Source organism: Nyctereutes procyonoides, unplaced genomic scaffold (genome assembly GCF_905146905.1).
Source record: "Nyctereutes procyonoides isolate TBG_1078 unplaced genomic scaffold, NYPRO_anot_genome, whole genome shotgun sequence".
NCBI lineage: Eukaryota > Metazoa > Chordata > Mammalia > Carnivora > Canidae > Nyctereutes > Nyctereutes procyonoides.
In genome coordinates, this window is record NW_026575125.1 from 44,895,785 (window position 1) to 45,184,142 (window position 288,358).

General features: G+C 39.7%; 1 protein-coding gene across 8 annotated transcripts; it reads right to left on the reverse strand.

The window, feature by feature from the left end:
- Nucleotides 1-47,555: 47,555 nt before the first annotated feature.
- On the reverse strand, nt 47,556-218,614 carry HUWE1 (HECT, UBA and WWE domain containing E3 ubiquitin protein ligase 1). Of its 8 annotated transcripts, XM_055337489.1 has the most exons (85): nt 218,481-218,586; nt 218,174-218,281; nt 212,317-212,453; nt 180,398-180,466; nt 176,016-176,114; nt 175,151-175,357; nt 173,804-173,956; nt 147,992-148,054; nt 143,669-143,746; nt 142,604-142,651; nt 142,453-142,521; nt 141,740-141,839; nt 140,331-140,431; nt 139,720-139,870; nt 139,455-139,582; nt 138,512-138,652; nt 138,197-138,302; nt 135,790-135,924; nt 135,217-135,318; nt 134,731-134,811; nt 129,074-129,180; nt 128,734-128,911; nt 127,236-127,327; nt 126,375-126,586; nt 121,476-121,533; nt 120,305-120,481; nt 116,719-116,964; nt 115,518-115,651; nt 114,628-114,722; nt 104,182-104,373; nt 102,262-102,478; nt 101,732-101,854; nt 100,639-100,876; nt 100,017-100,247; nt 98,469-98,591; nt 97,871-97,966; nt 96,746-97,015; nt 95,177-95,329; nt 93,591-93,718; nt 93,288-93,369; nt 92,110-92,286; nt 91,509-91,668; nt 90,863-91,221; nt 88,000-88,195; nt 86,358-86,525; nt 85,135-85,280; nt 84,660-84,726; nt 83,506-83,720; nt 78,357-78,568; nt 77,748-77,930; nt 74,964-75,136; nt 74,465-74,613; nt 73,642-73,717; nt 72,713-72,811; nt 71,992-72,125; nt 71,636-71,804; nt 70,066-70,294; nt 69,242-69,420; nt 68,866-68,955; nt 68,553-68,707; nt 66,980-67,025; nt 65,218-65,505; nt 63,725-64,016; nt 63,398-63,528; nt 62,661-62,875; nt 62,283-62,571; nt 62,043-62,145; nt 60,780-61,326; nt 59,301-59,904; nt 58,495-58,616; nt 58,230-58,386; nt 56,877-57,009; nt 56,385-56,587; nt 55,654-55,781; nt 54,408-54,504; nt 53,378-53,533; nt 52,692-52,937; nt 52,246-52,363; nt 51,452-51,592; nt 50,203-50,490; nt 49,984-50,089; nt 49,268-49,385; nt 48,822-49,003; nt 48,363-48,553; nt 47,556-47,777 (listed from the first exon to the last, which is right to left on the reverse strand). In XM_055337489.1, the coding sequence occupies exons 4-85, from the start codon at nt 180,440-180,442 to the stop codon at nt 47,675-47,677; spliced, it is 13,299 nt and encodes a 4,432-aa protein (XP_055193464.1). In that variant the 5' UTR covers nt 180,443-180,466; nt 212,317-212,453; nt 218,174-218,281; nt 218,481-218,586; the 3' UTR covers nt 47,556-47,674. The 8 variants fall into 8 exon arrangements, with proteins under 8 accessions (XP_055193464.1, XP_055193465.1, XP_055193469.1 ...); XM_055337490.1 differs by lacking the exon at nt 218,174-218,281 and having other exon boundaries at nt 218,481-218,614; XM_055337494.1 differs by lacking the exons at nt 218,174-218,281; nt 218,481-218,586 and adding an exon at nt 215,833-216,011 and having other exon boundaries at nt 63,725-63,980.
- Nucleotides 218,615-288,358: the final 69,744 nt, after the last annotated feature.

The window sequence follows — 288,358 nt, forward strand, 5'->3', positions numbered from 1 at the left end:
TGAGAGTGTTAAACCCGGAGGAAACACCTCTCCATCCCGTCCTTATATCTCCATGCCCTAAAAGGGACTCAATCAAGTCTGGTCGCCCCCAGGTTATCCCCCTCGAAAGAAAATCTACATTTGGACAGTAATTGCGCTGCACTCCACCCCTAGTCTTCCAGGCAGTTCCAGGGCCCCACCCCACACTCTGGAGGACTCTAAGTCAAAGAGAGGAGGTTCTGTGAGGGCGGGGGTTGAAAGACCTGCTATGGAGCCTCCTGCCTCCGTGGCCTGGGAAGAACGGCTGCTTCCTCATCCAGCACTGGACCTGAGGAAGACGCCAGACGGGCCTGGCAAGCCCCCAGAAGAGTGACCTCAGACCACTGATCAGGAAGTGAAGCCTGAAAGAGGTGCGGAGGAGCCCAGCGTGAGACTAAATTAATGATTGACGCAGGACCCCTGTACAGAAGGGGAAAGGAGCTTCTCCAGCCAGGTGCAAAGTCACAGAAGCTTCAAGGAGCTTAAAGCCTAAATACTTCTTTTTTTTTAATTTTTTATTTATGATAGTCACACACAGAGAGAGAGAGAGAGAGAGAGAGAGAGAGAGAGAGGCAGAGACACAGGCAGAGGGAGAGGCAGGCTCCATGCACCAGGAGCCCGATGTGGGATTCGATCCCGGGTCTCCAGGATCGCGCCATGGGCCAAAGGCAGGCGCTAAACCGCTGCGCCACCCAGGGATCCCCTAAATACTTCTTATAAATGAGGATCCTGAGGCCCAATCATACCATCTAACTATATGATGGGTCAGGCTCTGTTGTGAGTGTATTTACTCTGTTAATCCTCACAACAACCCTACGAGGTAGGCATTACAATCATCCCCATTTACAGATGAGAAAAGTAAGTCCTGGAAAGTTAAGCCACTTTGCAAACTCATGTAACTAGTAAGGAGCAAAGCAGGACTTAAACAATCTGGTTTCAGAGTCTGCATTCTTATGAGCACAAGCTTGTATTGCTCTGGGTATAGAGACCACATAAGAGAATCTCAGTAGAAGATGAAGATTGAAACTCATTTTCTGAGTACCTACTCTCACACTATTGTGTTTCTCACAAATTATTTCAATCTTTCCAACAACTCTGTAAGGAAGGAAGTGGAGGAAACTGAGGTTCTGTATCCTGCCCAGGTCACAGAGAGTAGCTGGACCAAGTTGATGAAGCAACTTGGTAACAAATTAGTTAGCCAAGACAGCTGAGGAGACTAAAATCTAGTTCTATCTCTCAATCCTGGGGCCTTTTTTTTTTTTTACTACATGCATTTTAACAAACATTTATTTGTTCATTCAGCAGATGTTTGTCGTGCTAGATGTTCTTGCAGGCACCGAGGATTCAGCAGTGACCCAAACGGACATGGTCCCTGTCCTGTAGTCTCGGAGGGAGGGTGAAGGTGGAGGGTGTCAAAGATCAACAAAACCCAACATTTGTTAAAGCAGTGAAGACAGATTTTATCCAGTAACTACTGCCAGTAGGGGAAAGAGTTGAGCTCCATTCCAATTTTTGCAGAAGTGACTGGGTATTTTATTTTTTAAAGATTTATTTATTTCAGAGAGACAGTGAGTGAGCCAGGGGTGGGGGTGGGGGGGAGGAGGGAGAGGGAGAGCAGACTCCCCGCTGAGCCAAGAGCCAGGTCGGGGCTCTATCTCTGTACCCTGAGATCACAACCTGAGCTGAAACCAAGAGTCAGATGCTTAACCAACTGAACCACCCAGGTACCCCATGACTGGGTATTTTAAAGACAGGATGAGGGAGGAGGGAGAAGGCTGGGTGGCTCAGTTGTTTGGGTATCTGCCTTCTGCTTGGGTCCTATTATTGAGCCCTGCATGTCAGGCTCCCTGCTCAGTGGGGAGCCTGCTTCTCCCTCTCCCTCTGCCCCTCCTCCTGCTTGTGCGCACGTGCTCTCTCTCTCTCTCAAATGAATTTTAAAAATCATTTTTTAAGATTTTATTTATGACAGACACAGAGGGAGAGGCAGAGACATAAGAAGGCTCCCTGTGGGGAACCCAACGCGGGACTCCATCCCAGGACCCCAGGATCACGACCTGAGCCAAAGGCAGATGCTCAGCCACTGAGCCACCCAGGTGCCCCTAAAAAAATTTTTTTTTAAGTTAACCTTTCCTATGGTCACCCAGCTGTACAGGGCTGCATCGGCCAGGAGAGAGGGGTGCCTTTTTCTAATAACTACAGGCCAGCCATACTGTGAGCAGGAAGGGCAGTCTGCCCAGAACGGCACCTTTGTCTATACAGAAAGAAGGTGCTAAATAGGCAAGCTGTGGCTTGTGTGCCAGGTGCTGAGCTAGTAGTTGCCAGGGTAGCAGACCAGGTATGAGGTTACTGGAAAAGCTGAAGCACCCGAGTAGTTGTCTTAAAAACAAAAACAAAAAACCAGTGCCATGAACAATGAATGTACATTACCTTATCACAGGGCCCATAGTGGTAATCCGGTGGGCGTGTTCAACCCCTCCATGGAGAAACAGCAGTGAGGACTAAACAGAGGAAAGTGTGATACATGCAGTACTCACTGATACTTGAGTGTGACTTCATTCGGGTGACTGAACCCCTTTTAGCCCCCTCCTCCTGCATCCCCTTCTCTCTCCCCCTTCAGGCTTTTTCTGGGTCTCTCCTTCCCATTCCTTTTATTTCAACAGAATTGAGCATTCATTACCTGGTACAGTGCATGCAAAAATGTCCTCACTGGTGTCCCCAAAATCAGGTAGAGGAAACAGACACGTTTTTCTAAACGTATTGAGTTACTGATTTATACCTTTCTATTTTATGTAAAGGATTTGAAGCGGCTGTCAAGAGTTCTCTTTTCCTGCCACTATACTAAGGTGGATGATAGAACGAATGTAGGGCAAGATGATGATAAGAATCTCTTCATTTGTCTTGCTTTATTTTATATTTTTATTTTTATTTTTTTTTAAATTTTTTTTTAATTTTTATTTATTTTATGATAGTCACACACAGAGAGAGAGAAAGAGGCAGATACATAGGCAGAGGGAGAAGCAGGCTCCATGCACCGGGAGCCCGACGTGGGATTCGATCCGGGGTTTCCAGAATCACGCCCTGGGCCAAAGGCAGGCGCCAAACCGCTGCGCCACCCAGGGATCCCTATTTTATATTTTTAAAGCTTTTATTTTTAAGTAATCTCTATATGCAACATGGGGCTTGAACTCACAACCCTGATATCAAGAGTTGCACACTTCCGACCGAGCCAGCCAGGTGCCCCTATTTATTTTGCTTTAAAATGTTTATATTGAGTACTTATGTTGCATATAGTTATTTTGTCATCTTCTTTTCAAGTGTGCGGAAAGGCAGATCATAATATAAAACGTCCCCAGTTTCATCAGATCTTCATGTTTTGGCATGTTTACTTCAAGATCTGATTTTTTTTTAAAAGAGAGCATTAACAAAGTGGTTAATTATCTCTGCAATTCCCTTAGGTGCATCCCTTTTCCTTCTCCAGTTACCATTATCCTGAATCTGGAGTTCATCATGCTCATGCAGGTTTTGTTCTCCAACATTATTTCAAAGCATCCATAAATGTTTCATAGTATTTTGTAAACATGACGTAGTCTTGTTCTCTACCAGCAGTGTTAACAATGTGTGGCCCCTGTGTTGGTAGTGAAGCTGTAGAATTCTTTATATTTACATGGTGCTTCCAGCACCCAAAGGACTTTAAGGTCCATTATTTCCTGTGATCTTCACATAGACCTCCTAAGGAAGTAGAACAAGTGTTATGATCCTTATTCAGCTCAAGAAGAAACGACGATTCAGGGAGTGAAGGGACTTGCCCCAGGGCCGCAGAGGGGCAGAGGCCCAGGCTTACCAGTTCCTAGCTCGGTGCAGTTTCCACTACTTAGCTGCCATCTGGGTGATAATGTGAGTTGTGTCAGCAAGACAAGTGTGAGCGACCAACCCGAGAGCGGCAAGTGGGAGGGAGAGGAGAGGAGCGAGGAGATGAGGGTAGGAAGTAAGGGTAGATAAGGGAGGAAGAAATAAAAGGGCAGAACCAATGGAGGGAGCTGTATGGCTTTAAATCTACCAGTGATTCTCACTGTTGGCCACTCTTTGGGATCGCCTGGGAGCCTCAGAAAAAACTGTTGCCTGAAATCCACCCCCAGAGATCTAATGTAATTGGCCTGCAGGGTGGCCTGAGCAGCTGGATGTTGAAAAGCTCCCCAGCTGGTTTTGAATGTATAGCTGAGGCTGTGAACCATTGACTAAGCAAAGCAATTTATCAAGCAGTGAATTGGTTGAGGAGGCGGTACTCAAAGACTGGCTTATTAACATTAATAAGATCTTTGACCTCAAAGCCTGGCTTGATAATACAATGTAAATAAGGTATTGAGATCTTAGCCCTAGATTGTATGGAAAGAAATGGGCTAAAACGAAAGAGGTGATAATCCAGTTTCCTTGGTGCTGTTCATACTAGGCTTATACTATTGTGTTCAGTTACCGGGCTTTAACTTGAAGGGAAGACCAGCAATTTTCACAATGAATACCAGTAACCCCCCACAGAGTAAAAAGCATTCAGCAAACGTTCTCTGAGTACTTCCTTTATGCAAGGTCTGTGCTGCTGGGAAGTAAGAGAGATGGAAAAAAATCACAGCCCTTGCTCTCAGGAAACTCATACTAACAGGCAACCAGACAAATACAAGAGAACACAATGTGCTGAGTGCCAGTGATCAATCTAAAGTGCTAGGGAACAGAGGGCAGAGAGAGGAGTCTCAGAGAGACTGGCAGAGAGGCTCAGGGTGAGCTTTATAGGCGTGCTGCCTGAGCTGAGTGTCAAAGGGCAAGTAGGAGTTGTTTCAGGACATAGTTGAGGCTGGGGGTTGGGAAGAGCACCTGCAAAGAGTTAGGTATAAGTGGAGCTGCAAATTAGTATGGTAGAAGCCCAAGGGATGACTATGCAGTGGAACAGAAGCAGGTGACGAGGTCCGAAAGGTGGGCCTGTTCTTTTTTTTTTTTTTTTTTACACCCTCTAGGCATCACGGAATCTTGATCAAAGAGAAGAGTGTGGGGGAGAACAACGAGGTCCTCATGGAAGAGAGGGCATCTAATTGGGGCTTGGAAATGATAGAATCTCAACAGGCAGGGATATGGGGTGGAGAAAAAGGCTTCCCAAGCAGGGGTAGGGGGAAATGTGGAGGCAGGAATGAGCCTGATATATCTCAGTGCAGCAAGGGGACCAATAATCTGATACAAATGAGCAAAACCATCTGAAGCGCTTTTTAAAAATATCCATGCCTGGGGACGCCTGGCTGGCCCGGTGGTTGTCTGCTTTCGACTCAGGTTGTGATTCTGGAGTCCCACAATGAGATCCCCAAGGGGAGCCTGCTTCTGCCTCTGCCTGTGTCTCTGCCTCTCTATGTGTTTCGTGAATAAATGAATAAAATCTTAAAAAAAAAAAATCCGTGCCTGGGCTCCAATGCCCCCTTTCCCCAGAGATTCTAATTTGCATGGTCTAGGGGTGGAACCCAGGCATCAGTATTTTTTCTTTTAGATTCATGTAGTTATTATTACGTGGAAATGGCTGACAAATACCCTAATTGTGTGAGCCAGTGGATCACCGCCCCCGTTTTAAATTAAGCTTTCAATTTTAATTCCAGTATAGTTAACATACACCGTTATATTAGCTTGAGCTGTACAATATAGTGATTCCACAATTCCATACATCACCCAGTGCTCATCACAAGTGCACTCCTCAAACCCATCTATTTCACCCATCCCTCCTCACCCCTGCTCTGGTAACCATCAATTTAGTTTGTTCTCTATAGTTTGCTTTTGCTCATTGTTTTGTTTCTTAAGTTCTTTATTTATTTTTAAAGATTTTTATTTTTTTATCCATGAGAGGCAGAGAGAGAGAGGCAGAGACACAAGCAGAGGGAGAAGCAAGCTCCATGCAGGGAGCCGGCCGTGGGACTCGATCCTGGGTCTCCAAGATCAAGCCCTGGGCTGAAGGTGGCGCTAAACAGCTGAGCCGCTCCCCCGCCCCCCCCTCCCCCCCGCTGCCCTCTTAAGTTCTACATGAGTGAAATCATATGATATTTGTCTTTCTCTGATTTATTTTGCTTAGTGTTATACTCTCTGGATCCATCCATGTTGTTGCAAATGGCAAGGTTTTTTCTTTCTTTCTTTCTTTCTTTCTTTCTTTCTTTCTTTCTTTCTTGAGAGAGTGAGAGAGTACGTATGACTGGGGTGGGGGTAGGGGCATCCAAATTGGTAAGGAAGAAGTAAAACTTTCACTATATGTAGATGACATGATACTATATATAGAAAACCCTAAAGACTCCACCAAAAAACTGTTAGAACTGATAAGTGAATCCAGTAAAGTCACAGGATACAAGATTGATGCACAGAAATCTTTTGCATTTCTACACGCTAATAATGAAGCATCACAAAGAGAAAATAAGGGGCACCTAGCTGGCTCATTATAGAGCATGAGACTCTTGATCTCAGGGTTGTGACTTTGAGCTCCAAATTGGATGTAGAGATTGCTTAAAAGTAAAAAAAAAAAAAATCTTAAAAAAGAGAAATTAAGAAAGCAATCTCATTTAAATTGCACCAAAAATAATAAAATACCTAGGAACAAGCTTAACCAAAGAGGTGAAAGACCTGTATTCTTAAAACTATTAAATTCTGATGAGAGAAATCGAAGACGACACAAAGAAATGGAAAGACATTCCATGCTCATGGCTTGGAAGAACAAATATTGTTAAAATGTCCATACTACCCAAAGAAATCTACACACTTAATGCAATCCCTATCAAAATACCAACAGCATTTTTTTTACAGAACCAGAACAAACAATCCTAACATTTGTATGGAAACACAGAAGACTCCTGAATAGGGGTCTTGAAAAAGAAAATCTTGAAAAAGAAAAACAAAGCTGGAGGCATCACAATTCCAGACTTCAAGCTATATTACAAAGGAGGAGGGGCAAGATGGTGGAAGAGTAGGGTCCCCAAATCACCTGTCCCCCAAAAATTACCTAGATAACCTTCAAATCATCCTGAAAATCTACGAATTCGGCCTGAGATTTAAAGAGAGACCAGCTGGAATGCTACAGTGAGGAGAGTTCGCGCTTCTATCAAGGTAGGAAGACGGGGAAAAAGAAATAAAGAAACAAAAGGCCTCCGAGGGGGAGGGGCCCCCCGAGGAGCCGGGCTAAGGCCGGGGCGAGTGTCCCCAGGACAGGAGAGCCCCGTCCCGGAGAAGCAGGAGCTGGACCAACCTTCCCGGGCGGAAAGGGGCTCGCAGGGAGTTAGAGCAGGATCCAGGAGGGCGGGGATGCCCTCGGGCTCCCTGGGACACTAACAGACACCTGCGCCTGGGAGAGTGCGCCGAGCTCCCTAAAGGGCTGCAGCGCGCAAGGCGGGACCCGGAGCAGCTCGGAGGGGCTCGGGCGGTGGCTCCGCGGAGGGAGCTGCGGGGCGGGAGCACGAATCCAACAGCGCAGGCCCCCGAGCACAGGGCGCCGGGACACAGCCCAGGATCCGGCCTCCCCCGGGACAGGCAGAGGCCGGGAGGGCCCAGGACAGCAAGGACGCTCCTGCCCCGAGCTGAGCAGATCAGCAGCCCCGCCCCGGAGCCTCCAGGCCCTGCGGACGGAGAGCCCCATAGTTCCTGAGGAGGCTGAATCCAGGCTTCCAGAGTTGCCATAGCAACTGCGGCTGTTCCTCCTGGGGCCTCACGGGGTAAACAACCCCCGCTGAGCCCTGCAGCAGGCAGGGGCGGAGCAGCTCCCCCAAGTGCTAACACCTGAAAATCAGCACAACAGGCCCCTCCCCCAGAAGACCAGCTGGACGGACCAGTTCCAGGGGAAGTCAAGGGACTTAAAGTATACAGAATCAGAAGATACTCCCCCGTGTTCCAATACAACTTGTTTTTGGCCACTCTGCACTGAGCAAAATGACTAGAAGGAAAACCTCACCTCAGAAGAAAGAATCAGAAACAGTCCTCTCTCCCACAGAGTTACAAAATCTGGATTACAATTCAATGTCAGAAAGCCAATTCAGAAGCACTATTATACAGCTACTGGTGGCTCTAGAAAAAAGCATTAAGGACTCACGAGACTTCATGACTGCAGAATTTAGATCCAATCAGGCAGAAATTAAAAATCAATTGAATGAGATGCAATCCAAACTAGAAGTCCTAACGATGAGGGTTAACGAGGTGGAAGAACGAGTGAGTGACATAGAAGACAAGTTAATGGCAAAGAGGGAAACTGAAGAAAAAAGAGACAGACAATTAAAAGACCATGAAGACAGATTAAGGGAAATAAATGACAGCCTAAGGAAGAAAAACCTATGTTTAATTGGGGTTCCCGAGGGTGCCGAAAGGGACAGAGGGCCAGAATATGTATTTGAACAAATCCTAGCTGAAAACTTTCCCAATCTGGGAAGGGAAACAGGCATTCAGATCCAGGAAATAGAGAGACCCCCCCCTAAAATCAATAAAAACCGTTCAACACCTCGACATTTAATAGTGAAGCTTGCAAATTCCAAAGATAAAGAGAAGATTCTTAAAGCAGCGAGAGACAAGAAGTCCCTGACTTTCATGGGGAGGAATATTAGGGTAACAGCAGACCTCTCCACAGAGACCTGGCAGGCCAGAAAGGGCTGGCAGGATATATTCAGGGTCCTAAATGAGAAGAACATGCAACCAAGAATACTTTATCCAGCAAGGCTCTCATTCAAAATGGAAGGAGAGATAAAGAGCTTCCAAGACAGGCAGGAACTGAAAGAATATGTGACCTCCAAACCAGCTCTGCAAGAAATTTTAAGGGGGACTCTTAAAATTCCCCTTTAAGAAGAAGTTCAGTGGAACAATCCACAAAAACAAGGACTAAATCGATATCATGGTGACACTAAACTCATATCTTTCAATAGTAACTCTGAACGTGAACGGGCTTAATGACCCCATCAAAAGGCGCAGGGTTTCAGACTGGATAAAAAAGCAGGACCCATCTATTTGCTGTCTACAAGAGACTCATTTTAGACAGAAGGACACCTACAACCTGAAAATAAAAGGTTGGAGAACCATTTACCATTCAAATGGTTCTCAAAATATACCCTAAAAACTATAGAACACTTCTGAAAGAAATTGAGGAAGACACAAAGAGATGGAAAAATATTCCATGCTCATGGATTGGCAGAATTAATATTGTGAAAATGTCAATGTTACCCAGGGCAATTTACACGTATAATGCAATCCCTATCAAAATACCATGGACTTTCTTCAGAGACTTAGAACAAATTATTTTAAGATTTGTGTGGAATCAGAAAAGACCCCGAACAGCCAGGGGAATTTTAAAAAAGAAAACCATATCTGGGGGCATCACAATGCCAGATTTCAGGTTGTACTACAAAGCTGTGGTCATCAAGACAGTGTGGTACTGGCACAAAAACAGACACATAGATCAATGGAACAGAATAGAGAACCCAGAAGTGGACCCTGAACTTTATGGTCAACTAATATTCGATAAAGGAGGAAAGACGATCCACTGGAAGAAAGTCTCTTCAATAAATGGTGCTGGGAAAATTGGACATCCACATGCAGAAGAATGAAACTAGTCCACTCTCTTGCACCATACACAAAGATAAACTCAAAATGGATGAAAGATCTAAATGTGAGACAAGATTACATCAAAATCCTAGAGGAGAACTCAGGCAACACCCTTTTTGAACTTGGCCACAGTAACTTCTTGCAAGATACATCCACGAAAGCAAAAGAAACAAAAGCAAAAATAAACTATTGGGACTTCATCAAGATAAGAAGCTTTTACACAGCAAAGGATACAGTCCACAAAACTAAAAGACAACCTACAGAATGGGAGAAGATATTTGCAAATAACATATCAGATAAAGGGCTAGTTTCCAAAATCTATAAAGAACTTATTAAACTCAACAGCAAAGAAACAAACAATCCAATCATGAAATGGGCAAAAGACATGAAGAGAAATCTCACAGAGGAAGACATAGACATGGCCAACATGCACATGAGAAAATGCTCTGCATCACTTGCCATCAGGGAAATACAGATCAAAACCACAATGAGATACCACCTCACACCAGTGAGAATGGGGAAAATTAACAAGGCAGGAAACAACAAATGTTGGAGAGGATGCGGAGAAAAGGGAACCCTCTTGCACTGTTGGTGGGAATGTGAACTGGTGCAGCCACTCTGGAAAACTGTGTGGAGGTTCCTCAAAGAATTAAAAATAGACCTGCCCTACGACCCAGCAATTGCACTGTTAGGGATTTACCCCAAAGATTCAGATGCAATGAAATGCCGGGACACCTGCACCCCGATGTTTCTAGCAGCCATGTCCACAATAGCCAAACTGTGGAGGGAGACTCGGTGTCCATCGAAGGATGAATGGATAAAGATGTGGTTTATGTATACAATGGAATATTACTCAGCCATTAGAAACGACAAATACCCACCATTTGCTTCAACGTGGATGGAACTGGAGGGTATGATGCTGAGTGAAGTAAGTCAATCGGAGAAGGACAAACAGTGTATGTTCTCATTCATTTGGGGAATATGAATAATAGTGAAAGGGAATATAAGGGAAGGGAGAAGAAATGTGTGAGAAATATCAGAAAGGGAGACAGAACATAAAGACTTCTAACTCTGGGAAATGAACTAGGGGTGGTGGAGGGGGAGGAGGGTGGGGGGTGGGGGTGAATGGGTGACGGGCACTGAGGGGGACACTTGACGGGATGAGCACTGGGTGTTATTCTGTATGTTGGTAAATTGAACACCAATAAAAATTAATTTAAAAAAAGCTATATTACAAAGCTGTAGTCATCAAAACAGTATGGTACTGAGACGCCTGAGCGGCTCAGTGGTTGAGCATCTGCCTTCAGCTCAGGACATGATCCCTGCGGGGAGCCTGTTTCTCCCTCTGCCTATGTCTCTGCCTCTCTCTGTGTGTCTCTCATGAATAAATAAGTAAATAATCTTTAAAAAACAGTATGGTACTATCACAAAAATAGGCACATAGATCAACAGAACAGAAAACCCAGAAATAAACCTACAATTATATGATTCATTAACTTTTGACAAAGGAGGCAAGAATATCCAATGGGAAAAAGACAGTCTCTTCAATAAATGGTGTTGGGAAAACTGGACAGCGACATGCAAAAGAATGAAACTGGACCACTGTCTTACACCATACACATAAATAAATTCAAAATGGATTAAAGACCTAAATGGGAGACCTGAAGCCATAAAAATCCCAGAAGAGAGCATAGGCAGTAATTTCTCTGACATTGGCCATAGCACCATCTTTCTAGATGTGTCTCCTGAGGCAGGGAAACAAAAGCAAAAATAAACTATTGGGACTACATCAAAATAAAAAGCTCCTGCACCATGGTGAGATGAGCACTGGATGTCATACCGTATGATGGTAAATTGAATTTAAATACTTTTTTTAAAAAAAGCTTCTGCACAACAAAGGAAACAACAAAACTAAAAGACAACCTACTGAATGGAAGAAGATATTTGCAAATGACGTATCCAAAAACTATAAAGAACTTATCCAACTCAACACCCAAAAAACAAATAATCCAACTAAAAAAATGGTCAGAGGACATAAACAGACATTTCCCCAAAGAAGATATCCAGACACATGAAAAGATGCTCAGCATCACTTATCATCAGGGAAATGCAAATCAAAACTACAATGAAGGGGGCCTGGGTGGTTCAGTCGGTGGGGCATCTGCCTTTGGCTCAGGTCATGATCTCAGGGTCCTGGGATCAATCCCTGCATCGGGCTCCCTGCTCAGTGAGGAGTCTGCTTCTCCCTCTTCCTATCCCTCTGTGATCTCTCTCACTCTCACCAGCACTCTCTCTCTCTCTCAAACAAATAAAATCTTAAAAAAAAACTGCAATGAGTTTATCACCTTACACCTGTCAGAATGTCTAAAATCAGAAACACAAGAAACAACAGGTGTTGGTAAGGATATGGAGAACAAGAAACCCTTGTGCACTGTTGGTGGGAATGCAAGCTGCTTTAGCCACTGTGGAAGACAGTATGTAGGTTCCTCAGAAAGTTAAAAATAGAACTACCGTACAGTCCAGTAATTGCACTACTGAGTATTTACCCAAAGAATACAAAAACCACGAATGCAAAGGGATACACATACCCCTATGTTTGTAGCAGCATTATTTACAATAGCCAAATTATGGAAGCAGCCCAAGTGTCCATCCATAGATAAATGGATAAAGAACACACACATACAATGCAATATATTATTCAGCCATAAAAAAGAATGAAACCCTTAGATGCCTGCCTGGGTGGCTCAGTTGGTTAAGTGTCTGACTCTTGTTTTTGGCTCAGGTCATGATATCAGGGTTGAGGATCAAGGCCCACATCAGGCTCTGCACAGAGCATAGGGCCTGCTTGGAATTCTCTATCTTCCTCTGCCCCTACCCCCACCCCAGTCATATACACTCTCTCACTCTCTCTCTCTCTCAAAAAAAAAAAAAAAAACAAAAACAAAACCTTGCCATTTGCAACAACATGGATGGATCCATAGAGTATAACACTAAGCAAAATAAATCAGAGACAAATATCATATGATTTCACTCATATGTAGAACTTAAGAAACAAAACAATGAGCAAAGGCAAACTATAGAGAACAAACTAAACTGATGGTTACCAGAGCGGGGTTAAGGAGGGATGGGTGAAATAGGTGATAGGTTTGAGGAGTGCACTTGTGATGAGCACTGGGTGATGTATGGAATTGTGGAATCACTATATTGTACAGCTCAAACTAATATAACAGTGTATGTTAACTATACTGGAATTAAAATGTAAAAGAACTGACGGGTTTTGAGAAGAAGGGAGGGAGAGTGTTTGAATATATCCTCTATACTCCAAGGATTTAAAAAGAACTCTTGCATTGAAAAAAGAATGATTGATTCTCATCACATGCAAACTCCTAAGGAAATAATGGATCCAAGCAATGGCTATCTAGGGCCAGAAAGTTTTGTGAGAGTGCCAGACATACATGCCTCCTGATGGAAGCACTCATACTACCACCTATGAAGTATACTTGCCTAAAGACTGGATCAACCTGGGGATCCAACTCCCATTTTATAGATATCTAGGCAACAGAGGAACATGTTGAACAAGATCATGAGAAGTAATCAGCTTAATAATACAAACTTCCTTCAGGTTCGTACTTGAAGCTCACCTCCTCAGTGAGGTCTGCCCTGACCATCTCATATAAAATAGTATCCCCTCCCTTATCCTCAACCACCTGGCACTCATCCCTTTGCTTTGCACTCAGTATCATCATCTGAGTTTTTTTCAAAGATTTTATTTATTTATTCATGAAAGACACACAGAAAGAGGCAGAGACATAGGCAGAGGAAGAAGCAGGCTCCTCACAGGGAGCCCAATGCAGGACTCGATCCCAAGACCCCAGGATCACGACCTGAGCCAAAGGCAGTTGCTGAACCACTGAGCCACCCAAGTGCCCCTATTTTCTGAGTTTTTAATTTTCATTATTTGTTTATTATTTGTCTGTGTCCTACAAAAAAAGTGACATCGATGAAGGCAGGGTCTTTGGCTGCTGTGTTGCTGTGTCCCCAGCAGCTAGAACATGGCCTGGTACAGATTTAAGCAATACATAAACATCTGTGGAATAAATGCATACATGAGTGAATGGATCTGGCAGAGCGTCAGAGCAGTAGTCCCAGCCCAGCTCAGCCCTCATGATAATTCTCCCACCTGTTTTCTGTCCATTGGAAGGAGGTGGGCACCTTATTTCCAAGCCCTTCCCCAGGACATTAAGGCAGGAGTGGGGCTCATGGCTCATCTTCAAAGGCTATTGCACATTTTGTTAGAAAATATACTCCCTCGGGGATCCCTGGGTGGCGCAGCAGTTTGGTGCCTGCCTTTGGCCCAGGGCGCGATCCTGGCGACCTGGGATCGAATCCCACGTCAGGCTCCCGGTGCATGGAGCCTGCTTCTCCCTCTGCCTATGTCTCTGCCTCTCTCTGTGTCTCTCATGAATAAATAAATAAATCTTTAAAAAGAAAAAGAAAGGAAAAGGGCTGAAAATGGAGTTAATGACTGTGCCTACATGATGAAGCCTCCATAAAATCCTCAAAGTACAAGGTCTGTAGAGCTTCTGGGTTAATAAACAAGGTGCAAAGGTGTTGAGAAAGTGGCATGTTCAGAGAGGACATGGAAGCTCAGTGCCTCTTCCTCCCTAGCTTGCCCTTCACATCTCTTCCATCTGGTAAACATAAGTAAATCTTTCTCTGAGGTCTGTGACCCCTCTAACAAATTAATCAAACCCGAGGAGGGGGATCATTAGACTCTCATATCTATAGCCTATTGGTCAGGAGCATAGGTGATAACCTGGACTTGTGACTGACATCTGAACTTGGGGCTGGGGCAGTCTTTTAGGACTGAGCCTTTAACCTGTGGGTTCTGACATTATCTGCAGGCAGTTAGTGTTAGAATTGAGTTGTCATAGGACACCCAGCTGATGTCACAGAGAATTGCTAGGTGGCTGGAATGTGTATTTTGAATCCACCATCGATTTGGGTTATGAAATCACCAAGATTCTGGACAAGAGAGGTATTGGAGGCAGTCACAGTGAGCCAGGAAAAAATCCTCAAAACCCAAAGGGGAGTGATGAGGGGGCTTTTGGTAGATGACTGTAATAAAGATGCATAGGGGGCCATATAACCTGATGTTTGTGCCTCAAATGAACTGGGGGACTTCCTGAGGAAGGGAAGGAGCCTGGTCTGGGGTTGTGCATGAACTTCCGGGAGGATACCTATGCCTCCTGAATCACTGGCATGAGCTATGGGAGAGAATGCAGTGCTTGAGAGAGCTACAGTATTGTCCAGGAAGATTCAGGTTCCTATTGGAGCAAGAAGGTCAATTCAACCTTCAGCAAAGAAGTTGAGGATATAGGGATTCTGGTGAGGACTGAGTGTGAGTTGCAGAAGGCCAATGTCTCAGAAGGGTCAGAAAAGAGAGTTTGGGGACCTCTGTTTACAGCTATGATAAAGTAACAGGGATTAGATTTACTCTCCTTCCTTAAACAACTGAAAAAACGGATGATATATGGAACAGTGGTTTCTAGACATTAAACAACAGGTCACATGGGACCATGATCCCTGAAAGAAGGTAAACAAATGAGTGAACCATAGGACTGCCTGGAGAGAATTTCCAGGTGCTCTATGGGATGTGGGAGGGATTCTAAAGGAGCCTGGTCAATATCCTTGAGTTTAGAAGACATAGTAAGAGTTTTGGAGGTCACAATAGCCAGAATTCTCAGAACAAGGCAGAGTACTATGGAGAAGAAAGCTTCACAGAGACAGAAAATTCTGGAGGTCTACAGAGTGGTCCCTTCAAGTCTTCAACCAAGTACTGATCGGCAAACATATGTGAGGAAACTGCCTGAAGCCAGGAAAAGTCCACTGAAAAAGATCAGGAAGAAAAATCCTCAGAGGCAGGAGTTCATCTCCACACTAGTCTGAGTGGAAAAGCCTATGAGGCACTGAATAGAGAACTCAGAAGGGTATTGCCTCTGTACCCAATTAGCTCTAGACTATCAAATTAACTCTGAACTAAAAACCATTCAGGTCCAGCTTTAAGAACTTAAAAGCAAGCCTCAAAAGGATCACATTGATTAACTGTGCCCTAGAATACCCCTCCACACACAGTGTTTTTAAGTAACTCTCCCTCAAAATTCAGCAATCAACAAGGTAAAATTTACAATGTTTGGCATCCAATAAAAGATGATCAGGCATGCAAAGAAGCAGGAAAATACAACTCTTAATGAGGAGAAAAATAATCCATTAGAAATGACCCAGACGATAGAACCAATAGACAAGTAACATTAAAACAGCTATTATAAGAAAACAAAAAAACAAACAAAAAAACCCCCAGCTATTATAGGGATGCCTGAGTGGCTCAGCAGTTGAGCATCTGCTTTTAGCTCAAGCGTGATCCAGGTCCTGGGATCGAGTCCCACATTGGGCTCCTTCCGAGGAGACTGCTTCTCCCTCTGCCTGTGTCTCTATCTCTGTGTGTCTCTCATGAATAAATAAAATCTTTTAAAAAAAAAGCTATTATAAATATAATCCATATGTTCAAGAAGGTAGGGGAAAGCATGAGCATGGCTAAAATACCACACCCAAGGAAGATACTATCCCAAATTCAGAGCTGACATGGTGGAACTTGCTCAAAATCTGTTTTGGAACTTGCCAGAAATCCACCCTCTACGATGCCAAAGAAAGCTGTTCATGGGGAGCTGTGCGTGCTTCAGAAGCCAAAAGCAAACTGCTACTAGCCCATGTGATGGTGGATTTCAGGGAGAAGCTGCTGGCCCCTTGGTGCTGGTGGTCACCATGCCCTGCAGGAACCAGGCCCTGGAGAATCTAGGAGGACCCTGGTGCTGGAGAAACCTGTGTCTGCTGCAGGAACCTGCTGAGTAGGCACAACAGTCAGGAAGCAGAACCATTTTCCTTCTTGCAATGTCTCTCCAGTGCCCTCTACAGGCAAAGCTTCAGTGCCAACTGGCAAAGGGAAAACATTTAAATGGGCCAGATCCATTTTCACAGAGCAGGCATAAAGAGTGGATTTGAAGCCAAGAGGAAAAATCAGTAAGCGGCACAGTCCACCCTTTTGACTACTCAGCTTGCATGTGCACCCCTCTACAAATATTTGAATCTTTATACAACCAAACCATTTTATTTCTACATATGTGTAGCTTTCCTTCTCTTAAAAAGGAAGTTATCATTCTTTCCTCCAAATGAGACACATAATCCCAAGGGTCGTTGTATCCATTGTTGCCTATATTAATTATTCCTCAAATTTAGTCACAGTCCCACTGATATTCTAGTATTGGAAGACTAAATTGTAAGATTGAAGTCCAATGACTCTTAGTATATAAAATAAAAATGGGAAAGAGGGAGAAAAAGAAAATAGCTAGCACATACAGGTAAACACAAAAATATAACCGGCAAGAATAAAGAAAGCAAAGCTACAATAGTACTCATTTCTGTAATTGATCATGAAACTGTATTCCCATCTGTGGCTTTCCTCCTCCTCTATCAATTCCGTATTTCCCCTGCCTTCCTCCAGCACCTCGGGTGGTCTTTTTATCTGATGGAGTGACCCAAACTTTCATTTCTAAAGGGTCTGAGTCCATCATCCTGTCTGTTGTGAGTTGTTTTAGATCTTCATGAAGTTTTACTCAGGCATGGTAGTACTAAGAGGCACTCCAGATAAACCTCTGAGTTGCAGGCATAGTCTTCCTCGCCTCTGTTGTGTAAGCAATCTGATTTCCCTTTGGTAATGAAAATTAATCGCTCCAGCCAGTGCATTAACTCTACCTCCCCCCATGTTTATTTGCCCCTAGCTTTACTGGCATAGGAGCCGAAATGTCCAAAATGTCTCAACTTCCAATTCAGTAGAACTATGGTTGTGCCCCCTGGTAGAGGCTTCTTCCACTGGCAAAGAATCATCAAACTTTAGGGGGCAGTATCTCCAGCTTCATTAGGGTCTTCCCACATATACCCAAGCCAACATACAGGACCTTAATCCTTTCCCATCAATGCCTTCACTTTAACAGTAGATATACTGCAAGACTGCAAGTTCAATTTCCATTGTAATTAAGCCAAATGCAGGATGGGGCTCCTCAGTTGATTTTCAGTAATTTCAGCTCTCTGGCTACAGGAGATTAGGGTCTCCTTTAGGACACACCTAGGTCTTAGGTCATTTGTGTGGTGCTTGAACTGGGAATTCAAATCTCTGAGCTCATCCTTTACTTTCTCCACTTTGTCCAGCAACATTAGGAGCAACTGGACAATCCTATTATATTTGTTTGTTTCCTAAAAATGTTTGAAACTGTTATATACACTGTCACTCAGCTCTTTCTGATAAGTAGTTGATTAGGAGTATCCAATGGAGGCATTTTCTGTATCTCTGTTGCTAGATCAGTCCATGTTCTATCAGTACTCTCTTTATATTGGAAATTGAGGCATCAGCATCTTTAAATTTTTTGTATGTATTTTTTTATTGGAGCTTGATTTGCCAACATATAGTATAACACCGGGTGCTCATCCCACCAGGTGCCCCCCTCAGTGCCCATCACCCAGTCACCCCAACCCCATGCCCACCTCCCTTTCTACCACCCCTTGTTCATTTTCCAGAGTTAGGTGTCTCTCATGTTCTGTCACCCTCACTGATATTTCCCACTCATTTTCTCTACTTTCCCCTTTATTCCCTTTCACTATTTTTGTATTCCCCAAATGAAGGAGACCATATAATGTTTGTCCTTCTCCGATTGACTTACTTCACTCAGCATAATACCCTCCAGTTCCGTCCACGTCAAAGCAAATGGTGGGTATTCATTGTTTCTAATGGCTGAGTAATATTCCATTGTATATATGCACCACATCTTCTTTATCCATTCATCTTTCGATGGACACCGAGGCTCCTTCCACGGTTTGGCTATTGTGGACATTGCTGCTATAAACATCGGGGTGCAGGTGTCCCGGTGTTTCACTGCCTCTGTATCTTTGGGGTAAATCCCAAGCAGTGCAATTGCTGGGTCGTAGGGCAGGTCTATTTTTAACTCTTTGAGGAACCTCCACACAGTTTTCCAGAGTGGCTGCACCAGTTCACATTCCCACGAACAGTGCAAGAGGGTTCCCTTTTCTCCGCATCCTCTCCAACATTTGTGGTTTCCTGCTTTGTTAATTTTCCCCATTCTCACTGGTGTGAGGTGGTATCTCATTGTGGTTTTGATTTGTATTTCCCTGATGGCAAGTGATGCGGAGCATTTTCTCATGTGCTTGTTGGTCATGTCTATGTCTTCCTCTGTGAGATTTCTCTTCATGTCTTTTGCCCATTTCATGATTGGATTGTTTGTTTCTTTGCTGTTGAATTTAATAAGTTCTTTATGGATCTTGGATACTAGCCCTTTATCTGATATGTCATTGCAAATATCTTCTCCCATTCTGTAGGTTGTCTTTGAGTTATGTTGACTGTTTCTTTGCTGTGCAGAAGCTTTTTTATCTTGATGTGAAGTCCCAATAGTTCATTTTTGCTTTTGTTTCTCTTGCCTTCATAGATGTATCTTGCAAGAAGTTACTGTGGCCAAGTTCAAAAAGGGTGTTGCCTGTGTTCTCCTCTAGGATTTTGATGGATTCTTATCTCACATTTAGATCTTTCATCCATTTTGAGTTTATCTTTGTGTATGGTGTAAGAGAATGGTCTAGTCTCATTCTTCTCCACGTGGTTGTCCAATTTTCCCAACACCATTTATTGAAGAGACTGTCCTTTTTCCAGTGGATAGTCTTTCCTGCTTTATAGATTATTAGTTGACCATAGAGTTGAGGACCCATTTCTGGATTCTCTATTCTGTTCCATTGATCTTTGTGTCTGTTTTTGTGCCAGTACCACCTTGTCTTGATGACCACAGCTTTGTAGTACAACCTGAAATCTGGCATTGTGAAGCCCCCAGCTCTGGTTTTCTTTTTCAATATTCCCCTGGCTATTTGGGGTCTTTTCTGATTGCACACAAATCTTAAGATGATTTGTTCCAACTCTCTGAAAAGTTCATGGTATTTTGATAGGGATTGCATTGAATGTGTAAATTGCCCTGGGTAGCATTGACATTTTCACAATATTAATTCTTCCAATCCATGAGCATGGAATATTTTTCCATCTCTTTGTGTCTTCCTCAATTTCTTTCAAAATTGTTCCGTAGTTTTTAGGGTATAGATCCTTTCCCTCTTTGGTTAGGTTTATTCCTAGGTATCTTATGCTTTTGGGAGCAACTGTAAATGGGATTGACTCCTTAATTTCTCTTTCTTCAATCTCATTGTTAGTATATAGAAATGTCATTGATTTCTGGGCATTGATTTTGTATCCTGCCACACTGCCGAATTGCTGTATGAGTTCTAGCAATCTTGGGGTGGAGTCTTTTGGGTTTTCTAGGTACAGTATCATGTCATCGGCGAAGAGGGAGTTTGACTTCTTCTTTGCCAATTTGAATGCCTTTTATTTCTTTTTGTTGTCTCATTGCTGAACCTAGGACTTCTAGTCCTATGTTCAATAGCAGTGGTGAGAGAGGACATCCCTGTCGGGTTCCTGATCTTAGGGAAGGGCTCCCAGTGTTTCCCCATTGAGAATGATATTTGCTGTGGGCTTTTCATAGGTGGCTTTTAAGATGCTGAGGAATGGTCCCTCTATCCCTACACTCTGAAGAGTTTTGATTAGGAATGGATGCTGTATTTTATCAAATGCTTTCTCTGCATCTATTGAGAGGATCATATGGTTCTTGTTTTTTCTCTTGTTGATATGATCTGTCACGTTGATTGTTTTATGAGTGTTGAACCAGCCTTGCATCCCGGGGATAAATCCCACTTGGTCATGGTGAATAATCTTCTTAATGTACTGTTGGATCCATTGGCTAGTATCTTGTAGAGAATGTTTGCATCTTTGTTCATCAGGGATATTGGTCTATAATTCTCCTTTTTGGTGGGGTCTTTGTGTGGTTTTGGAATTAAGGTGATGCTGTCCTCATAAAACAAGTTTGAAAGTGTTCCATCCCTTTCTATCTTTAGGAAAAGCTTTAGTAGAATAGGTATGGTTTCTTCTTTAAACTTTGGGTAGAATTGCCCTATGAACCCATCTGGTCCTGAACTTTTGTGTTTTGGGAGGTTTTTGATGACTGCTTCAATTTCCTCCCTGGTTATCTGCCTGTTCAGGTTTTCTCTTTCTTCCTGTTCCAATTTTGGTAGTTTGTGGTTTTCCAGAAATGCGTCCATTTCTTCTAGATTGCCTAATTTATTGGCATATAGCTGCTCCTAATATGTTTTTAAAATCATTTGTATTTCCTTGGTATTGGTTGTGATATCTCCTTTTTCATTCGTGATTTTATTAATTTGAGTCTTTTCTATTTTGTTTTTAATAAGCCTGGCTAATGGTTTATCTTATTAATTCTTTCAAAGAACCGACTCCGGGATACCTGGGCGGCTAGGCATTTAGCGCCTGCCTTTGGCCCAGGGCGCAATCCTGGAGTCCCGGGATCGAGTCCTGCGTTGGGCTCCCGGCAAGGAACCTGCTTCTCCCTCCTCCTGTATCTCTGCCTCTCTCTCTCTCTCTCTCTCTATGTCTATCATAAATAAAAAATTAAAAATAAATAAATAAATCTTAAAAAAAAAACAGAACCAACTCCTGGTTTTGTTGATCTGTTCTACAGTTCTTCTGGTCTCTATTTCATTGAGTTCTGCTCAAATCTTTATGAACTCTCTTCTTCTGCTTGTGTAGGTTTTATTTGCTGTTCTTTCTCCAGTTCTTTTAGGTGCAAGGTTAGCTTGTATATTTGAGTTTTTTCCAATTTTTTGAGGGATGCTTGTATTGCAATGTATTTCCCTCTCCAGACTGCTTTTGCTGTATACCAAAGACTTTGAAGGGTTGTATCTTCATTTTCATTAGTTTCCATAAATCTTTTTAATTCTTCCCTAATTTTCTCGTTGACCCTTTCATCCTTTAGCAGGATGGTCTTTAATCTCATGTGTTTGAATTTCTTCCAAATTTCTTCTTGTGATTGAGTTCAAGTTTCAAAGCATTATGGTCTGAAAATATGCCGGGGAGAATCCCTATCTTTTGGTATTGGTTAAGACCTGATTTGTGACCCAGTATGTGGTCTATTCTGGAGAAAGTTTCATGTGTACTTGAGATGAATGTGTATTCAGTTGAGTTTGGATGTAAAGTTTTGTAAATATCTGTGAAATCCATCTGGTCCAGTGTATCAGTTAAAGCTCTTGTTTTTTTGGAGATGTTGTGCTTAGAATATCTGTTATTTGCAGAGAGAGCCATGTTGAAGTCTCCCAGTATTAGTGTATTATTATCTAAGTATGTCTTTACTTTGGTTATTAATTGATTGAGATACTTGGCAGCTCTCATATTAGGGGCATAAAGATTCATGATTGTTAGGTCCTCTTGTTGGATAGATCCTTTAAGTATGATATAGTGTCCCTCTTCATCTCTTACTACAGTCTTTGGGATAAACTTTAATTTATCTGATATGATGATTGCTACCCCAGCTTTCTTTTGGGGATCATTTGAATGATAAATGGTTCTCCAACTTTCATTTTCAGGTTGGAGGTGTCCTTAGGTCTAAAATGAGTCTCTTGTAGACAGCAAATAGATGGGTCTTGCTTTTTTATCCAGTCTGAAACCCTGCATCTTTTGATGGGATATTTAAGCCCATTCACGTTCCGAGTTACTATTGAAAGATATGAATTTAGTGTAATCATATACCTAGTCAGTCCCTGTTTTTTTTGTGGATTATTTCTTTGGGCATCCTCTTTCTTTTACAGAGTCCCCCTTAACATTTCTTGCAGAGCTGGTTTGGTGGTCACATATTCTTTCAGTTTCTTCCTATCTTGGAACCCCTTTATCTCTTCTATTCTGAATGAGAGCCTTGCTGGATAAAGTATTCTTGGCTGCAGGTTCTTCTCATTTAGGACCCTGAATATATCCTGCCAGTCCTTTCTGGCCTGCCAGGTGTCTGTGGAGAGGTCTGCTGTTAATCTAATATTTCTCCCCATATAAGTTAGGGATCTCTTGTCCCTTGCTGCTTTAAGGATTTTCTCTTTATCTTTGGAATTTGCAAGTTTCAGTATTAAATGTCGAGGTGTTGAACGGTTTTTATTGATTTTAGGGGGGGGGATCTTTCTATCTCCTGGATCTGAATGCCTGTTTCTCTCCCCAAATTAGGGGAGTTCTCAGCTATGATTTGTTCAAATATGCTTTCTGGTCCTCTGTCCCTTTTGGTGCCCTCTGGAACCCCAATTAAACGTAGATTTTTCCTTCTGAGGTTGTCATTTATTTTCCTTAACCTTTCTTCATGGTCTTTTAATTGTTTTTCTCTTTTTTCCTCAGCTTCCTTCCTTGCCATCAACTTGTCTTCTATGTCACTCACTCTTTCTTCTACCTCATTAACCCTTGTCATTAGGACCTCCAGTTTGGATTGCATCTTATTTAATTGATTTTTAATTTTGTCCTAATTAGATCTAAATTCTGCAGTCATGAAGTCTCTTGAATCCCTTATGCTTTTTTTCTAGAGCCACCAGTAGCTTTATAATTGTGCTTCTGAATTGGCTTTCTGACATTGAATTGTAATCCAAATTCTGTAACTCTGTGGCAGAGAGTACTGTTTCTGATTCTTTCTTTTGTGGTGAGCACTTCTTTCTAGTCATTTTGCTCAGTGCAGAGCAGCTAAAAATAAGTTGTACTTGTTAGAAGTGCAAACTCTTCTCTCTGTAGCGTTCCAGCTGTTCTCTCTTTATATCTCAAGTCAAATTTGTAGGTTTTCAGGATTAGTTGAAAGTTATCTAGGTAAATTGGTGGGGACAGGTGACTTGGGGATCCTACTCCTCTGCCATCTTGCCCTGCCCCTCAGCATCTTTAAATTTAATCAGATTAGAGAGCCAACTCCAGAACTTTCAGAACCAATTTAGAAAACTCATCCTTAACATTCTGTTCATCTAACTCCAAACCTGGCACCAAAATCTGTATTAGTCAGTGTTCTTCAGAGAAACAGAACCAATAGGATATGCTTATATATAAAGAGATTTATTACAAGGAATTGACTCATGAGATTATGGAGGGTGAGAAGTCCCAAGATCTGCAGCCATCAGAGAAGGTGTAGTATATATACAGTACTACTGTATACTGGTGTAGTATATAGTGGGACAATACACATTATGTAGTATATAGATCTAATGGTATAGTTCTAGTCCTAGTCCAAAAACCTGAGAACCAGGAGAGACAATGGAGAGACTCCAGTCTGAGTCTGAAGGCAGAAGAAGACTGATATCCTAGTTTAAAGACAGCCAGTCAGACAGAGAAAGAGTGAATTCTCTGTTACCCTTTGGTTCTATTCAGGCCTTCAATGGACTGTGCAAAGCCCACTCGCATTGGGGAGGCAATCTACTTCACTCAGTCTACCAATTCAAATCTTAATCTCATTCAGAAATACTCTCACAGGCACACCCAGAATAATATTTAGTCAAATATTTGGTCACACCATGTCTCAGTCAAGTTGACACACAAAATTAACCATCACAGGGATTTAGATTTCCAAACTAGCAGAACTCAAAATTGCCATGATGGGAAGCAAAAATTCTGAGTGGATTATTAGGTGTAATAGAGGTACCATTCCTACTTCTCCCCCTTGGTTTCAGGTCCCATATACACTGACTATGGGAGACGATAGCACCATATAATAGTCTCTGATCCAAAGTATATACTCTGTTCTATAAAACAGCATCTCATCTTTTCAGGGTGTTGTTTCTTAACTAGCATCATAATTGAGTCTTCAAAGCCATTCCACCTTTCAATTAGGCCAGCTGCTTCCAGATGATGTGGTATGTGGTAAGACGAGTTAATTCCATAGGCATAAACCCATTGCTATACTTCCTTTGCTGTGAAATGAGTTTCTGTATTAGATGCAATGCTGTGCAAAAGGGTCCACCGATGGTGGTGCTGGCACAAGCATTATGGGTGGGAGAGGGAAAATCCTATCTAGAAAATGTGTCTATTCCTATGAAAATGAATCTCTGTCCCCTTTCATGATGGAAGAGGTCCAATATAATCAACCTGCCATCAGGTTGGTTCCCACAAGGAATAGTGCCATATCAGGGACTCGATTTACATCTCTGCTTGATGGCAGTTAGGCACTCAGCAACAGCATTAACCATGCCATCCTCAGTGAAGGGAAGGTCATATTATTGAGCTCAGACATAGTTTCCACCTCCACCATTTTGTTCCTGGGCTGCTATGGACTGAATTGTGTCCATCAAGATTTATATGTTGAAACCCTAACCTGCAGTGTGATGGTATTTGGAGATGGGGCCTTTGGAAAGTAAGTAGGTCATGGGGGTGGAGCCCTCATGGTAGGATTAGTGTCCTTGTAAAAAGAGACATGAAAGAGCCTTCTCTCTGTTATGTGAGGACACAACAAGGAGATGGCTGTCTGCAAGGCATGGAGAGAGTTCTCAGCAGGAGCTAAATCTGCCTGCATTCAGATTTTAGAACTTCTCAGCCTCCAGAACTGTTAGAAATAAATTACTGTTGTTTAAGTTACCCAGTGTGTTCTATGGTGTTTGGTTATTACAGCCTAAGAAGACTAGCACATGGGCCCATTGTTTTTTTTTTTTTAATCAAACATTGGGGTGGCTGGTGAAAGAAGCTGACTGATGTGCACAGAGCAAGAGTCTCCTCTGCAGTAAGTGCCTTTTGGTGGGCATGGGATGCAAGTATCTTCACTGTGTCCATTCAGAGGATCCATGCACCTCTCTCTTCCTTAGACTTCTCTGTCACTAATATGCCAGTACTATTCTTTCCAAGTCCCTGACCACATGCATCAGTGTAGGTCCATTCTTTTGGCTCTCACTCCCGATACAGTAGACAATGAAATATACTGCTCTGTGACTGCTCACTGGAGAGGATTTTCCTTCACCACTGTCATTCAGAGTTACCCCTGAGAAGAGCTGTAATGCACATCTTTCCACTTCCAAATGATATCAAATCGTGCAGGCATCCATATATAAACCAGGCTTGAGTCTTGTCTTTTTCAGCCAACTCATCATGAGGAATGCCCCTTGATACCATAGACATGGACTTTAGGAGAGGAGGCAATATTACAGGATTTGGTATCAAAAGAGTCTGAGCCACTTGCTCATACAACTTACTTGGACTTTCTGGACCTGTCTAAACTGGTCAATTTTCATTTGATAATAAATTGCTGCTATGCATGTTTAACCTTATGTCTATTTGGGTCAGACAAGAACCCCACATGGAAATCTCAGGATGTATGGTTACCATATCTCATGGTTAGGTGTTTGGTCTCTGCCAAGGCTGAGTAGTAAGCCAGAAGCTGTTTCTCAAAAGGAGAATAGTTATCTGCAAAAGAGGGTACAGACTTGCTTTAAAATCCTAGTGGATTATATGCTAATTCTCTCATTGGTGCTTGCCAGAACCTTCACATAGCATTCTTATTTGTCATAGACACTTTAAGTGCCAGTGGATCTGCTGGATCATAAGGCCGCAATTGAAGAGTAGCTTGTACCCAAGTCTGAATGGCAGAGCTTTAGCTCATTTTCATCCCATTTGAAACCGGAAGCCTGGTGGGCAACTCTATAGATGTGTTCAAAGTTGCATCCTCAAATGTTGCTTCCAAAATCCAAGGAAGCTTACCAAGGCATCTGAGTGTTTGGGCTATTGTAAGAAAACATCACAGGCTGGGTGACTTATAAACAACAAACATTTATTTCTCACATTTCTGAAGGCTGGAAGACCAGGATCATGGCATTGGCAGATCTGATGTGTGGTGAGGGCCTGCTCCCTCACTGACAGCTCTCTTCTCATTGTAACCTCACATAGTAGAAGGCAGGATGGAGCTCTTTTGGAGTCTCTTTCTTTTTTTTATTTTTTTTAATTTATTTATGATAGAGAGAGAGAGAGAGAGAGAGAGAGAGAGAGGCAGAGACACAGGCAGAGGGAGAAGCAGTCTCCACGCACCGGGAGCCCGACGTGGGATCCAATCCCGGGTCTCCAGGATCGCGCCCTGGGCCAAAGGCAGGCGCCAAACCGCTGCGCCACCCAGGGATCCCTTAAGTTCAAGTTTGAAGGCTAGCTGCTGGCAGAATTCCTTCTTGCTCAGGGGAAGTCACTCTTTGTTCTAGTCAGTCCTTCAATTGATTGGATGAGGCCCACCCATATTATAAAGGATGATCTGCTTTACTCAAAGTTTGCCAATCTAAATGTTAATCTTATCCGAAAAACACCTTCACAGACCACCTTAGAATAATATTTGACCAAATATGTGGGCACCAGCTCAGCCAAGTCAACGCTATAAAATTAACCATCACACCGACCTTTTCATTCTTTTTTTAAAAAAGATTTTATTTATTTATTTATTCATTCATGAGAGAGAGAGAGAGACAGAGACAGAGACACAGGCAGTGAGAGAAGCAGACTCCATGCAGGGAGCCTGACACGGGACTTGATCCCAGGTCTCCAGGATCACACCCTGGGCTGAAGGTAGTGCTAAACTGCTGAGCCACGGGGGCTGCCCCAATCTTTTCATTCTTAAAAGGCATCAAGATACTTGATATTTCCTTTTCACCAGATCTAATCAGTCTTTCATCAATGTAGCCCAGTGTGATGTTTTGCTGAGTGTCAAGATGACCAAGATCTTTGCAGACTATGTTATGGCAGAGACCAGGAGATTTGGTGTATCCCTGGGGCAATACTTTCAAGTTATACTCTTTTTTTTTTTTTAAAGAATTTTTTTTTAAATTTATTTATTTATGATAGTCACAGAGAGAGAGAGAGAGGCAGAGACAGAGGCAGAGGGAGAAGCAGGCTCCATGCACCGGGAGCCCGACGTGGGATTCGATCCCGGATCTCCAGGATTGCGCCCTGGGCCAAAGGCAGGCGCGAAACCGCTGCGCCACCCAGGGATCCCGTCAAGTTATACTCTTGATGCGTTTTTTGTTTGTTTGTTTTAGTAGGCTCTACTCCCAATGTGGGATTTGAACTCACAACCCTGAGATCAAGAGTCACATGCTCTACCAACTGAGTCAGCCAGATGCCCCCAAGTTATACTGTTGTTTTTGGCAATTAAAGCAAATGGTTTCTGGTAGTCCTTGAAATTTAGTGTGGAGAAAAAGTCGTTAGCCAGGCCAATACCTGCATACCAAATTCCAGGAGTTATACTGTATTGTTTCATTAAATATACTGTATCTGGAACAACGGATACAACTGGTGTCACCACCTGATTGAATTTATGATAGTCTGCAGTCATTATCCAAGATTCAGCTGATTTCTGCATAGGACAAACTGGAGAGTTAAAGGGAGACATGATAAGTATCACATTTCCTTTTTAAAGTATTTTATAGTGACACTAATCTCTGCATTCTTCTGGGGATATGTTATCATTTGTTTAGTAACTTTGAAGGGAGAGGAAATTCACTTTCACTTAGCCCCTTCTTACCATAATGGCCCTCATTATTATCAGCAAACCCATGTGGGAATTAATTATGCCTGTTTCTAAGTATATTTATTCCAAAAATAAATTTAGGAACTGGGGAAATAACCACAAGGTGGGTTACTAGATCAACTGGGCTCAGTGGGAAAATGTTATCACCTGACCACCATTTTATAAAGTAAAAGTAAAGCCCCCACTTTGACTTTTGGGCCACAGTAGCATTTTGGGTCCTTAGCAATTAGTGTCACTTCAGAATCAGTACCTAGGAATCCTCATAAAGTCTGGGTATTTCCTTTTCCCCAATGGTCACTCACTCTATTTTAAATGGCCATAGGTCCCTTTGGGGAAGGCTTGGAGGAAGATTTACATGTATGTTCTTGCAGCAATGATTCATGCTCCTTCCTCAAGGGAACCTGGCCTCTCCTTCAATCAAAGGTCTCTGGGTCTGTGAGATTACTTCAGACTGCAAACAGCAAGATGCCAACTCTCTACTCTGGTGACTTGAGTCAGATTTCTGGGTACTGGATCTAGAACTTTTCTTATCATATATATTAGCAATATTCTAGTAGGTTATTCATCTATTTCATTCCTAGGGCCATCATGATCAATTTACCTATACATTAATGCTGCCCTTTATGGTAGATGTTCTCACCTTGTCTTTTGCAGTTAAGTGTTGCCACTTGGTCTCAGCTTCTCTGGGAATCCATCATCCCCATTGAATACAGAGAGCCTGTCTTAGTGTGTTCAGGCAGCTCTAACAGAATATAATAGATTGAGTGGTTTATAAACAACAAATATTTACTTCTCATATTTCTGGAGGCTGGGAAGTCCAAGATCAAGGAACCTGTAGATTTGGTGTCTGTTGAGATCTGCTTCCTCACTCATAGATGGCTATCTTCTTACTGTGTCCTCACATGGTGGAAGGTGCAGAAATCTCTCTGGAGCTTTTCTCATAGGGGTACCAATTTCACTCTCAAGGGCTCTACCCTCATGACCCAATCACCTCCCAAGGACCCCACCTCCAAATACCATCACACTGGGGGTTAGGTTTCAACATATGAACTGTGGGGACACATTAAGGGTATAGCATTCTACCCCTGGCCCCCAAATTTATGTCCTCCTCACATGCAAAATATACTCATTCCAACCCAACAATCCCCAAAGTCTTGATTTGTTACAGCATCAACTCTTAAATCTAAAAGTCTCATCTAAATATTATCTAAACCAGGGATGCCTGGGTGGCTCAGAGGTTGAGCATCTGCCTTTGGCTCAGGTCATGATCCTAGGGTCCTGGGATCAAGTCCCACATCGGGCTCCTTTGCGAGGAGCCTGCTTCTCCCTCTGTCTATGTCTCTGCCTCTCTCTATCTCTCACGAATAAATAAATAAAACCTTTTAAAAATAAAAATAAATATTATCTAAATCAGATATGAGTGAGACTCGAGGTATGATTCATCCTGAGGCCAATTGCTTTCCAGGTGTGAACCCAACAAGTCATGTGCTTTCAAAATACACTGTTGGCACAGGCAAAGGGTAGACATTCCCATTCCAAAAGGGAGAAATAGGAGAGAAGGAAAGAGTGACAGGGTCCAGGCAAGTCCAAAATCCAAGGGGCAAATTCCATTAGACTTAAAGTCTCAAGAATATTCCTCTTTGGCTGGATGCTCTTCCCTCCAGGCCCACTGAGATGGATGTCCCTCCTTCCAGACACACTGGGGAGAGGCCACATGGTGGCAGGCTTCTCCACAGCTTTGCTGGGCATGGGTTGGGCTCCTAAGGTTTTGCCCAGCTGGTCCCCAGGTAGTTCTCTGCTGTGGCCCCCTGGCTTTCCTGGCTGGGGTCATGAGTCTGCAGCTTTGCCTGGAGGCCTGGTCCATTGAAATCTGGGTGGAGGCACCATGTCCCCATGGCATGGGCTGCCAGACCTGCACCTGGGGTAACTGGGGAGCTTGGTGCTGAGTGCAGGAGCAGAACCCATCACCATGTGAGGCGATGTTGGGTACTGTGCCAGCAGCTCCTCCTTTGAAACCACTCTGTCACTAGCATCCTTGTACTCTGGGCCTATGATCAGAGGGGCAGTCCTAATGACCCCTGGATTGCCATCAGGGTCATTCTTCCCCATACCTGGCCTGCAAAGGAAAACAACCGCAAAGCTCCCAAGGATGCAGGTATTCTTCTTACTGATGGATTTCTTAATGTCTAATGTGAAGGAGGTGTCTTCTGAGCCTTTTCATGGAACATAGTTGGGGGTTGTGTACCGGTCATACATGATAAATCTTGTCTAACATTTCTATCACCCTAAGTTTTTGGATTCCCTCTTCCATATCATGTCAGGGCACCTCTGGCATCTCAATCTCACTAATGTGAGCCATGAATGAGTGCCAATTTCAGCCAATCAACAAAGTAAGCTCTTAGAGCCACCTTTAGCTGCATGCGCTGACACATCAAATCCAGAATTTCTAGTACGTGTACCCATATCAATGAATTCTGTCCTCCTTCATCTGACACCCTTAGAATCTGCTTTTGCAAAGATTTCCCAGGTTTCTGCTAAGATTTGACTTTAATTATGGTTCTATCAGCAATAGGAGGTGGTTGTGTTTGGTCTTGAGAAGAATGGTCATTTGCTTTCAAGGCCTCTGGACCAGGTGAGTTTATTACAGTGTTTTCAAGGAGAGAAAGGCTAGACTCAGACACTGAAAGGCAAGCTACTTCCATTAGTAAGACTCACAGTGACTTGGTAGTTCAAGATTGTCAGTTTCATCTGGAACCAAACTGATATTCTCATTCTAAGTTTCAGGATTCCATTCTTTACCAGTCAATGCCCTAACATTCAAATGAGAAACCTGTCAAGACTGTGAATTCAACTGTCATTGCAATTTAACAACCCATACAATTAAATATTATACTTGATTTTCAGCAACATTAGCCCTGTAGCTATAATAAATAAGAGCATTTTTTAGCCATCATAAAAGTTCTCTGGTTCTTGGACTATGGCTTGAACTGAGAAATTAATGGACCTAAGCTTGTCATTTTCTCTTTGTAAGTGCTCTGTGCACTCAAAATAATCCATCCCACATCATAGTCTTTATAGCCATGATTACTGCCATAATGGTCAAAGTGCAGCAGCCATTTTGTCTTCCAAGGACATGCTTCAGTTGGCATTTCAACACAATCAGCCATAGGTTGATTAATTGTGATGCCACCGTATGCTGTGGATTACAAGGATTGTGCTCAAGCCCAGAGGTGTGAACAAATCAAACCCAAAGTTTCATCTCTGCAGGTCTATTTCCTGGAACCACTCTTGGTGACAGTTCTATATAAGCCTGAGTCCTTTCTGGAGAGAGGAATGATACAGTAATTTGAACAGGGAAAGTTAATATAAGGAATTATCTACAATGGGGGATTGGAATAATAAGTTGGTTAGGAAGATGTAAAGAGAACTCGAAAGAATATAGGAATAGCATAAATAAGAAGTAGTCACTATCTGTAGGCTGAGATCCCGATTTTGTTGGAGAGGCATGACTGTAGCTCACTGAATAGCAGAGAAGTCACTATGGTGCTGCACTAGTGGAACTTGCTGGAAATCTATTCTCTGGAACTTGCCAGAAATCTGCATGTTGTAGGATTTACTGAGTGCTGCTGGCCTCTGTGCACTGAAGGAACCAGGCTCTGGGGAGGCTACAGGATCCAGAAGCACTTAGCTTGCTACCAAAGTGCCTGAGGGTGAGTGCTAGGGGGAAGGAAAAGCTACTGATCACTGGGTGCTACTGGCCGCCATGCAGTGCAAGAACCAGGCCCTGGAAAAGTTGTGAGCACTGCAGGAGTCTGATGCTAGAAAAAGCCATGAAGAAGAAGCCTGCCAAGCAAGCACACAGGAATCAGGAAGGAAGCCTCTTTTCTTCTTGTGATATCTCTCCAGCACCCTCTACTGAGAAGGCTTCAGTGCCAGTTGGCAAAGGAAAAATAGTTAAAATATGCTCCATTATCACAGAGCAGGCAGAAAGGGTGAATTTGAAGTTGAGAGGCAATAAACTGACAACCAGCACACCAGCGATCAAAGAAGAAATCATAAGGAAAATTAGAAAGTATTTTGTGTGGAATTAAAATGAAAATATAATTTATCAAAATTTATAGAATGCTGTAAAATCAGTGCTAAGAAGAAATTTACAGAATTTAATGCTTATATTAGAATGGTCTCAAACCAATGACCTCAGCTTGAGAAATTATGATATAAAGAGAAAATTAAACCCAAAATAAGTAAAAGAAAGGAAGTAACAAAGAGCAGAAATCACTGAAGTATAAAACAGAAAAACAATAGAGAAAATGAAGGAAACCAATAGCTGGCTCTTTGGGAAGATCAATAAAATTGATAAACCTCTAGCCAGAATGAGGAGGGAAAAGAGAGAGAAAACCCAAATGACTAATATCAGGAATAAGATATGGGACAACGTATAAATCCTACAGAAATTGAGGTAGTAATAAAGGGATGTTATAAAGAATTTTATGCTCATATTATAGTTTTACACTAAATTTGACAATTTAGATAAAATAGACACATCCCTTAAACTATCAAAACTCACTCCAGAAAAACACAACCTGAATAGCCGTATGTCTTTAAAGAAATTTATTTCATAGTTAAAAACGTTTCCATAAAGAAAATCCCATGCCCAGATGGCTTCACTGGGCATTCCATTTGAGCAAACAATTAGGGAAGAAATAATTGCAATTGTACACAAACTTTCCAGTAGGTAGAAGAGGAATGTATTACTTTTTGATTGTTGCATAACAAACTACTATAAACATAATGACTTTGATCAATATTCATTTATTATTTCAGTTTCTGTAGGTCAGAAGTCCGGTACAACATAACTGGGCTCTTGGCTCAGGGTGTAACAAGGCTGCAATCAAGATACTGGCCATGCTGGGACGCCTGGGTGGCTCAGCAGTTGAGTGTCTGCCTTTCGTCCAGGGCATGATCCTGGGATCCGAGATGAATTCCGCATTGGGCTCCTTGCAAGGAGCCTGCTTCTCCCTCGGCCTGTGTCTCTGCCTCTCTCTCTTTCTGTATCTCTCATGAGTGAATGAATAAAATATTTTTTTTAAAAAAAGATGCTGGCCATGCTAAGTTCTTACCTGGAGGCTCTGGGGAAAAATGTTTCCAAGTTCATTGTTGTTGGCAAAATTGAGTTTGTTTCAGTCGTGGAACTGAGGGCCCCACTTTCTTGTGGGCAATCAGTGGAGGCTGCTCTTATCTCCTAGGGGCCACCGTATCCTTTGCCATGTGTCCCCCCAGGTCTTTGAGCCAGCAACAGTGTGTCAAATGCTTCTAGTGTTTTTGATTTTAGACAGCTACATCTTCAAAGTCCCTTCACAGCAGTAACTGGATTTGTGTTTAATTAAATAACTAGGAAAAGGTATGTGTATACCAGGGAGCTGGGAATCTTGGGGGCTATATTAGAATTCTACCTACCACAAGGAGGGAACACTTCCCAACATATTCTATGAACTCAGCATTACTCTGATCCTGATATCTAAACCAGACAAAGAAATCTCAGCAAGTTATTTCATGGATATCAACAAACTGATTGCAAAATATATAACGGAAAGGCAAAAGACCCAAAGTAGCCAACACTACTACCCAACCTCAAGACTTACTATAAAACCATAGCATTTAAGATAGTGTGATATTGCCAAAAGAATAGACATAGATCAATGGAACAGAAGAGAGAGCTCAGGAATATATCCACATAAGTGTAGTCATCTGATGTTTTTTTGAGAGAGAGGGGACTGGAGGAGCAGAGGGAGAGAGAGAGAGAGAGAATCATAAGCAGGCTCTACACTCAGCATGGAGCTCTACACAGAGCTTGATCCCACAACCCTGAGAGCATTACCTGAGCCAAAATCAAGAGTTGGACACTTAATTGACTGAGCCATCCAGGTGCCCCAAGTCAACTGATATTTGACAGAGGAGCAAATGTAATACAATGGGCTAAAGAAAAATCTTTCAACAGGTGCTGACAACTGTCAGGATAGCTATTACAAAACAAAAGAAGACAGAAGAAAGAAAGAAAGAAAGAAAGAAAGAAAGAAAGAAAGAAAGAAAGAAAGAAGAAAAGGGAGTACCTGGCTGGCTCAGTCAATGGAGCATGTAACTCTTGGTCTTAGGGTCATGAGTTCAAGCACCACGTTGGGTGCAGAGATTACTTAAAAACCAAATGAACAAAAGAAAAGTTTTGGTGAAGATATGGAGAAATTAGAACATTTGCACACTGATGGTGGGAATGCAAAATGGTGCAGCCACTTTAGAAAACAGTACTGGGGCTCCTCAAAAAATTAAAAATAGAATTATCATATCATAATTATCAAAAATTAAAAATAGAATTATCATCTATTATCATAATATGATCATATGATCCAGCAATTCCACTTCTGGTTATATAAAAAAAAATTTGAATTCCGGATCTCAAAAAGATGTAAGCCCTCCTGTGTTCACTGCAGCAGAACTCACAATAGCCAAGATATGGAAACAACCTAAGCATTCATTAATTAATGAGTAGATAAAGAAAATGTGGTCTATACATACAATGGAATACTATTCAACCTTTAAAAAGACCATGACAACATGGATGAAACTTGATGACAATATACTAAGTTAATAAGCCAGTCACAGAAAGACAAATACTACGTGATTCCAATCATATGAAGTAATCAAAATAGTAAAATTCATAGAATCAAAGAATGGAATGGTGGTTGTCAGGGACTGGAATAAGAGGGAAATGGGGAGTTACTAATCAATGGGCATAAAATTTCAGTCAAATGAGATGAATAAACTCTCCAGAGCTGCTGTACAATACTGTACTTATGTAGTCAACAATTATGCATTGTACATTTAAAAATTTGTTAACAGGGTAGATCTCATGTTAAGTGTTCTTATCACACATACCCACAAAAAAATTGTGGTGAACAACTGGACACCCACATGCCAAAAAATGAATCTAGACACCAACCTTACACTCTTCACAAAAATTAATTCCAAACAGATCACACTCCCAAACATAAAATGAAAAACTAAAAACTCTTAGAAGATACCTAGGAGAAAGTCAAGATGATCTTGGGACTGGCAATGACTTTTTAGATACAACACCGAAGTCATGATCTGTGAAAGAAAGAATTGACAAGCTGGACTTTGTTAAAATTAAAAAATTTCTGCTCTGTGAAAGACATTATCAGGAGAACGAAAAGACAGCTTGCATGGAGTCTGCTTCTCCTGTCTCTGCCTCTCTCTCTTTCTCTGCCTCTCTGTCTCTCATGAATAAGTAAATAAAATCTTAAAAAAAAGACCAGCTCCAAACTGAGAGAAAATATTTGAAAATGACCTATCTGATAGAGGACTATTATCCACATATATAAAGAATTCTTAAAACTCAATAGTAAGAAAATTAACAACTCAATATAAAAATGGGCCAAGGGATCCCTGGGTGGCGCAGCGGTTTGGCGCCTGCCTTTGGCCCAGGGCGCGATCCTGGAGACCCGGGATCGAATCCCATGTCGGGTTCCCGGTGCATGGAGCCTGCTTCTCCCTCTGCCTGTGTCTCTGCCTCTCTCTCTCTCTGACTATCATAAATAAATAAAAATTTAAAAAAATGGGCCAAAAATCTCAACAGGCACCTCATCAAAGAAAATATACAGGTGGCAAATAAGCATATGGAAAGATGCTCCATGTCCTATGTCATTAGAGAAATGCAAATGTAAACAACAAGGAGATACTATGACATACCTATCAGAATGACCAAAATTCAGAAGGCTGACACCACTAAATGCTGATTAGGATATGTAGCAAAAGGAACTCTCATGCATTGCTGGTGGGAATATAAAGTGATACAGCCACTTTTGAAGACAGTTTGGCAGTTTCTTACAAACTAGACACACTCTTAAACCATACTATCCAGCAACCATGCTCTTTGGTATTTACCCAAAAGAATTTGAAAACTATGTCCACACAAAAATCTGCACATGGATATTTGTAGCAGCTTTAACTTGAAAGCACCAAGATGTCCTTTAGTAGGTGAATGGATAAATCATGATATATATAGACAATGGAATATAATTCATTGCTAAGTAGAAAGGAGCTATCGGGTCATGAAAAGACATGGAAGAAACTTAAATGCGTATAACTAAGTAATAGAAGCTGATTTGAAAAGGCTGTATATTATATGGTTCCAACTATATGACATTCTGGAAAAGGCAAAGCTATGGAGATAGTAAAAAGATTAGTGGTTGCCAGGAGTTAGGGGGAAGGAGGGAGGGATGAAGAGGCAAAGCACAGAGGATTTTTAGGGTAGTATAGTGAAACTACTCTTTATGTAATGGATATATGTCCTTACACTTTTGTTCAAACCTATAGTATACACAACATCACAGGTAAACCCTAATGTAAACTATGGACTTTGGGTGATTCTGATATATTAATGTAGGTTCATCAGCTGTAACAAATGTACCACTCAGGTCCAAGATTTTGCTAATGGGAGAGTCTATGCATGTGTAGGGGTAGGGGTTATATGGGAAATATCTGTATCTTCTACTCAATTTTACTATAAATCTAAAAGTGCTATAAAAATAAAGGCTTTGTAAAAAAGAAAGATATGAGAAAACTACAGATCAAATATCCCTCATAAAAAGAGATACATAAGTTCTAAACAAAATTCCAGCAAATCAAATCCAACACAATATATAAAAAGGATAATGCATCATGACCAAGTAGGGCTTAATCCTAAGAATACAAGGTTGGTTTAACACTTGAAAACCAATCAATGTAATTCATCATATTAATGGACTAATAAAGAAAAACCATATGATCATCTCAATCGACACTAGTATAACATTTGACAAAATCCAACATCCATTTGTGATTTAAAAAAAGAAGAAACAAAAAACAGGGCAGCCCCAGTGGCTCAGCGGTTTAGCACCACCTTCAGCCAGGGGCATGATCCTGGAGACCCGGGATCGAGTCCCATGTCAGGCTCCCTGCATGAAGCCTGCTTCTCCCTCTGCCTGTGTGTCTGCCTCTCTCTCTCTCTCTGTGTGTGTGTCTCTCATGAATAAATAAATAAAATATTTAAAAATAAATAAATAAAATAAAAACTACATCTAAATTCATTCTTTTTTTTTCATCTAATTTCATTCTTAAAAGTAAAAGTCAGAGGTGCCTGGGTGGCTCAGTTGATTAAGCATCCAACTCTCGATTTTGGCTCAGGTCATAATCTCAGAGTTGTGAGATTGAGCCCTGTATAGGGGCTCAATGGGTGTGGAGCCTGTTTAAGCTTCTCTCTCTCTCCTTGGGCCCCGCCCCCAACCTTTCTGCCTCTAATAGAAAGAAAAAGCAAAGATGGTGTGTTTTAAACCTAAGATCAGGAAAAAGGCAAGGATGCCTTACTCCCACCATTTCTTTTTCATGTTGTACTGGAGAGTCTAACCAGCGCAATAAGGCAAGAAAAAGAAATACAAGTCAGTCTGCCTGGAAAAGAAGAAGTAAAACTTTTTACTGGGGTCCCTGAGTGGCTCTTTCAGTTAGGCGTCCAACTCTTCATTTTGGCTTGGGTCACGATCTCAGAGTCATGGGATTGAACCCTGAGTCAGGCTCTGCACTCAGCGAGGAGTCTGTTTGATATTTTCTGTGCCCCTCCTTGCTCCTTTCTCTCTCAAATAAATAAATAAATCTTTTTAAAAACTGTTTTTACTTGCACACAACATGATTATCTATGTAGAAAATCCTATGGAATCTACAAAAAAACCCTACTAGAACTAATGAGTTCAGCTAGATTGTAGGACGTGTTTAATAGAAAAAATTAGTTGTATTTCTATATACTATCAATGAATGGTTAGAAATTGAAGTAAAAAACATAATACCATAAAAAGGTGAAATACTGGGTGGAGGGATTTAGCAAAAGACTTGCAAGTGTTTTACACTGAAAAGCACTAAATATCATTGAGAGAAATTAAAGACCAACATAAATGGAGAGATATATCATGTTCATGGATTGAAATACTGTTCATGGATTGAATATTGCTGTGATTCCAGTTCTCCTCAAATTAATCTATAGATGCAATGAAATCCTAATCAAAACACCAGGAGGTGTTTTTTTTTTGGGGGGGGGAGGGTAAACATTGACAAGCTTATTATAAAATTCACATGGAATGCAAAGTATTTAAAATAGCCAAAACGATAGAAGAACAAAGTTGGAGGGCCTAACACTACCTGATTTCAAGGCTTATTATAAAGTTACAGTAATCAAAACAGCATCGTATTGGAATAAAGATAGACAAATAGATCAACGGAACAAAATAGAGAGTCAAGGAATAGAAGAGGCATAAGGAACATAATGAGGATGGAGTACAGCATGTGTAACCCAAATTAGTCACCCACTAATTTAAATACTACCCAGCAGGGACACCTGGGTGGCTCAGTGGTTGAGCATCTACCTTTGGCTTGAGTCATGATCCCGGAGTCCTGGGATCAAGTCCCGCATCAGCCTCCCTGCTTGGTGTGGAGCCTGCTTCTCCCTCTGCCTGTGTCCCTGCCTCTCTCTGTGTGTCTCTCATGAATATATAAATAAAATCTTAAAAATAAATAAATACATACATACATACAACCAAGCAATTGCACTACTGGGTAGTAGTAACTGATGTAGTGAAACGCTGGGACACCTGCACCCCAGCGTTCATAGTAGCAATGTCCACAATAGCCAAATTGTGGAAGGAGTCACGGTGTCCACAGATAAATGGATAAAGAAGATGTGGTCTATGTATACAGTGGAATATTACTCAGCTATCAGAAAGGATGAATATTTACCATTTACATCGACGTGGATGGAACTGGAGGTTATTGTGCTGAGTTGAAATAAGTCAACTGGAGAAAGACAATTATCATATGGTTTCATTCATATGTGGAATATAGGAAACAGCGCAGAGGACCATAAGAGAAAGGAAGGAAAACTGAATGGGAAGAAATCAGAGAGGGAGACAAACTGAGAGACTCTTAACTGCAAAACAAATTAAGGGTTGCTGAAGGGGAGGTAGGTTGGGGATGGGGTAACTGGGTGACAGGCATTAAGGAGGGCATGTGTATGATGTGATGAGCACTGGGTGTTATATGCAAGTGATAAATTATTGAACACTACATCTGAAACTAATAATGTACTATATATTGGCTAACTGAATTTAAGGAAAAAAATAAATTATCTTTGATCCTTTCCTGTAATACATTTGTGCCCATGCAAACCTGTACATCATTAAGTATATCTGTAGTGTTAAAAGTAGTCAGTGTGGTCAGATCCTGAAGGTGGCAGTTGATTGAAGGCAGAGGCTTATGGCCAGTTTGTTTTTTTCATAACTGCATATGCAGTGTCTAGTGCAGGGCCTGGTATCTAGGAGGTGCCAAATTAATATTTCTTAAATTGATGAAACCCATGAGAGTTATGCCTAGGTGCATGATCTCTGAAATGCCAGCAGAACCACAGGTGACCACTCCTGCTGATACAGCCATATGTTAATATGAGCTGATGTTTACCCAGTGCTTTCTATGGGCCAGGCACTGAGCTGAGCACCAGATAAGTATTGCTTCATTTTATGCTCCACCAAATAGAGATGATTAGGATTTGTGTTTTGCAGATGAGGAAACTGAGGAACAGGGAGGTTTAGTACTTTGTTCAAAGTTATCTGGCCAATAAGTGTTAGGATTTGCACCCAGGCCAGTTTGTCTAATTCGAGACCCTATAAGCCTGACTAATATGCAAGAGTCATACACAAGCCCAGAGAGACCCAGGGATACATAGAGACAATTTTTGGCCATAAGAAAGCTAGTTTCAAAGTCAGAGGCAATCCCATGTAGACATGTGCTCACAGAGTTTTGACACGCACACACAGAAGCACAAACTCACTGATGGCTACTCTTCGATGATCAAATATGGATATTCACTCTCTTAAAAACAAAACCACTGGCCCCAAATGGAGTCATTTATGCTAGGCCAAGTCACCAAACTGGGGCTTAATACCTAACCTTGTTGTAGTTTCAATGTCTCCCACAAGCGTAGTCTTAACCAGCCAGTCAGGAATTTTCTGGCCAGCACCGTAAGATGATCTGTCACATATGGGCCCTCTCTATCTCCAAAGGAAAAGGAGGTCATCCACCTAATAAGACTCCTTTTCCCACAAAGGAATTCACCTCACTCCCAATAATCCCTTTTTGTATTTATGACTCCCCTGTCCTGCCTTTAAAAACCTTTCCATCTCTGTAGCCCTTTGGACTCCCCTCTATTTGCTAGATGGGATGCTGCCCGGATTCATGAATGGATTAATAAGGCCAATTCGTTCTATTAAAATTTACTCGGTTGAATTTTTGTTATTTAACAACACAATCATCCTAACTCAAGGCACCGGATCCGGATCCGGGCCGAGCCGTCACACAGTCACACACCCTTCAGAAGGAGCCACTGAAGCAGTTAGCCCCCACAAGCCCATTCGGTTATGCACAAGCAGCAATGCACACAGTCATAGGATCACTTGCAGTTAAACCACACACAATCTCCCCAACACAGTAACAATGCCTCCTCTCCTAAACTGTCCAGTCACACAAACCCAGAGTCACACCCACTGATTTTCCAAGCAACAGGGTGGGAGGCTGTTCCAAGATGGGGCCTCAGACTGAGCGGCTTCTGGCAGGCCCCGGGGTTACCCGGCAGAGCAAGCCAGGGCTCCACGTCCCGCTCCGCCATTGGCTGGAGGCCCAGCTCTGGGGCGGGGTTTGCCGCCCCCGCCTTCTCGGTGAGAGGCCGAGGAGCCGCTAGTCGGGCTAGGGCGGGGGCTAACCAATTTGGGGACTGGACCAACTGTCCTGGTTTGCCGGGGAGGTGCTATTTTCAGTACTGAAACCGGGGAAGCCCCCGGCAAGTCGAGAGAAGTTGGGGCGAGGCTTCCCTGAAGTGGGCATGCAGGTACAGGTGGGACACCTCTCCTTCCTTCCTAAGGATTGCGTCTGGGGGGGGGGGAGGGAGCAGGGCGTGCCCCCCAAGAACTAGGCTATTTATTTTCGGTTGTAGAAATACTTGACCACAGTGAAAAACCGACGAAGAATTCATCATCAATCATCATCATCATCATCATCATCATCATCCAGAAGGGGCTCTGGTTCACCTTAGGTCCTCAGTCCCCCTTTCCCTCTAACAATGCTTTGTTTCACCCAAGCCTACAATAAGCCTATTAAGGACTCTTTACAGAGTCCTCATCCCGGGTAACTTGTGTCCTGCTTGAAAGAGGGCCTCAGCAGCCTCCTCAGGCTTCCTCAGCCTCCACGCTGACCCCTCCCACCTACTCCTCACTTGGAGTAGAGAGGTCTGCATCACATCTCTTCTGTGCAATCCCCTTTGATGGTTCCTGCCTTACTCAGAGTAAAAACCTGGGATCCCACTCCTGTCTGTCTGATCACAACACCTCGGACACTTCCATCACTGGTCGTCCTTCTGGATGCCATGAGAATTCCCACTTTGGAGCTTTTATACTAGCTGTTCCCTCTGCCTGGAAAACTGTTCCTTCAGCTCCTCCAATGGCTTCTTGCATGCAGGTCTTCTAAGCTTAAATACCATCTCTTCAGAGAGGCCTTCCTCTGACCACTGCAGTTAAAATAGCCTCCCCCCCCCAACTCTCTCTCTTTTTATGTGTATTTCTCTTTGGAAAAGAAGATATGTTACTCACTCCCTGACATATTTATTGTCTGCCTTCCCCCATTAGAATGTCAGCTTCATGGTGGCAGGAATTTATGTCTGATGTTTTCACTGCTGCATCCTTAGCCTGATACACAGTACATGCTCAGTAAATGTTTGTTCAGTGAACAAAGCAGGAGGATATAAGTGTAATAAGGAGTGGTGGAGACTCTGGTTACCTGGAAAAGATATGTCCACCCACCCCAAACCATTCACATCAACACAGCCCCCACACACCCTCACACATATACCAGGTTGTTGTCTGCAAGCCAGAGAGTTTGGGCTGCCAGTTTCCATCTGAATTTATAAATTTTAAAAAGCACGAACAAGAGTATAGGATACATACCATGTGGCACCTTATTGTGTATATTTTGAGGTTCTTTATGCTCTCAGTGCCCCTGCAGCTAAAGGTCAGGAGCATAAACCTGCCCTGAGTCAAGAGAGTTGACAGTGAAGGGGAACACACAGCATGGGGGACTGTGGGGTATTGCAGTAAGAGAAAATATATATCATAGGATTTGGGCTTGTTTACATGATTTGGGGACAATTCAAAGAAGCGAAGTTTTGCTCTAGATTGAATACTATCCAGAAGGGGGGGTAATTTTATGATTGGGTATCTAATACATCTTCTCCATAGAGGGGACAGATTAGAAAGAGGCTAAAGCTATTTAAAAAAAAAGAAAAAAAAAAGAAAAAAAGCAGCCACTTATCAATCAGGATAGGGGATGTTCAGTTAATTTTTGTGGGTGGTTTAGACAATGTCTCTAATGTTTTTGTCTGTGTTCAGACATGATTTCAAAGTGGTCTCAATTTTGTCTTAATCTATCACGGTTATAGAATGGCCTTCCCTGATGTTACTATTCTGTGAAGTTGTTTATGTTCAACAGAAGAACACCAAAGCCTGTGAATTCCAATTCCAGGCCAGCTCCCAGAAGTCAGGGGCTGCTTTTCTCTTTCTCAGTAGACATCAGAAAGGTGGTACTAATTTCTCAGCACTATATAACAGTGCCTGTTTCTTCACATTGTATCCCACCTGTGTTCACACACATACACTTTAAGTTTTTAATTCCAGAGAATTAAGCCGTGTTATATTAGTTAGCCGTGTTATATTAGTTTCAGGTGTATGATATAGTGATTAAAAAATTCCATACATCACCTGGTGCTCATCATAACAAGTGCACTCCTAAATCCCCATCATCTGTTTAACCCCCCCTCCGCCCCCACCCACCTTCCCTTTGGTAACCATCATATATTTCAATTTGGTAAGTGGTTTCCGCTGGGCTTTTAATGGATCTTTGATTACTACAGAGGTAATAATTATCACAGAGGTAAGCATTTTTATATGCTTATTGCTCATTTATATTTCTTCTTTTGTGAATCGCCTTTTCATATCCTTGCATGATTTTCTTTCTTTTTTTTTTCTTGCATGGTTTTCTGTTGGGGAATTTGTTTCTTAGTGATTTGTAAGCTTATATATATATACACACACACAAAGAATGGGTTAATCCTTTATATATTTTAACTTACAAATCTGTAAGAATGGGTTAAATCCTTTATATATTGAGGGGAATTCTGTTTAGCAGTAACCCATTGCCTGTTAGAGATACTTTTTACCCTAGATTGTCAGTTTTTTTTTAAAGATTTATTTATTTATTTATTTATTTATTTATTTATTTATTTATTTATTTATTTATTTATTTATTTATTTATTTATGATAGAGAGAGAGAGAGAGAGAGAGAGAGAGAGAGAGAGAGAGAGAGAGGCAGAGACACAGGAGGAGGGAGAAGCAGGCTCCATGCCGGCAGCCTGACGTGGGACTCAATCCCGGGACTCCAGGATCGCGCCCTGGGCCAAAGGCAGGCGCTAAACCGCTGAGCCACCCAGGGATCCCCTTGTCATTGTTTTTTAATTCTGTTCCTGGTGTTGCCAAATTTTAGTAGCCAAATATATCATTACATTTTCTGTTATGATGTCTTTGTAGATTTTAGCCTTAGATTTTCCATATCCCAGATCAGCCACTGTTTGCCCATTTTTTCAGTTTGTGCTCTGAAAAGTCATTTCATAGTTTTCACTCTTGAATCTTCCATTTGGAATTTATTTAGTGTGAAGTGCAGGGCAAAATTTGTATTTTTTACCCTCCCAATACTTAGGCAATTTTCCTAACCTTAACATTGATAAAGCCATTCCTTCCACAACTGGCTGTTGGCGCTTCATTTTTTTACAGACCACAGCACGCTGAATATTCATGGCTGAGGCCATTCTGTCAGGTCTGCCTTTTAAATCCCATTAAAAAAAGATTTTATTTATTCATGAGATAGAGAGAGAGAGAGGCAGAGACACAGGCAGAGGGAGAAGCAGGCTCCATGCAGGGAGGCTGACATGGGACTCAATCCCAGGACTGCAGGATCACACCCTGGGCTGAAGGCGGCGCTAAACTGCTGAGCCACCCAAGCTGCCCTTAACTCCCATTTTGTTTAGCACGTTTGTCCCCTAGTCTCAAAGCTAGCTATACTTGCATTTTTATGCAAATGGAAGTCTCTTCATTTATTTGTCTTTTATGCTTTTCATGAGTTTTGGCATTTTCTTTCTTTTTTTTTTTAAATGTTTATTTATTTATGATAGTCACACAGAGAGAGAGAGGCAAAGACACAGGCAGAGGGAGAAGCAGGCTCCATGCACCGGGAGCCCGACGTGGGATTCGATCCGGGGTCTCCAGGATCGCGCCCTGGGCCAAAGGCAGGCGCCAAACCGCTGCGCCACCCAGGGATCCCTAGTTTTGGCATTTTCTTTCAGGAGTCCTAAACACTCCTTCTTAAGGTTATTCTTAGGTATTTTGTTATTGTTGTGAAGATAATCTATTACCTGTTATGTTCTGTAACTGGTTATTGCTTGTAGTTGAGAACATGTTTAATCTTGCTACCCTGCCTGTTCAGTCTGTGTACCCACTGCCCCCCATACTTTCCTAACACCTGCCTCCTTCTCTTCATACAGAGCCTTTCTCAGTAGTCAGTATATGGTAAGTGCTCAATGGAATTTTATTATGGGTAATAATTGTTTCCCCAGCCAAGACAGATAGATACACGTCCAAAATATAGAACCATACATTCCAGTTTATCTGGTTTGCACCTGTGGCCCAGAATAATTATCAATAACACCCTTTTTAAGTTTTTCCAACTTTGGATGATAAATTACATGGCCACCTTAATTAAAAGAGGACTATTTTAATAAGGAGATAACCCACAGTAATCATAACGCAGACACATCAGTGGGGGGAATTATTATGTGGGGTCAAAGAGACATGTTTAATCATATCATGCAAGCAGCCTTCATGTAGAATTAGGCCTGTTACTGACTCCCCTGCTACCTACCTCAAATTCATTGTGAAATATGATAAATTGCCTACCTCAAAAGTTTATTCTGAAAAATTTCAAGTGTTATAATTATAGTATATACCATTAGAAGGAACACCCATGATTCTAGCACCACCCAAAGAAATAAAATATCACCAAAATAGTTGAAGCTGTGTGATTTCCTCTTCCAAACTGCATCTCCTGGTCTCCCACAGCTATCCTGAACATTGTGCAGTACTTTTTTATACTCCTGCGTGGATTTTCACTCTTCATACATATGTAATTTTTCATGGTCTTGGTACATATGCTATGTAGTATTGTTTTGTGACTAAATTTTTTTATTTTTAAAAAGATTTTATTTATTCATGAGAGACACAGAGAGCAGCGGAGACATAGGCAGAGAGAGAAGCAAGCTCCATGCAAGCCCAATGTGGGACTCTGGGATGACGTCCTGAGCCAAAGGCAGGCACTCCACCGCTGAGCCACCCAGGTGTCCCATTGTGATTATATTTTAAATAGGTTTCATACTTTTATCATTGAGATTATGTAGATTGATATGTACAATGGTTACATTTTTACTGCTACACAGGATTCCATTGTATGAATTATTTACATTTGTTGGACAATGTCTACTACATGAGTGAATATTTTGTTAATCATAGCCAGTCCTCTTGCTGCATGGTTTGAAGTTTCAATAACTTGGTTCTCTTTGGTTAAGCAGTTTCTCAACAGTTATATCTTATTTTCTGCTTTATTGAAATGGTTAGAACTGGCATTCATAGTATTAAATTGGCCACCTTATGCTTCTGGTGTGATGTGGGTTACTGGTCTGGGGCAACCTTATCAAGTAATAATTATGGTTAGCAAATGCCTTGCATCAATTGACAGGATTTTTGACATTGAGGTGATGAATAGTACACCATACACACATGCCAAAGGCAAGTCATCCTTGGCATGTTAGACTTTTGTATGCCACTGAATTAGGGTTTTATTTTCTTCAGCATTATTCTGTCTGTACTCCCTGCTTCCACAACTCCCAAACCCTATACCAAATTCAAAAGTTAGTTTTTAGTTTTTCAAGAAATCAGTTCTTAAGCTTATTTATCAATTCTAACGTATTTCTGCTTATCTTCAATCTGCTGGATTCCCAGCATCTCAGGCCATTATTCTTTGGCCAAGCTGTGCCATCAGTGGGAGACTCCTACTGTCTTGACCTAGATTACTAATCTTCCCTCCTTAATCTTAACTTCCAGCCAGGATTCAACTCATGAGTGCCTGACAATGGAAAGCCTTCCCTGATCTTCCAGGCTAGGTCAAATACTTCTGCTCCAGGAACCTAGGGACCTCTCCCTACATCTGTCACAGAACTACTCAGTCTCCTTCCCTTTTGACTAGAAGCTCAAAAGCAGGGACAGGGTCAGTTCATCTGTCTTTTCAGTTGTCAGCAAGATGAGGTACAGGCCAAGAATGAATATTTTTTAAAAAAAGGGAGAAAAGGTCTAGCAGCCATTTGCATCAGGACCGGTGTGTGTGTGTGTGTGTGTGTGTCAGGTTAAGCAGAAAATCTGAGAGCCTCAGAGAATGAGGAAAAACCACACAAAGCAAGCTTCACTTGGGGTTATTTTTCTAACTAAAACTTTATTGTTTTTTCTTTGAAAGCTGGAACCATCAAAGTCCTTGGATCAGCTTTAACTGCTGGATGGAGTAAAAACCATGAGACTACTGGATGATCTGTGAACAGATTGGCAGACAATGAAACAAAAAACCAAAACGGATGGGAAGACTGTTCTGGAGAGCTAGTCAAATTACTTGCTGCTTACTGAAATTCGTTTCAAGAAGGAAGATGCACCAGTGGTGATGGCAGAGATGTTTTCTGGAGAGTCCATTTGCATCTTTTCTCCAGATGCTAGCATGTGTTCAAGATCTGTTTAAAGTTTGAAAAAAACTCCATTGTGAAAAGTGAGTTATGAAGAGTGCTCTTTATTTGAAACCTCCACAACACAGACGCCAATCTTGTCTCGCATTGAATCATTAGCTGTGCACATCAACACATTCCAAGCACAAATTAAGAAATGCAAACAGAACAAAAAAATATATATATATATAATTTTTCCCCTATCCAAAGGTTTCAAGTCTCAATGCAGCAAATCCTTCTGAACACAGAATCTGAGGAGCACACTGTTCAAATAGTTGGGACAAACAGGTCCCTGCAAAGGCTAATGCCTTTTTAACACATGGGCTGGGGATCATGGACGGCATGGAACAGGGAGGAGGAGGAGGTGAGGAAAAAGGAGAGGAAGAGAGAATGAGCGGGTGGGGGACTTGGGTATGCTCTGGGGGAAGATGGGACACACACATGGTGAGTTGGTGGATTTCATTTATTGGTTTTTGACATTTTCTTTCTGGTTCTTTTTTTATTTCCCCCCATTCCCAGGTCCAACAATGGTAGAAAAACCCCACAGTGGTGGGTGGGGCCTTATTAGGCCAGCCCAAAGCCTTCAGAGCACTCCTGGATGGCCAATAGTAACATGTGGCGGAGCTTTTCAAAGCTCTCATAGGCAGGTAGGTCCAGCTGATTAAAACTAGAGAAAGAAGAAAGAACAATTTGTGACAAACTCACCAAATCCCTGTGTTCCCATAGTGCCCACTGACTTCTCCTCCCTGAGGAAACCCACTCCTCTCTTGCAGACTTGAAATCTTGTCCTAGCCTGGTCTGCCCTACCCTAATTTGGCCCGAATACTAGCTATCAGGCTCCTAAAATATAAATCTGACCTTGTCACTCCTTAAACACCACAGTCTCACCTATGGGCTACTGTGTAAGTTCCAAGGAGGCATTTGGGGTCACTGGTGATCCAACCTCTGCTGATCCAACCTTTTCAAGCCTTCTGTTTCCTGCAACTCCTTGCTCTGAGAGCCCCGGACGGAATACTCTGCACTCTCACACGGCAGTGTTCACCTGCAATGTCTCCCTAGCCCCAGTGTGAATCTGAGCCAGCTTCTCATCTCAAACATCCCCTTTTCCACAAAACCACCAACTTGTGAGCTACTCTAGGTCTAGCATAGCTGGGGCCAGATTTGGGTTCCTGCCCTTGGTTAGGCACCCAGGAGCAGCAAATATGCAAGTTAAGTCTGAATGCTAAAAAGAACAACAAACCCTTCCTCTTACCATGTGTGAGCTGAAGGCAGGCGATCTGTGGACCTGTCATCCCGATGGATCTGAAACTTCTGAATGCCATTCATGCCTTCAAGGGCAGCAAAGCCTTGTAAGGGCACCTTTGAAGTACCCGTGACAAATTGGAGGAACTTGGCACGGTCAGCTTGGTCGAAAGAACGCAATGCTCTCCAGAACCACTGGATCTGCGGGAAAGGACACAAGAAGCCAGGGTTAGGTAGAGAGCTCTTGGAAGGAGGGGGGATGGAATCTGGAATCTTAGGCAGTCCATTCTGTGAAATGGGCTTTAGTTCTTCCATTTCATAAGATCAGCAAGAACATTCCTTGATGAAGAGGTAGGTATAAATAAGTTGTCACCGACATCCCCTTGTCTCCTAAGAGTACAGGTTTATGTGGTGTCATACCAAGTAGCACTGCTTAGGGATATGGGGAAGGATGCCAGCAGCAGCTCACCTGAATAGAGTTGGACTGGTACTTGTGGTATTCAGTGTTGGATTTCAAATCATCAATGTCGATTGTGGGCAGTCCTGATATGAGCAGCTCTAACTCCTGCTCAGTGAAGATAGAAATGAGGCGCTTTGGAATGATCTCATAGAAGCCTTCTAAGAAAGCTGCCAGCTGTTTACGGATGGCTCCTGGGGAGAAAAATCAACAAGACATGTGGTGTCTAAACTTCTAAACTCACACAACTGTTAGAGGTCAGAAATTCTCAATCTGGCTCCTGCTGCAACTAGGATGCTAAATGGTCTGCCTGACTCACCTAACACCCTTGAATTAGGGTGGATAAAGGGAAATAATTTTTTGGTCAGGTATTTGGAGGAAAAAACCAGTATCTGTGAAATGAGTGAGGCCTGATTGCTTCCCATATGAACATGGGGTCTAAAGGACATTTCCCCTACCTGTCATCCTCATCTGGCACACCAGGTGTACATATTCCTTCTTATTCTCTTCAGTTACCAAGATGTTGGCCCCATTGGGTTTGAGGTCACGAACTTCACAGACTCCAAACTCCTGGACCTAGAACACCCAAAATACCAATTACTTGTCAGGGTTGGTCTAGGATGGGATTTATATGGACACCTGGGAATACTTAAACTCTTTGCCATGTCCTGGGCAGAAAGATGAAACGTTAATAAAAATGTGTTTTGCATGAGCACGCAACTTCATAACAGGGAAAAGCCAAGGGTTTGGCCCCAAAACATGAAGGCTACAAGTAAGGAAATTGTCAATGGTAAAAGGGAAAAAGGCATGGTTCACATGTTAACATGACATAGCACAATCTATATGGAAAACAATTTGAAGGAGGGATAAGCTTAAAAAGTTTTTTCATTTATATTTACCTGTACAATATCTCTATACTGGAATAATTTTTTTTAAATGAAGAGAGAACTAGGAAAGAGCCCAGACTGTTTTACAAATCCTGTTTTTTCTGTTTGTGATGTCTTGTACAAATACCCACTGCTCACTGCTGGATGGGGGAATGGGGCATGAGACTTTAAGAAATTGAGATGCTTCCTTAGAAGCATGAGATTATCCAGTGCCAGTTCAAGGGTGGTCCCATAATGGGTTTTCTGGACTAGCTAGGATGTGCTGCAGTCAAAATTTCCTGACCTACCTCAGTGCTGAAGGTGAGGTCATAACCTAGTGTGGAGACATCATTTTCCAGCAGATAAACCAGGCCCTGGTAGAAGTGGTAATCTTCACTCTCCATATCTGTATATCTAGAAAAACACAATTAGGGTCATGGGTTAGGGTGGAGGAGAGGAAGTATGGGGGTAGGACATAAGAAAAGGACCTGTCAAGTGAGAATGTGGATTCTGTGCCACATCCTCACCTGACAGACTTGCCCAAGATGTGTTTGTAGAAGGACCGAGTAAAATAGCACTCCAGGAGACGGTTGTCATATACAGCTTTGGCCACAATGCGTCCAACAAACTTGAAGTAGCTGAGGTGATTGGGGTTGCAGTGGGAAGATGGGTTGATGGTGTAGGTGACCCGATCACCGGGTGAGGTACGGAACAAGGCATACATAGGGTTAAACATCTCCCGAGAGATGATCATATACCACTCCCGCAGGAGCCCTCCAGCATCCTGCCCTTCTTCTCCTTCAAACACTATATACCTGCGTAAGAGACCAGAAACAGATGTGCAGAAAGCCCAGGACAAATCCATTCATTTATGTAGTATGACCCAAGTGAGTGAGTGAGTGAGTGAAGCAGTGGCTGGGGAATGCAGGATCAGAGAACAGAGGTGAATGCAGAGTGCCAGGAAAGCCCAGAGGAAGGGTGAGGATCTGGGACAAAAAAAGCATCGACAGAAAAGATGTCTTGAATTATCAGTAAAGGTCACCAATATTCCAGTAAACACCAATAGGAAAGGTATAGAGGCTTAAATGAAGCCTCTTCAGGAAAGCAGGGAGAGGAGTCATTAAGTGGTGTCAGAGGGGACTGAACTCAGGCTGATGTCTCTAAGGATTTGGTGGTGGAGGAGCAGGGCCCAGTCTGTCTCAGAAGCCTGACTTCCTGTGATAACATGGATGGTGAGCCCATGTCATGAGGGAGAGGAGGAATCAAGTTCCTGATTTCAGGAGCATCAAACTACTCCAACAGGTCTATCATCTCACTGGCTATGACACTTAGTATTACAAACTGCTGGTCCCTTCTAGGTGACTTCAGAATTACCAGCGAGTGATTACCAATTTGGTGAGGGGCTATTCATGCAAGTGTGGTCTCTGCCAAGCCAGGATACCATTTGCTCAGCAGGCTTCCCATTCCTAGTGTAGTAAGAGAAAGCTCTCTACAATGCCATCGGGTCTATCTTTGTAAATGCCAAAGACTCTCCTGTCTCTCTGGGAATTGTTGGGTAGCTCGGCTCAAGGGCCAGCTAGCCAGCATAAGAGACCACTCTCATGAGACCAGGCAGAGAAGACAGGAGGCAGGTCAGTGAGATTATCTACACCAAGTTCCTACTTGGAATTCCTTTGGAGTTCCCCTGCCATCTGGCACCAGAGTAAGCCTTCACTACCATGTAGGAAGGTCCTCCACTTTCTCCCATCCTGTCATTTCTCTGTTCTGGGTTCTTACAATCGATTCTTCATTTCTTCAGGGGATTTCCGGTGCAGTTCACGATAGGAGTCTTCAAACACATGATCACGGCGGACGTGCACAGCCATGTCTTCTTTCCGGAGCCCCTCATCCAGACGTTCCAGCTCTTGGCGGAAATATCTTGGGAAGTAGAGAAGAAAAGAAAATAGGATTGGGGGTGGCAGAGCAAACTTCTCTTAGGTTGATTAGGATGAAGACCTACAATGATGTTCCTCCCCTCCTCCAAATATCTGTTTCAAGGGGAACTGGAAGTGCCCAGTACTTGTGAAGAGACAGGTCATTCATTACCAACTCTAAATTTTCTTATCTCCACTGAATAAAGGCCCATTGAGGCTGTAGCACAGAATCTCTGCAACAAGTAGGTTAAGTATGTGTAGGTGGACAGGAAAGAGGAGAAGGGTAAGGATGACAGGAGTGCTGTGGAGCCCTTGTCAACCCCAAGCCCTGCCATGAGTGTACCATAGCTACCTGCACTTCCTGTATTACCCCAAAGAACAGAATGGTATTTCAGAAGTCATGTGACTAAACAAAGGCTTGCAATTCTCTGATGAGGAACAGAGATGAGAATGGAGTAGGCCAAGGAATATTTAGGTATAATGACTATTGATGGCACATAAGATTTTCCACCTTCCTACCCAGCACCATTCCAAGGGCTGCCACCAAGGGAAAATTCTTTTCCCTGAAAACACTCCCTCAGGAGGAATTTTGGCTCCTTTCTGGGAGAGGAGATACCATTTGAAAAGTTCCCATCCCATAGCCTCCAGGACACATACTTGCGCTTGACATCAAAGTCGAGGACACGAATGTAGTCTACCAGGACAGCAAAAGGACCATCAGCGAGGTGGGTGGTGGACTGCCGTAGGATCTGATTTAACACAGTGCGGTGAGTCTCTGAGGGGAGAAAGGACAGCAGGAATCAGCACATCCTGGCTCTCAGAAGACTACATGACAGCCAACCAGACAGCAACTCTTTCTTGTTTCATGGAAAAAAGACAGTGTGGCCCAAAAGGCCTTTCAGACCCAGTCCCTACACCTCACTAGCTTCATTCTTTGCCCCTCTCTTTCTTCCCCCTCCGTCCCGATCCTGACACACACACACACACACACACACACACACACTCACTCACCACTCTCCCCCATGAAACAGTTAAGAATATAGTGTATGAAATGACCCTGTAAAAAATGAAGCCTATATTGGGGGCCTAAGAGTTGCCTGTACCTGCAAAGCGAAGGAACTTCTGTGTATCAGGGGGCAGGCTTGAGGAGATGTGCATAGAGGAGGGCTCCCTGGAGAAGAATGGGTCAAGGGAGGAAGGAGTAGCAGGGGTTAAGGGGGCAGGGGAGAGTGGAGGAGGCTCGTCCTTGATGTGTGCCAGCTGGCTCTCACGGGTGTCTCTGACAGGAGGTTTGCTCTCCCGCTCTGTGGCATGGACCAAAAAGAAGGCCTCGACGGCAGGCTGTAGCACTGGGGGTAGGAATGACAGGGAAATGATGTTTTACTTTAGAAACTTCAACATGCAAACCTCTTTTCCTTCATAATCAAGTTACAGAAGCACAATATGGAAGAAGAAATAATGAGAACTTAGAGGAAAAAATACAATTGTACCAAAGAAAAATGAAGCCACAGAGGAAGTCTGAGCTTCCTTGAAACTGAAGAAAATGGAATAGGCAACTGGTTATAAAGATTTCCCTGGTCTAAAAGGTAAAAAGATATCAGCTACTAAAAGAGAAAGCAAATCTGTTTTTCCAATAGTGAAGTGAGAGAAAAAACACCTCTCCTTTGAATTCTCCATTACAAAGACACTGAGAGACAGGGGTGACCTGGAAGGAAGAAAAATATGCTGGCAGAAAGAGCTCCAGAGCAGATTAGTGGGTTTGGACTTTGGCCCAAAGGCCACAACTCACCTAGCACTGCATGCTGGTCATGGGATTCCTCCAGTTCCTTTAGACACTCTCCCAGCATGTCCCACAGCTCGTCCAAGCTCAGCTGCTCACTGAGCAGGGGTAACTCAGGTGGCCTCTCCTCCTTCTCCTTTTCCCCTTGTGGGGTTCCATCTGAGCCTACAGGCCACACAGAGGAGACAGAAAGCCTTTGAAGTTTTTCTTTCATTTAGCTTTTTCCCAGACCAAATGTGCAGGCCATTAAACAGATCAAGACGACTAGCCCACTGGCTACTAAGTAATACTGAGCCACACCTAAAAACAAACTCTAGCCCTACACTGGATGACATTTAAATTTATATCAAATGCAATTAATACATTAAAAATTTTGGTTCCTCAACTGAAATAGCCACATTTCAAGTGCTCAATAGCCACCTGTGGCTAGTGACTACTGAAGTTCTAGCAGATAGTACTGGTTTATTCATTGCCTCATTAGCTCTCAGAGAATCTGTGGATTATGAAATGATTTAATGTATTTCAAAAATGTCTCAGGCCAACACTATTCCACAGAAACGTGTTAAGAGAAGGCATCATGAAGTATTCTATGTACAATTAACTTTGAAAAATGCTGCTACTAATAGCATATATTGTGTGCTGGGTACTACTTTAAGTATTTGTGTATGTGTGTGTTAACTTGTTCAATCCTACTATGAACATCCCTATTTTAAATAAGGAAACAGAAGCTAAGAGAAGTTTGTTTCAGGTTCCAGAGCCAGTAAATGGGGGAGCCACAACTCAAACACATGCTGTCTCCATGTCTAACATCATCACATCATAGTTTCTTTAATAGTGGTATGTTATAAATTTCTAATAAGGGTGAGGTGGTGGTAGTGATCTTGGTTGGTATATGCCATTAACATTTACAAAACCAGTGTCTGCTGGAACAAACTGGAAAATGCTCAGCTTGTGTATACAGAGAACAGGGGATCCAGCAGACATTCCATGAAGACTGGCTCTCTCTCTTGCTGCACTAGAAATAGGTAGTAGTATTTACCAATGGACTGAGTATCCTGAGCACTGGGAGATGGCTGGTCCACATCCATGGGTGACTCCTCTCTCCGGACAGAGGCCTCTGACTGGCTTGACTCCGACTGGATAAAAGGGAGACAAAGTCACATAAAGGGTGCAACTCTGCTTTCCTCACGGAGAGGCTAGAGGCTGGCTCTATCCATTCTCACACAACATAAGCTTGGAAAGATAAAGCTTCCTTTAACTGTTCAAAAAGAATGGCCTCTTCCCACCTCCTTTGCTGTCCTCCATCCTGAGCTAGCAAACTCTTCCACAAAGCTCCTTGGGTGCCTGTACTGCCTCCACTCTATTTCAGACCTATGTGTAGTCAGACACTAGCTTGTTTCTGTTTGCTCAGAAAAGGGGAAATAAGGGACCTTTGATAGGTGGGATTATTCATAAAGCCAACATCTGTCCTTTTGGGTTTGGGAAAGACAGGGCAGAAAATACTCCAAAAGAATAGTTGTTTTCCCTTTCTACCATGTTGGGAGTCACAGCCCTCAAATTCTATGATGTTCTCAGCATGCTCAATGAAATCATACTGTATAATAGTAATCCTATGCAAAGAAAAACCAGGCCTCAGGATACCTTTATTTCCTGGATCTTGGGAAGGTGACTTGCATGTTGCAAGAACAGGAAAACAACGAGAGAGTGCCACAGCATACATACACAATGCCAGGCTTTCCCCGTAGCCACTCTGTGCTGGGATCCCAACAATGAGTTGGCTATCTAGGAATCTGAAAGTTTTTTTTTTCCTAAAAGTGCCTGAGTGCCTTGGTGCCAAGGTACCAAGAGAATACGGAGAACAGAAGCAGAGGCCAGGATGGACCAGCCATAGCCTAGAAGAGGCTGCGTGGGATGTATACCAAGCTTGGGGGAATTTCAAGGATAGGATTCCTGATGTACTTGCATTGTTCCATGAGACAGAAAAATCTTCATCCCACATCCCCTCAGAACCCAGACACTAAGCATTATGCAGTTTGCAAAAGCGCCACTGTTGACTGGATAGCTGGGAGTGGGGTATGATGGCCAAGCTTTAAGTCATTATCGATCCAAAACAACGAACAGACAGTAGAGAAAACACCAACAGAAAGTAACCCTGTTGCCCAGAAGTATTCATACAGCATACTTAATGCAAAAGCATACAAGGTTAAGGGCAGTGAAACCCCACTGATGATATGGTGGGGAAGGGGAGAGACAAATGAATGAGGGGCTACAGGCATCATGCTAACCGTTGCTGCTTGTTGCTGTCTCCGCGCCCTTTGACCCTCACGTACCATTTGTATAATGGCATCAGCCTCAGCCTCCAGCTGCCGAACAGCTGCCTGGATGCTGCTAGCTGAGCCTAAACCGGAAGAACCTGGGAGAAAGAAAAAAGAAGGCAAGGTATAAAATGCAGGAAGAGGGAATGCCCAATATTCTCTCTCCCATCTCCTGGGCTGCCACAGGGCATCTTGTTGAAATCTTTGAGCTTTGGCTAGGGCAGCTTCAGAGTGCTCATCACCAGGCACTAAGAGCTACCATTACAATTAAGGGCAAGGGACATGGTGTTAGGCAGATGGATAGTGGCAGGTGGAGAGGGTTTTGTGGGACAAGAGGAAAGAGGTAGGATTTGGCAGGCCACAGAAGAGGCAACATGGCTGCAATGTTTTAGTTAGGAGTGATCAAAGAGGCAGAAAGGAGATAACTCAGTGCCTTAAATCTTGTTCAACAAAAGATCTGTCCCCAATTTCTTTGCCAGATTTTCCCTCCCCCTTACTTCTCACTTGCCCTAATGAATTTCCTATGCAGACAGCTTGAGTGAGATACAGAACGCAGCCATCAACAGTGTAGGAAAGGATCATCACTTCCTTTTTTGGAAAGGTCAAGCAGGATGGAAACATGACATTAAGTCCTGCCCTCCAAGGACTCGGAGTTTGCCACCACCAACCCTGCCCCTCAACTGGACACTCCAGTTCCATACCTAGCCTGCCTGTCTGCTTGGCTTTCTTGTTAGCTCGGCGTGTGTCGTCCCGAAGCTGGATGATGACCTGCAGTACCCTCAAGAAGAACTTCTGGGTAGACGTCTTGGATGTCAACATGGACATAGAAGGCAGCTGGAGCTCCCGGCCACCCAGAGGTCGCTTCTGAGATGCCACAATTACCACATTCTCAGCCATGTCAAACCTGGATAGTGTAGAGGTGGCTTGCGTATACTGACAGCATCAAAGCATAAACATCCAGAGCGAGTAGGGCTTTTTGGTGTCAACCAGAGGGTTAAAGAATCTCAGAAGGAAATCCCACAAGTGGGAAAAAATAAGATCAAGTATGCATAGGACATATAAGAAAATCTGACCAGAAAGGGAAAAATTAAAACAACCCAAACAACAAAACAACCACCAGGAAACCAGCAAGAGCCACTTTTTAGAATACCCCAGATTCCAGCCCCACAGCCAAATGGGTGGTAACCACCCACCTGCTCTGCATTTTGCCTTTTAGCTTGGTGGTCTGTGGCTGCTCCTCAGGCAGGCCATCAGGAGAGAGGGTCTCACATTGGGCTCGTCGCTGCTGTTCTAGGTTGTATTCCCGTAACTCAGCCAGAAGGGTACCTGGTCAGGCAGAGGAGCCAGCAAGTGTTCAGAGATTTCCCTAGTGAAGCAGCTGGAAGCCAAACCTTTCTAAGAAACCTGCCCAGGCTATCTTTGCTCAGTTGCAGAGAATCTGGAGTGAGCAGGAATTCTGTTCCATCTTACTATGTGTGCTCATGGATCAACTATCCAGAGACCACCAATGTACCTTGCCCTCAAGAATCTGTTGAATCTATATGAAATGCAGCTCAGTGCAGGGAGGGAAAACTATTAGTTTTTGTGGTAATCTCCAACAAATTAAATTGCTTAACCCCCTCTCCCAGTTCCCTTCTCCATCTTAATAATTATTGAGACTAATACTGTCTAATGTCACAAGGCTGTTTTGAGAATTAGGAGATAACTACAGTAGAGTAGGTGGGACACTGCCTGGCCCATGGGTGTTGAATGCTGGGAGTCAAGAAAAGACAGAGACTGTAATCAAATTCCTTCCTCTGGAAGAACCTTATAGTTCTCATGTAACAAGAATATCCTGGGGTCATACACTGATCAATATCCGTATCACCTCAGCTCCAGGTACATTTGTGAGAAGGAGATAACTAAAGAGATCTCGGTAGCTGACATCTACAGAGATCCATGACTGGGATGCGGGTGGGAGAGAGCAAACAGACTCTATGCTAAAATCTGGCTCTACTCCTCAATTCAATTGCTTTATCACCCAGGGTTTTAATTTTCTTTTTGGTAACACAACTGGAAGGAAGACTGAAACTAGACAATTTCCAAGTGTTCTTATAACTTCTGTACCTTCACAACTGCACAAAGGCAGAGGGTATCATTTGGATTCCCAATTCTTGAGCCTAAGTGAAGTGCAGGTGCATCTCTGAGGTGGTGAAGCTGCCTTAGCAGGCTCATTGCAGGGCTCTTGTAAGTGTCCAGAATGGAGAAGCAAGAGCACTGCAGATCCTACACGTGCTCATTTTCCTTTACTTAACCCTGATTACAAGGATGTGCCAGGCACTGGCAATGTAGAGGAGCCCAGCCTTGCTCTCCATGAACAAATGAGCAGAGGAAAACAGATGGTAACTCAGTATTATCAGTGTTGCAACAGAGGAGAGCACAGGGGTGGTGTTACAGAAGCATAGAGGAGTTTGATTCAACCTGGGGATTCAGGGAAGGGTTCCATAAAGAGGTGATACCTCAGTGGAAGGTTTCAGAAAGACAAGATGCTTTACTCCTGTTATTACCTATCTGTTTACAAAGAGTATAACCCAGATGGCGCGCTCCATTCAGCAGCAGCTTGAGAACAGTGTCCCGGGTTGCAGGGTCCCCCCGAGAGAGCTGCAGTAACACATTGGCTGCATCCTCTAGACCTTCTTCGGAACAAGAGTGGGATGTCAACACCTGGGAAAAAGAAGAGAGAAGAGGTAGGTCTCAACTTAAGAACTAAAACTTTACTCCCATCCACCTTTCCTCCCCCAATCTTGGGAATTCAGAAGAGCTCGGACTCACCTCCACAGAGAGCTGCAGCTGGTTTTCAGTGAGGCCAGAGGATACCATCTTAAAGTCAGCACTGCTGCTGCCCCCATCACCCACCTTTGCTGGAGATTTGCTGGCCTTAGTAGTTGTAGAAGCTTTGAGCAAACAGATGGAACATAGTAAGCCTCTAAAACTCACATGCCAGAACCAAACAATCACTAAACTGTCCAGGGCTTCAAAATGGGAAAGTAGTACAAATGAAAAGCCACCCACCAAAGCCAAATACAAATGACTTGGGATGTCAAGGACTCTCAACCATACTTTCTAAAGTGACAAAGAATCCCAAACATTTCTCAACTGTTTCCCTATCATCTGAGTTCCCTCTTCAAAACCATTTTCAAGTACTTTTTATTAGTCTGCTGTAGGGCTCGCTCCCTTTACTTCCTAGGATACCCTGGCTATTCCACCTTGATTCAAATGGTATCCTGTCTGCTCTTAATCTTTTTCCTGGAACTGGCTCCCTCACCCAGGCTGGAAAGGCTGGGAGTTCTTTGAAGACAGGGACTTTCTCTCTCCTCCCTTTGGTGCTTAGCCTAGGGAAGCCACATTCAGTGAATGCCTGCTGGTCTTCACGAGTGTCTGTGTGGGTAGATGTGTGTGGGGAGAAGGAGGATGGAGAGAGAGAACTGGGACTGAGGAGGGCAAGAATGAACACATTTGGCTCTTGCAAACATAAACCAAGCCGACTGCTATCATTTAGGGAGGAATACCTGGATAAGGGAGTGGAGAGTGAGGTGGGTGTACATACCCCAAAGCTCCCAGCCTACATCCTCACTTACTTGAAACAGTAGTGGTAGCAGTCGTGGGGGTAGTCACCGTGGTCGAAGCAGCTACGGCAATGGTGGATATAGCCGTGGCAGCAACCAGAGCTGGAGCAGAAGTGACAGGGGTGGTTGCAGCAGGGGGAGTGGGCGTGCTGGAGGCAGCAGTGGTAGTGGTGGTAGATGTGGTTGAGGTGGCAACAGTGGTGGAGGAAGCACTGCTGCCAGAATTAGCCTGTGCTTCCGACACTTTGTTTTCTGGGAGAGCAATTGAGATGAGAGAAAGGAGTCTGAGGAGTTTCTCAGTTAAGAGAGAGCTCCGGCGGATGACTGGGTGTGATAACATATTCATGAGCTGCCCCAGTGGAGAGGCCTCAAGGCTGTATGGGGAGGTTTCCCCCTCACCACCAGCGCTCACTGGCACTGACTTCACGGAGTTCTTGCCTTTCCGGCTGACATTCATGTTGTCCAGTTTAACCAGTAAGTCCCAGAAGTCTGTGCAAATCCCACTGCTGGTGGACTGTGAAGAGCATGGGCTGCAGGCCTGCTTACTGCCCCTCTCCCGATCGCTCTCACAGTTTGTTTCTTTGGTCCGCTGCTGTGTAAAATGGCTGGGAAATACCTGCCGGCAAAAGGAGGACAGGCTTGGTCTAGGGGGTCTACACAGGAAATCGGTCTTCCTGACAAGTGAAGACAATTGGTTCCTAGATTCTCCACTCCTCTGAATAGCTTTAGTGACATGGGAGAGCTGTCATACGGGAGCATAAGGTCTACATTATCTGATGGTGGAGTGACCCAGAGAAACAAACAAGGGCTTTGTAGGGAGATTATTAGCTAACTTTTGAGTATCAGTCTCTCTGTATGAAATGGGGAGCATACCTATGCTTTATCAAAAAATTGTTGAGATTAAATGAGGTAACGTATTTTTGCATAGTGCCTGGCAACAAGGCAGGCCCTCAAGAGATGGCAGCAATGATTATTAAAAAGACTGCACTGAGTTCTAGATCCAGCTGCATCACTTACTAGCCACATGACAAAGTCAATAAAATTTTCTGCACCTCATGGGACACCTGGGTGGCTCAGTGGTTGAGTGTCTGCCTTTGGCTCAGGGCATAATCCCAGAGTCCCTGGATCCCACATCGGGCTCCCTGCATAGAGTCTGCTTCTCCCTCTGCCTATGTCTCTGCCTCTCTGTCTCTCATGAATTAATAAAATCTTTAAAAAAATACTTTCTGCACCCCAGCTTCGTCACCTATAGAACAGAAATGATATAGACCACTGAGAGTTGTTTTGATAACTAAATGAAGTAATGCACAAAAATTGTAAAAAGTGAGAATAAAAGAACCCATAATTTACTGGCCAACACCCAGAAACCATACAGGCCTTAGCACTAAACAGTGAACAAAGACCTTCTAGCTTTCTTAGAATTCAGATTTCATCTAGGCTGTGGCCTGCCACCCCTCTTCCATCCCCAAGGGCTGAGTTCAAGCTCCTTACCTTGGCCAATTGAATGAGTGTGTCTAGAACGTGTCTGCAGACAACAGGAGCAGCCTGGGGGTGGATGTGGACAGTGGAGCCACTGCTTGCATGCTTCTCGGTATGTTTGCGACCTCCTGAACGTTGAATCTGGAATATATTAGTCCTGCAGCCTAGGGCTGCATCCATGGATACTGAGAGCCAGGAAAGCTGGTTGGAGCTCTTAGACTCCATCTTGTGTAGGAGGTCCAGGGGCCGGTTCTCATGGCTGCTTGACCCACAGCTTTTGCTTGACTTTTTGCCCTTGTCCTCACTTGAGGAGAGCTTGGGTGTTTCAATGCATAGCTCACTTTCACTGCTGCGCTGCAAAATGGAGAGCAGACTGCGGATGACCCAGTGGCGGGTCTGGGCATGGTAGCAGAGATTTCTCAGTACTCGGTGTAGACGACTAGTATTAAGCTTTGGCTCATCCACGAAAAGTAGGACCAGGAGACAGGATAGGGCTTCATGGTCCAGGAGGAGCCGTCCTCGGAGGCGGAGAAGAGTATCCACATTACTGCCAGAAGGCCTGGAACAGAGCACAGTTTCAGCACGGTAGTACTTCAGCTAGAGCTTTGGGATTAGGTATAGGCCTAGGGAAGGGGAATGAACTGCATATCTCCAAGGAGGCACAAGAAGGTGTCTAGCACAGGGGCTCTTATTAAGAGCTGCCCTCTTGTGTATCTACTGGGTATCAAGTACTCCACACCAGCTGGTATGGGGCTGCTGAAAAGACTAAAGAACTGCCCATTTTTGTGATGATGGATAAAAGGCTCAAAATATGTTAAGTGATTTTCCTTTAGATCACACGATGTCAGTATTATGAATTGGTAAAAGCAGATTGCACTCAAAGTCTTAAAAAATGTTTACTTCTGCCTTCTCTAAACTACCAGGGATTTGCCTGCCTCTTGGGACTGATCACTCCCTTTACATTTCAGCATGTTGGGTGCAGTTTGCTTCTCCCACAGCCTAGATGTTATAAGCTTTAGGCAAGTGACTTTCCTTATTACAACCACAGTTAGCATCTGCCGCCAGTTTGCCTTACTTTGTGATTATGGTCTACAGTAGCTACACTAACCCAAAAGTGTGGCTTTTTGAAGGGGGAGGTCCAAAGATCTGGCTCCCCTCCTCAATCAAGGCAATATCCTAGAGGTCATCTGGTCTCTCCACCTATATATTAAGGGAATTGGACTTAGCAACAGATGTGAGAGGTGGCATGGTAAGGTCAAAAAAAGACAAAGGTACCTGTTATGGCTGCTGCTACCCCCCATCTGGAAGGTGCCGCCTCTCTGCACAGCAAGACGAGTGTATTGGACTCCTCGGTTGCCACTGAGGCGACTAGTGAAAGCTGGAAAGAAAGAAAATGGAAATTGACACTGGGGAGGTGGGTGGTGAGCTGGGTCCAGTAACACAAAGGGGAACAGCAGAGCCTCATGTGGCCAAAGTTGAACATTTCAGAACCCTCCCACTTGCCTCCCTCTGTACCCGGGCTTCGGAGGATGGCAGAGAGCGCAGAGGTGCTGCTGTGGCCAAAGAGCCGCTCATGCATGAGCTGTCGCTGCCGGGCTTCCTGCTCTCGCCTCAGGGCTTGAGCCTCAGCTGCAATGTCAGGTGGCATCACAGCCAAAACACTGTCCTCCATGTCCTCCAGGACACTACGGCGCAAGTCTGATGGCAGGGTCTGGATGAAGGTCACAGGGTCCATGGGAGTGTCTGAGCTTGCATTCTGTGCCAGTTCCCGTCGTTGTTGCTCAGCTCTCTGCTGTGCCAGCACCTACGGAGCAGAGGTTGTCAATGGGGGCATGCCCACAGCTAGATGGCCTAGAGCCGCCCTACCTCCCCCCACCTCCCTGGCTCACATACTTCCTCCTGAATGGCTGGAGGCAGGGCCGCCAGGAACTCAGGGCTCACTTCGGTCACACCAGGATTCCCCACCACTGCAGGAGCTGAGCTATTTGCTGAAGGGGCAGTCCGAGTTGGTGGACGGATGCCCAGTTGGTTCTGTAGGACTTCCCGGCGGATGTCATCAGGCAGGGCAGCCAGGAAAGAGGGGTCCACACCTTCTGGTAGACTGATACCTGAGGGGAGGCACAAGATGTGAAGGGACTCTCGTCTCTACCAACGCTTAAGATGTACTTGGAATAAAGAAACCCACGCCTTGTTTGAGGGAAACGAACCTTTTGTGTCCTCACTGCATGCAAAGACAGAAGACACACAGAAAGCTCACCTTTCCCCAGGCCCAGAACAGCTCTTGTTATGTGCTAGAGTCTGTGTGTACACTGTCACTTAATCTTCATCAAGGCCCTACCATGTAGCTATTATCACCTCACTCAGTACTGATGAGGATCAGAGAAATAATGGTTCCAAGTTCTGAAGGTAGGTGGCTGCAGAGGGGGTAACCTGAGCTAAGATCTGTTTGACTCCAAAGCCTGGGCTCATTCCGCCATGCAACATCAGCACCCCCTTACTGCTGGTCCTGCTTCCATTATATATGCTGCCTTTCATCTGGGTGGAATCATTTGGTGGGCATTTTCATGCCAAAGGCTACTAAAAGCCTAAATAAATAACCCCAGAATGGCCCAAGCACACACGAAGCTCACCTGCAAGGGGATCTTCTTCCTCACTGCTTGTTGAAGGCAGTGGCTCTTCTAGGATTCCCCGGGAATCTGCTCCAGAAATGGCCACAGCAGAATCTCTGGTGGAAGAACTCTCAGAGGATGCAGGGGGAGAGCTGAAGAAAATAATTTTCAGGTTGTTCTTCATATTAACGTTTTTCCATTTATAAAATACTCCTATGATACCCCTTTCTCATAGAAGCTAGGTTGGTTTCCCCAGTGCACCAAGCATGTGCAATAGTTAACAAGTATGCATGTGGCTCAAAATCTCACTATCACATCTTGTCCTCCTTTTGCTCACACAATGCTTACCTGTCTTCAGGGGGCTGGGTAGGTTCACCTGACCCATCACCCCTGCCTTGCACTTCTGTCACAACAGTTGGGGCATCCCCAGGAGTGGAGCTGCCTGCTGTGGGCTGCTCAGAACTGCCAGCTGCTGAGGTGTCACCCACAGCCTCCTCTAGGGTACAGGAAGCCAGGCTACTGGTGTCCATGGGAGAGCCTTCCAGTTGACTGCTGACAGCTGTCAGCGCATCAGAATCTTCAGCCCTCTCTGGGGAAAGAGAGGCTAGGAGGAAGTCACATGGAGAGGTTAGATCTCTGCCTAGAAGAGGGGGCCGAATTAAGATGCAGCCAGATTAGATTTCTCACTTCTATACCTTCTTTGCTGGCCTGACTCATATTCCCCCTATCTCCCATGCTTTATAAAGCTCAGCTCAAATCCTCATGGTGCTCCAGGTATGCCTATGAAATACCTTTCCCTAGGTGCCCCAGGTAAGGGAGTCTGTCACCTTCAGATTCCCTGCAGGCATCATTTATATATGTATGTTGGTTCTGTTTATCTAAATAAGGTTCCTTGGAAGAAAAAACTACTACACCTCAAGGTTTTTCCAAAGTATATCACAGGCAGCATAGTACAGAGCAGGAAGAGTAAAAGAGGTTTCAACTTACCCTGTTGGAATGCTGCTGAGAATTTTGAAGCCCTACTTCAAAACAGTGGGAAACAGTGACATGAAGTAAATGGTGTATGCCAGGATGGGAGAGCTGTGTGTGTGTGTTCACATGTTTGCCATCTCTGAAGGACGTTGAAGGAGAGCAAGCTTTAAAGTCACACAGGTCTGGGGATGCCTGGGTGGCTTAGTGGTTGAGCATCTGCCTTTGGCTCAGGGCGTGATCCTGGGGTCCTGGGATCAAGTCCCATATCAGGTTCCTCGCAGGGAGCCTGCTTCTCCCTCTGCTCTCTCTCATGAATAAATAAATAAAATTTTTTTAAAAAAAATAAAGCCACACAGGTCTGGATTTTTATTTCAGCTCAATCACTTACTGAGTGGTCTTGGGCTTAAAAATCTCATGTGGGTTTCAGTTTATTCACGAACCTACCTACTTTGGAGGGTTATTTTTGTTTTTAAAGTTTAGTTTTATTTTAAAATAATTTCTACCCCCAATGTGGGCTCAAACTCAAAACCCCAAGATAAAGAGTTACATGCTCTTCTGGCCCCAGAGGGTTGTATTTAAAAAAGTAACAAGCCTGCCATGATAGCCCAGGAAAAGTGATTACCTCAATAAACTGTTGGCATCATCATCTGTATCATTAAGCATTCAGGTATATTATCACTTGAGGACAGAGAGAAGAGGCCTCTACTTTAGCAAGAAAGCAAATGTGCAAGCTGAGACCCCACTCTGAGGACCCGAGCTTCTATTATTTCTCTAAGGAGAGTTAAAAGAGCTAGTTAAGGAGAAAGATATCCATTTCTTCCTCCTATCATACCACTCACCCACACCAATTTTGAAATTCTACTACTCACTTATAGTAGGAGCTGGGGACAACTCCATCTGAGTTGTTTCTGCTTCTCCACTTGGCCTTGTGGGACCCAATTCCTCTGGCTCTACAGGCATCAACAGCTGTGTAGAGCTCCCCCCTTCTCCAGCCGGGGACTGTAGCTCTTGAGGAATCTCTCCCAAGGCTGGTGGGGGTGGGAGTGTTTGTTGCTGTTGTGAGGGCTGCAGAGTGACAAGGGTATCCTTGGACTCAGATGTGGCTGCATCAGTTGAAGATGGGGTTGTTGGGTAGCTGTCAGGCATAGGAGTCCCATCTTTCTCGGAAAGAATGACAATGGGGGGGTTAAGGGATAATCAGCCAAGAACCCAGGGAGCCACTCAATCAGCACATGTGGCCTGACAAGTATCCCACCCAGCCAGTACTGTAGGACTATCATCCCTGCCCCCGACCACAACTGTTCCTAGGAATAGTTTGTGGCTGATCTGGTATACTCAGGATGAGGGCTAAGGTATAGTGCTATCTTAGTCTCAAGAACTGGAGATCTGAACCTTTGTAGGTCATAAGAATTAAATCCTTTCTGTGCCCTGGGTGGAAGGGGAAAGAGTTCAAGTCACTTTATGATGATATTTGCCTCCCCCTAAATATCACCTATCCCCTTCCACTTCCCTTTTCTTCTGGTCCTGATTATCCAAGGAACATCTACAACTCTGATGGAGGTAACAGTGCCAAGACTAAGTATGAATATGCCAACACCAGGGAAAGTAGTAAGTTGTATAGTTATCTTCTAATTGGGGCCTAAAATCCCTACCCCACAACAATACAACTTACTACCTCACCCCGGCATGAGCAAAATCCTCTAGCAAGGACAGTAGACAAAAGGCCATTTTACCTGATAATAGACCCTTTCAAAGACCTTTTGCTAGATTAAGGGGCACCAGAACACCTACCACTCATTTTCACTGCTTTAAAAAAAATACTGTGTAGGCTTTAGTATCATCATTTTGCAATTCAAATACCAAAAGAGACAGAAGGCATAGGGGAAGAAGGAAGTTCTGAGGAAATAGAAGTGGGGGAGAATATCACATGGACAAGTTATTAGAACCATGAAATAGCTACTGACGTTAAGATTAGAAGGAAGAATACAAAACATACAGTAGTAATACCATGTAGCCCACAGATGCCAAAAGCAGATTGCTCAGGATAACATTCCCAGACTTTTAGATTCCACAGACTCTCAAAGTTCATATAAAAAGGAAAAAAATAGAAAGAGACTAACATAGGGTTACCAAAACCTAGATTAGTTTAGCCAAATAAAAAAGAAGCCTGTCGATATCCCTTAATAAAAATATTTTGATACCAAAGAACTAAGGACATAATCTTTACAAAAAGTCCTTTAAGCTGAATAAATTCAGCTTTCTGAAAAACTCATTAAACCCTCTTTATTTTGTTCATTTCCACTGAGGGCTGGCATTTGGGAGTCCCCACCATCAGGCACTCTTATGAAGCACCACCAAAGGGGATGGGGCACATGGCCTTGCTACACATGCAGCACAGCATGATCAGAGTGAGGACAGAGAACATCGGAGGGGAAGTGTACCACCGTGGGAAAGACAGTAGACTGTATAGTTATCTCCAAGATGGGGTATGACCCTAAAACTATACAATCTACTACCTCATCCCACAGAGCACCAGTGTTCATCTTCAGCCCAACTGGGCCAGCTACTTGAAAGGGTCAGGAAAAAGAACCAACCAATTAGCAAGAAGGTGAAAAGGAGGGGTAGAGTTACCTGAGAGGTTCTGTTCAGTGGAGTCATTTGTTTTAGATGCAGTACACTGGAAAAAGAAGGATAGACCAATGTGGGACTTTTGCAAGCACATATAACAGGGTCAACTATAATAGCTACCCCCGCTCACATGAGCCACCTAGGAGTTTGATGACCTAGATGAAAGATGAGCACTTTAGTGTGTAAACGTTTCTCTAATACATACTTGTATTCAAGGATGGGTTGGGGACAAGGGGAAACTGCCAGAAGGCTGACTGAATAATGAACTGGGCTGGGCACAGGACATGACCTAAATACAATCATGAGACCAGCAAGAATTTCTTAAGTTTCATCTCTATGTATTTTCCTTCCTTGGGCTCATTTTGTCCACTTCAGGTTTTTTGTTTTATTTTTACTTTTTAATTCAATTTGCCAACATACAGTGTAACACCAGTGCTCATCTCATCATGTGCTATTGTTTGTTTTTAAAGATTTTATTCATTTATCTACCTGAGAGAGCAAGTGAGTAGGAAGGTATGGGTGAGGAAGGGGTAAGAGTGGGGAGAGAGAGGGACAAGCAGACTCAATGGCTGAGCATTGGGTTCCATCCTGTGACCCCGAGACCACGACCTGAGTCAAAACCAAGGGTTGGATGCTCAACTGACTGAGCTACCCAGGTACCCCAATTGTCAAATCCAGCTTTTAAAATCACATATGCCAGGCTTGCTTATTTTCTAACCCTTTTCATCTGTTTGAAATAGTTATTGTGTTTATCTGGTAAAACTTTCATACAAAAGTATGTTACATCAAATTTGCTATCCTAACTGAACATTTTCAAAATCCTTAATCTGATATCCAATCTGCTAAGTGGGATATAATAAACTCTTTCACTTAAGTCTTTTAATTCCTTCATATTTCTATTAACTTTTACTTCATTTATGGGATATAATAAAGTCACTTAAGTCTTTTAATTCCTTCATATTTCTATTAGCTTTTACTTCATTTATTTTTAAGCTAATGTTATTCAACATCCCAGAAGTTTCAAAATAGGTAGCTTCTTTCCAAACCAAAGTCATGCTAGATATTTTACAAATTGAAAATCAAGCCTTAGAAAAAGACATGTGGTGATGATTTTAGGGCAGGAGTATTTCCTGATTGAAGTCTAAGCCTAACTTATTCAAATGATGGAATGGAGTCATCTTGGTAAAATTCCCCCACATTTGCTAAGTCAGTCCACTGAGTAAAGTAGAACTGAACCAACAAGAGCACGGGAAAAATCAGTTATTCTTCCTGTCTAGTTGCAGTCACCAAAGGTAGAGACTACACAGTGTGACTGGTAAGTCAGAGCCACTCTGGTTCTTGCTCCAGATTTCCCCTGCAAGAGACACTGGAGAAGGAATTTTCCCTCTGGGGTTGAATTCTTTTCCCTAAAAAACATGTGAATATGTGGTGAGTTTGGAATGAATCATTTCTCAGGTTCAATGTGAACATCCCAGGATTCTTTAATGACTGATGGGAGCTATGTGTATGCCAAAAACCATACGAAAGTAGAGGAAGACACAGCCAAAGATGAATCCTCCCAGCCCTTGCAAATCACCTGTGCACTCTGATCCCTGTTCTCCTTATCTTCTTTGCCTTTGTCAGTTATCTTTGTTTCTTCCTCAGCCAATTGTTTCCTGCGTTTCTCCCGCCTTTCTTCCAGCTCCTCATCCCTCAGGAATTCCAAGTGATTGACAATGGGGACTTTAACAACTGGATCAAAGAAGCAAAGAGCAGAGGTTGCTCAAGGGAGGTAGGGGAGGAAGCCAAGAGGTAGAGCTTGTGGCTAGTGAATGAGGGCAACAATTCCTATGCACTCATGCCAGCTGTGTTAGACTCACTACTGCTCAGATAACCAAGCTGCCACACACCTGAAACACAGTCATGCATGCTCTCGGCATCAAGAACTTTGCATTCCTCTGTCCAGCGGGTCAGGGCTGTGGGGATGCTGGATAGGGTCCCTGTAGAGGAACAAAAGAGAGTGAGATTCTTGGCTTGTTCATGTGTTATCTGATCCAAAAATCTCCATATTTCTCTAACAGGACCCAATGTCCATCACAAGAGTTGGCACATCACAGATATCCAGTGATAGTAAAAGTATTGTTAACCTTGGCTCAATTATCAAGCGGTTCTGGCTCCAATGAAACGTCGCTTCTCTAGGCAGGGCAGATACTGTTCTGCTTTCCCTCAGAAGGGAAAAAATAGAATGTGAAAAACTGTACCCTCCCTTTCACCACACAAACTTGCCTGCTTGGCTGGTAGCTGTGCTCTGGTCATGGAAAAAGTCATCCAGCAGTTCATCATCAGATCTGGCAATGATGTGGACATCATCATTGCCTACCAGGAGGCGGGCTCGTCCACGGCTTTGTAGGGGAAGGCTGCTGCTCAGCTGAAGGATGTCAGCAGCAGCAGAAGGACCAAGCAACCTGTAGGGTGATGGTGGGGTGCCAGGGTCACTGTAATTCATGGGGGTCCTGTAATCTGTTACTGCGAGATCTTTTCTGTAACCTCTAGGAAATGTTTAACATTGGATCGTATTAAGCATAAATCTTTTTTTAAGCTTTTATTTAAGTAATCTCTACATCCAACATGGGGCTCCAACTCACGATCCCAAGAACAAGAACTGCATGCTCCTCCGATTGAGTCAGCCAGGTGCCCCACTGAGCATAAATCTTAATTACCTAACTACTCCATCAGTTTGTGAAGTTTATTTGGTCTGAGGTTGCATATTATTCCATAGTTCCTGGTAAAGTAAGTGTCGGTGATAATGCCAGGCACTTTGTGAGGGTATAATCACTCTCTCATGTATCTCCTATTGCCTGTACATTGACCATTAGGACACCTATGTCCTTTTCTCTCACTTTAAAATTGTTAATTCCACTAAACTCTAAGCCCGAGGGCAGAAATCCTGTCCTGCCTGTATTTAAAGTGTCATGTGCTTGGCATATGAGATGCTTGATTGATGCATGTATGTATAGAACATTTAAGCAAAAAGATTGTGTTACACAATTTGGTATTCCCCAAAAGGCCGCACATATAATCCACAAAGAAATGGGACAAATGTAACTCACCTCTGGAGTATAAGAGGAGGATTGGGCTGGCGGTTCCCAGGGTAATGAACATGAATGGTGTGGCCTGTATTGGCTGTCAGCTGCCTTAGGGTCCTCTGACTGCGCCCGATGCCCTGGGTGAGACGTGTTGTGGAGGAGCCACTGCCCAGTGTCAGAGAACTGTGGTCTGCATGGCGTACCATCAGTGGGTGAGTGGTAGGGATATTTCCTGGGGATGGGGGGATGTCTGCTGCAAGGACAATTTGTAAAGGGGTCAGTGCCAAAAAAATTTCTTCCATGGTTGTTCAAACAGAACCATGTCTCCTGGGCCTTACTTCCTCACACGGAAACCTGAGCTTTGTCCTTTCTCCCTCATTCCCACAACTCATCTATAATCACTGACACTACCATAGCTTATGCCACCATCTCTTACCTAGATATTGCAACAGCCTCCTAAATAGTACCTTCTCCCAAACCATTCTCCACACTATAACCACAGTGATGCTTCTAAGCCCCTCAGAAACATGCTGCTCCCTCCACCTTGAAGACTCCTCTTCCCGTTCTTCACTTGTTCTTTTGTTCTTGGCCCAGATGTCACTTCCTCTGATTCTACAGATTGGCTTAATAATCCTTTAGTCTGGGCTTTCTTACCATACTACAACGTAACGCCTGCTTGCTTATACTTCCTAACAGATCATATGCTCCTTTCACGGAAAAGGACTGTTTTTTTACTGCTGTATCCTGAGTACCTAGGAAATAGTAGGCACTCCTCAAATATTGTTTAATTTGCTAAATGAAGGGAGGCTCAACATAAGGAAGACTGACGGAAATCACAAAAATGCAAAGAAAATCACAGAAGGCACCTTGAAAATTATGTAGTACAACCCATTTAAAAAAAAAAAAAACAACTTTTCATTTACAGGTGACAAACTGAGGCTCAAAGAGGTAAGAGACTACTTGGCCAAGACAACAGACCAGAACAGTCAGTATTTTCTGCTATATCATGCTTGTGATTTGGAGTCAAGACCTGCCTTCTCAAGACAGCTTGATATTAAGAACTAGATGCTAAAAGTGAACTTTGACGTTGATGGGGGGGAGAAGGGAAGAGATTCACTCTCTCCTCCGAAAAGATGCGTCCTTGATGAACAGAGTGAATGTGCTCAAATTTACTCCCCAATGCCAAGCTCAAAGGTGTTCATCCAAACTCCCAAGATCCAGTGTTATAGACATAAGAATTATTGATTGCCCTGTCACTGTAGCATGCACATGGGTGCCTGATGCGGTCAGCCTTGGTTTCAGTTAAAAAAAAAAAAAGTTTGAGGCAAATCAATCAGCAAGTTGTCCAGGCTCTAAAATGGCTGCCTGTTTACTGAGGTGGAGAGAACAAAAGCAGCCTCTCACAATTCCTTCTTCTAAGTATACATTTATTGAGAGAGAGAGATGGTTTCAGATATCCCTTGCCCCAGGAAGTCAGCATAGGAAAAGAAGTGCTGTAATCAGATTGATAGCTGCTCTGGTTCACTGCTTGGCTTACCCTAGAGAAGGGTATAAGAATCAAGAGGTAAAACCCAGCTGAGCCCCTGTATCTTACTAGCGCTGGAGAACATGTTGTCAAACTCAATGATGAGATCATCCTCCCGGTCAAAGCGCTCAAATCGGACCAAGGGAGAAGCGTTCATATCAGGGTAATCCTCATCCAATTCCATTTCAGAGCCATCGTCGTCATCGTCTTCATCTCCCTCTTCACCTTCATCATCCTCCTTAAGGGGAAAATAGGAGATGGAGAATTGCTGGAGGTAAGGGTTTTCTGAAGTCTGATGTCATGGCCACATTTGCACATGAGGGAGGGAGGCGCTGAGGCTAGCAACCCAGACTGTTGGTTTTCTCCAGCTCGGTGTTCCCATGGAAGAGGTTGTCTGAACCAACCCAAACACAGTCCCCCCTCACCTGATCATCTTCCTCATCTTCCTCCTCCTCCTCCTCTTCATCCTGACTATCATCCTCATCCTCGTTACTGCCACTGCTGTCCTCTTCCTGAGTGTGCTCCTCCTCATCCTCAGGGTCCAGGATATTCATGGAATCTAAAACAAAGGGAGCACATTGGAGGACTATACTGAGTAGCTAGCAAACAGACTACTGTGCAGGCCAGCAGATTGAGTGGAAAGGCGATGGGATATCTGACTCTAGGAGAGGAAGAACCAGATCTGGGGTGATGTACAGACTTAGTGAGCCAGCCCTGATTTCCTGAGAGTGCCAATCAATGCATCAACACGCTGAGCACGGTGGCTGAATGTGGAGGCTGGCTATAGGGTGGTCCTTCAGGAGCCATGATCTAGGACTTGGCCAACTCTGCTGGTGCCCCCTTGCCTTTCCAGCCCTACTTTGCTATTGACTGCATCCTGTTGGTAAGAGGGAATCTGGAGCGATGATAGCAGGTGGGTGAGAAGAAAGCGAACCAAGTAAGAAGTGACAAACTTTTGGGCAAGCAGTAGTAACATGTTATTTGAAAAACTGGCTGAGGATAAAGTGGATGGTGTATGTCAGCGCATGCAGACAGATGCTTCCTTATTCTGCACATGTGGGCAGCTGCCTCCAGGAAAACCCTAGTGTAGTGTCTGTCAGACGTGCAGGGCAAGAAGGGAGGCCTTTCTGGCCTCGGCACTCTCACCTTCTCGGTTGGCCTGCAAGGTGGAAGCTTGGCTGAGGTTGGAAGGAGCTTCATCCATCAGCACGTCCTCTTGTGATTCATCCTCTCCACTTCTGCTCACTGAAGGTTACAGAGCAGAGCCTTCACTGAACAACAGAGGACTTCCCTTTCCAGATTGGGTGCGCCTAAAGTAGCTATGTACACCCAGCAGATATCCACTTTTTTTTTTTTTTTTTGGATGAGGGAGAAGACCTAGGTTCTCTGCTGTCGACTAGCTAGGTGAGCTTGGCCAGTCACTTTACCTGTCTGAGTCTCAGTTTCCTCATCTGTAAAATGGGATGATCACATCTGCCCTGCCAATCCCACTAATTGTGAAGCCACAGAGGATAATGGGTGTGAAAAAGCCTTGTCAAATTTAAGGATATATGTCTACTTCCGTTTATCCTTTGATTTCCTTCATCAATAAAATAAAAACAAGTAACACATAGACCCTTGGAGCCAAGTGACAGTAGGGTACCTTTGCCATTTTCCCTTTGAGTTGAAGGGTCACCCGTAGGGACTGATCACTCTTTTTACACTACTGAGACTCAGAGGCGGAAAGCCCCTGGATTTTGCTGAAGAACTGAAAGGAAAGCGCTTTCTCACCCTACAGCCTCTAAAGCCTCCTCTAGGCTTCCATGAATAAACAATCTTGATGTGCCTGATGTATGATCTATACTGATGGCCACCCCCTTCACCTCCCCCACACAGGCAACGCTTCAAACCTGCCATAGGTCTGTAGATGGTTTGTGAATTTCTCATCTGTAAGACCGTCAACATCAAGACAAGCAGCAATCTAGGCTGGCTATGAGCCCTTAGGCAGAGCTGAGCAAGCAGATGATGAGAAAAAGGGTCCTCCCAAGAGAGACTGAGGCAAAGGAAGAGGCTATACTCAGTTCTGGGGCTCTCACCTATAATTGTACTGTTCCCAGATCCGCCATCCCTCTCAAGCAACTCATCTATCAGGTCCTCCAGCTCATTCTCAACCTGGAGAGAAATAGAACATATATATGGATGCACACAAGTCTATCATTGTGCTAGCACGGAAACCTTAAAAAAAGCCAGCAAGGGAGTATATATTTCTAGGATAATATGTGACAGAGAATGTTGCGTAAACACCACACATTTGGTGCTAAGAGCACAGAAACTACCATGTGCTGCCAATCCACAATCAGACTGTCCTTCAAATGGGTTCATCCCAGTTATCTCAGACCAGGTTAATCATTATACTATCCAGGAATACATGCAGATCTCCTTAGAGCTAGCAGCTTAGGACTTATAGGCCCCATTTCTTACCACTGCTACTAGCTCCAGAAATTACAATGCTTTCTTTAGGGTCTTTAGAAAATAGCTGTTTGCATGCTCCAATGAGACCAGGTGCTATAGGTACAACAGTGATGTTAAGGAGTTTCCATTAATGACCAGAGCCAAATAAATCAAAGACCCTGGACCCAAAGGGCTCAGGCCAGTTTTCTATATCCACATTTCACCTATGTCTAAGTTGGGCTCTATTCCATTTCATAGCACATGGATGGCATCCTGGCTCTGCCCCCGCCCCTCATTTAATACAATTCAAACACATTTACTGAGCATCTACTACTAAGCATATCATCTGTGCTCCTCTGCAAAACAGACAGCATTGAGGCAAAGATCTAAAGTACTCACCCACCCACACAGCTTGGGGGTTTGGTTCAGCGCCGCAATAGGGGTGTGCTGGGTGATCTGCCTCCCTACCTGCATCTCTTGTGAACTGAGCACCTCAGGCTGCCCAGCAATCACCACTGAGTCGGTTTCAGCCTCCCCATCCATGATATCCCCATCTGCCACCTCTGTCTGAGTGACATCATGATCCTCCTCCTGCACTTCTGCTTCCCCAGGCTCGCCTGAAACAATCAACCAACCAGCAAAATAATCAAAGGGTGCCTATGTGCAGGGCACCATGAGGCAAGCATGAAGACAATAACGTTCCTTCCCTGGGCAAGTTTACAAGTTCTCAGAGAATAAATGAATGGGTGACAAAGGAAAAGACAAGGCTACGTGTGAGGACAGCCAAATAAGGCTGCAATTTTAAGGAATTCTTTGTGGGGCAGATTCCCACTCCACTATAACAGATCTCTGGAAGGCCAGCAAGTTCCCAGGGAAACAATACCAAGCCAGAACAGTTGTGATGCCATGCCCATAAAAAAGCTATGTCCACCCAGCCAGCTCTCCAGTCCATTGGCTGATTCCCTACCTGGGTCTTGCTGGTTGCTACTGGAGTCCTGAGCAGCTCCTTGGGCATCCTGCTCAGACTTGCTCTTGCTAGAAGCACTCTTGCTGCCAAAAAGGCTACTGGGCTGGTTCACAATCCGGGAAAGTGTTTCCAAAGGCTTCAAAGCAGCATTGACTGTGTTGGCCATGTTTGGACTGAGATAAAGGAAGATACAGAGATGGACTGAGTGCAGAAATCTACACTAAAAGGAACCAAGGCTCATTAGAGTAATGACCGATTGCAGGGATGGATGGGGCATGGAGGGTACAAGGTGAGCCTGGGACATCTTGTGCCAGAGGCTTTAAAAAATTAATGGGGTCATTACCACAGGCCAAATTTGAGATAATTGGGAGTATCAAAAATAATGATGGTAATGGATTATACTGTTAAATATAAAAAGAATCTGCAGCTACAAGGATACAAACATGCAGAAGGAAATCTTCACTATAAAAGAATGTCTGCTGGGGCACCTGGGTGGCTTGGCTCAGCAAGGAGCCTGCTTCTTCCTCTCTGCCACTCCCCATGCTCCTTTTCTCTCAAATAAATAAAATCTTAAAAAAAGGAATGCCTGTTAATAAATAGGAATGAGACAAACCAGAAATCATTACTTCTCAAATAGCAATGTTAAATGATCCAGGAAAGATCACCAATAAATGTTAAAACTATGGAGTTAAAAATCTTCAGGGCATAGGATATTCATATAATCTTCATGTGAACTCAAAAGCATCACCATATTAAAAACTTATTAAGTACAAAGGGGAAAGCTAACCTTTAACTATGTGATCAAACAATAACAGGGCAAATTAGCATTATGTGTCTCCTGATGTGCTGCACCAAGAAGGGCAAACATCACCTATGTAGTATTAATGCCAAAAAGTTTAACCTGAATCATAAGGAAGCAATTAGACAAGTCCAGATTATGGAATATTCTATAAGACATTTGGCCCTCTAGATTCTTCAGAAACAGTCTTATGTCATAAAAAAATAAGAGACATGTGACAATCAAGTGCAATTAGTGATGCTCATTAGATCCTGGATCAAAACATTCTCCCTCAAGGTATAATACTTGGAATAATTGGGGATATTTGAGTATGAAATACATAGAGTAATGTTACAACAGGAAAATTTCTTAGGCATGATGATATTCTAGTCACTGTAAAGGAATGTTTATTTTTAGGAGGCACATGTTAAAGTATTCAGAGGTTAAGCATCATGTTGTTTGTAAGGAACTTCAAATGATTCAGCTCCTAAAAGGAAGGGAGAAGTAAAGCAAATAGAACAGGAATGATAACCACTGGTTAATCTAGATGAGACATACAGTGCTCATTACACTCCTGAGTTAGACATTTTTAAACTTTAAAAAAATTTGATGAGCTTCTATCAAAAGGACGAAGAAGTTAACTTGAAGAGGCCCCATGGGCCAAAGGTGTAATGAAAAAGAATGACTGCAGTGATCCAAATAATTTAATCACTGATTAAAATAGAAAATGCCAGATAAAAGTTGCATTTGAGGTGGTAATTAACTATTTACCCTAAAAATTGGTGACTTAAGAAAAAAAACCCAAAGTTTTCATCCTGCCTTTTCAGGGTAACCAGACTCTCCCCTCTTGAACTGGGGTTTTGTCACACAAAAACGCCAGCTAATAATATGTAGAAGGAATGACAGAAATTAGAAATTGTCATTGATAATCTCCAAAGAAATTAGCACAGGAAAGGGTTATCAGCTAGTATTAAGATCATTAATTAGGTATATGGCTGATAGGAAACCAAACATTTATACAGTACCAAAACATCTATTTTCTAGTAAGAAGGGGGAAAATGTAACAGTACAATGATGATTATCACTCTAGTAGCCAATTTTATCATGAATTTTGACAGTTCAAAGAGATGTGTCTCCCCATGATAGAATATGATATAAATCACTTATGATATATCCTAACCAATAATTTTAAATTGCTCCATTAAGCCTTTAGCTTTAATTAGAATAGAAAACGGAGTAAAGGAACAAGTTAAACAACACTGCAATGGACCAAATCTAGAAGGCAAAACATTTTGTAGGAACAGCAGGCCTGATCACCTCAATAAGTGTCACTAAAAGAAATAAAGATTAAAAAATTAATTAAGCTTCTGAGTTAGAATAAGAGATTCAGAGGACATAACCAGATGTAATAATACAAGGTCTATAATTTGATTCTGGTTTAGACAAAAATTTTTGAGTATGGATTTAGGTATCATACAGGATGAAAATTTACTTACACAGGGAGATAAGGACTAGTAACTGAAAAAAAGAAAAAACCCTAACCCAACCCAGGTTATACAACAGCATATTTTAGTAAAAAATATATTTTATATGTGTGTGAAGAAAACCATTGAGAGATACGGTGGTAACAGTGATATCTGGTGGCAGAAATATTGTCTCTACTAGATTTTTATTCATCTGTATTTCTCATGATATACATCTTATAATAATAGGAGCTCATTTTTTAATTAAGGTGGGGGAAGCTTGGGGTAAAAATTACTCATACAGTCCAACTCTTCAGTTTGCAGCAAATGAGAAAACTATGAGCTAAAGAAACGCAAGTGCCTTGCTTAAAAACCACAATACTAAGGACTCAGGTTCCCATCTATATCCAAACTTTTCCTATCACATCAGGGCTCACTCCTCATCTGGCGAGGATACATAAAATACAAGCAAACGAAGAAATAAAAGCAGCATGACTAAAGAGAGGCCAAAGGCCTACAGCTGGAAATCAGGAATAATTTTACCTGGACAGGTCCAGGCTGTGAGGCACTCTTGCCAGATCATTAACCAGTCCCTTCTTTAGAAAGAGTCGAATGATGTTGTTCATGCCATTGTGCTGGGTCTTGGCTGTAGCACTGCTGTAGAAGCTGGAGGTGGAGGGGCAGGACTCCATGATAGTACTGATGATACACATCACTGCCTGAAGCCTGGGAGAGAAGTTTGACACCTCTATCATATGAATAATGCCTATTCTTTGGCATCTTCACTAACTTGTCTCAGATAACCCTACTGTGCCCTCAGTGTATCCTTTTGGAAATAATATCTAATCAGATGAGAGCTCACTCCCTGAGTAGTAGCATTCTTAAGTTTCTTTACATGTAATATAAAAAATAAGATTGAATAGCCTGCTCAACTTCAAGACCTCAGAAATATAATGAAAATATCCCTTTGTTTTCTCTAAGCTGTACACTCCTCCAAATGTACTCTAGGTATTTTGAAGCACTAGAGTGATTTGAGAGGACACAGTGCCAGTCGAACCAGAAATCTTGTTCAAATGCAAGGAATCCCATGGGCAAGGAATAGAGTAAGGGAATGCTACTTGTTATTAGCACTAGGTCAGGCATGGATTTTACCTGGCATGTTTCTCTGTACTCTCAGCCATAGCCAGTGCCCGTCCCAGGGCTGCTTTTACTTCATTCACAAGGGCCACTTGGGCATCTGTGCCACTCCCTGCAGCAGCCAGGCTTGCGAGGAATAGGCGGGCCAGGGCAGGTGTGTCCTTGTCTTCTGCATTCTGGGTATGTGGGAGGAGGTGGTCCAGAACAAAAGCTAGCACACTGCAGTCCTGAAAAGTCATTAAGCAAGGCATAATTATGCCATATTGTTTGCACATCAACAAGGTACGTATACATAAAGTTGATCATTGAAGTCATCCAGTCAGTGATTATCAGGTCCACTTCATAGATGAGAAGACTAAGGGTTAAAGGTACAAGCTAAGCTGAGTAACAAATCTAGATTTTATGCTTTTAAATCCCATTCATTTCTCACTACACAGTTTTGCATCTTCATTTACACGTCACTTGGCATTTCTTAAAACATTTTTAAGTGTGCTATTTGATAGAACTGTTCACAGAAAACCTATAGAACAGTTAAAACAAGTTCAAGACTTTCACCATCCAAAAAAATGGGTAATCTGAGGCTCAAAGAAACATGGCCTGCACGAAAAACTTAGCCATTGGCAAGGATTCAAATCTTGATTCATAATTGAGTGCTATAATTCCTTCAGTATCCAATTAAATTGTTTTTTAAAAGATTTTATTTATTCATGAGAGACACAGAGAGAGAGAGAGGCAGAGACGTAGGCAGAGGGAGAAGCAGGATCCATGTAGGAAGCCTGATGTGGGACTCGATTCCGGGACTCAGGGATCACGTCCCACATCAGGATCCCTGCGAGGAGCCTGCTTCTCCTTTTGCCTGCCTGTGTCTCTAATAAGTAAATAAATAAATCTTTAAAAAAATTGTAACATTTACTAATACCTACGATATGCAAAGGACCCTAGATAAAAATTGGCAGGAGTTGAAAAAGAACCAACATAGTCACAGATATGAATATGCAAAAATATTTAATGTAGAGTTACATAAAATAGCAAAAAAGGCCCAACAGGGGAAGGAAATTAAGTGAGACTTGTTCCTTCTAACAATGATTTCTGCCCTGGTAATTCCTTATATTAGAAACGAACTTAGTTCAGGTGTCATTCAAGCAGATTTTGTATCAAAACACATCAACGATTTTGGAATTAACTATAAAGAGATGATGGTTGGACAACACTGAATGTACCAAATGCCACTCAACTATATACTTTAAAAAGCTTAATTTTATGGAAATTTTGTCTCAATAATAATAATAAAAAGCACCGAAGAATTCTAGAGTCTGGAAAATTAGGTAAGGTGGGCTGGTTAAGATGTAACTATTAGAAATAAAAATTCCCCAGTACTGAACAAAATATAAAATTGTATAAATATGTTATATGAAATTATTAGGAAAAACCTGGAAAAAAAGCCTTGCAATTTGGGAAAGCAGTGTGATTCAGTAAAAAGACTTACATTTGTAATCAGAGATCTGGGTTCCAATTCTAATCCTACTACTCTGTAGCTGATCTTGAGCAAGCTACTAACCTTTCTGAGCCTTTCTACTTCTTTCTTAAGGGGAGCAATACCAACAACCTTCCAGTGCTGAGGTAAAGATCATCAATAGCATTTGTAAAGCACCTAGGAGTACCCAGTACCGCAAGGTCATGGAATTAATAAGTTTGGAATTGAATGTCTTATTCCACAAGTAACTACAATTGGCATAATGATTAAAAGCTTTGAAATAAATGCCTAATGTATATTTAATATATGTAACTCCACAAAAGAGTTATATCCAGAATATGTGAAGAATTCAACAGAAAACAAAAATACAAAACTTGGGACAAATTTCACAGAATATCCAATCATGAAATGGGCAAAAGACATGAACAGAAATCTCAGAGAGGAAGACATAGACATGGCCAACAAGCACATGAGAAAATGCTCCGCATCACTTGCCATCAGGGAAATACAAATCAAAACCACAATGAGATACCACCTCACACCAGTGAGAATGGGGAAAATTAACAAGGCAGGAAACAACAAATGTTGGAGAGGATGTGGAGAAAGGGGAACCCTCTTGCACTGTTGGTGGGAATGGGAACTGGTGCAGCCACTCTGGACAAGTGTGTGGAGGTTCCTCAAAGAGTTAAAAATAGATCTGCCCTACGACCCAGCAATTGCACTGCTGGGGATTTAGCCCAAACATACAGAGGCAGTGAAACGCCGGGACACCTGCACTCCGATGTTTATAGCAGCAATGTCCACAACAGCCAAACTGTGGAAGGAGCCTCAGTGTGCACTGAAAGATGAATGTATAAAGAAGATGTGGTCTATGTATATGATGGAATATTACTCAGCCATTAGAAATGACAAATACCCACCATTTGCTTCGACGTGGATGGACCTGGAGGGTATTATGCTGAGTGAAATAAGTCAATCGGAGAAGGACAAACATTATATGGTCTCATTCATTTGGGGAATATAAAAAATAGTGAAAGGGAATAAAGGGGAAAGGAGAAAAAATAAGTGGGAAATATCAGAAAGGGAGACAGAACATGAGAGACTCCTAACTCTGGGAAACGAACAAAGGTGGTGGAAAGGGAGGTGGGCGGGGGGTGGGGGTGACTGGGTGAAGGACACTGAGGGGGGCACTTGATAGGATTAGCGCTGGGTGTTACTCTATATGTTGGCAAATTGAAGTCCAAAAAAAAAAAAAAAGTGGGGCGGGGCAGCCCCCGTGGCTCAGCGGTTTAGCACCACCTTCAGCCCAGGGCGTGATCCTGGAGACCCAGGATTGAGTCCCACGTCAGGCTCCCTGCATGGAGCCTGCTTCTCCCTCTGCCTCTGCCTCTCTCTGTGTGTCTCTCATGAATAAATAAAATCTTTAAAAAAATAAAAGAGCATCCAAATGGCCAATAAGGATACAATGCAATACCACTACAAATCTACTAGATTAGCTAAAATGAAAAATGAGAAAAATACCAAGTGTTGGCAAGAAGGTGAAACAATCTGAACTCCCATATTCAGTGCTTGGTGATAATATAAATCGACACAAACACTCTGGAAAACTTTTGGTGCCATTTGCTAAAGCTGAAGAGACTAACAATTCTACTCCTAGGCACATACCAGCTAACAGAAATACTTATATAGTTGATCTATCAACAACCCAGGTTTGAACTGTGTGGGTCTATTTTCCTTATGATTTTTAAAATAACATTTTGTTTTCTTGGGATGTCTGAGGGGCTCAGTGGTTGAGCATCTGCCTTTGGCACAGGGCGTGATCCTGGAGTCCCAGGATCAAGTCCCACATCGGGATCCCTGCATGGAGCTTGCTTCTCTCTCTGTGTCTCTCATGAATAAATAAAATCTTAATTTTTTTTTCTTTTCTCTAATACATATAACCACACAAAATGCGTTAACTGCCTAAGGCTTCTGGTCCACAGTAGGCTCTAGCAAAGCTTTTGGGGGGGTCAAAAGTTATATGCAGATTTTTCAATTGCATACATGGGGGGAAGGGGGTGTCGGCACCCAACACCCCCATATTGTTCAAGGGTCAACTGTGTATATTCACTAAGACATGTATAAGAATGGACTGTATGTAGCAACACTACTTTTAATGCCCATAAATGGGAAACTACCCTACTGTCTATCAGTACTAGAATGGATAAGACTGTGTTACATTCATACAATGAAACTCCATACGACAAATAAAATTACAACCACACACAAAAATGAATCTTGCAAACATCTTAAACAGAAGAATTCAGACACAAAAGAGTACATACTATAAGATTCCATTTATATGATGTGCAAAACCAATCTATGGCAATAGAACTCAAGATAATGGTGACTTTATGGAAGCTTAAAGGGGAGGGGGAGATGTACAAAGGAATGAAGGGGTAAGCTTTTATGGAATTTGTAATGTTTTAATTTGGGTAATGGTCACCCAAGAAAACTGATGAATCATTCAGGAATTGTGTATTTTTGTATGTATTTTAAAAACTCAGATTAAAGTCAAAATAGCTTTAAAAATGGCAGCTGCTTTAATTTTCTTTGCCTGCAACATTATTGCCTCCATTCCACTCTCAAACCCTTTACTGCTTACTAACCATAAAATTACAATGTGACACCCCCCCAAAACAAGGTCACTTTATGAAAAAAACCTCCCTGGGCACCCCTTTGACGTATATGGGAACATGATCTAGTCTCTTAAACACGAGAATTCCATATCTATATCAGGACATATAAAATATGACTTCATTCTTTCTCATAGCTCTGATAGACATTTAGGGTTTCCTTATATCTTATATCACCAATCTGATACCACATCAGATGTCTCTGCACAGGTGTGAATACATCTGGAAGATAAATACCCATATTCTTGTGTATTTGTCTTATTCTACTGTCCCCTAGATACCCTTATGTAAATGAACCACAGATACCTTTCAAATTCTACCTTTTTCTCTTCAAACCATTTCTTCTTCTAACATAAAAGGAATATAAAAACATAAAACAGGGGATCCTTGGGTGGCTCGGAGGTTTGGCACCTGCCTTTGGCCCAGGGCGTGATCCTGGAGTCCCGGGATCGAGTCCCAAGTCGGGCTCCTGGCATGGAGCCTGCTTCTCCCTCTGCCTGTGTCTCTGCCCCCCGCCCCCACGCGCTCTCTCTCTCTCTGTCATGAATAAATAAATCTTAAAAAAAAAGAAAAACGTAAAAAAAACATCTCCGAGTCCCTGATTTTGTCTTCATCTTCCAAATCAAATTCTTGTCCATTTCTACCTTTAAAACATCTCTTCAACTCACCCATTTTTTTCCCTGCAACTTCACCAAGATCCTGTATACCCCTAGATTGCTATCTATATCAGATTCCTAATTGGTCTGACCCCTAATCTTGCCTTCTGCAGTTATCTGCCACACTGCCAACCAAGTGATTTTCTATAAAACAAATGAACAAATGGCACCAACACACTCCTTGTAATGAGCCTGACAGCACCACATCAAGGGAAAAAGCCTAGGTTCTTCAATCTATATCTTAAGAGGCCTCTGCCTGGCAACACTGGGCTAGTAAGCACAGGTTCCTAGCAAAGTGTCTGACACATTTGTATCCAAATGTCAACAGTACAAAATCTTATGCAGATAGGAAATATTACCTCTTTAATCAGCTCAGACTGGCCCACAGTGTAGCTGTAGTTGGCAATCAGGGTAGCAATACCAACATAGGACCTCACCAACTCTGCCAGAAGACGAAGAATAGTGGAAGTGGGCATTAAAGGTTTGCTGCCCTTGCCTTTCTGTTTGCCTTCCTCGGAGGCCCGGTCCCCTTCTTTATCTTTCTTCCCATCCCGAGACTCCTCTGGAGTTGATGCTGTTGAGAAAGAGCCAAACTCCGGTTCAATTTCACTGAAATATTGGCACACATCAAGCCTTATGTGCAAAGAGAATACTACTTCTGCTCCACTTTAGGACACTGGTAAACTGAATGTCCTCCTCTTCATAATGCAGTGGACGGACAGATAGTTAGAACGACAGATCTCAAACATAATATGTGGATACAGTACAGCAGGGAGACTATGTTTACATATCTTCTGTCATTCCCTTCCTTTTACACATACTTTTATGCTCCAGAAATACTGTACTAATAGTTCTCCAAAGATCTCAGATGTACTCTTTTACCTCCTCCTTCCCATGTCTCCTTGGCACACATTTACTTATCTAGCTTAGCTCAAAAGCTTATCTCCTCTATAAATGCTTTCCTGTTTCATCCAGGAATACTGAGATGCTATTATATCATATGCCCACTATACCTTATCCCAGCATGCCTCCATTCCAGCAGTTATATTAAGTACAATGTCTGCTTGCTTAGATCTCAAATATCTTCCCTATCCAAGAAGCAGTAGCTCTTGGAAGGTAACCTTAGAATTGCTTCCACGTGACATTTCTCTAATTGTTGGCTAGGCAGCCAATGGACTCTGGGGACACTGCTAGAAGGCAAGAATCCACCACACAAATCTTATAGCTAGAATTGTGTCACTGGCACCAAAGTCCTATAAGCCATCATGAAAGCTAACAAAAGAAATATATAGGGTGGTTTAAAGAGTAGATCTAAAGGGTCTTACCATAGCAACCATTACTTGGTTGGTTAAGTCACAGTTCTATTAATTTTAGCATATAGAAACCCTTTACTTACAGAACACTGAGCTCACCCTTGAGAAAAGTTCACTCAGACAAGTAAATGCAACGACAATCATGCCTATATTCCCATAACCCCTGCCCAGGATAAAAGAGGGCGAAAGTAAACCATTACCTTCTCCTTGGGATGTCCCAGATGTGGAAGTCTCAGTGGAGGCACCATCTGCAGCAAAGACTTGACTCTATGGAAGAAGAGTACTCTAGAGCTATTACTAATTTCAAAGACAGTTATCCCTAAATGACAGAAACCCTTCCCAGCATATTCTGAATGCTACAGGTTCTCTTTTTGGCTGATCTTTTAACCACCTTTACCTGCTATGTACTATAATCTGTGGGAAGCCATTATAAACAGTGATTGGGATATTGGGGAACTGGGACAGGGGAAAATGAGAATGAAAAATGAATTTTAAGGAAACATTCCAATCCAAAGAGAGAAAGATCCCAAGGACACCCTAAATTTATCTTCATTCATAGGCAACAGATAATTTACAGGTACATCCAAGTTAATACTTTGATATTTCCCTGGCATAACCCTGAATATGGAGAACACATAGTTATCAAAAGGATGTAGGAGTTTGGAATTTACTTACATTAATGGAAAAACCTGACTGGGTATCAAAGTCACTGCTCTGGCGAGTAAGTGACCGATACTGTTGGTATACATCATCACCCATGTCTTGTAGGAGTTGGCCAACCTCTTGGGTCATACCTCCAGGTTTAGGGTCAGATTTCTCTGCTAGAAAAACAAAACTTGTTTGTAACTGTGCAATGTTAATCCCTATTTGGCAGCATGATCAACTTCACTCCAACTTACTATGACTAGTTATATAGTGATATTGCTAGGCTTTCACTTAAGAGGAGAAATGTAGTATAACCAAGAGAGCTTGGTTGAGAGGCTTATTCTTTCACTGCCTAGGTTTTGTGACTGCAGGCAATTTACTTGGTCACTTCAACTTTCCTAAGCTATCACTACTAAGCTTAAATGAACATACCCAGTATTATGCCTAATGCAACAGAGGTCAATAAATAGTTGCTCTAACTATACAGCTGAATTATTTTTTGGGGTGGGGGAGGATATATAAGGTGAAGTGAGGGTTATATGGTTATGGATCAGAGTGCCGAATGGATGAAAAGTACCAAAGACTCAGATTTTTTTGACTTATTAAAGACTATATTCATCAATTTTTGGTAATGTTATGGGACCTATCAAATAAATATGTCCTAAAAAAATCCAGAAGGATATGACTGGAATGAAATCTTAAGTTCCAAGTAATTCATTATTTTCCCAGTACTTACAAGCAACACTTAGTTAAGAATAAAGGTGGATTGGGATGGCGCTCTCAAAGGTCAGAAAGCCTAACCACTCCCTCTAATACTGATTCCATTTTTTTTTTTGAAATAAAGATGTTTTTGTTTCTGAGAATGAAAACAGAGACTCCTTGGTATTTATTTTTCTGGTCACAAGATGCCATTATGTCCTCTTTAATCATTGTTTATTCTTCCCTCTGTATGGGATGGTCTCTCATATGTCAGCATTCTCCTCATCTTTATCATTCAAGACTTATTTCAGAAATCACTTGTTCTAAGAAACTTTCCTACATGTCCTCACCTCCACCAGGTCAGGTACCTTGCTCTAGGGCTCACCACTACCTTTGCCATCTGTCAGAATGGATGACCATTATTTTTTTCAGAAAAGTGCATCATCATAGGTCTTATTCATCTTGATTCCCATCACATGGATACATGCTAAGACTTAAGTTGGTTGAAAGATCCAGGAAAGTGCCCAGCCTCCTGAGGTACAGTAGCTACATACCTTCCTCTGGAGCATGGTATGCAGCCAGGGCATTCAGCATATCATAGATCACTTCCTTGATAGTATCAGGAATGACAGGCAGAGGCGAGGGCTTCAAAGGGGTTGTCTTCACCAGCTGTACAGCATTAGGACCTTTAATTCTAAGATTCTCAAATTCATCATCTGAAGCTAAGCCAAAGTGAGACAGAGAAAAATCAGTCAATAGTGAACCAGTACCTACACTTGGTTATTGATAAAGACTCACTCAGAAGGAGGCTTGTGTAACACACAAGCTTAGGACAGAAAGCCATTTACAAACAATGCTCAAGTTGCCTACTAGAAAATCTAGCCTTTACTTTCCCTAAATCCAATAGGATTTATTATAGCAGTATCACATAGTATAAGAAGAGTACAGGCAAAAAAACCCCAAAACCCAAAAAACAAAAACAAAGAAGTACATGGGGCTCCTGGGTGGCTCAGTTGGTTAAGTATCTGATTCTTGATTTTAGCTCAGGTCATGATCTCAGGGTTGTGAGACTGAGCCCTGTATTGGGATCGAGGCTCAGTGGGGAATCTGCTTCTCTCCCTCTCTCCCCCATACACACTCTCTCAGATAAATAAATAAATCTTTAAAAAAAGAGTGCAAGCTTTGTAGTTGGGGAAATTTGGATTTGAACTCTAGTTCTCTTATAGGATCATGGCCAAATTACCTTAAAAAACTTTAATTTTCTCATTCCTAGAATTTCAGTCCTAAAATTTGAAAATTAAATGAGGTCATACATGAGAAATGCCCAGCACAGAGGGCCAGGCACATATCTGGGGCTCCCAAGAGAATGAGTCCCCCTTCTCAATCTACCTTTTATTTTAAAAAGAAAACCCACAACCCTACAGCAAAGTTTTAAGGTTAGTATAACAAACACCCATATACTTTTCATCTAGAATCATCATTTGTCTACCCATAAGTATGTTTATTTACCTGTACTTCTTAAGAATAAGGATTATTTTTCTACATAACCACAATACCATTGTAATACCCAAGATACTTAACACAGATATAATTATCTAATGTGTAGTTAGTATTCACATTTCTCCAAATGTCTTTATCTGGATCCAAAGTCCCATCAAGGTTGGTAGTTCTTTCTAGTTTCCTTTTATCACCTAAGAGAGCCTTGCATTTTTCCTCCTTTATGACATTAATATTTTTGAAGAGTCTAGGTCAACTGTCTTATAGAATGTCTCACAAACTTCGCATTTAATTGTTTCCTCATAATTAAATACAGGCTGGACATTTTGAGCAAGAACACACAGATGATACTGTGTACTGCTTACTGCATCATGTGAGTCACATGTCCACTTGTCCCTCATTACCACTCTATGTGTAAAACATTCATGTTGTATGTAAGCTCTGTTGTCACACCATGACAAATTCTTTGAAGGCAAGGACTAGACCGAATGAGGCCTTGGTATCTCTGGTAGGAATTACCACAGGGCAAGTAAGAAGCTACTGAAGTACCTCTGAATTGGCCCACGTAACCAATCCAGTCAATGTCAACACTTGCCTAAGGAGGCTTTCCAAGTTATAGATCTCTTCACAGAAAATCTCTGGGGTTATACTAGGCTATAAACTTCAATGTCTCAAAGGCCAGGAAAAGTGGAAACTCACCAGTTCCTGAGCCTCGAGGGGCTGGAAGGGCAATGCGGATACAGCAGTTGGCTACTTCTGTGAAAATGTCTGGATTGCGGCATGCAGCTGGCCCAAGGACACGAAGGATGTAGTTGATCTCCCGAGAACCAAGGCTGCCAGATACAACACCAGAGGTAGTGCTACCAGCTCCACTTGTAGCTGCTGAGCGAACCACCTAGTAAAGAGAGGAAGAAACTCTGCTGATTAAAGACCACTTTCTAAAAATACAATTGCTTTTAAGGAAGAGTTACCAAGGATCAAAATACTATCCCAACTGCCTCAAGACAGTGGATGACAGCTTTAGATTTTAGAGAAAAGATGTACTTGGTCTTTTAAGTCCCATTCCTTTCTGATTCAAAATGTGGCTTATAAAAAAGTTACAGCATTCAGCATATCCCCAAACTATCAATTATTATACCAGATGGCATGTGATCTTCATAGAAACTGAGAAGTGTATCTAGACCACTGATCATCCATCTAAAAATTATAGCTCTCACATATTAAGCGCAGCTCCTAGAGTTCCCAAATGCTGTTCCAATTTTAAACCAAAATGGTTCAAAATCTAAAAATATGCAATACTGATACCCACTTAGTGTTTAACAAAATTAAATGTTTTCTTTATGCCTCAAGTCTATCATCAGTCTCAGATAGACACATGAAATATTCAACTGTTTACAGATTGTTTGCTCTGACACTACAGGGCTTATACATCATTATGCTTTCAGTCTTCTTATAAAAGGACTCATCAGTCAATGGAAAATACAGGAAAGAACAAAAAAAAACCTCCACTGTATTTTCCATTGTTTATTCCTTTGTGAATTATGTTCACAAAGACGAACATCTTTTGGAATTTTAATGCTTTTCTTATCAAATCAGTCATGCTCTTTAAGTTTAGCATAGCCCCTTTATCTTGCCTGTAGGGCTACAATTATAAGCTCTCATTTTTCAAATACAGAGAAGTGTAATTTCACTATAAAGAATGTGCGATAACTTAATTATCTAGTCCTCTACTGGACATTAGATCTCATTCTTGTTATTACAACCAATTCTACAGTGAACATTCTTTTTCATGTACCTCGGCATACTTGACTTTAATTATCAAATAAATTCTTAGCCATAGAGTTTCTAGGTCAAAGGATATCTTAAACTGACAGTACCAAATTGCCCTCCAATGTGGCTGCACCAATTTCCACTCCTACCATAAGTAAGAGTATGCCTGGTTGTCCACACCCGTACCTGCAATGGATATTATCAAGCATTTACATTTTGCCAACTTGATAGTTAAAACTGCCACTGAGTTTCCTTTGCTCCCCACACCCCCAAATATAATTAAGCTTAGAAAGGTCTTTCATCCAACAAGAACCTGTACTTTTTTCCTAGCAATTTTTAAGTTGTACAATCTTACACATTTTAAGTATTTTTAAGGCAGAATTCTATCTTATATAGTGTTTCCTCCCTGTTGGGCAGTCTCTTGCCCTTGGATTAGTGTATATGCTGCTTTTGATAGCACTCTTGATTTTGCTAACGTCAGATGAAATCAAATGGGCTGGGTAAAGAACTGTCTGAAGAATGTGAGATGTATACTCACACACATGTAGAAGTATAAAGTGGTACCACCTTTCTGACAAGCAAGTTAAAAAATATTTATACATTTTGATCCAATTTCTAGGAATCCCTAAGAAAAACAAATTTTAAATGCGATAAAGCTATGCACAAAAATGCATATTGCAACACTACTTATAAATGTGGGACACAGTATCCTAAGAGAGAAAAACGAACTCCAATAATATTCACTTGATGACTTGACAAAGAATTAGGAAGAAATAAGACATTTGTCTTCCCTACTTCTCCTCTAATGTCTTGATGTTAAAAACATTTTCATTTTGGGACATCTAGGTGGCTCAGTGGTTGAGCACCTGCCTTTGGCTTACAGCATGATCCCCGGGTCCTGGGATCGTGTCCCACATTGGGCTCCCTGCAGGTAGCCTGCTTCTCTCTTTGCGCCTAGGTCTCTGCCTCTCCCTGTAGGTCTCTTGTGAATGAAGAAATAAAATCTTAAAAAATTTTTTCATTTTTTTCTAATTGCATTGTCATTTCTTCCACTGCTTCCTAAAAATAAATACATGTCTCACAGTTTTCTGATCTGAATAATGGTTATCTGTAAAGAGCTTATTAAAAGAGCTTATTAAAAGAGCTTATTAAAAGAGCTTATTAAAATAGCATGTCATAAGTATTTCCAAAACTTTACTACTTTTACAACATTCCAAAATACAATGTTTGGAAAATAGGCTCATGGGTAAATATAGGAGAAATGCTCCTATAAGGTAATTAGCTTTAAGACATGAACTTAGCAGAAGGTAAGTTCCTCATTAACAGTTTTTTTTAAAATTTTTATTTATTTATGATAGTCACACAGAGAGAGAGAGAGGCAGAGACACAGGCAGAGGGAGAAGCAGGCTCCACGCACCAGGAGCCCGACGTGGGATTCGATCCCGGGTCTCCAGGATCGCGCCCCGGGCCAAAGGCAGGCGCCAAACCGCTGTGCCACCCAGGGATCCCCTCATTAAGAGTTTTTAACTCAAGAAACTTATATTGCCAGAGAAGACTTTATAGGTATGATTCATTACTACAGCAGATTTAAGGATAGAAAAATACGTTCTATTTAAAAAAAAGTCACTCAATACGACAATCTACCATTCCCGAATACATAGCTGGGAAAGTTTGCGACAAAGTACAGTCTATGTATCTAGCTACATATATACACCCTATGAAGAAACAGAAATGTATCTCTGTGTGTGTGTGATATAAAGCTAAACTAGCTTCTGACACCAAAAAGACTCACCTTTTCCATAGTATGACGGAGGGTGCAGGGATCCTCAATGATGTGTCTTAAGAGAAGGGTGACGAGGGGAGTAAACCCATTGAAGCCTGAGCTCTGGGTCAAATTCAAGATCATGCGGGTACTCTTTAGCTCTGCAAACATCATGGCGTATTTGTGGTCTCGGGTGAGCCTCAGGCAGAGACGAAGGGTGGCATGCAAAGTGTCTGGGTCCACAGGGACTCCTAGCATGCTCACGCAGGCTCGGATTAAAACAGTCACCATATCCTCTGTCAGGCCCTGGATCAGGATCTCCCCAATTTTTGTTTCTTCCAGGCTTGTCTCCTTTTCAGTATTTGTATTCTCTAGGGCCAAAGGAGTATCTACAAATAAGGAAATAAGAGTTCAGACAGTTTAACTTGACGTTTCTTCCCACATCTCTCCCTCATAGTCAGGTCAAGCACCTGGGTCCTATTAAGAGAAACATACAAAACACCAATTCTAAGACCAGATTAAAGGGCGTATAAAAAGGACTGTGTATCTTTAAGTCACCAAGCAATCTGATGGATTAAAAGAATCACTCATGAGGAAGTTGGCCCAAATTAAAGCCATAAAGGCATATTAAAGTTTATGTAACATTCTTGAGAGATTCAAAATGAAAAGTCCATACCATTAGCTTTATTTTCTTTACGTTTGATATCCATTTCTTTACTTTCTTCCAGTGTCTTCTCTAGTTCCTGTCCATTGCTATTTTTCGAGTTTTTATTCAGCCGTGGTACCCTCAGGAGAGTCAACATTACAGGGCGCCGGTTCCCGGTTTCTTCATTAACCTAAAAATTGAAGATGGCAAAAAACACTCTACAAAAAAAGGAAACTACAGAGGGTTGGAAATGCTGTAATAGGAAGGAACCCTGGCAATTTATCCCATCCCTATCATTTATAGAGAGAAAGCCTGAGGGTCCCCAGAAGGAAAGTAGGATACGCAAAGGCCCTATAACAAACTGGAAACTTTCCAGTAGAGCAGATACCATCTATAACACTTCAAGTCATTTCTGGGTGGGACAGTATCAAACTACCAGACTGACTCATGGTCTCACTATGACTTTAGGAAGACTGAGTTCTCTGGAAATTATACCCTAAATTTAGTAGCGGTTAATAGTGCTTCTTAGAACAATGTTAGGCTTGTTGGTTCAGGAAGAAGCAAATCAAAAAGTACACCCAATACCTTACCCTCTTTTCAATAAAGCTTATGGCACGGAGGGGGCATGTACCTGCACCATTGTAGTGAACTGGACAGTGTATCTTCTTCGGCCTGCAGTGAAACGTACACTTGTCTCTCCAGATTTCCAGGCAGAATCAATAGTGCTGTTGTTGCTTGCACTGTAACTACACCAACGCCCAGAGCGGTCATCAAACCAGCGCCAGTTATTGTTGTTGGACTGTAGATACTAAATATAAGAACACAAAGTTTCTTTGTATTTCATACAAGGTTGGTTGTTAGAAAAAATAGTAACTTCATCTGTTCACTGCTAAAACTAACCCAGGAAAAAGAAATAACACCAAACATTTAATGAAATTTTGAGAGCCTAGAAAAGTTTTTGAGCCTCTCCATAGGCACAAAACCCTCTACACCCTTGTCCTGTAATCCTCAGCTTTCATTTTGTTTCCAACTGTTTTCTACAAATGGGAAACACTTAGATGTGCAGGAACAAAATTTCTGTTTCTGAGAAAGCACTCAGATAATGTGTCATATATAAATTTCATATAAAGAGCCACTTGGCTTAGGGCACCTGGGTGGCTCAGTTGGCTAAGTGTCTGACTCTTGGTTTGCTTAAGATTCTATCTCCCTCTGCCTCTCCTCACCTGCTCCAAAATAAACAAACAAAGTAAATAAGTAAGTAAATAGATAGATAGACAGATAAATACAATCTTAAAAAAAGGAGCACTTGGCTTTTGGAGGAACTGCTGCACACTCAAGTCCTTCACATAAAAGCCACTCTCTCCTCTGGAGATAGCTCACTCCTTAAACATTTACGTCCAGGTAAGTTCTTGGGCCCTTTACCAAGTAGCTCCACAAAAAAATAATTCTAACTCACTAATAAAAAGAGAAATCTAGAGCTACTGAGATCCCTCAAGAGTTTATGTCTTGGGCAGCCTGGGTGGCTCAGCGGTTTAGCACTGCCTTCAGCCCAGAGTGTTATCCTGGAGACCCAGGATCGAGTCCCACATCGGGCTCCCCACACGGAGTCTGCTTCTCCCTCTGCCTGTGTTTCTGCCTCTCTCTCTCTCTCTCTCATGAATAAATAAATAAAATCTTTAAGAAAAGGAGAAATTTATGTCTTGATCAGGGAGCTTTCTTCTGATTCTCTACCACTCTTCCATATTCTCTTCTGGTTTATCCTTGCCTCGAGAAACTAAGTAGTTTTTATCAACTATATATATTACGTACCTTAGTCATTTGGGCTCTCCTTTTAGAGGAGATGGCTGTCTTTTCATAGAAATCTATCAGGAGCAACACTGGGGTGATCCACCTAAAACAGAAGAAACGATTTACTGAGAAAGCCAGAAACGTGCACAATATGGGAAAACTTATCTTGATTTCATTAGGCACCTCAACTATTTTCAAAATACAAAAGATACCTAAGATTTGCCCCATACATACTCCAGAAAAGTGCCTGATTCAGGCCCTTATGCTTTAGGGCCCAAGTCTGAGGGGAAGAGAAGTGAAACCAGGTAAGATACAGTCACTCACTTTGGGGTCTGGACCTCCTTTTGCTCCTTGGCGGCCTGTAGGCAGGGTTGAACCACTTCCAAGAGTTTGATTAGGACATTAAGGATGCCACTAGATTCAACCACCCAGGCACAAGGTAGCTTCAATTCCTAATTGATCAAAGAAAAAAAATAACAACTTCTAATCAGTATTAAGGATTAGCACAGTATAGGAAAACAGAGGTGAACTCTAAGAGAACTGGCTGAATTCAAATTCCACCTCCACCACCTACCAACTGTGTGATCTGAGTTTTTCAGACCCTCAGGGGTCACAGGAAATAGTAAGTTATAGCTCCAATGTTAATTATGGTGATTCCATGAAGTGTGTGTGTACTTTTGCTCATACTCTCAACACAGTACCTGGCATGTTAATATGGAAACTATTAGTATCATTAATATCATTAAGAACTGTCGTCTAGGGTATACAGTCTTAATTATGTTGAAGTTGAAAAGCTTATTTACAGAGAATCTTTGTATTCTTTCGAGAAGGATGGAATAATTAAACAGTAATAATTAGTAGTTCCCCTATAGGGCCTACACTAATAAAGTAGTTCCTTTATAGGGGCTGTACTGGAAGTAATTTAAATGTCCAACAACAGGCAATTACTTAAATAAACTAGCAGACACCCAAAAGATAGAATGTATACATGACTTGTAAAATATTCGTAATACTGAGAATATAGGATATAAAAATTTCTAAATGGTCTGATCCTAATTGTTTAAATGCATAGGAAAAGGACTAAAATATAAGACTGTTACTAGTGATTTTTAAAAAGGGGGTTCATGAGTGATTTCTCTTCATATTATACTGTTATTGAGGACCTCTAGCATGCAGTACTTTGCAATCTTTCCCAGAAGTACCTATTCACAAGTGCTGTAACAAGAATCACAATCACCACTTCCATCAAAAAAGGAAAGCCAAGACACACAATTTGACAAACATATATTGGACTTAATCTCCTCAGTTGTTATAAAGGATTTTCTCCATTAAATTCAGCTTTTACCATTAAACATGAGCTACAAATGAAGAGTCACTTGTTCAAGGTCAGTTGCCTAATTCCCATGTTGGCTGGAACAAGAACATGTCCTGGCCAAACCACTCTTTTGCTTAAAATAATCTGAATGTCCAGGTATGAAGGAAGAATCAGATTCTATCTGATGCCTATTATCATTTCCACAACTGACCCTACTCTTTGGTTTCCAGTTAGGTTTCTTCAGAGAGGCCCAAATTATTCTACAACTATACTATAATAGTCATTCTAGAAACCTTTAAACATCCCATCCTCTAAGACATAATTCAATGAACACTTGTTCTGAGAAGCCCTTTTCTCACCCAGAAGTGATGCATTTGCCCTTCTCTTAAACTCAGAAAAAATTTTCTGTATTATTTATGTGGCACAAAACATTGCATTTTGTACTTAATTACATGTCTTACAGCCTATCACAAACTGTGGACTCATGAAATGCAGGTATCATGCCTTACATTTCTACCTTCTTCAAGGTCTCAGATGGTAGGTGTTTGATAATTCTTTAAGGATGAATCACAGAAACCAAAAAACCTATTCTTACCTCAAAAAGCAGTGTTAAAAGCAAGATTCTAGTAGCCAAATTGGAGGCTTGGGGCAGGGTGGCCATCTGACTGATCCACTCTGACACAGTTTTTGTGTCACTTGTTGTCAGGGGAAGAGCAGCTTTGATCAATACATCAGCAGCTTCCCATACCTACACAAAGGCAGAGAAGGCCAAGTCAGGTAACTGTAGATAAGAGTATGATGAGATTTGTCAAAACATTCTCAACCTTATAAAATACTCCCTCCACCCTCAACACATTGGCTGAAGGAGGGTGAGTAAGTAGTAAAATACTATAGGGATTTAGTGTATCAAAAGATGTATGCTATAAAAGTACCTCTAAAAGAGGGTTTTCTTAGGCTAGATTATAAGCAGCTAGTAAGTTAAAGGAAATGAGTATTTTAAAAATTTCTAGAGAAAAAAAATTCTAGTACAGAGTCAAGCCTACAAAGGTTCTACCAACTTACACTTCTGTCAACAATCTTTTACTACATCTGTCCCAGAACTATCATTAAAAACAAAAATAAACCAGAATGTTAGAAATGTTAGTCTTGCTTTAGTTTGCATGTTAAATTTCTTATTAACTTGACATAATTGATCTAAGTTTTAGTTTTCTTAAAATCAATTCTGTAAGCTCAAGCTCTTTAACATAAAGATAACTAAACCTGGGTCTTATCTTGTGAAAAAAAAAAAAGGTTTATACAGTTTGCCTTTCACTTTTGTGGTATTTCCATACACTGAAGTTATGCTTTTATAATACATCACTTTTTACCTTCTTTCTCTGCTTTTTGACTTTAAAAAACACGTAAGACAAGATTCCAATGATTTAAAAACATGAATAGTAAGGGCGCCAGGGTGGCTCAGTTAAGTGTCTGACTCTAGATTTTGGCTCAGGTCATGATCTCAGGGTCATGACATGCTCAGCGTGGAGTCTGCTTGAAATTCTCTCTCCTTCTCTCCCCCTGCTTGTGCTCGCTCTCTTTAAACAAAAATCTTAAGAAATAAATAGAAAAAAAAGTAGTAAATATGACTAAAATATTAACTCTCTCTTTGTGTGGGGATTTAAGATAACTTATTGCTTATCTATTCCTACAATTAGTATACATTAATTTTTTAATAAGGAAAAACACTGTTTAAAAAAAGACAAATACTAGGTCACAGCTATTCATTATGAGGAGGACTTTTTTTGTCTATTACACAGGAGAGGGAAAATAAAACATTTATTCACTGTTAGTCCATGGGACCTAACTTGGTTCAAGAGTGAGACACATTTGGGACATTTGGGATGAATTCACAGGAGATGCCTAGTAAAAGAGAGCTTTGTTTTTTGCTTTCAAAAACATTTTTTTGTGAGGTAGTTTATTCACACTTTTTGCAGGGAAGATTTAAGAAAGTAAGATTATCACATCTGAAGAATTCAAAGAGAATATATCCATATCGGGCAAAAAAAAAAAAGAAAAAAAAGAAACCAAACCAACAAAGGATATTTTATTTTTTTAAAAATCAGAGTTTGATGATGGCAGAAATCCACTTTATAAACTCTCCTCTTCTGGCTCCTGAAGAACTTACCTGATTGACTACTTGCTTTAGAATCATGTCTCGGTAGTCAGCTCCATTACGTTTGATTGCGGTCATGATTAAATCACACACCCGGTACACTGTGTCTGGCAGCTCATCAAGAAGGTGAAAGCAGCCTGGTAACATGGTATCTGTGAAAGTGTGGAGCTCATCTTGTTCCAATGGATCAGCATCCTGGAACTTCTCTAGACATTTAGCTTCTTCCTCTTCCTGCTTTTCCCGAGCTTTCCGCTCCTCCTCTTCTTTCCGACAAGCAACTTCCTAGAGGCAAGGAAAGAAGAATGACAGCATATGGGAGAGCTGAAGAAAAATAGGGAACACTCTAAGAATGTACTGGCCCTATATTACTCAATGCCCACTACCTTCTCAAGCAGGTGATATGTTCTTTAGGATGTGGCAGTTATTCATGAGGGCAGCCTCAAAGACTAAGGCAAGACAGGAAAAGCAGAGGAAGAAGACACTTCCAACCCCCAAAGTATTGCCAATTTATTTACAGAATGCTATATCACACCCTCCCACAAAATCATGTGGAGATACTGTCCTGCATTCGCTGCCAATATAATAAACTGAAGTTATTGTTACCTAACAACAAACAGCCAAAATTCGCCTAATGAACACTACTACATTTCTGAGTCTCTTATTTGAGAGTAAAGATAAACATTTCATTTGCCTCACTTAAAGCTTCAGGTCAATACATTGTATCAGTGATCACAAGGTTGGAATGAAAGAATAATCACTCCCATGCCTTTCTTTTCTTTTTTTAAAAGATTTATTTATTTATTTATTTATTTATTTATTTATTTATTTATTTATTTATGAGAGAGAGAGAGAGAGAGAGAGAGAGAGAGAGAGAGAGAGAGAGAGAGAGAGGCAGAGACACAGGCAGAGGGAGAAGCAGACTCTATGCGGGGAGCCCGACGCGGAACTTGATCCCGGGACTCCAGGATCACGCCCTGGGCCAAAGGCAGGCGCTGAACCACTGAGCCACCCAGGGATTCCCCCATTCCTTTCTTTAGATATTAATTCCTCCAACTATTTTGTAATAGTACCAGAATGTTCATAAAAATACTAAGATTAACGTGTCAGACCATTTTGGACATCCTGTTTCCTAGTTACCTCAGGTGACTCTGCTCTTTGATCCATTGGGATATCCTGTCCCAGAGACATGGCAATTGCTCTCATCATCTGGTCCTCTTCGGACATACTCAGATCCTACAGAGAAACAACAGAAAATCCAGCAACAAAGGACATACCAACTCACAAGGAATCAGATATCCTGTGCTTAAGCTTTAGAGGAGAAGGTGCTCTGAATGCTGCTCTCTAGAGTCAAACCCAACTAGACTTACTTGGTCACTACAATAACAGAGAAGGAAAAATCACAATGAAATTAAGCCTAGGAAGCAGGCTTCAATGTGACCACCTATCCTGTATCTCAGAAAAGTGAGTTTCTTCTATTGCTTTCTGATTGTGGATAACTTAAGAGTTCTTCTGAAAAAAAAAAAAAAAAGTCCAGTAATTTGCATGGCTGGAGATGGGAAGCTTCTGCTCATTATATTCTAGAACTGAGAGTTCTCACAAAATGAAAAGATTGGCATGCAAAAGTCTGAAAATGAAAGTAGTTTATATAAGGGAAGACCAATGATGGAAGTACAACAGAAAACACAGAAGCAGTCAAATCAATGTCCTACAAAATTAGAGCCCCGAGCCAACTTACCCGAACAACTCCTCCCATAATTGGGGGAGGGTGAGTTAGAAGGTACTCTGTGGCCTGCTCCATGGTGCTGGTGTTCAACAGGGCCTCCATGGCATGTTCCCTTGTGAAGCCCATGTCCATAAGCTATAAAAAGAATGCAAGATCTCAGAACCACAGTAAAAGAGAAATCCAAATGCATTTTTAAAAGGTAGAAACCTTTTCAAGATAGAAAGAAGTTATTCTAACTTCATATGAACTGAGAACGTTAATAGCTCAGGCCGTTAGATAAATGAACAATCCTTTCCACTTGGTACTTCCATAGTATTCAAACATTAGAGCTACACATTGTGGCAGGAAGCCAAGGTGATTCTCAATTCTGTGCTCTAAGAAAATGGGGCTAGATGGCTATTATCATTAATAGGATCACTCTAATCCAAAGACAGATTCACACACAGAAGTAAAAATCGGACCCCACTTTTCTGGAAAATAAACTGGCAACAGAACAAGAGCCTAAGAAACTGACCTTAGGAATTTTATTACTAGGAAATAATCATGAGATGTATAGAAAGATTTGTACAAAAACAAACTATAAACCACAGCTTTACAACATCAAATAATAAGAAAATTAACATCTAGTGATAAAAGAATGACAAGAAGTTAAAAAGGTCAGGATCATAAGTGCTTCCCCCTCTGCTTCTAACCTCTGATTTTCAAAATGTGGTTTATGCATTTACTTAAAAACAAGTTTTGGGGATCCCTGGGTAGCGCAGCGGTTTAGCGCCTGCCTTTGGCCCAGGGCGCGATCCTGGAGACCGGGAATCGAATCCCACGTCGGGCTCCCGGTGCATGGAGCCTGCTTCTCCCTCTGCCTATGTCTCTGCCCCCCCCTCTGTGACTATCATAAATAAATTTTAAAAAAGTAAAAAAAAATAAAAACAAGTTTTGTAGGTAAGGTTTCAGAGAGCTCTTGTTGGAGAATAAATTTGGGTCACAATATCCTTAACTCTTCCCTCTATAGGTAAGTCACAAAGTAGCTGAGGATGGTTTGCCTCCAAAGAACATGGCAGCCACAGCCTACTAAGAATATATAATAGAGTTTTAATATTAAACATACTGGGGAAGACACAAATCTTTTACCTGTTAGATGTGTTGAAACTACACCTCAGCTTTCTCAGGAGGAAAAAAAGAAATGCTAAGAGGGAATAAATTTAAACCTATCTCCTGGCTAAGAGGACCAGACAACACTGCAGCATGTAAACTTAGAAAACTCACAACTGGGATCCCTGGGTGGCGCAGCGGTTTGGCGCCTGCCTTTGGCCCAGGGCGCGATCCTGGAGACCCGGGATTGAATCCCACATCAGGCTCCCGGTGCATGGAGCCTACTTCTCCCTCTGCCTATGTCTCTGCCTCTCTCTCTCTCTGTGTGACTATCATAAATAAATAAAAAAAAATTTTTTTTTAAAAAAGAAAACTCACAACTTATTTAGTAGCATGTAAATTTAGAAAACCCATAAACACACTCTACCGGGTGCAAAGTCTGGGCCCTGGAGTGGGAAGCCAGGACCCTACCTGTTGTAGTTGTTGCTGGTTGACTTGAGGTTCCCGGCGAGAGCCACCTTCCTCTTGCCCTGTGTCCTCTTCTCCTCGAGATCCCTCTTTCTCTTTGCTCAGTCTCTCTCGAATCACAGGTTCTCCTCGGAGAATGTGGCATAGGATAGCCAGCATGGACTCAGCCATTCGCCCGCCATATACTTTCAGGGGTTTCCGGTTCCACAGGTTCTTGATGCAAGTAAAGGCTGCCTAGAAGTCATTTTAAAAGCTGTGTGAAGATCATTTTGTCTCAATTCAAAACCACTGGAGGAATAAGTCAAAGACTTCTGGGATAGTCTTTCCATGAAAGGTCAGTGCAAACAACAAAATCCTAGATCAGTACTGAGGGGGGCTAAAGAAGCACAGAGAAGGTGCACTTAACCCAACCTGAAGTATCAATCTCAAGTTTATAGTTCAAATATTTACACTACAGGAAATTTTCCAGTGGTCTCTATCTCCCTCTGTAAGGCAGAGCTATCTGGGAGTAGGATCCAAAGATTCTCCAACAATCAAGATATTTCATTAAGGACGACAAAAAAGTGGGAGAGCTACCTAGTCAGCAAGAGAAATTCCTCTTGGTTTCAGAATGCTCAATACTCACTTTCTGAGTTACCACAAGGAAGCGAAGGGCACTGAATTGTGGAAAGTTCTGGACACCTCCAGGCAATTTGGCAGGCAGTGAATGTGGAGATTCAAGCACCGTGGTGGGATTCACCATCTTCTCTACTAGCATTAGCCAGGCATCTAGGAATTCTCCTGTGCCATCAGGTAAATCTGAATGTTCTAATCCCTCAGCAACAGGAACTTTGCCTCCCATGGACAGAGCCCAATTGAAAGTTCTAAATTCAAATAAGAGAAAATACAGAGACAAAATATTAGTATTTTAGATTGGAGGGGGACATTCAGAAGGTTCCCAGTATCTACATTGGCACTACATGTCCCTCCCTCTTGGAGCTACAGCTGTTAATCTATCCAACATCTATTAGCTTTATCTTTTTTTGAGAGGAGGGTTTATTCCAGATTTATTGGGACATTATTGACATATAACATATGTTAAGTTTTGGGTATATAATGTGAGGATTTGATACACATATAGAATGCAAAATGACTACCACTTTTAGCTTTACTTTTTAAAGCCAATATGAACAAACCACCAAAGTGGTTGCCAGAGGGGAGAGTTGGGGAGTAGGGGGATGGGTGAAATAGGTAAAGGGGATTAAGAGGTATAAACTTAGTTATAAAATAAGTCAGATGAAAAGTACAGCATAGGGAATAAAGTTAATAATACTGTAGTAACTTTGTTGTACACCTGAAACAAGTATAACACTTTATGTCAACCATACTTCAATAAAAAACATCAAACTTCGCTTAGAATCTTCAGATCAGGGGAAGCAGAAAAATTATCAGAGAAACAATAAAAAGAATAAATCTATTAGAAAAATATGTACACCAGGTACTAAAAACCAGATGAGGAAAAGCAGAGATCCATACAAACACCTCTAGGACAGGCTGAATCCCACCCTCCAAGGAAAATGGAGACACATATGGCTAGTTCTCAGAATGTGAAAGGATATGATTAATGGCTATGTCTATGTATCCCACTGTCACAGGACTGACGAAGTTGTGTGCTGCTAAGGCACACAGAAAGACCAAACTCCAAGAAATGCTTCTTTGTGAAGCAACTTGATTCTTACTCAAAAAGAGCATTGTGGCCTCCAGAGCAGAGAAATTTCTGCAGCATGAGGTGGTAAGGATACTTCCTCTCATCAAACAGCATTGGGGATGTAAAACCAACTGAACAGATGAAGAATGTCAGCCTGAAAGAGGGGAAAAAGCAAAATTTTAGCCTTTTCTGAGGCAGTCACAGAAGTAGTGGGAAATCCACGTAGATGCCTAGAGTAAAATTTAACACTGCACTGAAGTGGCTGAGAGACTGCAATTCAGGTAGGTGGCTAGTGTGGTTGTTAAAACTTCTAAGGCAAAAAAGTGATAGTTCTCACCTACTAAAAAATACAAGGTTATTGGAATACAGTTTGATCATAAATGTTTAAAAAATCTTTTTATTCTAGACTAAGAACCAAGACAAGTACATTAAGCTGTGTATAATATAGGCTACACATCTAGAGTTAACAGGGGATCTTTCAAGTCCTCTAGTTCAGTGGCTCACTCTCCACGTAAGTAGAAAAGGAACCAATTAGATTCTGTATCTCAAGCAGAATATCACCTGAAGCGGGGAGTTGGTGTATATGGTGGAGGTTGCCAAGATAAGCCCTTTGTGAGGAGCTTAGTGAGGGCTGAGGCTGTGGATCGAGCAGCAGGTGTTGGTGCTGTAGTAGTGCTGGCAGCATGATGGCTCCTTCTTTGGCGGACAGGAGACCCCACACATAATTTAACAAGGAGTCCAAATAGTTCAGCAAGTGCTCGACCTAATCTGGAGGAAGCTGCAAACCAAAAGTGAGATTAAGGCATGAGAGTATGCTCAGAATGGTTTCCTTATAACATTACTGTCAATACAATTTTATGACTGACCACTTCCTTCCAATAACACCTAGAAAACACCTCGACTTATTTCTACATTTGACAATCCAAAAATGAAATTCCACAGAGAATAAATGCCTCTTTTGAAGGCAGGAGACAGAGAAGTATGTTGGCACTCAATATATAACAAATGTGAAAGACAAATAAGATAAACATACTGTTAAAGGAGGCATAGATTGAAACTACCTTTGTAGAAAAAGCAACAGAGCAATATGAACCAGTTAAGTAAATGAATACATTAGGTTATAGAATCACTTAAAACACCTACAGAAATTTAAAAATAGCAAAACTGTTAACCACTTAGACAAGAAAAGAATATCATATATATATTGTCTGATCACAACATTAAATATATGATCCTCAAAGGAAAAAAAGATTGCCAGGAAAAGCATAAAATTTATGTGGTTTTCTTCACATTCATTCATTCATTCATTCACTGAGAGAAAGCATGCATGCAGGTGCAGGGGAGGGGCAAAGGGAGAAAAAAGGATAAAAATTTTATAAAGTGGCTTTCATAACATTAATTAATTTATAGAAAGACTGCACATGTGGGCTTCCTACCACCTGAGCTAAACAAAATCAAGAGTCAGACCCTCAACCAACTGAGCCATCCTGGCACCACCCCATATCAAAGGCCATTTTCTGCTTGCTTTGGGGCAGAGCTCCAGATTCCTAGGAGTTATGACTTCACTTTCCTCTACATAAGGTGTTGGAAAGTGGCAAATATTAAGAACATACAAAACAGGTTCCCCAAACATTGATATAACACTAAGGGGCAAAGGACGACAAAGAGTGATCAGTGCAAATCTTTAACGCAGTCTTATATCATGTTAATGTAGGCTCCACAGAGCTGCCAAAATGACACTATTAAAACATGAATCAGGATCCCTGGGAGGCTCAGCGGTTTAGCGCCTGCCTTTGGCCCAGGGCGTGATCCTGGAGTCCCGGGATCGAGTCCCACGTCGGGCTCCTGGCATGGAGCCTGCTTCTCCCTCCTCCTGTGTCTCTGCCTCTCTCTCTCTCTCTCTCTATCATAAATAAATAGATAGATAAATAGATAAATAAATAAACCTTAAAAAAAAACCATGAATCAACCATGTAATTTGTCAGCTATATTTAAGGGACAGAGAAAGTAAAAGGAGACAGGGTGGAGTAGCCAAAAGGTAACAGGAAAGCAGGAAAGTATAACACCACAGAAGCCAGGAAAAGAGTATTTTGGGATGGTGGGCCAACTATCATACTGCAGATGAGTGAGAAGGGGACTGAAGAGTATCCAATGACTTAGCAACAGGTCACTGGTGAGTCCTTTCAGTGGAATGGTAAGAGCAGGAGCCATTTGCAGTAGTTGAAGAATGAGTAGGAAGGAAGGAATTAAAAGACATGGCTTTCAGGAAATAAGTCTCTTAACACTGTATCCCTAGCACATAGTATAGAGCCGGTCATATAGTAGATACCATATTAAGTACACCCTGAAAATAAGCCACCATGGTTTAAAAGTTCCTTAAAGCAAACAACAGAGCCATACCAACTGAATTTGTCTGAAAGCAATACCAACTGAATTTGTCTGAAAGCAAGAAAAGGGAGTAAAATGAAAAAAATCACTCACCTGACAATAAAGGCTTGATTTGCTTGATTCTGGCAGCCATAGCAGGTGTGATTTTAGATTTGCCTTTCGAGTCTGAAGCAGTAGGTTCATCTGTTTCCATGGGAGCCAATGTGTCACCATCAAGCCCAATGCCTTCTAATAAGCCCTGGGTAGAAGCATCCATACTTGCAGCTGTTCCATCCTGTTCCCCATCTGTAGACATAAGAGGGGAGCAATAAGTCCATGTTGAGTCACCACTTACCTGGTTCCTGGTCCTGAAGAGTCACAAGAAAAGAGCTACCTATGGTGCTTGTTACTCTTTAAATGTCCGTAACTTTCTATATCTGAAAAGGAAAAACAAAACATAACTGTACTGATATGTGCCTCTCCTTGGAGCCCTTCTAGATAGCCAATACTGACATTTTCCAGCAAAAGCTTATGAACTGTCTTAACCCAGGGCTACCTTGCAAGACTGTAGGCACTGCATGACACAGGGAGTACCATTTACATAGATTACCATGTGCGTGCTGTACCCTGCCCTCAGCCCATGCTGTCAAGGTGAGCACCGTTACAATTTTATGATTAATAAACTCAAATTAAACATCACAGATTGCCACTGGAGAAATGTTATTTTCTGGCATTTAAGATTTTTGTATATAAATGTGAGATGTATTTTTTTTTATTGGGTGGAGATATGCATGCTTATATCTAATAAACAGCTTTAGACAAACTTTTTTAAAAAAAGATTTTATTTATTTATTCAGGAGACACACAGATAAAAAGAGAGGCAGAGACACAGGCAGAGGGTGAAGCAGGCTCCATGCAGGGAGCCTAACGTGGGACTCGATCCTGAGTCTCCAGGATCGTGCCCTGGGCTGAAGGCAATGCTAAACCGCTGAGCCACCCAGGCTGCCCTAGACAAACTTTTAATAAAACACACCACCAAGTTTTCTTTGTAATGTTCTAAAAACTTTGTGGAAATGGAGTCATCTTTGTTAAATGTTTGAAATAAATTGTTGGAAAAATATATCAAGATTATTAGGTGAAGCGCTTCTTTGACACTGAATCTAATTTTTCGTACTTCTTAAATTATTCTTTCCTTGACTTAAATTTGGTGTATTTTGACTAAATCTGAGGTTCTAATTTTTGGTTTGGTCCATTTTCTACAAATTTAAATGGGCCAAAGGTTTATGTTTATTTTTATTCTCTTCCTCCCATAATAACTGTCATATAAATCCTTTATCTGTTCTTTAAGCATTTCCCCTATCTTTAGTAACAAGTATAATTTTTAAGCATATCCAATCAGTTTTTATACATAGAACTGTCTTGTTTTCTTAATAGTTAATTACATTTATGTCTTTTCTGATGCAGGACATAGGGGAAAAACTTTCTAGAAAAGTTTTCATTAATTTTAGGTTTGTTGCATTGGAGTCTCAAAATTGTGTAGTTTCTGCTTACTGCAATTTGCAACTTTATTGTAATAGAACATAAAAGCTGTTTTCTAAAACACCACTATACAGGGGCACCTTATTGGCTCAGCTGGAAGAGCATGCGACTCTTGATCTTGGGGTCATGGAAAAAACAAACCCATTGTACAAAAAGGAGCTTGGGAAGATGGCAGAATAGAAGGACCCTGAACTCATCTAGTCCTACATTTACAAAGAGGTATCATCCACATCCAAGTCAATAAACTGAAGAGCAATCCGAAGACTGGCAGAACACAAACTCCACAACTAAATATAGAGAAGCAACTGCATCTGAAAGGTCAGAAAGATCAGAAAGGCAGAGTGAAGCTGACCACTAAAGGGAGGGAGCTGGGCGCACAGCGAGGGCAGAGAAACAGCACACGCACCAGGAAGCTCACAAAGAGCACCAGGAAGCTCACAAAGGGAGAGTAATCCTGGCTTTAAAAACCAGATGACTCAGCACTGGGCCAACTATCACTGGGTCACCGCCCTTAAAGAGAGAGCAGCCTGTATGAAGATGCAACATTAAAAAAAAAAAAAAAAGGCAGTTTACACAATGCTGAGGGCAACCGGCAGACATATCTGTTCATACTGATTTCCAAGCATGTTGGGAGATTTCTCTGAAAAGGAGAGAGCTGGTGAGAGAGCTGGTGGGAGCCATTCCTCCCCACCCCCACCCAGCACTAACACAGAGCAACTTGCAGGAGGGAAGGCTGCACAGACCTTGCTATCCAATCCGCTAGCAGTGTGCCGCAGCCATAAGGTCTCCTGAGGACTCGCCCACTCAGGGAAAAATCTGTTAAATCTGCACACAAACCATCCAGCTCCCTGGTGAACAGGTATTCAGAGTGCCCCTAGCCCCTTCAGTGCTTTGAGGAACTTGGCATAAGACTAGTGGTCCAGTGCACATCTTCCTAACACAGCCACCCAGTTCTCAAGTTCACCAGTGGACATGCCCCCTCAGAGATGGCCTACCTGGGTCCCATTAACATTACAGAAAGCAAGTACAGCCCACAAAAGGTAAAGAGAATCAGTGCAAATGGCTGCATTGACAGGAAAAGTAACTCAGACAAAACAGTAAGACCTAAGTACCACATACTCTCCTGAAGTACCAGGTTCTGGTGAACAGGGGACACTGCACTGCAGGGCATTCTAGGACACCTTCTTCATAAAGTCACTACTTCCAAGAGCAGAAGACATCACTGACTTTCTTTTTTTAAAAGATTATTTATTTATTCATGAGAGACGAGAGAGAGAGAGAGAGAGAGAGAGAAGAGAGAGAGAGAGGCAGAGACCCAGGCAGAGGCAGAGGGAGAAGCAGGCTCCATGCAGGGAGTCTGACACAGGACTCGATCCCGGGCCTTCAGGATCACACCCTGGGCCGAAGGTGGCGCTAAACCGCTGAGCCACCCAGGCTGCCCCATAAGTGACTTTCTTAACACAGAAACAGACACAGAAAGGAAGACAAAATAAGAGACAGAAAAATTTATCCCAAATGAAGAACAGCATAAGGCTATGGCCAGAAATCTAAGTAAAATGGATATAAGTATACCTGATAGAGAATTTAAGGCAATGATAATATGGATACTCACTGGACTTGAGAAAAGAATGAAAGGCATGAGTGAAACCCTAATGAACAACATAGGAGAGGTAAAGGGTTCAATAAATGAAATGAGAAACACACTTGATGGAATGAACAACAGGATGGAAGCAGAGGAACAAACTAGTGACCTAGAAGACAAGAGCAATGGAAAGTAATCAAGTTGAACAAGAGAAAAGAAATATGCAAAATGAGAATAGATTTATGGAACTGAGTCCATCAAACATAATGTCTGTACTACAGGAGGCCCAGAAGAAGAGCGAAAAGGGGGCAGAAAATTTATTTGAAGAAATAATAGCTGGAAACTTCACTAATTTGGGGAAGGAAACAGATATCCAGATCCAGGAGGCACAGAGAACCCCCAACAAAATCAACAAAAGCAGATCGGCACCAAGACACAATGCAATTAAATTTGCAAAATATAGTGATATAAAGAAAAAAATTTAAAAGCAGCAAGACAAAAGAAGTCATTAACTTACAAGGGAAAAACCAGAAGGCAAGCAGGAGATTTTTCAGTAGAAACTTGGCAAGCCAGAAGAGAGTGGCATGATATATTCAAAGTGCTGAATGGAAAAAATCTGCAGCCAGGAATACTCTTATCCAGCAAGGCTATCATTCGGTTTGAAGGAGAGAGAAAGAGTTTCCCAGAAAACAAAAACTAAAGGAGTTCATGATCACTAAAACAGCCCTGTAAAAAATATTAAAGAGGAGTCTATGAGTGAGAAGGAGAGACCAAAAGTGACAGTATTGAGGAACTCACAAAAAAAGGATATAAAATGTAATAACATATACCTAAAATGTGGGGAGGAGAGAAGAATGGGTTCAAACTTAAATAACCATCAACTTAATATAAACTGCTATACGTAAGAGATGTTATATGTAAATATAATGGTAATCATATAAAAAAACACTAATAAATATGTAAATAATAAAGAGAAAGAAATCCAAATACATCAGTAAAGAGAATCAGCAAACCATTAAAGAAAAAAGAAAGGAGAAAATTTCTGGAAACACAAAACAAGTAATAATAAGGCAATACCTACCTATCAATAATTATTTCAATGTAAATGGACTAAACACTTCAACCAAAAGACTGGGTGAGAGAATGGATAAAAAAGCAAGACTCATCTATGTACTGCCTACAAGAGACTCATTTTGGACCTAAAGATACCTGTAAATGGAGGAACATGAGGGAATGGAGAAATATTTACCATGCAAATGGTTGTCAAAAGAAAGCCAGAGTAGCAATACTCATATTGGACAAAACAGACTTTAAAACAAAGAATGTAACAAGAGACAAAGACACTATAAAGTAATAAAGGGGACAATCCAACAAAAAGATGTAACAATTACAAATATTTATGTACCCACGTATGAGCACCCAAATACACAGATAATAACAAACATAAAGGAAACTTATCAATAGTAATACAATAATTGTAGGGGACTTTAACACCCCAATCACATCAATGGACATAAAATCAAACAAGGAAACAATGGTTTTGAATGACACACTGAACCATATGGATTTAACAGATATATTCCAAACATTTCATCCTAAGACAAAACAGCAGAATACACATTCTTTTCAATTATGTGGAACAGAACAATCTACAGATCCCTTATTAGTCCAGAAAACTAGCCTAATAAATCTAAGAAGACTGAAGTCATAACCATTCATCTTTTCAGACCACAATGCTATGACACTAGAAATTAACCACAAGATAAAATCTGGAAAGATCACAAATACATGGAGGTTAAAGAACATGCTACTCAACAATGAATGAGTCAACCAGGAAATCAAAGAAGAAATTAAAAAGTACATGGAAACCAAGTGAAAACACAATGGCCCAAAAACTTTGAGATGCAGCAAAAGCAGTACTCAGAAGGAAGAACATGGCAATATAGGCCTACCTCAACAAGCAAGAAAAGTCTCAAACAACCTAACCTTACACCAATAGGAGCTAGAAAAAGCAAACAGGACATAAAATTAGCAGAAGAAAGGAAATAATAAAGACTGGAATGGAAATAAATGATACAGAATTAAAGAAACAACAGAACACATCAATGATACCAAGAGCTGGTTCTTTAATCCTGTCAGACTTATTAAAAAAAGACAAATAAAATCACAAATAGGAGAAATAACCAAAACCACAGAAATACAAAAAATCATGAGAATGTTATGAAAAACTATATGCCAACAAACTGGACAACCTAGAAGACATGGATAATTTCCTAGAAACGTTTAAACTACCAAAACTGAAAAGGAAGACATAGAAAATTTTAACAGATAGCCAACAAAGAAACTGAGTTAGTAATAAAAAAAAAAAATTCCCAACAAATAGAAGTCCAGGACCAGATGGCTTCACAGGTAAATTCTACTGAAAATTAAAAAATTTTTTTAATTTTTTTTTTATTTACGATAGTCATACAGAGAGAGAGGCAGAGACACAGGCAGAGGGAGAAGCAGGCTCCATGCACCGGGAGCCCGACGTGGGATTCGATCCCGGGTCTCCAGGATCACGCCCTGGGCCAAAGGCAGGCGCCAAACCGCTGCGCCACCCAGGGATCCCTCTACTGAAAATTTTAAAGAAGAGTTAATACTTATTCTCCTTAAACTATTCCAAAATATAGAAAAAAGGGAAAACTTCCAAATGCATTCTATGAGGCCAGCATTACCCTGATTCCAAAACCAAAGACTCCACTAAAAAAAAGAACTACAGGCCAATATCCCTGATGAATATAGATGCAAAAGTCCTTAGTAAAATACTAGCAATCTGATTCGACAATGCATTAAAAAAAAATCATTCACCAGGATCAAATGGGATAATATTCCTGGGTTGCAAGGGTAGTTCATCATTCACAAATTCAGTCAATGTGATACATATCACATCAATAAGAGAAACAGTAAGAAGCATATGATCATTTCAACAGACAAAGAAAAAGTACCCAACAAAGTACAGTATCTATTCATGATAAAAAAAACCTTCAAGGTGCACCTGGGTGGCTCAGTTAAATGTCTGACTCTTGATTTTGCTTCAGGTCCTAGGATCAAGCCCTATATCAGGCTCTGGGCTCAAGGGAGGGTCTGCCTGAGGTTCTCTCCCTCTGCCCCCTTCACAGCTCAGGCTCTTTTTCTCAAAAATAAATAAATAATCAAAAAATTAAAAAAATAATAATTAAGAAAAACCATCAACAAAGTAGGTTTAGAGGGAACATACCTAAATATAATAAAGGCCATATATGAAAAACAGAGAGCTAACATCATCCCTAATGGGGAAAAACGGAAGATGTCCATTCTCACCACTTTTATTCATCATAGTACTGTTAAGTCCTAGCCACAAGCGATCAGACAACAAAAAGAAATAAAAGGCATCCAAATCAGTAAGGAAGAAGTGAGACTTTTACTATCTGCAGATGACATAATATATATAGAAAACCCTATAGACTCCGCTAAAAAAATGCTGGAACTAATGTATATATCAATAAAGTCACAGGATATAAAATCAATGCACAGAATTCTGTTGCATTTCTATACACCAATAATGAAGCAGGAGAAAGAGAAATTAAGAAAACAATCCCATTTACAATTACATGAGAAATAACACACCTAGGAATAAGGTGAACCAAGGAGGGGAGGGACCTGTATTCTGAAACCTATAAAACACTGATGAAAGAATTCAAAATGATACAAAGAAATGGAAAGACCTTCCATGCTCACATACTGAAGGACAAATATCACTGAAATGTCTATACTACCCAAAGCACTCTACACATTTAATGCAATCCCTATCAAAATACAAACAGCATTTTTTACAGAACCAGAACAAACAATCCTAACATTTGTACAGAAACACAAGAGCCAAAGCAATCTTTAAAAAGTTGGAGGCAGGGATCCCTGGGTGGCGCAGCGGTTTGGCGCCTGCCTTTGGCCCAGGGCGCGGTCCTGGAGACCCGGGATCGAATCCCATGTCAGGCTTCCGGTGCATGGAGCCTGCTTCTCCCTCTGCCTGTGTCTCTGCCTCTGCCTCTCTCTCTCTCTCTCTATCATAAAAACAACAACAACAACAAAAAGTTGGAGGCATCACAATTCCAGATTTCAGGTTATATTACAAAACTGCAGTAGTCAAAGTATGGTGGTGACACAAAAATAGACACATACATCGGTGAAACAGATAAGAAAACCCAGAGTTAAACACACAACTACATGGTCAATTAATCTTCGACAAAGCAGGAAAGAATATCCAATGGGGGAAAAAAAGCTCTCTTCAACAAATGTTGTTGGGAAAACTGAACAGCAACATGCAGAAGAATGAAACTGGACCATTATACCATACACAAAAATAAATTCAAAATGGATGAAAGACCTAAATCTATAAAAATCCCAGAACAAAATACAGGCAGTAACCTCTATGACATTAGCTGTATTAACTTTTTTCTAGGTATGTCTCCTGAGGCAAGTGAAACAAAATAAAAAATAAACTATTAGAACTAAATCAAAATAAAAAGCTTCTGCACAGCGAAGGAAACAATCAACAAAACCGAAAGGCAACCTACATAATGAGAGAAGCTATGTGCAAATGACATCTGATAAAGAGTTAATATCCAAAATATATAAAGAACTTATACTCCAAAATAAGATATAAAGATGGCCGAAAGATACAAGCAAAGATGTTCATCATCACATACCATCAGGGAAATGCAAATCAAAACTACAATGAGATATCACCTCACACCTGTCAGAATGGCTAAAATCAGTAACAATAAACAAAAAGTATTGGTGAGGATGTGGTGAAAGGGGAACCCTCTTACTCTGTTGGTGGGAACACAAATTGGTGCAGTCACTCTGGATACCAATATGGAGGTTCCTCAAAAATTTAAAATGGAACTAATCTACAACTCAGCAATTGCACTACTAGGTTTTTCCCCAAAGGATACACAAACACTAATTTTAAGGGTTACATGCAACCCTATGTTTATAGAAGCATTATTTAAAATAGCCAAAATATGGACTGATGAATGGATAAGGAGTGGTGGCGTATACATACAATGAAATATTATTCAACCATAAAAAATGAAATGTTGCCATCCACAAGGGCATGGATAGACCTAAAGAGTATAATGCTAAGTGAAATCAGAAAAAGACAAATACCATATGATTTCACTATGCAGAATCTAAGAAACAGAACAAACAAGCAAAGAGGGAAAAAAGAGAGTGATAAACCAAGAAACAAACTCTTAATTATACAGAAAAAACTGATCATTGGGATCCCTGGGTGGCGCAGCGGTTTAGCGCCTGCCTTTGGCCCAGGGCACGATCCTGGAGACCCAGGATCGAATCCCACGTCAGGCTCCCAGTGCATGGAGCCTGCTTCTCCCTCTGCCTATGTCTCTGCCTCTCTCTCTCATTCTGTGTGACTATCATAAATAAATAAAAATTAAAAAAAAACCTGATCATTATCAGAGGGGAAGGGATGGAGGATGTGTTATATAGATGATTGAGAATAAGGAGTGTACTTGTCCTTATGAGTACCGGGTGATGTATGGAACTGTTGAATCACTTTATTATATATCTGAAATTAAGATAACACTGTATGTTAACTAAATGGAATTAAAAAAAACCTTAAAATATGTAAAAATAAAAGAAAAATTTAAAAATATATTAAACATTGAATCAGAAAAATAGCACTGTCCAATAGAAATATGTGAGCCTCATATGTAATTTTAAATTTTCTAGTAGCCACATTAAAAAATAAAAACACAATTTTTAATAATATACTGCTTAACCCAATATAATCAAACTTTTATTTCAAGATATAAGCATATATAAAAATTACTGAGTTTTTACATTTTTATACTCAGGATTTTTAAAAAACAGGTAGCTGTATGAAATATACTTAGAGCACATCTCATTTCAGACATTAAATTTTCATAAAAATAACTGACCTACATTTATTTCATACAATTTACTTGGAAAAAAATACATTCACATACCAAAGTTGTTCTAAACACTTAAAAGCCTTCTAATAATTGAACAGAATAATAGTTATATTTAAATTAATAAAAATTAAGAATTGAGTTTTTTTCATCCCATCTATAACCTCATCTTAACTACATCTCTAACAACCCTAGTTCCAAAAAAAGTCTAATTTTGAGGTGCTAGGAGGGGGTTAGTGCTTCAACACAGTACTTTTTTGTGTGGTAGGGAAACAGACACACAGATCAACTCATAATACCCTCCCCCTTACAAGAGGAAATACAGAAAAAAAGCAAGCGGGAAGACAGAAAGGGAAGGGAGAAAGAGGGAGAGTAAAAGAGGAAGGAAAAAACATCCAATTTTTTAGTTGTACCGGCCACATTTAAGTGTTCAACAGTTCACACATGGCTAGTGGCTACCATATTGAACAGTGTGGTTCCTTTTTTTTTTTTTTAAGATTTTATTTATTCATGAGAGACACACAGAGAGAGAGGCAGAGACAGAAGCAGGCTCCACAGGGAGCCCGATGTGGGACTCGATCCCGGGACCACAGGATCACGCCCTGAGTCGAAGGCAGACGCTCAACCACTGAGCCACTCAGGCATCCCTGAACAGTGTGGTTCTAAAGTGTTCCACGGGAGCATCTGGGTGGCTCAGTGGTGACTATATATCCCAGTTAGCCTATATGGCTGCTACAACCATATTTATTTATTTGAGAGAGAAAGAGAGACAGAGAGAGGCAGAGACATAGGCAGAGGGAGAAGCAGGCTCCATGCAGGAAGCCTGATGTAGGACTCGATCCCAAGACTCCGGGATCACGCCCTTAGCCAAAGGCAAACGCTCAACCGCTGAGCCACCCAGGCATCCCCATTTGTCATTTTTAACAGTGAAATTAAACTTGTGAAAAATAAGCATATAAAAATTAAGAGTACTGCCATATCCTTCAATATAGCAATTGCTCAGAATTAATCTTTCATTTGCATAAAACTATATAAAAATACTCATTTCAAAATAGTACATTAGAAAACTTAATAGGGAATGGTTAATTCATAGGCCCCTTAAATGGCACTTAACGTTAAGTAAACAGAGATCTATAAAATATAAAATATTATCTCTAAGATAGTCACAACTATGCTAATAAAATGTATTCCTGGGGGAAAAGTTTAGACAAATAGTTCCAAAATACAGTTTATTTGTGGTACAAATATAAGTGATTCTTTTTACTAGAACTTGTAATTTTTACCATTGTGTATATACATTTTATAGAGAAACTGACTGAAAATAATTTATTTTAAAATAAAAATGGAAGGAAAAAAGTTGAGGACTAAAGACAATAGAGCTAATTAAATTTTCACAACAGACCTAATAAAGACATAGAGACAAAGTTTAAGAGAATGACTAAGATTTTAGTTTCTTGGAGTTACCTGATCTTTTTCCGCCCTGGGTCGTACCTGCCTTCTCATCCTTTGGAACAAGTTTCTGCATGTCCACCTGGCCAAATTCACACCCAGATGGCAGACTGCAACAAGACAAACCATGAGCAAAAAGAACCATGATAGCTCATTTCTTAAGTTGTGTTTGGTTTCTAATCAGTTTGGCTGACACTATCCCTCCTATAACAGGTAAGTTAACCTAATAAAATGTGCGATAATCCAATTCCTGAGGTAGCAGGCAACAAGGTTTCCAACTCAACTTTAGATATGGCTAACAAATTTTAAACACCTATCAGGCTAACACAGCATAAATGGGACATAAGATCAAAGATGCAGAAGATTAACACATTTGTAAACATTTGTAAGCATGTCCCTAGGCTGGTTAACAGGAAGGACAATACTGTGGAGTGAATGTTTGTGTCCCCTCAAAATTCATGAGTTGAAATCCTAATGCCTAATGTGATGGTGTAAGTAGGTAAGGCCTTTGGTTAGTGCTTAAACCTCGAGGACAGAATCTTCATGAATGGGACTACTGTCTCATAAAAGAGGCTCCAGAAACATTCCTAGTAACTTTTACCATGTGACAGAATAACAAGGAAAAGTCTGCAACCCAGAAAAGGACCCTCACCCAGCCAAGCTAGCACCATAGTCTCATACATCCAGCTTCCAAAACTATGAGCAGTACGTTTCTGCTGTTTATAAGGATCCAGTCTGTGGTATTTTGTTATAGCAGCCTCAGTGGATTAAGAAAAACAAGGAACCCTCTGAAATCTTTACTAATAGCCTTTGTCCTTGACCGAAGCAATCCTCCAGGATCACTGAATTTAGTTTCTCTATTAGGACACACAACAGAGATAATAGACAGATGACCATTCTCTTACCTGTTTGGGGTACACAGGGAGAGAAGGACAGTGCTTTCCCACACCAGGGAACAGTATAACTGGCTCAGCTTGCTCAAAACACTCAGACCCAACTGAGAGCCCCACTGGTTTACAGAGATGGAACGAATTTCACTCTGCAATCACAGTAAACAGAAGCTGATCTTTGGGATGCCCTCTGCAACATTTATAGTCTGTATCTAACATTCCTTCTTATTGCTTTTTGTAAAGTGAAAGGGAACAGTCATAGGCAACTCTTTTTAAAGAAACAATTTTATAGATTCAGTGACAGCCTTTTAATTTTTTTAGGTGGTGAGGGGCTTGCTATTTCCCTCTAATTTCTTAACTCCAATAAATATTTGGATTTAATTCCTTGAACATTTAACCTTTTTAAATAAAAAGTCATAAAAATAAACCCAAAGCATTGTTATGTAATTGAATTATTTTCTAAATAGTTTATATATGTGCTTTTCATTTGATTTGATGCAAAGAATACACTCCTGCTCAATAGCATAAAACAAGGGTACTCAAACATTACATCATTAATCTTTAGAATTGATTACTGGAGGACTAAAAGTTGTAAAAACTATGAGCACACAAAAAATCCTCCATCTTTCTGGAACCACAAGAGGAACCTCACATGGATTGCCAGCATGGGGCTTGGTACTTAGGTAATCTTCAGTAATCTCTGTTAATTACCATTGACTTAAATGTACTGTGGACAAATTTCCTTCTTACCATCCCATTATCAAGTCTACATGCATTTGTACAAAAATTAGGAAGTAATAACGCTAGATGAGCATCCAATTGAGGCTTGCCCACTAAATAAGGTGACTATATATCCCAGTTAGCCTATATGGCTGCTACAGATCTATTAATGCCTATTATTTATAATAACCTAATAAAACATGTGCAATATCAAATTTCTGAGATAGCACTCAACAAGGTTTCTAACTCAAATTTCACTCTCAAAGTCCAATCGCAAAGCAAATTATATGATCACTCAAATTCTAATGAAAAAAAAAAACATACTAAGGGAAAATGAAACTAGACAGCATCTTGAAGCATAAACCTAAATCCCCCACCAAAAAAAAAAATCTGTTCTTTTAGCAGCTAGAACTGCTTCTAAGTATAGTAAGATGCCTAGTATATGCCTTAGGTATTCCACCGGCCTTAAACTAACCTGTACACCCCCAATTCTTACCTGTCCAACTCTGCAAGTATGAACAAACATCATGATGTAGGCATGGGCAGCAGTGAGTGCATGCAGTAGAGGTGTGGCCTGAGCTGAGAGGGTAGCATCAGCAACATTGCCAGCACAAGCCAGTTCTCGCAACAATACTGAGCCTCCAGGGGATTCAATTGGGCGGTGTAAGGGCTCCAAGGATGAAAGGATGGAGTCCAACTGAAGAAGACCCTCTTGAAGAACTTTGGGTTCGTGTGACAGTGTCTGAAACAAGAGTAATAGTTAAAGCATTAGTGTACAATGAACTTCATATACATCATGTCTTTAACAGTCACAATGGAAGTAGAAGACAAGTGTCACAAATTTCAAACCTGGCCACGGTCTCCCACCTGGTAAATGGTAAGAGTCAAAATATGAATGCAGGTATGACATACCTCAATGCCTCCTTTTAGGGCAACACTTCTCTCAAATGAAAGGCTTTCAAATGTGGTAAGCCAATCATATTTAAAAGCTTGTAATAGCCAAACTGAAATACTATTATAGTAATGACTCCATACTATAAGATTAATTGTAAATTTTGCTCAACAGGGAGCAATGTTAGGCAAGGTTCCAAAGCATGCAAGTGAACCAGTATTAAAACTGTTCTTTTCTCACTAAAAGAGATGATTCTAGAATGGGTATCATCAGGTAAGCAATTCCCTTTTTATGAAACAACTCAAGGATTATAGAATAAGGCCCCTGTAATTGCTTTTTGAGTATGCAGAAAAATCTCACAGGAAAATACTATCACTTGCCATTAAAGATAGAGAACTTCTGTGTCTTTCCTGTGGCTTTAAATAAATCTACCCATACTCAGTAGTATCTTAAGAGGTAGGATAACAAATGAAGCACAGCCCCTTTTCTCCTTTCTCTTATGAATAACATTTAATAATTAAATACTGCAAAGAGTAAAGCAAAATAAAACATTACAGTATGTTATAAATTATGGACTTTCTAAGTCCATAAGCAACTGAGTTACTGGTTTTTAGCAAAAATTACTTATCGCTGCACAATCCAGCTAATGAAGGAGTCTTCATGGATTTAATGCAATCCCTATAAAAATATCAATGGTGGGGGGGGCAGAAATAGAAATCTCTTAAAATCTGTAAAAGAATTTCAAGGAACCCCAAATACATATAACTATCTTGAAAAAGAACAGAGTTGGAATTCTCACACTTACTGATCTCCAAACTTATCACAAAGCTACAGTATTTAAAAAAAAAAAGCTACAGTAATAAAAAAACGTGGTACTGGCATCAAGACAGACACCAAGACGAACATAATATAATAAAATTCCCAGATAAGCCCTCACATCTATGGTCAAACTATCTTTGATAAGGGCACCAAGACATAGGTGCAATAGGGAAAGAACAGTCTCTGCAACAAATAGTGCTGGAAAAACTGGTTATACATGTGCAAAAGAATCAAGTTGGACCTTACCTTACACCATATAAAAAATTACTCAAAATAGATCAAAGACCTAAATGTAAGAGCTAAAATTATAAAAACACGTAGACAAAGCCATAGGGTAAGAGCTATATGACCCTGGATTTGGCAATGATTTCTTAGATTTGACACCAAAAGCACAGCAACAGCAGTAAAAAACGATAAAATGGGACTTCATCAGAATTAAAATATTTTGTTCATCAAAGGGCACTATTAACAGAGGTAAAAGGAAACCATAGAACAGGAGAAAATATTTGCAAATCATTTATCTGATAAGGAATTAATATCCATAATAATAAGGAACTCCCACAACTCAACAAAAAGCAACTCCACTAAAAAATGGGCAAAGGACTTGAACAGACATCTCTCCAAAGATACACAAATAGCCAGTAGGCACGTGAAAAGATGCTCAACATCAATAATAATTACAGAAGATACAAATCAAAACCATGTGGTCTCATTTTGTATCTATTACATGTTGGTTACTATCAAGAAAAAAAAGAAAATAAGGAGTGTTGGTGAGGATGCAGAGAAATTGGAACCCTTGTGCACTGCTGGCTGGAATGATGTGAAATGTGAAAAAGTTGCCATGGAAAATAGAATGGTGGTTCCTTGAAAAATTAAAAATAGACCTACCATATAATCCAGCAATTCTACTTCTTTTTTTTTTTTTTAGCAATTCTACTTCTAAGTATATAACCAAAAGAACTGAAAGGAGTCTTGGGTATGATCATACTTTTATATAAAATCTAAAGAAGTCAGGGATCTCTGGGTGGCTCAGCGGTTTCGCGCCTGCCTTCAGCCCAGGGTGTGATCCTGGAGTCCCGGGATCGAGTCCCACGTTGGACTCCCTGCATGGAGCCTGCTTCTCCCTCCTCCTGTGTCTCTGCCTCTCTCTCCCTCTCATAAATAAATAAATAAATAAATAGATAGATAGATAGATAGATAGATAGATAGATAGATAAATCTTTATAAAATATATTAAAAATCTAAAGAAGTCGAATTCATAAGAACCAGAGAGCCGAATGATGGTTGTTAGGGGCTGGGGGGAAATGTGGAGATGCTGGTCGAAGGGCAAACTTTCAGTTATGAGTAAATTGTGGGGATCTAATATACAGCTTGGTATCTATAGTTAATACTATATTGTATACTTGAAATTTGCTGAGAGTAAGTAGATCCTTAAAGTGCTCTCACTACACACACACACAAGTAGTCTTAAAGAAATATTTACACACCCACGTTCATAGCAGTACTATTCAAAATAACCCAGAGGTAGAAACAACTCAAAGGTCTATCAATGAATGAATGGATAAACAAAATGTGGCTTATACATACAACAGAGCCATAAAAAAGAAGGAAATTATGACATATGCTATAACATGGATGAATCTTGAAGATATTATGCTAAGCAAAATAAGCCAATCAGAGAAACACAGATACCTTAATGAATTATGAGGTACCTGGAACAGTAAAATTCAGGGAGACAGAAAGTAGAATAATGTTTACCGGGGGCTGGGAAGGAGAGGAAAATGTAGAGTTGTTGTTTAATGAGTATAGAATTTCAGTTGTGCAAGATGAAAAACTTCTGGAGATTGGCTGGTGTAACAATGTAAATGTACTTAACACTACTGAACTATACACTTAAAAATGGTTAAAAAGGTAAACATCATGTGATATGTATTTTACTAGTATTTAAAGTAAATAAAACAATTTATTGGCAAAACTTGAGCAATAAACTCTAGGTCACTTATGCTTAAAATGCATGACTATGAAGCTTGAAAAAGGAAAAAACCCTGTATGACTAAACAATACCAGAGGAATGTGTTAAAAAGCATCCATGAGAAAGGATGACACAATAAAACCCAGTTCCAAAACTTGGAACTTGATCTACTAATGGTTGAACTATATACCAAACCTAGGAACACTCAACAAACATGTGAACTTTTCAATGAGAACATGACACACTATTAGTCACAAAATTCACTTGTAATACATAACCACAAATTTCTTATTTTTTAGTTGAAAGTAAAGGGAGACCAGAGTAAAAACATTTGTACAGAAGTACTGCAAAACTCTGATTTCTAAAAAGAAATGAAGATATTTGTCCAAAAGCTCTTACCAATATGGATTTGCAGACACCTGCAACAGCCTGACAGGCCGCAGATGTGGGAAAGTCAATGGGCAGATTAGGAAGACCCAAAATGGTAACCAAAGGCAAGAGTCCTTTCTGATTCACAAATTCCTGGCAGTGGTCATCTGTTGTATTGTTGCTCAGAATAGATTCCACAAATTTCATCTAGATAATGAAAATTAAAAAAAAAAAAAGTTAGAGCCTGACACCTGGAACTAAAGGCCAGCTTGGAGTAAGGACAGGGGTAGCCTTGTAGTCATGAGATCAGTATTTTCTAGAATACCAAAACCTCAAGTAAATAGGGATAGAGATATGATATGGTCCCTAAACATCCAAAAAAACCAAAAACCAAACACAGGAATAATTACTTCTTCCCAATCTACCTTTTTGGCCACACCTAAAGTCATGTAATTTGAGAGCATCCAGAGAAATGACTTGCTCAGGGCCACACTTATGAATTAGTGGCAAAATCAGAACTAATCTCTTAATTTGCTCCTTGCATGATAGTGTATTGCCTTTCCCCTGGAAGCAAAAGTGGACACTTTTCCTCATTGTGTGTTCATAATGCAAATGAAAACCAGAATTCCAGAAGAGTGATTTGGACCAAACAAAGCATTTTTTAAGGGAAGAAAGTAAAATGTGGGCAAGAAATAGGCACAAGAGAAACGATCTTTGGAAGTGTTTAGCGAGATAGAATAATTGCGAAGTGGGCTTCTACTTATAGGGAAATGATTCTGAGAAAATTCAAATTCTTCCCTTTTTTCCTGTGAGACACATGGGAAGTTAAAAGAAATGGCCATATTAGTAAAGGAGAAGTTAATGGGGAAAATAGCAAATAATGGGAAAAATATATTTTGGGGACACATTCAAAGAATGTAATACTGGATTGACCTAACAAAGCCACTCTTCTGTTTGGATTCCAATGGGGAATAGTAACAATGAACAGAAAATTGGGATTATCTAAAAAAAGGGAAGAGTGTTGTCCAATGTTTGGCAAACCAATCTCACAGAACAAGGTTTGCAACATCTTTCCCCACTGCTTCACACTTTAAGGGCCCCAGTGACAATAAACGGGGAAATCACTGGACTATTTAGTAATCCCAGACATTTTCCAGAAAAACACACACCTCTACTCAGTTTGCCCTATCATGAATCTTACCACATTAAGGATGTAATCCATGAGGGGAATAGGAATACGTTCCTCTGTACCAACAACCCTGTTAAGGGAGAAAAGAGTTAGTTACACAAATTCACAATACCAGTGCAAGAGAATAAAGTGAGGAAAGGGAAACAGCATGAAATTCTAGGTCCTTTCTCTAAATCAGACTTCTAGTCTTTAGTACAGTACAGGAAAAAAAAAAGCTGAAATCAATTCTGAAGCTAGCTTTTTCTAGCCTGACTAGGTTGAGCGCACAAAAGGAAAAACCAAGCTTTCACAAACTCAGCATTTGCACATATCTCAAAAGAAACTCCTGAGGCAAACTATCAGAGGAGGAATTCATCAATATGAAAATACTAAAAAATAAGCCAGTTCGATTAAGAGACTATTGAAACATTTGCTTGAAGACAAGAGCTAGACAAAGATACAATCTTACCATGTTCTTGCATCAGGTTTTTTTTTAATTTTTATTTATTTATGATAGTCACACACACACAGAGAGAGAGAGAGAGAGAGAGAGAGAGGCAGAGACATAGGCAGATGGAGAAGCAGGCTCCATGCACCGGGAGCCCGATGTGGGATTCGATCCCGGGCCTCCAGGATCGCGCCCCGGGCCAAAGGCAGGTGCTAAACTGCTGCGCCACCCAGGGATCCCTTGCATCAGGTTTTAAGTTATAATAGAGAACAGGAGATGGAATTTAATTTTGTTCAAAATTCCATGCGTAGAACCATTCAGAACAAAGTTAATCAGAGATGAAGCCAATACCCAAGGCTCCTTTCCTAACAATTTATACTTGTATCACAATAGTCCCTGAACTATTCAGAGAAACTGTGATCAGGTCTTTTGCTTCTGATAGTTTAATATTGCACTGCAGATAAGAAGGCTGCAGTAATGCCATAGCTACAGAAAATGTAGCGTTTAGTCCAATTTTGGCTTTTGCAAAAAATAGAGGAAAGAAAACCTACAAAATATATTAAAGTGAAACGAAATCTACCTCGAAGATAAACCCTAGGAAGGGTCAAAACTTGAGTCTAATAAGAAGCATTCTGCATATAGGCCCTTGAAGATATTTGGGGGGAGGGGCAGAAATAGAAGGGAGAGAGAGAGGGTAGAGAGAAAGCAAGAGAATTTCCAATAAGTTATAGTCCTTATCTTCAAGCAAGATATAAATAAAGATTTGCCAGGCATGAAGACATTTGACAGCAAAATGTAGACTAGACTGAGTGGAGAGGCATCATGAATGGCTTCAGTGATGAAATATCCAGAAACAGGGCTTGGCAAGGATGTTGTGAAAACTCTCAATGAAGAATTTAGGGAAGAACTCTGTACAAAGGGAGGACCTATAAGCCAGGAGTAGAATGATTCCATGGGAAGACTGAGACCTTTCCCTGACTGTAAAGTTCCTTCTCAGAACCACTGTAGCATTCCCTACTACTTTTATCAATCATCTACCCCAGCCTGGATGCACCTCCTGGGAAAGAATCCAGAAATCTATCTCTACAAGCTAAGGAGTACAGGTGTGGCTCTAGCCCAACTGAAATGCTTGTCCCTTTGTAGAAACCAAAGGTAATGGCAAAGAGCCGAAGTAATATCATAAAATGGGACCCAGGTACTTCCTTCATTTGCTAGATAGAAGTTGGGGAGAACAAGAGAGAAAACAACAGTGGTTCTTAATCCAAATCTAGGAATAAGCTTGTTCAGTAACCGCTTTTTTTTACTATCCTCATCTTTTGGCTTCCAGGCTCAGACCATCACATAGGAACTCTTGGTTTGGGCAGGTCATGATCTCAGGGTTGCGATATGGAGCCCAGCATTCGGCTCTGTACTCAATGGGGAATCTGCTTGAGGATTTTCTCCCTCTGTGCCCCTGCCCCAACAATAAGTGAGTGCACATGCGCATACTTTCTCCATTAAAAAAAGAAAGAAGTAGCCTGCCTTGCTTTAAGGTAGAGAAATAGGAAACTAAAAGTCTGTGCAATTTACAGAAATTAAACCTCAATAAAAAACATTGGAAAAAATTTACTCATGCATTTAATTAAGGCACTGGACAACAGATGAGGACATGTGTGACTGGAATTTGGGAGTCCCACTGAAGAATTTTGCACTGGGAATGAAGTAGCGGATATAAACAAGACTTCTGGAGAGACGGGAAGGCACGCATTGTAAATTTTTCTAAGCCTCTTCCCATATTGGCAGAAAGTACATAGTAACTCCCACCATAACTACCTCACACAAAGAGATAAAAGAACTTTCTTTAATATATTGTGGCTTTCAAGATGGAGGTTGAGTTTAAGCAGTTTCTTGCTTTTTTTCCTTCCAGCCCTAATAATCCACAGTGATACAATCAAGGCTTCTGAAGGTGGCAGAAGTGGGAAAGTATGTGTGTCAACATTTATGACATTCTTAGATAGGTTACGTGAATAAGGTAGTGATGAACACCCAGACCATGCAGAGTATAGAAAAACATCAATACCATGTAATAGCAATTACTAGAGTCCTCTGTAGTGTAGATGTGACATTATGACTAACACTATGGTAGAATATTAATGTTTGTGGGTGTCTACATTTTTACTATCTCTTCATTCTTATTCATGTTTCATTATGACCCACTTCTCTTGGCATTTAAGATTCAGAAAATCCTTCCTCTAATGCTCCTGAGTCATTCCATCAAAGTGCCAAATAAACATTTACTGACAGATTATCTGTTATACACAAAACAATCAGGAAATGAGACATTGTCCCTGCCCTGGAGAGGCATACAGAATAATGGGAGAAACCATTAGAATATATGAATAATTCTAACAAAAATTTTGCAAGAACACAAAAGACATGACTTCTTATTTGGAGGTAAAAGGAAAAGCTCCTTTAAGAATTCGACATCTGAACTGGCTCTGTAGGAACTTAGTAGACAGAAAAGGATATAAGGTAACTCGGGGTTGGGCAGCCGGCTAGGCGGCAGCCCAGGGCATGATCCTGGAGACCCGAGATCGAGTCCCGTGTCGGGCTCCTTGCATGGGGCCTGCTTCTCCCTCTGCCTGTGTCTCTGCCGCGTGCGCGCTCTCTCTCTCTCTCTCTCTCTCTATTAATAGATAAATAAAATCTTTAAAAAAAGATAACTTGAGGTTGGGGGAATATGGATAGAACACAGTGACATATATCACAAGAAAAGCATGGAGTGAAAAAATACAAGGACATTGAGAAAATGTCACTTTCCTATGACACCTGAAATCTGGGCACATTAGATCTAAGGTATCTCCAAGATACTCCGGTAGAGAAAGTTATATGCAGATGAACATATAAAGCCTCACTTAAAACCACCCTAACTCCTCAAGTTTAAGAAAACCCTCCCTTGTTTTGTAGCCAGGAAAGGAAACCAAATCCCAACAGGGTGGCTAACAATCAAAACAATCAAGGGTGTGGCAAGGAAGCACAGATTCTGACTCCTCTGCATTTAAAGTTTTGTTTTCTTTCAGGTGTCCTCTTCTTCCGGAGAGAGAACACTTTAATCAAAATAGAAGATGTTGCTAGAATGAAGGTAGAGTTGCCTTTGCAGACAAGGGTAAGATATCTGCTCAACAAATCAATGTACTTAGTAGTTAATGCATCTCTTCCAAAAAGAAACAACCTCCCCACCCCAAACCCAAACCTCGTACCAACAAACTCCTTACTTCCTGAGCTCCAAGAGGGCACACCAAAGTTTGAGTCTAGGCTTTTGCTCCTTCTATGTACTCCACAATAATTTTTTCTTAAGTTCCAAGCCATCCTTCAAGACCAGCCCAAACCCATTCATATCCACACCTAAAATGTTCTTGCTTTTCTTTTTTTTTTTGTTCTTTTCTTAGGACTAGTTATCTATGAACCAAAAGAGCACTTATGAAATGACTAAATAAATGACAGTCCAGAGGGATCACACGCTCTTCTACCATGAACTTAAGAGCTACTGCTACAAGTTATATTTCATTCCTTGCATATGAACAATATAAGTTCAAAGAGCCTGGTACACTATCCACTACCAGCCAGCAGATTTTGAGCCCATCTTATTATCCAGGTAGTCAATTTTTATGTTAAAAAAACTCTTAGGGCAGCCTGGGTGGCTCAGCGGTTTAGCGCCGCCTCCAGCCCAGGGCATGTCCCACGTTGGGCTCCCTGCATGGAGCCTGCTTCTTGTGTCTCTGCCTCTCTCTTATTAATAAATAAAAAAATAAAAAATAAAAGAAACCTCTTAAATAAATAGAAATAAGAAGGAATATCTACTGTGCCTGGTTACAATCATATAGTACATTCCAAAGACTTCGGATATATCTAGAATGAATAGAGTAATGAAACAAGAGCAAAAACCAACCAACAAACCAACCCTGTAATTTTTTTTAAAGATTTTATTTATTTATTCATGAGAGATGAGAGAGAGAGAGTTAGAGACAAAGGCAGAGGGAGAAGCAAGCTCCATGGAGGGAGCCTGACGTGGGACTCGATCCCGGGTCTCCAGGATCAGGCCCTGGGCTGAAGGTGGCGCTAAACCGCTGAGCTACCCAGGCTGCCCAAAACCGTGTAATTTTTAAGCACTTAGGAGACAAGCTTCAAAAGTACATTTCATATGTGTTCACCTATGCAAACAAAACAATGATGCAAATGCCAAATCAACAATGAGGGAAAAGTCCTCTGAGAAAAGCCCATCAACTTGATATAGTGAATTGATTCAATTCCATGAACTTTAAGACACCTTGCTAAGATAACCAATATAAATATGAAGGCATAAATGGCACACAATGGTTAAAGAAAGAAAAACTAGACTCTTAGGGCTGGAAGAACCTTATAATGAACTAACTCCTTTGGTTTTATGGATAAAAATCACATGCCTAAGATCACGAGGCTAGGGAACCTGTCTTGTGAATACTTACTGCTGATTGGGCTCTGTTTCATTCTGTTGGGTAGAATTAAAGCTCTGCATGGCCTGTACTTCTTCCTCCTCTTCATCCTCACTAGAGGCCTCTTCTGCAGCATGATTAGACCTTGGAGGAGGAGCAGTGGCAGTGCCATCTGCCTTCTGGATTGATGGCTTCTGACAGATGTATTTAGGGTCTCTTCCAAGATTACAGATTTCTTCAAGTAACTGAAAGACACCGGAAATAGGATTAAGTAAATAAGAAATGGGACAACTAACATTTTTGGAGCATTTTCTATGTGTTACACACATATGTGCCAAAACACTTTATCTTTATACACACACACACACACACACACACACATACATGTAACATACATCACTCATGGATTATAGTCATCAATCCTATTTTACAAACAAGGGAACTGAAGTTCAGCGAAGTTAAACAACTTGTTCAGGGTCCCATAGATGTTAACTGACTGACTGACTAATTGACTCCATGTCCTTATTCACAAGCACCAGGAACTCATATACTATACAGGCAACTGGCAGGGCTACTAAATGTGGGGAAAAAAAACCACCAAGAAACAAAGATTAGAAAAAGTAGTATGCTTTTACAAACAGAAGCTAAATCCTGGCAACTTGTTCACGTCCCATAGAAGAAAGCAATACCTAAGTGACTTTTTGGGGGAGGGGGACAAAGTACCAACCCAAGGACATGGAGAAAATAAGGCAGACATAATCCTCTTCTAGGCCTAAGTCCAAGAATCCAAATGACCTCCAACAGGCCAAGTTTTTTTAAAACAAAAACAAAAAACAAAAAACAAAAAACCCTAACTGCTATCTCATGCCCATGGTCAGCCTTATCACTTCCCACCTTGATGATCGCAGTCGTTGCATCTGTTTTGAGGGTGGGCTGATGTCTCATGAGCTCATCAACAGCACTCCCCAGGTTAGATGCAGTATCCCCTTAAAGCAAAAAAGGAACTGTTAAAAGACTGAAGAAAATAAGAGTTTGAGCTATTTTCTCTGCCAATGAGGAGAAAAGAAGAATCTGAGCTGGTGGCTGTGATTTCCTCATGCCATGCTTTCTCAAATGAATTCAGGCTAACTTCTGAAAGCAAATCACTGAAGAGGAAGAAGAAACCCTTATCAGTCTATTAAACATATTTTAAATAACTGCGTATACTACATTCTACCCTGGCAATCTCTACTGCCAAGGTCTGAACTAGTATTGTAAAGAGAGAGAGAAAATAAAGAAGCATAAACCATTAATCCTCTGGCTGCCCCAATAAAGAATAATAATAGCTAAAATGCTACAGTGGTGGCTGAAAGCACAAAGCACATTTGTAAAAACTGGATTATTTCTGGAGTCCTATCTTCTCATTATTCTTCAATAATCTGGTCTCAAATACACTGAGAAGGAAATCTATTCATTTGTGACTACCTTAGAGACTTTGTATCTCCTGTTGCTACAGACTAGATGGTGAACCCGGAAATATACTACCCCTAATACCCATTATTCACTAGCACCATGATAGTACATCTAATAATGAGCTGTTGATAGTCCGAGGAATACCATCCCTTATTTGTCAACTTCCAAAGGTCACTGGGATCAAGTCCTCAGCTTCTCTCAAACTCTCACCACTGAGGCATCAAAATGGCACAGAATGATGATAGGTAGAAATTTGGACTCCTAAGGAGACCCTTTTCCCCCTGTGCTGTCACCTCTGCCAGACTCCATGCCCTAGGTGACTTCACCTCCAAGATCTCCACTGGGTAATTCCTGCTTCTCTGGGTTTTCCCACTGAGACAGTGGCGCAGTGCAGGTCCCGCCTCCTGGGAGCCCACGTGAGAATCCAGGACTGCCCCCTCTTGCCCTAACCCAAGAGGAAGGGGTATAGCCTCTACAAGTCACTGCTACAATTCCGTTTCTGATCCACCCAAATGCTGCAGCAAATTGAGCATGAGGACATGGCCAGAGGTACTGCTCGAAGATCTGGAACCACGTGGGGACGTGATCTGGTCCCACAAGTGGCCTAGGAAGGGAAAGGTTTCTATGGCCAAAGTCTGGTCACATCTGGATTAAAACTCTGAACTTTTTGAAACACACCTCCCCCCCACACTGAACTGTTGAGAAGCATGAAAATATGAGCAGAGGGTAAGGATGAAGTATGCTTTTTCTACCTGCAATACAATGTATACAGTGATATAATGATAACTCTGGTGATAATTCCCATTAAGCTTAGCACACCTAGCAGAGAAATGATGTAAGGTCAATAAAGGATTTTCTTGCCAATTGGTGGCTTGATAATCATCTAAAATCTTGACACAACAGCGAACAGATTATTGTAAGATAAATCCTGGTGACTTACCAAGAGGATCAGAACTCCTCCTCCTTCGCATGGCTGGGAGATAATCTGGAGACAGAAGAACTTTGAAAAGACGTTCAAAAGGCTGACACTGTACAAATGACTGAAGACCTCGGGCATTCAAACAGAGTGCACTGAATACATTTGGGAGGGAGCCAAGGACTTCACGGGTAGCAGGAACCTAGACAGAAGATCAAGTGTTTGAAGACTTCCAAAAGCGTTCAGGTATAGAATGCCACAAAACTTTGATTAGGTATTGCACAGGAGATAGTAGGGAGTATGTCTTTGTGTATATTGTGGGGAGGGGTATGCACAGAGCATTCTTTAAAAGAAGCAGACTCACATCTTTGATAAGCAGTGCATGAAGCATGACATCTGTTAATCCATTGTCCTGGAGTGAGGAGAGCAGAGATGGTTCTTGAAATACAAACACAGTCACCACTTCAGTAGCTAAAAAGATGAGAAATAGGAGAAACTGAGATTCTTCACAGGTATTTACAAAACTCCAATGGCTTAAAAAAACATATTTGATGTACAACAATTTAAATGCTTGTGCTTACTCTGAAATGAAAACTCCTAATACTGCTCAATCAAAAGATCACTATTAAGAATTAGGTGTCAAACCTTCAAGACTTTTATGGGTAATGTACACGCATAATGATAATAATACCATATTGAATACTGAAAAATAAACCGAGAGTAGTTTTCAGGTGCTTTAGTCACATAAAATGATTTGTTAATTAGCTTGATTATTGAAATCCTTTCACTATGTGTATCAGATCATGTTCTACATCTTACATATAATTTTAAGAAATATGTATAAATGAAAAACATTAAGATTTTATAAGCATATTTTTTACACCAACGAGGTTATATTGCTATATAACCTGTTTCTTTTAAATTATAATATGCCATATATTCTCTTTTATCTTTCCCTGTCACTACAATTCGTTTTTTTTAAAAAAGATTTTTACTTATTTGACAGAGAGAGTGAGCAAGCATGAGTGAGCATAATAAGTAGGCAGAGAGAGAGAAGAGAGAAGAGAAGCAGGCTTCCTGCTGAGCAGAGAACCTGACATGGAGCTCAATCCCAGGACCTTGAGATCATGACCCAAGCCAAAGGCAGCCACTTCAATGACTGAGCCACCCAGGCACCCCAGTTCATTTAATTTGAATGGCTGTATACCATTCCACTAAATACATGAACTACCGTGGATATGAACTGGTCTACAATTATGAGGGCTGATAAACCTAAAAACACATCCGTTTTTGTTTAAAATGCAGGGAAAATATTTAAGATGGGAAGAGGGGTGCTGGGTTGAAGTGAATGTAAACTGATGGAATGCACAAAATGTCTTCTAAAAAGCTTTTCAGCAATTTTGTTTTTTCATTTAGTTTTTATTTTTATTTTTTTATTGGAGTTCAATTTGCCAACATATAGCATATAGCTTATTTAAAATACCATTAGCAACATGAAGAGTTTTTAGGTATCAATCTGACAGATTTTTGACAATACATTTAACATGGCTGTAAAGACTATTATCAATGCTCAAGAGGAAATTAATGCATTCATTAAAAGGTAACCAAAAGTGAAGCTAGAAATAATAGAAAAAAATAGCATTTAGTAATACCGCAAGCAAATAGCATGAATAATTAAAACCAATAACCCTCTGAAAAGACGGAGAAAGCTTAGAAGCTATGGGAAATCTAAGCAAGTAATATATCAGCAATGAAAAAAGGAGATCTAACTGGATTCAGAACAAATAAAATTCTTCTATAAACTGTATGCTAACAAGTGAAATGCAATGCTTTTAAGAAAATGTGGTAAAAATTGGCTTTCAAAAAATGATAGTAAAGCAGACTAGATCAATAACCACAAAAACTTTTAGAAGTAAAAATACCAAGTAAGAGAAAAGCACCAAACCAACAGTTTTAGATGGGTTATTAAACTTTCTAGGAGCAACTAAGACAAGGCTTCTCAACTCATTTTATGAGATTTAAAATTTTTGATTTTAAAACCTGACAAAGCGTGCACACACATACAATATTAGTAAACCATGTGTAAAACAAACTTGTAATGCTGATACCTGAGATCTAAAAGAAACCAAAGGATTTTCTCAGTTCAAGATGGTGAATAGAGTACCTTTCATCTACTTCAAATGTCCTTGAAATGGCAAATATATATCAATTACTGAGGACCAAGAGTTGTCAAATCAATGGCCTTTGAGACTTCTGATGGACTATAAACTTACGGAAAACATAAGTCCTTTTTTTGGTTCCTATGGTATACATACTTTTTTTTTACACAAATGTCTAAATTACAAGAGGTTGCTAAAATTGAGTATATATAAACTAAAATTAATATTCTACTAGAGGTTGCTAAGTCATCGATCCGTTATTTTACAGAGGTCTAACTATAATGCTGTCATAATACTACTGTTAAGTGGGACAGTTTAAACCCTTTTTTAAAACTAAAAGATGACTAAATATTAGAATTTTAAAAAGGAAAAACAAAAACAAACTGGCTCCATAAAGAACCTAGCAACTGATTCCTATAAGTAATGAAAGATAATGCTTCAAAAATTAATGATGAAAATCAAATTCTAGAACCTACAAAACCCATAAAAGAGCAATAATGTATAAAGACGAAGAGTCTCTTAAGAATAAGGAAATAGAAATTTACAAAATGTGTAAAAAAATAAAAAAAATTGATAATGTAATAGGCATCTTGAAAGATTATACAAAGAAATTCTAGCAGAAAGTGACATGAGATCAACATGGCAGGCATACTAGCTATACAATAGTGTTTCCAAGAGAGAATATATAAGTTAAAAGGAACCAAAGGAATTTTCCTGAAGAAAAAAATATTCTTGGGGTTAGGCCAGGACTTCTATCAACCCAATATCCTAGATGATGACTTCAGCATTACTGATAGTCCCAGCCTCAGTGGTGACACTCCCAAATGTTAACGGCACCCTGTAATGGGTAGCCACATTCACTCATCACAATTCCCATGGCCTCATCAGCTGATTTCCCCTAATCTGATAGTCTCTCGCTTCACTTTCCATTATTCCACTGTCACTGCACCAACATTTCCCATCTTCCTCAACCTGAAGGACAGTACTTATATAATGGTAATAGAGAATGTTACTTGAGCACTAGAACTCTAGCAATGTTAACAGGTGCCCTAGCCCAGGCAAACAGTTATGCAGATAACTCTTGTCCCCTGGGAGGTCTTCAATATTCATATTGACTATCTGCCCCCTCTCTGGTTAAGTAGTCCATAACAACCATCATGGTGTTGGCATAAGCTAGGCAAGAAACAGAGCACAAGCAGACTTAAACAGACTAAAGTGCAGCAGGGCCAAGATAGGAACTGGGAGAAGAAAAGGCAGTTGGAGAAATTAAAAGGGATACAGTTGGGTATAAAAGTTGAGTAAAAAGTAGAAGAGTCAGAGGTTGAATTTGGGAAGAATCAGAATCCTTATTTGGTTGGTTTTAGCACAGAATTGTTGTAGCAGGACAGCACAATCTCACCAGATACTTCCATGCCCTTCCTAGCTTTCCCCACCAATTCAGTCTAGACAATGATGTCCCTCCCATTGAGACTATTTTGCCCTGGCATTTCTGCCCTGATGTAATCTGGCCCACTAGAAACTCCACCCTCCAACCCCCTTGGGCTACTGGATCTTCTATGACACAACTCTTGTTCAGCAAGGTCATACATTCCACTCCACCCTCTGCTCCCTTCTAATCCATACACCCTGACCTGTGTTCTGTGGATATTTAGTATCCAGGTACCCTAGATCCAACCAGAATATCTAGCTTGTTCATCAAGTCTTGCCACAAAAGGGAGCACTGAGCCATTTTTTTTTTTTTTATATTGGGCTGCATCACCATCTTTGGTCCAAGATTAGGTGTTTTTAATTCTGTGACATAGACACATCTTATAGAGGCCACCCAAATAATGGCACAACTCCTGGCCAACTACATTAACTAAACAGCTCAAACCTTAGAAGCAAGCCCTCAATGAAGAACAAAGCAGTCTAGTTGCTATAGTTGGTAAAAAGACTGGGGGCGCCTGGATGGCTCAATCAGTTGAGCATCGGACTCTTGGTTTTGGCCACAATCTTGGGAGTCATGGGATCAAGCCTTGTGTTGGGATCCATGCTGAACAGAGTCGGCTTGAGATCCCCCTCCCCCGCTCTACCCTCTGCTTGTGTGCATTCTCTCTCAAATCAATCAATGAATATTAAAAAACACAGATTAACATTAAACTACTTTTTTCTTTTGATAAACTACTATTATTTTAAGGTGGTGTGTGTATCTTAAAGGGGACTTCCTGCTGCATGTGGGTCAGTACTACAGGTAAGGTATCCTGAATAGTTCCAACAAATAAAACAACAAACCAAACAGCCAACTATAACAGATTCTCAGACCCCCCATTAATTTCTTTTCCTGTCTCCTGTCTAGGGTGAAAAACTCTACACTATCATTTATAGAGATACAATAATAATTGTTGGCCTAATTATTTTGAGTTGGCTTTGCAAATTTGGTCTCTCTCAAGTATAAGTTTATTTACAGGAAACCAGGAAGGTTACTATGCTAATTCAAACAGCAGGGATGAATTAAAGACTGTAGAGAAGGAGTTCTGACCTCAACTGATATTTGCTTTAGCACTCGAAGTCTCATTTCTGGCTTCCTGCGTCATTCTGAAGGCTCACCTGCTCCCTGCCCCCACCCCATATGTACACATGTCCTCTTGCTGCTTCCTTTAAACTTCTCCTGTATAAGATGCCTGTGCACTTGCTTTTCTGTGTTCTGGAGCTTTTTCCCAGAGAGAGTCATCCTTCTTCCCTGTATCTTGACTTAATGGTGAAATACTGAATGTGTTCCTCTGAGTTCAGGAGCAAAGCAAAGAGGTCCATCCTTACCACCTCTATTTGGCATTGTATTGGAAATCTTTGCCAATGCAGTAAGACACAAAAAGCAAAACAATTATTAAAAAAAGAACTATTTGTAAATAAGAAGACTATACAGAATATCTTAAATTTTAAAAAGTATGAACTACTAAGCAAGGTCACAGGATACAAACTTAAAATATAAAAACTCAAATTTACTTCAGCAAGAGGACAAGTACTTAAACTGTAGTAGCCAAAGCTACTCCCTCCAGACATCCCGAAGTATTAAAAGAACATGTGCCACTGGTACAAGGAGGTTTTCTTTATTTCCACACTTCCTATTACATTCCTTTAGTTTTTTTTAATTTTTATTTATTTATGATAGTCACACACACACACACAGAGAGAGAGAGAGGCAGAGACACAGGCAGAGGGAGAAGCAGGCTACATGCACTGGGAGCCTGATGTGGGACTCGATCCCGAGTCTCCAGGCTCGCGCCCTGGGCCAAAGGCAGGCGCCAAACCACTGCGCAACCCAGGGATCCCCACATTCCTTTAGTTTTAAAGGGAATTCTAAAAGCCTACGTATCTCAAACATTGTCCTGCATATGTAGGGCACTCAATAAATGCCTATTAATAAAAACAAAGTTTACCCACAGCTTCCAAAGCTGCATTTTCAAAAGAATGAAACAATTTTCTATTATTACAGTTTGTGGGTCTGACATTCAGTTCTAAGACTGGAAACCATTCTTACTGAATTTTCCAGATCAAGATTAGGAACTACCATTGAATAAAGACATACTTATTTAAAAAAAAGACATACTTATTACATTTGCAATGTTAAGTACAGAACAAATGTACAATATTACTTATCACAAATGATTTATAATATACTGTGTATAGAAGGTATATTTGGCATTCAAGAAATGGATATTTGAAACCGAATTCTGACCTTTCTCTATTTCATCACCAACTAGAAAGATACATAATAACACAGCAGATGAATGTGGACAGTAAACCTCTAAAAGGGTATAAAAATATACAGAGAACTCTGCCAGGTTATTTCAGCTTGGTATAACCAACTATCAATACCATTTACCTAGAAGGAAGAGTGATGGGCCATAATATTCTGCATTACTGATGATGTGCTTCAGGGAGGTAGGGAGAGAACCGTCCATCACTAAGAGAAAAGAAAAGAGAACATCAAGGAGAATATGATCAGTCTAGCAATAGTTTGATGGGAGCAATATACTGCATATACCACTACTTTGGTAAACTCCTGTGTTGATTCTAGTCTAATGGTTTAGACTAGAACAAAAGAATATAGACACAAAGTGGAGTAGCAGCCTGAAAGTGAGCACAGAGTCAAAAGCTGAAAAAGGAAAAAAATAGGTTAATCATTATGAAAATACCTAGAGAATCCTTAGGTCTAGGAAAAAGTGACACTAAATGACTAAAAGCTATTCAAAATGGCATGCCTTTTCTTAAGCCTGTCTTATAAAAAAAGAGTAGCATCAGAAAGAATCAAAAGGACTAATCTTTGGAGAGAGTCAAATATCCATCAAGAAAATCCAAAATCAAATACCATGTCGTATGCCATCTGAGAAAGCAGGGTCTTGAATGGCCTTCTTGAGGAAATTCAACATGGATTTGAGAAGTGCTGCTCTTTGTGGAATACACTGGACTCCTAAGCAAGGGAGAAAGATGGAGGATTCACCATTAGACCACAGTAAACAGGCACATAAAACAAATTTTTAAGAGATGCATATACACTATATCAACACTAGCAGATATTCGAGGTGAGACTTCTGGATGCTGGTAAGAATAGTTACTAAGCTTTGAAATTGGGAAAATAAATCACCAAGGACTATACAAAACTAATACTACAATGAAAAGAGACTCATGTAATAGTACAAAGTAAAAAGATTAACTCTCTGATCCTCAGTTCCTGTTTTAGATATTATCTGCTCTCTGAAATGGCTGCTTTGATAAAATAATCAATGTGCAAACAGAAAACTATGAAATAAATGTTAATGGCAAGGTAACATAGTCCTAAGAAGCAAACCTCCAAATGTACCACTAAAGCTGCTCCCAAAGCACCTTCTTGACTAGTTTAGTAATTCAGTATGTAAGACTGTGTATCTACTTGTCTACCCACCAGGACGGGGGCCAGGACCAGAGCCAGAAGAGATGCTAGCGCTGCTGCTAGAACTTGATGCCCTTAATTCAACATCTAGCCGGTGTTCCACAGAGACAGATGAGCCTGGACTACTTTCCATAGTCACATCTGCAACTAAAGTAAAAGTTATGATAAAGAAACTAGTTAGAATAAAAGCACCACCAAAAGTACAGTTGAGAAATTTATTGAGATAAATGATACAAATATGGTGACAGATGATATTAAAACCCAAAATAAAAATGTAAGTTTGCCACAAAACAAAAAGGTATTTAATATTTAACATCATTAATATTTAAGACATGCAAATTAAAAAATCTTCAAAAGAAATCCCCTTCAATATTTTTCATCCACCAAATGTGGGAGGAAAAACAGTGGTTAAGTAAAACACACAATTTCACACACTATTGGTGGGTAGCAGACAGTAGTAGGTAGAGCTTTTTGTAATTTTAATGAAGTACAAGATATGTAATCACTTCTTACAAATTGTAAAATATAAAGTTCCACTAGTAATAAACCATTGTTTACATTTTGAAATACTTTCTTCCAATATTTTTATCCTTTTACAAACCTATATACCTGTGCCTACTTATATACAAGAAGCACAAACTCATGGTTTTGTAACCCGTTTATTTTAATTGAATATAACATTTTCTCTACAAATACATCAGAATCACCTGGATTGGTTGTTAAAAATGTGGATTTCCTGAGGTGCCTGGGTGCCTCAGTTGGTTAACTGTCTGTCTCTTAATTTCAGCTCAGGTCACAATCCCAGGGTTGTGGGATCAGCCCCAGGTAGGGCTCTGTACACAGTAAGGATTCTGCTTGAGATGGTCTCTCTCCCTATTATTCCCCGCCTCCCCCCCGCTTGCATACAGTCTCTCTCTAAATAAGTAAAATCTTTTTTAAAAAGTATTTTATTTATTTATTCATGAGAGACACAGAGAGAGAGGCAGAGACATAGGCAGAGGGAGAAGCAGACTCCTCGCAGGGAGCCTGATGTGGGACTCTATCCCTGGACCGGGATCATGCCCTGAGCCAAAGGCCACCCAGGTGTCCCTAAATAAATAAATCTTAAAAAAATTCTTTTAAATGTGGATTTCCTGGACTTACTTACTGAATTAAACATTGCAGATGGGGTCTACAACTTTAAAAAATTTCTATTTATTTATCTTATTTAAGAGAGAGAGTGCACATGCGTGAGTGCACAAAGTAGGGGTAGAGGTAGAGAATCTCAAGTCGACTGCACTGAGCGCATTGCCTGCCTGACATGGTACTCAATCTCATGACCCCGAGATCACGACCTTAGCTGAAATTAAGAGTTGGATGGTTAACCAACTGAAACCCTGGCGCTCCCAGGGTCTACATCTTTAGCAAGCACTTTTATTCTTATGCATACTCAAAGTTTGACAACCACTGATTTATAATAAACAATGAGGCTTTTAAATAATCTTCTATTTAGCAGATGTCACATTTTAATCAACACTCTGGGATTTCACCCATTAACTCAAATGCCAGCTTGCCCACAATAAACCAGAGACAGAAATTGGGTAAAGGGATTTCTAGGGATAGCAATGCATGTGAATAACTCTTCAGGAAAAATAACAGAAAAAAAAAAAAAAAAGGAAAGCAACCTATAGCACGAAGTGTCAAGAATTAAAGCATTATAAATTCTAGTACCTTTGTTATAAATAAGCATGATAAAAGATTCATGTAATGACATTCTGGGTCATCAAGATAAGAATTTAAACTAAGGAAGTTGTTTTGGGGAATAGTTTTTTTAATTACTATTATCATGAACCATGCATGGGGGGGGGCGATGTTCAGGGAGATTTTGATTTAAAATATGCTCCCTATTCAGCAACTTCTTCACCTCTCTTCTTCCTTCTCGAAATAGCCCAACAGTTTTGTAAGGTCCCATTTTAGAGTCTGCATTCTCCTTATCTTTCCCAAACACATATTTAAACACCTACGATATATCAGGCACTGTCGAAGATAGAGCAGTGAACAAAACAGTACCCTGATCTCATGGAGCTTACATTTTAGCGGAAATAAGAAGATAATGAACCAATACGTAGAAAATAGCTATTAAGTCTTGAAATAAAACAGATTAACATCCCATAGAGTGACTGCGGGGCTTTACTGCAGCTCCACCATCTGCTTCACCTTCCTTCTCTATTCCCAACAACTTGTGCCTCCCTCTTTTATAATTATCCTCATGAAAAACAACACATAAATCACTTATGAAGAAAAACACTGTTTTGTTGCTGAAAATACGTGCTCAAATCACTTGTGCACTTTGGAATTTATAAGGAGGAAGAATGAAAATTGGGATTGGATTATAGGAAAATGTCAAGCACCAAAATACTGACTTAGTAGCTGTAATTACCATCCATATCAGTTTCCATTTCTTCTCCTTCTTGTGTAGTACTGGGTCTCTGGATCTTTGGCTTGATCACAAATGGACATTCTTTTCGACACAAATCAACTTCATGCTACAATCAAGGGAAAAGCAGTTAAGAAAATTTTACATATGTATCAGGAATTAAAAATAATTATAATGAAAGGATGTCGCAGGCAGATTACAAAACTGTTTTCTAAAAACAGAAAAAGGCTAAGATGGCTCTTTAGGGTTATTAGAATACTTCCTAGGCTCAGCTCTCATGGTGTATGTCTATTCAAAGTGCTCCTTGTATAATAATACCTCAAGTCTATAAATGAAGATAGAAAGTCCACTATGGGATTGAAAAGCTGCCATGTCCAGGTTGGTGATGAGGTCAACCACTCTGACGGCTCTGGTGACAAATGTTATCTGGTCCTGTTCATCGCCAAGAAACTTTATGACCTATCAAGGAGAGAAAAAGAGACAAAGCCAATAAAATGAAAAGACACAAAACTGAATAATGTACTCTCTTGGAAACATGCAGTCTAGGGTCTCAGGGAGCCAAGTATAGTGCGGGAGAAAAAAAACAGGTGTTTGTCAAATAATAGCTCTATCACTTCTGGGACATAGCCTCCCAAGATAATGGAGACCTTAAAAAAATTACCTTTCAGTATTAAATAAAATATTCAGGGAGAAAAAAGCTGGTGTCTAGGGCCAAGCACACAGTAAAACCTATTACACCTTAATGGTATTTTCTTTAGGGTGACAGCCTAATAAGGTCATGATAAGATATGGCTAGGGATCCCTGGGTGGCGCAGCGGTTTGGCGCCTGCCTTTGGCCCAGGGCGCGATCCTGGAGACCCGGGATCGAATCCCACGTCAGGCTCCCGGTGCATGGAGCCTGCTTCTCCCTCTGCCTGTGTCTCTGCCCCTCTCTCTCTCTCTCTGTGTGTGTGACTATCATAAATAAATAAAAAAATTAATAAAAAAAAAGATATGGCTAGTCTTGACTAGTACCCAGAGGCTCCTGACTCTCAGATCATTCTAGACTATGATCAATTCTTAATAATGGAGATAGCTGCTCTTAAAAGTTGTTAATGAGATAGATAACCAGAATGCAAAACTAGAAAAATTAAGAATAACATTTTCTGGATAGACTTGACTATGCTATCTGCTCTCACTGTAAACCATTCCAAACTTATAACTCTATACTTGCTCTTAGTTGATTTCCCCATAAATATTTTTTTTTTAAAAAGCAGAGCACCTTCAATAAGGCTTCCATCATTCCACAGGAGACCAAGGCTTCACCACCAGCATCGTAGCTGGCCAGATGGTATAAAAAAGAGAAGAGAGCAGTGGCAAACTGGTGAGGATATGGATCCATGGAAGGATCTATATGGGAGGTTGGGAGAGAAAGAAAAAGAGAGCAAGCTAAAATTTGATGTTAAGATGGCAAGATGTTAAACGAAGACCGATAAGCAAGGGTGAAGTTCTTCTTGTTACCTAAAATAACCACCATCAAAACTTACCAATCATGGCCTGGATACAGTTCCGCACAAGTACAGGCAAAAATCCATGGTAAGAGGCAGTTCCAGTACAGTCAATAATACTGCTGAGTTTGGGAGTTCTCTCCAAGTGGACAATTGATGTTAATGTTCGTAAAGAAGCGGCTTTAATCTCCTATGAAGATGGAAGGTAAACATGTGATGTGTTAAATAAGAAATAGATGACTGGGGTGCCTGGGTGGCTTAGTCAGTTAAGTGCCCAAGTCTTGATTTCGGCTCAGGTCATGATCTCAGGGTCTTAAGGTTGAGGCTCCATGCTCAGCACAGAATCTGCTTGAAATCCTCTCCCTTTGTCCTTCCCCCCATTCACTCTAAAATAAATCAACAAAATAAATCTTTTTTAAAAAGTAGATAAATGAACCAAGTTGCTAGAACTCAAAATTTAAGTCCTTTTGCTGGTAACAGTTTGGAATAGATGGAGGTCTATTGAGAATAACACTGAAACTCCAGCACTTGTTAACTCTGCAGCTAAATATCTCAAGAGGAAGAAGTAAAAGAGCTAAGCCCCTGGGAAAAACCAAAAGAAAAATAAATATATACGAGCCTGACATACATAGGTGAATATTAATACTTACCATAAGCTGCTTATCTGTTATCTGAAGGACATCTACCAACTCCTCTATCAACCCATTATACAAGATACTGTTTGCTGACTCCTGCAAGGCATTGGAATACACTGCAAAAGGAGAAATAAACACTTTAGGCAAGAAGGCAGTGGTCAAGCCACTGCCTGGTGACAAACCTTTTAGCGCCTACTGGTTCTGGGAAAAGATTCCCTTCCACCCAGCATTGGAGGGCAGAATCACTGAATTCTAGAGGACCAATCAAATATGGTGGTAAGCCCTAAATACCTTCCAAACGGACAGATTCTCCTATTATTATATTAGTATTGATCGCCATGACCAAGGATATTTGGAAATGGAAGTATGAAGAGAAAGTGAAGAATTAAATTTTTATAATATCACTACTTGATACAATAACTTATTATGTCTTGGATATAGACTTCCATTTTAGTCTCTTCATGTGCTTCTGTTTTTCACTGGAAACACTTATCACAGGCTGAAAAGAACAGAATTTTGGATTATTGCAGACCAAGTCAGAAACTTGTATGACACTGTGGAGTAAAAGTTAAGAATGAGTGTAATTGACTTTCAATGAATCCCACACAGAATAGTAGACATGGATTTGAACACACTCATTTAGTTTAACAAACATGCACTCACTAATATGCCACAAGTTATACTAAGTGTGAGTACAAAAAGAAGAGTATGAATTTTACTTCATAGTTTAAAAGAGGAGATAAACAAGTAATAACATAACTAAAGCTGGTAATATTAACAGCAGCTACCATTTTATACCTTCTATGTGCCTACCCTGTGTGAGGTGCTTTACAAGTTTTCATTTAATCCTTGTATGAGTCTATGAGTGGTATCCCAATATTAAATGAAGAAATAGGCCAAAAGCACAAACATGTAGCTAATCATCTGCAGAATCTGGCTGAGAGCCTAGGACTGACTCCAAAACCAATGTCCTTTCCATTCTACCAATCAAAAATAAAATGCACAGTATTGACTTCTGAATGAATACCTTCTACCTTCAAAATTATACCACGGACAGAAGAGGAAGATGAAATGGCAAGAGGAAGAACAGGAGCCAGGAAAGAACTAACTACCTGAACACTCCTTTAAAAGAAAAAGGGCCAAAATCAAGACTAAACCCAAGTGATTATGTCTGTAAGTATTATATCTTTTTCTTTTTTTTATTATATCTTTTTCTTTTTTTATATATCTTTTTCTAATACAACATTAAGAAGCTCATGAATGATGAAGATGGTGAACATTAGAAATACAGGCAATTTTACAATTTAACTTGCCACCTAGGTAACTACAATAAGCCTCACAGCAACAAAGACAGATGAAATGCAAAGGAAATCATGTCTAAATTACCTAATCAGGGCCTGTTAATTATAGTGTTATTATCTTACCTAATATAGATATTGCATGCAGCCTGGCTTGAACAGCTTGCAATCGTTTCCTGTGATTAGAAAAGCCATGGGCCAGCCGTATGTGTGTAAATAACAGCATCTGTAGGAATATAAGACCTAAATTAGGAAACCAATGAAAACAGTGAATGTACTTTTTGAGGGCTAAACCTTACCTATTATTGAGATATTTGGTAAAATGGTTTACTATTCCTATTTGTTAAGGTGTCAAACAGAACAGTTGTACTCTGAGGCGAGCTGACAAAATAAGCCGCAAAACACAGGCTCAGGAAATTCCAATATCCCAACATAAGCCAAGAAGTATCACTCTACTGATAGGCAACAAACTGAAGACATCTGGCAGGAGTTCTGATTGTTACTAACCAAATCAAATATTTTATCACCATAACGACGAACAGAAAAAAACACAACTAAACGTTTTCTTCTTTGGTATGTAAGTGTTACGATACTAACATTTACTAGATTCACACAGTGAGTAAGGCAGCTCTTATGTTTTCCTCAAACTCTCACAAGAATCTATGTAGGAAGTTAGTAGGTGTTGGCCTCATAGAAGCTGAGGAAACAAAGACTCACAGAAACTAATTTACTCATGATCTGACTCCTTTCTTTTTGATATGCTGTCTCCCAGCCGAGCACATATCAATCTACATGGATAGCCACCACACACTTTAGATAAATATTAGGACCTATCATACCTGCTTATCCTTAGGAATGCTGTACATTTTGGTAAGAGATTCCATGATTTCAGAAGGGCTTTCTGAAATCTACATTAGAAAAAAGATGGGTTAGGAACAAAAAGTAAGCTGAATGTTAGGAAACGAGCCAATAGTCAAAGATTCCTCTTACCTTGTCAAGTTGCTCTATGTGAATATAATGTAGTGTGTTACTAGTTGTCTGAAATTAAAAAGACAGGAGTTGTTAGAAGTCACTGTAATACCTTAGCTTCCCTTACCATAAGACTGCAAGGGAGCTGTCTGAAAACCAAGATGTCACTGTAGGCTGAAGCCTGAGTGCTCTTAAAAAAAAAAAAGGTAACTTTAGAGTTCCCTGAAATACTCATTTTATATATAAGCTTCTTTGAAGATAATATCAAAATATAATGCACATGGACATTTAATATTCCTTAGCCCTTTTTAAAGTTATTTAAGTATAATTAACATACACTATTATATTTGTTTCAAGTGTACAGTAAAATGACTTAGCACTTCCACACATCACTTAGTGCTCATCAGGTAAGTAAGTGTACTCTTAATCTCATTTATTTCACCCCATCCCTCTGCCCACCTCCACTCTAGCAGCCACCAGTTTGTTCTCTATATTTATCTATTGCCTCTTTCTTTTCCTTATCCCCTTTTAACCTTCATAGAAAAGACCAAATCCATGAAAATGGTTTCCATTCTAGATATGCACTGCAGCTGTTTTCAAGGCACCATTCATCTATAAAGATTTATTATGCTGTAGGTAGAAGAAAAGATCTTATTCACTAAGCTACTTCTAAAACAAAACTGAATTTTAGTATCTCCTCAAAGAATATGAATGACTAGATAATTGAAGCAGAACCCTGTCTGTAACCCTTACAAACTGACTTAAATAGAGAAAACTGAGTGATCACTATCCAATTAAACTGAATGCTGGAATTCTCATCTGAGACTGAGAAAAATGTGTAAGTCATGACAACGCCTCATCGGGAGTCCTGTCTCCTAGCACTCCAACATAAGTAATATCCAAACCCGTCAGAACGGAGCACACAATGAATAGTTTACTCCTGTGAAGCTGCTATGTATATTTAGCTGGGTAGGGCAGCAATGCATCTCAAAACCATTCCCCCTCATTTAACTGAGGAGTCCTAGAAGTAAACTCCAGTTACAGTACATCATAGACTCTATCAGAACAAGTCTGAATGAGACTCACCCTTTTCTCGATTTTGACCTCGGCCCCAGGGTCTGCATAGAATTCAAAGTGTAGTGTAGTTGCACTGGGTGGGTATTTCTGTGTATAAAGCACATAAAAGAATCAGATACCATCTTTTCCCCAAATCTTCCTTCAAAGTCCTAACCATTTGTCCAACTCATTATAGCAGCAGGAGGAGCACTGCTGTCAGCAGGTATAGTGCCTTCACTCGTCTTAGTAGAGCTCAGATGTCTTTTAACAACACAGAATCAGGAGGATGCAGCCCAGAGCTCCAAAAGCCTTCATATTTCTTACTTATAAGTTATCTGCTGCCCTTTCATCCAAGAGATCAATTCTGTAGCTATTCTCAAGAGGAAAAAGACAGGTAAGTCTGCCAAGCAATAATGAATAAGAATCCAAGAAAGGATGGAGAATAAATACAAGGGTCTAGGTACCAACTTGGGAATGGAAAAGAACATTCTTATGGAGACTTAGTTTATATCACTGCCTTCTGAAATATTTTATTCAAACTATGCTTCAGTGGTGTATCTTCTTAATTCTTCAAATAATCTCTTTATACCATTCTACACCACGTTCTGTGGTATCAAATGCTTTTCTGCACAGGTAAATACCAAGTAAATATGGACCAAATCCTTACAACAAATCCTCTTTAACTCTAGAAAAGCAAAAACAAAACTGAGACCACAACAGCATGCCCATTAAGATGAATCCTTACGGACTCAGCAGTTGAGCATCTGCCTTTGGCTCAGGTTATGATCCTGGGACTGAGTCCTGCATCAGGCTCCACAGGAAGCTGCTTCTCCCTCTGCCTCTGTGTCTCTCATGAATAAATAAACTATCTTAAAAAAAGAAATAAATAAAAATAAAATGAATCCTTAAAAGAAACCAGTAGCAGTGGCTGCCTCTGAAAATGGAGAATTATTATATACAATAATTATTTCAATACAAAAAAAAAAACATGCCCACGTATTACTTCCTTCTAAAGTACACACCATAGGGTGCCTGGGTGGCTCAGTGTTTGAGCATCTGCCGCTGGCTCAGGTTGTGATCCCGGGGTCCTAGGATCAAGTCCTGCATCTGTCTTCCTGCGGGGAGCCTGCCTCTCCCTCTACCTATGTATGTCTCTGCCTCTCTCTGTCTCTCATGAATAAATATATAAAATATTAAAAAAAAATAAAGTACATAACGTATTTTTCCAAAGTCTCACTGATTACCAAAATCAGTAAATAAAAGGATGTGTGATTTCTTAACATAGGCTGGGCCCAAAACAGGTATTATACAAACCTAGTGGAGTTTATCATACTGTTTTGCCCAAGGGGTAAACAAGTGTGATATACAAAAGGAGGCTAACATAGTACTAGAAGTCCTAACCTCAGCAATCAGACAACAAAAAGAAATAAAAGGCATTCAAATTGGCAAAGAGGAAGACAAAACTCTCCCTCTTCGCCGATGACATGATACTCTACATAGAAAACCCAAAAGCCTCCACCCCAAGATTGCTAGAACTCATACAGCAGTTTGGCAGTGTGGCAGGATACAAAATTAATGCCCAGAAGTCAGTGGCATTTCTATACACTAACAATGAGACTGAAGAAAGAGAAATTAAGGAGTCAATCCCATTGACAATTGCACCCAAAAGCATAAGATACCTAGGAATAAACCTAACCAAAGAGGGAAAGGATCTATACCCTAAAAACTACAGAACAATTTTGGAAGAAATTGAGGAAGACAAAGAGATGGAAAAATATTCCATGCTCATGGATTGGAAGAATATTGTGAAAATGTCAATGTTACCCAGGGCAATTTACACGTTTAATGCAATCCCTATCAAAATACCATGGACTTTCTTAAGAGAGTTGGAACAAATTATTTTAAGATTTGTGTGGAATCAGAAAAAAACCCGAATAGCCAGGGGAATTTTAAAGAAGAAAACCATAGCTGGGGGCATCACAATGCCAGATTTCAGGTTATACTACAAAGCTGTGGTCATCAAGACAAGGTGGTACTGGCACAAAAACAGACACATAGGTCAATGGAACAGAATAGAGAACCCAGAAGTGGACCCTCAACTTTATGGTGAACTAATATTCGACAAAGGAGGAAAGACTATCCACTGGAAAAAAGACAGTCTCTCCAATAAATGGTGCTGGGAAAATTGGACATCCACATGCAGAAGAATGAAACTAGACCACTCTCTTGTACCATACACAAAGATAAACTCGAAATGGATGAAAGATCTAAATGTGAGACAAGATTCCATCAAAATCCTAGAGGAGAACACAGGCAACACCCTTTTTGAACTTGGCCACAGTAACTTCTTGCAAGATAGATCCACTGAAGGCAAAAGAAACAAAAGCAAAAATGAACTATTGGGACTTCATCAAGATAAGAAGCTTTTGCACTGCAAAGGATACAGTCAACAAAACTAAAAGACAACCTACAGAATGGGAGAAGATATTTGCAAATGACATATCAGATAAAGGGCTAGTTTCCAAGATCTATAAAGAACTTATTAAAACTCTACACCAAAGAAACAAACAATCCAATCATGAAATGGGCAAAAGACATGAACAGAAATCTCACAGAGGAAGACATAGACATGGCCAACAAGCACATGAGAAAATGCTCTGCATCACGGGTCATCAGGGAAATACAAGTCAAAATCACAATGAGATACCACCTCACACCAGTGAGAATGGGGAAAATTAACAAGACAGGAAACCACTAATGTTGGAGAGGATGTGGAGAAAGGGGAACCCTCTTGCACTGTTGGTGGGAATGGGAACTGGTGCAGCCACTCTGGAAAACTGTGTGGAGGTTCCTCAAAGAGTTAAAAATAGACCTGCCCTACGACCCAGCAATTGCACTGCTGGGGATTTACCACAAAGATACAGATGCAATGAAACGCCGGGACACCTGCACCCCGATGTTTATAGCAGCAATGTCCACAATAGGCAAACTGTGGAAGGAGCCTTGGTGTCCATCGAAAGATGAATGGATAAAGAAGATGTGGTCTATGTATACAATGGAATATTACTCAGCCATTAGAAACGACAAATACCCACCATTTGCTTCGACGTGGATGGAACTGGAGGGTATTATGCTGAGTGAAATAAGTCAATCGGAGAAGGACAAACATTATATGGTCTCATTCATTTGGGGAATATAAGAAATTGTGAAAGGGAATAAAGGGGAAAGGAGAAAAAATAAGTGAGAAATATCAGAAAGGGAGACAGAACATGAAGGACTCCTAACTCTGAGAAACGAACTAGGGGTGGTGGAAGGGGAGGTGGGCGGGGGGTGGGGGTGACTGGGTGACGGGCACTGAGGGGTGCACTTGACGGGATGAGCACTGGGTGCTATTCTATATATTGACAAATTGAACACCAATAAAAATAAATTTATTAAAAAAAACAAAAGGAGGCTAAGAATTATTAACCAACTTAATTTTAAGATGAAAGTCATTTTCACATGAACTGAATACTCTTTAAGATTTATGTAGCTTTGATTATTAAATAAACACTTACCTCCCATATTACCCAGTATTAATTTATATAATACACACTAAGAAAGTATACCAACCAAGGTGAGAAAGTAATTTGCTCTAATTTGTTATTTTCTTTGACCAGAAAAAGAACCATTCTCCCAGGGGAAAAAGGCTTGCTAAGATAAATTTACTAAATTTCATCACAGGTATTTGTCCTATTCACAATAAACTGACAAAAACAGCAATATCTGCTGGAAAATATAGTTGCTTCTTGGCACAGAATTGTTTTTAACAAATCCAATTGTGCATTGTGGTTCCAAAACATCATATCAAAGCAGAAGGGAGGATGGTCTAACCTTGTAAACTAAGCATGGATGAAAGGTATGAGCAGGCAGGACAGGACATGAGAGGTAAACATGGAAATCACACAAAACATTTTAAGTTCTCAGTGACTCTCACGTACTGTTCCCCAAGCATCCATTCTTAAAAATCACACCATACTGCCCAGAGTTCCAATGGTTCCAGTGAGAGAATACAAACAAATACACTTTCTGGGATACTTCAACACTTTCAAACAGATTCACCAAATACAGCTTCCTAGTCAAGAGCTGGGGAATGAACATACACTGTGTTTCTGAGATTCTTCTTAGTGTCAGCAGATTGAGGGCCCAAGCATTTCTAGACAAGACGTGCTAGGTCTTAGTTGATCTCAGGTTCCTCAAAGGTCCTGATTTGAAGTGGCAACTTAATATACCATATATTCATTGTAAACTAAGGCTCAAAAAGAGACTACACATAGCTCTGCCAAAGGACACCCATATCCGAGAGTTACTTACCATCATATGCAAGTCTCTGCAACATTCTGCAAGTCCAAAGCCATTTTCCTTTCCACCCCAGCTCTTAAAAAAAGGAAAAAGACAGTGTTAAAATAGTGCTTACAATAGCCTTGTGTATAAAATAAAAGTATGTGGCTGTTTGGAATACAGTGTTGAGAAGACAACCAATGTGAAAGTCCAACAAAGAGAGGGAGCAAATAGAAGCAAGGACTTAGTAAGACTCAAGGCAAGGTCTGCCTAAAGGTAAGATTTCTACAATGTGATCAATTTCACTGTTCTGTGAGGGTGGTACTGGAAAGAGCATAAATAGCTAAACAAATGCACTGCATATGCTTGCAGTCATACTTGCTGACAGGTCAGGTCAGTCTTATCTCATCAGGCCTTCAGTACTTTATTATGCTTTCCATACTCGGACTGTTCACCTTCCTCACTACAGTAAGGAACCACATGCTCTACAGTTCCTTTTTGATATGAACCAAGTAGCAAAGCAGAAGACACTATGTTGCTTATTCCTTCCTACTATACTCTGCCACCATGAAGTCTAAAAACTCATCAAAGGGCAGCCCGGGTGGCTCAGCGGTTTAGCGCCACCTTTAGCCCAGGGCTTGTTCCTGGAGACCCGGGATCGAGTCCCATGTCAGGCTCCCCGCATGGAGCCTGCTTCTCCCTCTGCCTGTGTCTCTGCGTCTCTGTGTGTCTCTCATGAATAAATAAATAAAATCTTAAAAAAATTAAAAAATAAAAACTCATCAAGTACTAGCCCCTAAGGCAATGGGGGAGAATGACTAAACTGTACACTATTACTGGCCTCCAAATCCAAGCCTCCAACCATATATTCTTGCTTAATAAACAGGCTTGCATTTTCAACAGTGTTTGATACCAAACATTTTTGCCTGATTCAGAATGCTACCAAGTGTGGGGTGAGCACTTGCTGAAAACATAAAAAGTAAATGCATTAGTCCTTGCCTCCTAGGCCATGACATACAATTGGGTTAAACAATAGACAAACTGAAAAGTTTCGGGGAAAAGACTGGGGAGTGAGATGGTTTGGAGACTAAGGGTTTGGATAAGTTCCACAGACTCCTGGGACTCTAGAAGGCCAAACATATGCCCAAGGCCTAAGCACATTCTCAGAAAAGACCCAAGAAGGCCCTAAGTTCTACATGCCTGGCTCATCATCAGGCTCTGTGCAAGTTACAAGTGAAGGCTAAGGCAGAGTTGTAAACATCCTAGTTGAGTAGTGAAGATAGAGTATTACCACTTAAGATGCTAATATACATAGAGAACCTACCTCCAAAAAAAAAAAAAAGAACCTACCTTCAAAGACTGGGGGGGGGAAGTATGTATTTTCTTTGTTCCAGAAGTTTATGGCAAATCGCTAGCTAACCACTAAGCAAAGAGAATAGACTTTAATGATCACAAGTATGAAATCAGTTCATAAAAGTCTAAACAAACCAACCCTGAGGAAGGGTGAGAATTTGATTTCCAGAGCTGCCACATTATAATATTAACAATGTCCATTATTCTACAACAACAAAAAAACCCCTGTGATATATACAAAGAAACAAGACAGTGAAACACACAAAGGAAAAAAATAATAAATTACAGCAACATGAGCATGAGCAGTGATGTCAGCATGATGGCCAGGAGTTGGGGAACCTACCCCCACAAGCCAAGGGATAGGAGAGGAGTCTCATGTACCTGCCTGTTGGATAACAGCAATACAGATCTTGGGTCACAACTATAGACCCTGTAGTGGCCTGTGAACCAGCTACAGCCACTCTGAGGAGCCCCAGGAAAACATGGTCTAAAAGAAACATCCACGGATGATAAAGGTAAAGGACAAAAGTACTAAAAATAGTAAGAACTAAAATAAATTGTTAATGAATATACAATTTAAAAAGAAGTAAACTGAACATTAAAAACATAAAATGAGGTTGGGGGGAATAAAAGGGTAGAGTATTTGTATGTGACCAAAGTTGTTACCAACTTTAAAAACTTCTATCTATAGGATGTTTTTTTTTATAGGATGTTTTATGTGAGGCTCATGGTAACTACAAAGCAAAAACCTAGATACAAAAAAGATAAACAGAAAGGAATCAAAGCATACTACTATAGAAAACGATCAATTCACAAAGGAAGGCAGCAAGTGAGGAAGAAAGGATAAGGAAAATACAAAATAGCCATTAAACAGTAACATGATATTACCAAGTCCTTGTCTATCAATAATTACTCTAAATGTAGATGTATTATATTACTTTTATGTTAGTTTAAAGTGTACAATATAATGATTCAGCACTTCCATACAACACCCAATGCCCATCACAAGTATCCTCCTAAATCCCTATCACCTATTTAACCCATCCCCCTACCCACCTCCTCTCTGGTAACCATCAGTTTGTATAGATAAGAGTCTGTTTCTTGGTTTGCCTCTCTATTTTTTCCTTTTGCTTGTTTTATTTCTTAAATTCCACACGAGTGAAATCATTCGGAATTTGTCTTTCTCTGACTTATTTTGCTTAGCATAATACTCTCTAGCTCCATTCATATTGTTGCAAATGGCAAGATTCTCATTATTTTTTATGGCTGAATACTATCTCAGTGAGTGTGTGATTGATATACATATATATCATTATTAGTTGATGGACACTTGGACTGTTTCCACAGTTTGGCTACTGTAGATAATGATGCTATAAATATCAGGGTGTATGTGTATCCCTTTGAATTACTGCACTATACTTTTTACATCAATGGACCTACCAGGAATATACAGAACATTGTACTGAACGGCAGTAGAATACACAGTCTTCTAAAATGCAAATAGAACTTTCTTCCAGATAGATTACAGGATGATAAGTTACAAAACAAGTCTTAACAATTTTTTTTATAAATTAATTTTTATTGGTGTTCAATTTACCAACATACAGAATAACACCCAGTGCTCATCCCGTCAAGTGTCCCCCTCAGTGCCCGTCACCCATTCACCCCCACCCCCCGCCCTCCTCCCCCTCCACCACCCCTAGTTCATTTCCCAGAGTTAGAAGTCTTTATGTTCTGTCTCCCTTTCTGATATTTCTCACACATTTCTTCTCCCTTCCCTTATATTCCCTTTCACTGTTATTCATATTCCCCAAATGAATGAGAACATACAATGTTTGTCCTTCTCCGGTTACTGTGGCCAAGTTCAAAAAGGGTGTTGCCTGAGTTCTCCTCTGGGATTTTGATGGAATCTTGTCTCACATTTAGATCTTTCATCTATTTTGAGTTTATCTTTGTGTATGGTGCAAGAGTGGTCCAGTTTCATTCTTCTGCATGTGGATGTCCAATTTTCCCAGCACCATTTATTGAAGAGACTGTCTTTCTTCCAGTGGATCGTCTTTCCTCCTTTATCGAATATTAGTTGACCATAAAGTTCAGGGTCCACTTCTGGGTTCTCTATTCTGTTCCATTGATCTATGTGTCTGTTTTTGTGCCAGTACCACACTGTCTTGATGACTACAGCTTTGTAGTACAACCTGAAATCTGGCATTGTGATGCCCCCAGATATGGTTTTCTTTTTTAAAATTCCCCTGGCTGTTCGGGGTCTTTTCTGATTCCACACAAATCTTAAAATAATTTGTTCTAAGTCTCTGAAGAAAGTCCATGGTATTTTGATAGGGATTGCATTAAACGTGTAAATTGCCCTGGGTAACATTGACATTTTCACAATATTAATTCTGCCAATCCATGAGCATGGAATATTTTTCCATCTCTTTGTGTCTTCCTCAATTTCTTTCAGAAGTGTTCTATAGTTTTTAGGGTATATTTTGAGAACCATTTGAATGGTAAATGGTTCTCCAACCTTTTATTTTCAGGTTGTAGGTGTCCTTCTGTCTAAAATGAGTCCCTTGTAGACAGCAAATAGATGGGTCCTGCTTTTTTATCCAGTCTGAAACCCTGCGCCTTTTGATGGGGTCATTAAGCCCATTCACGTTCAGAGTTACTATTGACAGATATGAGTTTAGTGTCATCATGATATCTATTTAGTCCTTGTTTTTGTGGATTGTTCCACTGAACTTCTTAAAGGGGAGTTTTAAGAGTCCCCCTTAAAATTTCTTGCAGAGCTGGTTTGGAGGTCACATATTCTTTCAGTTCCTGCCTGTCTTGGAAGCTCTTTATCTCTCCTTCCATTTTGAATGAGAGCCTGGCTGGATAAAGTATTCTTGGTTGCATGTTCTTCTCATTTAGGACCCTGAATATATCCTGCCAGCCCTTTCTGGCCTGCCAGGTCTCTGTGGAGAGGTCTGCTGTTACCCTAATATTTCTCCCCATGAAAGTCAGGGACTTCTTGTCTCTTGCTGCTTTAAGGATCTTCTCTTTATCTTTGGAATTTGCAAGGTTCACTATTAAATGTCGAGGTGTTGAACAGTTTTTATTGATTTTAGGGGGGGATCTCTCTATTTCCTGGATCTGAATGCCTGTTTCCCTTCCCAGATTGGGAAAGTTTTCAGCTAGGATTTGTTCAAATACATATTCTGGCCCTCTGTCCCTTTCTGCGCCCTCGGGAACCCCAATTAAACGTAGGTTTTTCTTCCTTAGGCTGTCATTTATTTCCCTTAATCTATCTTCATGGTCCCTTAATTGTTTGTCTGTTTTTTCCTCAGTTTCCCTCTTTGCCATTAACTTGTCTTCTATGTCACTCACTCGTTCTTCCACCTCGCTAACCCTTGTCGTTAGGACTTCTAGTTTGGATTGCATCTCATTCAATTGATTTTTAATTTCTGCCTGATTGGATCTAAATTCTGCAGTCATAAAGTCTCTTGAGTCCTTAATGCTTTTTTCTAGAGCCACCAGTAGCTGTATAATAGTGCTTCTGAATTGACTTTCTGACATTGAATTGTAATCCAGATTTTGTAACTCTGTGGGAGAGAGGAGTGTTTCTGATTCTTTCTTTTGAGGTGAGGTTTTCCTTCTAGTCATTTTGCTCAGTGCAGAGTGGCCAAAAACAAGTTGTATTGGAACACGGGGGAGTATCTTCTGATTCTGTATACTTTAAGCCCCTTGACTTCCCCTGGAACTGGTCCGTCTAGCTGGTCTTCTGGGGGAGGGGCCTGTTGTGCTGATTTTCAGGTGTTAGCACTTGGGGGAGCTGCTCTGCCCCTGCCTGCTGCAGGGCTCAGCGGGGGTTGTTTACCCCGTGAGGCCCCAGGAGGAACAGCCGCAGTTGCTATGGCAACTCTGGAAGCCTGGATTCAGCCTCCGCAGGAACTATGGGGCTCGGGGCTCTCGGCTCTCCCCGTCTGCAGGGCCTGGAGGCTCCGGGGCGGGGCTGCTAATCTGCTCAGCTGGGGCAGGAGCGTCCTTGCTGTCCTGGGCCCTCCCGGCCTCTGCCTGTCCCGGGGGAGGCCGGATCCTGGGCTGTGTCCCGGCGCCCTGTGCTCCGGGGCCTGCGCTGTTGGATTCGCGCTCCAGCCCCGCAGCCCCCTCCGCGGAGCCGCCGCCCGAGCCCCTCCGAGCTGCTCCTGGTCCCGCCCCGCCATGCGCGCTGCAGCCCTTAGGGAGCTCGGCGCACTCTCCCCGGGCGCAGGTGTCTGTTAGTGTCCCCGGGAGCCCGAGGGCATCCCCGCCCTCCTGGGTCCTGCTCCAACTCCCTGCGAGCCCCTTTCCCCCGGGAAGGTTGGTGCAGCTCCTGCTCCTCCGGGACGGGGCTCTCCTGTCCTGGGGACACTCGCCCCGGCCTCAGCCCGGCTCCTCGCGGGGCCCCTCCCCCTCGGAGGCCTTTTGTTTCTTTATTTCTTTTTCCCCGTCTTCCTACCTGGATAGAAGCGCGAACTCTTCTCACTGTAGCATTCCAACTGGTCTCTCTTTACATCTCAGGCCGAATTCGTAGATTTTCAGGATGATTTGAAGGTTATCTAGGTAATTTGGTGGGGACAGGCGATTTGGGGACCCTGCTCTTCCGCCATCTTGCCCCTCCTCCAAGTCTTAACAAATTTAAGAGACTGAAATTGTAATAAGTAATCTTCCTAACCACAGTGGTATAAAACCAGAAATCAGTAATAGGAGAAAAACCGGAAAATTCACAATATATGGAAACTAAACAATACACTCCTGAAGACCCAATGGATAAAAAAAAAAAAGACATCAAAAGGGAAATTTAAAAATATGGGCAGGGGGCACCTGGGTGGCTCAGGTCCTAATCCCGGGGTCCTGGGATCGAGTCCCACATCAGGATTCCTGCAGGGAGCTTGCTTCTCTCTCTGCATCTCTCATGAATAAATTAATAAAATCTTTTACAAATAAATAAATAAAAAACAAACAGGGACAAAAGACAATGAAAACACAACATATCAAAACTTAGGGGATGCACCAAAAGCAGTTCTAAAAGGAAAGATTATAGGGATAAATGACTACAGTAAGAAACAGAAAAATCTCAAATATACAACCTAACTTTGTTAACTCAAGGAACTAGAAAAAGAACAAACTAATCCCAAAGTTAGTAGAATGAAGGAAATAACAATGATCGCAGCAGAATAAATGAAATGGAGGACTGCCCCCCAAAACAGAAAAGGTCAATAAAAACAAGAGCAGAGTTTTTTGGAAAATATAAATGAAAGAGATGAAATTTTAGCTAGACTGAGAAAATAAGAGTGAAGACTTAAATCAGAAATGAGGAGACATTACAAATGATATCACAGAAAGGATTAAGAGAATACTTATGATTTCACTTATATATGGAATTTAAGAAACAAAACAAGCAAAGGGGGGAAAAAGGAGAGGGAGATAAAACAAGAAACAGATTCTTTCTTCACTATAGAGAACAAAACTGATGGTTACCAGCGGGGAGGTGGATGGGGAAATGAGTGAAATAGGTAGTGGGGATTGCACTGAGTAATGTAAAGAATTGCTGAATCACTATACAGATTCAGCAGTACGTAAAACTAATGCAACACTGTATGTTAACTAAACTGGAATTAAAACAAAAAACTTAAAAAAGGGACTTATGAACAGACCAATAATGAATAAGAAGATTAAATCAGTAGTCAAAACACACCCAATACAGAAAAGCCTAGGACCAGATGGTATTCCTGGTACATTCACCAAAAGTTTAAAGAATTAATGCCAATCCTTCTCAAACCAAATTAACAGCACATTAAAATGATCATATACAATTATCAAAGTAGGATTAATCCTTGGGATGCAACAATGGTTTAACATATACAAGCCAATAAATATGATACACCACATTAATAAAAGACAAAAACCATATGATGTCAACAGATGCAGAAAAAAAAAGTTTGACAGAAACTCAATAGCCTTTCATGATAAAAACTAAAAAATGAGGTATAGAAGGAACACAGCTCAATGTTTTAATAAAGGCCAAACGTGACAAGCCCATAGATAATATCATACTCAAATGGTGAAAGGATGAAAGTTCTCCCTCTAAGATCCTGAACAAGACAAGGATGCCCATTCTTAACACTCCTATTCAATATAGTACTGGAAGTTCTAGCCAGAGCAATTAGGCAAGAAATAAATAGAATCCGAAGAAATAAAAGGCATCCGTTTCAAAAAGCAAGAAGTAAAACTATCGCCATTTATAAATGATATGATCTTATGTATTAAAACCCTAAAAACGCTGCCAAAAAACTGTTAGGACTAATAAATTCTGTTAAGTTGCAGGATATAAAATCAACATACAGAAATCAGTCATATTTCTATATATTAACAATGAACTATATGAAAAAGAAATTAAGAAAACAATCCCAGGGAGCTTGAGTGGCTCAGTTGGCTAAACACCGAACTCTTGATTTCAGCTCAGGGTTGTGAGATTGAGCCCCACGGCAGGCTTTCGCTGGGCATGTAGCCTGCTCAGGATTCCCTTTCTCCCTCTCCCTTTGCTCCTACCCTCCTGCTTGCTCTCTCTCTCTCTCTAAAAAAAAAAAAAAAAAAAAACAAGTTCTAAAAAGAAAACAATCCCATTTACAGTTGCACTAGAAACAGTATAATACTTAGTAAATTTAACCAAAGTGAAAGAGCTATACAATGAAAACTATAAAACACTGATGAAAGAATATAAAGACATAAATGGAAAGATATCCTGTGTTCACGAATTACAAGAACATTGTTAAAATGTCCATACAATCCAAGTCCGTTTACAGCTTCATGTAATTGCTATTAAAATTCTAATGACATTTTTCAGAGAAATAGAAAAAAAACAATCCTCAAATTTATGTGGAACCACAAAAGACCCTGAATAGCGAAAGCAATCCTGAGAAGGAACAACAAAGCTAAAGGTATCACACTTCCTGATTTCAAACATTATTATAAAGGTAAAGCAGTAAGAATAGTATTGACATAAACACAGATAAGTACACCAACAGAACAGAACCAAAAGCCCAGAAATAAACCCTCACATATATGGTCAACTAATATTTGAAAGGGAGACAAAAATAATCAACGGGGAAAGCACACACTCTGATAAATGGTGCTGGGAAAACTGGATAACAAAATGAATTGGACTCCTTTCTTATACAATCCAAAAACTGAACTTGAAATGGATTAAAGACTTCAACATGAGACCTGAAACAGTAAAATTATTAAAGGAAAACAGAGTAAAAGTTCCTTGACACTGATCTTGCTAATTACTTTTTTTGGATACCAAAAATATAAGCAACAAGGGAAAAAATAAGTGAGAAGGAACACTCAAAGAATTCATACAGGGACGCCTGGGTGGCTTAGCAGTTGAGTGTCTCCCTTCAGCTCAGGGCGTGGTCCTAGGGTTCTGGGATCAAGTCCCACATCGGGCTCCCTCTGCCTATGTCTCTGCCTCTTTCTCTGTGTCTCTCATGAAGAAAGAAAGAAAATCTTTAAAAAAAAAGGAATTAAAAAAAAAAAAGGAATTCATACACCTCAGTAATACACACAAAATAGGATTTAAGAAAGGGCAGTGGAGGGGCACCTGGGTGACTCAGTGGTTGAACAACCGCCTTTGGCTCAGTTCATGATCCCAGGGTCCTAGGATCGAGTCCTGCTTTGGGCTCCCTGCAAGGAGTCTGCTTCTCTCTGCCTATCTCTGCCTCCCCGTGTCTCTCATGAATAAAAAAGCTTAAAAAAATAAAAACAAAAAAACCCCAGAGGAATTAAGTAGACATTTTCCCAAAGAAGAAATAGCCAAGAGGTATATGAAATGGCATTCAGTTATCACTAATCATCAGGGAAATGCAAATCATATCCACAGAAAGATATTGTCTCATACCGGTTAGAATCTAGGCTATTATCAAAAAGAGATAACAAGCATTGGCGAAGATCTGGAGACCAGACTCCTGTGCACTGTTGGTGGGGATGTAAATTGGTAGAGCTACTATGGAAAATGCTATCCTCAGAAAATTAAAAATAGTATATGATCCAGCAATCCCAATTCTGGGTATATATCCAAAAGAAATAATATAAGGACATCAAAGAGATATCTTCCCCCTCCTATTAACTGCAACATTATTCACAATAGCCAACATTGGGTGACAAACTAAGTGTTCATCTATGGATGAATGGATAAAGATGTCTCCCTCTCTCTCTCACACACACACACACGTACACACACACTGGAGTATTATTCAACCATGAGAAAGAAAGAATTCCAGCCTTCTGTGACAACATGGATGGACCCTGAGGGTACTCCAGTAATTGTAATAAGTCAGATCAGATAGAGAAAGACAATTACTGTATCCTATCACTTATATGTGGAATTTTAAAAAGCTGAACTCATAGAAACAGAATGGTGGTTTCCAGGGGCAAGGGCTTGGGGTAAATAGGAAGATGTTGGTCAAAGGGTACAAACTTCTAGTTATATGATAAATAAGATCTGGAGAGCTAACGTACAGCATGGTGACTACAGTTAACAATATTGTATTATATACTTGTCATTGCTGAGAGTAAATATTAAATCTTCTCACCACAAAAAATGGATGATAACTATGTGAGGTGAAGAGGTGTTCATTAATCCTAGTGTGGAAATCACTCTAATATATGTGTATCAAATCAACATGTACACCTTAAACTTACATGTTATATTTATCAATTATACCTCAATAAAGCTGGAAAAAATAGAAACTATCCCTAAGTCCAGATACTGGATTTAATAGGCAGACTTTAAATAAATGATTTTAGATATGCTTCTAAGGGCTAAAGGAAATCATGAGAGTATTTCATCAAAAAAATATCCACAAGATTATAAAAAAGGAAGCAAATACAAATTATAGCACTGAAAAGCATAATAAAGAAATGAAAATATTCACTTAAGTGTTTCAACAGCAGATGTAAGCAGGAAGATTGAATCAACAAACCTAATTAAATATACAGAATATCAGATGGTACTATGTGCTATTTAAAAAAAAGGCAAAAAGGGTGATACGGAGTACATAGAGGGTTCCAATTTTAAATCAGGATGTTAGGGGGAATCCCTGGGTGGCTCAGTGGTTTAGCGCCTGCCTTTGGCCCAGGGCGTGATCCCGGAGTCCCGGGATCGAGTCCCGCGTCGGACTCCCAGCATGGAGCCTGCTTCTCCCTCTGCCTGTGTCTCTGCACCCCCCTCTATCATGAATAAATAAAATCTTTAAAAAAAATAAATCAGGATGTTAGGGAAGACCTTGCAGACTTAAGACTTAAAGATGAGGGAGCAAGGGGATCCCTGGGTGGCTCAGCGGTTTCGCACCTGCCTTTGGCCCAGGGCGCGATCCTGGAGTCCCGGGATCGAGTCCCATGTCGGGCTCCCAGCATGGAGCCTGCTTCTCCCTCTCTTCTGCCTGTGTCTCTGCCTCTCTCTATGTCTATCATAAATTTAAAAAAAAAAGATGAGGGAGCAAGCCATAGAGACAACTGGGAACACAGCTGTGTAGAGATCCTGCAAGAAGAGTGTAGCTAGCACCGTCCAGGAAAGGAAGAGGGCCAGGTACACAGAACAGACTGAACTTGGGGGAAGCAAATGGGATGAGAGATCAGAAGTTCGATATTGTACACATTACAACTGAGGTATCTATTAGATATGAAGTAGAGATTTTGAGGCAGTAATTATATGAGAAAGCCCAGGGTGGGGCTCTGAGCCACTCTAATACTCAGAGCTTGAGCACAGGAGGAGGTACCAGCCAAGACATGGAAGGGCAGTTGTGGAAACTTAGGAGGACCAGGAGGCAGTTTAGAAGCCAAGACTACTGTCTAGTCTTTAAAAATTAATTTTCTTTTTTCCTCAAAATGTACTGAAATGAATTCAACTTTATTATTTTTAAAATCTTTAACACATTTTATTTATTCATTCATTTTTTAAAGATTTAATTTATTCATTCATGAGAGACAGAGAGAGAGAGGCAGAGAAATAGGCAGAGGGAGAAGCAGGCCGCCTGTGGGGAGCCCGATGCAGGACTCGGGCCCAGGACCCCAGGACCACGACCTGAGCCAAAGGCAGACACTCAACCACTGAGCCACCCAGATGCCCCTATTCATTTTTATTTTAATTCTAGTATAGTTAGCATAGTGTTAAATTACTTTCAGGTATATAATACAGTGATTCAAAAATTTCATATATTATTCTGTTCTCATCAAGGAGTGTACTCTTAATCCATTTCACCTATTTCACCCACCTCACCCACCTCTCCCACCTCCCCTCAGGCAACCATCTGTTTGGTTTTTGGTTTGCCTCTTTTTTTTGCTTATTTGTTTCTTAAATTCCCTATGAGTGAAATCATAGGGAAATGATTTTGAAATGAAAAAATCATATGATATTTGTCTTTCTCGGACTGACTTCTTTCACTTAGCATTATACTCTCTAGCACCATCCATGTTGTTGCAAATAAGATGATTTCATTCTTTTCATAGCTGAATATTATTCTGTTGTGTATATATAGGACATCTTTATCCATTCATCTATCAATGGACACATGCTGTTTCCATAAAATGGCTACTGTAAATAATGCAATGAATATAAGGGTGTATATATCCTTTTGAATAAGTGTTTTTGCATTCTTTGGGTATATACTCAGTAATGTGATTACTGGATCATATGCTAGTTCTATTTTTAAAATTAGTTTTTCTAAGAATATTTAGTGGTGTGGGAAAATACCCACCATGGGTTATGTGGAAGGAAAAACAGCATATGAAACACAATGCTATCCGTTATTTTTATCTACATGATGGTGACTAACAATTGCCATTTTCTTTACAATTTTATGTATTTTCTTAATTTTCAAAACTAAACATGTATTACGTTCATAAAAATTCTGAGACACATATATTCACAAATCAATATTGGAAGGTGAAAAAAGTCAATAAATCTGAAGCTAGGTCAATTGAGATTACCCAGTTGCAAGAGCAGAAAGAAAGAAAATTAAGAGTAAGTCTAAGAAGTATGTGGGACATCATTAAGTGTACCAACATATGCATAATGACTCTCAGAAGGAGAGGAGGAAGGGAAGCACACAAATTACTCATAGAAATAACTGCCAAAATCATGCTTCAAATTTGATCAAAGACATGATCTACAAATCCAATTCAAGAGAATCTTGAGGCAGCAAGAGAAAAAGAACTTGTCATGTACAAGCGATCCTCAATAAAATCAGTAACTGATTTTTCATCAGAAACTATGGAGTTCAGAGTACAGTTGGAAGACATAGTCAAAGTGCTAGAACAGACATATTCAAAGAACTGCCAATCAAGAAATCTGTATCTGACACAATTATCCTTCAAAAATGTAGGAGAAATTAAGGCATTCCCAGATAAAAGCAAGGGAGCCTGTTACTGGTACATGATTCAAGAAATCCTAGCTGGAGTCCTTCAGGTTGAAATGAAAGGGCACCAGACAGTAACTTGACCCCACATAAAAGAAATGAAAAACACCAATTAAGGTTAGCTACATAGGTAAATTATAAAAGTCAGTATTAATATATTTTTAGTTTTGTAAGCCCTCATTTTCTGTGTGTTTTAAAAGACACCTAATAAAATAATAATTATACATCTATGCTGATGGGCACACCATGCATAAAGATGTCATTTGTGGCAATGACACAAAATGGGGGCAACAGCTATACAGGCGCAAAGTTTTTGTGTACTATAAAAAGTTAGTATTAATTCAAACTAACTCTTTAATAATCAAGTGTTAGTCTAATCCACAGGGCAAATATCTGTAACTAGACAAAAGATAAACAAGGAACTAGAAGACTTGAACATTAAATCAACTAGACAAACAAGTATATATAATTCACCCAGCAGCAGAATACACATTCTTCTAAAGTACATATAAAACATTCTCCCAGAATATATATAATATATTAGGCCACAAAACAAACTTCAAGAAATCTTAAAAGAATAAAATCCTACAAAATTATCTTCTCCAAGACAATGGAAAGAAAATAGAAATATAAAACAGAAGGAAATGTGAAAAATGTATAAATATGTAAAAATTAAACAACACACTCTTAACAACCAATGGGTAAAAGAAAAAAATCACAAGGGAAATTAGAGAATTCCCTAAGATGAATGAGAATCAAAATATGACATACTAAAACTTATAGGATACGCTGAAAGCAGTGCTTATAGGTAAATTCACAGCTGTAATTGCCTACATTAAAAAAATAAAGATCTTAAATCAGTAACCTAACTTTCTAACTTAAGGAACCAGGAAAAAAAGAGCAAACTAGACACAAAGCAAACAGAAAGAAGGAAACAGTAAAAAGTAGAGCAGAGATAAATGAAACAGAAAACAGAAAGAGATACAATGAAGTAAACCAACTAGGTTCTTTGAAAAAAATTAACAAATAGACATGCCTTTAGCTAGACTGACCAAAAAAAAAAAGGTGTACTTTCTTGCTTTCTCTTGCTCTTTTTCAAATGTACATATAGATAAGGAGAGAACCAGTAAAAAGGGAAAAATTTAAGGCAGCTGGCTATTATGTTCATCTTTGATAGCCAGAACAGAGTACTCAATTTTTTTATCTTTATCTCAAAATCAAGCTTAGGCCTAAAATTGAGAAAATGATACTTATAGCATCTTTCTGATAATTAAATGAGACAAGAATGTGTAAATTACAAGGCCAAAACAAAAAAAAAAAAAAAAAACAAAAAAAAGGCCAAAACAAACATTAAGAACTTAATAAAAGAAAAAAACTTAATAAAAGCACATGTTACCAAATATTGACGCATTTAAGAGATTCACTGTGGCATTATTCATGATAGAAAAATACTGAAAAATAACCCAAACAATGAGAAATGTTCTGTAAATGGAGATACACATATGATGGCATAACTTTACAGCATCCAAAATATTCATTTACAGAAGACATAAAACTGTATTTTAATATCAATTTCTTCTCTATGGTATTAGTTTCATTCCCAAAAATGACTGTCCACCCCAAACAAAAGAACATATAGTTATACTTTCTTTGAATGCTTTTAGCTTCATGTTTTCAACACTCAACTTTTTAATACATCTTAATTTTACTTTGATGAAGTAGAATCTACTTTAAATGCCTCACAGTTAGCCAGCTGCTATATTATTATTTATTGAATAATTTCTTTTCTGCTAATGCAAAATGTCATCTTTACTATAAATTCAACTCCTAAGTATTGGATCTGTTTGTAGAAATGTTCAACTGAATTCCACTGTTACTACCATGCTACTTTAACTCCTACAGCTTTATTTAAAAAGTAAATACCCAGTAAGAAAAGTACTTCCCTCATTACATTTTCTATTTTCTTGGCTATTCCCAGGGCTTGCAGGGAAGAAACATGGAATTTGCTGATAACCGTGAGGATAAAAGATAACAAACATTTGATGCCACATAGAAGAGACCAAGTATGAGACTGAGGTCAAACCAAGGATCTGAATCTACAAGGCAGAATAAGCTTGGAAGGCTATACAACTTCGCAATTGTTCTCCTTTTGTTTCTTCTGCTGTCACAACTAATTGTTTTACCATACTTCTGTTATCTGTGTCACCTCAAAATCTTTCCTATCTTTTATAACCTAATAAAAATCAAGCACCAACGATCAGAAAGTTATGCTAAGCTGGAATCCTTAAAAAACCATGTGCCAAGCCAAACCTGATTCATGAAAGTCTGTGACATTTATATTACCATTATATTAAACACAAAGAAATATTTCTTACAAAATTATACAAATATGGGATAAACACTGATGCTAGGATATTAAAGTTATAAAATTATATATACCATGTACTCAGCTATGTAAAGAAATATGCATAGAAGACTAAGAAAATCTACCAAAATGCTAAGGATACATGATCATGATAAATTATCTTCTGTGCACTTCTAAATTTGTTAAAATACCGAGCACATATTTTTATTGTAAGGAAAAGTTTCTTTTGCAGCCAACAAGGTAAATCTATGGAATGTTTGAGATTCTATGGTATTTAGTAGTACTACTCACAATAACTAGTTCTTTGTCCTTTTTATTATGCACAAATATCTGCTTTCTCAACTATGTGAGCTTATAAGGAAAATAACAGGTTTTGTACTACATCCAGCATAGGGTTGGTCATGTACTTCTTGAATGGTACTAACTGGAAGGTTTGGGTGTGGATTCAAGAGCCAGGTCTCAGACTGACACATCCAGGCTTGGAATAAAAGCCAGGCTATATATATGGTAACCCTAAACACCAAAGACAGTAACAGCAAATAATAACTTCATCAGAGGCTAAGAGCTCATAGGCTTTTTCCAAAAATAATATAACTTCTGAATCTCATTATCCTCACCTACCCTGTAGTGTTACCATGATTCTAAGCAATCATTATCTACTGACACCCAATAAATTAACTATTTTATCAACCATGCCATAGAGACATATTTGACACCACCTCACTAGATGGGATTTTCTAAAGAATTTAAGTATTCAGACATCACGAAAAAAGCTTGACTTTGAGATGGAACTGTAAGAATTCAGTAAGAGTTTGTAACTTTACACAGAAGGAATAAACTAGACCAGTGGTTTTCAAATTGTGTTCCCTGGACCAGTAGCCTTAGTATCACCTAGAAATTTGTGAACAATGCACATTATCAGGCCCTGTCCTAGGCCTATTGAATCAGAAACTGGAGGGGGAAGGAGATAATGGGATGTGAACAGAGGAGAGAGACCAATCTATGCTTTAATAAAATTACTCTGATACACGTTCAAGTTTGAGAACCAGTATACTAGACCTTCAACAAAACCAACTGGCTTAAAATGGATGAAAGATCTTACTCTGAGACAGGAATCCATCAAAATCCTAGAGGAGAACACAGGCAGCAACCTGACTTCAGCTGCAGCAACTTCTTGTTAGACACATCTCCAAAGGCAAGGGAAATAAAAGCAAAAATGAACTACTGGGATTTCATCAGGATAAAAAGCTTTTGCACAGCAAAGGAAACAGTCAACAAAACTAAAAGGCAACCTAAAGGACAGGAGAAGATATTCACAAATGACATATTAGATAAAGGGCTAGTATCCAAAATCTATAAAGAACTCCCCAGGGTCCTGGAATTGAGCCCTGCACCGGGCTCCCTTAGTGGAGAGCCTGCTTCTCCTTCTCCATCTATCCCTCCTCCCTCTCCTTATGCTCTCTCTCATAAATAAAATCTTAAAAAAAATAGGACTTATCAAACCCAATAACCAAAAAATCCAGTCAAGAAATGGACAAGAGACATGAACAGACATTTCTGCAAAGACATACAAATGGCTAACAGACACACAAATAAATGCTCTACATCACTTGGCATCAGGGAAATACAAATCAAAATCACAATGAGATATCACCTCACATCAGAATGACTCAAATCAACAACTCAGAAAACAACAAATGTTGGTGAGGATGCAGAGAAAGGGGAACCCTCTTACACTGTTGGTGGAATGCAAATTTTCCAGAGTGCAGCCACTCTGGCAAACAGTATGGAGTTTCCTCAAGAAGTTAAAAAATAGAGCTACCCTAAGACCCAGCAATTGCACTACTAGGTATTTATCCAAAGGATACAAACACAGTGGTTCAAAGGGGTACATGCACCTCAATGTTTATAGCAGCAATATCCACAATAACCAAAATATGGAAAAAAGCCAGATGTCCATTGACAGATGAATGGATAAAGAACAGTGGTACATATATACAATGGAATATTACTCAGCCATCAAAAAAGAAAATCTTGCCATTTGCAACAATGTGGATGGAACTAGAGTATTATGCTAAGTGAAATAAGTCAGAGAAAAAACATATGATCTCACTTATGGAATTCAAGAAATAAAACAGATGAACATAGGGGAAGGGAAGGAAAAATAAAAACAGAGAGGGAGGCAAATCAGAAGTGACTCCTAACTACAGGAAACAAACTGAGGGTTGCTGGAGGGGAGGTGGGGGGAGGATGGGCCAATTGGGTGATGGGCATTAAGGAATGCACTTGTGATGAGTACTGGGTATTCTATGCAACTGATGAATCACTAAATTCTACCCCTGAAAGTAATAATACATTATATATTAACTAAATTAAATTTTAAAAAAATTTAAAACAACAAAAAACCCAACTGGCTTTTAACAATTCAATAAGCCTTCCTGGAGAACTGCAAACTACATTTGCAGTTCACTAACCCACTGTTCATACTTACAACTGGCCCACATCACTGGGTTAATGAAATCACTAAAAAACCATCATGAGAAAAAGATACCACATACAAAGTCATTTTTCATAAAGACCAAAACATGATGTTTAACATTTTTTTCTAAAAGCGATTCAACTTAATCCAAGAGAAAATAGGCAATTCACAAGAGCAAATCCTAATAGCCAAACCCGAAAAGATGCTCAAATTCACTACTCATCAGGTAAGGGTCAATTAAAGTAACAGCCAATTAAAGTAACATGGAAATTGCTGGGACTCTTTCACAGAATCAAAAGTATCAGTAAGTAAGGGCATATATTGCTTAATGTAGCAAACACTGTTCATAAAAGGAAAAAAAAAGTATGCATTAATAGGGAAATAGGTGAATAAATTATGGAACACCCAAACTATGGAATATTATGTAGCCATTAAAAGAATGATATAGAAGTGATTTAGCAAATTTTTAACAAACCATTAAATAAGAAAATTGAGTTACAAAAATGTCCTGTCTTTGTAATTCAATGACAAAAATATCCTAAACATGTCAATATGAAGATAAAAATATATACACAAGGATACATTTTAGGTTGTAAGATGACCCAAGAGAAAAAATACTACACCAAAAAAAAAAAGTGTGGCAATATATATATATATATGCAAAATAATGTATATATATGGTTTTAAAAGAAAGTAAATATAAAAGAGACTATCCTGTAGTTTATGTGCTGACAACCGTCTTCAACGATAGCTTCCACTTATTATGTGCTTCCAACATGATCAACATTAAAAGTAGTTTTATTTATGACTTCATTTAGTTTATACCTAAAATCTATGAGGTAGATATTATAATCCCCAATTTATAGATATATAAACAGATTAATTGTATCTGTTGACAGAACTAGGTCCTTCTAAACCCACGTTCTTAATCATATGCAAGTGCATACATCTAGTTGTTTCACAGGGTATACATAAACAAAAAGAATTCAGATTCAGGAAGCAGTCTAAAAAATGAAGAAACATGAACCAAAATGTCTACTGAAGACTACTGTTGTAAGAATTGTTATATTTCAAAAGAAGATGTAGAAGAAAGCAACCAAGGTCAACAAGTTACATTTTTAGAGAATTTTACGTTTTTGAGAATAATTTAAGTTTTAAAATTTTTAATAGGGAGTTTGAGTAACAGTAGTTACTATTACTAAACATCTAGCATATTATGTCTAATCCCTCAAAAACCTGTAAGATGCTCTTATTTGCAATAACAAAGCATCAAGCACATAATGTAGTAACAAAATTGGCAGTCTATTGCACCCATCAAGATTCGGAATTGTCTGGGACTTAAAAATCAACCTTCCATCTACAGTCTTTATGTCAGCCCAATTCAGAGGAAAAAGGAAGCACATCTGTCAAAGGTAAAAGGAGTACAGAACACAACAGAAAATACAGCAGTCCCACCTTACCTGCAGTTTCACTTTCTAGGATTTCAGTTACCCACAGTCAACAGCAGTTTGAAAGAAGATGATCTTCCTGACATATTGTCAGATGGTCAACTAAGGATATATCATGATGACTACATCATAATGCCTAGTCATTCACCTCACTTCATCACATAGGCATTTTATCATCTCATATCAACATAAGATGAAGAGTGAATGCAGTACAAGAAGTTATTTTCAGAGAAACCATAATCATGTAACTCTTGCTACAGTACATTTTTATAACTTTTCTATTTTATTTTTAGTTACTATTGTTAATCTCTTACTGTGACTAAGTTACAAACTAAACTTTATTACAGGTATGTATAGGAAAAAATGTAGTATATATGGGTTTCAGTACTATACAGTTTTAGGCATCCACTGGGAATCTTGGAATGTATCCCCTGAGGATAAGGATAAGACAGTGGGAGACTACTGTAATAGCAATCATTTAAGCAATCCTTCCTGGTGAGAAGAAAAGAACATGATCTTTACCCAAACACAGCAGCAAAAAAATTCTGCACTTTGTATATGTGTGTGTCATGTAAAAGTATAGTATGCATCTTAACTTTTTCTTTCTAAATGGTCAGAACATTTAACTTAATAAAATATGAAGTATTAGCTTAAATTAATTGATACATGCTGTTACAGCTCTACACAAAATACCAGATTAAGTAGAGTACTCTTCTTCCACCTCTAAATGTAAAGCTTGTTTTGAAATCTGAAAACCATTCAATATGGCACATCCCTTGGAAAGGGTATGGCACATATAAGCAAATAAGATCTAGTTTCAAATCCCAAATCGCTGCCTAACTATGGAGACTATAAGCAAATCACTTTACCTTGCTTAACTTCATACTCTTTATCTATGAAATGAAGGTAAGAATTCCTACCCTCAGAGTATTTAAGAGGATTACATATAGTAGGCATTGTATCAGGTAACAACTAAACTATAGCAAACAATGGAATGTTACAGGCATTAAAAATACCTCTACAAAGCCATTACAAATTCTTACATTTAATTATAAAATATGTAATACATTATAACTATAAAACATACAAAATAGAGAATATAAAAAGTGGAACCCATCATCTTTTCCCCCAATTCAATTCCTTTTCTAAGCATACTATTAAGATCTGCAACTTTCGACACTTTATTAATATAGTTTTACTTTGGGACTTAAAAAAAAAAACCGTGGATGGGGATCTTCAACTAACTTTTCTTGCTAAGAGATCCTTTCATTGAGGAACTCTTTTAGAGTCATATATATGCTTGTAACTTGTTAAATATGCTTCAAAATTTTTTGTCAAACAATGGTGCAGTGAGAATACTTAAGCATAATTTTTGTGCACATTTGAATGTTTCTAACATAATTTCCTTAAAATAGAACTACTGGATGAAATAAAATGTATATATATTTTAAAATGAAAGGTACCGGCCAAGTGACCCTACAAAAGGACATTTTTATGCCAACAGTACCTTAAGTACCAGTTTCCCCACAACCTAGCCAATAATAGATATTATTGCTAATCTAATGGTAAAAAAATGATCTCATATAATGCACATTTCCCCAAAATTCCTAGTGCAATTTTTCATGTTTTCCTAACCAATTAAAAAAAATTCATATTCTATGAATTATCTGCCCATGTACTTTTGCACGTTTTTCTACTCACATTTTTAATGACTTGCAGAAGCTATTTACATCACTCCTTTGTTGTATATCATGCAACTATTTTTTCCCAGTTTAAGAAGTCATCTGCCTTTTATTTATAAATAACTATCTTATCATACAGAAGTTTTAACATTTTCACATAAAATCTGTCAATTTTTTTAAAGGCTTATAGATATCTTGATTTAGGAAATCCTTCCTCATGAAAGATGTTAAAGAGTTGCCTATATCTACCTACCTCTAAATACATTTGTAGGATGTATGTGAATAATGTAAAGAAATTATCTAAAAACATTTTCGCCTCAGTCAATTGTCCCACTTTTCCTTATAAGGCTTACTATTTTATTCTGCAGACATATTTGTCTGTTCCTATGCCAATTAACAAACTTAAAACATATTGAATAATGCAGCCTTGCTGTAGTCACTCTTGCTCCTGGTACCAAGCCAGGTGTGTCTCTAAACTCACCTATGTCAGCTGTATATAAGTTAAAATACTAATATAAAGAACAATGATTTAAACTGAAAAAGGAACTATTTTTATAAAAACTAATCTGAATATTTGGCAAAGGCTAAAAGGCAAAATGCTAAAATAAATAGTGTCAAATTAGGGAAAAGAGATCCAGGGGTAAATTATTCAGGTTCCTTTACAAACTAAAGTCTTTACACCATTGTAGCTCTACTTTAAAGAAATCAGGACAGTTATAATTTACATAAATAAGAGAACAGACTATTTCTGACTCAAAGTCAAGCCTGTGGCTTTACATTAGAAAAATAGGAAAAGGAACTGACATTTGTGTTTTAGTTTTTAAAAAGTGGTATATACTGGGGGACCTAAGTCGCTCAGTTAAGCATCTGACTCGATTTTGGCTCAGGTCATGATCTAAGGGGTCATGGTAAAGACTGAGCCCCACACTAGGCTCCACACTCAGTCCAGAGTCCGCTTGAGATTCTCTTTCATTCTCCCTCCACCCCTACCCCCACTCACACTTTCCTCTCTAAAAATAAATAAATCTTTAAAAGGGCTTCTATTATATTGAGTCTTCCCATGCAAAAAATGGTATCATCTGTTTCTAACAAATTATCATCTTTTAAATCTGTAAAAAAAGGTTTAGTTTTGTTCTAACAGATTTTAAATACTGCTGGTTAGCTTTATTTTTTTTAAAGATTTTTAAAAATTTAATTATTCATGAGAGACAGAGAGAGAGGCAGAGACACAGACAGAGGGAGAAGCAGGCTCCATGCAGGGAGCCCGACGCAGGACTCAATCCCGGGACCCCGGGATCACTCCCTGAGCCAAAGGCAGGTGCTAAACCGCCAAGCCATCCAGGGATCCCTTAGCTTTATTTTTACTTATTTATGTAAATCATCTGATTATTGTCCATTCACATTGCTTTCTCCTTGCTTAAGGCAACACTTATCACTTCTGAGATCTATCCTTTAATTTTCTTTCAAAAGGAGATGAGCACATTTTTAAGTTTCAGAAATAGTACTAACCAATAAACATGTTTAGCCACCCCCCAGCATTATTTTAAAAAGTTACTGAGGTTGCTATGTGTATTATTTGGTTCACTGCTTCTAACTGCTACATATTCCATAATACCCATTCACCACATTTTACTTATCTAGTCTACTAACTGCCACAATGATGCATTGTTCTCCCAGATGTTACCTTATGGAATAATGTTGTATCATCTTTGGGATATATACTCAGGAGTACCAGCCAAGGTTTCCTATAGCCTCACATGCCCAACACCATTACACAGTTTTCTAATATTAATCTGATAGTTTAAGAAATAAGCTATTATTTCTCTAATTACTAATGAATTTGAGGGACGCTGGAGTGGCTCAGTGGTTGAGTGTTTGCCTTTGGCTTAGGGTGTGATCCAGGAGTCTCAGGATCAAGTCCCACATCCGGCTTCCTGCTTCTCTCATGAATAAATAAATAAAATCTTAAAAAAAAAACCTACTGAATTTGAACATCAATTAAATATGCTGAATTCCCTGGTCTGTGAATTATCTATCTATAGCCTTTGTTTATTCTTGTTAATTTGGAGGAATTCCTTAAATATACTACAATGACACAATCCCTTGACAGTTCTTTAAAAAGATTTATTTATTTATTTATTTTGGGGAGAGATGGGACAGAGGGAGGGGAGTCTCAAGCAGACTACACGCTGAGTGCAGAGCCCAATGTGGGGTTCGATCCCATGACCATGAGATCACAACCTGACTTGAAGCCCAAGAGTCACTCAAATGACTGTACAACCCAGGTGCCCCCCCTTGACAGTTTTAAAACATGGCTAAACAGTTATTGATCTATCATTACTAAGTTTTATCTTTGGCAGAGCTGCTTAGTGTTATCCACAGACCAACTGATATTCCACCAATTGTTTGAATGTGGTATTGGTGCATGACAAAGACTGCACTAGAATGTTAGTCAAAGGTATCAGTAAGTACATGGTTTATCTCAATGGATGTTTTTCTTGTCCAAGGAAGCAGTATGGAGTATGTATTTACATTCCAATATAAATGCCAATATCACAGTGAGTTATGGTTTTCATTGAACAGGAAAGTCTTAATTTTCTATTATAAAATTCGAATTTTTACTAAGATTTATGCTTTGGGGTTTTAAAGAGTTCCTTCCCTACCAACAGATCACAATATAACCTTCTACATTATCTTCTCTTAAATGTATGGTTTTACCCATTATGGCTTATTTTAACTATACTTGTTGAAACTATGAATGGAGTCTTTTTCTAATCATCTAATTGGTTATTACTAATGTACAGAGGAGATATTTGTTCCTATATAGTGATTGTTTACTACTTGGCTACCTCATTATACTTTTATCAGTTCTAATAATTTTATACTGTCTCCCCAGAAAACCAAAAGCTTCAATCCCATCACTTTCAAATAGTAACAAGTTTTTAAAAGACTTCATTTATTTGAGAGAGGCAGAGAATGCATGAGCAGGGGGAGGGGCAGAGGGAAGGGGACATGCACAATGTGGGGCTCGATCCCAGGATGCTGGAATCAAGCCCTGAGCCCAAGGCAGACACAAAACTGACTGAGCCACGCAGGCGCTCCAGGTTTTCTCTTAATATGCATCCTTCATTTCTTTTCTCTTGTATTTGTTAGGACCTCTACTATAAATTTAAGTGGCAAATATAATAGCATTTTTGAGTAACTTTTGAATTCAATCGAGATGGTTCAGTTTTCCATGACTTTCGGTAGATGATTTATAAATTTAAAGGTTTTTTTCCCTAGCTTTCTAAGAGTTTATATTAGTTTTTATTTATGTCCTAAATTTTATCAAATTCTTTTGAAGCATCTACTGAAATCTGGCTTCTTTTTCCTCTGTTACTTGGGGAGCCAATATTGAATGGTCTTACATTTTTTGATAACATGAGAAATATATGTTAAGAGGGATGTCTAGTGGCTCAGCGGTTGAGCATCTGCCTTCAGCTCAGGATGAGATCCCCGGTCAAGGGATCGAGTCCTGCATCGGGCTTCCTGTGGGGGGGCCTGCTTCTCCCTCTATGTCTCTGCCTCTCTCTCTCTGTCTCATGAATAAATAAAACTTTTAAAAAATTTATGTTAAGATAGGTTACACATCTGTATATATGTTATCTGCAAATACAAGAAAATATGATCAACTTTTGAAGTAAGCTCCATCTGGCTGAATTAAAGGTGATTAATATTCTCTTTATACTTTTCTGTATGCCCTAGAATTTTCACAATACATGTTACATTTAGTATCATTCAAAAATGACTTCTTTTTTTTAAAAGATATTTATTCATGAGAGACACAGGCAGAGGGAGAAGCAGGCTCCATGCAGGGAGCCTGATGTGGGTCTTGATCCCAGGTCTCCAGGATCACACCTTGTGATTTAGGGCCAAAGGTGGCGCTAAACCGCTGAGCCACCCAGGGGTGCCTTCAAAAAATGATTTCTAAGAAGTGTCCAACTCTTGGTTTTGGCTCAGGTTGTGATCTCAGGGTTGTGAGATCAAGCCCTATGTTGGGCTCCACATTCAGCATGGTCTGCTTGAGACTCTCTCCCTCTCCTTCCCCCTCTGCCCTTCCTCATCTCCCATCCACTCCCAGAGTTTTTCCCTCTCTAAAATAATGTTTTTAAAAAATGATTTTTAAGGGACTGTGTATTTAAAAATAGCCTATTTGAGTTATAGTGTGAGGCAATCACTAATTGGCTTTTAAAGAGTCAGCTTTATCAATTTTATTTTTTACATTTTTAAAATTTAAATTCAATTTGTCAACATATAGTATAATACACCCAGTGCTCATCCAATCAAGTACCCTCCTCAGTGCCTGTCACTCAGCTACCCCATCTCCCCATCCACCTCCCCTTCTGCAACCCTTTGTTGGTTTCCCAGAGATAGGAGTCTCTCATGGTTTGTCTCCCCCTCTAATTTTTCTCCACTCAGTTCCCCTCTTATCGATTTTCTTCTAAGAAAGCTTTCTAACAAAGCTTTCCATCTCTCTCAAACCCTAAGTATGTATGACCAATTTGTCTGTGGGAACAATATGCAATAGTTTGGTTGAGTTGAACTTTATTATATGAGAGGATATTTTTTGCCTTCAATTATAATTACTACCATCACAAACCAATTACTGAGCACAGACATCACTAAGTACCTTACATTTTATTTTATTCTGAAACTACTCTTAAGGTAGATATACTAAATTCCCAGATGAGAAAACTAGTGTCAGAGCTTATAAGCAGAGACAAGACTCAAATCCAGATTGCATTATACTTTCTTCCTAAATAGAAGCTGATTCTAAACTTACTTTCTAGAAAAGCTGTTGCCATTTTTGAAAAAAGAGAGATTCTGCTTTTTGAGTAGAGATTCATGAAATCCCTCAAAATTGCTTAACAATTGAAAATACTTCTTAGGTTTTGGGGGAACTTCGTTAAGGGGGTCCCCAGAATTCTATTCAATTAGGCCAGTAAACTTAGGGATTACTATCCATTTTGACAATGCAAAAAAACACCTATGAAAAGGAACTGGTCCAATTTTTGTGCCTTCCCACTCTTTACCAATGACTCACCTCTGCCAAGTGTTGCAGCCGGGTTAGCAGTGGGGTTCTCTTGTCAGATCCAAGGCGTGTGATATAGTTTGATCTTTTGCTAAATACATACAGAAGATTAAGGACTGCCAGCACCACTTGCATATCAGAGGAAGCCAATAAAGTTGTCAAATGCTACAGGGAACAAAAAAGGGCAAGTTCATGGTATCAGGCACACTAGGCCTTGAAAACTTAAAATGCCTATGTAGTAATAGATTTATTCATACATACAAAGCTATCAAGAAGTTTAACACTAAAAAAATCTGTAAGTATTTGGGCGCCTACAACATGCAACCTTGTCCTCAAGCAGTTTATAATCTGGGAGCAAGCCAGAAAGTCAAAAAAAAAAAAAAGAAAGAAAGAAAGAAAGTGAGCAGCAGCTCAAAATTGCACAGGTGTCCCCACAGGAAAAAGCAGATTACTAGAGACAAATGTGGTATTTTAATACATAGTGGAACTCAAGAACATTGTCTCCAACAAGATTAAAGTATTGTGAAAAAAGAATAATTTTATGCTTCTTCTATATCCTTTCAGACAAATATAAAATTGGAACTAATTAAAATGCAGGGTCCTTCATATAGAAGCTAAAGACATCAACAACAGCTGGTGGCATTTATGACTGTTACAGTATAGTATATGTAACAGTAACCCAAGAGTGACTGCTTAGATTTTCAAATAAAATCAAAGTTCATCAATATATTGGAGCATTCGGTCAATGTTAAAATCATTATGTCATTTAGCTGGCAATAAACCTAGGTATTTCTGGTTGCTGATAATCCTAAAGGCTAGGGACTTCTTTTGCAACTAATCTATTTTATCTTTAACAGACTGCTTATTCCTCACTTAAAACCCTCTGGGTGCTATACTTTAGTTGTTATTCCACTTCTTTTCCCAAGCCATTTCCTTTCAATACTAATCTTGTTTCTTTACCAAAGACTTAGGAGAATTAACACTAACAACAGGGCACTTAGGCAATAAGTAATGTGTCAAGGAAATCAACTACTTCTAATTGTTTAAGTGATTTGGGGCTGTTCTAATAACCTGGAACAAAGATCGGTTCCTGCAAATTCCCAAGAATACTTCAATACATGTATTACATTCTCATTAATTTCTTGAATCTGGAAAGACGGAGTGAAGGTGACAGTAAAGAACCTTCCCAGCAACCTATGAAGGGTATCTATATCCAAGAAGTATGATCTTTGACACTGAAAACTCCAGATCTCCATAATGAAAAGGAAAGAATTATCAGTAAGAAATAGCAATTTCTTTATCTCTAGACATGAACAATTCTACCTGAAAAGAGATCACATAGGCTTGAGCTTCTCCTACCTCTATGGAACTGTACAGATGTCGGGAAAAGCTATACTCAATGAGCAAGGCTGTGAAGTTCAACACAGCCAAGAGAAGCATTTTCAGTTGTTCTCTTTCCGGCCTATCACATACAAGCATCCATGACATATTCTCCACTGTTTGTCCAGCATCTGCCAGGATTCCATCAAAGCGGTCCAAGAGATCCACCCAGTGGTATAACTCACACTGGAGAAGGGAAGAGAAAGAGGAACATAGAAGAATAAGTAGAAGTACTATGTAGGTGCTTTGCTACAATGGATTGCTGAGCATGACACCCAGACAAGTTCACTTCCCACCTTTGCTTCTCTTTAATCCTCCACCAGTACAGAAACCCATATGAGAAATATACTCTGAGGCATAGAAACCTGAGTTCATTATTACATCCATCAAAATATATATGTGCTAACATCAGCTGACACCTTAACCAGGTATTCAGAGGGAGAATTCTGGCTACATTCTGAGGTCTATAAACACAATGACTCTCCCTGCCAGGACCTATTTTTTTCAGAAGTATTCATTTTTAGAGTTAAAGATTCTTTTAACTATCTCAAACTCATGTTGTCAGTTAACATAAAGGAATTCTATGGTTGCAATTCTTTATCACCTATGGAAACATTCCTCATCCTCAGGTAGCAAAATTTTCCTTTCACATTTTCTTTCAAAATTTCCTTGGTATTCACAAACTAAAAGCTACTGGCCTAGAGCTGCACTAGACATAGATACTTATTAAGTAATTGATGAATTATAATACCTCATTGTGGTTTCTCTTTCCATATCAGAGAATACAAAATGATGTACTAGTCCCAGGAGCCCCCCCATTTTTTGGGAGCATGGGTTCACTTACCTTCCCAATGTTCCATGTTTTGATCTGTTGCAGTTCCAGGAGGAGTTGCTCATCATTACAAACTTTGAGTTTGTCTATTAAGGCTCTGCAGTCTGCAGGCTGAGAAAAATGGGTATTCATAAAGTGTTTTAGAGTATGAGGGATACACACAAAAACCAAGAATGGGAAAAGGAATCTTTAAGCCAACACCACAATTTAACTTTTGATAGAATATGCTGCTTTAAAAATGGGAAATTTGCCAAACACTGGAGATTAAATGAAAATCTTATAATAAAACGATCCAGGGCAGCCCAGGTGGCTTAGCGGTTTAGCGCCGCCTTCAGCCCAGGTTGTGATCCTGGAGACCTAGGATCGCGTCCCATGTCGGGCTCCCTGCATGGAGCCTGCTTCTCCCTCTGCCTGTGTCTCTGCCCCCCACTCTCTCTCCTGTGTATTCTCATGAATAAATAAAATCTTAAAAAAATAAAACAATCCATCTGTGCATTTTTAACTTGGACAGACGTGAACATGTAGACAATCTACTTGGAAGGGTACAGACAATAGGAATAAAGGAAACTAGACATCAATGAAAACAAAAATGAAAGAATCTGTACCACAGTCTGAAAGTTAACTAGAATGCCTGATAAAAAATGTTCAATCAGAGGAACACTGAAAAGTCATAGTGGTTTCACAGTTAAAGGTGAAGTTTAGCACTGGCTATATTTTTCTGCAACATTAAACCCTCTAACTGTAGGAGGGCCAAAAGCTTCTGAACTTTGTAACACACTGGGACTTCATTCTCGGGGATTCCATTGTCATACGTTCCTGCTCTCTTTTACTGATGAAAAGGGCTTGTTTTTCAGGTAGTAAGGTGTGGATTAAGAATTTATAGTAAAGTTTCTGAAAGTGGAGGAGGAGGGCAGCTAGAGACTGGGACAGAGAAGTCTCCTATTCATGGATGGCAGCTAGAAATGATTACACTTGCTTTTTTCTCTGTAAAGCAGTATGGTATCCTGGAAATGGGCCTAGATTTGCAACCAAACAAAACTGGGTTCAGTTCTTAGCTTGATGTTTATTTTTTTTATTGGAGTTCAATTTGCCAACATTTAGCATAACACCCAGTGCTCATCCCGCCAAGTGCCTAGCTTGATGTTTAATAAGCTGATCATGAGCTAGTCCAATTTTTCAGCCACAGTTTTCTTACCAGGGAAAGAGACCTAATAACCTAGGTGATGTGAGGCTCAAATGTTTGCCACATACTAAAGCACTTATTTCACATAACAGGGGCTTAAATATCAAGAGACAGGATACTACTACAAAGAGTATGTACGGGCTTTGGAATTAGACAGTTGGTAAGCTACTTCTTTAATCTTAGTACCCCCTCTGCAAAATGAGCTAACACCACCTATTTATCTAGCAATTATAATGAGTATTATTGCATTTAATTTCTTGTACCAGGGACGCCTGGGTGGCTCAACAGTTCAGCATCTGCCTTCAGCTCAGGGTGTGATCCTTGGATCCAGGATCGAGTCCCACATCAGGCTCCCTGCAAGGAGCCTTCTTCTCCCTCTGCCTGTGTCTCTGTCTCTCTCATGAATAAATAAATCTTTTTTAAAAAAATGAAATTTTGCCATTTGTGACAACATAGTGGACCTTGAGGGCATTATGCTAAGTGAAATAGGTTAGAGAAAGACAAATACCATATAATCTCACTTATACACAGAATTCAAAACACACACAAAAAAAATTAACGGACCCAAGCTCATATATACAGAGAATAGACTGGTGGTTGCCAGTGGTACACAGGTGGGAAAAAAGGGTAAAGGGGGTCGAAAGTAAAAAAAAAATTTTAATGTCCTTCTTAAAAATAATACCTAGTATTAATCACAGTACAGAAAAATGGGATATGCTGCTCAAGATAACTAGGCATCTTCAAGCAGGGGCACTTGGATGTTAAGTGGTTAAGTGTCCGTCAGCTCAGGTCATGATCTTGGGGTCCTAGGACCAAGCCCCACATCGGACTCTCTGCTCAGCAAGGAGTCTGCTTTTCCCTCTCCCTCTGTGCTCTCTCTCTCTCTCACTCTAGCTCTCTCAAGTAAATAAAATCTTTAAGAAAAAATGTATAGGCAATGATCTAAAAATTCCAATTCCAGGAGTTTATCCTAAGTAATTTGCTAAGAGCTATCAAGTGTTGTGAACCAGGAATCTGTATACAGGTGTGACCCCAAGAACAAACCTATAATAATCTAGTAGGTAAAAGAAAAAATATTTTTTATTTGCATTTCTCTGATTTTATTTGCATTTCTCTGATTATCTACAAGGTTAAATTATTCTGGAAGTTTACTGAATTTGTTCTTTTCTGAAATGACCTATGTCCATTTTGTCATTGGGACATTAATCCCTCCTACTGATGTAGCTACCTAAGATATTAACTACAGTTCACTGCTGAAGAACATGGGGGTCAGGAGTGCTGACTACCCCTGCGATAGAAAACCCAACTAAAACTTTTGACTCCATAAAACCTTAACTACTAATAGCTTACTGTTAACTGGAAGTATCAATGATAACATAAACACTCAACATATTTTTATGGCATGTGTTATTATATACTGTAGTCTTATAATAAACTAGAAAAAAGAAAATGTTATTTTTCCTTTGCTTTAATGCTTGGAAGGGCCATCCCCATCTAACATCCAGCTAAACATTCACCTGTATTTCACTTATAATTTTTCTTTTTTTTAAAATTTATGATAGGCACACAGTGAGAGAGAGAGAGGCAGAGACATAGGCAGAGGGAGAAGCAGGCTCCATGCACCGGGAGCCCGACGTGGGATTCGATCCCGGGTCTCCAGGATCGCACCATGGGCCAAAGGCAGGCGCTAAACCGCTGCGCCACCCAGGGATCCCTATAATTTTTCTTTTAAAAATATTTGACTTTCAGTCTATCTAGAATTTCTTTCAATAGTCCCCACCCCTAAAAAGTCAAACAATTGTCCTGACATGGTTTCTTGACTAGTATTGTCCTTCTCTACCAATCAGTAATTCCTATAATTATTGTATGTGAAGTTCTTATGCACATGTACACTAGGATCCTTTCTTAAGTTATTTTCTTACACTGATGCCACTGTTTTAACTTGTGTAGTTTTGAAGGCAAGTTTTCTTTTTTGCTCTTTGGCTTCCAAAATAATTTGAGCATATAACTGTCAAAAATTTAAGATGCCAAAACACATCAAAAACAAAATCAAAGGGAAAGTATCCACAACAGTTATGAAAGTGAACATACTCAATACGTATGGCACTCAATAAGAAACAACCTGATATTCCAACATCAAATACAAAATGAACAGCATGAGCAGACAACCAATACAAGGCCAATAAATTTGAAAATATAAGTAATTAAAGCATGCAAATTAGAACCATGAAATATTTTCCCCTAACAAAAATTTTAAAAATAATCTGTAATGCTGATGAGGGACAGTATGGGAAGACAGCATTTCTCACATTCATTATTATAATGCTTAATAAAAAAGGGCAGGAGAATGTCCATGCAATAATCTTTAAAAGACTAGAAGAAATATAGCAAAATGTTAATAGTGATATCCATGGTGATACTTGCCAGGCAGTCAGTTTTTAAAAAACCAAGTGGCCAGTATTTAGAAAATGAACTAATTTATTATGTGCCAGATACTTTACTAAGCATATGCTTCACATCAAAGAAGGAAGAATTATCAACCCTGTTTGACACCTGCAAAAATCTAGTAAGACTCAAACTCATGTTTAATTCCAAAGCTTGTGCTCCTCAAACTACAGAATAGGATCTACACAAGTGTCATAACAATGCAATACTTTCTTAACAGCGAAATACAGTTTAAGCCAGCTGATTGAATATTGGACTAAAGCTGGGATTTCTACTGCTGACATAGATCAACTGACATGGTCACCCAATATACAGGTTAATACCGATTAAGCTGAATTGTACAATTAAGAATCCATAATAATAAAAAAAGCTACAACACTGGCCTCAAAAGAAATCTAGTTAAGAAAGTTACCACTTTAATTTTCTAGAAAATAAAATTGACAAAGAGTCCCCCCCTCCCAAATACAGACAGAATGTGAATTCACATCTGCTCTTTCCATTATATCACACTGCCTTCCAATGCACAGAACAGCAGCTACTTCAGGTACATAAAGCTACCAACAGTTTAGTGCTCACTTTCTACTAGTGACTAACTTATTCACTTTTTTAATCAAGGGAAGCTCAAAAGTAAATCTGTTTCAAGACAACCTGCTGTTTTATTGCACTTTGTATATATAAGTGATAATGTATTTGGAAGATTAGTACAGTTGAACTGTCAGGACTTTTTCCAAAATGAAAAAAATAGACCATACTTCTGGATACTTACAGCCTCAGTAGGTGTCTTTTTCAGTTTAGTCCTGTCTACTTTCATGTTTTCGATTTTCTGTTTTATGATCTGAAAAAAAATTCCCCAAAAAAGTGAGAACTTAAAGTTGCAATCTTGAGCACTACATGCTTGACATAAACAAGACAGAATGAAGAACATGCAAAACGCTTAAAGCAAAAATTCTGGAGTTATGATGCCATGCCAACTCAGAGGCATGGAAAAGGAATCTCTCCAGACAAAATTGGCCTACATCCATATGTTGCATAAGACTATAATCAATTTAAGCCAAAATTAAAACATTTTTTAAGCAAACCTCTCAAACTCATAATTGAAAATAAGAGATTACATTGTTTTTAACACACTTCATGATGAAAAAATTTACCATATCCTTGCAGTTTTCTGGAAAACTTAACAATTCCACTTCTGGGAATTTATCCAAAGAAAATCATAAGGATGTACACAAATATTTAACCACAAGAATCTATACTGCATGACCATATGTAATAGTGAAAAATTGGAAAGGACCAAATGTCCAAAAAGGATTGGTTTAAAATGAAATATTACCCAACTGTTATAAACACTGCACACAATTATATAACGAAAAGATGTTCATGGTGAAATAAAAACGTTACAAAACAAAATAAACAATATAAACCTATGTTTAAACTGCTTAGAAGGGGTATACATCAAAATGTTAACTCATTGCTAACCAAAAGGATTATTATGTATATGCATCTCTGTATCTTTTGTTTTAAACCAATAAAAATAAATTAGTTGTGTTGTAAGAACAAAGGCAACACAATACTTTCATTTTTAAATTAGAAAATGAGGTATAAGACTCCACTAGAAATGTTCTGAGCACAGAACACAATCATTTCTACTAAGGACATTTAATCATTTTTTTACTAAGGCACAAAAGTGGGCAACCCACAGTATAAACCTAGGTCATCTTTCATGGTACACAGGTCCCTCAAGATGCCCAGACCAAGGTATAGGAAGAAATAAAGTTTCTCCCATTAGCAACTAGGACACATGGACAGAGGTAGAGGTGAAATGAAAGCTCTTTACACACCGATTCTCCTATTAATAATGTATTTGCTACACAGCGTAACTGAAAGCCAATGTCTCTCCCCCAAGGCCATCATAACATAAAGCTGACCAAGCACAAGTCTAAAATTCAGGCAGCTTTTGGTCTATTTTCCAACATACTCCGTACTGTGGAAATAAAGTGTATTTGCCTGCACAGTTGGCATCTATTTGTATTTGCTACACAGCGTAACTGAAAGCCAATGTCTCTCCCCCAAGGCCATCATAACATAAAGCTGACCAAGCACAAGTCTAAAATTCAGGCAGCTTTTGGTCTATTTTCCAACATACTCCGTACTGTGGAAATAAAGTGTATTTGCCTGCACGGTTGGCATCTATTTAACCAATGGGCATTCAGGAAAAATTAATGAAACATCCAGAATATACTCTAAAATGTTTTTATAGAAACAAAAAGTTTTCCCTCTATGGTTCGCATGTTAGGATAGGAGATTCCAGATTACTTTTTTAAAAATTACCTCAGCATCTAAAGGAAAGTGAACAAAATGCCTGCTGCCAACAGCTTCCAAGTATCTAAAAAAGGCCAACAGGATTCTGGCAACAATCTGATCCAGGTAGTAGAAACTGTTAAGTGAGGTAACTTGTATTCAGTTTTGGCTTTTTCTCACAAAACACACTCATTACCTAAAGCAAGTGACTATCACACTATTGTGGCTGCAGTTATTTGCTGGGAGGCTTTAAGACTACCGCTACTGCAAAAGTAGCAGCCAGCCCCAACACCATAAAACCCAAATTACTGAATGTCTTCCTTCCAAAATTAGGAACAAGGTAAGGATGTCCATTCTCACCACTTTGATCCAACACAGTGTTGGAAGTTCTAGCCAATGCAATATGGTAAGAAATGAAATGACGGGTATATAGATCAGGAAGGAGAAAACAAAACTTCCTATTTGCAGATGACAAAGGATTATTTAGTAGAAAACCTCCCAAATGTATTTTAAAAACCCTCCCAGAACTAATAAATGATCTCAGTAAAGTTGCAGGATCCCAGATAAACAAATTAATCTATTTCTGTATACTGGCAATGGAAACATAACCTCCAAACTGTAAAAGTACACGACCACTCACAATTGCTCAAAACAAAACTTGAAACACTTCAGTGTAAATCTAACAAAACATGCACAGGACTTGTATGTTGAAAACTATGAAATGTTGATTTAAAAAAAACATCAGAAGTATAATATATGAACAGACATTCTATGCTCATAGATTAAGAAGACTCAACACAGTAAAGGTGTCAATCCCTCTCAAATTGAAGGTTTAATGCAGACACTATCCAAATCCCAGTAAGAATTTTTTGGTAAAATAAGTTGGGATTATTATAAAATATAATGGGGCACCTGGGTGGCATAGTCAATTGAGCATCTGATTCTCGGTTTTGGCTCAGGTTGTGTCTCAGGGTTGTGGAATCAGGCCCTGTATCAAGCTCTGTACTCAGAATGGAGTCTTATGATTCTCTCTCCCTCTGCCCCTCCAACCCTGTGCACTCACTTGAACTCTCTCTCAGAGAACTTTAAAATGTATATGTAAAGACAAAAGAACTACAATAGCTAAAATAATTTTGAAAAGAGGGAGGAATCACTCTATCCATTTACATGACATACATATTCATCTTTCTCCCTATAGTAATCAAGACTGTATATGTAGTATTGGAGGTGGGATAGACACATTAACAAATCAGAACAGAAACCAAATAAACTCATACAAATACGCCCAACTGATTTTTTTTTCTTAGACAGTGAATGTGGGGGGAGGGAAGAAGAAATCTTAGGTAGGCTCCATGCCCGGCAGAGCCCAATGTGAGGCTTGATACCAGGACCCTGGGACTGTGACCTGAGCCAATATTAAGAGTAGGCAGGTAGACTACATTCTCCCTCCATTACAACTGTGTCACCACCACCATTGTCCCAGGCCCCCTTTTTTCTTTTTTTCCCCTCTTCTGTCTTTTTCTACTTCTTCTTTGGGATTCTTGGCGTTTTATTTTTTACTCTTTGTTTTAAATTTTGTTTTTCACTTTAGTGGTCCTTTTGTTTTATTTCGTTCTGATCTTGGTTCTCAATTTCTGGCCTCTGACCTCTTCAGAATCATCTAGGGTGAAATTTACTTAGGTCATGGTTGACCCATTAATAAAGCCATTCTGCACTGAGCAAAATAACTAGAAGGAAGAACTCACCACAAAAGAAATAATCAGAAACAGTCCTCTCTCCCACATAGTTACAGAATTTGGATTACAATTAGATGACAGAAAGCCAATTCAGAAGCACAATTATAAAGCTACTGGTGGCTCTGAAAAAAAAATCATAAAGGATTCAAGAGACTTCATGGCTGCAGAATTTAGATCTAATCAAGCCAAAATTAAAAATCAATTAAATGAGATGCAATCCAAACTGGAGGTCCTAATGACAAGGTAGAAGGTACCTTGAGGTAGAAGAAAGAGCGAGTGACATAGAAGACAAGTTGATGGCAAGGAAGGAAGCTGAGGAAAAAAGAGAAAAACAATTAAAAGACCATGAGGAGGGGATCCCTGGGTGGCTCAGCGGTTTAGCGCCTGCCTTTGGCCCAGGGCGTGATCCTGGAGTCCCGGGATCGAGCCCCACATCGGGCTTCTGGCATGGAGCCTGCTTCTCCCTCCTCCTGTGTCTCTGCCTCTCTCTCTCTCTTTCTCTATCATAAATAAATAAATAAATCTTAAAAAAAAGACCATGAGGAAAGGTTAAGGGAAATAAATGACAGCCTCAGAAGGAAAAAAAAAAATCTACATTTAATTGGGGTTCCAGAGGGTGCCAAGAAGGAGAGAGGACCAGAAAGCAGATGTGAACAAATCACAGCTAAGAACTTCTGTAATTTGGGGAGGGAAACAGGCATTCAGATCCAGGAGATAGAGAGATCCCCCCCTAAAATCAATAAAAACCGCTTAACACCTCGACATTTAATACTGAAACTTGCAAATTCCAAAGATAAAGAGAAAAAGCCTTAAAGCAGCAAGAGACAAGAGATCCCAACTTACATGGGGAGAAATATTAGTTTAACAGCAGACCTCTCCACAGAGACCGGGCAGGCCAGAAAAAGCTGGCAGGATATATTCAGGGTCTTAAAGGAGAAAAACATGCAGCCAAGAATACTCTTTCCAGCAAGGCTCTCATTCAGAATAGAAGGAGAGATAAAGAGCTTCTGATAGGCAGAAACTGAAAGAATATGTGACCACCAAACCAGCTCTGCAAGAAATATTAAGGGGTAGTCTGTAAAAGAAAAAGGAAGCCCCAAAAAATAATCCACAGGAACTGAATAGGTACTACGATGACACTAAATTCATATCTTTCAATACTAACTCTGAATGTGAATGGGCTTAATGATCCCATCAAAAGACGCAGGTTTTCAGACTGGATAAAAAAGCTAGACCCATCTATTTGCTGTCTACAAGAGACTCATTTTAGACCTAAGAACACCTCCAGCCTGAAAATGAAAGGGTGGAGAACCATTTACCATTCAAATGGTCCTCAAAAGAAAGCTGGGGTAGCCATCCTCATAGCAGATAAAGTTTATCCCAAAGACTGTAGTAAGAGACGAAGAGGGACACTATATCATACTTAAAGGGTCTATCTAACAAGACCACCTAACAATCATGAATCTTTATGCCCCTAGTGTGGGAGCTGCCAAATATATCAATTAATAACCAAAACCAGGAGTTGGTTCTTTAAAGAATAAATAAGATACATAAACCATTAGCCAGCCTTATTAAAAAGAAAAAAGACTAATTAATAAAATCATGAATGGAAAAGGAGATACCACCACCAATACAAAGGAAACACAAACGATTTTAAAAACGTATTATGAGCAGCTATACGCCAATAAATTAGACAATCTAGAAAACGTATGCATTTCTGGAAAACCACAAACTACCCAAAACTGGAACAGGAAGAAATAGATAACCTGAACAGGCCAATAACCAGGGAGGAAATTGAAGCAGTCATCAAGAACCTCCCAAGACACAAAAGCCCAGGGGCCAGATGGCTTCCCAGGGGAATTCTATCAAACCTTTAAAGAAGAAACAATACCTATTCTACTAAAGGTGTTCTGAAAGATAGAAAGGGATGGAATACTTCCAAACTCATTCTATGAAGCCAACATCACCTTAATTCGAAAGAATGAAACTAGACCACTCTTGCACCATACACAAAGATAAACTCAAAATGGATGAAAGATCTAAATGTGAGATAAGAATCCATCAAAATCCTAGAGGAGAACACAGGCAACACCCTTTTTGAACTTGGCCATAGCAACTTCTTGCAAGCTATGAAGGCAAGGGAAACAAAAGCAAAAAATGAACTATTGGGACTTAATCAAGATAAAAAGCTTCTGCACAGCCAAAGAAACAGTCAACAAAACTAAAAGACAACCTACAAAATGGGAGAAGATATTCGCAAATGACCCATCAGATAAAGGGCTAGTATCCAAGATCTATAAAGAACTTATTAAACTCAACAGCAAAGAAACAATCCAATCATGAAATGGGCAAAAGACATGAACGGAAATTTCACCAAAGACGACACAAACATGGCCAACAAGCACATGAGAAAATGCTCCACACATCACTTGCCATCAGGGAAATACAAATCAAAACCACAATGAGATACCACGACACACCAGTGAGAATGGCGAAAATTAACAAGATAGGAAACAACAAATGTTGGAGAGGATGTGGAGAAAGGGGAACCCTCTTGCACTGTTGGTGGGAATGTGAACTGGTATAGTCACTCTGGACAACTATGTGGACGTTCCTCAAAGAGTTAAAAATAGATCTACCCTATGACCCAGCAATTGCACTGCTGGGGATTTACCCCAAAGATACAGAGGCAGTGAAACGCCGGGACACCTGCACCCCAATGTTGATAGCAATAGCCAAACTGTGGAAGGAGCCTCGGTGTCCATCAAAAGATGAATAAAGATGTGGTCTATATATACGATGGAATATTACTCAGCCATTAGAAATGACAAATACCCACCATTTGCTTCAACGTGGATGGAACTGGAGGGTATTATGTTGAGTGAAGTAAGTCAATCAGAGAAGGACAAACATTATATGGTCTCATTCATTTGGAGAATATAAAATATAGTGCAAGGGATTAAAGGGGAAAAGAGAGAAAATGAGTGGGAAATATCAAAGAGGATGACAGAACATGAGAGACTCCTAACGCTGGGAAATGAACAAGGGGTAGTGGAAGGGGAGGTGGGCGGGGGGACGGGGTGACTGGGTGACGGGCACTGAGGAGGGCACTTGATGGGATGAGCTCTGGGTGTTATACTGTATGTTGACAAATCAAACTCCAATGAAAAAAAACAAACAAAATAAAATTAAGAGTTGGATGCTTAACCAACTGAGCCACCCAAGCACCGCTACCCAACTGATTTTTAACAAAGTTGAAAAAGCAATTTAATCAAAGGATAATTTCATCAACAAATGGTGCCACAGCAAGTAGGTGTCTATAGGTAAAAAGATGAACTTTGACCTAGCCTCACTCTGTATATAAAAACTAACTCAAAATGAATCATGTAGCGAGAATGTGAAGAAAACTGATTGTGTACTGTTGGTGGGAATGTAAATTGGTACAGCCAATATAGGAAAACATGGAGGTTCCTCAAAATATTAAAAATATGATTGAGGGACAGCCTGGGTGGCTCAGCGGTTTGTGCCGCCTTCACTCCAGAGTGTGATCCCGGAGTCCTGGGATTCAGTCCCATGTCGGGTTCCCTGCACAGAGCCTGCCTCTCCCTCTGCCTGTGTCTCTGCCTCACGCTCTCTCTCTCATGAATAAATAAAATCTTAAAAAAAATGTGATTCAGCAATTCCATTTTTGGGTATTTAGCAAAAGAAAATGAAAACACTAACTTGAAAAAAATCTATGCATCCGCCTGTTTACTGCATTATTCACAATAGGCAAGACATGGAAACAACCTAACTGTCCATTGACAGATGAGTGGATACACACACAGAGAAATAGTAGCCAAGAAAAAGGGTATCTTGCCATTTGTGACAAATAACTCGACCTTGAGGGCATTATGCTAAATGAAATAAATCAGAGGAAGACAAATACTGTATGGTCTCACTCACATAGTCCCAAAAAACAAAAATCAAACAACTCCCAAAACAGATTGATAGATGCCAGAGGCAGGGGTGAGTGAAATGGGTGAAGGAGGTCAAAAGGTACAAACTTTTAGTTACAGAATAGGTTATGGGGATGTAATGTGTAGCATGGTGACTATAGTGAATATTGTAGTATCTATTTTAAAACTGCTAAGAGTAGATCTTAAAAGTTTTCATGGCAAGAAAAAAATTCTAACTAGATTTACTGTGATCATTTCACAATATATGATATCAAATCACTATGTTGTACACTTGAAACTATCATGTCATGTTAATTATCTCAATTTAAAAAATGCAAAGTAAAAAATTATCATTATCACAGACTTAAAATACACTGGGAGAAAATATTTGCAAACTATATATAGTATCTAGAAGATAAAGAACTCTCAAAATTCAACAATAAAAAAAACCCAACAATCCTCTAAAACAAGAGCACTGATTAACTTGCACTAAAAAACAACTCCCAACTCTTTTACTGGCTTAATACGGAGGAGTTTGCTGGCAAATCTTCACACATGTGTCTCACTCAAACTACAGCTGTTTTGACTTAGGCTTCTACCAGTCAAGGGTCTAGGTTGATAACAACAGACTCTGACTAAAGCAGAAAAGTGATTTACTGGAAGGATAACAGCTCAGGGAATCAACAGGAAGGCTTATAGATCCACATTCAGAAAATAGGGAGGAACCAAGGAAGCTATGCAGCCTGGAACTACAGCCAAGGACATCTCACAGCTTAGTTGGGGTTGCCTCTACCCCCAACACTAAACTGTAGATGCCTAGAAGCTACTGCTGGTGGCAGAATGACTTCTGAATGGTCTCAGGTTCTTTGCATCAGTGGCTCTAGGCACAAAAAATCATAAGCGTGAGCATCTAATCAGTCAAGTGTGGGTCCTAAGCCCAGGCCTTAGCTGTCAAGGTTCAAGAAGAGCAAATTGGCTTTTTCAGTTTCCAGTGTTTGGGTTCCAAACTTTTCATAACAGGTTCAGATGACAGGCACTCAATTAAATAACCAAGCCAAAACAAATGAACAAACATACATTCCCCGAACAAGTGCAATGTTAACCTAGTTTCTATAATTTTGTTGCAAGAAACATCGGTAGTTTTAAAAAGGAGGGTATCACTGTCCATGAGACATCAATTAAGAAAATTCAGAAGTTTTGTAATGCCTGGGTGGCTCAGTGGTTGAGCGTCTGCCTTCAGCTCAGGGTGTGATCCCGGGGTCCTGGGATGGAGTCCCCTGTCGGGCTCCCTACAGGGAGCCTGCTTCTCCCTTTGCCTAGATCTCTGCCTCTCTTCTGTGTCTGTCTCATGAATAAACAAAATAATTAAGAAAAAAAAGAAAATTCAAAAGTTTTTTTGTTCCTACTTCTAAGCTGGTTTCACAGTGAAAAGGGCAAGTATTTTTTGAGCACTCACTACAAACCAGACAATACTTGGGTTGGTGTTTCCTAAAGCATTTTAGAGCATCCTGCTCCATGAAGGAAGACAAGGTTCCAAGGTTCCAGTAATCTGGAAAATGTTAAAAATGGAATTTGTTATATGGTCTCATTCATTTGGGGAATATAAAAAATAGGGAAAGGGAATGGAGGGGAAAGGGGTGAAAATATCAGGGTGACAAAACATGAGAGACACACAACTCTGGGAAATGAACAAGAGATAGTGGAAAGGGAGGTGGGCGGGGGTTGGGGTGACTGGGTGACGGGCACTGAGGGGGGCACGTAGCGGGATGAGCACTGGGTGTTATGCTAATATGTTGGCAAATTGAACTCCAATATATATATATATAATTTAAAAAATGGAATTGGTCTTCCTTTAGGATAGTCAGGTGGCTGACATTACTCCAAGAAATCTTGGGTAAAGGAGACTTCCTAGGGCACAGAACCATTTTTTTCAAGTGTTATCTACTAAAAGTCCACCAATTTAAGTATTCCAAAGAACAAACTTTGAGACATGCTGCCCAGGGGCTTTATATATAAACCTTTCCTACAATTCTCATCACTCAAGCCAAGTTTTGTCCCCATTTGCAGATAGAAAACTGAGGCTCAGAGAAATTAAGTACCTTATGCCTAGTTAGTAAATGCTGGCACCAAGATCTAAATCCAGGCCTTTTTGGCTCCCCCAAGTCCATGCTTTAATAACATGCTTTTCATTTTATTTACTGGTTTTATTACAATAAATTCCTGAAATGAAAACATACATTTGTGACAGACTCTTCTACACCGTTGGATCCTGTGTTCAGAAAATTATTGCAAGAGAGGAAGCTGGGGCACAAGGTAAGAAGCTGAGATACTGTCAAATCACGCTAATGATAGAACAGTAACTGGGGAATGAGTTCCACCTAACGTTTAAGAGATAAAAGGGTGAAAATCCTGTTACGTAAAAAAAAAAAAAAAAAAGCCTCTAACAAAAAGAAATTAGTTCTAAACAAATCCCTGAAAATGGCCTACTGCCTTTGTTGAGTCAGACCAGAACTCTGAGCACTAAGCAATCTTTACATGTAATAAAGATTTCTTCCTAAACTTAGGTTAAAAAATAAGCTTTAAGGAAATTAATGAATTATTACGAACCACATCCATAGCTATACATTATTTAAAAATTTCTATTTAATTAACCACTTTTTCTCCTTCCTCTTTCCCCCCAAACTTCATTTACCTTTGAGGTTTGAATCTTGGCTTTGTAGGGTTTACATCAAGACAAGTGTGTTCACTTAAAATATATTGGAGAGAAGTTGCTCTTGAATCAAGGGTAACTCACTCTGTAGTAATCACCTCCAGTTGATCAAATTTAGAATGACTTTCAATACTGAATCAGCTTAAGGGCAGAGGACACCTACAGTTCCCAAATCTGGCTCAATAGCAGTTGAGTGTAGTGGCAGGTTAGCCTTACAATTCAAAGTATGATTGAAGAATCAGCAGCACTGACATCACCTGGAAATTATTAAAAATGCAGAATCTCAGGCTCACCCAGCTCTGAGGAATGAATCTGTATTTTAATGAGATCTTCAGGTGATTAATACATTTTAAGTTTAAGAAGCACCCGATCAGAAAACAGGCTCAAAACCAGGAATCTCTTTTATCATTTACTCACTGTATGAGCATAGACAAACCAGTCTCTGTGCACTCGTTTCTTCAACTGTGAAGTAGGGATAACTGATCTCCCCATTTCCACACTCACTTTCATCCAATCCATTCTCCAGAGAGCAGCAAAATTTATGTTCTTAAAACTAAATCAGCTCGTTACTTCCTTAAAACCTTTCAACAGTTTTCCTAGAATTATATCCAAACTCTGATCATGACTCACAGGGCCCTGGCATGATTTGGCTCCTGGAACTCTCTCCAATCTCCTCTCCACACAACTACTTTAGTCTTTCCTTTTAGTTTCTAAAATGCTGTAAGTTTCATCTGACTTCTAGACAGAGTACTATTCCCATTGGCATGCTTCTGCCCCACACTCCTATTTTTTCCCATAGCTATTTGAGGAGTCTATTTGAGGAGTGACTTTAAGAACTAAAGTGACTTCCCCAGGGCAACTCACCTAAAGCTAGTCTGTTATTTTTCTATTACACTACTCTGCTTGTTTCTCTCATAGCAAATATCAATATAACTAGTTTGTTTTTCTATAGTATTAAACTCTCAGCATCTAGCACAGCATCCACCACATGATAGATAGGCAAATATTTGCAGAATGGAGTTCATGAAAAGAAGTATGCACTGAGAATAAAACTCTGTAATTGTCAGCACATAGACACTATTTGAAGCCATTGGTCTGGAGAGGATGACTTACAAAGGAAGGAAAGAAAGAGGGCGAGAAGTGAGTTCCTATGTGATCTAACATTTAAAGGTAAGGAAAAGGAAAACCCAGAAAAGGAGAGGCTGATGAGGTAGAAGTGAAACTAGTTCATCGTGGTATCATTAAAGACAAAGGATGGCAAGACTGATCAACTGTGTCCAATGTCAAAATGAGGTTATGTCCAAAAAAATGTACACTGAAATTGGGAATAGAGATAACCTGACCAACAATAGTTTCAGTGAGGTAGTAGGAAGGGAAGTCAGGCTGGACTGAGTCAGAGAATGAATAGAAAATGAGGCAACACATATGGCATGTGTTGAAAACTCTTCTGAATATGTTGGCTGTAAATGAAAGCAGAGAATTATGGGGTCACTGAAAAGTAGAGGGCAAGAGAAGATAACAGAAAGAAAATTCCTAAGGAAGTTGAGGGTAGGGGACCCTTTAACCTCCATTTCACCCTAACATAATGAACACTCATGTGGGTTTTGAAAGCACAAATTCGGACCAGAATTATGACGATCCTCTCCCTGATCAATTAAAACTTGACTGAGTGGTCCCTTTGTTTGTGCTTACACTGTACCTGGTACCTATCACTTCCCTGACCATTAACAAGAAAATGTTTGCCACAGGGTAAGGAAGTTTAAAACAAGCATACACACAAAACCCCATAAATCTGGGAAGGGAAAAAAATAACACATTTTCAGTGGTTGCCTCTAGGTGGCAGAACAGCACAGTTTTTATTTATGCTTCATGCTTTTCAGGTTCTTCCAAACTTTTTATAATCATACATCCATTTATGAGAATTTTCCTTTTGTACAATTTTTAAGGTAGACAAGAGTGGCCCCTAATCCAAAAGGCATGACATCAAATTAAGAACAATATCGTTTAAACAAATGTCTTGGAGTGGCTGCTGCCTGCTCTTGGAGCTTCTTTTTCTATACCTTCTGCTGTTTAATTCTGAAGTTTGGCACACAGCAAGCACTCAATATTTATTGATTTATTATTGGTAGGTTAAGAAATGCAAACATGTATGTGAGTGTGGATGAATCCAAGTCAGACTAAGATTCCCACTGAAATCATGGAAAAGCATTTTGGCCATTTTTAAACAAAAGGGCCTTCGGGGTACTAAACTTCAACCTGCCACAAAGCAAAAAGCCTTTGCCTCTATGAAGTCTTTTCTGAAAGAAAATTCAGGTGAGAACTGCCTAGGCTATCCATGATCTCAGGAAGCAGCAAAATCTCCTAAAACCCATCCAGCTATATACTACTTGATTAGAGAGGCACAGAGATCACATTAACTGATTTTTTAAAGAGAACACATTTCCACCCAGCCAGTTTCTGATTATTTACCACCCAGTTTCTGATTATTAATATCCACCCAATAAATATTCAGAGAACTCATTTGTCATCATAACAGCTAATATTTACAAACAAGGAGTGGTAGAAAGGGAGGTGGGCGGAGGGTGGGGGTGACGGGCACTGAGGGGGGCATTTGATGGGACGAGCACTGGGTGTTATTCTATATGTTGGCAAATTGAACACCAATAAAAAATAAATTTAAAAAAATAAGCTTCTGCACAGCAAAATAATCAGTCAACAAAACTAACAGACAACCTACAGAATGGGAGAAGATATTTGCAACTGACCTATCAGATAAAGGGCTAGCATCCAAGATCTATAGAGAACATATTAAACTCAGCAGCAAAGAAACAATCCAATCATGAAATGGGCAAAAGACATGAACAGAAACTTCACGAAAGACGAGTTACACATGGCCAACAAGCACATGAGAAAACACTCCACATAACTTGCCATTGCGAAATACAAATCAAAACCACAATGAGATACCACCTCACACCAGTGAGAATGGGGAAAATTAACAAGACAGGAAACAACAAATGTTGGAGAGGATGTGGAGAAAAGGAAACCCTCTTGCACTCTTGGTGGGAATGTGAACTGCTACATCCACTGTGGAAAACTGTGTGGAGGTTCCTCAAGGAGTTAAAAATAGAACTGCTCTATGACCCAGCAATTGCGGTACTGGGGATTTACCCCAAAGATACAGATGCGGTGAAAATCTGAGACACCTGCACCCCAATGTTTATGGCAGCAATGTCCACAATAGCCAAACTGTGGAAGGAGCCTGATGTGCTTCAAAAAATGAAATCAAAAGGAGCTGTGATGCATATATATATGTGTGTGTGTGTATACACATCAGCACATCAGCCATTAGAAATGACGAATACCCACCATTTGCTTCAATGTGGATGGAACTGGAGGATATTATCCTGAGTCAAAAGTTAGATAAGGACAAACATTATATGGTTTCATTCCTAGGGGAATATAAGAAATTGTGAAAGGGAATAAAGGGGAAAGGAGAGAAAATGATGGGAAATATCAGAGAGTCTGACAGAACATGAGAGACTCCTAACTCTGGGAAAAGAACAAGGTGTCGTGAAAGGGGAGGTGGGCGGGGGGATGGGGTGATTGCATGACGGGCAGTGAGGGGGGCACTTGATGGGATGAGCACTGGGTTTTAAGCTATATGATGGCAAATCAAACTGTAATAAAAAGTATACAAAAAAACAGCTAATATTTACTTACCACCTAATTATGCATTATCTCTAATCTTTTAACAACTTAAAGATAAAGACTGTTTCCAGTTTCCTAAGTCCAAGAGTAGCCACACATAACCTTAAGTGGTAGACCTGGATTAAAACCAAATTTGCTCCATGAGTCTACAGTACACAAAATGTCCAAATGCACAGTCCACCCTGCCACCCCCCTCCTACAGATACCAATATCCTTATCCTGAGCCAAACAAAACATGACCCTAAGGATTCCTGACCTAGATTTTATTGGACACTTGATAACAAAATGTAATCATAAAGCAACCAAAAAATAGCCTTTATTCACCCAAGACAAATCTGGAAATTATCTGCAGAATTACCTTGATACAATCTCCTTAAAAAATCTATAAACAGGGATCCCTGGGTGGCGCAGCGGTTTGGCACCTGCCTTTGGCCCAGGGCGCGATCCTGGAGACCCAGGATCGAATCCCACATCGGGCTCCCGGTGCATGGAGCCTGCTTCTCCCTCTGCCTATGTCTCTGCCTCTCTCTCTCTCTCTCTGTGACTATCATAAATAAATAAAAATTTAAAAATAAATAAATAAATAAATAAATAAATAAATAAATAAATAAATAAATAAATAAATAAATAAATCTATAAACAGGTAAGTGTATGTCCTTGCTCTCCTTGCTCTGCAGTGTATTCAAAGAAAATCTCTTGCAGGGATACCACGAAGGAAGAATCTGAAACCTCCAAGACTGACTCTGGAGGTAAGAATGATGTCTGAGAAAGCATCCCCTACATATGCTCTACCCACAACCCTGGGAAGCTGCAGATCCAAGGTTACCCTTTTGGTCATTACTCCTGATTACTTAAAAGAGATAAGTGGCATCAGAAGAATCAGGCAACAAAACAGGACTCCCCAAAGTTGTAGATCAGTTTTGCCAGTAGAGAGGAAAGGGCAGCACGCCAAAGAAGCCCCTTTTTCGTATTCCAAACAACAAAAAACCAGCAGCAATGAGTATGTGAAAATTATGTAAATATAGGAGGAGAGGAAGAAATTCCTCATCTACACATTTTCAACTGGTGCTCTGGAATAATTCTCATCTACTCTCTAAGACTGATTTGTCTCCCATCCTCTTCCTTACTTGTGGCTGGCTTTGGTGCAAAAGATCAATTGTAACAATGGTTATTCCCTATGTCATCACACCCAATTTCAGAGATGCAAATGTTTTTTCAGCCTTTCCTGCCTCTAACAGAAAATGAAGACATCAGCCTTTAAATTAATACTCTTTATTCAAATTAATATCAAGAATGTAACCACAGAAAAGCCTGCCACTTTCTAATAGGTGAACTTCACCCAGAAGGGCTAGAGACAACATTTAGTGAGTTCAAGAAAAACTTATACTTGCCAGAAAAATTAATCTATTTAAAAGTACCTAAAAATAATTTACTTAAAAATTAAATCCAGAGTTCTCAACCCTGGCTGTGCAAAATCACCTGAGACTTACTTTAAAAACTAAAAATGTCTGGCCATACAACTATCTGACTTAGTAAATATGAAGTGGGAACTTTTTTTTCCCCAAGCTATACAGGTGATATAGCTACACAGCCAGACTTGAGAACCACTTTGTTAGATATTATTATTCTTTGTCTATTTGTGACTCATTGAGGAATGTTCTTTAAAAGAATGGGGTATAAATAAAGCAAGAATAGCCATGTGCTGCTAACTGTTGAAGCTGGGTAATAGGTACACCAGGGTTCACTATACTATTCTCTAACTTTTGTATGTTTGAAAATCTCATAAATTATTTTAAATTAAGACTTTTTTCCTGCCAGATCCCTCCATTCCATCCTCATTACTACCAGAACAATCTCCCTCAAACTTAAAATCTACCTATATCATCAAGTGCAAACTCCTTAAACCTAACCTAGCATCCAAGACCTCTAGGAACTGGTACCTGCTTATTACCTCTCTTAACAGGGCCACAACACTACATAATATTCCTCTTGGCTCCCCACATATTTTAACCATGTGAGGCTTTTTATAGTTTCTCTAACATTCAAGACTTTGAATACCTTAACTCAGATTGCACTTTTTGCTAAAACAGCTGCTCTCTGCATATCCCCTAGAGCTCAGCTTAAATGTCACATATGAGGCCTTTTGAGATATCCTCTCTCAGAATAAAAGTGGTCACTCTCTCCTTTGTGCCCCCACTGTGCCCTGCATATACCCTCAATCAACACACCTCTTTATTTACACATCAATCTCACCACTAGGGTGAAGAGTTCTGCATGAGTGGGACTGTGTCTATCTTTGCATTCCTGTCACCACATAGGAACTGTCAACTTACTAGATTAATGAATGAATGTCTATCCAGTAAATGTTTAAGGAAGCTAAAAATCCAAGTCAGACTCTTGGTGAAATTTCCACCTGAGAAAACCAATTTATAATATTCATTTGCTCTGCATCTTTCCATTCAACATGTATGTATGAACACATGATATAGAGGGCATTGCAATGGGTACTATGACATAGCCAGGTGTTCAGAAATGTAAATCAGAGAAAAAGGAAAACTGGAAGCAATGATAGTATAAAAACAATGAAAAATCAGTACACAAAACAATTAAATTACAACTTCCTAGTGGCCAAAGCTGGACACACAATTACAAGAGATCAACAATACATAGAATAAATCCGTATATAACACCAACCATAATCCTGTTTTTTTTAAAAAAAAAACTTAGATTTTCAGAGATTCAAGTTGCATAAAATAGGGTACAGCTTTAGCAAAAGTGAAACAATTAGCCCAGTTTCACTTTTTGAAAACATAATGCTTTAGTCTAGAATAATATACACTAGGAAATATAAGAACAAACACAGCAATTCGGACATCCTCTTAAAACATATAAAGAAATCCTTAGATTTCTTCTTGTCCTATACTGAGGGATGTCCACGAAAATTCTGAACTCTATGAAAAAGTTTTGCATATGTTGGAATTTTTCTGAGAAGACAGTGAATAGCCTTCACTGGCTTCTTAAAGTTATCCATGACCTGAAATAGGAGGAACCATCACCCCACTGAAAGATCTCCGAGACACTGTCAGCTTAGTGATTACAAAGTTTTCACTTTCACTTATGAAACACAGGCATATGGTATTTCCCCTAAAGCCATATGATAGGCTCACATACAATAAAACAGTACAGGAAACCAAAGAAACAATTCCAATCCTTTTGCATTATTCAGCACCAAATTGTCTAATATGCCTGGGTTTAAAAACAAATATGCAGCATCTCAAGATTAAACCTCCTCTGTGTAAAAGGGAATTCTGTATTCCTGGATAAAATCCTCTAGTCATGTATCCTGAAGAAAGGTAGAAAAGGCACAAACCTACAAAAAGACTAGATTAAGTATATTTCTAAACAAAAGCTATGTTTTAATGCTTTAAAATATTCTGACAAAAGATATATCTATATGGAAAGAGGATGAGAAACCTCAGTAATGTATTTACTTGCTACCTTACATTGTGGATTATTTAAATTTAAAGACAGATTAAGGAATACAACTGGAAAAAAAAGTCAAAATGAAGTAGAGGACAACAGCATAGTGAAAAGGCCTGGGAGTTGGACAGAAATGGGCTTAAATTCCATTTATTAGCTGTATGATCTTAGACGAGTTACTATACCTCTCGGTGTCAGTAACCTCTATATTTAAAATAAACAACACAGTCCATTTCAAGGGATTGTATCTGGCGATGAGAAAGCTATATTATTATTTGTTCTATTTCTTTAAGCTCCAGATTAGTCTAAGTGAAACAATCTTATGCTGGTTATTACACACACACACACACACACACAGCAAAAAAGAGCTAGTTTTTTCAAACTTTCTACATGTTATCTGCATATGAAAGAATATAAAATATAGACTGTTAGCTTTAAGTACTAATATGAACCAAAAAGTTAAACTCAACTTTGATGATGAGACTGGGCAGCTCTGGGTCTCATTCTCAAGTTAGTTATAGTTCTCCAAAGGTTAAATAGTCTAACTACTGTCTGGGCCATGCAACTTAAGAATCAGAGATGTTAAGTGGCTGGTTCAAATGAACTTGGAATGAAGAGAGACTACGATTTTTCTGTATGATTTAAGAGAACAATAATTGGAGCAATTACCAACGGCAGCAAACTCAATACAAAGTAACTCAAACTTCAGATTATGAGGCTAAAATCAATTCATTGACAAGAAAACTTTAAAATACTTTTAGAAAAAAAATTATGTCCCAACACATAGACAAAACTGGCTCTGTTTGAGTAAATTTAACAGCACCACACACAGCCTGGCACATACTCATTTCCGATGTTCTTTAAATAAACCGAACAATGTGAACAATCTGCTGCTTTAAAACATTTGTATCTGTAACATGAAAGATGTTTGCTGAAAATGGAAGAATAGTATGCAAAGGTAATCTAGTTCCCTGCTACCAACTGACTTTGTGACATTAGGACAATCTGAGCCTCAGACATATAAAATGAAAATGAAATAACTAAAATCTTGGGAGCACCTGGGTGGCTCAGTGGTTCAACATCTGCCTTTGGCTCAGGTCATGATCCCAGGGTCCTGGGATGGAGTCCCGCTTTGGGTTCCCTGCAGGGAATCTGCTACTCCTGCTGTCTATGTCTCTGCCTCTCTGAGTCTCTCATAAATAAATAAATCTTTATAAAAAATAACTAAAATCTCTTAAAGCCTTCATCTTCAGTTCAAGACAAATGCTAAGTATTAAACATGAACGATTTGAATCATTCTCAAAACTTAAAGACCAAAAAGTAACCAAGCTGGTTTTCTACTTCACACAAATTCCAATTTTAACAAACTACAATTTTCCAAAAAATTCAGTTTTAAGCTGAACATATATATAAAAATCAAATAGTCTTTCCCAAGATAAAACAGGAACTGCTGGTTAACCATAACTGCTGGTTAACAAAAATAAAAGCACACACCTACTTTACACCATTACTTAAACATAAAAAGCTAAACTGTAAAATTATTAAGAAGATAATGCAGATAAATACTCTTGTAATCTTGGCAAAGAAAAGATCTTCCAAAAAGAAATCACAACCTAGAAACCGTAAAGGAAGAAAAAAAAGGGCAGATTTGACTATGCAAAAATTCCAAACCATAAACACAGAAAATATTTACAAGAGGATACAAAAACAGTTGGTATTTCTAATATACAAACAACTCCCAAAACTCAGTAAGACAAATAATCAGATAGAAAACCAAGTAAAAGACCACAAACCTGCAATTTGCAGAGGATACATTTGCTCAACCTAATAATTATAAAAATTCTAATCAAACCAATGAGATGTTATTTTTTAAAAAAGATTTTAAAAAAATAAAATAAATAAAAAAGATTTTATTTATTTATTCATGAGACACACAGAGAGGGGCAGAGACACAGGCAGAGGGAGAAGCAGGCTCCATGCAGGGAGCCCGATGTGGGGCTCGATCCCCAACTCCGGGATCACACCCCGAGCAGAAGGCAGATGCTCAACCGCTGAGCCATCCAGGCACCCGGAGATGTTATGTCTCATTCAAAAGACTGGTTAAAATTAAAAAGATCAACAATTATCTTGTTTTGGCAGATACAGGTGGAGAGAAAAGGGTACTGACAGACACTGCTGGTGGGAACAGCAATTCAATATAGCCTTTCTGGAAGTCATTTTGGCACTACCTATTAAAAATTTAAATGGTACCACTTATGACCCAGAATGAATTCTACTTTGGCTCGACAACAGGGAATGATTAAATTATAGTAGATCCATCCTTTGAAATGCTATGCAATCATTAAAAAGGATAGAGTTGAGCTATGTTTTAACATATAAAAATATACAGGGGCACCTGGGTGTCTCAGTGGTTGAGCATCTACCTTCAGCCCAGGTTGTGATCCCAGGATCCTGGGATTGAGTCCCACATCTGGCTCCCCGCAAGAAGACAGCTTCTCCCTCTGCCTCTCTGTGTGTCTCTTATGAATAAATAAAATCTTAAAAAAATAAAGATATACACAGCACACAAATGGATAAGCACGGTATGTGAATGCTAAAAGGTATGTGAATGCTAAAAGAATATATACAAATTGTCAACAGATTTTTGAAGTGTGGTATGAATAAAACAAGACTATTATTTGGGGGGGGACACTAATCTTTACCTAAAATGTTTGTTTGAATCTTTGTGTTTTAACAGCAAACACTTCTATAATTTAAAACAATTGAAGGGCAGCCCCGGTGTCACAGTGGTTTAGTACCGCATACAGCCTGGGGTGTGATCCTGGAAACCCGGGATCGAGTCCCACGTCAGGCTTCCTGCATGGAGCCTGCTTCTCCCTCTGCCTGTGTCTCTGCCTCTCTCTTTCTGTGTCTCTATGAATAAACAAACAAAATCTTAAAAAAAATAAAAAATAAATAAAACAATTGAAAAGGAATAAATATAAATAGATAGGCTTAGGGGGAAAAAAGATGGGCTTAGAAAACACTAACTTGAAAGTTTTACAAAGAGGAAATTCAGACTTATCTATAGGCTTATGGCATCCATGAACATGCATATGCATGAAAACACACAGAAATGTCTCCTGAAAGAGCTCAAAATTGACCCCGTGTTGAAAAGTAACACCTACAGTCAAAAGGGCTTTCAAAGAAACTGAGTTTTTGGACTTTTTCTCATTTACCTCTCTACTCCCCCTTTTTTGGGGGTAACTTTCTTATAGGATGGGGTCACTTATTCTATACTTCTATGGATGACATCTTCTGGCACATTTAGAAACAGATTAAGTTCAGTTTTAAGAAAAGATATAGCACAGTGAAAAATACTGAACTAGATTAACCTGGGTTCAATGCCCAACTCCACCACTAACCAGCAACATTTGTTATCTTGGACAAATCACTTCCCCTAATCTGGGCCTATAAAATAAAGAGTTTGATATGGATAATATCAAATATAGGCTCTTATTCAGCTCTTCCATTGGACACAGAAAAAAACTACCATTTTAAATCCACTGGTAATTTGCTTTGCTAGAGGTAGAGATTTGAATTAACTATGCAAGCAGCCTGCCTTTACTTTTAAAAAGCAAAAATAAAAAATGCTCTATGTAAAAGGTTGTCTTCAAGTGATATCTGCATCCCTCCAGACTATACTTCCTCTTAAAGATGGCCTTGCCAAGACAGTTAAGAAAATTTGAGGAGCAGGGAAATGGAGCCCCAGATTAGGTCAAAAGATTATAAGGCACTCTAGGGTGGAGGAGTCAAGCTAGCTCCTACAAAATATGGCAGTAGGTATAGATGTAAGGAGAGAGTCACCTATAGAAATGATACTGGATTCTATCTTGATTTATGCTCTTCTCTAATACTAATGTATCAAGGTTTAGCCTGAGGTGCTGTCATACTCTAAGTCAACAAGCATTATATAACTAAACACAGTGAATAATGCAGGATAGTCTTTCTTTTTTTAATTTTTATTTATTTATGATAGTCACACACACAGAGAGAGAGAGGGGCAGAGACACAGGCAGAGGGAGAAGCAGGCTCCATGCACCGGGAGCCCGACGTGGGATTCGATCCCGGGTCTCCAGGATCGCGCCCTGGGCCAAAGGCAGGCGCCAAACCGCTGCGCCACCCAGGGATCCCCAAGATAGTCTTTCTAAAGAGCAATTTAGTAAGTACCAAAAGCCCTTTATATTTTTGCATTCCAGTTCTAGAAATTTCTTAAGTAAACATAATGTCACAAAGATTTCTCATTCAGATGTTCTTAAGCTTCTTTCCTTTATTCAACACCTGTTCACCAAATGGTCTACTGTGTGCTAAGAAGCATTGTTTAAAGATCATGGAAAATGAGGACTTTAAGGTTTGAACAATAGGACTTAGTTGATAAATTATTATATATTCTATACAATAGAATATAATGTAGCCATTAAAAGCACTGTCATATTACATTATGACAAGGAACAGAGATTAATATACTAAGTGGGAACAGCAAAAACTACACCATTCTCTTAATACCATACACAAAGATAAACTCAAAATGGAGGAAAGATCTAAATGTGAGACAAGAATCCATCAAAATCGGGATCCCTGGATGGCGCAGCGGTTTGGCGCCTGCCTTTGGCCCAGGGCGCGATCCTGGAGACCCGGGATCGAATCCCACATCGGGCTCCCGGTGCATGGAGCCTGCTTCTCCCTCTGCCTGTGTGTCTGCCTCTCTCTCTCTCTCTCTCTCTGTGTGACTATCATAAATAAATAAAAATTAAAAAAAAAAAGAATCCATCAAAATCCTAGAGGAGAACACAGGCAACACCTTTTTTGAACTTGGCCATAGCAACTTCTTGGAAGATACATCTATGAAGGCAAGAGAAAAAAAGCAAAAATGAACTATCTGGACTTAATCAAGATAAAAAGCTTCTGCACAGCAAAAGAAACAGTCAACAAAACTAAAAGACAACCTGCAGAATGGGAGAAGATATTTGCAAATGACATATCAGATAAAGGGCTAGTATCCAAGACCTATAAAGAACCTATTAAACTCAACAGCAAAGAAACAAACAATCCAATCATGAAATGGGCAGAAGACATGAAGAGAAATCTCACAGAGGAAGACACAGACATGGCCAACAAGCACATGAGAAAATGCTCCACACATCACTTGCCATCAGGGAAATACAAATCAAAACCACAATGAGATACCACCTCACACCAATGAGAATGGGGAAAATTAACAAGACAGGAAACAACAAATGTTGGAGAGGATGCAGAGAAAAAGGGAACCCTCTTGCGCTCTTGGTGGGAATGTGAACTGGTACAGCCACTCTGGAAAACTGTGTGGAGGTTCCTCAAAGAGTTAAAAATAGAACTGCCCTACGACCCAGCAATTGCACTGTTGGGGATTTACCCCAAAGTTTCAGATGCAATGAAACGCCGGGACACCTGCACCCCGATGTTTATAGCAGCAATGTCCACAATAGCCAAACTGTGGAGCCTCGGTGTCCATCGAAAGATGAATGGATAAAGAAGATGTGGTAAATGTATACAATGGAATATTACTCAGCCATTAGAAACGACAGATACCTACCATTTGCTTCAACGTGGATGGAACTGGAGGGTATTATGCTGAGTGAAGTAAGTCAACTGGAGAAGGGCAAACATTATATGGTCTCATTCATTTAGGGAATATAACAGTGAAAGGGAATAAAGGGGAAAGGAGAGAAAATGAGTGAAAATATCAGTGAGGGTGACAGAAGACGAGAGACACCTAACTCTGGGAAATGAACAAGGGGTAGTGGAAAGGGAGGTGGGCGGGGGATGGGGTGACTGGGTGATGGGCACTGAGGGGGGCACTTAATGGGATGAGCACTGGGTGTTATGGTATATGTTGGCAAACTGAACTCCAATAAAAAAAATACCATTTCTATATTGATTTGGACAAACAGCTTTAAAAAAGACAATTAAGGAAATGTGAATATGGACTGGATATTAGATAATATTAAGACAAAGAACAAATTTCCTAGGTGTGATAAAAGGTATTGTATATATTGTAGGTCCTTATTAAGACATGCCTGCTAAAACATTTAAGGATGAACTGTCGCTCTCACTTCACATGCTACAGAAAAATTAAAGACACATGTACATACATATAAATTAAATATGGCAAATTTTAACTATTGTTAGATATAGCTGGTGATACACAGATGCTCAATATGCTATTCTTTCAGCATTTTTATGTTTGAAAATTTTCACAATAAAAAGTTGGAGGCAAGGTTATGAATTACATTTTTAAAGAGTAAAGTTGTGGGGGAAAAGTGTGCTTTTGCTACACAAGCATAAAGAAAACCCTTGCAAGAATATATTGTGTACCAGCATACTAATAGTATTTATCTGAATGGCAGATTTCTGTGCTTACGTGTATATTTTCAACAATAAACTATATATACCACTATAATCATGAGGACATGAGGACCCTTACTTAAAAATAAAGTCAGGAAAGCATTTTCAACCAAGAACTACAATAAAATGAACAAAGACTAAATAATGTCCCATTCCCAAAGCATTCTTATTAAATGATCTTACAAACCTTAAAGTATGCAAGCAATATTACACAACTAATAAATTGTGTGAACATCACATAGTTTTAAAATTTCTACTTACAAGAATAATTTATACCATTCGCACAGTATAACAATTTAAACAATTCATGGTAAAGATCACAGTGGGGAGGAGATTATTGAGTTAAAGTACTTAAGTATTTCTCTTCATGTCACACCTCCCCAATAAAAGATGAGGCAAAAATAAATGTTAAAGATGATCAGTTCAAGGGTAGGGGTAGGGAAAGGGTTTTTGTTACATTATTCTCTGTATTCTTCAGTGTATTTTAAGTTTCTCAGAAAAAGAAATGCAATTACAGAAAGAGTGAAGTTCCCCTTAACCACTCCTTCCAAATAATCAGTTTACCCTAGCTCTTAAAAAATATATAAATAGCACCATAGAGTACATACTATCTTGCAGCTTGCCAAAATAATCTCCACATAAATAGCTATAACTTATACCACTTGTGGGCACTATCTAAGACCATACTCTTCTTCTTGTATTTTTGCCATGACTTGATATAACCTAATTATTTTTTGCCAATCTAATGGTTAAAAAAAAAAACTCATTTTAATTTGCATTTCTGGTATTTAGTTTGAGTATCTTTTCTTGTTACCAGACAGTTTTAGTTCCTATTCTGGGAAAAGCCTGTCCCTAATTTTCTACGGCTCTTATTTTTAAAACGTTACTCTTATCATTAAGATGGGAACATACCAAACAAAATGTTAATGATGACTGAATATTTTTGTGGGAGTAGGAATCTTTTTCCAAAATAAGAACACATTTTCTAGTTTTTCCTAAATTAATTCAGTAACAGAAACTAGAAAATTATAAAAGTGGGTAAAAAAAATCCTTTTAGATATAAGTAGTACTTTCAGGATATCCTATTATAGGAGCATATAACACCCTAGTGGAGCTTATAAAATCCAGCTTAAAGAAATAAACACATCTAAAGCACAAGTCTTGTTAAGAAATTAAATACTGGTTGAAGCTATTCATTCATTTGGGATACATTTAACTAACTTCATTTTTGTAAAGCATTTTTCGAGTTCATCGTGTACCTCGTTTAACCCTAACAAAATTCTATGTGACATTCTCTGATGCCCTCCTATAAACTTCTATAGCACATTTTGTTCACTGTCATTGTACTGATCCCTCTGTGATTTACAAGTCTCCCTCCCCTAGTAGACCACTCTCTAGTTGCTTATCATTGAATTTCCATCATCTGACATTATTATGTCCTCAAATATTTGTTCAGAGAATGAGATATCTCATCCTCATTAAAAGGATGAGGAAACTGGCTCAGTGAAGTAATTTGCCCCAAGTAATATAGCTATTAAGTATTTAATTTACATAAATCACAATGGCCTTATTATCTTTGTAGTATACGGTATAATTTAAACATTTTAAATAACACATCATCTCACTTTAATGCTCACAGCAACTTATGAAGTAGGCTTTTTTATTACCAATCAATAGGTGAGAATGAAACCTGAGGCACAGTCAAACCCTAATTTTTATGAAGCACAGCTGTCTCTTTACATACTTTATAGATCAATAATTAGGTATAGGAGCCTCTACCTTTATATAACAAACATCTTGGGAATGATGGGGGGGTGGCAGAAGGAAGACAGTTAAAGCAATAGGATAGAGACTGGAAACCAGTTATAGGTCCAGCTGAAGACCATAAGCTGATACTGTAGTGTCAACCACATGTGCCACTTTGAAATCCAATCTTGGCCCAAAGGTTTTTCTTGCTACTGCCCTGTATTCATAGAAGACAACTGCAGGCTTTCTCACGGAGTATCAGTCTCAAAAACGAGGGATACAGAGGTAAGGAGAGCCTTGAAAAACAGGTTATATCACACATGGACAAAGCAGGGGGAAAATGACAACATAAAAGAAAAGGCTAATAAGGAACTTTAAACATTACCTCAGTCCTTAAATGGACTGAGTTTCTTAAGTGAAGAGACCACTCTCATTCATTTTGTCCCTAGCTCCTTGTACTTAAAAACACCAGTAAATGGTTACTGAACTAAAAAGAGGTTAAGATGTGAGGGGAAAAATGTAATTTTCAAAATAATGGCTTCAAATTTATTGAGCACTATGTGCCATGCACTATACTTCAGTAATAAAACAAAATGTTAAAAGTGATGGATAATATTTACCTCTTTTCTAATCTGCTATATACGGTGCTACTCAAGTATGTTAATAGTGGTGATACTGATGACCATGAGGAAGACTCATTATGGGTTAAGGTTACTAAGGTTACAGCAGAACCTTGAACAGAACAAAGCTGAACAGTAGGGGGCTATGTAGCTGTAGGGAGATCAAGGCAACCACAGAAATGGGTAAGACTCGTCAGAGGGTGTGAATGTGACTCCTACCTCTTGGCAAAGTAAGAAACTACTCTGGTGGAACACTCAGTTTTCACCGGCCAGAGTCAGCCCCCAAATGACCAGAGTACAAACCCCTTTCCTCCCCATCACTGGTGATCCAACACAGACCTGAAGGGTCCAGACAGGCTTTGCTAACTGGCCATCACTTGACCACTGTGACTGCCCATCCCTGAGCTGTTGGAGGGGTTAAGTGAAATAGTATGTTAAAGAAATGACCATCTGCTGACCACGTGGAGTGTACTAACAACCTACATTTCCCCATTTAATCCCAATAATCCCACAATAAAGTTATTTTCTCCAGATGAGGCAAGTGATAAATTTGCTCAACGTGACAGAACTATTAAGTGCCCAGAAAAAAATATTTAATTAAGCAATTATCCTACCCTTCTCATACAAACTGTTATCACTGAGTAACCTTGTAAAATTATTCCACCTAATATACGAAAACAAAATGACAGTGTTAGAACATTATCATTTTGACATCACCAATGAACTAATCGATCTAAGCTTTAGGCAGAAATGGCTGTTAATACAAAAAAAAAAACCCACAAGACATCATTACAACTTAATGAGTGTTGTGAATAAACACACCACCACCAATATTCTTGCCAAAGGAAATGAACGTGAATTTATAAAAGCCTCTGGATCCACTGTCAATTTGCAGGAAATATAAAGGACAGAGGAACATGTTAAGAACAGTACTGAGTATGCAATAAGCAAAATTCAGTCTGTGGGAAACTCCACAGGTCAAATGGCCTGAGTTATTCAACAGATATAGTATAAGAAAAAGAAAGAAAGGGAAGCTACAGGTATTTAAAATACATCAAGTTTCAAAAAGTGGACAAAACAAATTATACTGTCCAAGGATGCACACTTGGATGATAAAACCAGAACAGGATGCAAGTGATCACTATAAAGTCAGAGGAGTCGATACCTTCTGGAGACGGAGGATGCTGTGACAGGGATGGGCACATGGAAGGACTTCTAGGATAACAGGTAAAGTTCATTTCTTGAGTTACAAAAGTGTTTGCCTTAAAATAATTTATTAAACTGTAGATTTGTTTTGGGGTGGTTTTCCCTATCTGTATTCCATTTGTTACATAAAAAGGAAGCACTTTAATCACATTAAAGTTGCTTATGATATGATTCTATTTGTATGAAATGCCCAGACTAGGCAAATCATAACGTAATTAGTGGTTACCACAGGCTGGGGTGGTTGGGAGAAAGGGAGTCGCTACTAATGAATTACTTGGGTGATGAAAATGTTTTAAAATTGATGTGTATGACTGTGAACACTAAAAACCACTGTACGCTTTAAGTGGATGAATTGTATGCTATGGGACTATCTCAAAAAAACTTTGTAAAGTCTAAGACACCCCAGTTAAACCAAGACACACTTTTAAAATAAAGACTGGGGTGGAGCCCAAGGATTTGCATTTCTGACAAGTTCCCAGAGGCTGTTGCTGCCGTTAATCTGGGGACCACATTTTAAGAACCACTGCAACAAAGGATTTCAAAACAGCTTCTAGCTCACAGCAGTACTAAACAGCACTGGAAAGTGAAGTGTTTTACTCAGGGACTGAGAAATCAGTCCAGAAAAAAAGCAGTTAACACTCTGCCAAGCATTGTTCTATTCCAACTGATTCCCTGACCATCAACATCAGCATCTCCTAGAAACTTGCTGGAAATGCAAATTCTTGGGTCCCTTCCAGATCTACAGGATCAGAACCTCTGGGTTGGAGCCCAGCTTCAGCAAGCCCTCTAGGTGATTTTGATGTTCCCTAAAGTTTCAGAGCTACTGTTCTAAGCACTTTATATGCATTAACTCAGTTAAACTTCTCCAAAACCCAATGACATAGGTAACACTATTAGCATTTTACAGATTAAGAACTGTGGCACAGAGGTTAAATAATTTGCACAAGATGATAACTGGTAAAAAAAAATGGAGTCAGAACTTGAACCTAAGGAGTCTGGCTCCAGAGTCCATGTTCTTAATCACTATGCTGAAAGATCTTCCCACTTGTAAGAACTCAATTGGCAGAATGCAATAATAAAGAATTAGTGAAAGAAAAAAATGCAAAGACAAGGAGAAATAGGTCTAATACACAGAGGCAAATAATAAAATAATTACAGCAAATAATGTTATCATTAAAAAAGCAATCTTCCAAAAGCATTCCAAAACATAAGCAGCTACCAAATACTATATCCCAGCATTTCCAAAGCAATTATCTCAAGTATCTAATTATAAGGACTTCAAATCTGGGTTATACTAAAGATGGTACATGAATTCATGGCAGTACATTCACATTTACCAATCTTTAAAATATAAATGATTATATTAAAAGGTCATTCCACAGAACATGAAAGACTCCTAACTCTGGGAAACGAACTAGGGGTGGTGGAAGGGGAGGTGGGTGGGGGGTGGGGGTGACTGGGTGGCAGGCACTGAGGTGGGCACTTGACGGGATGAGCACTGTTATTCTGTATGTTGACAAATTGAACACCAATAAAAAATAAATTTATTTAAAAAAATAAAAGGTCATTCCATAATATTTGAATCTCCCTACTCCTAGTCCCTTTAAGTCACTATACAATCAGAATCTAGGGCTTGAAAAAGAACTTTCACATTCCTCTAGTCCAATTAGTAATCCAGACTGAATTATCTACAATATGGATCTCCATTTAATATTCATACGAAGCTAAAAGAAATTCCAACTTTTTGTAAAATCACATTCTGAGATCAATCCATGTCTGTAATTTTTAAAGCCAAATGATTAAGAACTTTTTAAGGGCACTAGGGACACCTGGGTGGCTCAGTCGTTTAAGTGTCTGCCTTCAGCTCAGGTCATGATTCCAGGGTCCTGGGATTGAGTCCTGCACCAGGCTTCTCGCTCAGTGGGAAGCCTGCTTCTCCCTCTGCCTGCCACTCTCCTTGCTTGTGTGCTCTCTGACAAATAACATTTCAAAAACCTAAAAAAAGAAACGCTTTTTAAGGGCGCTAAAATGTGAAAATGCTCAGTATGAACGGCCCAAACAAAACCTACAGTTGTTTTATTCAGAGAGAGCCACTCTTTCACACTATCTGAAAGCATTTCAATAACCAGAAGACCAAGCTGGTTAACAAGTACATCAAGTTTTAGCAACTCAACCCCTATGACACATCAAATGAGAGGGCTTCCAAAGAATCTTCTGAGCTGAATTATCCCTGACATTAACATATAAACATCTGATAACCAGTCATTGAGGAAACAAGTCAGAGAACAATACAGCAAAACATCCAGAGCCCAAGTACTTGCGACTATCAACCTTATACATAGTGCAATCATTGTAAAGGAGCCTAATATGGTTACAGCTACACATCAGATTTTAACAACATAATGTAACGGTAGTTAAGGTAACTCAGAATGTGAAGGGCAAACATTTTCAAAGCAATCAAGTCTGGCATTTCAATAATACTTTGAGCCCATGGTTGAAAACATGCAACAAAAGAGAAAAAAATCAACAGCATTGCCATTATAAACCTGTAGCTGTTAAAAACTCCGGAAACAATTCAAATATTGAAATGCCTACCATATAAAACTCTGTTCCAAAAATCCAGTTATCCCAGATTCAAAACTCTGGATTAGAAGGTTTAAGTGACTTTGTTCAAACTTCCTAATAACTACAGAAAACTGAAGACAGGAGTAAATATCTAACCACTATTTCTAATATGCCCAAAATATTGTTGAATGGACTTCACTGGAATTCCCAAGAAATCACTTCTTTAATCACCTTTTTTAAAAAAAAAGATTTTATGTATTTATTCATGAGAGAGAGAGAGAGAAGGCAGACATAGGCAGAGTTGGAGAAGCAGGTTCCTCGCAGGGAGCCTAATGTGGGAATCGATCTGATTTCTCCATTAATGAACAAAGAACTGAAAAGCCTGAACTCATGAACCATAGCACTGGTGATTCAAAATCATATTTCATCTAAATACTTCAAAAACTGATTCATGAACTCTACCCTCTCTGCCCCTCAACTCAGAATCACCCTCATTTTAAAGGTAGGCACAAGTGATCTTGCTCTGCTCACATTTGTGCTTAAGTCAAAAGCTGGCTGGAGCCTATCTAGATGTCCAAAATCCATTCCCAGGTTTTGACTATGGAAGGGACATACAATAGATCCCAAGATAACCAATTCTGCACAAGGACAGAAATGAAATATTTAAAGGATTTTATGCTGTGGATCATCATTTCCAAAAGAAATAAAATGAAAAATAACAAAAGGAAAACTATGGTTGCATATTAATAGCTGAAAATTAGGATGTAAGTGGAAGCTCTCAAAAATTGTTTAGTATAAATAAAATAAAATAAAATGTTTAGTATTGCCATTTCAAAAACTGTATTATAGCCAGAAGAACTCATCACTAAGTCTTAATAGCTTAGAAGTTATGGGTCAGAGCAGCTGAGATACCAACATCAAAAGAATAAAAAGCAACATTGTAAGTTAGTATAAGAATAACTAAACCACCTAAGGAAATTGAAACCATAAAAAATCCCAAAGGCACACTCAGGTCATTATCTAGGAAACATTAGCTTCTTCCATAAGGAGGCCTACTTTTCATGTGGAGCAGTAAGCAGAGCCAAGACATGAAACTGAGGTCAGGTATCAATTAAATCAGACTCTGCCACAGAAAAGGGAATCCATGACTAGTTATTTTGGGATAGTGCCTAGGCCAGCAGTATCAACTCCAACTGGGATACAGGAGATTACTGCCTTTGTTCCATTATAATGGAGGGGGGGGGGGTCCCTCCAGGGTCTTTAACTTAGTAAGAATGGGTTAGATACCACTGCTGGGATATAGTCACCAAATATGAGGGAAGTTACACAACAATTTCTTCAACAAATAAATCAAGAAAAAAAAAAGGGAGGGAACCTGCAGATTAAAATAGATTTAAAAAATATATATCAATCCACCTTTGTGATAAATGGATTTTCTTTGGACTTTAACTCAAAATAAAATGTGAATATTAGCTTCATATTTGTAATCTTCAAAAATCATTATTAATTTTTTGAGTTGTGATAGTGGTTTTGAAGTTATGTTTAAAAAGCCCTTTTCAAAAAAAATAAAAATAAATAAAAATAAAAATAAAATAAAATAAAATAAAAAGCCCTTTTCTTTCAGACATAGAAGTATTTGGCAAGTAAAAATATGACAGTAGGGATTTATTTCAAAATAATGGGTGGGGGGCAGCCCGGGTGGCTCAGCGGTTTAGCACCGCCTTCAGCCCAGGGCATGATCCTAGAGACCCAGGATCAAGTCCCACGTCGGGTTCCCTGCATGGGGCCTGCTTCTCCCTCTGCCTGTGTCTCTGCCTGTCTCTCTCTCATGAATAAATATTAAAAAAAAACAACCAGCAAACATTAAAAAATAAAAAAATGGGTGGGCACAGTAGGTAGAAGTACAGATGAAGCAGAATGGCTACAAGTTGGTAACTGTTAAACATGGTGATGGATACACAGGGAGATCACTATACTGATTTGTGTATGTCTGACATTTTTCATAACTGAAAAAGGATTAGACATAATATCTTGCAATTTTATTTTTTGAATGGTGCTTAGGGTGATTTAAAAATCATGTACAGACAGAATTCACTTAAACAATAACACAAGAAGCAGCCAGTGCCACATCAGATCCAAACAATGAAAGAAATCAAAGTAGCTCATTTACAGAATGGAAATACATATACCACCCCCAACTCCATTCCAGGAAGTAAAATACAAATACTACCCAAAGATGTACAAAAACTAACCTAAAATCACAGCCAATCATGCTCATCCTGGTGGGAAATCCCAACACTTCTCCAACAGTTTCCTGAACCTTCCTGATCAAGTTGGTCAGCTAGTTCCTCCGGAGTGCTAACCCACTCAGGTCAGACTATTGGAGGACCTACAAAAAAAAAAGGTGGGGGGGGGGAGAGAGAGATGCATTTATTAGAGTATGGGGGAGTTAACCATTATATCAATGTTCAAACATGATCACAGTTATTATTTCTTAAGCAATAGCTCTTACATATCAATTTGCATTTTTAAGGACTTGCTTTAAACAGCAACAAGAATTCAGAACCAAGAGCCAAACCAATTATTCTATTCTGACATCTAGGCAACACCTTTGAAAACTCATCTCCATCCTCAAACCCAATGAAATTATAGGGGATAGTAATTACAATTTTACATCCTCACTATAAATTGATACTAAGGCAACGCTAAATTTATTATTTTTTTGTGGAAAAAAAATGCACATAAACTACTTTTCATCTTCACATACACTTTTTGGGCATACTGGGAGACAACTGATAAACACCTGGGAAACTCAGGCTGAACTTTGCCATTGAACCTTAGACAAAGCTTTTAACTAGTATTGCCACTCTTTCCTCTCTTTTTAGAGATCTACCTAGAATAAATTAAATCTTTTAGGTCATACCTAAATTATCATTCCCAGATTTATTCTAGTTCTGAATGACAAGAATCAAATTAAGGTTTAGTTAATTTCTGATTCATTGCTTGACCCATTGCAAAGAACTCCAAGGCAGTATCTCAAAACGAAAGTGCTCTTCTGTCCTCCCAATGAAAAAGGGGGAAATCCTATTACCTCCAAAACCCTTTAAACTGAACAAAGCAAACCCTAACACTCAAAATTAGTGTCCATATAATTACCAGATGGTTACCCATGGTAATCTTTAATCCTCGGTAAACTTTTCACCATCATATTCCTATTTCAAACCTCATCACCTGGCCAAGGTGATAGACAAAAGTATTCAGTTTCATATTAGTCTAATCAATATATTAACAGTAAGACTTCCAAACTGAATATACTCACTTCTTTAATTTAATTTAGAATTTAATAAGAATTTAATTAATAATTTAATAAGAATGCCGGGAAATATAAAATGGCAAAACACAACAGGAGGTAGTGTATTAAAGAACTGACAGTAATTTGCTATGGGAAAGAAGCTTGGTATTCCAAGCAACTTTCCTAAATTCTCTCAGCTAAGAATTACCCTGTGCAGGTATAGCCAAATAGATCACCACATTGATCTGAGGAACCAAAGAAAGGAGGCAAGGGAAAAGCAGTATGAATACTTGAAAACTAGCTGGTAGAAGTTCCCTTGATTACTGTGAAAAGCATGACAATAAATTTCATCTTTGAGAGAATAACAGAATAAACTCTTTTTGAATGGAAGGTAGGGGTATGCAAGGGATGAGGCATCCCTTCTAAAAGGCAGCACACCTGGGTGTGGTTCTTGATAGGAACCTTTATGGCTAGTTGTCATTTCAAGATAGTGACTTTGCACTAAAATTCCTACACTAGGAGGTTAACACAGGTAGGAATCACAATCAAACATCATGAACCACTGGAGAAAGAGAGGGAAAAAAAACTACAAAAACGACCATGCTGGCCTAGAAATATAATAAAAACTTACAATTAGAGGAATAAAAATCTCTTATTTTTTTCCCCAGGTCATAAAACTACTATATGACACAGATCCATCTTCCAACCTATTCTTCCACCAAGAAAAAGTAACCACAATATATTGTGTGCCTACCATAAGCTGGGCACTTTACAAACTAATTCTAGGTACTATGAGCGCCACTATTCCTATTATACAGATGTATAAACAGAACTGAACAAAACTAATTTGCTCAAGGTCACAAAGTTCGATGTGAACCCAAAGCACACAGTTATTTCCACCATACCAGGATGCCTCCCTGGACCGGAGAATGTTGAGGTCTCCTCAATCTAGGCAACATTGGGGCTAACAGAAAACAATGCTGAACATGTAATCTATAAAGAAAAGAAACGATAGGGAATCATTTACAGTAATGGTGGAGCGGAGGAAGGGAACAGGAAAGTAGAACAGGGTCAGATTGAGGGTCAGAAGATAATCAAAGCTATTTTACTTTCTATCACATGGAAGGGAAATGTAGTGGAGACTGACAGGCGGGTATCTTCTCTCTAGGGGATTCAGCTCTTGAAAAAAGAACACGGAGGTAGGGAATCAAAGAATTAAGTGGGAAGCATGTTAAAAGGTGGTTAGCGCAAAAACAGAGGTCCACGGACCAAGACGACTCAGCAACTCAGAAGAAGGCAGAGAAAAGGGGCGGTTCCAGAGCTTGCAAAGAGGGATGGCAAGGGACAGAAAAGGACAAAAGTTGGTTTACTGGAGGATTATCCTCTACAGCCTTTTCTTTAGGTTTTTGCGGGGGGAGGGGGGCGTTATGAGAAAGGGAAGGCTAAGAGCTCCAAAACAAGAGATCTGCAATCATCCAGTCACCAACCCATTCATTGTTCCATCTAAGAATGGTTGAGCAGTCTGCAAAGTTGCAGAAACCTGCCCTGTACTCGAATCAGGGTCATACAAGCATGAAGACTTGAGGAAACGGAAGGCTACTGTATAGTTCTATCCACAAAGATGGAGTAAATGCACGGAACGGGAAAGGCTCTACTCAAGCGTTACGTCAAGGGGACCAAGGGAAAGAGGGTGACAGGACAGGCTAAGGGACTTGGGCTAAGCTCTTCCTTAGTGGGGCTGGGAAGGGGGTGACAGGGAAAGCTTTGATTACCCCTCTTAAATATACGAACCTCAAATATCCATGTGGATGAGGATAGAATTAGGGGGAAAAGGGGGAGGAGTACGTCAGAGACACTAAAGCTTGACCCCTAAATGTTAGTTCAAATACCAAAGCAGTTAAGAAAGTAGAGCCCACCTCAATTAAAAAAAAACTAGGGGATTCATTTGGGCCGCTAAATGGGTGGAGAACAGAGGCAGGCCTGAAAAAAAGGTAGCGGAGAGGGAACCAGTCGTCATAGGTTGGTTCCCTTTCCCCCACTGTCCAATCTAACCCCCGACCCCACTCCTTAACTAACTCTAGGACTCCTGCCCCCCCAACCTTCCCAACCCGCCCACTGCGGTGGCAACAACGGAGGCGTTGACCGATTGGTGGGGCAAAGGCGGGCCCACACGCGACCGAGGCCCGGGAAATGGTGTCGCCTTGAACAGAGACAGCTTGGTCTTTGCCTCAGGTTCAGCTTACTAGCACCTCGGTGTTTCGCCGACAGTCATCTCCTTAACGTCGGCTGCCCGGGAAGCGTCACAAACCCGGACAGCCAACACCTCAGTTTCGGGTCCTGGCCGGACAGACATCAGCTTCCGCCGCCATCTTAACAGCAGCGGACCGACCCTAGTCACTGCCCCCCCCCCACAAGCTACCTCCGCCACCGCGAAAGAATCCCACGAGGACGTAGCCCCGCTCGCGCGAGAACTCACCAGGTAAGAACAGCACGACCCAAAGAGGCTACTGCCGCCTCCGCGGCTGCTGCAGTCCGTAGCAGAACTGCGGCCGCCTCCGCGCAATCCCGCGAGAATCTCTTACCGGACGGGAAAATCCGGAGCCCAGCCCTTCCCAGACCCCTCCTCCCACCAAAGCCAAAGTCGCTACAGCTCCGCTCTCACCCTACGCGAAGCGAAAAGCAAATGACGCACAACCTCACGAAGCACCGAGGGGCGGAGTCAGTCTGCCGCCGCCAGCTCCCGCATGCGTCGACAGAACTATCGCGATATTACGTTTTAGTCTCTGCGAGACCTTCGAATTCACCGCAGGATAAGGCCCGCGCCTCGCCTTTAGGAAACACGAGCTCTCGCGAGACTTATTACAAGCTCCTAAAAAGGAGAGAGGCGGGGCTTCATGAAAATGACTGGGAGTTTTTCGGGGGAAGGGAGGAACCTCCCGTCCTGCAGGGATCTCGCCTACCACGAGGTTTCCGACCCACTGCGGAGCTGGCTGCCAAACCTCGCGATGACACAGCTCAGCGCCAAATCTCGGCCATGTCCTGAAAACTGCCTCCGCCCCCGATCTAAGGTGTCTAGAGCCTAGTGCTTGAGGAAAATTTAAAAAGTCAACCTGTTTATTATTCTCATGCTTCCGGACAGATCTGTACCAATTAGCCAAACTCCATTCTGGAAGAGGAGCAATGGGTCTCCCATTGTTACCTGCCTCCAGTAATCACATAATATCCTGGACTAACACATAAAAGACGTTCAGTCTCACAATAAGCTCACAAATGCAAATGAAAACAATGACATAACACTTTTTGCCCATTAGATCGGGGGAAAAATTTTTTAAGACATAATATCCTGACTCCTTCCCTCGCCGCACTGCAGGCTAACCTGAATCCATCTTAATATAACGAAGGGCTCTTATCGTTAGTTCTAGCTCTAAAGCCACTAATTTTTAACTCCTGACCCTTTACCTTGGCATAACCAAAAGATTCAATAAAGTGGTTTTCGCCAAACAAAGGAGTCTGACCTCAAAGGAAAATTCAAGCTGGGGTGGCGGGGGGGGGGGGTGCGTGCTTGCAGTTTTTAATATGGCAGTTTTCCCACGTCTAGCCAACAATGTTTCTCCAATAAATCTTGGATCCAATCTGGCTCGATTTGTGGGCTTTTCTAGTCTAATGCTTTGTTCTGTCCATTCTAATTTAAATATTGTTCCTTAGAGTACAATATTTAATACCTGGTAGTACAAATACCCCCATCTTTACTTATCTTTTAAAATATTTTCTCGGTTATTCTTAGCCATCTTTTTTCTAGATGAACTTTAGAATCGTATTGAGTTCCAAAAACTTGGCATATTTATTGAAATTCCATCAATTGTATAAATCAATATAGGAAAAATGGGCATGACTACAAAATTTAGCCTTCTTAGCAAGAAGCGTGATATTCCTTTTCCATGTATGCAAACATTCTTTTACTATATACCTCAATAAAGTTTTGTAGTTTACTTCTAGGTATTTTTAAATTTTTCTTGCTACTGAGAATGGAGTAATTAATATTACATTTTTGAAATGCTTATTGCTTATAGATATTTGCCTACTTACTTTTGTAATCGGACAAATAAAAAATATGTTCAATTTCACTGGTAATCAGAGAAATGCAAATGAAAACAATGACATACCATTTTTTTGCGCTTCAAATTAGTCCAAATGACAAAGATTAATAATAATCCATGTTGGCACAACTGGAAAATGGGCAATATTGCACAACATTGGGGAGTGTAAATCAGTATAGCCTTTTGGGAAGGCAATTTGGACAAATGTATCAAAATTCAAAATGCATATACACTTTGAGTAGCGATTACTCTTCTAAGAATTTCTCCTACGGAAATACTCATACATGTGCATGAAACGTATATATACAAACCCATTCATTATAGCATTGCTTGTAATAGCCCTTCTCCCCCCCCCCAAGGGAAACAAGATAATGTACATCAATCGGAAATGGTTAAATAAACTGTAGTACAATCGTACAATGCAGCTGTTTATAAATGAGATAAATTTAGATTCCCTGGTATATGAAGAGCTACAAGACATACTAAGTTTTTAAAAGGCAATTACCCGAAATGAATGTTTGTGTGTGTGTGTCTGTGTGTGTAGTACCATTTAGATACCAAAATATACATATACAATGCCTAGTAGTTACCCACGAAGCCTGCCTGGCGGCCCCTCACCTTCCCCCTCCTGAAGCCGCCTTCCGAGAACCTGAGAGAAACGCCGAAGGCCTAGCCTCTACTCCCTCTCTAAGGCCACTTGGCCACGACTAATGCCGGTACCTCGCATCCCCACTGTCAGCACTGTCAGCCGCTCTCCCGCCGCGCAGCCTGCCGCTGCCCCGCAGCCCCAGAAGATGCGGCTAGCTTTTAGCTGGCGCCGGCCAAGGCCTGGGGGAGGGGAGAGAAGGCGGAGTTGAGGGAGGGCTGGGGCAGGCCGCCGGGCCCCTTCACCAGCCTCTCCCTCTGGCTCCCCATGGCCGCCACCTCCGCGACTCCGCGTAGGGTCCCGTGGGAACAACCCTCCGCGAGGAGCGGAGGATGGCCTCGCTAGCAGGGCCCGCCCCCCAACCCAGGGTAAGATGCTCACCTCGGAGGCAGTAGCTCCGCAGGGCCCGCAGGAGCGTGCCGAGTCCTCGGGCCTTGCTTTAGCCCTGCTCCCCTCGCTCGCCCTCCGCGGAAAACCTACCCCTCCGGCTCTCTTCACACCGGATCTGAGGCTCCACCCCACCGCTTGAGGAGCCCCGCCCCTGCCCCTCGCGAAGGCACTCCCTCCGCGGTGGAGCAGTCTACCTTGTAGGGGACTGCGCTTGAGCTATTCTCGGTCCAACAAACCCAACGGTAGAGGATTGTAGGGTCGCTAAGGAATTAGATTTGATTCGAGGCACGACGAAGGGTGACGTGATTTGATTTGATTTACGTTTAAAAATTAACAGTCTCTCCAGCAGCCTTGCGGAAGAGTAGGGGGCAAGAGGGCAAGCAGGGAGGCGTTGTGGAGGGCTGGAGCCAACAGGGACGCCGCCAGGGTCAATTCCCCCGCCCCCCCCCCGGGGGAAATCCTTACAACACTTACTCCAGGCACTTAGTAAGCTCTCAATAAATATTATCTTTATTGTTCTCCTTGGTATTATTTGGGGTGGTAGTGCTATTGGCAAAGAGTTTATAGAGGATTTGCACCTGTGAATACATAGGAATTAAAAAGAATTTGGTAGCACGTACCCCTAACTATTGACCGGGCTTCATCTGGGTTGCAGAATGAGATTATAGGATGGGAATAGAGGGGAGCTTTGAATGGCAATTTAAGATACTTCGGTAAGGTTTGATTTTTTTTTTAAGTATTAACTCAGTATTTTAAAGTATAAAGACAAAAGCACAATCCAAAGTACTCTTGAGACACAGAAGAAATAAAAACTGTAATTACATCTCCCAGTTTTAATTCTAACCCTACAGAACAGTGGTTCGTGCCCCGAATTGAGAATCCGATGAATGGATTCACTGCCCATCAAATATATATTTACACAAAAATTTTGTGTATGATCTAGCTTTATGGAGGCCCCTTTTGAGAGATCTTTTTACAGTGTTATTTTTAATGAGTGAATATTATTCCATTAATTTTATTTAACCAAGACTCCATGTTTAGGTCTTTTTTTTACTAAAAGAAGTAGGACATGAACTTTGATGTAACTAAATATGTGCATATTTCTAAGATTTCTCTCCAGGAGAAATTTGTAGAAATGGAGTAGATAGGGTCAAAAGGTAACTCCTCTCAAAAAACATGTAACAGGCTCTCCAGAACAGTTGTAACAATATACGGTCTTACCAGAAATATATAAAAATTCCAGTTTATTTGGATATTCCCATTATCTTCACCAATACTGCTAATACAGTCTTCAAAAAAACCTTTTAATCTAGTAAGGCCTTTGATTCTAATTCCAACCTCTCATAGCATCTACATTAATCCTAATAATCCATGGGCTCTACACCTTTTAAGTAAATAAGTGATTTATTTAAAATACTTTTAAGTAAAAATATTATCATAGCATGCATAGCATAGCATTTAATAGCCTAGTAAATATTTGCCATGTAATAAATATTTTTCTATATCATTTTATAACATTTTAATGGCAACATGAAACATTCCTTTCTTTAACATGTAATTAGCTTTGTTTTTGTTGTTTTTCATTTTAAAAAAATTTTCCTAATTACATATAATTGAATACATTATTGCAAAGCACTTAACACAGATGAATTTAAAATTTCTCTTACATTCATATATATATAGAAATACATAGCTTTGTTTTTTTACTCTTTAAAGATATAAGTAGTATCCTATTGTATGTATCCTTCTGTTAATTGCTTTATTCACTTTCTATGCTTGATGATCTTTCCATGTCAGTCTATATAGATTTGTCATTTATGTACTGTATAGTATTCCACTGACTGAGTGTACTATAGTTAACTACTGATATAGTCACCTATTGATAAATATATATTGTTCTCAATCTTTTACTGTTAGAGTGTTATTTTTCTTACTATTAACAGTGCTTCAGTGAAAAATACGTATACATTTTTCCTTCATATGCTAAAACATTTCTGTAAGACAAAATGGAAAAATGAAATAGGTAGCTCAAAGACAGCACATTTTGAAATTTTAATATTTAATGCCAAATTGCCTCATTGAATAATTCAGTTTATAGCTCCCCCAGCAGTGAATAACTATTTCCCTAAATTTTATTCACACTATTAATCGATTGCTTTTTTAAATTTTTTATTTAAATTCAATTTAGTTAACATATAGTATATTATTAGTTTTAGGGATAGAATTTAGTAATTCATCAGCTGCATGTAACACCGAGTGCTCATTACAGCAAGTGCCCTCCTTAATGCCCATCACCCAATTACCCCATCCCCCCACCCACCTCCCTTCCAGCAACCTTCAGTTTGTCTCCTATAGTTAAGAGTCTCTTCTGGTTTGCCTCCCTCTCTGTTTTTATCTTATTTTTCCTTCCCTTCCCCTATGTTCATTGTATATATATATATAATGAAACATTACTCAGCCATTAAAAAGAATGAAGTTTTGCCATTTGCAACTACATGGGTGGAACTAGACGGTATTATGCTGAGTAAAATAAGTCAGTCAGAGAAAGACAAATACTATATGATCCCACTCATATGTGAAATTTAAGAAACAAAACATATTAACCAATTGTTTTAATATTTTGCCAGTGCAATAACTAAAAAGTGTCCATTACTTGCGCTTCCCTGATTGTTAGTGAGGTTAAGGGAAAGTTTCATATTTTGTTGGCTACTTGCTTGTGTGTTTTTTGTAACTTGCCTGTTCATATCTTTTATCTGTTTTCCAGTTGGATTGTTTGGCTTCTTGTTATTAAATTATGCAGTCTGGGGCAGCCCTGGTGGCCCAGTGGTTTAGTGCCGTCTTCAGCCTGGGGTGTGATCCTGGAGACCTGGGATCAAGTCCCACGTCAGGCTCCCTGCATGGAGCCTGCTTCTCCCTCTGCCTGTGTCTCTGCCTCTCTCTCTGTGTGTCTCTCATGAATAAATAAATAAAGTCTTTAAAAAAAATTATGCAGTCTGGATATAAATCTTTGTTACATGTGTGGGAAATGTTTTGCAGACTTCTGGTTATTTTTAAACTTTGCTCATGGGGTCTTTTGGGGTATAGATGTTTTAAATGTTGATGTATTCAGATTTACCAATCATTTCTTTTATGGCTTTTGCATTTTGAATCTTGTATAAGAAAGCCTTTCTACTCCAACACTGTTCTGTATTTCCTTGTAATATTTTAGAATTTTTTTATGTTTAGCTCTTTAATTATCTGGAAATTTTTTGGTAAACATTTTTCTAAGTCATTAAATATTCTAACAATATTATTCTTAATAGATGACTATTATTCCCTTGTAATGCTAATTACTTATTAGTATTTTTCATTAGGACCTAAATATTTATTCAACAGATCATTGTTTCCCTTTATCAAAAACCAAATTCCTGGGGCAGCCCAGGTGGCTCAACAGTTTAGCGCCGCCTTCAGCCCAGGGCCTGATCCTGGAGACCCGGAGTCCAGTCCCATGTTGGGCTCCCTGCGTGGAGCCTGCTTCTCCCTCTGCCTGTGTCTCTGCCTCTCTCTCTCTGTCTCTCATGAATAGATGAATAAAATCTTTAAAAAAAGCAGGCAGTCCAAGAAAAAAATTCTGTTTGCTTTAATAAATTATTATTTCATATCTTCTAGGGCAAGCCCCTCTGTTTTTTTTCCCCCACAAATTTCTTGACTATTCTTGTGCATTTTTTCCCAGATAAACTTGAAAATTAGCTTGTAAAGTTCTGTAAGAATTCCTATTGGGCTTTTGCTTGCATAAGTTTGTTTCATCAAACGGGTGTAGTATATAGTATTTGATAAACCTGTACAATCATGTTGTTTCTAACTGTCCACTGTTATAAAGCAGTTCTGTAAAGGGTATTCAGAAAATTCTTTGCTTACCACTATGATTATTCGACTACAACAAATTTCAACAAGGCAAAGCACATCCACATTTTAGGGGCCCAGTGTACTTTAGGAAAGATTTTACCAATTTACATTCCCTTGGGACGTATGGGTGCGCCATCTCCCTATTCTGCTTGCATGACTGGATCATTAAAGGTTTTGAACCTTTGAAAATTTGATAGGCTACATATTTCATTGTTGTTGTTGTTTTTTAAAGATTTTATTTATTTATTCATAGACACAGAGAGAGAGAGGCAGAGACACAGGCAGAGGGAGAAGCAGGCTTCATGCAGGGAGCCCGACATGGTACTCGATCCCGGGTCTCCAGGATCACACCCCAGGCTGCAGGCAGCGCCAAACCGCTGTGCCACCGGGGCTGCCCATATCTCATTGTTTTATGGATGTAAAGTATTTTGTATTTGTTTTCATTTTTGCATAACAAATCACATATTTATCAGTGTAAAACAGTACCTTATTGTCTCACAGTTCTATATGTCAGAAGTCTTGGTGGGCTTTATTGAGTTCTTGCTTTGGATCATACAATGCCAAAATCAAGGTGTCCCCAGACTTGGCCTTTTTTTTTTTAAGATTTATTTATTTATTCATTCAGAGAGAGCGAGAGAGAGGCAGAGACACAGGCAGAGGGAGAAGCAGGCTCCATGCAGGAAGCCCAACATGGGACTCGATCCAGGGTCTCCAGGATCACACCCCAGGCTGCAGGCGGCGCTAAACCGCTGCGCCACCAGGGCTACCCCAGACTTGGCTTTTATTTAGAGGCTCTGGGGAATAATCCATTTCTATATTCGTTTAAGCTGTTGTCAGGATTTAATTCCTTGCTATATTGTAGGACTGAGATCCTCATGGAAGGAGCTTCTAGAGGCACCCACACTTTCTTCGCCTTACTTATCCCTTTCTATCATCAAGCCAGTAGTGGCACGCTGAATCCTTCTTTTGCTTAGAATCTCTCTGCCTTTCTCTTCTTCCACTAACCCGAGAAAACTCTCTACTTTTAAAAGGTTTATGTGAGAGCAGCCCGGGTGACTTGGCGGTTTAGCGCCGCCTTCAGCCCAGGGACTGATCCTGGAGACCCGGGATTGAGACCCACGTTGGGCTCCCTGCATGGAGCCTGCTTCTCCCTCTGCCTGTGTCTCTGCCTGTCTCTCTCTGTGTGTCTCTCATGAATAAGTGAATAAAATCTTTAAAAAAAGGTTTATGTGATTGGATTAAGGCCATTGGGATAATCCAGAATAATCTCCTTATTTTGAGGGGAACTTTAATCTGCAAAATCCCTTTTGCCAGGTAATGTAACATAATCACAGGTATAATCATATTCACAGTCTGGAAATTAGGGTGGGAAATCTGGGGAAGGGGACATTTTAGTATTTGGCCTATTGTAGAGTGTGACAACTTTTTTTGTGTGTGTGTGATTAGAAGTTAATCGTACTGCACTGTGTTCCAATAATGTGACTTTTATGGTTTTTACTATTGGAAATGTATTATGTTTTCTTTTGTGACTCAGTATATGATCAATTTTTGCAAGGGTTGCATTTAAACCCTTGCATTTTACCTACTTTTTGGTTTCTTCATATATTTTAATATAATACTGTTTGGTATGCATATTTATGATAGAACATATGCTTGGTAGATAATTTCCTTTACCAATATATCTCTTTACCCTATTTAAAACTTTTTGCCTTGAATACTAATATTTCTTTCTTTTTTAATTTTTTTATTGGAGTTCAATTTGCCAACATATAGCATAACACCCAGTGCTCATCCCAAGTGCCCCCCTCAGGGCCCATCACCCAGCATCACCCAGTCACCCCAACCCCCCCCACCTCCCCTCCCACTACCCCTTGTTCATTTCCCAGAGTTAGCTGTCTCTCATGTTTTGTCACCCTCACTGATATTTTCACTCATTTTCTCTCCTTTCCCTTTATTCCCTTTCACTAATTTCTATATTTCCCAAATGAATGAGACCATATAATGTTTGTCTTTCTCCGATTGACTTATTTCACTCAGCATAATACCCTCTAGGTCCCTCCACATTGAAGCAAATGGTGGGTATTTGTAATTTCTAATGGCTGAGTAATATTCCATTGTATACATATACCACAATTTCTTTATCCATTCATCTTTCGAGGGACACCGAGGCTCCTTCCACAGTTTGGCTATTGTGGACATTGCTACTATAAACATCGGGGTGCAGGTGTTGCGGCGTTTCACTGCATCTGTATCTTTGAGGTAAATCCTCAGCAGTCCAATTGCTGAGTCGTAGGGCAGATCTATTTTTTTCAAAAAAGATTTTATTTATTTATTCATGAGAGAGAGAGAGAGAGAGAGAGGCAGAGACACAGGCAGAGGGAGAAGCAGGCTCCCTGCAGGGAGCCTGACTTGGGACTCAATCCTGGGTGTCCAGGATCAGGCCCTGGGCTAAAGGTGGCGCTAAACCGCTGAGCCACCTGGGCTGCCTGGCAGATCTACTTTTAACTCTGAGGAACCTCCACACAGTTTTCCAGAGTGGCTGTACCAGTTCACATTCCCACCAACAGTGCAAGAGAGTTCCCCTTTCTCCACATCCTCTCCAACATTTGTGGTTTCCTGCTTTGTTAATTTTCCCCCTTCTCACTGGTGTGAGGTGGTATCTCATTGTGGTTTTGATTTGTATTTCCCTGATGGCAAGTGATGCGGAGCATTTTCTCATGTGCTTGTTGGCCATGTCTATGTCTTCCTCTGTGAAATTTCTGTTCATGTCGATTGAATACTAATATTTCTAATGTTCATGCTGTCACTCCATATATATATCTTTTTTATGGTTACAGAATATCAGACAAATTTATAAATTATTCAGATAGGGTTAACAACTGTTACTGTGGTATATATCCAAATCAGTAAGGAAGAAGTCAAACTTTCACTCTTTGCATATGACATGATACTCTATATAGAAAAGCCAAAAGGTACCACCAAAAAATTGCTAGCACTTAAATACGAATTCAGTAAAGGTACATGATATAAAATCAACATACAGAAATCTGTTATATTTCTATATACCAATAATGCAGCAGCAGAAAGAGAAATCACAGTATCAATCCCATTTACAATTGCACCAAAAACCGTAAGATACCTAGGAATGAACCTAACCAAAGAGGTGAAAGACCTGTACTCTGAAAAGTATAAAAACACTGATAAAAGAAATTGAAGATGACACAAAGAAATGGAAAGACATTTCATCCTGATGGATTGGAAGAACAAATATTGTTAAAATGTCTATATCACCCAAAGCAATCTACACATTTAATGCAATCCCTATTAAAATACCAACAGCATTTTTCACAGAGCTAGAACAATCCTAAAATATATGTGGAACTACAAGAGACCCCAATAGCCAAAGCAATCTTCAAAAAGAAAAGCAAAGCTGGAGGTATAGCAATTCTGAACTTCAACTTATATTACAAAGCTGTAATCATCAAGACTGTCTGGCACTGGCACAAAAGTAGACACATAGATCAACAGAACAGAAAAGGACCCAGAATGAACCCAAAACTATATGGCCAATTAGTCTTCAACAAATCAGGAAAGAATATGCAACAGGAAAAAGACAATCTCTTCAACAAATGGTATTGGGAAAACTGGACAGCAACATGCAGACGAATGAAACTGGACCACTTTCTTACACCAAAATGGATTAAAGACCTAAATTTGAAACAGGAAACAAGTAAAATTCTTGAAGAGGACACAGGCAGTAACCTCTTTGCCATCAACCATAGCGACTTTTTACTAGATATGTCTCTTGAGGCAAGGGAAAGGAAGGCAAAAATAAACTATTTGGATTTCATCAAAATAAAAATCTGCACAGCCAAGAAAACAATCAACAAAACTAAAAGGCAACCTACGGAATGGGAGAAGATATGTGCAAATGACATACCAGATAAAGGGTTAATATCCAAAATATATAAAGGACTTATACAACTCAATACACAAAAAACAATCCAGTTAAAACATGGGCAGAAGACACAAAAAAGACATTTTTCCAAAGAAGACCCACAGATGGCCGACACATGAAAAGATGCTCAACATCATTCATCATTGAGAAAACACAAAACTACAATGAAATGCCACCTCACACAAGTCAGAATAGCTAAAATTAACAACACACGAAACAACAGGTGTTAGCAAGGATGTGGACAAAGGGGAACCCTCTTGTAATGTTGATGGGAATGCAAACTGATGCAGGCAATCTGGAAGATAGTATGGAGTTTTCTCAAAAAGTTAAAAATAGAAGTACCTCATGAGCCAGCAATTGCACTACTATGTATTCACCCAAAGGTTACAAAAATACTGATTTGAAGGTATACATGCACCCTGATGTTTATAGCAGCATTATCAACAACAGCCAAATAGTTGAAAGAGCCCAAATGTCCATTGACTGATGAGTGGATATAGAAGATATGGAATGTATATATAATGGATTATGACACAGCCATAAAAACATGAATCCTTGCCATTTGCAATGACATGGATGGAGCTAGAGAGTATTATGCTAAGCGAAATAAGTCAGAGAAAGACAAATACCATGTGATTTCACTCAAATGTGGAATTAAAGAAACAAAACAAATATAAGGGAAGAGGAAAGAGAGGAAAACCAAGAAACAGACTCTCAACTATAGAGAACTAATGGTTATCAGAGGGGGAGATGGAGGGGGATGGGTAAAATAGGTGATGGGGATTAAGGAGGACTCCTGTGATGAGCACCGGGTGTTGCATGGAAATGTTGAATCACTAAATTCTACACCTGAAACTAACATGACACTGTATGTTAACTAACTGGAATTTAAACAAAAAACCTGGAAAATTCCAGACAAAAACATAATTTGGGTCCATTACTCCAGAGCCGGCTCTTCTTTTGACATCACCTGCACCATCACCTGCAGTGCTACCACTCCCAGTGGGGAGAGAATCAAGCAGTCAATTGGAGTTGCACTTCTGAGAAGCTATACCTCAAAACCTGTTTCCCATCTGTCTCAACATTACCTGTATTTTTTCTGATTCCAGAGACGACTCCTTAGAAGGTTATAATTGACCTACATCTGGCATTCTTGCTCACAACAACAAAAGCAAAAGAGAAAAAAAAAAAAGCACTAGACCTGCCAAATGAGACACATCCAGTCAACTGGCCATAGTGACTGCTTCTGTAGCATGTGACAGAGGCTTTCAAACTTTTTTGAGCCCAATTTAACTGAGTAAGAAACATATTTGACATCACAACTCAGTATGTGCACGCACACAGACATCTGAAAGCACTGTTTCACAAAGCAGTATTTACTGTGTGCAGTTCCCTCTATTGTTTAAAAAATGCATTTTTTTTCATTTAAAGAAATGCTGGTCTTGGGAACCCTGGGTGGCGCAGCGGTTTAGCGCCTGCCTTTGGCCCAGGGCGCGATCCTGGAGACCCGGATCGAATCCCACGTCGGGCTCCCGGTGCATGGAGCCTGTTTCTCCCTCTGCCTGTGTCTCTGCCTCTCTCTCTCTCTGTGTGTGTGTGTGACTATCATAAATAAATAAAAAATTAAAAAAAAAAGAAATGCTGGTCTTGTCCCACTAAATTAATTGCATAGCTCACCAATGAGTTACAACCTGCACTTTGGAAAGAAGTGCCCTTAAGGATGGAGACGTACGTAATGGTTCCTAATTCCAGAGGCCTTTAATTTTTTTAAGATTATTTATTCATGAGAGACAGAGGGGAGGGAGGGAGAGAGAGAGAGAGAGAGGCAGAGACACAGGCAGAGGGAGAAGCAAGGCTCCATGTAGGAAGCCCGATGTGGGGCTCTATCCTGGGAGTCCAGGATCACGCCCTGAGCCAAAGGCAGATGCTCAGCCACTGAGCCACCCAGGCGTCCCCAGAGGCCTTTAGAGTGGCCACCAGTAGCTCTGTGTGGGGTGTTGTGGCTCCCTCTGTGCTCACTACCAACACTTGAGCCCTAACCCAGGACAATGCTTCAGCAACCTTATCTTTTTCCTCATAAGCCTCCCTGACCTCAGAGCTCTGGCCTCCTAAATCAGCTGCCTTAGCAGTGAGAGGGCCAGAGGCCCTCCAGGCTGCTCATGGAGACTGAGTTGCCCTAGCAACACTTGGCTGTAATTGACTCCCGCTGTCACCTGCTCCAGCCTAGCCTGCTTCTCCACACTGTGGGCTGTGGCCCCCTTTTCTCCTGCCTTTCATAACAATTTCTCCATCCTCGTTACATAGACAGATGTCTTCTTCTTGACACACACCTCCCTGGCACTCTCCACATTGCCAAATACTCACTCTGACATGATTAAACACTCCCAGAGATGGGTGATTTGCATTTTTTTTCATATCACAAACAGTCGCTAATGCTGGTCCATTTAAGTCGGAGATCACAAACCAGAATGTAGGCAGGAGCTAGGTAGGTCCTACAAAAGCCTAGGTGGGGACTGTGCCCCTTCCTGAAAGAAGCGGTGGCTACTCTTTCCAGCTGATCTTGCCCTACTGAAATGCACATTCACATGGCCGGAATCTTCCAAGTAATCTAGAGAAGCCATAAAGTCTGGGGTTTTGTACAGACTCTACCAACTTATATGCTGACAAGTAATTTTAAAAATATCTTTTTAAATTCTTAGGGGTCAGATCAAGCACATCTGTGGACTGGATCTGATCAGCAGGCTACCATTTTGCAAGTTCTGTTTTAAGCTCTTTTTTATCCTCTGTCTTGCATTTGGACTTGATGTCTTCTGCCATCTGGGGCAAAAACAAAAACAAAAACAAAAACAAAACAAAAAAAAAACAAAAAACCCACACCAATAACTAGGCTTAAATTAGCTCTAAAGTTCTCTCCCTTCCATATGGCCACAGTAATCAGTCAAGACTCTTAAGAGATATTCATGGAGTGAAACCAGTATGTTCCAGTGTTTCTCCTGGGCACTGGAACACCAATTTCTACATATTATCGCATTCTGATTTGTTATAGTCATGGCGTGAATATGTAAGGCTGGCCACTGGAGAAAGCACTGGCCTTTGTGTCAAAGGAGCCCTTCTCTTGGTCCCTCCCCTTTGACCATATTTATTAGTTATGTGATGTTTCCCTTTCTAGTATTCCCATCCGCATGTGAACTAGAAATTTCTGCTCTTTCAGAAGTGATGGGGAGAGAGCTTTCCCATCTCCACTGTGTGCCACCCCACCTCTTTCACTACCACTTTCTCTCCAAGGTGACTGGTGAGATTACAAAATTTGAGGGCTTATTGCTCAGCATCTGCTGAGCTCTCTGCCCTGTATTTTTCAGAGCTCCACTGCCTATAGCATGCTGTATCCTAACGCCACTTAGCGGGAGTAAGGTTCTGCTGTACAGACCTATCTATCCCTCAGGAAGGTGGAAAAATCTAGATTTGGGATGAAAAAGTTGAAAACCAGATTCAGGCTGCAGGCCACAGATCCATTCTTCAAATCAGTCTTGTCAACAATAAATCTCAATATTCAGATCGCTCTTTGACTCCTGTTTCTATTTCTTAATTAGTTTGGAATTCAAAGGAGAGAGTGATGTGATTCTAGAACCTTCAGAGAGACCCCATGATGTATGGGTAGAGAAACCTTGAGAAACGAATACAAGACTGACATTTGAAATCTAAAATTACATTTGAGGGAGGGAGTTCTCTTTGCAGGAGTGTGGTGGCCAGTATGCCTGTGTTGCAACTGGCTTGCTTGCTTTTCTTTCTTTCTTTCTTTCTTTCTTTCTTTCTTTCTTTCTTTCCATAAGGGCAAGCCCTGGAAAGCACTGGCTCTGTGCATCATAGACTTTGGGAGTTTGTAACAGTTTACATTATGATTAGTGTCTGCAGGCATGTGACTGCTTTTAATAGCAGCTTTAGAAAGCACAGGCCTCAGACGTTTTTGACCTTACAACTGTGGCTGGTGTCTAGAAGCAGGTGGAACCAAGTGGACCCCAGTAAGAACAGACTGTGCAGGCTTTTGTGGCTGAGATAAGGATTAGAGTATCAGGAAAAGAGTATTTTGGTCTTGATTAGGTTTGCCTCAAAACAGCTTTTTATTGAAGTAGAGTTGACACGCAACATTACATTAGTTTCCTTTTCAATAGGTTTGATAGTGGGACTATTTCCTTTCAATAGGTTCCTTTTCAAAGCTTTAATAATCAAGCTTTTCACCATCAGAGGGCTGAAAATTTTTTGCTCCCTTTTCCCTATTTCTCAGTAGGACTAAGGGCTGGGGCTTTTAACTGCAAAAGTAGCTAAATTCCATGTGAACCACAAAGTACTAAAAGAGTGAGATTATAGGGTGCCTGGAAGGTCTGCCTTTGGCTCTGATCATGATCCTGGGGCCCTGGGATCCAGCCCCACATAGCTTTGGGCTCCCTGCTCAGTGGGGAGTCTGCTTCTCCCTCTGCTTCTCTATCCCTTTGTGCTCAATCTCTCTCTCTCTGTTTCTCTCTCTCTAACAAATAAATCTTTTAAAAAAAGAGTGAGATTATATATTTTGCATTTAGTAGGTGGTATTCCATCAGTACTGTCCCTCTATCTTGATTTGAATTGCATCTTGTTACAGAGGCAAGGAGAAAAACTCTGGTGGAGCTGCCTTCTTGAATTTTTGTGGCACCTCCCCAGCCTCTTAGACTCATCCCCACACACACACACAGATACCACCACCACCTCTGCATGGTGTCAGACTAGCACTGGACTTAATAATTACATGAACCATGATTATGACTTTGGATTTTAAAGACCCAAACTCTGGGTTTAACCTAGGAAGGCAGGTGGTTTTTTTTTTTAAGATTTTATTTATTAATTCATGAGAGAGAGAGAGAGAGAGAGAGAGAGAGAAAAGCAGGCTCCATGCAGGGAGCCCAACTGGGACTCAATCCCTTGTCTCCAGGATCAAGCCCTGGGCTGAAGGCGGCGCTAAACCGCTGAGCCACCCGGGCTGCCCAGGCAGGTGGTTTTTATCAAGGTACAGATAGAGAAATGGGAGTCCTCACCATATATAAGATATAGCATTTTCTTGTTTTGAGGCAAAGAAACAAGTCTTTAAATTATAAAAGTACCAAAGACTACGCAAAAAAAAAAAAACCTTTAAAGACCACTTTCTCTAGGAATAGGGTTTTCTCACAAAATCAAGGAGGTATTGGATTTCTTTCAAAATAATGTTTTATACTAATTCACGTGTGAGTTTTATGACATGATGCCTGAGGTTTGCTTTGCAATATTCCAGAAAAAAAGTAAGAATAGATGAATTAAAATTGGCAAAGTGTTGATAATCTTGAAGCTGAGTGATTCGTTATACTATTCATGGAGTTCATTATAGTAGATCTCTAATTTTGTGTATGTTTGAAATTTCCCGTAATATAGCATTAGAAAAATAAAAACAAGCTTTGCTCAGTCAGAACAAGAGCAATAGGAGAGTCAATGAAAAATATCCAAGACGTTATGCCATTTAAACTGGAGAAAGAGAGAGCCTGTCTTAGGAAAATTGGGTAACAAGCTAAATAGAGATGAAAGGGGAAAAGAGCATATACTCAGATCTAAAAGTTCTTAAAGATGAAACTAGAAAACAGAGAGAGATATTTTAATTGTTACTAGGTCAGAGAGGTTTTCTGAGTCCTAAAGAGACAAAAGAGAGATAGGCAGAGAAGAAAAAAACACATCGGAATTACTCTACCAGGGAGAGTCCAGATCTACAATGTTATTGGCAAGTATTCGTATAAAAAGGTGTTCTCTGAAAGCTGACCTTAGAGACCTCAGTTTAGTAGGTACAATGCCCCCTTCCCTAAGATATTTACACTAATCCCTAGAAACTGTGAATATGATATATTACATGATAAAGGGGACTTTGCCGACATAATTAAGGGTACAGACTTTAAGATAGGGAATTTATCCTGGATTTTCCAGGTAGACCCAATCTGATAGCATGAGCCCTTAAAATCAGAACAGAGGGATCCCTGGGTGGCGCAGCGGTTTGGCGCCTGCCTTTGGCCCAGGGCGCGATCCTGGAGACCCGGGATCGAATCCCATGTCGGGCTCCCGGTGCATGGAGCCTGCTTCTCCCTCTGCCTGTGTCTCTGCCTCTCTCTCTCAATCTCTCTCTCTCTCTCTCTCTCTCTCTCTGTGACTATCATAAATAAAAAAAAATTAGCAGAGCCCTTAATGTGAGGGCCTTTCCCTTCTTCATCCCACTGGCTAAAATGAGAGCCATTTTGTACCATCTAGACAGAAGCACCATTCTGGTTGATAAGGAGGAGACTGAGTCTCTGAATAACTTTATAGAACAGCTACCACACTAGTCCTGGGCTGCCTTCTTCTGGTCTGTTACATCTGAAGGAAATTTCGGTTTTATTTAAGCCTCTGTCAATTTGGGTATCTGTCACAAGAGGCTGAACCTATATCCTAACTAATACAGCCACATACACTTTAGAGAAGGAAGGGGTAACCAATCTAAGTAGATAAAATATGAAAAATTAGCTGAGCTTTGGGATCAAGATGGTGACTTGGGCATTTGCTAAAACATGCCCTCAGCCCTGTTTCAAATACCTAGAAACCTAGTGTAAAATGTTCCCAGTTTTTTATTGTGAAAAATCTTAAACATGTAGAAAAGTTCAAATTAGTACAATGAATGGCATTATGCCCACCACTCAGTTTCAATTGTTAACGTTTTGCCATATTTGCTTTATCTACCATCATCTATCTAATTTTTTGAACCATTGAAAAGTGAGTTGACTTACATCATTCTTAAGAACTTCAGTGCTCATCTTGAAAGAAAATTCTCCTACATAATTCCAAAACCTTTATCACATGTAAGAAAATTAAAAATAATTTCACAATAATATTTTGATATCATCAAGTAATATTGAGGCCATATTAAGATTTCCCTAGTTGTCCCTAGAGTGTCTTTTCATAGCCTTTTCTTCATTTGTAACTGAAATACTTTATTTCTTTATTTTTTAAAAAGATTTTATTTATTCATTCATGAGACACACACACACACACACACACACACACACACAGGCAGAGACACAGGTAGAGAGAGAAGCAGGCTCCATGCAGGGAGCCCGACATGGGACTCAATCCTGGGACTCCAGGATCAGGCCCTGGGCCGAAGGCAGGCGCCAAACTGCTGAGCCACCCAGGCATCCCTATACTTTATTTCTTTAAAAAAAATAACTCCTACTTACACAAAAGCATAATTGAATGGCTATTCTCTTACATTGTTATTTCTCATTCAAACTCTACCAAAATTACAATTAAGGAATATAAAAGAAGTAAACCAGAAAGACAGAGATTAACAAAAATTTTAAAGATGGAAAGCAGCTGAAAAATTGTAACTGACTAGGCAATGGTGAGAAAGTTGAAATCTAAGTGACTATATAAATAAAGACAAAATGAGACAAACCCATATATACTGGGGGACTGGTTCTAAAATTTACCACTTCATGTACTGTAGGAAGAAAACAAAATAAATATATTATCATTTCACTATAACATCTGTTTAAATCTCTTCATGTAAGAAAGAGATTGTAGGGATCCCTGGGTGGCACAGCGGTTTAGCGCCTGCCTTTGGCCCAGGGCGCGATCCTGGAGACCCGGGATCGAATCCCACGTCAGACTCCCGGTGCATGGAGCCTGCTTCTCTCTCTGCCTCTCTCTCTCTCTCTCTCTCTCACTGTGTGCCTATCATAAATAAATAAAAATTTAAAAAAAGAAAGATTGTATTGGCTTTACAAGTTAAAACACTTCAGATTTATTATTTGAGTCATTTGTCTTCCATATTTATGCAAGAATTGGGCATAGAGGGTTATTTCTAGTACAATTTATGTGTGTATTATTTAACACATCATACCTTATGACTTTACACAGACCCAAGTGGATCCACTTATTTTTCATTATCATTTCCTTTTGGATGCTCAAACTGTCACTATATCAGCTCTCTGTAGATGATGACCTGTTGTTTTTAATGATATCCTGCTACCTCTCTGTGAGTCCTTGATTTACGACAATAGCAAGAGATCATGGGATCATCTTGAATTCTCCTGTACTGAATAAGGAATCAAGGAGTTTTGAATCCTTTTAGTGGAAGGCAGTTTTCAACATCATATCTGAATTATTGTTGGAGCAGAGTATACTGTTTCTCATTACTATTGAATTCATGGATAATTCGTGGAAGCTAATTAAAACATAGAGAAACAAACAAAAAACATAGAGAAACAGTCATCTCAGAAAATAACACAAGAAGATAAGAAGGCATGTGTTTAAGCAGATTGTTCCCATCCCATTAAATTATCACCTGGTTTTATGAGATCTTATTAATATATTTAACCTATTTTCTCTAACACTGCTATACTATTTCTAAATTCTGCCATAAAAACAGTGAAATAAAGTTATATTTCCCCCTAAATTTAGCAATGTCCGTAACTTTGAACTTTCTAACTATTTTATCAAGCACTCAGAAAATGGTTCTGAAATATTCAGGGCCTCATGATCCCAAGTGTCAGTATCATTTGGTCACTTACTGATTGTAGGAGAAAAAGAAAGAAAGCCTCTTTCCAAATGAACACTAAATAATACACAAGCATAAAGAGATACAGCATCTTAGAAAATCTCTTTACTATTGGTTGGCAAGGTAATGAAGTAGCACAGAGACATAAATGGCTGTTGGGATTTATTTTAAACTGTCCTTTTGGGGCACCTGGGTGGCTCAGGCAGTTGACTGCCTTCAGCTTGAGTCATGATCCCAGGGTCCTGGGATTGAACCCCACATTGTGGGGCAGAAGGGGGTTGTCCCTGCTCAGCAGGGGGCCTGTTCCTCTCTCTCCCCACTGCTTGTACTCTCTCGCTATGTCTCTCTCTCTCAAATGAATGAATAAAATCTTTTTTAAAAATGTCCTTTAGCTTCCCATTGGGGAATATTTTTATCCTCCATCAAAAAATATCTTACTATAATTTTCATAGCTTTTTTAAAAACCAGGATCCAGTCAAGTTTCAGGCATTGCATTTTATGTCTCTTCAGTTTGTTTGAATTTGAAACAGTAGTCCCAAATTTTCATAAACTATTTTTTAAAGTTAAAAAAATGGACAGAGTGCCTGGGTGGCTCAGTTGGCAAAGCCTCAGACTCTTGATTTTAGCTTAGGTCATGGTCTCAGGGTCACGAGATGGAGCCCCATTTAGGGCTCTCCACTCCGCAGAGATTCTGCTTGAGATTCTTTTCCAATCCTTCTACCCCCCCCCAATACATAAATAAAGCTTTAAAAAAGTTTAAAAAATGGATGACTGAGGTTGAAAATTAACAAAAAAGAAGCTCTCCTAGGGTCAGAAACAGAGATAGTCCAAACACATGAGTCTTTAAGAGTGGAGGAAGAGTGGGTCAGAAAGATTCAATGTGAGAAGGACTTGATCCCTCGTTGCTGACTTTGAGGGTGGAGGAGGGGCCACAAACCAAGGAATGCCGTCAGCTTCAGTTTGCAGTAGGCAAGAAAATGGGGACCTTTGTTCAACCACTGCAAAAAACCAAATCCTGCCAACAGCACAGATGAGCTCCTCTGTAGCCTCCAAACAGGGACAGGCCTGGTGACACTTGATTATCAGCCAAGTGAGACCCATGTGGGACATCTGACCTCCAGAACTGTGTGTTTTAAGCCACTAAGTTTGTGATAATTTGTTTCCATAGCAATAGAAAAATCCTGCAGCAAGATTATGAACCATGCTCAGAGCCATGCTTACTACATGTAACTGCTCACAGTGTAGAGGCTGGGTTACCACACAAAGCCCATCCTTAGGGGATGCGGGATGCCAAGAGCATGGGGTTCAAAATGGGGAATTCAGTGGTTTCAAATAGAGTGGAGGTTGACGAAAGCAGCCACAAAAATGATCTAAGGACTGGAGTGCCATCACAAAACATCTTTTAACTTTTCAAGAAGACAAGATTGTCTCAAATGCCACTCTTTGGGAGAGGTAACAGCAAATGTGCATGGAACTCCACCTGTCCCCATACAGTAAACTGAGGGCCATCATCAATCTCTTGATAAATCCCAGTAGAGTTTTTTAAAAAAGATTTTATTATCTATTTGAGAGAGAGAGCACGGGCGAGTGCACAAGCAGGGGGAGCAGCAGAGGGAAAGAGAGAAGCAGAGTCCCAGCTGAGCAGGGAGCCTGACACAGGGCTCCGTCCCAGGACCCCAGGATCACAACAGGAGTGGACGGTAAACACTTAATTGACTGAGCCACCCAGGCGCCTCTCCCAGTAGAGTTTAAAGTGAGAGGCTGTGGACCCTAGCTAGACTACTAGCACAATTTAAGTTGCCTCCTGTTGAGACTGTAAGCAAGATGATTGCCTCTTTCACGTTTTTTTACAGTTATCCTTCTTTCCTCCAGATAATGCTGTCACTGTGCTTTCTGACCCAGCGGTGTGGGTCGGGACTGTATTATGTACTACTTTCCACCAACACAATTTTGCTTGGGACAACTGCTTCAGTGACTGAACATTGCCTGTGACTAAGAATTTTTTAAAATATTATTTTATTAATACAAAACCAGTACAGTGGCGTTGTAGAAAATGAGACTATCTAGGCAAGCAAAAATATAATAAATAAATAACGAAAATTTCCACTACCCAGAAATCACTGTAAGACTCCAGTGCAGTCCTTTCAGGATCTCTCCTTATTCTCTCTCTCTCTCTCTCTCTCTCTCTCTCTCTGTCTATATGTGCTTTTATTTTATCACCAGAGATCTTACTACATATTCTACATTCTATTAGCCTATTTTTTTTCAGTCATCCATTTCTGTCTCGCGATTTTAGTAATATTTCAACTGACTTAACACCCAGATCATATTTATATTTCCTCAAATGACCTAAAAATATCCCTTGTGATTGCTTCATCCAAAGTGGTATCAATCCAGACCATGCATTACATCTTGTTCTTATGTCCCTTGTTTAATCTATCACAGACCATTTTTGATAATACTGATTTGCTGAGTATACCAGGCCAATGGTTCTGCAGAATATTCCACTTACTGGGTTTGTTTGGTTGCTTCTTTGCATTATTTTCTTCTAAAGTTTGTACACATGACATTGGTGCTGGGAAAATCTTGGGTGTTTAGTTAACTTTTTAAAACTCTTAGTGGGACGTCTGAGAATCTTGAAGTTGGGTTAATTCTTTTTTTGGGGGGGATCCTGAGTGAACTTCACCTATTCCAGTGGAGGACAGCCCAGGTTGTAGTTGTCAAAGGAAAACCTGCTCTCTTCATACCTCAGAGTGAGACCCGTCTAGCCATGAGTGAGCAGAAATAGTAATTGAAAAGGAAATAATTTTGAACTTAAATTTCTTTGGAATTTTAAAATTTATTTTCCTCCCAATAATTTCAGAAGTGGAGAAATTTCACACTATTAAGATTTTGGACATGTATACGTTATTTGGGACACTTTAATACTATCATTTGGGCTGGACATGTAATTTCTGATGAACCATTTTAGACAATGTGACCAGGCATGATTTGGTATGGGAAACACAAGAAGGACAGGTGTCACAGCTTCGGGCACAGCAGGGAATTTGAAGTTCACTTGATTAATGTCCTATTCTTATCCACTTCAGAGCCTTTTGGAGACAAAGCAGAAATGCCCAACATTGGTCCTAAGAGAAACAGTGGCTGTTATTGGGAGAATGGTCTTGTGAAGATAGAAATTGGATGACCCTGTTGAACCGTAGTCCACTACTCTTGATGCAGTCAGCCACACTCCCAAAGGACCTTGAGTTTGTCTATAAAACCCATCAGGTTAAGATAAAAAGGCTGAGGACTATTAGAGGAACCATGATCTCCTTTGTTAGAGGCTGAATTGTGTCCTCCAGCCCCATTTCATATAAAGCCCTAACCTCCAGTACCTCAGAATATGACTATATTTGGAGAATGAGCCTTTTAAAAAAGAAATTAAATTAAAATGAGGCCATTGGGATTGACTCTAATCCATTCTGACTCATGTCCTCATAAGTAGAGGAGATTAGGACACAAACACATACCAGGAGTACATGACACAGAAGGATTACCTGGTGAGGAGGCAGCAAGAGAGTGTTTATATGAAAGCCAAGAAGAGAGCTCAGGGGAAACCAACCCTGATGACACCTTGATCTTGGACTTCTAGCCTCTAGAACTAGGAGAAAATAAATTTCTGCTGCGTAAGCCACCCAGTCTGAGGTATTTTGTTATGGTGGCCTGAGCAGACTAATATAATGCCTTTTCCTGTGTTTGTGTTAGCTCATAAAATAGAAAGTTGCCCCTTTTCAAAAGTATAGACATACCCTGAGGTGTTCTTTAAAAATAGCACTGGTATTAAGTCCCACATCCCAGAGATTCTTATCTAATTGGTCTGAGTGGTGATCTGGGCACCAAGTGATTCTAAACTACAGCTGAGGTTGAGAACTACTAGGATAAGAGGTCAACTAAGAGTTGTGTGGCATAGCACCCGAAGATGATTGAGACCAAGTCTTCACCAACAAAGTAGGGGAATGGTGGGAATCCAGCCACCCCACAAAACTTTTAGGAAAAGTTGATCCTATACTGGGAGTTTGGGCCCTATGGGCTGTTCAGTGCAAATTGCTTTCTTAGTGTTAGGTGATCCAACTAAACCTTTCATTATGCACATAGGTGTTAGTTTTTAGGGTCTAGGAAAAAATAGTGCTATATCAAGACAAAAGGGGAACAAATTCTTTCAGCTTCCAGCAGAAGCCTGAAAGAAAGCCACACCTAGTACCCTCCTCACAAATTTGAATTCCTAGCCCTAAAATGTGTAGTTACTCACAAGTTTTAGAATTTTCTGTTTGAAGAAAAAAAGAATTTTCTGTTTGAGGTGGCTATGTAAGTGTGAACTGACAGTCACATAGTACTTTCAGAGGAGTTGGAGACACTGTCCTCCACTGTGGTCATGTGCCTGTATGCTATGCTACTGCATAGCCACAATTTATACATGGAATGTTCTAGCACTCTTATTCTTTGAAGAAAAAAATAAATTTATTTTTAATTTACATACAATAAAATTTATTCTTATTAGTGTATAGTTCTATGATTTTGGACATACCCTAGAATCATAATCACCACAATCAAGATACAGAACAGTTCCATCATTTCCCCCAAAATCCATTGCCAGTTCATATGTTTTTGACATGCAGAAACCCTCAAGCCCCAGGTGCTCAGTGTCTCTATGGGCAGTTTTGGCACCACACCCAGTACAACCTGCTTTTGACCCTCTTGAAGTGGGCATAGTAGGTGGAGATAAATGGGAAAGATATTTTGGCAGTCATGACAGGGGGAATGGCCCCATTGTCTTCCCAGACATACTGACTTGGCTGAAATTCAAATTTCCAGCAAGATGTTCCAGCCTTTTCGGGTTAGGTTTTAGGACATTGTTAGTGCCTTATCACATAGGCCTAGATTCTGCCCCAGAGCTTAGAAAGGGAACCAATCACTTACTAGATTTCAAATGTACCAAGATAAACTTTGAAAACCTTCCTGCCAGCACACACTGGAGAAGCAGGCTCAACACCAGGCAGTTATTGCATCATCTCAAAAGAAACATTCTTATAATCAATTAAACTCATTACATTTGAATAGTTAGTTCCTGCCAAAGCACATTTTAAATCCCCACTACAAAATAATGTGCTCACAGAGATCAGGTCTACTATATAAAAGAAGTCACGAAACTAATTATTTCGAGAAGCATTTGAAAGTCTTTTGCCAGGACAAAATCTCTTTATAAGGGGCTTTCCGGCATTGCTCAGAATGTATGTGCTCACTGATACTAAACTAGATACCGTGGGACAATAGTGAATAGCTTTACTCTTTCTAATTTTAGTATTTATAACAAAATGGAAATCTACAAAGAATCCCCTTCAACTCTCCCTGGGGACAAAGAAAGCCTTTGGGTACTTCTTGGAACTAGAACAAATCCCTGAAGGAGATACAGTTGTTTAACAGTCCAGATCCTTGGGATCCCTGGGTGGCGCAGCGGTTTGGCGCCTGCCTTTGGCCCAGGGCGCGATCCTGGAGATCTGGGATCGAATCCCACATCAGGCTCCCGGTGCATGGAGCCTGCTACTCCCTCTGCCTATGTCTCTGCCTCTCTCTCTCTCTCTGTGTGTGACTATCATAGATAAAAAAAAAAAAAAACAGTCCAGATCCTTGATTGCAAGCAACAGAATTGGACTCTGGATGATTTAGGTAGAAAAATAATTCATTAAAAGGATATTGGGCAGCTCCCAGAATGAGCAGGCGAGCTGGAGAAGCAGGTTTGCAGGCAGGAACAACAGTCAAACCACGCTGTAGAACTGGCCTGGTGAGGAGCCCACTGCTAGCACCTTTGAGCACTCCAGTCTGTAGCTTTCACCCCTGTTTCCCTGCAGGGAGCTCTGTCTTGCTGTGAATGCTAGTGCTGCCTGAGAGAGAGAGAGAGAGAGAGAGAGAGAGAGAGAGAGAGAGAGAGAGAGAGACACTCAGTCTCCTAGTCTCTAACTCCTAGGACAAAGTCTAGGGCAAGTGGTCTAGATAATGTACCAACACTCTAGCTGCAAGAGAGAGTAAATGTGGCTTTCTTAAGTCTGTGGAGGGAGACAGGCTCTGCTTCCTTCCAAGAATTGTAAGATGGGGAAGTCCCTAACCAGAGGAAGTGGGTTCAAATGTACACGTAAATAGAGTAGCAAAAGACCCAGCACAGGCTGACGGTTGGGGGCTGCCTGGTGTCACGTGGCACCAAGTTAGTCATTCCTACCTCATTTGGGGGTAAAGTAGAGGAAGGCAGAGTGGGCTGACCCTTACTTGAGAAAAGTGATCAAAAAAGAACAAGAGTTCTATTTCCCTCAGGGCCTTAGTAATTTTTTAATAATAAATTTATTTTTTATTGGTGTTCAATTTGCCAACATACAGAATAACACCCAGTGCTCATCCCGTCAAGTGCCCACCTCAGTGCCCGCCACAGAGTCACCCCCACCCCCCGCCCACCTCCCCTTCCACCACCCCTAGTTTGTTTCCCAGAGTTAGGGCCTTAGTAATTTGCTTCAAGATTGGAGGGAATGAGAACTGCCTAATGGTTGGGGTTGGGGACAGTACCAGGAGTTTCAGTGCCCTATATAAGGCAGAGAAAGCAATTTGTGTTGCCCTTGGAATATAACTTCCTTGTCTAGAGACCCTGGCATGATGACTTGGGTTATCTGGGAGCAAGTGGGTGGTGGTGGTGGGTGGAGGGAGAGAATTTAGAGTACTTTTCTCAGCAAGTCATTGCCTTTGATCCCTTGATGGGATGCACCTGAACACACCTGGGGACAAAATCAAGCACCAGAGTACATTTTCTGGTTGCAGCTATTTGGTTCCAAATATAAGAAATCTATGTATAACAATTTTAGGGAGTTTCTGCTCTAAAATTCTCAGTATATGCGCTATCCCCTAGACTTACATTTGCTTTGATGTACATTTGCAAAGATGACAGTACTTTGAATGACTAGGGTACAGAAACTCAGGACTGAGCCCCACCATCCCTGGGGAGACTCACACCCAGAGGGGTTTAACTGATTTGTATTAGATGTATTTGGCTACTCAGGCCTGATGAGAAAAGGCAGTGGAACCAGTATGAGGCATTCCTGGCTACCTGGATGAGATACTATCAGGATGAATTAATGCCATAGGATTTGCCACTGCTTTTTGGTATTTGGATAATACACTTGGTTGCTCTTTGATCTCTGATATGGAATAGGTGAGGGAGGCAAGACTATAGAGAAATTCATTCAGTGTTAATCTACCCTTAATACCCTTAGTGGTAGTTGGTAAGCTAGGTACTACTGGTACTACTGCTAGGTACTGCATCGTGAACAAGAAGAAGAAAAAGCAAGGGAAGTGACAGGATAAGGGGCTTGAGTGCTGCTGTGAAATTTGGGGTTGCCCTATGAACCATCATTAGACAGCTACTTCCTAGGATGTGGTAAGGTAACTTGAGTCCCTCTACAGTGTACAAAGTGCAGTCAGAAAATGGGTCAAGACCAGATAAAGTGATCTACCAAACCAACTCACTGCTTATAAGGGAATATAAGCACTACCTCCACATATCCCAGTGTGGACAGGGAACAATCTCCCTACATCCAGAACAAAAGGCAGAAACAAATCTTTTGAGGGATTCAACTTTTTATGAAATTGAGGGAAACAGAACCTAAACTATCAGAGTAAGGGAGTTTGGTGGTGAATTTAAGTGGGGAGATGGAGACCACCACCTATCAAGCTGCTCACCCACCTACACCTCTGGGGAATCCTGCTCAGCACCCTTCAAATCAATCCATATGTGGGGCATCTGGAGGTAAGTGGGTAAAAAGCTGACAATGCTAGTTGTTTGCCTGAATTCATTTCTGCCCCTTCTTCCTTGCTGGCACAGTCCTGAATTGGTCATGTGCTTAGGGAAGGGGCCTTATCCTGGTCCTCTATTGAGGTGGTGGTGGAATCTTGAATAGTCAATATGAATCATTATCGGGCTCATTTTCCTTGTCAGTGATTGATTTAGATATGGACATGTGATCTAGGATCTGAGGGGGTCATGTCCTAGGATCTGAGGGGTAGTCTACTGAGGGGCTTTTGGAAATGGTTTTCCTCAGTAATAAAAGGAGATGTATAGGAGGAAACTCCTCTCTTCTTAACAGGATGTTTCTGTGTCTGCATATAATGCTGGAACTGCTACAGTCACCTTGCAACCAGGAAGAAAGATCTGCTAGTTAGTAGAGGAAAACAGAAAGAGGAATGGAAGACGCTGTGCCTTTGTTGATGTTATTTGATTACTAATTCAATCAACTCTGAAACCACCACACAGGAATTTTTTAATCAGTTTTAGAAAATCACATATTCTTTTTTCTCTTGAAAAGGGCTGTGGGATGGGGACAGAATTTTTTTTTGTGGAGACACAAAGACTTTTATTGGGAGCATAGTGTAGAAGGTTGCAAGAGCTCAAACTGTGACACTAACATGCTGTGGCGAGAAGTCCTTCTTGGAGGTAGGTTGTGATCTTGATCTTGAAAAAATGAAAACATTATCTATCCTTTAAAGTAATAGAGACCAGTCCCTGGGTGTAGTTACATAACCTGAGAAGTGCCTTAGAAGACATTGTAAATGGATGAGGAGTATTGGCATGAGAAACGCTAATTTGGACCAGGGAACCAAACCCAGAACCATGGCCAAGGCCTAAGTTTCAAGTGTATCCATCTCATGAATGGAAACATCACCTTGTGCTTTGAGATCTTGCCCCTTAGGCATCTGCGTGACAAAAGAGTTACTCTATCCCAGGACCTCACTTTCTCACTGCCCTCTTGTGACATGAATGAAAACAAGATCCTGTCTGTGCCTAAAGACCCTCTATCACAATCATCTAGCCAATGTGTGAAGACTCTTAGCTCTAGCACATGAAAGAATGCTTTAAGGTCACCCTGGACATCTATTGTATTGTGTCAGAGAGGAACTTCTATATCTACACCTTGAGACAAGGAATGGGACATATGAGTGCATCACTAGCTAGGGACAGAGGGACACAGACACTGTTGTACACATGACAACTGAAATAATATGCCTGGGTATTGACTTAATTACAGAAACAGTGGTAACATGGCTACCAAAATTATATAGCTGGACTTTACTATAAGGCAATTATTCATTTCTTCTAGATTGCCTAATTTATTGGCGTATAGCTGTTCATAACATGTTTTTAAAATCGTTTGTATTTCTTTGTTGTTGGTAGTGATCTCTCCTTTCTCGTTCATGATTTTATTAATTTGCGTCTTCTCTCTCCTCTTTTTAGTAAGGCTGGCTAATGGTTTATCTATCTTATTAATTCTTTCAAAGAACCAACAGGAGTTGGTTCTGAGGCAATTATTCAAATCTAGAATTATAATTGTTGCATTTAGATTATCATCAAAAGAAAAACATTTTAATGTTTTATTTAAATTCAATTTAGTTGACATACAGTGTATTATTAGTTTCATGGGTAGAATTTGGTGATTCATCAGTGGCATATAACACCCAGTTCTCCTTATATCTCCTTATATCAAGTGCCCTCCTTAAAGCTTAAATCTCTCAATTACCCCTTCCCCCACCCACCACCCCTCCAGCAACTCTCAGTTTGTTCTCTATAGTTAAGAGCCTCTAATGCTTTGCCTTCATCTCTGTTTTTGTCTTATTTTATTTTTCCCTTCCTTCCCTTATATTGATCTGTTTTGTTTCTTAAATTCCACATTAAAGGGCAGCCCTGGTGGCTCAGCGGTTTAGCGCTGCCTTCAGCCCAGGGTGTGATCCTGGAGACCTGGGATGGAGTCCCATGTCAGGCTCCCTGCATGGAGCCTGCTTCTCCCTCTGCCTGATATATAGTCTTTATCCATTTGTCTGTCGATGGACATCTGGGCTCTTTCCATAGGTTGGTTATTGTGGACATTGCTGCTATAAACACTGGGGTGCATGTACCTCTTCCAATGATTATGTTTGTGTCCTTTGGATAAATACCTGGTAGTGTAATTCCTAGGTCATAGGGTAGTTCAATTTCTAACTTTTTGAGAAATCTCCCTACTGTTTTCCAGAGTTACTGCACCAGTTTGTATTCCCACCAACAGTGTAAGAAGATTCCTCTTTCTCCACATCCTTGCCAACATCTGTTGTTTCCTGAGCTGTTTAAAAAAATTTTTTATGAAGAATTTATGGACAATTGAGAATATACATTTGAACCCCTCCTCCAGGCCATGAACCCTACTTTGAAAAACTGTGTAAGGACAGTCTCAGAAGGGATTATAAATATGAGAATAAATAATATTGAAACCTAAATTAAACTTTCCTTTGTATGAAATGAGGATGACAATTCAAGGCTTCATACAATTTTTTTAAAACTACAATATACCTAAGAATCACTAAAATGGTTGGTAAAATGTAGATTTCTAGGCCATACTCCCAGTGATTATGATTCATTGTTCAAAGATGAGACCCAGGAGCCTGCATTTTATTTTATTTTTTTTAAGATTTATTTATTAAAAAAATTTAAAAAAAATTTTTTAAAGATTTATTTATTTATTTATTTATTTATTTATTTATTTATTTATTTGAAAAAGAGAACACAAAAAAGGAGGAGGGGCAGAGGGAGAGGGAGAAGCAGATGTCCCTCTTCTGGAGTCTGCATTTTAAGCAGGCAATTCTGATTCAGGTGGATCATGGATCATACTTTCAGAAACACTGAATCTGCCAAGAAGAAGTGCACCATTAAAGTAATACATCCCCAAGAAGAGGAATTCCTCCCCAAACTGTCTTCTATGAGACAAAGTTGGACAACAGGCCAGAGTAATTCTCCCAAGATAGACCCAGTGGTGGCTGCAGATAGATGGGTTGATCAAGGAATGTACTCTACTAGCAAGGAATGGAATCCTTGTTACCCTAGTAGAATCTGGACTTTGGACAGGTAGTGACTGCCATGTGCTGTTTCCTTTTCTCTCTTCCAGATGCTAGTTTTAAGTTAACGACTTAGTTTTTCTTCTAACATTGTGTAGCTAGGTAAATCAAAGGTTGGTTAAATGTGTCATTCAGACATAGTTTGCTTATCTACAATGATTGTTATCAGTTAAAAGTTTTAGTTAAAAGCAATAGAAAACCGTCTAAACTCGTGTAAACAAGGATTTTTAAAGAGTTTTATTGATATCTCTGATTGGTATTTAATAAACTGCACATGTTTAGAGTCCACAATTCGATACATTTTGACTATATATATATATATATATATATATTTGGTATATATATATATATATATATATATATATCAATGAAACTACCACCACAATCAATAAAATGAATATCTATCACCACAAAAATTTCCCTATGGCCTTTTGAAATCACTCCCACCTACCCTGGCCCCTCTGCCCCTACTCCTAGCAACCATTGCTCTGCTTTTTGTCATTATAGGTTAGGTTTAACTTTCTCTCTTTTTAAGTAAGTTATTTTTTAGAGAAGTTTTATGTATACACAAAAATTGTGCAAAAATACAGTTTCCATTTACTTCCCCTCCACCACCTCCCTATTCTCCCCTATTATCAACATTTTGCATTAGTGTAGCACATTTGTTACAATTGATGAACTGATACTGATAACGTTATTATTAACTAAAATCCTAGTTTACATTAGGGTTTGCTCTTTGTGTTGTGTAGTTCTTTTGGTCTTGACAAATGCATGTCATTCACCATTACAATATCATGCAGAATGGCTTCACTACCCTAAGAATCCTTTGTTTTCTACCTGTTCATCCCTCGCTTCCTGTCCCAAAACCCTTGGCAACTACTGATCTTTTTGTTGTTCTCTCTATAGTTCTGCTTTTTTTTTTTTAAAAAAAAAAGATTTTATTTATTTGTGAGAGACACACAGAGAGAGGCAGAGACACAGGCAGAGGAAGAAGCAGGCTCCACGCAAGGAGCCTGAAGTGGGACTTGATTGCAGGTCTCCAGGATCACACCCTGGGCTGAAGGCAGCGCTAAACCACTGAGCCACTCGGGCTGCCCTAGTTTTGCTTTTTATGTGGTTGTCATTGAGTTGGCATCATACATTCCATAGCCTGGCTTCTTTTACTCAGCAGTGTGAATTTAAAATTCCTCCATGACCTTTTGTGGCTTGATTCGCTTTCACTTTCTAGACCTTTATGTGAATGGAGTCATACAGTATGTAGTCTTTCTTGTCGGGCTTCTTTCACTCAGTGCACTTTATTTCAAGATTCATCCATGAAGTTGTATAAGTAGTTCATTCATTTTTATTGCTGAGCAAATTCCATTGCATGAATGCATCACAATTTATCCATTTGCCTGTTGATGGACCTTTGAATTATTTCTAATTGGTGACTACTAAAAATAAAGTGGCTGATAAGATATCCAGATGGCTAACAGACACATGAAAAAATGCTCAACGTCACTCATCATCAGGGATATATAAATCAAAACCATGATGAGATACCACCTCACACCTGTCAGAATGGCTAAAATTAACACCACAGGAAACAACAGATGGAACAAAAAAAGAAACAACAGATGTTGGCGAGGATGCAGAGAAAAGGGAACCCTTGTGCACTGCTGATGGGAATGCAAACTGGTGCAGCCATTCTGGAAAACAGTATGGAGGTTCCTCAAAAAGTTAAAAATAAAACTTCCTATGGTCCAGCAATTGTACTACTAGGTATTTACCCAAAGGATACAAAAATACAGATTCAAAGGGATACATTCACCCTGATGTTTATAGCAGCATTATCAACAATAGCCAAACTATGGAAAGAGCCTAAGTGTCCATCAACTTATGAAGGGATAAAGAAGATGTGGTGTATGTGTATACACACACACATATACATGTATATATATATATATATACACATACATACATATACACATATATACATATATATGCACATACATATATACATATACACACATATAGTGGAATATTACTCAGCCACTGAAAAGAATGAAATCTTGCCATTTGCAATGATGTGGATGGAACTAGAGAGTATTATGCTAAGTGAAATAAGTCAGTCATAGACAAATACTATACGATTTCATTCTTATGTGGAATTTAAGAAACAAAACAGATGAATATAAGGGAAGGAAAGGAAAAATAAAATAAGACAAAAACAGAGAGGAAGGCAAACCATAAAACACTTGTGACTATGGAGAATAAACTGAGGGTTGCTGAAGAGGAAGTAAGTGGGGGAAAGGGCTAAATGGGTGATAGGCATCAAGGAGGGCACTTGTTGTGATGAGCACTGGGTGTCATGTGTAAGTGATAAATCGCTAAATTCTACTCCTGAAACCAATATTACACTCAGTGTTAACTAACTGGAATTTAAATAAAAACTTGGAAAAAATGAAATGGCTATAAACATTCTTATACAAGTTTGTGTGTGAAAATACTTTTATTTTTTCTTAGGTAAATTCCTAGGAGAGGAATGAATCAATCATATGGCAGATGTATATTTACCTTTTCAAGGAACTGCCAAATTGCTTTCCAAAGTTGCTGTACCATTTTATATTATGCCAGCACTGTGTGAGAGTTCCAGTTCCTCTACGTATTCTACAATTGGTTTGGATAATCTTTTTAATTTTAGCCATTCTAATAAGACAGTAGTGGTATCTCATTGTAGTTTTAATTTACACTTCCCTAAGGATTAATAATCTTTAATATCTTTTTATTTGCTTATTGGCATCCATATATATTCTGTGGTAAAGGGTCTGATCAAATATTTTGCCATTTTTAATTTTAATTGGATTTTTTATTACTGAGTTTCAAGAGATCTTTATATATTTTGGATTCAAATCCTTTACCAAGTGTATGATTTGCAAATATTTGCTCCCATTCTGCGGCCATGTATTCCTTTTCTTAATAGGTTCCTTCACTCACAACAGGCAGACAGTGAGTGCAAACTACTGCACTGAAGGGAATATTGACTCAGAGAAAGCAGCAGGGAATAAGCAACACACATAGGATATTCTCCTAAATGGCCAGGTTCTGGAGGACAGGGGACACTGCAATGCAGGGCTCTCCAGGATCTCTTCTTAAAATCACTACTTTCAAGAGTAGAAGATACAGCTGACTTCTTAACACAAAGAAACAGACACAAATAGACAGATAAAATGAGACAGAGAAATTTATCCCAATGAAAGAACACGACAAGGTCACAGCCACAGATCTAAGGGAAACAGACATAAGTAACATGTCTAAAAGAGAATTTAAAGCAATGATCATAAGGATACTTACTGGACCTGGGAAAAAAGTGGAAGATATGAGTGAGGCCCTTACACAGAGATAAAGAATAACATAGTAGACATAAAGGGCTTGATAAATGAAATGAGAAACACACTTGATGGAATGAACAGTCAGGATGGAAGAAGCAGAGGAAGGAATTGGTGACCTAGAAGGCAGAGTAATGGGAAATAATAAAACTAGACAAAAGAGAGAGAAAATAATTATGCAAAATGAGAATAGACTTAGGGAAGCTCCATCAAACATAATAACATTCATATTACAGAAATCCCAGAACAAGAAGAAGAAAGAGAAGCGGGAGTCACAAAATTTATTTGCAGAAATAATAGCTGAAAACTTCCCTACTCTGGAGAAGGAAAGAGATATCCAGAACAGGAGGTACAGAGAACCCCCAACAGAATCAGCAAAGGCAGACCAACACCAAGACATACTGTAATTAAATTTGCAAAATATAGTGATAAAGAAAAAAAATTAAAGCAGCAAGACAAAATCATTAACTTATAAGGGAAAAGACACAAGGCTACCTGGAGATTTTTCAACAGAAACTTTGCAAACCAGAAAGGAGTGTGGCATGATTTATTCAAAGTGCTGAATGGAAAAATCTGTAGCCAAGAATACTCTACCCAGCATGGCTATCATTCAGAATAGAAGGAGAGATAAAGATTTTCCCAGACAAACAAAAACTAAAGTTCAGGAACACTAAACCAACTCTGCAAGAAATATTAAAAGGGACTCTTTGAGTGGAAAGACTAAAAGTCATAGTAGAGAGGTAGGAAACACAAAAACAGTAGAAATAAATTTTTATGTAAAAAATCAGTCAAGGAAATCACAGAAAAGGGTATAAAATATAATAACATATATCTAAAATGTGGGGGGGGAGAAAAGAATGGGTTCAAAATTAAATGAACATCAACTTAATATAGATTGTTATATGCAGAAGAAGTTATATAAAGCCTAATGGTAACTATATAAAAGCCACTAATATATATACAGATAATAAAGAGAAAGAAATCCAAGTATATCACTAAAAAAAATCAGCAAAATATGAAACAGAGAAAGACAAGAGAGGATCAAAGAAAATCTTCAGAATCAACCACAAAACAAAATGGCAATAAGTACATATCTATCAATAATTACTTTGAATGTAAATAGACTAAATGCTTCAAGCAAAAGACATAGGGTGACAGAATGAATTTATTTATTTTAGAGATTTTATTTATTTATGAGAGGGAGGGAGAGAGAGAGAGAGAGAGAGAGAGAGAGAGAGAGAGAGAGAGAGGCAGAGACATAGGCAGAGGGAGAAGCAGGCTCCATGCAAGGAGCCTGATGTGGAACTCAATCCCAGGACTCCAGGATCATGCCTCAGGCCAAAGGCAGATGCTTAACTGTTGAGCCACCCAGGCATCCCAACAGAATGAATTTAAAAGGAGCCTTCTATATGTTGCCTACAAGAGATTCATGTTAGACCTAAGAGACCTGCAGATTGAAAGTGAGTGTGGAAAAACATCTATCATGCAAATGGTTTTCAAAAGAAAGCTGAGGTAGCAATACTTATATTGGACAAAATAGACTTTATAACAAGACTGTAATAAGAGACAAAGAAGGACATTATATAATAATAAAAGGGACAATCCAACAGGAAGCTATAACAATCATAAATATTTATGCACACAACATAGTAGCACTCAACACAGTTAAAAGCAAGCATACAGGAAGGAATAGTAATACAAAGATAGTAGGGGAATTTAGCACACCACTTACATCAATGGACAGTTCATCTAAACAGAAGATCAACAAGGAAGTGATGGCTTTGAATGACACATTGGAATAGATGGATTTAACAGATATATTTAGACCAGTCAATCCTTTTTTTAAAAAAGATTTTATTCATTTATTTGAGAGACAGTGCAGAGTGAGAGAGAGAGAGAGAAAGAGAGCACAAGCTGGGGGGAGGGGCAGAGGGAGAAGGAGAAGCAGGCTCCCTACTGAGCAGGGAGCCTGATGGGGGTCTTGATCCCAGGACCCTATGATCATGACGTGACCTAAAGGCAGTTGCTTAACCAACTGAACCACCCAGGTGCCCTTAGAACATTCCATCCTAAAACATCAGAATACACATTCTTTTCAAATGCAAATGAAACACTTTCTAGAATAGAATAGATCACATATTAGCCCACAAAACAAATCTCAACAACTTCAAGAAGATTGAAATCAAATGATGCATATTTTCTGAACACAGTACTATAAAACTAGAAGTCAACCACAAGAAAAAATCTGGAAAGATCAAAAACATATGGAGGCTAGATAACATACTGCTAAAGAATAAATGAGTCAACCAGTAAATCAAAGAAGAAATAAAAAGGAACATGGAAATGAATCAAAGTGAAAACACAATGGTCCAAAACTTCTGGGATGCAGCAAAAGCTGTTCTAAGAAGGAAGTTTATAGCAATACACACCTACCTTAAAAAAGCAAGAAAATTCTCAAATAAACAACCTAACCTTACACCTAAAGGAACTAGAAAAAGAACAAGCAAAACTCGAAACCAGCAGAGGGAGGGAAAAAATAAAGATTAGAGCAGAAATAAATTATACAGAAATTTTTTAAAAAGCAATAGAACAGATCAATGAAACCAGAAGCTGTTTTTTTTTTTTTTGGAAAAAAATAAAAATTCTGCTAATTTGCTGAATTTGTGTATCATTTCTAGTAATTTTCTGATGGAGTCTTCTGGGTTTTCTATATAGAGTATCATGTCATCTGCAAACTGTGAAAACTTGACTTCTTATGGATTTGGATGTGTTTTATTTCTTTGTGTTTTCTCATTGCCGAGACTAGGCCATACGGTACTATGTTAGATAACAATGGTGAGAATGGACATCCCTGTATTGTTCTTGATCATAGAGAAAAAGCTCTGTTTTTCCTCATTGAAGATAATATTAACTGTGGGTTTTTCATAGGTGGCCCTTATCATGTCGAGGTATATTCCCTCTAAACCTACTTTGTTGAGGGCTTTTATCATGAATGGATGTTGTACTTTGTCAACTGCTTTTTCCGCATCTATTGATGGGATCATATGGTTCTTATCCTTTCTTTTATTACTGTGGTGTATAATGTTGATTGATTTCTGAATATTGAACCACCCCTGCAGCCAAGGAATAAATCCCACTTGATCTTTGTGAGTGATTCTTTTGATGAATTGTTGGATTTGATTTGCTAGTATTTTTGAGAATTTTTGTATCTATGTTCATCATGAATATTGGCCCGTGGTCCTCTTTTTTAGTGCAGTCTGTTGGTTTTGGTATCAGGGTAATGCTGGCCTCATCGAATGAATTTAGAAGTTTTCCTTCCATTTCTATTTTTTGCAACAGTGTGAGAAGAATAGGTATTAATTCCTTAAATGTTTGCTAGACCTCCCCTGTGAAGCCACCTGGCCCTGGACTTCTGTTTTTGGGAGATTTTTGATTACTGATTCAATTTCTTTGCTGGTTATTGGTCTGTTCCAGTTTTTTATTTCTTCCTGTTTCAGTTTTGGTGTTTTATATGTTTCTAAGAATTTATCCAGTTCATCCAGATTGCCCAATTTGTTGGCTCATAGTATTCTCTTATACTTGTTTGTATTTCTGTGGTGTTGGTTGTCGTTTCTCCTCTCATTTGTGATAAATCACAAGGCATATTTATTAAGAAAAGAAGAGAAATGACTAAATAAAATGACAAATGAAAGGGGAGAAATGTGGGATGCCTGGGTGGCTCAGCAGTTGAGTGCCTCCCTTCAGCCCAGGGCGTGATCCGGGAGTCCCGGGATTAAGTCCCATATTGGGTTCCCTGCATGGAGCCTGCTTCTCCCTCTGCTTGTGTCTCTGCCTCTCTCTCTGTGTGTCTCTCATGAATAAATAAATAAAATCTTTAAAAAAGAGAGAGAGAGAGAGAGAGGAGAAATGGCAACCAATGAGAGATAATATTATGAAAAACTATATGCCAATGAATTGGACAACAAAAAATGTATAATTTTTGGAAACATATTAAGTACAAAAATGGAAGCAAGATGAAATAGACGATTTGAACAGACAGTAACCAGCAAAGAAATTGAGTTAATAGTCAAAAAATACCCAACAAACAAAAGTCCAGGACAAGATGTCTTCACAGGAAATTCTACCAAACTCTAAGGAAGAGTTAATAACTATTCTTAAACTATTCCAAAATATAGAAAGAAGGGAAAACTTCCAAATTCATTCTATGAGACAGTATTGTCCTGATTCCAAAACCAGACAAAGACTCCACTAAAAAAAGGGAACCACAGGCCAAAATCTCTGATGAACATAGATGAAAAAATTGTCAATAAAATACTAGCAAATCAAATCCAATAATTCATTAAAAGAATCATTCACCATGATCAAGTGGGATTTATTCCTGGTTTGCAGAGATGGTTCAATATATGCAAATCAATCAATGTAATGCGTCACATCACTAAGAGAAAGGAAAAGAACCATATGATCCTGTTAATAGATGCAGGAAAAACATTGGACAAGATACAACATCCATTCATGATAAAAAGTCCTCAACAAAGTAGGTTTAGAGAGAACATACCTCAACATAACAAAGGCCATATATGAAAAACCCACCGCTAACATCATCCTTAACGGAGAAAAACTGCCCCTAAGGTCACAAACAAGATACAGATGTCTATTCTCACCATTTTTATTCAACATAGTACTAGAAGCCCTAGCCACAGCAATCAGGCAACCAAAAGAAATAAAAGGAATCCAAATCAATAAGGAAGGAGTAGAACTTCCACCATTTGCAGATGATATGATATTATATATAGAAAACCCAAAAGACTCCACCAAAGAAACTGCTAGAACTGATACACGAATTCAGTAAAGTTACAGGATACAAAATCAAAGTATAGAAGTCTGTTGTATTTCTATATACTAATAATGAGCCAGCAGAAAGACAAATTAAGAAAACAATCCCATATACAATTGCATAAAAAATAATACAATTCCTAGGAATAAACCTAACAGAGATGAAAGATCTGTACTCTGAAAACTATAAAACACTGATGAAAGAAATTGAAGATGACACAAAGAAATGGAAAGACATTCCATAATCATGGCTTGGAAGAACAAATATTGTTAAAATGCCCATACTCCCCAAAAGCATTCCACACATTTAATGCAAAAACCACCAAAATCCAAACAGCATTTTTCACAGAGTAGAACCATCTGAAAATTTGTATGGACCCACAAAAGACCTCAAATAGCCAAACAATCTTCAAAAAGAAAAGCAAAGCTGGAGACATCACAAACCTGGACTTCAGTTTATATTACAAAGTTGTGGTAATCAAAACAGTATGGTATTGGCACAAAAATAAACATATTGATCAATGGAACGGAATAGAAAACCCAGAAATAGGCTCACAACTGTAAGGTCAATTAACCTTTGACAGGGATCCCTGGGTGGCGCAGCGGTTTGGCGCCTGCCTTTGGCCCAGGGCGCGATCCTGGAGACCCGGGATCGAGTCCCACGTCGGGCTCCCGGTGCATGGAGCCTGCTTCTCCCTCTGCCTGTGTCTCTGCGCCTCTCTCTCTCACTGTGTGCCTATCATAAATAAATAAATAAAAAATTTAAAAAAATTTAACCTTTGACAAAGCAGGAAAGAATATCCAACGGGACAAGGACAATCTCTTCAACAAATGGTGCTGGGAAAACTGGACAAAAACACTCAAAAGAATGAAACTCGGGATGCTTGGGTGGCTCAGCAGTTGGGCGCCTGCCTTTGGCTCAGGGTGTGTGATCCAGGATTGAGTCCCACATCGGGCTCCCTGCATGGAGCCTGCTTCTCCCTCTGCCTGTGTCTCTGCCTCTCTCTCTGTGTCTCTCAGGAATAAATAAATAAAATCTTAAAAAGAAAAGAATGAAACTCAACCACTTTCTTATGCCATACACAAAAATAAATAAAAAATGGACTAAGGACCTAAATATAAGACTTGAAACCATAAAAATACTATAGAAGAACACACACAGTAACTTCTTTGACATTGGCTGTAGCACTTCTTTTGAGATGTCTCCTGAGGCATGGGAAACAAAAGCAAAAATAAACTATTGGGACTACATTAAAATTAAAAACTTCTAAAAAAAACTTCTGCACATTGGAGGAAACAATCAACAAAACTAAAAGGCAACCTATGCAATGGGAAAAGATATTTGCACATGACATATCTGATAAAGAGTTAGTGTCAAAAATATATAAAGAATTGACACAATGCCCAAAAAACAAATAATCCACTTATGACATGGGCAGAAGTCATGAACAGACATTTCTCCAAAGAAGACATACAGATGGTCAACAGACACATGAAAAGATGTTCAGTATCACTTATCATCAGGGAAATGCAAATCAAAACTATAATGTGATATCCCATCACACCTCTCAGAGTGGTAAAATCAACAACACAAGAAGAAACAGGTGTTGAGGAGGATGTAGAAAAAAAGGAACTCTCATGCACAGTTGGTGGGAATGCAAACTGGTGCAGCCACTGTGGAAAACAGTATGGAGGCTCCTCAAAGTGTTAAAAATAGAACTGTCTTGTTATCCAGCAAACACACTACTGAGTATTTACCCAAAGAATGCATGAACACTATTTCAAAGGGATACATGCATCCTCATGTTTATAGCAGCATTATTTACAATAGCCAAGATACAGAAGCAGCCCAAGTGTCTAGTGATTTAGGAACGGATAAAGAAAATGTGAGATATATATATATATATATATATATATTTCCAGCCATGAACAAGAATGAAATATTGCCATTTGCAAGGACATGCATGGAGCTAGAGAGTATAATACTAAATGAAATAAGAAAGCTAGAGAAAGACAAATACCATATAATTTCATTCATGTGGAATTGAAGAAATAAATAAGCAAAGGGAAGAATAAGAGAGAGAGAGAGAGAGAGAGAGAGAGAAACAGACTCTTAATTTAGAGAACATTCTGATGTTTACCAGAGGGGAGTGGGATGAGGAATGGCTTAAACACATAATGAGGAATAAGGAGTGCACTTGTCATGATGAGCACAGGGTAATGTATGGAATTGTCGAGTTACTATACTGTACACCTGAAACTTATATAATACCGTATGTTAATGAATTAAAATTAAGTTTCTTTCAGTGAACACAATTATTTCGATGAAATAAAGAAAAGAATTTTTCTTTTTTATAATTTTTATATCAGATATAATTAACTACAATGTTATATTAGTTTCAGGTGTACAAAATAGTGATTCAACAATTCTGTACATTACTCATTGCTCATCATGATAAGAGTTTTTTTTAATTTTTATTTATTTATGATAGTCAGAGAGAGAGAGAGAGAGAGAGAGATTGAGAGGCAGACATAGGCAGAGGGAGAAGCAGGCTCCATGCACCGGGAGCCCGACGTGGGATTTGATCCCGGGTCTCCAGGATCAGGCCCTGGGCCAAAGGCAGGCGCCAAACCGCTGCGCCACCCAGGGATCCCGAGTTTTTTTTTTTTTTTTTTTTGATAAGTGTACTCTTGATCTTTATCTATTTCACCCATCTTCCCACCCACCTCCCCTCTGGCAATCATCAGTCTGCTCTCTATAGTTAAAAGGCTGTTTCTTTTGTTTGTCTCTAAAAAACAAGAATTTCTGACTTATTGTTTTTGTTAGAATGCCGAACAGAAATAACTCTAAGATAACAATAATTTAAGATAAAAATTTATTATCTCATACAGTATGAGGTGGATTGCTCCAGTGATTGTTAATTTAGCTGCTCAACAATGTCATCAAGTACCCAGAATCTTGTCATCTTTCTATTCTGCCATCCTAAGCCTCCTGAAGCTAATCTCTTGCAGTTGCATTGTGGCTTCTCAAATTTTGTGTATCACATCCAATCATGTAACATCAATGGAAGAATCTGGACTTTTACTATTCATCCCTCAGCCTGAGGACACATCCAAAGCCTTTCTGGGAAGACACTCAGCAGAACTTTTCTCATATCACATGACCATAAGCTAGCATAAATCCCTTAGATCAGGGTTGGCAAACTACTGCCAGTGGGCTAAATCCAGGCTGCTGCTTGCTTTTGTACAGCCTGTGAGCTAATGATGGTTTTACATGTTAAAGAGATAAAAGATCAAAAGAAGAATGTTTTGTGACATATGAAGATCATATGAAATTCAAATTTCAGTTTCCAGTTTCAACGTGGAGAAGTAGAGAGCTAGAAAGATGTCCCTCCTGCCCTCATGTGAAAAAGGCTGGAAAGACTACAAATTAATGACTTTTCATGAATACTTCAGAGAACTGAGGTCTCAAACCAAATGACGTAGGGAGAGATGGGCACCTCCAAGGAGACACAGGACCTGAGCATTTGCTTCCCTGGAGCAGACACTGCTTGATATCATATAAGCCAGTAAGAACATTAAACTAGAAATTTTGATGAACTGCTGGAGGCAATTGCTGGTGTGTGAGCTAGCACGAAAGTATGGATCTCCTGGGAGTGACAAGGGCATTCTTGCTATATTTTCCTCCAGGAATTCCCCACCCGAGGCTCTAATAATAGAATGGGGAGAATCCAAAAAGTGCTCCCTCACTGGCTCTCTCTCTCTCTCTCTCTTCTTTCTGGTGCTGGGTGGGGGGAGGGAAACAGAAGCCACTTCAAAATCTGAAATCTACCCAGGCTCTTTCCCCTCTCCTTTATGGAACAAACAGCTTAATCTGCAATGGGAAGGGATCTTATGGAAAGCCCTGGATAGGGGAATCACAACTGAGATTTTTAAGTGTTTGAAATAAATTTGTGACCCTTTCGTCAAGCACTGATCTCCTTTTGAGCAGCACATCTTATTTTGCACTGGTAGAGACTGAATGGTCATAGGTATACAACATCCTTAGGCATACAGCCTAAGCTGCTTGTCATTAATATTTTTTCTGATCTTACCAAGTGATAAAATTGGTGTCCCCATAAATATTCTATAATGAAAGGAAAGTAAATACAAGACTACACTCAAACAGATCCTGGAGGCCCAAGTACGTTGCATAAACAGGTATCTCAGTATCTCACATTATCTGGGTCGCATACCTAAGAGATGATGAGGAATTACCTATGGCCAGATTACAAAATTAAAAAAAAAACCTATTTGGCCTAGTTTACAGATTGTTCCACAAAACGTTTGCTGTCACCAGCTAGAAGTAAACTGCTACAGTGTTACAGTTCCACTCATGGACAGCTCTGAAGGACAGCGGTGAAGGAACATCTTATCAGTAGGTAGAACTTTTAAGCAATAAAACTGGATGTCCACTTTTCCATGAAAGAGAAACAATCAGAGGTTTGGATCCATACCAAATCATAGGCAATTTCTAATGATTTTCTTGGAGGATTGGAGACTAGAAAGGAGCATGATTGGAGGTATAATAGCATAGCAATCTGAAGAAGAAACATACACACAGAATTCTCAAAATGGTCCCAGATTTTGGGACTGTATGTATAGTTCTAGAATACTCACCACAGCCCCCAAATACAGAAAAGGCTCTCAGTAGTCAAGTGGACAAGATGAACCACTTTATGAACATCAGTCAGCCTCCCTTCCCAGCTACCCCAGTGCTTGCTAAATGGACTCATGAAAAAAAGTTCAACTTCTCCCTCCTAAGTCTGAATTGGTCTTTGCTGAGTGACTATGTTGTTAACGCTGATTGCTTGTCATGAGCTTCCCAATGAAACATTATGGTTCGAGAGGACAAACCAGCTACACAGTGGCATGTTGATTATGCTAGATCCTTTCTCTCCTGGAAAAGGCAGTTATTTGTTGTCTTATAATGTCTAATTATTCTGGAAACAGATTTATGTTCCTTGCTCACCATGCTTCTAAAATTTTTGCTGTCCGTGGGTTTATTGAATGCCTCATCCACTATTACGATATCTAAGAAACTCATCCTACAGAAGTAAAAGTCAGGCAAGGAAATAATCTTACCATATTTCCCATTGCCCAAACCAACTAGTTTTAGAGAATGGGAAGGACAGTTGTGCCTCAACTGGGAGGCAGCATCTTGTTAAGATGGGGTGCCATTCTACAGTAACTGATAAACATATGGTGCTTTTATCTCATAGCCAGAACACATGGATCAAGGAATCAAGGGATGTAAAGAGGAATGATCCTTCTTACTATTACACTTAATGTATCACTTGTAAAAATGTTGCTTCCTGTTTCTGTGATTCTGAACTCTTATCAGTTTAGAGGTTTTAATACTGAAGAGAGGAATTTTTCCTCCTAAGTATATTTGAAAACAGCCACCTTGTCATTTCCAAGCTTCTCATGCTGCTGGGGAAATAGGCCAGAAAAAGGGAGGGAGTGACTGATTAGGCTGGAATGACTGACTCATCAAATGGAAGTAGGGTTGCTACTGCCCAATGAGGTAAAGATGAGTATGGGCGGCCCTCCCTGGCAGATTTTCGGAGGCACTTTCTGCTACTACTATGTCCAGAAGTAAAAGCTAGTGGAAGACTAAAGCGACTTCATATAGGCAGGACCACCAACAGCTCAAAATGTAGAATGGGTAATGGGGAAAGGAAGTCATACATACCAACCACAGCCTCCTGACCAGTTGTAGAAATGAATATTTACACTTTTATTTAAATATTTTACTTCATTTGTTATACATATGTTTGTCTATATTTTTATATGTTTAACATTTTTTTTCTTTTACTCTTGTCCATTGTTCTATATAGAAGTGATGGATGTGATGGTGACCATTATCATTTAGTCCATAGGTTACAGAATATAAGGATCAGGATAGGTTACAGAATATAAGGATCAGGATGGAGTGGAAAAGGAAAGTCATTATGCAGAGATTCTGGACTTGGATCTGGGTGTAGCAACTGATGAGACCTCTGTTGACTCTCTAGAGGAAAAGGGTGAGCATGCTTTCAGTTGTGCATGGAACAGATGAATTATATAAGGGGACATTTTTGAAATTTTAAGTGTAGGAAGGTGGCTATTGGGCAAATGAAAAATGGCCTGTGGTGGACAGCTATTATTTCTTGTCTGCATAGTATACTTCTTTTAGTAATAATTCCTCCTTTTTCCTATGGAGAACTATCCTATACCAATAATTACATATACTTTTGATAAAACTACCCATTAAGTCCTTTTATTTTCCATGGTGAAGGGCTGAGCATGTGATCTAGTTTAGGCCAATAAGTCTCTCTCAGGAACTTTGAGCCTTGACTGTAATTACACAAAAATAGGAAAATTATTCTAGGAGCAGATTCATCTCAATGTTGGCATCCTGTCCATTAGAACTGATTACCTAGATTCTAAAAGTTGTCCTGGTTCTTGCCCTTTCTGAGGTTCAGTTGTTCAGCTTTTCTTTGATTCTGTGAATTATCTCATTCTTCTTCCAGTAAATTCTCTTTTTTCTTTTGTTAAAATAAATCAGACTTGATAATCAGAGAAGGACAAACATTACATGGTCTCATTCATTTGGGGAATATTAAAAATAGTGAAAGAGATTATAGAGGAAAGGAGAGAGAATGAGTGGGAAATATCAGTGAGGGTGACAGAACATGAGAGACTCCTAGCTCTGGGAAATGAACAAGGGTTAGTGGAAAGGGAGGTGGGCAGGGGAATGGGGTGACTGGGTGACGGGCACTGAGGGGGGCACTTGATGGGATGAGCACTGGGTGTTATGTTATATGTTGGCAAATCAAACTCTAATAAAAAAATACAAAAAAATCAGACTTGGTTGCTTGCAATCAAGGGACCCTAACCAATACCTCATTATATATTGCTCAATAAAAAAGATGTCATAAAGCAATATGAAGGAGAGTAGATCAAGATGGAAGACTAAGCCTATGCTCCAGAATCTTGCTTTTACTCTAAATATTTGGAAATGATAGTAATGATATATTTCTGAAAGAAAAAATATTGTGCTTGAAAATCGAAAGAGATACTACCAGATCTAGTATTATGAGAAATTTGTGAAAGAGAGAAGGCAAATGTGATTGGAAAAAAAAAAACAAAGGAAACCAAGTCCTTTTACCACACAAGCAGGCAAAAAATGCTACGAAAGGTGGAGGCATCTTGGAGTTTAAAGATAATAGAAACGTGTAGCAGAAGAGGGTCAAGGATGATTGCTTGAAAAATGAAACAAGGACAGCTTTGTGAACAGAAGCCCTTGGGCTGCAGAGTGAAGGCAGTACCCAGGCAGCTGATGCCCCCTGAAAGGCAAGGACTTTTCCTACCCCCAGAAGACTACAGAGGAGAGCACTCTGTCCATCAGCACATTAACCATACTCTGATCCCACTCCCTGGCACTGAGTGCAGGCTTTGGTCAATATGATGTAGCAAAGTTCAGAAAAAATTTCAAAACAGCATATAATATGATTCTATTGATTTGATGATCATTGTGGAAAAGTAAAAAAACCTCACCAAACCTATTTATGGAGATTATTTATACATTTTATATCCATAGCAAAGGCTCTGGAAGAATATACAGCAACCTATTAACAATGGTTACTCCTTAGAGGTGATCATAAAACTACTATTTTTACTTTATGGAGTTCTTTATTGTTTAGATTTTTTTTTAAAAAAGAATAAGCATGTATTGTTTTAAGTTTTTTTTCATTTTTTTCTTATACACTTCTCTTGTTGAGACAATATTCACATACCAAAAATATCACCCATTTAAAGTGTACAATTTAATGACTTTTGGTGTATTCACAAGGTTGTTCAGCCATCACCAATGACTAATTGAAGGTATTGAGTGTTCTAGAATATTTTATTCATCCCATAAGAAACCCATACCCCTTAACATTTATTCTCCACTCCTCCTTCCCCCAGACCCTGGCAACTACTTCTTGTCTCTATAGATTTGCCCTTTTTTGTACACCTCATATAAAAGAAATCATACAATATGTGGCTTTTTATTTTTTGTTTTTAAAAAGATTTTATTTATTTATTCATGAGAGACACACAGAGAGAGGCAGAGACATAGGCAGAGGGAGAAGCACACTCCTCATGGGGAGCCTGATGCGAGACTTGATCCCAGGACAGCAGGATCATGACCTGAGCCAAAGGCAGATGCTCAACCTCAACCACTGAGCTACCCAGGTGTCCCAATATGTGGCCTTTATGTTGGCTTCTGTTACTTAGCATGTATTCAAGATTTATCCATGTTATATCACATAGCAATACTTCATTCTTTTTTATGGTTAAATCATGTTGAATTGTATGGATATACCACATTTTGTTTATCTGTTTGTCAATTGATGGACATTTGGTTTTTTTCCACTTTGGGGCTATTAGGAATAATGCTGCTATGAACATTTTATATGAGTTCATGTGGGCATATACTTTCTTGACTATATACCTAGAAGGGGAATTGCTGGGTCATATAGTTATTTTATGCTTCACCATTAGAGAAACTACCAAACTGCTTTTTAAAGCAGTTACACCATTTACATTCCCACCAGCAATGTAAGAGTGTTCTGATTTCTCCACATCCTCTTCAACATTTGTTATTATCCAATGTATTAATTTTTGTAACTGAAATAATCTATAGTCGACACCTCTTAGTAAGACTTTGGGAATCACCCTGGATACACATGATTGAACTGGGAGTGGAATCTGATCTGAACAGAAGCCTTTTCCCTGCAGCCCTTGGAATTGAGATTAAGAGATTCCCACCTCAATTTGAAAGCTCTCTTAAACAATGGAAGAGATGGAAACTCTAGAGCTGTTGGTAATCATTTCCCAGCCTGTGGACCAGGAAACCACAAGAAGCAATTGGCAGCAAAAGAGAGAAAAGAATGAAGCAAATATGTTTAGCGATGGAAAGAGAGAACTTCCTGGGCATTTAAAGCTTTGCTTCCTGAGGCCCAGTTTCATCTTTTCTTTGGATTTCTCAAGCCACTTTTTATCTTATAAATATCAGAGAGGGTGACAGAACATGAGAGACTCCTAACTCTGGGAAACGAACAAGGGGTAGTGGAAAGGGAGGTGGGCAGGGGAATGGGGTGACTGGGTGATGGGCACTGAGGGGGGCACTTGATGGGATGAGCATTGGGTGTTATACCATATGTAGGCAAATCAAACTCCAATAAAAATATGAAAAAAAGAAATAAAGCATCCCCTTTCTTGTATGAACTAACTTGAATTTGTTTCTGTTATTTCAACTAAACTTCATTAACCACTTCATTAACCATCAACCAACTTCATTAACCACTACGGAAACAAAACATGAAAAGTGACAAAATGGGGTTTTATAAAACAAAAACAACAGGCAATCTTTTTAGATAACCAAGGACAGGAAAATAAGTCATTGTCTTTCTTTCCTTTCTCTCTCTGGATCCACTCCATTCTCCTGCTTCTTTCTGTAAATTAGATTCTTCCTTTCTCTTAGAGCCCTACTACTCCACCATAATTTGAATTTGCAGGTTTACAATATGAGTGATTCCCACCCTTACTCTAAATGACTTTTTGATTCAAATGCCCAGAGCTATCTCCTGGATCAGTCTCTCAGGGTCCCATTTCTAGTTCTCTGAAGAACCCGATTCACTCAGTTTGGGGCATGTATCTAGAGCTGGTCCATAGAGTTGTGGCCATGTGCTTGGGGACACTTTACATGTTTCGTGCACAGGGAAATTGTTCTACAAAGCAGCATTGGGCACGGAGGAAATAAATGTGTTTACCTTCTGAGTCCCTGAATATTTGGGAATGTCTTTTTTTTTTTCTGCCCTCACATGAGTGATAGCTTGGTGGGGTATAGAGTTCTTGGGTCACAACTTTGGCTTCCCCTAAAAATCTATATAGATAATAATACTCAATTGTCTTCTCATATTTTATGGTATGGAAGAAAAATACAATGGTGACCTGATTTTTTTCCCTTTGTTGTTAACCTGCTGTTTTCTTTCTGGATTCTTAAAGGATTTCATTTATTTTTTATGAAATTCTTTCATGTTGCTTTTCTTTTGACTCATTATCATAATCTTTTTTATTTTTAGGTTATAAAAGAGTTTCTTTAGCCTTTATTCTCAATAATTGAATTTTTGCTGCAATATCTAATGTACTGTTCACTATCACCATTGTGTTTTCGAATTCAGCAATCAGGTTTTTCATCTAAAATTAAGCTTGGATTGTTCCCTCTTCAGAAATGGAATGTCCACTCAAATTTTACTGAGAATACTAATTTGCAATTTTCTAAAGTTATCACCTACTTATTGTATTTAGTCTATTTCAAAGGTAAATATTTCCTCAGAATGGTCTTCTCTCTTAAATTTTTTTAATTTAATGTATTTAATATTTGGGTTCTTTTTTAAATTCTTTTTTTAAATAATAAATTTATTTTTTATTGGTGTTCAATTTACCAACATACAGAATAACACCCAGTGCTCATCCCGTCAAGTGCCCCCCTCAGTGCCCGTCACCCATTCACCCCCACCCTCCGCCCTCCTCCCCTTCCATCACCCCTAGTTCATTTCCCAGATTAGGAGTCTTTATGTTCTGTCTCCCTTTCTGATATTTCCCACACATTTCTTCTCCCTTCCCTTATATTCCCTTTCACTATTATTTATATTCCCCAAATGAATGAGAACATACACTGTTTGTCCTTCTCCGATTGACTTACTTCACTCAGCATAATACCCTCCAGTTCCATCCACGTTGAAGCAAATGGTGGGTATTTGTCGTTTCTAATGGCTGAGTAATATTCCATTGTATACATAAACCACATCTTCTTTATCCATTCATCTTTCGATGGACACCGAGGCTCCTTCCACAGTTTGGCTATTGTGGACATGGCTGCTAGAAACATCGGGGTGCAGGTGTCCCGGCGTTTCATTGCATCTGAATCTTTGGGGTAAATCCCCAACAGTGCAATTGCTGGGTCGTAGGGCAGGTCTATTTTTAACTCTTTGAGGAACCTCCACACAGTTTTCCAGAGTGGCTGCACCAGTTCACATTCCCACCAACAGTGTAAGAGGGTTCCCTTTTCTCCGCATCCTCTCCAACATTTGTGGTTTCCTGCCTTGTTAATTTTCCCCATTCTCACTGGTGTGAGATGGTATCTCATTGTGGTTTTGATTTGTATTTCCCTGATGGCAAGTGATGCAGAGCATTTTCTCATGTGCATGTTGGCCATGTCTATGTCTTCCTCTGTGAGATTTCTCTTCATGTCTTTTGCCCATTTCATGATTGGATTGTTTGTTTCTTTGGTGTTGAGTTTAATAAGTTCTTTATAGATTTTGGAAACTAGCCCTTTATCTGATATGTCATTTGCAAATATCTTCTCCCATTCTGTAGGTTGTCTTTTAGTTTTGTTGACTGTATCCTTTGCTGTGCAAAAGCTTCTTATCTTGATGAAGCCCCAATAGTTCATTTTTGCTTTTGTTTCTTTTGTCTTCGTGGATGTATCTTGCAAGAAGTTACTGTGGCCGAGTTCAAAAAGGGTGTTGCCTGTGTTCTCCTCTAGGATTTTGATGGAATCTTGTCTCACATTTAGATCTTTCATCCATTTTGAGTTTATCTTTGTGTATGGTGCAAGAGAGTGGTCTAGTTTCATTCTTCTGCATGTGGATGTCCAATTTTCCCAGCACCATTTATTGAAGAGACTGTCTTTCTTCCAGTGGATCGTCTTTCCTCCTTTATCGAATACTAGTTGACCATAAAGTTCAGGGTCTACTTCTGGGTTCTCTATTCTGTTCCATTGATCTATGTGTCTGTTTTTGTGCCAGTACCACACTGTCTTGATGACCACAGCTTTGTAGTACAACCTGAAATCTGGCATTGTGATGCCCCCAGATATGGTTTTCTTTTTTAAAATTCCCCTGGCTATTCGGGTCTTTTCTGATTCCACACAAATCTTAAAATAATTTGTTCTAAGTCTCTGAAGAAAGTCCATGGTATTTTGATAGGGATTGCATTAAATGTGTAAATTGCCCTGGGTAACATTGACATTTTCACAATATTAATTCTGCCAATCCATGAGCATGGAATATTTTTCCATCTCTTTGTGTCTTCCTCAATTTCTTTCAGAAGTGTTCTATAGTTTTTAGGGTATAGATCCTTTACCTCTTTGGTTAGGTTTATTCCTAGGTATCTTATGCTTTTGGGTGCAATTGTAAATGGGATTGACTCCTTAATTTCTCTTTCTTCAGTCTCATTGTTAGTGTATAGGAATGCCATTGATTTCTGGGCATTGATTTTGTATCCTGCCACGCTACCAAATTGCTGTATGAGTTCTAGCAATCTTGGGGTGGAGGCTTTTGGGTTTTCTATGTAGAGTATCATGTCATCGGTGAAGAGGGAAAGTTTGACTTCTTCTTTGCCAATTTGAATGCCTTTAATGTCTTTTTGTTGTCTGATTGCTGAGGCTAGGACTTCCAGTACTATGTTGAATAGCAGTGGTGAGAGTGGACATCCCTGTCTTGTTCCTGTTCTTAGGGGAAAGGCTCCCAGTGCTTCCCCATTGAGAATGATATTTGCTGTGGGCTTTTTGTAGATGGCTTTTAAGATGTTGAGGAATGTTCCCTCTATCCCTACACTCTGAAGAGCTTTGATCAGGAATGGATGCTGTATTTTGTCAAATGCTTTCTCTGCATCTAATGAGAGGATCATCTGGTTCTTGGTTTTTCTCTCGCTGATATGATGAATCACATTGATTGTTTTACGGGTGTTGAACCAGCCTTGTGTCCCGGGGATAAATCCTACTTGGTCATGGTGAATAATTTTCTTAATGTGTTGTTGGATCCTATTGGCTAGTATCTTGTTGAGAATTTTTGCATCCATGTTCATCAGGGATATTGGTCTGTAATTCTCCTTTTTGGTGGGGTCTTTGTCTGGTTTTGGAATTAAATTTTTTAACCTTTTCAGGAAGCCCAATGGCTCAGCGGTTTAGCACCAGCTTCAGCCCAAGGTGTGATCCTGGAGACCCGGGATTGAGTCCCATGTTAGGCTCCCTACATGGAGCCTGCTTCTCCCTCTGCCTGTGTCTCTGCCTCTCTCTCTCTCTCTCTCTCTCTCTCTCTCTCTCTCTCTCCGTGTCTCTCATGAATAAATAAATAAAATCTTAAAAATAAGTTTTTAAATCTTTTCACAAGCTCATTACTTATGCTTGAATGCTAATTCTGAAAAGGCACCTATGTTTATCTATTCCTGACATTTGAGACAGATTCCCTCTGAGATAATGTTCTAAACAAAGAGAAAAAGTGAAGGCTCATAATGTCTGTAGTTTTATTTTGCTGTATTGAGGGAATTCAATTGGGACATGAGGAGTATGGAGTGAACTACCAAAAGGCAGTCATATGTCAGGGAGGTTAAATATTTTGTCAAACAACCAGTTTTTTTCCGTAGCCATTCTATGGACCAACACCATAGTGTTTAGTGCCCAATGTCTCTCCTGACTTGGACTTTTTCCCTAGAGTGACCTTTTATTTCACTCTTGCCTCAGGCTCCTGCTGTCTGAGATTTAGAGTTCTTTTATTGGGTCCTAAGTCTAATTGACCATGGAAAATAGGGTGCCCACAGGGCAAGGAACGTTCCTGATGTGCCTATGATAATTGTGATAGCCTGCAGCTAGTTGGGGCTTAACACCCCTTCTCTAACTGGTTCAACTACCTTTTTTAGAGTCTTGCTATGGTAATGCCTCCCACTCTCCTTACCATCTGCAGTAAATGAAGGCTGGGGTCAGACTTCAGCCAGTTGGTCCACATGTGGAATGCTGAAACAGTTATCCCAGTCCTTTGGTTTTCTCTCTGGTGTCTGTCTTGTGGCCTGCATCTGTTTCCACTCTCAGCTGCTGACTTTGGACATTTCCTAAGCTCTTCTGGGAGGAATAGCCCTCTTACGTCTCACATGAACCCTTACCTTGTCTGAGTTGAATTGTAGGCTATTCACTGCTTTTATCTGTCTTGTAGAAGTTTTTAAAAGTTTCAGATCTATTTGTTTTTAATTTTTAAGAGTTTTTCCTATCTTTATAGCTTTTACATTGTTTTAATGGGATTAAAATGTGCTGAAATCATTATCTTTTATGCATTCTGAAATGCTTAGGGATGAAGTATGTTGATGTCTCTAATACTTTGAAATGCATCAAAAAGTAATATGTTTCTAAGTATGTGACAAAGCAAATTTAGCTAAATATTAATCATAGAATCTGGATGGTGGGTATATGAGTGTTCACTGTATCATTCTTATAATTTTTCTGTATGCTTGAGAAAACTACAATAAATGTTGAAAAATCATTTTCAAACTAAAAGCTGATTCTTAAACTTTACTTCATTGTTTGGAGATTGTCTTCAAGTAATTTTCACAAGGTACTGGCGATATATATTTTCTCAGGCTAGAATTCTCTTTTACCTTCTGAAGGACATTTCTTTTTGTGTCTTCCACTCTCCTGCAGAATAGTATTTTTCTTTTAGCTAGATTGTTGACATACTCTAGTTTTTCTAACCTCAAAATCCTCATTATCCAGATAATTTTTCATATTAAGGCTTATCCTACTTTGTCTTGTTCATGGTACATCCTCAGAGCCTAAAACAATACCGAGCCTATATTAGTCATTCAGTAACTATTTGCAGGGTGAATGAATGAATATCTCTGTTTTCCTTCACAGCCACACTTCTCAAAAATGGTTGTCTATACTCTTCCTTATGGCTACCACCTCTTGACTTCCCTTTACTTATCAGCCCATTCAAATTTGGCTTCCAACATCATAATTCAGCTGAAACTTGTCAATATGACAAGTAAAGTCCATGTTGCTAAATCCAGTAGCTAACTTGCTGACTTCTAATTTCTAACTTTCATCAGGATTTAACACAATTTACCACTCTGTCACTTTTGAAATGTTTTCCTTTCTCAGCTTCTATGACAGCAGAGTCACAGATGACTTGTAAGTTTGCGCCTTACATCACTAGCCTCCTCTTCTCATACTTATGACTTTCTGCCTCTACGTTTTGGAACTCTTCAGGACTTGATCCTGGCTCTTTTCTCCTTCTACATATTCTCACTAGATTCCCAATTTAAACTCTCTAGCCTAGACCACTACTCTATGCTCTAGACTTATATATTCAACTGCTCACATTACATCTCTGCTAGGATGTTGCACAGATGTTTCATATTTAACGTGCTCAAAACAGAAATGCTCTTTTCCTTTCCCCTTCCCTTAAAAGCAATCTCTGCCCCAGTCTCCTCCATCTCTGAAAATGCCAGATATTGAACGGTTTCTGTTTGATTCCTTTATTTTCCTCATTCCCCATTCCCAATCCAAAAGTAAGTCCATCTAATTATATTTCCAACATATATCTCAGATCTGTCTGTTTCTATCTGATTCCAGTGCCATCACTTTAGTTCAAGCTACCATCTTTGTTCTGGAACAATGAAACAGTCTCCTAATAAGTATCCATGCTCTATCTTTTATTCCATATAAACCAAGCTCTACAGAGCAATCAGAATAAACACTTAAAACTAATTTCTGGACTTCCAGTTCTCGCAAATGGAATAATCCCATTCTTCCTAGGTCTTGTCTCTTACAACTAACAAGCCCTGGACATATACAACAAATAAGCATGTGAAAACTCTGAAAGGTGGAAGGAAGATATACTGTCTGGGGACCTTAGGACTTGAGGAACTACACAGCTGTGAGTTCCCTTGGTCTCCTTAGTGCCTTCCCTATATCCTGATTGGATAGAGTGCTGCAGAAGCCCCCATCCCTGAATGGCACAGACACCAAAAGCTTTTAGAAGAGCCTATTCCCCCACAAAAAGCTTTAAGAAAAGGACCAGGAAAATAGTGGCCTAAGAGCAGAAAACATTTTGGTTTTTGTTATAGCCTAGTCCTCTCAGGGGTTTCAGACATCAAAAAATAGGAAAGAAAAAGTTCTTCTTTGCATTTCTATCAGGAAGGGAGATCTTTCCTAGAAGCCTTAACGCAGACTTCTCAGGTACATTGACCAGGTTTAGTTCACATGTCTACCCCTTAGTTGTAAAGGAGGTTGGAAAGGTGGATGTTTGAATCTTGGTTTCTGCAATGAGAAGGCATCTCTGTCAATAAAGGGGCTGGGAATGATTTGGGGTGGGAAACCAATAGTATTTGTCACACCTTTTAAATTAGATTCTCTCACATTATCCTAAATCATGGCAGTCTGTTTTCTTTATGGACATGATTTCACTTTTAAAGTATTTCTTCATTTGTTTTTTGTACTTTTTAAATTCTAAACACTTTGTAGTACTTTTGTGGGGCTACATGAGGTCAGGAAACATATCCATATTTTCATCTTTTTATCCCTAGCACCTGGCATATTACCTGGTACAGAATATGAACTCAAAATACCTTGAAGAAAAAATAAACGAAATTGAGCATATCTTTCTATTCTTTTACATAGGGAAGACAATTTGGCTAAGTATAAAATTCTTAAGTCACAGCCATTTCCATTCAAAACTGTAGACATATAGATCTATTGTCTTTTGGCATTTAGTGTTATGGGAAAGATCAGCTTGATTTTTTAAAAAAGATTTTATTTATTCATGAGTGACAGAGAGAGAGAGAGAGAGAGAGAGAGAGAGGCAGAGACACAGCAGAGGGAGAAGCAGGCTCCACGCAAGGAGCCTGACGCGGGACTCAATCCTGGGACCGGGGATCACACCCTGGGCTGAAGGCAGGCACTAAACCGCTGGGCCACCCAAGGATCCCCAATCAGCTTGATTTGTAAGCAAACTGTTTTGTTTGTTAAAGAAACTTTATTTGAACCAATATTCATGGGAAGTTAAAAAGATGGCACAAAGAGGTTAATTGTACCCTTCACTCAGTTTCCCCAATTGAAATTGGTATAAAATATGTAGATATGTGTAACCACCATTGCAATCAACACACAGTACTATTCCATAACCACAATAAATCCCTCGATGCTGTGCCTTTATAGTTACATCCATCTGTTGGAGAACATATTTCAACATTTTAAATTATTGAGGCCTGTTTTATGGCCTAGAATATGGTCTATCTGAGAATATTCCATGCACACTTGAGATGAATGTGTATTTTGCTATTATTAGTAGAATATTATATAGGTGTCTTTATTTCTCCTTATGTTACTTTGTTGGTGGTGTATAGAAACTCTACTGATTTCTGTGTATTAATTTTGTATCTTGCAATTTTTCTGAATTTATTTATGACTTCTAGTAATTTTTTGGTGGAGTCTTTAGGGTTTTCTATATATGGTATGTAATCTGCAAATTGTGACACTTCAACTTCTTCTTTACCAATATGAATGCCTCTATTTTTTTTCTTGTCTGATTGCTATGGCTAGGACTGCCTGTACTAGGTTGAATAAAAGTAGTGAGAATGGACATTTTTGTCTTGTTTTTAACTTTGGAGGAAAAGTTCTCAGTTTTTCTTCATTGAGTAAAGCTGTGTATTTTTATATATGGCCTTTATTATGTTGAGGTATGTTCCCTCCTTGTTGAGAGTTTTTATCATGAATGCATGTTGAATTTTGTCAAATTCTTTTCTTATATCTAAATGATCATATGATTTTTATCTTTCAGTTTGTTGATGTGGTATATTATGTTGATTGATTTGTGAATATTGAACCATCCTTGCATCCCCAAAATAAATTACACTCTATGGTGAATGACTCTTTTAATGTATTGTTGAATGCAGTTTGCTAATATTCTGTTGAGTATTTTTCTATCTATGTTCATTAGGGATATTGGACTATACTTTTCCTTATTTGTGGTTTCTTTGTCTAGTTTTAGTATCAGGGTAATGCTGGACTCATAGAATGTATTTGGAAGCTTTCTTTTTTTTCCTTTTTTCTTTCTTTCTTTCTTTCTTTCTTTCTTTCTTTCTTTCGCAATAGTTTGAAGAGATTAGGTAAATAGCTCTTCTTTAAATGTTTGGTAGAAATCACCTGTGAAGCCATCTGGTCCTGAACTTTTACTTTTTGGTAGTTTTTAAAATTACCAATTCAATTTCATTACTAGTAATTGGTCTATCCAGATTTTCTATTTTTTCCTGATTCAGTTTTGGAAGATTGTATGCTTCTAGGAATTTATTCATATCATCTAGGTTGTCCAATTTGTTGGCATATAATTTTTTATAGTATTTTATTATAATTCTTTGTATTTTCATAGTGTCAGTTGTTGCTTCTCTTCTGTTTCTGATTGTATTTATTTAGATTCTTTCTCCGTTTTATCTTGATGAGTTTGGCTAAGGGTTTGTCCATTTTGTTTATCTTTTCAAAGAACCAGCTCTTGGTTTCATTGACTTTTTAAAAATTGTTTTAGTCTCTATGTCATTTATTTCTATTGACTTATTTTTTCCTTTATCCTACTCATCTTTGACTTTGTTTTTTTTTTCTAGTTTCTTTAGGTACAAATTTAGACAGTTTACTTGAGCTTTCTCTTGTTTCTTGGGGTAGGCCTGTATCACTATATGTTTTCCTCTTAGAACTATTTTCACTGCATCCCAAAGATTTTTGACTGTTGTGTTTTTTTTCCTTTGTTTCCAAGTATTTTTAAGTTTCTTATTTGATTGCCTTATTGGCCTGTTTGTTGTTTAATATCATGCTCTTTAGCCTCCACATGTTTGTGTTTTTTCAATTTTTTTCTTGTGATTTTTTTGGTAGGTTCATACTGTTGTGGTCAGAAAAGATACATGGAATGATTTCAATTTTCTTGTATTTATTGAAGCTTGTTTTGTGGCCTAACATCATCTATTCTAGACAAGATATCGTGTGCACTTGAAAATAATATATGTACTGTTGTTTTTGGATGGAATGTTCTGTATATGTCATGGTCTAATGTCTTTATGAGACACTGTTTCCTTATGGATTTTATTTCTGATCATCTACCCATGGATGTAAGTGAAGTGTTAAAGTCCTCTACCATTATTCTATTACTATCATTTTCTCTCTTTGTGTCTGTTAATATTTGTTTTATGTATTTAGGTGCTACACTATTGGTGTGTAGATATTTTTTTTATAAATTAATTTTTATTGGTGTTCAATTTACCAACATACAGAATAACACCCAGTGCTCATCCCGTCAAGTGTCGTAGATATTTACAATGGTTATGTCCCCTTGTTGGATTGATCCCTTTAATGATCCCTTTATCCTTATGTAATGCCCTTCTTTGTCTTATTACATTCTTTGTTTTAAATTTGATTTTATCTGGGCAGCCCCAGGGGCTCAGCAGTTTAGCACCGCCTTCAGCCCAGGGCCTGATCCTGGGGACCCAGGATCGAGTCTCGCAGCAGGCTCCCTGCGTGGAGCCTGCTTCTCCCTCTGCCTGTGTCTCTGCCTCTCTCTCTCCTCTCTCTCTCTCTCTCTCTCTCTCTGTGCATCTCTCATGAATAAATAAATAAAATCTTTTTTAAAAATTGGTTTTATCCAGTATAAGTATTGCCACTCTGGCTTTTTTTTTTTTTGCTCCCATTTGCATGGTAAATTATTTCCCATCTTTTCATTTTCAGTCGGCATGTGTCTTTAGGTCTGTGGTGAGTCTCTCGTAGGCAATATACAGATGGGTTTTGTTTATTTATCCATTCTGCCACCTTATCTATGTCTTTTGATTGGAGCATTTAAGCTATTTACATTTAAATTTATTATTGATAGGCATGTACTTAATGACAATTTGTTATTTTTTTCTGGTGTTTTTGTAGTTCTTCTCTGTTCCTTTCTTCTCTAACACTCTTTCTTTGTGATTGATGAGTTTCTGCAATGTTATGTTTGGCTTTCTTCCTCTTGATCTTTTTATGTAACTATTATGGGTTTGGGGTTTGTGGTTACCATGAAATTCTTATGTACCATCCTAAGTATATAGTAGTCTATATTCATATGATGGTCCTTTAAGTTCAAACACATTCTAAAAAACACTTCTTTCTGTCTATTTTTTACTCCTTCCTTCATGTTTTATGTATATGCTATCACATTTTATGTTCTTTTATTCATAATATTCTTATGTATAATTATGGCCATTTCTTTTGCATTTAAAGAATTATCTTTAGCATTTTGTGTAAGGCTGGTTTGGTGGTGATAAACTCCCTTTTCTTTTGTTTGTCTAGGAAACTATCCCTCCTTCAAATCTTACCAGATAGAATATTCTTTGTTGTAGGATTTTTCCTTTCAGCACTTTGAAATATATCATGCCATTCTCTTCTGGCTCGTAAAGTTTCTGCTGAAAAATCAGCTGGTGGCCTTATAGGTTTTTCCATGTAGGTAACTTTTTGCTTTTCTCTTGCTGCTTTTAAAATGTCTTCTTTATCTTTAATCTTTGACATTTTAATTATTATGTGTCATGGTATGGATCTCTTTGGGTTCTTCTTATTTGGAACTTTCTATGCTTTTTCAATCTGGATACCTATTTCCTTCCCTAGGTTAAGGAAGTTTGCAACTATTATCTCTTCAAATAAGTTGTCTACTCTTTTCTCTGTCTCTTCTCCTTCTGGGACCCCTATAATGCAAATGTTTGCTTGCCTGATGTTGTCCAACAGATCTGTTAGCCTATCCTCATTTTAAAACATTCTTTTCTCTTTTTGTTGTTCAGCTTGGTGCTTTCCATTGCCCTGTATTCCAGATTGCTGATACATTCTTTTGCATCCACCAGTCTACTACTGATTCCCTCTAGTGTGTTGTTTATTTCAGTTATTGCATTTTTCAACTCTGATTTGTTCTTTTTTTATTTTTTTTGATTTGTTCTTTTTTATATATTTTCTATCACTTTATTGAAGGTCTCACTGAGTTCTTTCACCTTTCTCTCCAATCCAGTGAATATCTTTATGAGCATTACTTTAAATTCTTTATCAGGCATATTTCTTATCTGTGTTTCATTTAACTCTTTTTCTGAGGTTTTTGTCTTGTTCTTTCTTTTGGAGCATATTCCTCTGTCTCCTCATTTTGTTTGATTTTTCTGTGTTTGTTTTTATGGATTAGATGGAACAGATGCTTCTCCTTAACTTGAAGGAATAGTCTCATGTATGATTCTTCCCTATGTAGACTGTATGTGATTAATGACTTTTGCTGGCTCACTGGATCTGTGGCTAGTGGGATCTGGGGGTCCCACCAGCCGTGCAGTGGGCACCCATGTCTCTATCTCTCTTGCTATTTTCTTTTGCCATTCTCTCTATCTTTTGTTGTGCAGAAGCTGTTCAGTTGCCTGCCCCTCTGTTCTTCTTCAGGAGGAATTGTCTATAAATAGGTGTAATTTAGTGTGTTCCATGAAGGAGGTGAGTTCAGGGTCTTCCTACATCACCATCTTGGACCAGAACCATCTTTTTATACATTTTGAGGTATTTTATAATTACTTTGGGGATTAAAATGAACACCTGTGTTTTAAGCAATAGACTTTGAATTGATTCCATACTAATTTCAATAATGTACAAAGCTGTGCTCCAATATATTCCTGTTTTCCCTTCCTTTTGTACCATTATTTTTGCATAAATTACATCTTCACCAGGTATAAGACTGTGAATTATAGACACCACCTGAATTTAGTTTTTATTATGCCACGTATGTTTTAATATATTTTAATAAATCTCCCTTTTCCTTCTTTTCTTCTTTTTTTGCCCATTACTTTATGTGGGGAATGCTAGTAGCAAGAGTGAACTTTACCTTTTATACCATAGTTTCAGTATATTGTGATAGTATTTGCAGCAGAGCTAGAGGAAGAATGAACATTACATAGCTATCCTGGAACTGGAGAAAGATACAGTAAATGATAAGACTTTGAGATGTCTCTCATTTTAGGGAGAGAATGAGCCTATTTTCAGTTTTTGGAATTTTAACTGCATGATTTTAGGTGGGAGCAATTTGAAATATGAAGTGTAAACATGCAAAGTAGGGTGTATGCAGACTTTGAGCAAAGTGGTAAACTTCAGCATTTATCACTGTGGGTATTATCTAACATCAGAACACCCTTTCTATGCAAAAATCATCTCCCATTATGAATCTTGGTAAGAGAGAGGGCCCTGGGTTTTTCTCATAAGGTGCTTCCATTACAACATTAAATCTTAAGAGAGTGATGCAGAGCGACAGAAAACGTTGAGAAATTATTCACAGAATTGATAGCAGCACGAAGAGACCTTTGATAGTGGTGATATGCCAGGTGCGGCATCCTTATTAGACTTCCTATGGAGTGATCTTGAATAGTCAGTCAATTCTCATTATTCATGGATCCTATATTTATGAATTCACTTACTCTCTAAAATTTATTTGTCACCCTAAAATCAATACTTGCAGTACTCTCAGTTATTTGCAGACATATGGATTAGCAGAGTGGCAAAAACTTTGGGTTACCAGGGGCGCCAGGGTGGTTCAGTGGATTAAGCATCTTCCTTCAGCTCAGGTCATAATCTCAGGGTCCTAGGATCAAGGCCCACATTAGGCTACCCACTCAGCTGGGAGTCTACTTCTCCTTCTCCCTCTGGCCCTCTCTCTGGCTTGTGTGCTCTCTCTCTTTTCTCAAATAAATAAATAAAATCTTTAAAAAATTTTGGATTGTCTAATGTGCATGTTCCCAGTAGAAGACAAAAAAGATGATATTCTGCCTTCGTGTTTTCTCATACTGTAAACAAATGCCCTCTCTGTGGTATATTTAGTGACATGTTTTTCATGTTTTTGTGATTTTTGTTGGTGGTTTACTGTTTATTTTTTATGGTCAATTGATTACATTTTTAATTAATAGATTTTCTTCTTCGAGAAGTTTTAGGTCTGTAGAAAAGTTGTACAGAATGTATAGACAGTTCCCATTATACTCCCTCTCCCCTCACCCAATTTCCCCCATTATTAGTATCTTTCATTAGTGCAGTACATTTGTTACAACTGATGAACTGATATAGATACGTTTTCCTTAACTAAAGTCCATAAGTTGCATTAGGGTTCACTCTTTGTGTTGTATAATTTGTGTTGTATAATTCTATGGGTTTTGCAAAAGGCACAATATCACGTACCCATCATTGCAGTATCATGCAAAATAATTTCACTGCCCTCAAAATCCCATGTTCCATTATTCATAAGGTGGTTTACTGTTTAAAATGGCCCCCAAACTTAGTGCTAAAGTGCTGTCTAGTGTTTCTTTTTTCAATTTTTTAATTTAAATTCAATTTAATTAACATGTACTGTATAATTAGTCACATAAGTAGAATTCAGTGATTCAATTGTATACAACACCCAGTGCTCATTACTTCAAGTGCCCTCCTTAATGCCTTCCCCCACCCATCTCCCCTCCAGCAACCCTCAGTTTGTTTCCCATAGTTAAGAGTCTCTTATAGTTTGCCTCCCTATCTGTTTTCATCTTATTTTTCCTTTACTTCATCTGTGTTCATCTGTTTTGCTTCTTAAATTCCACATGTGAGTGAAATCATATGGTGTTTGTCTTTCTATACTGACTTATTTTGCTTAGCATAATATCCTCTAATTCCATCCATATCATTGCAAATGGCAAGACTTCATTATTTTTTATGGCTTAGTAATATTCCATTGTGTATATATACCACATCTTTATCCATTAATCTGTCAATAGTCATCTGGGCTCTTTCCATATTTTGGCTATTGTGGACATTGCTGCTACAAACACGAGGCCACATGTGCCCCTTTGAATCACTATGTTTGTATCCTTTGGATAAATACCTAGTAGTGCAATTGCTGGATCACAGGATAGCTCTATTTTTAACTTCTTGAGGAACTACACTGTTTGCCAGAGTGGCTGTATTCTGGAAAGTTTTCATTCCCACAAACAGTGTAAGAGGGTTCCCCTTTCTCCACATCCTTGTCAGTATCTGTTGTTTCCTGACCTGTTAATTTGAGCCATTCTGAAGGGTATGAGGTGGTATCTCATTGTGGATTTGTATTTCCTTGATGCTGAGGGATGGTGAGCATTTTCTCATGTCTGTTAGCCACTTATTTGTCTTCCTTGGAGAAGTGTCTGTTCATGTCTTCTGCCCATTTCTTAACTGGATTTTGTTTTTTGGGTATTGAGTTTGATAAGTTCTTTATAGATTTGGGATACTAGCCTTTATCTGAGAAGTCATTTGCAAATATCCTTTCCCTTTACATAGATTGCCTTTTAGGGTTTTGTTTTGCCTTTTTGTTTTGTAGACTTTTGCCTTTTCTGTGTGGAATCTTTTTATCCTGATCAAGTCCCAATAGTTCATTTTTGCTTTTATTTCCCTTGCCTTTGGAGACATGTCTAGCAAGAAGTTTCTGTGGCCAAAGTCACAAAGGTTGCTACCTGTGTTCTCCTCTATGATTTTGATGGATTCATGTCTTACATTTAGGTCTTCTTTCCATTTTGAGTTTATTTTTGTGTCTGATGTAAGACAGTTGTCCAATTTCATTCTTCTGCATACGGCTGTCCAATTTTCCCAACACAATTTGTTGAAGACTGTCCTTTTTTCCATTGGATATTCTTTCCTGCTTTGCTGAATATTAGTTGACCATAGAGTTGAGGGTCCATTTCTGGGTTCTCTATTCTGTTCCATTGGACCATGTGTCTGTTTTTGTACCAGTACCATACTTGATAACAGCTTTTTAAAAATTATTATTCTCTTTTTTGGGGTATATTTTTATTGGAGTTTGATTTGCCTACATATAGTATAACACCCAGTGCTCATCCCGTCAAGTGCCCCCCTCATTGCCCATCACCCAGTCACCCCATCCCCCAGCCCATCTCCCCTGCCACTACCCTTTGTTCATTTCCCAGAGTTAGGAGTCTCTCATGTTCTGTCACCCTCTCTGATATTTCCCACTCATTTTCTCTCCTTCCCCCTTTATTCCCTTTCACTACTTTTTATATTCCCCAAATGAATGAAACCGTATAATGTTTGTCCTTCTCCAATTGGCTTACTTCATTCAGGATAATAACCTCCAGTTCTATCCACGTTGAAGCAAATGGTGGGTATTTGTTGTTTCTAATGGCTGAGTAATATTCCATTGTATATATAGACCATATCTTCTTTATTCATTCATCTTCTGATGGACACTGAGGCTCCTTCCACAGTTTGGCTATTGTGGACATTGTTGCTATAAACATTGGGGTGCAGGTGTCCTGGCGTTTCACTGCCTCTGTATGTTTGGGGTAAATCCCCAGCAATGCAATTGCTGGGTCGTAGGGTAGCTCTATTTTTAACTCTTTGAGGACCTCCACACAGTTTTCCAGAGTGGCTGATAACGGCTTTTTAATACAGCTTGAAGTCCAGAATTGTGATGTCTCCAGCTTTGGTTTTTTTTCCCAACATTCCTTTGATTATTTGGAGTCTTTTCTGGTTCCATACAAATTTTAGGATTTTTTGTTCCAGTTCTGTGAAAAATGTTGATGGTATTTTGATAGGGTTTGCTGTCTAGTGTTTCTAAGTACAAGAAGGCTGTGATATGCCTTATAGAAAAATTACATGTGCTAGATAAGCTTTATTTGGGCATGAGTTATAGTGCTGTTGGCTGTGAGTTCAATCATAATGAATCAACAATATGTATTAAACAGGGTGTTAAATGGAAACACACATGAAGAAATTTCTTTTCTCAAGAAAAGAAATGGCAAATGAGGATATAAAAATACATTCAACATTATTAGCCACTCTTAAAATTCTGAAAGGATTCTGCTCTCAGATTGCTTCAGAATCCTCTTTAGGTTCTTGCTACACTTTGAAGAAACCAAAAGTATAACTCACTGATAATTCACGTAGTATGGTATGTATAGGAAAAATGAGGAATAAGGCCATTTAATGGGATCATACACAAAGAAAAATCCTTGATCTTAAATACGGATTGGTGAATGAATGTTTTTATGTTAAAGTATGATAAACATATACATTTATATGTTAAAGTAAAGGTTTTAGTGTATTAATATATTTAATATATCATGGCTCTGATTCTCTGCTTTACTGACTTTTCCCATTTGCTGACTGTTTGCAGTTGTAATTGCATCAGATAAGACAGCTTCTATTAGAATCCTCTTTGGGAATCTTGTTTTGATATGCAAGGTTTTCAATAATTGTGTGCCTATGTTCTTTATCTTCCTATAAAATATGATATTTTATACAGCTGCTGCCCAGGGCCTTATAGTTTTGTTCTAATAGAACACATAGGAATATTAATGATGTATTAGTCATCTTATATTGTTTTGAGCGTTGGGAAGACTAATAAGATTTACAAATAGACAAGAATACCTAAGTAGCATATCCATGGGAACAGCACAGTGATAATGCATATTAGCTCCTTTTCTTTTGTTCCCTTTATATTTTTGGTTGCTGCTTATCACAAACATCCTGTAACTGTTTCCAAAATGTGATCCTGTCTGCTAGCATCATTTGGGAAGAATTTCTAATTTTGTCTTCTATGGTATATTCTATTTTATAATTTAAAAATACAGAAAAGTACAAAGAATAATAAAAAAAACAATCACACACCCCAATATTTTTCATTGTTAAAGTTTAATTTTTATTGTGTGTGTGTGTAACCACAAAAGACCCTGAATATTTATTTTTTTCTACCCTTCTTTTTTAATAAATTAATTTTTATTGGTGTTCAATTTACCAAGATACAGAATAACACCCAGTGCTCATCCCGTCAAGTGTCCCCCTCAGTGCCCGTCACCCATTCACCCCACCCCCGTCCTCCTCCCCTTCCACCACCCCTAGTTCATTTCCCAGGGTTAGGAGTCTTTATTTTCTGTCTCCCTTCCTGACATTTCCCACACATTTCTTCTCCCTTCCCTTCACTATTATTTATATTCCCCAAATGAATGAGAACATACACTGTTTGTCCTTCTCCGATTGACTTACTTCACTCAGCATAATACCCTCCAGTTCCATCCACGTTGAAGCAAATGGTGGGTATTTGTCGTTTCTAATGACTGAGTAATATTCCATTGTATACATAAACCACATCTTCTTTTACCATTCATCTTTCGATGGACACCGAGGCTCCTTCCACAGTTTGGCTATTGTGGACATGGCTGCTATAAACATCAGGGTGCAGGTGTCCCAGCGTTTCATTGCATCTGAATCTTTGGGGTAAATCCCCAACAGTGCAATTACTGGGTAGTAGGGCAGGTCTATTTTTAACTCTTTGAGGAGCCTCCACGCAGTTTTCCAGAGTGGCTGCACCAGTTCACATTCCCACCAACAGTGTAAGAGGGCTCCCTTTTCTCCGCATCCTCTCCAACATTTGTTGTTTCTTGCCTTGTTAATTTTCCCCATTCTCACTGGTGTGAGGTGGTATCTCATTGTGGTTTTGATTTGTATTTCCCTGATGGCAAGTGATGCGGAGCATTTTCTCATGTGCTTGTTGGTCATGTCTATGTCTTCCTCTGTGAGATTTCTCTTCATGTCTTTTGCCCATTTCATGATTGGATTGTTTGTTTCTTTGGTGTTGAGTTTAATAAGTTCTTTATAGATTTTGGAAACTAGCCCTTTATCTGATATGTCATTTGCAAATATCTTCTCCCATTCTGTAGGTTGTCTTTTAGTTTTGTTGACTGTATCCTTTGCTGTGCAAAAGCTTCTTATCTTGATGAAGTCCCAATAGTTCATTTTGGCTTTTGTTTCTTTTGCCTTCGTGGATGTATCTTGCAAGAAGTTACTGTGGCCAAGTTCAAAAAGGGTGTTGCCTGTGTTCTCCTCTAGGATTTTGATGGAATCTTGTCTCACATTTAGACCTTTCATCCATTTTGAGTTTATCTTGTGTATGGTGCAAGAGAGTGGTCTAGTTTCATTCTTCTGCATGTGGATGTCCAATTTTCCCAGCACCATTTATTGAAGAGACTGTCTTTCTTCCAATGGATAGTCTTTCCTCCTTTATCGAATATTAGTTGACCAGTTTAGTTTTTAGGGTATAGATCCTTTACCTCTTTGGTTAGGTTTATTCCTAGGTATCTTATGCTTTTGGGTGCAATTGTAAATGGGATTGACTCCTTAATTTCTCTTTCTTCAGTCTCATTGTTAGTGTATAGAAATGCCATTGATTTCTGGGCATTGATTTTGTATCCTGCCACGCTGCCAAATTGCTGTATGAGTTCTAGCAATCTTGGGGTGGAGGCTTTTGGGTTTTCTATGTAGAGTATCATGTCATCGGTGAAGAAGGAGAGTTTGACTTCTTCTTTGCCAATTTGAATGCCTTTAATGTCTTTTTGTTGTCTGATTGCTGAGGCTAGGACTTCCAGTACTATGTTGAATAGCAGTGGTGAGAGTGGACATCCCTGTCTTGTTTCTGATCTTAGGGGAAAGGCTCCCAGTGCTTCCCCATTGAGAATGATATTTGCTGTGGGCTTTTCGTAGATGGCTTTTAAGATGTTGAGGAATGTTCCCTCTATCCCTACACTCTGAAGAGTTTTGATCAGGAACGGATGCTGTATTTTGTCAAATGCTTTCTCTGCATCTAATGAGAGGATCATATGGTTCTTGGTTTTTCTCTCGCTGATATGATGAATCACATTGATTGTTTTACGAGTGTTGAACCAGCCTTGTGTCCCGGGGATAAATCCTACTTGGTCATGGTGAATAATTTTCTTAATGTGTTGTTGAATCCTATTGGCTAGTATCTTGTTGAGAATTTTTGCATCCATGTTCTTCAGGGATATTGGCCTGTAATTCTCCTTTTTGGTGGGGTCTTTGTCTGCTTTTGGTATTAAGGTGATGCTGGCCTCATAGAACGAATTTGGAAGTACTCCATCTCTTTCTATCTTTCCAAACAGCTTTAGTAGAATAAGTATGATTTCTTCTTTAAACGTTTGATAGAATTCCCCTGGGAAGCCATCTGGCCCTGGACTCCTGTGTCTTGGGAGGTTTTTGATGACTGCTTCAATTTCCTCCCTGGTTATTGGCCTGTTCAGGTTGTCTATTTCTTCCTGTTCCAGTTTTGCTAGTTTGTGGCTTTCCAAGAATGCGTCCATTTCTTCTAGATTGCTTAATTTATTGGCGTAGAGCTGTTCATAATATGTTTTTAAAATCATTTGTATTTCCTTGGTGTTGGTAGTGATCTCTCCTTTCTCATTCATGATTTTATTAATTTGAGTCTTCTCTCTCTTCTTTTTAATAAGGCTGGCTAATGGTTTATCTATCTTATTAATTCTTTCAAAGAACCAACTCCTGGTTCTGTTGATCTGTTCCACAGTTCTTCTGGTCTCTACTTCGTTGAGTTCTGCTTGAATTTTAATTAACTCTCTTCTTCTGCTGGGTGTAGGGTCCATTTGCTGTTTTTTCTCTCGCTCCTTTATGTGTAAGGTTAGCTTTTGTATTTGAGTTCTTTCCAGTTTTTGAATGGATGCTTGTATTGCAATGTATTTCCCCCTCAGGACTGCTTTTGCTGCATCCCAAAGATTTTGAAGGGTTGTATCTTCATTCTCATCAGTTTCCATGAATCTTTTTAATTCTTCCTTAATTTCCTGGTTGACCCTTTCATCTTTTAGCAGGATGGTCCTTAACCTCCAGGTGTTTGAGGTCCTTCCAAACTTCTTGGTGTGATTTAGTTCTAATTTCAAGGCATTATGGTCTGAGAATATGCAGGGGATGATCCCAATCTTTTGGTATCGGTTCAGACCCGATTTATGACCCAGTATGTGGTCTATTCTGGAGAAAGTTCCGTGTGCACTTGAGAAGAATGTGTATTCAGTTGAGTTTGGATGTAAAGTTCTGTAGATATCTGTGAAATCCATCTGGTCCAGTGTATCATTTAAAGCTCTCATTTCTTTGGAGATGTTGTGCTTAGAGGACCTATCGAGGGTAGAAAGAGCTAGATTGAAGTCACCAAGTATAAGTGTATTATTATCTAAGTATTTCTTCACTTTTGTTATTAATTGGTTTAAATATTTGGCAGCTCCCACATTCGGGGCATATATATTGAGGATTGTTAAGTCCTCTTGTTGGATAGATCCTTTAAGTATGATATAGTGTCCCTCTTCATCTCTCACTACAGTCTTCGGGGTAAATTTTAGTTTAACTGATATAAGGATGGCTACCCCTGATTTCTTTGGAGGACCATTTGAATGGTAAATGGTTCTCCAACCTTTTATTTTCAGGTTGTAGGTGTCCTTCTGTCTAAAATGAGTCTCTTGTAGACAGCAAATAGATGGGTCCTGCTTTTTTATCCAGTCTGAAACCCTGTGCCTTTTGATGGGGTCATTAAGCCCATTCACGTTCAGGGTTACTATTGAAAGATATGAGTTTAGTGTCATCATGATATCTATTCAGTCCTTGTTTTTGTGGATTGTTCCACTGAACTTATTCTTAAAGGGGAATTTTGAGAGTCCCCCTTAAAATTTCTTGCAGAGCTGGTTTGGAGGTCACATATTCTTTCAGTTCCTGCCTGTCTTGGAAGCTCTTTATCTCTCCTTCCATTTTGAATGAGAGCCTTGCTGGATAAAGTATTCTTGGTTGCATGTTCTTCTCATTTAGGACCCTGAATATGTCCTGCCAGCCCTTTCTGGCATGCCAGGTCTCTGTGGAGAGGTCTGCTGTTATCCTAATACTCCTCCCCATAAAAGTAAGGGATTTCTTGTCTCTTGCTGCTTTAAGGATGTTCTCTTTATCTTTGGAATTTGCAAGCTTCACTATTAAATGTCGAGGTGTTGAATGGTTTTTATTGATTTTAGGGGGGGATCTCTCTATTTCCTGGATCTGAATGCCTGTTTCCCTTCCCAGATTAGGAAAGTTTTCAGCTAGGATTTGTTCAAATACATATTCTGGCCCTCTGTCCCTTTCGGCGCCCTCGGGAACCCCAATTAAACATAGGTTTTTCTTCCTCAGGCTGTCGTTTATTTTCCTTAATCTATCTTCATGGTCTTTTAATTGTGTGTCTCTTTTTTCCTCAGTTTCCCTCTTTGCCATTAACTTGCCTTCTATGTCACTCACTCGTTCTTCCACCTCGTTAACCCTCGTCGTTAGGACTTCTAGTTTGGATTGCATCTCATTCAGTTGATTTTTAATTTCTGCCTGATTGGATCTAAATTCTGCAGTCATGATGTCTCTTGAGTCTTTTATGCTTTTTCTTGAGCCACCAGTAGCTGTATAATAGTGCTTCTGGATTGGCTTTCTGACATTGAATTGTAACCCAGATTTTGTAACTCTGTGTGAGAGAGGACTGTTTCTGATTCTTTCTTTTGAGGTGAGGTTTTCCTTCTAGTCATTTTGCTCAGTGCAGAGTGGCCAAAAACAAGTTGTATTGGGAAAAGGAGAAAAAGAGAGAGAGAGAAGGAAAGAGAAAAAGAAAAAAGAAAAAGAAGAAAAAAGGAAAAAAGAGAGGAAAAAGAGAAAGAAAAAGAAAGGTGAAAAAAAGGGGTGGGGGAAGCAATCAGAAATCAAAAAGAAAAACAAAAACCAAAACCACGGGGGAGTGTCTTCTGATTCTGTATACTTTAAGTCCCTTGACTTCCCCTGGAACTGGTCCGTCCAGCTGTCTTCTGGGGAAGGGGCCTGCCGTGCTGATTTTCAGGTGTTAGCACTTGGGGGAGCTGCTCTGCCCCCTGCCTGCTGCAGGGCTCAGTGGGGTTTGTTTACCCCGTGAGCCCCAGGAGGAACAGCCACAGTGTCTATGGCAGCTCTGGAAACCTGGATTCAGTTCCCATAGTAACTACAGAGCTCTCCGTCTGCAGGGCCTGGAGGCTCCGGGGCAGGGCCGCTGATCTGCTCAGCTCCCGGCAGGAGTGTCCTGGCTGTCCTGGGCCCTCCCGGCCTCTGCCTGTCCCGGGGGGAGGCCGGATTCTGGGCTGTGTCCCAGCGCCCTGCGCTGTTGGATTCGCGCTCCCGGCCTCGCAGCCGCCTCTCTGCGGAGCCGCCGCCGGAGCCCCTCCGAGCCGCTCCCGGCCGCGCAGCCCCCTCCGCATGGAGCCTCTTCCTCTGCCGGAGCCGCCGCCGCCGAGCTGCTCCCGGAGCCGCGCAGTCCCCTCCGCGCAGAGCCGCCGCCCGAGCCCCTCCGATCTGCTCCCGGGTCCAGCCGTGCGCGCTGCAGCCCTTAGGGAGATCGGCGCACTCTCCCCAGTATTCAGTTGCTCTGTTAGTGTCCCAGGGAGCCCGAGGGCATCCCCGCCCTCCTGGGTCCTGCTCTAACTCCCTGTGAGCCCCTTTCCGCCCGGGAAGGTTGGTGCAGCTCCTGCTTCTCCGGGACGGGGCTCTCTGTCCTGGGGACACTCGCCCCGGCCGCAGCCCGGCTTCTCGCGGGGCCCCTCCCCCTCGGATGCCTTTCGTTTCTTTATTTCTTTTTTCCCCGTCTTCCTACCTTGATAGAAGCGCGAACTCTTCTCACTCTAGCATTTCAGCTGGTCTCTCTTTAAATCTCAGGCCGAATTCGTAGATTTTCAGGATGATTTGAAGGTTATCTAGGTAATTTGATGGGAACAGGTGATTTGGGGACCCTACTCTTCTGCCATCTTGCCCCTCCTCCGACCTAAAGTTTCAAATCTGTGTTTTTAAAAGTGATAATAGGAATTCAATAATTAAGTTGAAGTATGCTTTGTCCATGAATCCTCAATCCTATTCTTCTGTTCCCAGGCAGGTACAAACACTATTGTGAATTTGGTGTTCAAACTATCTAATTTAATACTATTCAATAAATGAATATTTAATACTATTTACATACATTTATATCTCTATAAGCAATAAAGTATAGCATTGTACATTTTTTAACTTAAAAAACTTCAGAACATAATACATATTTAATAATATATTAAATTGTTAAATATATATTTATATAAACATATATAAGCATATATTTATCACATACATTATATTTAAATATATATTAATAATATATATGTTACATTATAACTTGCTTTTTCGGTCAAATATACATACATAGATCTAGTTCATAGATAATACATAGATCTAGTTCATTTCTTTTAGCTGCTGTGTAATATTTGATTGTAGGACTATACTACATTTTATTTGCCCATTTACTTATTGAAGGTATTTTCAAATTATCCAAGTTTACACTATTACAATGCTATGAGGAACATTTTAGTACATTCTCCTTGTGCACATGTTGGATAATTTCTCTAGGGAAAATAGGTAGGTGTGAATTTACTGGGTAATATGATAAACATACCTTATATATCATTAAATAGTGTCAAAATTCTTTCCAAAATCATTCTCTCAATTTACACTTCCAATAGCGGTACATAAGGATTTCTGTTGTTCCACATATTCTGTATCAGAAGAGAAACTTTTTGCTAGTGTGATGGATGCAAAATGGTTTTTCATTATTTTATTTCATATTTTCTTGATATTTAGTGAGATTATCTTTACATTTGGTTTTCCTTTTCTGTAATAGTCTTTAAATATATTTTGTTTCTTCATCTGTTGAGTTTTGCCTTTTTCTTATTGTGCTCTTGGAATTCTTTATACCAGGTTTTAATTTTTGTCTGTTATATGTGTTACAAGTGTCTTTTCCCAGACTGGCACTTGTCTTATAAATTTGGTTATAGTGCTGTCATATTATAGAAGGTTTAATTTGAATAAAGTCAAAATAATTCTTTTCCTCTATAGTTGGGGCTTTTTGTAACCTGGTTAATGAAAAATATCCTGCAAGATGGTGGAGGAGTAGGGTCCCCAAGTCACCCGTCCCCCCCAAATTACCTAGATAACTTTCAAATCATCCTGAAAACCTATGAATTCGACTTGAGAGTTAAAGAGAGAACAGCTAGAACACTACAGAGAGAAGGGCTTTCCCTTCTAACAAGGTATGAAGGCGGAAAAAAAAAAAAGAATTCAGTGGGGGAGGGGCACCCGTGAGGAGCCGGGCTAAGGCAGGCACTGAAAGCATCTCGGGACTGGAAAGCCCAGTCCCAGAGAAGCAGGAACTTTTTTTTTTTTTTTTAAAGACTTTATTTATTTATTCGTGAGAGACACACACACACAGAGGCAGAGACACAGGCAGAGGGAGAAGCAGGCTCCATGCAGGGAGCCTGAGGTGGGACTCGATTCTGGGTCTCCAGGATCACACCCTGGGCTGAAGGCAGGCACTAAACTGCTGAGCCACCCAGGCTACCCTTGTGCTCTACTTCTATCTCTAGACACACCCTAAGATCCCAGTCTAGGGAATAGGCTAAGATGGGACTGATTCCCACTGACTCTTCTTGTGTTGAGGACTGTCCTTTTTTGCTGTAGAGGTGACGGTGAAACAAAGGGTCTCTCTCCACACATGGTGCCAGGTCCTTGGGAGATGACACAGGAAGGACGGATTTCGGTTTGCAG

Bases quoted from the DNA above. Each gene is read 5' to 3' on its own strand.
- HUWE1 (XM_055337490.1), bottom strand. From the start codon at position 180,442: ATGAAAGTAGACAGGACTAAACTGAAAAAGACACCTACTGAGGCT. The intron at 173,957-175,150 runs GTAGGAGAAGCT...TGTTCCCTGTAG, and splicing joins ATCTGTACAGTTCCATAGAG to CATTTGACAACTTTATTGGC. The intron at 74,614-74,963 runs GTAGGGAATCAG...TGATTGTTTCAG, and splicing joins TAGCAACCAGCAAGACCCAG to GCGAGCCTGGGGAAGCAGAA.